General features: G+C 38.1%; 2 protein-coding genes across 4 annotated transcripts in view; both read right to left on the bottom strand.

The window, feature by feature from the left end:
- LOC127659450 (ATP-binding cassette sub-family C member 5-like) overlaps positions 1-37,395 on the bottom strand; it is a 47,407-nt gene extending 10,012 nt beyond the window's left edge. Inside the window, exons 1-21 of the mRNA XM_052149279.1 lie at positions 37,128-37,395; positions 34,251-34,428; positions 33,245-33,400; positions 24,982-25,129; positions 21,913-22,146; positions 20,305-20,478; positions 17,577-17,724; positions 15,563-15,711; positions 15,362-15,469; positions 14,203-14,550; positions 13,817-13,888; positions 12,436-12,560; positions 12,260-12,332; positions 11,878-12,081; positions 11,096-11,221; positions 10,695-10,806; positions 8,514-8,698; positions 8,077-8,223; positions 5,306-5,435; positions 5,033-5,186; positions 2,871-2,999 (exon numbers count right to left, since the gene is read on the bottom strand). Of these exons, the coding sequence (XP_052005239.1) occupies positions 2,871-2,999; positions 5,033-5,186; positions 5,306-5,435; positions 8,077-8,223; positions 8,514-8,698; positions 10,695-10,806; positions 11,096-11,221; positions 11,878-12,081; positions 12,260-12,332; positions 12,436-12,560; positions 13,817-13,888; positions 14,203-14,550; positions 15,362-15,469; positions 15,563-15,711; positions 17,577-17,724; positions 20,305-20,478; positions 21,913-22,146; positions 24,982-25,129; positions 33,245-33,400; positions 34,251-34,420 (3,092 nt within the window). The 5' untranslated portion in view covers positions 34,421-34,428; positions 37,128-37,395. The remainder of the gene's footprint in view (positions 1-2,870; positions 3,000-5,032; positions 5,187-5,305; positions 5,436-8,076; positions 8,224-8,513; positions 8,699-10,694; positions 10,807-11,095; positions 11,222-11,877; positions 12,082-12,259; positions 12,333-12,435; positions 12,561-13,816; positions 13,889-14,202; positions 14,551-15,361; positions 15,470-15,562; positions 15,712-17,576; positions 17,725-20,304; positions 20,479-21,912; positions 22,147-24,981; positions 25,130-33,244; positions 33,401-34,250; positions 34,429-37,127) is intronic.
- Positions 37,396-48,106: 10,711 nt separating this feature from the next.
- LOC127659451 (ecto-NOX disulfide-thiol exchanger 2-like) lies at positions 48,107-240,169 on the bottom strand. Of its 3 annotated transcripts, XM_052149281.1 has the most exons (16): positions 240,053-240,148; positions 233,261-233,491; positions 189,191-189,334; positions 125,606-125,737; positions 110,498-110,653; positions 99,079-99,285; positions 95,444-95,677; positions 90,305-90,517; positions 81,526-81,632; positions 73,810-73,924; positions 70,184-70,374; positions 65,246-65,386; positions 62,621-62,677; positions 59,380-59,485; positions 50,627-50,712; positions 48,107-48,764 (listed from the first exon to the last, which is right to left on the bottom strand). In XM_052149281.1, exons 4-16 carry the CDS (start codon positions 125,715-125,717, stop codon positions 48,633-48,635), a joined length of 1,857 nt encoding a protein of 618 aa, XP_052005241.1. In that variant the 5' UTR covers positions 125,718-125,737; positions 189,191-189,334; positions 233,261-233,491; positions 240,053-240,148; the 3' UTR covers positions 48,107-48,632. The 3 variants fall into 3 exon arrangements, with proteins under 3 accessions (XP_052005241.1, XP_052005240.1, XP_052005242.1); XM_052149280.1 differs by lacking the exon at positions 233,261-233,491 and having other exon boundaries at positions 240,053-240,169; XM_052149282.1 differs by lacking the exons at positions 99,079-99,285; positions 233,261-233,491 and having other exon boundaries at positions 240,053-240,169.
- Between the last annotated feature and the right edge of the window lie 48,189 nt (positions 240,170-288,358).

Here is a 288,358-nt window from a genome sequence, read left to right as displayed (position 1 = left end):
AACTGTATCTGAGAAAAATTTGTATTGATATGACAAAGCAATCAAAAGTTATAGCATTTCAAAAATATTTATCATAGTGTCCAAAAGCCTCTCTAAACAAATAAAACGTAATAATTATACATAAGATCTAATTATATATGCAAACACAAGAAATGACTAAAGGTATGCATAGCATGCAGACAAGATTTTAAAGGAGATTTCATAGATTGAGTGCCTTTTGACTCAAGGAGTCTACATCACAGAGTCGGTGCAATTTACATGGCGCCATCTCCTGGTGGCCATATGTAACATTGTGCTTTGTGTGAATTATCTAATGATCTTTGCATCTCGTTTGAAAGATAATCACCTCCTCTTAGTAATGATATGTGATATTTTAGGTTCTATTAATGTTTGTCAAGAAGATATAAGCAAAAACACTGCTGTCAAAGACATACTTAACTATTACTCACTGTATTTTTTTCTGTGTGTAAGACACATAGGCTGGTTGTATTCTAATTTTGAGAGCTTTCCAACAATATATGACACATGGATATTTTATTAATTTTATGTTTTTACTGATTGAAATAATATGTAAAGTGCAATTTTTTTATTTTTTATAATTATCAAAATGGAACACTTCTGATTTGTCTGTAAATTTCAAAGCACTTGTTCAATATTGTCATAATTCCTGCATGCATTGGAAAGTAGAGCTACAAAGCCTTCAAATGATACCTATTTAGTGTTGGTCAAGACTGTACAGCTGTGGCCAAATGTATTGGCAGTGACATCAATTTTGTGTTTTGTAAATTTGTCTGCTTCAGTTGTTGTGGTGTTGATTCACATTGTTTCTAGATTATTATGCAGAGTGATCAGATGCATTATAAAAAAATTTGCTTAATAAAATGGCACAAAATGTCCAGCTAACATCATTTCACTTAATCATATAAGCAGCACCTGTGAAAGTGTGAATGAGTATTAGTCAGGTGAAATCACTATCATCCTGATTGGATTATAAGAGCAAATGATTGCTATAAAAGGAGGGAAGAAATGCTTCCATTCATTGTGTTCTTGTTAGCAATTGTTAACGCTAAAGAAAGACGTGCAGCCATCATCGCTTTGCATCAAAATGATCTCACATGCAAGGAAATTGCTGCAAAGAATATTGCACCTGAAAGAACCATTTACTGGATCATCAAGAACTTCAAGGAGAGAGGTTCAGCTGCAGTAAAGAAGGCTTCAGGACATCCCAGAGTGTCCAGCAAGCACCATGACTGTCTGTGCTGTTCGCTGATTTGTAGTTTGTGAGGTTATGGATGCCTGTCCACATACGTTGGGGGTCATTGTTCGTAAAATTGTCCTCAATCCGCAGTTTGTAGTTGTGTTTGGCTGCTTTAATTCTCCTCTTCAGATTGTCCCTGGATAAAGTGTAGGCTTCCCGGTCACCAGATCTGAAAGCAGCATCACGTGCCTTCAGCAGGAGTCGGACTTCCTTGTTCATCCAGGGTTTCTGATTGGGGTATGTTTTAATTGTTTTATGGGTGGTTACCATGTCAACACACCTGTTGATGTGTTGCGGAACAGAATTTGTGTAGCTGTTAATGTTGGTGTGGGAGTCCAAGTTGGCCTGAGAAGCAAACACATTCCAGTCTGTGTTCTGGAACTCATGCTGTAGTGAAGAGTCTGATCCTTCCAGCCACACTTTTACAGTCCTCACTGTAGGTTTCACACGTTTGATGATGGGGGTGTATTTGGGGAATAGAAACAGGGATAAGTGATCAGATTGTCCAACATGGGGGAGGGGGTTGGCTTTGTAGGCATCAGAGATGTTTGTATAAACATGATCAAGAGTGTTGTCTCCTCTTGTAGGGCAAAAAACGTTTTGATAAAATTTGGGGAGTGCTGTCCTCAAATTGGCATGATTTGGCCCAGAAGCTGATATCCAACATGCCAGAGCAAATTGAAGAAGTTATGAAGAACAAGGGCCAACACTGTAAATATTTTCTCTTTGCATAAATTTAGTGTTTTTGCAAAATAAAAGTCTTTAAAACTTATGAAACACTTGTTTTCCACTATACCATAGAAACATGTGAAAAAAGTATCTACAAATACTGAAGCAGCAAATTTAGCAAAAAAACTACATTTATGTCACTGCCAATACTTCTGGCCACAGCTGTAGTTATTAATATTATGAGGATTCTTTTTTATTGCAGGCCCATCCGAGCATAAATGGTTAAAGGAGGAAATATGACTCTTTTAATTTTTTAAAAGCACTTACATGACTTCTTCTGTTAAAACATGTGTATTATTTGATCTGTAAAGTTGTTTAAATCATTGTTTTATGGTCGTTTTAGGGTATTGGCAAGTTTTAGAGTTAATGGAGCTAAGTCGTCATGGCAACGAAGTTGTAAAATTGGCTATAACTTTTCAAATAAAAGGTTAGTAAGTGATTGAATCACACTAAAATCATGTTAAAATGCATATTGTTTATGTCTCGTGGCTATACTTTGAACAGGTGAGTATTTTAATGTTTAATGATTGGCCCCATTTACTTCAATTGTAAGCGCCTCACTGGAACCCAGAGCTTTTATGAGAGAGAGAGAGAGAGAGAGAGAGAGAGAGAGAGAGAGAGAGAGAGAGAGAGAGAGAGAGAGAGAGAGAGAGAGAGAGAGAGAGAGAGAGAGAGAGAAACAAGTTGAAATTCAATTTTGTGGTAATCAACATTATGCCACAAATTTTGTTGATCGAGTTTAATAGTCCTTTAATGCATTCATAATTCATTTTAATAAAATTTCCCTCATTCTATTCTATGCAGGCTTCAAGTGAAATGTCATCAAAATAACTTCAGTGACTGACTGAAAAAAGAGAAAGTAATAAATGACATAGGTAGAAACCTGTGTATGAAGTCTGTTCCCCTGCCGTAAGCATAGATAGTGGACAGTCCTTGCAGGCTGCTGGTGATATGAGAGGTGAAAGGGGATTGGCTGATATTTTCCAGTCGTTTCAGCTCACGAATCAGAACCCTTTGGGTAAAAAGGACAATCAGAAATGTAGATTTATACATACAGTATATATATATATTTCTCAGTCCCAGACAAAAAGTCACACAGTCATAGAATATGAGCAGTGATATATATACGGCTGAGTTTTGATCAAAGCTGCAGCTCATCTCATCTGCTTATCTGTGTGGCTCACAGAGCTGTCTATGATGTGACAGGTTAGTGGCTTATGAGATGGAGGTCCACAGGGGACAATAACACTGAGACTGAGGGGATCTTCCTGGCTGAGCTGCAGTCAATTCTGTATTCTCAACTGATTTATATGGAGCTTTATAAGGCCTGTCACACATCAGTGCTGTAGTAGGCAGGACAGTGGGGTCTGTCTGCAGTGTGCTGCAGAGGCAGGGCTTTAATGACGAAAACCTGGGCTGATTTCTGCTTTTAGGTACACATAAAAAATAGGCACTGTTTTTCAATAACGTCAGCAATGAATCATAGTTTTCTTAAATAGAGGCCAAATGGAAGAAGGCAGAGCAAACCTGTGTCTGATTTCCTTCTTTTTAAAACAGATTCTTTATAAATACATTCATGAGGGAGGTTCCATTTTAATTTTGACATGAGAGCTGCCTATATTGATGTTCCAGCATTGTATTGTTGATGTATGAAGGGGCGTTCACACTGAAACAATTTGCAGCGACAAAGAGAAAGTATGCAATTGATTTTCAATGAGAGATGGCAATTACGTTGGCAATGTAACAAAGTTAAGCTTTCTTTAGACACTTTCGCCACACTTAAAAATGTTAAATATCTTTGCATTATATAACAAAATATTAAGTGGTATTTATTTTAAAGGAAGGTAGCACAACCACACATTTTAACCAAAACATAAAAAAAATATATGTTTTTTAGGTTTAAAATTATACATATTTTCTTCAAAATAAAGACAAAAGTATACCGTTGTGGTAGGGCGGAGCCGGGTTGTGATACACACCTGGTCCCTTATCAAGCTAATTAAGCCTCCGAGAGGGATAAAGGCAGATGACAGACGGTGGTGCGACGAGAGAGATAGTATACGGACATGTCCGTCATGTGTGTGTTTGTCTTTTGGTTTAAGTTATTCATTAAAATATTATTTAAATTGCCAAGCTGGTTCTCGTCTCCTCCTTCCCATTGAACTCCTTTACAACCGTATAAACACTTTCTGGTTTTCAACCATTAGTGGGTCATTTCCATTGTAGGGATGTGCATGGATACTCTACTACACGTTGTTTTTAGAAATTCAAAAATAACACTCAATTCGATTTTTTTTGTGGGCAACAATTAAACTGCTTCCCTTACCTACCTATTGCCATTACAAGTCAATGCATTAGTTGGCACTGTGGGTGCACGTTGTTGCTGACGTTGTTAAAGGAATAGTTCACCCAAACATTTTATTTCCCTTATTATTTACAGTGATTGTATTGCTTCAAAAGACTTAGAATGTATGTTTCTATGTGTAAACCTGAGAGCAGGGTACAAAGTGTTTTGTCATTTTTTTATCAAGATGTTGTTTCTGCATAGTGCTCAATCTTTTTCATAAGAAAAATTACATTTAAAAGTTGTTGAATTGGCTATAAATAGGCTATACATTTAATGCGTCATTACCCTTTATTTACTCATCTGCACAATTACTAGAATTTCCCATTCCTAGTCCATAGTTAAACACTTGTGTGAACTTGTGGGAAACTGACTTCTAATAATCACTAACAATTATCTTGACACCAGTTGGTTAAAAGTACAGTAATTGCACAAATGTCTCAGAAAAGTGAAGTACCCATCAAGTGTTTGATATTTTGCTATCTAATGTAGTGACATTCACCCATTTTAAGTGTGGCTTGAGTGTCCCACAGTGTCCAAATACATTTTGGGTCATTGTATGTTCAATAAACTGTCTGTGGCTTCGTTTAACCTTAAAAGTTAAAAGGATATCAGGGATATTTAAGGGATTTTTTTATATAGAAATATTTCAGCCATTTGTTTGACCAGTCAAAACTCTTATTAAATCCATGAAACCAAACCTGGAGATTCGGTTGACAATGAAGAGGAACACCGCCAAAGGTATGATGGAGAACAGAAACCATGGAAACACAGCGCCCACCACACCCAGACAGAACAGCACTAATGTGATATTCTGGAGCAGCATTTCGGCTTGCATAACCAGACGCACGTCCACTATGAAAAGAAAAGAAAAAAAGAGTATGTGAGAATGGGAGACATCAAACCGCTTTGAAACGGCCCCATCAACACACAGCTAAAGGATTTATGAACTGAAAGAGAGAGAGGCTCCTCACCCTCATCCATGTCCCTGGAGAATCGGTTGAGTATGCGTCCCAGAGGTGTTGTTTCAAAAAAACTCATGGGGCTCAGAAGTAGAGTCTTAAATAGTTTATCATGCAGAACCGAGGCTGCCCGCATGGTGCACTGCAACAACAAACAAACAAACTCAAAGCTACACTTCTGAAATTATATGTAATATGGGTGAATTTCTATGTTTCCTTGTTTGTTTTATTTACATAAACAAATATACAACATATAAAAACAGCATAAAAACTGATTTTGTGTGGGCTATTCAATTTTATACATAATGTTACAACTGTGTATATATATACATACAAGATTCTTTAAAACCTTATCCGTTTAAAGCAATGTATGTCATTTTTTTTATGTTTCAATTCTTTCTTGAATCCCAGCTTAATATGCAGTCAACTATGAGCAATACATTTTATAATTTCACCAAAACCGAAAACACTGTGGCTCTGTAGTGCTATTAAAACATTCCTCTGATTGTTTGAACCGCCTGTCCAGTCCGATAGTGCAACTTTGTATCAGCCAATGGTGTGGGTTTGGGGAGGAACTATCTGTTTGTATAACCAATGGTAGATGGGGAGAGTTTTCTGAAATTGGTTTATTTTTACAATTCCGTTTGATTACACTAGTGGCAAAGAAATTACACACTTCAGCTTTATAAATGAGCTGGCTTTGACGTAAAAGGCAGAAATTATTAGAAATAAAATAAAAAATTCATAGGAATCAATTCATGATTTTTGTAAATAATTGTTTTTATTACACTCGAGTGGATAAATAAGTCAACGGAGTAGCTGTGCAGCATATCAAAACTACAAATGGGCTCCCGTCAACTGAAGGCTCCACAACCTGATGTGCCGCAGCAAGAGTTTCAAGTGTAGGCAGTTTTGTTGATTATAATGTCATGTAAGTGCATGACGTCTGTTTATGTTCACATTAGCATAATCACATGATTACATAAGTCTAAATTTTCTGAAATGTCAGTCGGGACAGTATTTAGAGTATGGCATGTTTCATCATAACAATCTTGATTTTATGTTCATGGAAGAACATATTACCATTTAGAATTGATGGTTTCTGGCACAAGAGGAAAAATGTATTCCATTACTAGAATATGTAAAGTTCCTGAATTTTCCATCTATCTCTGGGTAAAAAGAGATTAGCCATTATCAAGGAATTAGTGAACACAAGAGGCACACAATTACACAGACACATATCCTCTCTAATGTGCTGTTGGTGAGAAGGGGACACATAGTATTATATTACAATTAGTAATATAATTGATTGCAGAGCAAGGATTTTGTGTTGGAAATAAAGAAATAAGATGTTTGGAATCCTAATTAAATTAGTAAATACTGTGCAGTATAAATTGTATTCTGCCAACTACTTTTTAAACATAGTAAGTGAAACAAAAAAATTATTTAGACGTTTAGATGCATCAAGGTGCTTTTTTGATTTGACAACTACATATTCCAGCCAACTTAGCATGTTAAGTTTTGATTCTATTAACTGGTACTTGAGTTGAATTAAAAAGCATGTCATCTCAACTTGCTTAACAAAGTTGTCTGAACAAACAAAACATTTTGCTGCATGAATAAAATATAAGGTTAGTGTTGTAGGACTTTTTTGCTATTTGAGGACTTCATTTGTGGTGTTGTTGTTTTTCTTACCACTGTTAGTTAATAGTTGTGTGGTGATATTAAGATCTTATCTTTTACTTAAATGTTTGTTGAGAGTATACTGAAGTTTTGTGTGACAAGTGTTGACATCTATGTGCCTCCTAATCAAGTTATCGTGTGTAGTCCGAACCTTTAAGAAGAGACCATCCTGTAATGTAAAAAATGCAGGGCTAGCATGACATGAATGTTTGCATCATTGAATACTAACTATACAATGGCAGTCCTTAAAAGTTCCATAAACTAAATGAATTTTTCATAACTGCATCCAGCTCAAGTTCATCGAACTAAACTGGATTTTTCACAAGTAAATTCAATCAGTTTAGACTACTTTTAATTTGTGAAGTAAACTTTTCTAATGAAAATTAGAAATACAAAGATATCAAAGAGTTGAATCAATTTTTTTTTTTTTTTACAGTGTTACTCCACAATAAATATTTCAGACAGTAGTATGGTACATTGTAAAATGACATAGTTGCATATCTTATGCAACTATTTGATATCTGCATATCAAAAGTTGCATAACTTTTGGTAGTCAGAAAAAATAATAAGTCAATAAAGAGATATTTCAACCGTCTTTCACACAAGTCATTCATTACAATGTAAATGGAAGTTCAAGTCAAGTGCCTTGCATTCTTATTCAGCAAAATCTAAAGTGTACTGCTTATTTTAACAAATGTAGGCCAGGTCAGAGGTCTTTTGAACAAATCCTTATCCATAGAAATAAACTTTGTTTAAATGACAACCTTATAACAAGTGACTTGTTAAGAAGAGGTGTGCTATTACTTTATAAAATGTGCATACTGTGGACAACATACATAATATATACTGCAGCAATAGTAAAAGTAATATAATAGCATGCTATTCCGAACATAGCCTAAAACATTGGAAAGTACGTTGTTGCTATGAACATGAAGATTGCACTTGCATGGGACAGAGGGATTATTTGCAATGCCCTCTTGACAGATAAGCCTGGGACTCTCAGGTAGATTCAAGAAGTAATGAATAGTACATGAGCAAAGAGGAAATGCATCTGCCTAAGCACCAAAGTGTTTCCTTACTGACAATAAACTCTGGAATACCTTGACAAACACCAGCCCTCGTACGGTCTTCAGGAAGAGCGCCGCCCCCATAGACAGAACGTACACCCTGGAGTAGTACTGTATGTGTGGATTCAGACGCATGCTGTCGCTCTCGATGGTCTCGTTCCCCTGTAACAGCGAAGAATTCTGTGGAGACAAAGGAACATCACCTTGGAAACATGATCCTTCCCGAGAGAATCCCAACAAGCCAGCTGAACTGTGCGCACGAGTCCCAGTCTCAATTATTTTACAGAATGTGAGTTAACTGCAGCATCTGTTGCCGTGATTCTCCCTCTGAGTAAATCATGTGGAGTCTGGCACTTCTAATTAGTTTCGGGATTGATGTTCATTTCGGCTAAGCATCAAAACTCGCAAGCTGGTGGTTTGTTGTGTCAAGAAGCAAACCTTCAAAGCGGACTGCAGAGCAATTTGCTTACCCCGCTGCCCTGCCTGATCCAGTGACTGAGCCACCAATTGCTGAAAGCGATACTGCCTGTGGTGAAGAGGAAGAGGAGGATGTTTACGATGAAGGCGAGAGGCCCTCCGGCGGCTTTGATGTAAGCAGCGTACACGGCCCAGGCCACGGCACCGGTCCCCTTTTCCTCAGCCTGCATGAGCTGATCTGTGAGGTGTACAACATCAAACAGAAAGAAACAAAAAAATGACTCATGCCAATGACAGCTCAGATAAGCACAGGCCATTATTCTCAACTGGTGGTTCTCAACTGGAGGGTTGCGGCCCAAATATGGATAAATGTAGGGTCTGTAGTCTGTAAGGTCACGGAAAACAACGCTTAATGCAAAAATAAAATGCAACTAACCATAAAATCATGCATAGTTAGAATAGCAGAATAAATAGGCTTTTAACTTTTAAAAAGAAGGAGAAAACACATATAATTACATAATTAAACTATACAGGATTTTGGTATACACGTGTTGGCTAGCCTAAAAATGTAAATATGACCCGGGTCAGTTTGTGCCAAACACAATGTTTTTTGTAAGGTGAATTACTGGCTTCTAAGAGCATGAAATTATTTAAAATCAAAAGATACAGAACTCAAATTGGTACATTTTCCTATTCAACTTATGAAAACTTAACTTAGTTTACAATTTAGCATTTTGTTGGGCATATGCAGTTTATGGTATTTAGGGATGCACTGATGTATTGGCTGCAGATATTTATTGGCCAATTATTGACCAAATTAAAAACTATTGGCATATCGGCTATAAGCATGAATGCTGGCATGAAAAACTATGTAAAAACTCTGAATTCTCTGAATATGAACAATCCAGAAATTACAATAGCCACAATATGTTGAAGGGTTGGCACTCCTAAGAACATGTCATATTACATTTTTATTCCGTCTCATTCTCAAGTTAAAGAAATAGTTCACTTAAAAATAAAAATTATCTTTATTCACTTACCCTGATGCCAACCCAGATGTGTATGACTGTATTTCTTTAGCAGAACACAAATTAAGATTTTTAGAATAAAATAGAGCTCTGTCAGGTCCTTATAATGGAAGTACATGGGTGCCAGCACTTTCAGATTTAGGCAGCATAAAAGTAATCCATGCGACACCAGTCGATTAATGAATGTCTTCTGAAGTGAATCAACAGGTTGATGTAAGAAACAAGTCGATAATTAAAATGTTTTTAACATTAAATCAGCGCTTCATCCAGGGCTCTGATGCAATTTGAAATGGCCGAACTCGTGCGGGATGTTCGTTCTTATGTTGAAAATAAGTGCAGCTTCCTAATTCTCACGTGAACTTGCTGACGAGATTACATCATGCATCATGTCAGCTGGTAAGTGAATAATGAGAAAATGTAAATTTTTTGGGTGAACTATACCTTTAATGCAGAAAAATGGCATAAAGAAATGGGACAATTGTGAAAGCGCCACTTCCCTACTGGCTACATGATGAGGAATAACATACAAAATGCTTTGACACCAGCAGACTATTGGTATAATACATGATGAGGAATAACATCCAAAATGGTTTGAAACCAGCAGACTATTGGTATGATATCAATGAATGCTGCATGGTTGATGGAATTAAGATTGAAATTGAAATATGGCCTTGTGCAATTACTAAACCTTAAAAGGATGCATTTTAAACTGCAAAAACAGAAGTGCAAAAGTGTTTAAGAAGTACAAAATAAATTATTTTCATATCAATCATCATTTTATCATATTTAGTAATTTTTCTGTATCTTTTTTATCTTATTATCTTGTATGTATCTTTCACTGTGGCTCTCTTTAAAATTTTAGTCTGTCATGGTCAGCTGTTAAACAGATCCAAATTTCAATGTACATTATTTACTGTTAGAAAAGAGAAAAAGAGTTTGTACCACTTTGAACATTTTCTAAGCGTTCCTAAATAAAACAGGGCTCTGATGACAAAACAAGGTAAGTAAAATATCGGTATCTGCCAAAATATTGGTTTCGTTTAAAATATCAGCCAAACATTTTCATATCGGTGCATCCCTAATGGTAATATTAATACATTTCAATGTTTTATTTTAAGAACATTTTTGTTTTGGTAAAATCTTGGTCCTGAAGCAAAGTTGAGAAGCAAACACCAGTTGAGAACCACACGATTAAACAACTCACACCTTGTTTCTTGCTCTCAACATGAGGCCTAACTGTGATGCTAACTTGAAGAGACCGCGGGCTGCTCTCCTCCTCTGCCCTCTGCTTGTTTTTCAGGTTATTCCTTACCATGTTCTGTAAGAGGGAAGGAGAGAAAAAAATGAAAAAAACAAGACCTGGTAAAGAGCAATATGTGAATGATTATCAGCACACAGTAGCCAGAACAATGGGCATTGAGTAATAAAGAAAGAGATCAGTGACGGATCCCACACCTGTTATTCCCACAGATCAATGCACTTAGAAATGACAAAAGCACAGCGTGACATATCATTTGAAACCCTGCGGCTCATGATTTTTGCAGTGGGTGATGTTCTGAGAGTGTTTGCCCCCAAAGGGTAAAGCTGCTGTGGGCAGCATTTCGAACCTCTTGCTGCACGCTGTTGAAAAGGGCGGTGTAATCTCGCTCTTTCTCCATCAGCTGGGTGTGAGTGCCATGTTCTGCTATCTGGCCGTCCTTCATCAACACCACATCATCACACTCTGGCAAGTACTGTAGGACAAACACACACAGGGTAGGTGTTACATTATTGTGTTACTCCTGATGACTGGGGTATTTTCGGATGGTTTCTAGGGTGTTCTGCATTGTTGCTAGGTCGATGCATTCTGGCCTAAGTCAAAATGACCCACCCAAGTCTCTCTAAATATGATTTTCTGGTCTCTACTAAATATGGCTCGAGTTTCTCCTTCAGTGCAAATCTTTGGTATTTTTTTTAAACCATTTTTAGCATCAACAAGGTGAAAAATCGGATCACTTAGAAAAGTAACAGCACACAATTTTTCAGTGTGATCATTACAACAGCAATACAATACTTACAATACAAACCACATGATTCAAGGTCTATAGCACAGACAATCCAGGATGAGTTGCTTAAGTAACACAGATATTATGGTGTAACTGCTAACACATTACCATCCCTAAAACGGTTCATAAATCCTTTCTCATTATCATTTGACGCTGTGATTTCACAATCGAACCTCTTGTTTTGTTTACATTTTAGAGTATGTACCATGTTTTATTCATATTCACAAACTCATATATTCTTCATGTAACTTGGAGAACATGTACAACATCATCTGCCCCAGTGTGTGATCTGTGTTTGTGTTTTCTCCCATGCGGCACATCTCATGCATTCACAAGAATCTTGCCTGCAGTTGGTGCGTAACAAAGATGACAGTTCTGCCCCTGGCAGCAGTGCGGATGGCGCTGTGGAATAGGTGGGAGCCTACGCATGTGTCTACGGCGCTGAGCGGGTCATCCAGCAGAAGGACGGGTCTCTCGCTGTAAAGTGCCCGTGCCAGACTCACTCGCTGCCTCTGGCCACCGCTGAGGTTAGCTCCCCTCTCCCCTATCTGCAGAAGATAATTCAGTTCCAGCCTATTCTAATAAATCTATTTTTCAAGGCTATTTACAATGGAAAAAGTAATACAGAGATATCACACAAGAGAGATTTTTTTGACCTTGTTTTTTATTGACTTTGTGTTTGTTGAGGTCAAACATTATATTACGAGCATTATAATGTGTAAATACCTCAGTCATGTCGCCATATGGTAGCTCAGTAATATCAGGAACTAAACAGCATGCTTTCAAAACAGCATTGTACCTGGTGAGAAAACAAAACTAATTTCATTTCAAAGCAAAAAGGCCAAATTCATTTAATTGAATTTCATGCTGAACTTATATTATCCTTGAATACAGCTCCATACTTTTCCTCAATGTATTCTTTTCCAAACAGGATGTTTTCTCGCAAGGAATCGTTGAGGATCCAGGCTTGTTGAGCAACATATGCAAAGCCTCCATTTACCGCCACGGAGCCACCAAGGAGGGTCATCTAGACAGAGGGCAGAGAATTGAACCTGAACATCTGGTGAATCAAACCTGAATTACCCTGGTGAAAAGACCATCTGGTTTATGCTAATTAAAGGAATAGTGAAAATTCTGTCATTATCCATTCCTTCATGTTGTTCCAAATCTGTATGCTGCTATTTTTTCAATTGTTTTGTTTCCTTGCATATGCATGTAAGGGAATACTATGGTCCCAATAAAGGGCCAGACATGTTCTTCAGCTGATATAGCCCATCCGCATCAAGGTTCAATGTGTTGTGCATTCTGAGTTAAAGTAGTCTTTCTGTCAGCTCGGACCAGTCTGGCCATTCTCTGTTGACCTCTTTCATCAACAAGGCGCTTTCGTCCGCATAACTGCCGCTTTTTGTTTTTGGCACCATTCTGTGTAAACTCGAGACTTTTGTGCGGGAAAATCCCTGGAGATCAGCAGCTACAGAAATACCCATCTGGCACCAACAATCATGCAACGGTCGAAATCAGTGAGATCACATTTTTCCCCATTCTGATGGTTGATGTGAACATTAACTGAAACTCCTGACCCATATCAACATGATCTTATGCATTGCACTGCTGCCACACGATTGGCTGATTAGATAACCACATGAATAAGCAGGTGTACAGGTGTTCCTAATAAAGTTTTCAGAGTGTATGTATGCATGCATGGAAAAGAGAAGCGTGTACATCATCTAAAATGTTTTTTTTTAGCATTTTTCTAAATACAGTTTTTTTTTCATTACAAATTCTATTAACTATAATCACCATAACTGAAATGGAAGACAGATCCTAATCTGTCTTATTTTATGTAATTTCTTATTAAATTTAATTAGAACATATTCAAATTCCTGAAACACTGTTTAGTTCTAGGTGTAATTTTAGTTTTGAATCAGATAAATAAAATACACTCTTCACTCTCGCTGTTGCTCACATGCCAGTGATTACCGCTCTCGCCCTGATGTATATGCTTCTCTTTTCCATACAGTGAGAGATCACAGTGACCATGGTGGTCAAGTTCCAAAAAGTACCATAAAAAGTTTGAATTTGCAAATGAGATAAGAGGTACAGTGGACAGGAAGATTATCAGTGAATAATAACATAAATTTCAGTCTGTTTCTCATGTAAAGCTATTGTATGGCGTCAAAAGGTTTGTAATATGGCTCACAAGACATACAGACTACTTGATCTTAATGATTTTTATGTTGTTGGTGTATAAAATAGATTTTTAACATGTGCATATTTCCTCACCTGTCCCAGCAGAGCAGAAAGTAGTGAACTTTTTCCACTGCCAACTCCACCACAAACGCCAACCAGTGAGCCCTGGGTGCACACAGCAGAAAACAGGCAATTAAATTATGTCATAGTGCGATTTAATGGAAGTAGAATGAGTCTAATCCATGTTATGAAAAGCTTGGTAAATAAGAGCTCTATTCAAAATGTGTTTTCCTGCAGGCAACACTTAATGCTGCCCACGGAAACAGCCTTTTTGTCTGAATAAAATGAGGTATTATTGACAGCTCAGTCTCGGAAAAACTTTGAGCCACCTAACCTTACACATGTGACTGTACTGTATGGAAAATAGCACGTGGAATGGTAAACATTTTCTGATGATTTCACAGTAAAGGGTGGAGTACCTTCCGTACGCACAGGTCAATGCGGTGCAGAGTTTTGTGGAGGGGAGGTCGAATACTCTGGGTGGAGGAGATGGTGCTCTGAGGGCTCTCCTGCTCCATGTGCGTCAGGAGATGTTCTGCATTGGGTTCCTCACTCTTCACTTTGCTCTCCTCAGTGATGTACAAGCTCAGTTTCTCCCTCCTAAAAACTCTCTTCATACCACCTCTTTTCTGCTGGGGTCGGCTCTTCTTCCCCTGTGAACTGCAGGTCTTCTCCCAGGCCAGTGTGGCATCTCTGAACTCAATCACGTTATCAGGATATTCAGTTTTGATGGAGATAAGCTCTCTGTCCTCCATCATGAAGAGCTTCTGTGGGTGAAAGTGAAAGCATTGACCATGGGAATATTGGGTTTATTTGGCAAACAGCACTTTAAAGGGATAGTACACCTAAAAATGAAAATTCTGTCATCATTTAGTCACCCTCATGTTATTCCACACCCGTATGAAACACAAAATAAGATATTTTGAAGAATGTCCAGCGTGAACTTTTCCATTCAATGAAAATAAATGATGAAAAAAGCATCATAAAAGTAACCATATGACTCATGCGATGTGTACAATGTCATCTGAAGCCAGATGAAAGCTTTAAGTGAGGAAAAGACCAGAATTTTGTCCTTGTTCACCTAAAAACTTCTTCTCCACTGTAGCTCTCAAATCTCATTCATTTTAAATATGGTACGTCAAAATGCATTGAGACGCCAGGTTTGATGTCAATGGCCCATTTAAGATCATGATGCCAAACAAGGTGTGACACGTATTAATGCAGCATTTGAACTGAACACAAGCACAAATTAAATTTGATAACTAAAGTAGAGGGCATGATTGTCAGAGAATAACAACTCCAAAAATTTGTATGACTTCAGGAGACTTGGAATATAGTGCAAAAATATTTTTGTACCAATTTTAATGATACTTTTGTGGTACTTTTTTATTTTTGGAGATTGACAGCTAGACCTGGATATTCTGCAATATATCTTCCAGTGTGTTCCATGGACTAAAGTAAGTTACCAGGGTGTAAAACAACATGAGGGTGAGTAAATTATGACAATTACATTTTTGGATGAATTACTCCTGAAAAATAATTTGCTGTGGATGCAAATGAGAAATGTTTGATTTTGACCTGGAATCTTTTGACGGCAACGACACCTTCTGATAAAGCACGCACCGCAAGGGGCGTGACCTTTAGGGAAAAGGTCATGGAGTTAAAAACAGCAACAACCGTGAAGGCCTGCGAGTTGCGACAGAAAGGAAATGGGTATTAGAGAGATCACATTGTTTACGAGCCTCAGGCAGTGTATGAAGAGTGAACATATAGCTTTACCTGTGCTGCAGTGAAATCATAACCCAAAGCCATGTGGAGAGTAAACGTGCACACACTAGCAATCACCACAACGACTGGAGCCACACCCACTGTTAGGCTCTGAACACAGCCAGCCCACTCCAGTATCCTCCTCTCTTCAGATCGAACATCTGGAGACACAAACGGAGAATAGGTGACAGAGAGTATAGAGAACATTTAGTCGATTTTTTAATGGCTATGTTCAAACAGTCAGTGTTTGGGATTGATAAACATATTTACTAACAGTTGTGACTATCAGAATGTTTTGTACTGTACATACAAGAGCAGACAGGAGAGGATCAGATGGACAGGTCATCAAAGTCAAACCACCCTCTCTAACTTGCAAAAACCAAAATGACAGATGACAGACTTTGTGTTGCATTTTTAAGGATATTAAGCTTATATGTGCACTTTAGCACTCCAAACAGGACTGACCTCCTTAATCTGCTGCTGTGTGAATGCAGCAATACTGTGTTTATGTCCTACAGTATGGTTCCTTATTTACAGGGGCCAAACTGTGATCAATCCAGCAACAAAACTAAGAACTATAACTGATACAGAAGTCAGATCATAAACATAAATGGGATGTTGTGGTAGATTGGACTGGTGAGGTATTGGCTGTCCAGTGTCCCATTTTGCCCTCCACCTTCACACTAATATTTGTGTCCTGACTGCCCGCAAGCTGGCAAATTCATTCACTGTTGCTCTATGGCTCATGGCCAAGGTGTTTTGCTACTGGTCCAAACAAACAGAATCACTAGACATTATTGAATCTCCAGTTATTCAGATATAAAGCATGTTAGTCTTTGCAAATGGTGATATTTTATTCATAAGTGCATGCAAAAAAGGTGTAAATAGAAGACAGAAGGCCATGCAACCATGCAAAATGGTCCAAACCTGTGACTTTCTTCTGTGGAACACAAAATTAGATGTTAGGTACAATTTTAGTCTCAGTCACCATTTACTTTCATTGAATCTTTTTCCCATACAATGTAAGTGAAGGGTGACTGAGACTAACATTCTGCCTAACTTCCAAGACTGAAAGAAAGTCATACAGGTTTAGAACAACATGATGGTGAGTAAATGATGGCAAGTAAATGATGTCAGAAAGTTAATTTTTGGGTGAACTATCCCTTTAAACACCCAATGAAATCACAATTGGAGTTTTGGGGAGTTTTTCCATTTCCATTAGTGCCATGTCGCATATTAAATTGACAGTTTTTTCTCTATTCCGGGAAAACAGACCAAAAATAATATATGACAGCAAAAGCCTATTGACTATTTTAGAAAAAGGTAAAAACATTTTGTTTTAATAACACAATACATAAAAACTGTGCTTGTCAAGTGATTTCATGAGGTTGATAATGGATAGGCCAGTGGTGGCTCAGCGGTTAAGGCTCTGGGTTACTGACCAGAAGGTCAGGGGTTCAAGACACCCCTGTTGGGCCCTTGAGCAAGGCCCTTGAACCTATCTGCTCCGGGGCGCCGTATCATGGCTGACCCTGCACTCTGACCCCAGCTTAGCTGGGATATGTGAAAAATAAATAATTTCACCATGTATATGCAGAAATGTATGTATAATGTGTGACAATTGATCAATTTATTTATTTTTATTACTGAACGGTAAATTAGGTGCATCTCAATTTAAAGAGTTACTGTAAATTATCCTTTTCTCCCATATAAATTCGCCCACCCAAATTAGTTTTATCTAATTCCCAACAAAGTCTCTCCAAAGGTAATATGGATCAGAGAGAATTAAATACTTCGTAAATTAATCTTTAACCTCAGGGACTCTCAGGACATTCAGATGATGGAGGACCAAGGAGGGAGTGAGGCAAAGCCAGTGAGCTTATGAAGCTGGAGGGCCACAGAGTTGATCTCTTGATTTCCAGGGAGACTGAGAGATCTAAGCTCAGGCAAACAGGAAGTGACCGTTTAATGACGGTGGCTGACTCAGTGCTACTGTTTGTGTGGGCGTAGTCGAGTGGCAACTCACTTTGGATGTTGTTGGCAAACGGCGTCTCCCAGCAATACATCTTAATGAACTTAATACAGCCCAGGATCTCGTTCATCAGCCGGACGCGCCGGTCCGTAACCACCACACACTTCTTACGGAAATATGCTGTTAAGCGGGAGGCCAGCATCTGCGGGAAATAATTAAAATGTGAAGAACGACCTGTACAACCTGAGATGAGTTTGTGCAGACTAAAAAGGGAATTCCTCTGAGCTAAAACATTAGTGTATGGTACATAAATGACTGAATGTACTCAATGAATTTACAAAAATGTGTATATGTCAGTTTGGCAACATTAACATCGCAAGGTGCCCAATTCTGATTTTCTGCTCAAATCCGAAGTGTGTTTGAGGTTGTTCACATAATATTTAAAATGTGACCCATAAACAAATTGTAAAAAAATATATTTTAGCACCATTTGGTTTAATTATCTTAATGTATTATTATTATTATTATTGATATCATAAGGTAGTTATATTTTCTTTTGATATGAAATTAGAAGAACTTTAGATCCCCAATCTTAAATAAATATTCTGGGTTTAATACAAGTTAAGCTCAATTGACAGCATTTGTGGTATTATGTTGATTACCACAAAAAAGTATTTCAATAAAATAAATAAATAAATAAATACAAAATCAATGTTGCCGTGAGGTACTTACAATGGAAGTGAATGGGGTGGATTTTTGGAGGGTTTAAAGGCAGACACGTGAAGCTTCTCATTTTATAAAAATACTTAATTTTTCTGTTAAAACTTGTGTCATAAAAAGTAGCTTAAGGATTTTAGGATTTACAGCATTATGACAGCATGGCAAAAAAGTTGTAAAACTGGATATACCTTTACACAGAAATGTTTAGTAAGTGATTTTATCACACTAAAATTACATTATCACACATACTGTTTACATATTTTGGCAATACTTCTGAAATATTGAGAATTTAAATGTTTACTGATTGGCCCATTAATTTGCCCAAAAAAGTAAGTGCCTCACATTTGTTTTTCGTTATGAAAAGGAAGGACAAGTTGAAAATGGTTGCTAATCAACATTATGCTGCAAATGCTGTCATTTGAGCTTAACTGGTATTGAACGTAGAACATTCCTTTAAATCTATGCATTAGCATTAACATTTCAACTTCTGTTGTTACTGTTTAAAGCAAATGTCACAACATTTAAGACCATTTTACATTAATACATATTTTTATGTTTTCTTAGTAATAGCATATGGTGAAATTCATAATTTTTGAGTAACACAATAATTCAGTTTACAATAAGGTCCCATTTGTTAACAACTTCAGTTAACATGAAGTGAACAATACTTTTACATCATTTACAGTTTACATACATGTCAGCCAAATACATTTAAACTCAGTTTTTCAAAATTCCTGGCATTTAATTGTAGAAAACATTCCCTGACTTTATTTTAAGAATGTGAAAGTCAGAATAATAGTAGAGAAGATTATTTATTTCAGCTTTTATTCCTTACATCCCAGTGGGTCAGAAGTTTACATACACTTTGTTAGTTTTTGTTAGTATTGCCTTAAATTGTTTAACTTAGTTCAAATATTTTGGTTAGCCTTCCACAAGCTTCTCACAATAAGCTGCTGGAATTTTGGCCCATTCCTCCAGACAGAACTGGTGTAACTGAATCAGGTTTGTAGGCCTCCTTGCCCGCACACGCTTTTTCAGTTCTGCCCATAAACTTTATATCCGATTGAGGTCAGGGCTTTTGATGGACACGCCAAAACCTTGACTTTGTTCTTCTTAAGCCATTTCTCCACAACTTTGGAGGTTTGCTTGGGGTCATTGTCCATTTGGAAGACCCATTTGCGACCAAGCTTTAACTTCATGGCTGATATCTTGAGATGTTGCTTCAATATATCCACATAATTTTCCTTTCTCAAGATGCCATTTATTTTTTTAAATGCACCAGTCCCTCCTGCAGCAATGCACCCCAACAACATGATGCTGCCACCCCCATACTTCACAGTTTGGATGGTGTTCTTCAGCTTGCAAACCTCATCCTTTTCCTCCAAACATAACGATGGTCATTATGGCCAAAAAGTTACATTTTTGTTTCATCAGACCAGAGAAAATTTCTCCAGAAAGTAAGATCTATGTCCCCATGTGCATTTGCAAACTGTAATCTGGCTTTTATTTTTTGGAGTATTTAGTTTTGGAGCATTGGCTTCTTCCTGGCTGAGCAGCCTTTCAGGTTATGCCAATACAGGACTTATTTTACTGTGGATATAGATACTTGTCTCCCTGTTTCCTCCAGCATCTTTACAGGGTCCTTTGCTGTTGTTCTGGGATTGGTTTGGACTTCTCGCACCAAACTAAGTTAATCTCTAGGAGACAGAATGCATCTCATTTCTGAGCAGTATGATGGCTGTGTGGTCCAACGGTGTTTATTCTTGCATACTATTGTTTGTACAGATGAACATGGTACCTTCAGGCATTTGGAAATTGCTCCCAAGGATGAACCAGACTTGTGGAGGTCCACAATGTTTGGCTGATTTATTTAGATTTTCCCATGATGTCAAGCAAAGAGGCACTGAGTTTGAAGGTAGGCCTTGAAATATATATGAAATATAATTGTTCACACTATTATCCAAAAAAACAAAAACAGATCTGTGTCACATGTAAATTGGGCCACACACAATGATAGTAAACATTCAGTTCATTACGGTATAATTTGGTGTGCTTATCTTACCATAGCGGCATAGAAGATAACAAAGATGGCTGATCCCAGGAGTGCAGTTGGTCCTATGAAATATGTGGTGTATGACATGCCCAGAATTCCAACAAGCGGCCCACCAGCCAGCAGACAGCCCACAGAGACCGCCTCATACAGACGCTGTCCATCACTGGAGCAAATGTTCACCAGCTGAAAGGACAATAGAATGAGTCATCAAACTAAAGCATGACCTGGTTCATAGCTAGCATCGCAAGTAAGGCAGTGCATTAGAACTATGTTATAAAGCATTCGGACTTCGCAAACACAATCACAATTCAGTTGTCAAGGCAAAATGACGCAGGCTAAAACTATGTAAAAAAACTTCCTCAAATGTCACATTTCCTTCAAGTCAACATGAAACAACAGTCATATCATTTTACTTCCAGATTGTCAAATCAAATCACTTTATTGTCACACGACCATATACACAAGTGCAACAGTAGGTGAAAGTCTTGTGTGCAGTTCCAAGCAACATAGCAGTCATGACAGTGATGAGACATATACCAATTACAATAAACAACATATTTACAAAACACAATTTACATATCAAATGTACACATACTTACACAACACAATAATAATATACAATGTACAGTAAACAATACACACAATATTGAACACACATACAATAAAAATAAAAAAAAAGTATATAAAAAATATATTGAGTAGTTGTATTATGGAGTATATAATTATGACTCCTTGGTCTTACTGATGTTGAGGGAGAGATTATGCTACTGACACCAACTTGTCAGAGTGTGCACCTCCTCTCTGTAGGCTGTTTCATCATTGTCAGTGATCAGACCTACCACCGTCGTATCATCAGCAAACTTAATGATGGTATTGGAGCTATGTGTTGCCACTCAGTCATGTGTGTACAGGGAATACAGGAGCGGGCTGAGAACGCAGCCCTGCGGGGCTGTGACATATTTTCAAGTGAAAAGAGATATTCAAAAAGAAAATAATTTAGTGCAGAACTTGATTTTTAGTTGATGGGATAATGAAAACTGGGTGTTCCACACAAGAATGAAGCCAGGCCTGAACGCAAGTTTGTAGTTGACTGTGGAGGACTACTTTCCTTATGAAACACCACTTTTGAGTTTCTCTTCAATAGCATCTCGACATATCCAAATGGTAAGGCTTCTTTTTCAAAATCTATTTTTATATTCATTATTATTTTTGTTGTAACCTTTTTTACATTAACCTGAAATAAATTACTGCATTAACAATTGGCATAATTTTAGAATGGCAGCATTGCACTAGGCGACAACAGCCTAAATAGATATCTGGCTATTGGTTAACATAACAACAAGAAAAAGCCAAGGTTATGTCAGCCAAAAAGGAATGTCAAGGTGGAAGAAGTCTGAAATTTTTTTTATAAATAAATGTTTAGAATACCACCCACTGATGAATCATATACATTAAGACCAGAAACATATACGTATTATGAAAGGAAAAAAGGCATTAGTATGAAAGCATGACCAGAAGGGCTGTCTCATTATTTAAATTATAAGTGGAGAATCTTTTTCAAACTTAAAATATAGTGTTAGTAGTAAATAGTTTATAAAAATATTCAAAACAATTCACCTCTCCTGTGCTGATGTCTCTAGTACTGCGGAGTCGCAGGATTTTCCGGAAGGCAACTGTGAGTGCGGCTCCCCTGAGGCGTGCAGCAGTGCGATAGCTGACAGCCCACATAAAAGCCAGAGACCATGAGCGCGTGAGCTCCATGAGGAAGATCCCCCCGACCAGAGCCAAGCCGTACAGCAGCTTTACCTCTGAGCACATAGAATACTCCAGCAGTGCTCGGATCAGCAGAGCCTGAGAACAACATGCCACAAACAAGGAGGGTTTTCTCAGGGAAGAGAGTGGTGTACCACATATTTTTTTAATGATTTAGTTATTTTATTTGAACTGAATCAGAATTACATGAGGAGGGAGAATGTCTGGTATCAGAACATCCACTGTTTCTGGGGTCAGGGGATCAACTTCAGCTCAAAGGAAAACACAAGAAAATCTCTACTCCTATATATCTAACTATGAACTCTTTTTACATGTCTGGGAAAAATCCATGATTACCCATCACAGCTTTCCAAAAGAAGAAAAAAACAGTAAGCGCTGGATTACAGCAGTTAGAAGAGGCCTAATTTTCAGTCACTTTCTCAGCAGCTGTATTAGAAATCTCATTGCAGCTGTGGTAACTCATTTTTTAAAGCTAATTCCAGTATAATATACTACAAAGTATAATGTTATTATTTACATAATATAATTAAACTATTGCAAATACAAAACTGTTTGCTTGATTTACGCTGCTAAATAAGGAGGAAAGCGTCATCACAGTCTGTGAAAAGGGTCCATAGTCATCAACTCATTCTGACTCAATATTAAAGGGATAGTTTACCCCCAAATAAACATTCTCTCATTTACTCACTTGAATCGTGTGCTATATTCATTAGACTTCTGAAGTCATAGGACAATTTAGAAATTGTCCTGGTGAGAAAGTTTATGTTGTTAAGGCTTCAGAATGCAGACAATATAGCGAACAAGCCAAATGGACCATGTTTATGATACTTTTATGGTGCCTTTTCACCCATTTTAAAGCTCCAGTCCTCATTTAGTGTAATAAATGCATGGAAAAATGCATTTTGTGTCCATGAAAGTTATGAAGTCATAGGGGTTTAGAACTACATGAGTGCAAGTAAACAAATACAAGGCAGAAACTATTATAATTAGTTGTTTCTCCCACTTTTTTCTCAGTCTGGGTGAGAAATAGATACAAATTTAAGTATTTGTTACATATAAATTCTCCCTGCAAGGTGGCGGAAAAATGCACGTAGAATGTGAATCGGCAAAAACAAAAGATTTAAATTAGAAAAGGATTTAAATATCTATCTGTTTCTCACCCACACTTATCATATTGTTTCTGAATATATAGATTTGACCACTGGAGTCAAATGGATTACTTTTATGCTGCCTTTATGTACTTTTCAGAGCTTCAAAGTTCTGCTCACCATTCACTGCATTGTATGGACCTACTTGTTTGTGTTCAGCAGAAGAAAGAAAGTCATACACTAATGGGAAGGAATGAGGTTGAATAAATGATGAGAGAATTTTCATTTTTGGGTGAGCTACCCCTTTAAGACATTTCTGCACTTGCCTTCACAGTGTTTGTGAGATAAAAATTACTTTCAAAGACCCATGCCCACTTTTCAACTCATTCATATGCCTTTGGTCAAATATGTGTGCCAGCTATAACATGAGCATTGCCTTAAACAAAGCCTAAGGCATGCGTGGTAAGAAAATGATATGTTTAATTTATAGCAATCCCTGATACACCTTTAATCTAAATACTTGAAGTTTTAATGACACCTGTATTCAAATAATCTTTTTAAATCCCAGTTTAATCACACCAAATTGTTAAATACCAAATGAAAGAAGACTAACAATATAAGCCACTAACAAACTTTCTAACCTCTTGTAATACATGAGTGGGTCATTTAAAAATAACTTTTACATTTAAAATTTGTGTATAAAACATCCAAGGACATGTTTTTGTCCTTCGTGGAAAACTAGGTATTACAGCTCATTTTTGAGGGATAGTTTACACAAAAACAAAAAATCCTAATTTTCTCACCTTCATGTTATTCCAAACCCATGTGTCTTTTTTTCTATTTTCATTGTGGAACACAAAAGGAGATGTTAGGCACAATGTCTCAGTCATCTCCTTTTGGGTTACACATAAGAAATAAAGTCATATGTGTTTGGAACAACATTGAGTGAGTAATGATGACAAAATTTTCATATCTGGGTGAACTATCCCTTTAAGCATGAGTGCCGAGGAAATAATATGCTTAATTTGTAACATTTTTGCAAGTAAATGTGCCTGCTGCAGTGACAATGACTGACCCAAGCGACACAAAACAAATCAATGGGGGGAAATAAGTGTGCTATTTTGTAACATGTAATCCCTGATAATGCTATTAAGTGAGTGCTGACTGGGGCATGTGCGGCCTTGTGTGGGCAAATAAAATGAACAGCCACTCTTCCCAACAGCGACTCCCAGATACACCAAAATAAATCCTTTCATAGTGAAACTAATAAGAAAGATATTTTAAACCTCACTACAAATCACTTTTTATTGAATACAGATCTAAGCTCATTTGGCAACAGAAACGAAGCAGCAGTAATAATTTGAAGAACATGCCCCTTGGGCCATAGAGAATCCAGGCACACTTCATAATCCAGTGGATTAACACCAGCAGTAGGTAAGGAAATGGATGAAAAACCTTTGGTTTCCATTACAAATTCAGCATGAGCTCCAAATACTATATAATTTCTGTATTGATCTCTTAGATATATAACTGTTCATAAATAGTAAGCAGATTTAACACAGCTCAGCATGATCATACTGTAATTGTGACAGAAGACACAAGTTGTGCTTTCACACTGACAGCATATCTGCTATGTAGCAGAGCTGTCGCTCCATAAACATTATATGACTTCTGGTATTGATAATGCCTATAAATTATACACATTTATGACTAGAAGTTAGGGTTTGGACAAGGAAAGCAGTTCAAAAGTCAGCATCAAAGGTCAACTCCATCCCAAGTTAGTTATTTGACAATGAAAATGAAACCAACTTAGAAACCAACTCACAGGTCCAACAAATCCTGCCACCATGGTGATGAGCAGAGAGAAGATTGCCACCAGCATTCGGGTCTGACAGAACCTCCAAAACACCCGAGATAAAGACGCACCGTCCTTCCCCCGTCTCTTCAGCTCCTCGTGCCACAACCACTCCAGTCTGAATAGGGGACATTGTGTATAAAACAACATGGAATATATATATATATATATATATATATATATATATATATATATATATATATATATATAAACAATATCACATGAGCAAAAGTGCGATATGGCTCTACATCAGCACTGCTGTGATTAGTGCCATAGGTAATAACTGCAGTACTGATTTTGGGCCATATAGCACAATTGCAAGTGTGATATTGCTTATATACAACAGTTCAATTAACAAGTCAATTTTACGGTCATAAAACACATTTTTGCATGGAACTACTATCTTACGTGACGGATCAGAATCTGCCTTTGCTGGTTCAAACCAAATGATGCGTCCAAGCCTTTGTTAGTAATTCAAAAATGTCACTTCAGAAATAGTATCACGGCTTGTGCTGTTTCAAACAAGATATTGGATAAACAAGGATGGATGTGTGTGTGTGTGTGTGTGTGTGTGTGAGAGAGAGAGAGAGAGAGAGAGAGAGAGAGAGAGAGAGAGAGAGAGAGAGAGAGAGAGAGAGAGAAGGCTGGAGCATATGCGATCACCTGTTGCAACACCCAAGCAGAGATGCTGTCAGCTTTATGAAGATCAGCTTTCTCAGTGGAAAAATAGCGTCCAACAGGGGGTATTTCTCCCTATTTCGCAGTAGACGGTGCACAAGAGTCGATCAGTATAAAAACCGCAATGTCCTCCATTTTAAACAGCACCCATTGTGTACTTAATCAGTCTGTTGTGTCTCTCAGCTGTGATGAGCATTAATGCTGAAGTTGTTTGTTTAAAGCCATTTAAAGCTATTTTCTAGCTGTAGTTGTGTAGAGTAGTAAGTGTAGTAAGCGATCATGAAGAGCTGTTGTATGTAAACGGCTGATGTGGATTCATTTCATGTCACCTAACTGGCTCATATTACACACAAAAATTATCTTTTGCCACCACCTGCTGGCTAACATATATAAGGTAAAAAAAAAAGACAATCCATAGCTCTTAACAATCTGCACTGCTCTTACACTTTAGTTTAGAACAGCACAAACACAAGCGGTGTGATGTACACACAGTGAAGCATCGGAGTGCTGATGGTGTCAGACCATCAGTGCTCATGGAACGTCTCTCGTCCAATCAGATTCGAGGACCAGAACTAACTGTCCTATATATATATATATATATATATATATATATATATATATATATATATATATAGTAATCACGGCCGGGACCCTTACATGCATTAAGGGAAGGGGGTCTTACCCAGTTTCCTATTCTTTCAGGGGGAGAAGACCCTGCAGAGACCACACCTACCCTGCAGGGGATGTAAAGGTGGCGAATACATCACATGGCCGCTTAGGTCCTATGTGGGAAAGATGACGCGGTGGTAGATCCAGCCTCAGAGAGGGGGGAGACACGGGAGTCCACTCGTAAGGGGACAGTACCGTGGAAATTACACACAGGCGTAAGGAGGCCTTGACCTGTGGAGCACCTATTCCAGTGACCGCTCGAATCGCTGCCTGTCTGGCAGACATCTCAGCCTGGATGAAGGAACACCACCTGCAACTCAACCCAGCCAAGACCGAACTCCTAGTCTTTCCAGCCAACCCTGCTGTTGAACACATCACTGTGCAGCTGGGTCCAACTACAGTTTAGCCTTCCAAAACGGTCAGAAATCTAGGGGTAACCATTGATGATGAGCTAAATTTCACAGACCACATCTCAAAGACTGAAAGATCATGTAGATTTACACTCTACAATATCAGGAAGATAAGACCTTTCCTCTCTGTACATGCCACACAACTGCTCGTTCAGTCACTTGTCATAACTAGACTGGACTACTGTAACGCTCTCATTGCAGGCCTCCTGCATGTGCTATTAGTCCTCTCCAAATGATCCAGAATGCAGCAGCACGTCTGGTCTGTAATGAAACTAAGTGAGCACATGTTACACCACACAAAACAGTCACTAGGTCTGCCCCAGCATACCTAAAAATATTTATGCAGAGCTACGTTCCCACCAGAAGCCTGCGGTTGGCTAAGGAACGTCGCCTTGTCGTACCAAAACAAAGAGGCACCAAAACACTTTCCAGGACTTTCAGCTTCATCATACCATGTTGGTGGAATGACCTTCCCAACTCCATCCGTGAAGCTGACTCACTCTCTAGCTTCAAAAAACAGCTAAAAACACATCTTTTCCAAAAGCACTTAACCAGTCACTAAAAAAATAAAAAATAAAAATAAATTATTTACAATTCTTGTTGCACTTAAATCTGTTTTGTATACTATTCTGATGATAGTGAAACTTTGTAGTATGGCACTTTTCATACCACTGTCTCCTTAAGATGATTCGCTTATGTTTTCCTCTTTTGTAAGTCGTTTTGGATAAAAGCGTCTGCCAAATGAATAAATGTTCCAGGGCATTGCTACAGTATGCTACGGAAACTCAAAGAGGCCATGCGTTATTATTATTTTTCTGTCTCGTTTTCTCGTGATTGTCGAACCTCGGATTGAAGAGGAACAATGCGGTTTTCGTCCTGGCCGTGGAACGACGGACCAGATCTTTACTCTCGCAAGGATCCTGGAGGGGGCCTGGGAGTATGCCCATCCGGTCTACATGTGTTTTCTGGATCTGGAGAAGGCGTATGACCGTGTTCCCCGGGAGATACTGTGGGAGGTGCTGCGGGAGTACGGGGTGGGGGGATCCCTTCTTAGGGCGATCCAATCCCTGTACGTCCAAAGCGAGAGCTGTGTCCGGGTCCTCGGCACGAAGTCGAGTTCATTCCATGTGGGGGTTGGTCTCCGCCAAGGCTGCACTTTGTCACCAATCCTGTTTGTGATATTCATGGACAGGATATCGAGGCGTAGTCGGGGTGGGGAAGGTGTGCGGTTCGGTGGGCTGGGGATCTCATCGCTGCTTTTTGCAGATGATGTTGTCTTCATGTCATCATCGGTCCGTGACCTTCAGCTCTCACTGGATCGCTTGGCAGTCGAGAGTGAAGCAGCTGGGATGAGGATTAGCACCTCTAAATCTGAGGCCATGGTTCTCAGCAGGAAACCGATGGAGTGCGTACTCCAGGTAGGGAATGAGGTTTAGTCCCAAGTGAAGGAGTTCAAGTACCTCGGGGTCTTGTTCACGAGTGAGGGGACAATGGAGCGGGAGGTTGGCTGGAGAATCGGGGCAGCGGGGGCGGTATTGCACGCGCTCTATTGCACCGTTGTCACGAAAAGAGAGCTGAGCCGAAAGGCAAAGCTCTCGATCTACCGGTCAATTTTTGTTCCTACCCTCACCTATGGTCATGAAGGTTGGGTCATGACCCGAAAGAATTAGGTCGCGAGTACAAGCGGCCGAAATGGGCTTCCTCAGAAGGGTGGCGGGCTTCTCCCTTAGAGATAGGGTGAGGAGCTCAGTCATCCGTGAGGAGCTCGGAGTAGAGCCGCTGCTCCTTTGCGTTGAAAGGAGTCAGTTGAGGTGGTTTGGGCATCTGGTAAGGATGCCCCCTGGCCGCCTCCCTAGGGAGGTCTTTCAGGCATGTCCAGCTGGGAGGAGGCCTCGGGGAAGACCCAGGACTAGGTGGAGAGATTACATCTCCACACTGGCCTGGGAACGCCTCGGGGTCCCGCAGTCAGAGTTGGTTAATGTGGCTCGGGATAGGGAAGTTTGGGGCCCCCTGCTGGAGCAGCTGCCCCCGCGACCCGACTTCAGATAAGTGGTTGAAGATGGATGGATGGATGGATGGTTTTCTCGTGATCTCGACATAACTAAGGTTGTTATCTCGTGATCATGACTTAATTTTCTCGTGATCTCGGTATAACAAAAAGTTGTTTTCTCGTGATCTCGACATAACAAAAAGTTGTTTTCTCGTGATTATGACTTAATTTTCGAGATCTCGACGTCTCTCTGTCATTGAGAACTTCCAGATTAGTGTCAGACACTTTAGAAGAAGACTATCACGTCTACAACTTTTTCGTAGACAATACAGTGAACGTTTGGAACGTTTGGTCAATTTCATTGCCAGCCAACTTGAGGGACCGGGCGTCTGCATGACTGCGGTCAAGCCAGCCGCGATTTAGATCCGAGTCGCGGCGATATTACAGTATTAACGGTACTTTGCGGAAAGCACATAACGTGCTTCTTGACTCCTGTTGAGTGCAGAAGAAGCGAGTCTTTCCATATTGATGAAAAGCGTTTATTAAGTGTTTGTGACGTGCTGCCTGGTGTTTATTAATATGTTTGATTTAGCCTATGTGAAAGGTGACTGGTTAGAATACTCTTGGATAGGGCAGGTGAATATTTTATAACCAAAGTGTAATGAATTAACATAACTTTACATTTACATATAATAAATTGTACTTTTCTGCCAAAGATCTCTCATTGTCCTTCATACCTTGTAATAAACTTTTAATTGTAAATCCTGTAGCTCAATTAAAAACTGTACAGAAAATTAAAGGCAAAAACAACTTTTTGTTATGTCAAGATCACGAGAAAACAACCGTAGTTATGTCGAGATCACGAGAAAACGAAACAGAAAAATAATAATAACGCATGGCCTCTTTGAGCTTCCGTAGTACGCAGCTACTAAGGTGTTTCAAATGTTGTTTTAGGCAAGTCAACACAGCGTCCTTACTGGTGCAACTCAAAAGATTCTATCTCTAAGTCTCAATTATCTTCAGGTCCCTAATTCAATATAAGCCTATAGGAGTTTTTGCCCACTTTATGGTCTGCCAGGCGTAAATCTGATCTCTTTGAAAATAAATAGCACACCTCTCCTGAACAAGTAGTACTATTTAAGGTATTATTCAGTTTTTCCATTGCAGAAACTGTGCGGAATGAGTTTAACCACTAACCACAAAAACTGGTACAGTATAAAAACATCAGTCTTGTAAAACAACTACTGTAAATTATTCACCTTCAGAAAGAATCAAGGCTTTGGGGTGTGTGCATGGGCGATGACACAAAAACCACACAAAAAACGAGAACTTTGAAGATTGATCTTTTATTTCCTTGGTTCTGTAGTAACATGCTGTTCAATTTCACTGGTATTGGTATCGACTAATGAAATTTAAGTATTGTGGGGAACACTGCTTATAATGTAAGCCTATTTAATTGTGCATGATAGATCTTACTATAATAACATGATGAAAAGTAGATCTCATTCCATAAATGTGTGAGCACCCCTGCTCGATATGAAAACTATGAATAAGTTTTGTTGCATGAATAATATGTAAATACATTAATTCTGCACACCTAGCCTATAGTAAATTACAAACAAATATTGATGTAAGGTCTAATTAACCTATGTCATTCCCCCACAGAACAGAGAGAGAAAAACACAGTGTAGAATGTCAAAACCCTGGTAACAACTCTGTGTGGCCTGACTTCAGAGACATTTCTGTTAAATGCCCACACCAAAGCCTACAGCTGCCTTTCAAGGACTGGTATGAAAATCCCACTCACACAGTTTTTTTTTTCCTATACAGTATCTCACAAAGTACAAAACATTTGGGAATTTGATCTTATTTTTTTGCCTTCTAAAGGTCCAACCCCCTCTGTTATGAAGAGGCATTATGCAACTGTTCCAGACCCCAGAAAAATATCCACTCCACCTTTGCACAAGCATGTACACATGACTTAAACATGTCCATCACTTATCTATGGCAAGAATCCAGTAACCCGAGACAAAGACCCTGAGGCAAAACACTGAAAACTGACACTCTACTGAGGCATAACTGTCAAGCTATTTGGGTGGCAAATACAGAGCCTGTTTTTAACATAGGATCACCAACAACAACAACATACCCACGTGAGTGCAAATCAATTGAAAGGTAAAGCTATATGCGAACAAATTCAGAACACTCATGTACACTGAAAATAGATAACAACAACAAAGAAAAAACATAAACTTGATTTGTAAATTTGATACTAGCCACCAGTTATAACTACACTGAAGATGGAGCGGTAATCCACACATAAATGCAGAACTGATTGCAGTAGTGCAGTAAAGTTTAGTTTAGTTTTTGCAAATTGCTGTTGTTCTCATACATGCACATAAATGTACTCTTATGTTGATTCACAAATATAACTGATTTGACCACATATTGAAAGTGTTTGTAATGTCAAATATTCCACAGTAAGAACATTTTAAGTGCCTTTTATGTCATTCAAATAGTGAGGATTAATATAGAGGAAAACACACAAAACAAAAATCATATAAATGATCATATTTTGATCCATTATGCTTTTTTACTTTACATTTAAGCAACATTATGTCAAAATGATACAAGCTTATTCTACTCAAATGCATGTGATATAAAATAAACAAGAATTAGGTAAGTAATCCAAAGTAATCCGAAAGCAATCGGATTAGATTACTTTAAAATTAGGGCTGTCAATCAATTAAAATATTTGATCGAATAACATGGTATGCTGATGAATTAATCTAAATAATCACAATTATATATAAATATGTGCGGAGAAAGCCCCTGAAATAACAACAATTAAATATATAATGATTAAATAATAATAAAGAGTTATATTTAAATAATTATAAATCAAATATATATATTATAAATATAATAATTCAGATAATTAAAATGTTACATTATTGTAGCAGATGAGTAAATCTGGCATGAAATGGCATGAAATCCTAGATAGATTTATTATAAGGGCTTTTGTCAATGTAAACCTGTATCAGACTAATGCTTTTGGAGTGTCTCACTTTGGTTCCGTCAAGTTATAAGTATACCATTTTTAGGTCGCTGTGTCAAGTTAAAGTAGTTTAAAACTTAGAAAAACACGTCTTAAGATCCCTGCATTTGGATTTGTGCACCAATAAGCAGTGTTTGAATTCAGGGGCTCTAAAATATGGTTTAAATACAAGAACACATTTTATCTTGTGATTTCTTCTGTCCTTAAGTGTGGTTTGTTCTCTATATAAGCTGTGCGTTGCCTATACAGCTGGAATTGATTTTGTATATAATTCATTGCACTGAATTAGCACGTTAAATCGACAGTCCTACATAAAATTTTATCCAAGAGATTATGTTACTGACTGCAATTTAAGTCATGTAATGTAATCAGCACCATATTACAATTCAGAATTAATCTACCAGTACTGTTGCTAGATGGTTATTTACTGGCCCAATTTAAAAGAGCACATCTCCAATTTTGGTTCCTAAATATGGCTAGGGATCAAGCTATTTGGACGACAAACACAGAGCCTGTCCACCCATTTACTCACACTTATGCCGGTCCAAACCTGCTTGACTTTATTTATTTTGTGGAAAACAAAAGGAGACTTTAGGCAGTATGTTAGTCTCAGTCACCACTGACTTTCTTTGCATCTTTTTTCCATACTATGAAAGTGAACGGAGGCTAACAACCTGCCTAACATCTCTTTTTGTGTTCCACTGAAGAAAGTACGTCATGGAACAATACGAGGGTAAGTAAATTATTACAGAATTTTCATTTTTTGGTGCACCATGCCTTTAGCATATGATCACTGATCACAACAACATTCCCATGTGAGTGCCAATACACAGTCTCCTAATGTCTTATCCAGAAAATTCATGTAATGTGGGTTAACCTCAGATCTGCAAAGGCTGGTACAGTGAAAGGGCAATTACAGATTATAGGTGCTTTTTCATGTTACTAATGTCCCCAAGAAACCCTTTGAGCTCGCTTTGACTCTAGCCAGTGAGCCAGCTTATTGGTAAGGGACACGGAGTGCTGATCTAACGTGTTAATGACATAACTGTCCTGTAGGAAAGGTGCAGCCTAACTCTCTCCTTCTGATGTCTAATCCCTGCTATTAATAACACCCACCTGCCATAACACTCGAGTCAGTGTGAGAGTGGGAGTTAAACATCCATCATTTCCCACCGTGACTCAAGGGATTCCCACATCAACAACACACTCCCACCTCTTGTTATCAACTAGTCAACTGTGCCAGACCTTGGCCCAGGTAATGGTTTCTAATGGCTCTATTTGTTAAAGTTTCAGAATTGGCAAACATGTCAAGACTCCTGACTTGTGCCTGGCTCCAGAGTACTTCTGTTCAAACAAACGTGCAAATGAACTCTGCTGCATCATACAAAACGGATAAGCAGGTTTCCGACAAGGCTGACTGTTGCTCACCTTTGGCAATTATTTTCCGATGCCTCGTGGCAGGACAGACCCCATACGTCTTCCATTCTGAGACAAGATGCTTTGTAGGCCCTCCATGCCAATGGAGAGAGCCATTGTAGAGTCATAAAGGAAAAAAATCCAGCATTGTCCACAGGGTGTTGATGTCTGGGGAAAAAAGGAACAGTTTGGCTCATATTAGTCATCTAGGTGCTATGTCTGAGAACAGTGCGACTTTGAACGCAAGAGGAGGACTGAGAACCTTTTTACTCGCTGGTGCCGAATGGAAGATGAATCATACATTTGTGTTTGAACAACAGTTTGCACGTCTCTCTCAGAACTCTTAAGGGGCAGTAAAAAGGTCAGTGGCCTTCTATCAGCCAGCATGTTAAAACCTGCACTGTCTGTGAGAAAATAATAAGAGCATCCTTTTCAGGTCCTTCTTCACCGTTGTTTGGATCAGAAAGCCAACATAGCAAACATATTCTAACACATACTGTACAGCGAGACACCTGAAACGCGTGGAAATCTGGGATTCAAAAATGTAAACCTAAATAGAATTTTTGGGGATTTAGAACATTTGAAAAGTCACTGCATCTTGAAATATTCAAGATTCAGCAATATTTCTAATCAAAAGCATCCACATTTGTGAAACTAACCATGCTAACTCATTTGTGCAAAGGGTCAGATTTCCTTGTTTCCATTAAAGCACACAAGATGCTCTTTATAACACTTTAAAATCATGCTGGGGCAATATGGATCACAGATTTTGAAAAAACTTGAGTCCATTCCAGCTCAAAAGGTGGACAAACCAAATGCTACAAAATTCATGGTAATTTTTCAATAAATGTTTTCACTCAATGTGTCAGACCGAATACTCTATATAATTTCCAGTTAAAATTGATTAGAAATTAGCAAATTAGTCATTAGAAAAATGAAAGCATTTTCACTAGTGGTCTCAGACTTATAGACCCCACAGCACATAGCCATTTTGACAACCATAACTAAGAGAACTTACTTGTGTGTGATCCTGAAAGGCTTCAATATCTGTAAGCTATGCCGATATCGGCCTCTTCGTTTTGTTTCATGGGCCAGTTCTGCTTCATCATCTGGGTCTGGTAAAGTCTGGGGAGGGGACAGGGTCAAACCCTCTACCCGTCCTACAGCCTCCAAGGCATCTGGGAACATAACTACCTCTAGCAAACACAAACAAAAAAGCACTCAACAAACCTCTGAAAGCAAAATACTACAAATGGGGGAATGACTGAATGTGCTGACTTAAGAGTGTGTCTAACTTGGTTAATAGCAGTTTCCTCTAACGCTATGTCCCTGGGTACAAATATAAAGTTCTTATCTATTAAAAGATGGCTGCTGGAGGCCTCAAGGGCTTGTGGATACTGAGAAGGAGGATATTTGAGCTGGCTCTGTGTGTGTTGACCCTGTCACTGATCCATCTGTGGCGTAAGCCACGATAAGGTAAATCCAGCAATACTGTGACTCTGTATCTGTTCGCTGTATGTCAGCAATGGCTGCCAGATAATGAACGATAAGAAGCTACAAGAGTTTAAGAGTTTCATTATTTACACTTCATACATGCAGGAATTTGTAGTTAAATATCAGTAATGAAATAATATATGCTTATGCATTTTTTAAAATGCCCTTTTGACCCCTTCTGACACTTTCTCTGGGAAAATATCACAGAAAATAAAAACAGCTAGCTCGAAGTAGGACATCAACATACACTCACTGAGCACTTAATTGGGAATACTATGGTCCTAATAAAGTACCTAACATGGTCTTCTGCCGAACACCTCAAGGTTCAAAGTTTTTGCATTCTGAAATGCTATTCTGCTCACTACAATTGTACAGAATGTTTATCTGACTTACCGTAGACTTTCTGTCAGCTCGAACCAGTCTGACTATTCTCCATTGACCTCTCTCATCAAAAAGGCATTTCCATCCGCAGAACTGTCGATCACTGCATGTTTTTTGTTTTTGGCACCATTGAATTCTATGAGACTGTTGTGTGTGAAAATCCCAGGAGATCAGCAGTTACAGAAATACTCAAACCAGCCCATCTGGCACCAACAATCATGCCACGGTCAAAATCACTGAGATTAAAAATTTTCCCCATTCCGATGGTTGATGTGAACATTAACTGAAGCTCCTGACCCGTATCTGCATGATTTTATGCACTGCACTGTTGTCACATCATTGGCTGATTAGATAATCACATGAATAAGTAGGTGTACAGGTGTTCCTAATATAGTGCTCAGTAAGTGTATATATATCAATGCTCTTGGAAAAATAAAATGTAAAGAACTTTGGGGTCTATATAAGGTACATTTGTTATGTTTGTCAGCCCTTATCTTCAGTTCCAAATGCACATTATCAATACATAGGTAGTTGATGCATAACATGTCCTTGAGCTTTAATTGTCAACATCGGGATATTAGTAGCTTCTTATTTGTGTTAATGAATAATGAAACATTTATATATTTAGGTGTTATTACTGGTCATTGCTTCATGCAGTTTTCCCACCATTTCAATTTAAATGTTCCTGTGTTGTAAACAATAATGTAACGTACTCTCTAAATTAATGAGGTCATAAAAACGGCATGCATAATAATTATTAGTAATAGTTGAAAATAGTTTTAGATGGATTTTAGATTGTGTAATACACATGTTGTACACAATTTGATCCCAAAATATCTGGAACCTAGACACCAATTTAAAATTTGAAGGTGATCCACAAACTATCACTATTGTGCCCTTGAGCTAGAACCCTAAATGTGGTAATTTACCTTCTGGTTTGCCCCAGGGGTACTGAACTAGTGGTAGACCGATACATCAGTTTTACCAATTAAACAGTGCTGATAGTTGCTTTTTTGGAACCATCCGTTATCTGCAAAAATCTATGCCAATAGTTGCCAATAGTTTTTTAATCCTCTGTGTTCCTCTGAAAATTACATTTTGTTAAAAATTGAAATGTGACTGTAGACACATCACTCATCAGCACATACATTGTGTCTCCAACTTCAAATTGTGAATAATATTAATATATAGGTGATAAAAAGCTTAATTAGGTAAATATTAAATATAGAGCGTTGTAACGGAGCCAATTCTATGTCATTCTTTTAAAAATAAAAGTCCAGGTGTGTTTCAGGCTTGTTAAAAGTCCCATGTTATGCACCCAATTTTCTTTTTTTTCTGATTAGTATTGGGATTTTGGTTAAAAAATAAACTAAATCTGGGATTTAGATCTATGTCTGTGCCGACTAAGAAAATGTCGTAACATTCTATTAATCGATTTGAAAAACTATCGACCGATTAATCGTTATCTGCCTTTTCCACCACCAGTTATCGGTATCAGCAAAATCCACAATCAGTCGACGTCTAGACTGAAACTGTACTAAATGTAAATAAGTAACTTTTGATAAAAGCATTTGCAAAATGGCTTTTAGTCAATAGAAATAAAGTTGATGATGATATCCAATTGTTGCTCTGTGGTGTAGCACTCTTTAGACATGTATGACATTTAATACATAATGCTTATGCATTATACCTGGTAATGATGAACAAGAAAGTACAGTAACTTTCCTACTGATAATCCATCTTTATTATCTCTATATCTGTATTGGTTCCCTGTCTGGGCAGCAAGAACGTTTTGTTCTCACTGCCATATCTGGACATGTACCCCACCAGGACACTCGTAAAGACACAAGATGGGTCATTAAAACTACTTTAACTCTAACTAACATTACAGTTCATGACATAATACATAAAGACATTTACATTGTGGTAGTTCAAAAGTAGGAGTGTAAAATCAGTAACAAAACTATGGCTCTGAAAATTTATAAAACAAGTTAGTGAGTGAGTGAAGAAGGTCACTTACATATGAACAGACAAATAACGTCGGGATTTTCAACTTCAAAAGCACAGGGATAGTCCCACTAGATCGATATGATTTATTTATAAAGCCGATGTTTGTCGGGTCCCTTGCTGCATGTGACACATCTTCTTCTTGGAAAATAACTTTTAGACAACATGTACACTGTTCCAGTGCAAAAGTTCCACAGTGTTAAAAAAGGTAAAAAAAAAAAGTGAAGTGGAAAGTTTTCACACTCTTCTCTACACTAAACTTCAGCACCGCTCAACGCGGAGCGACGTTTTGAAACGTGCCACTGCACAGCTGACGGAATTCCCTAAATGCATCCTACGTCACGTCTGACCAGCCAATCACGGATTTGCTTTGATGGTATCCATGGTATCTGGGCACGAGGGGAAGCACGTGGTGATCTTAACAGCAGCGCGCAGACAGATTAACAGACTATTTTGGGCCGACTCGTGGCGGGACATCTGAAGAGCGTTGCTAGATATGGAGGTAGAAGAGTAGTCTAAAAAGATACGCGTTTCTTACTCGAAATTTTGTAATAGCTGTTCAAGAACACATTTAATTTTTTTTTTTTTTAATTAACTGGAGTCCGCAGTCTAATAAAATGCTCCTTTGTGTGCCTGAATTTATTACGTAATGATAAGACTGAAGACTTTGCACCGGCTTTCGCTCGACACTGAAAACAAACAATGAATCACGGCCAATATTGCGTTAACTCAATTATATTGAGTTATTTTATACCTTATTGGGTTTGACAAAGAAACGTTTAGTTACATATGAGTAGAACATGTCAGAAGAATGTATGCTTTCATTCATGAAGACGTCACGACCTTAGGCAGTGTTGACGTGGAAGAAAATGTCAATTGGCAGCATGTCAGCTTGATTTTTATAAGAATACACATTTAAATGGGTAAACACAAATCACAAATATGTTCACTGACATCAATGGAGTATAGTTGACATGAAATGTCAAGCAGAGAAACCAGTTACCTGCAGTACTTTATCTAAAACGGATTAAAACAATATGTATTTTGTTTTTGTGTGTCTCTAATTGTTGTATAATTATCCAACATGCAATTTTAATGATCTCTAGCTTTTTTTATTTGAACTGCAACAAAACTAAAATTCAAATAAACATTAAATTTAAACATCATCTTTATGTTGAAAAAGTTGATGCCCATGTTATTTGTTACTTATCCATAGCCAAAAATTCCCTTAATTACAGAACTTTTGAAACGTCATGAAATCACTTCATGCAACAACTAAAGTAAGACATGCATTAATGTTCAGTCAAATACATAAGTTTTATACTGTACAACTACCCACTATGTGATTAAAAACAAATGCTACTCTAAGACTAAATACTACAGTGTCAACAGGTGGCATAAACTTACATGATGAATGTTTTTGTGTTCCAGAACTGTGCTGTAGTGACCTCTGTTGACCAGTGTCCAAGGTCTGTCTCACTCACACTTATCATATTGCTTCTGAAGATATGGATTAAATCATTGGAGTCTTATAGATTATTTTATGATGCTTTTATGTCATATTGGAGCTTCAAAATTTTAGTAGCATTCACTTGCATTGAAACAGACCTACTGAACTGAAATATTGTATAAAAATATTGTCTAAAAATTAAGTCATACACATATGGAATAGCATGAGGGTGAGTGAATGAGAGAATTTTCATTTTTTAGTGAACTATTCCTTTAAATGACACAATTGCAACTCTGCGCCATTTTTATACCATTTATTTTTAAACACCCCAGAATGTTAATTTGTTATACTGCTTTTAACTTATGGTGATTTGAATGACACAAATAAATGTTTCTGGAGGGTATGATTCTCATTACTGTATAACAGTAATAATATGATTAGATAATGAGAATAATGAGAATCATCATTGATAATAGTGAGAATTATGAATGTATATTATAAAAATATTGCGAAACATCCAGATGCAGCATTACAATAATACAAATGTGCTTAGTTGTCATGAAAATAATATCACAATGCACAAAATCTTAATGGTGCAACTGTTCTTATTTGTTTGACTTTGGGGTGAAAAATGACCCCAAACTGTCTTCATAATTTCCCCCCTTTAAACATTTTGAGGTCTTATTTATTTATCAGAAGCATTGATTACATTGAGCTAAAACACAGCTGCATGTAGAACTCTTGTTTTTTTTTTACCATTACGAGAGTCATGTATTTCCGACCACTCACTCACCTTAATGTTGTTATGTGAGCTTATCCACTGCTGTCTGTTAGCCTGCTGAGTGTCATACATTAACTGTCCAGAAATCACTTAGATGGTTTCATTTCACTAGGAAATCTGCTGAACACAGGCAATCAATGAAGTGGATCCAAATCTCTCTATTAATTTCCATGCAGCTTTATGATATATGCTGGCCGGCCGTCAGGATCTGAGCATCAATACCATTCATTTTGCATATCAGAATCAGAATGAGCTTTAGTGCCAAGTGTTCTCACATAGACAAGGAATGTTTTTTGGTGATATAAGAAGCAAGAGCACAAAGAACATTACAGACACAGAATATAATACAAGGTAAGAGTATAAATAGACATACAAATAATAGGATATATATCAGAATGGCGTATGTACGTGCAGGTGGTAATGTATGTGCGAGGTAGGGGTATGTACAGTTATTAAATATGTGAATTTACATATGTACATGAGATGTGTATTTACATTATTGCACTATGGGTAAGTCCTGAGGCAGTTTAATTGTTCATGTGGTAAATGGCCTGAGGGTAAAAACTGTTCTTGTGCCTGGATGTCCTGGTGCTGAGTGCTCTGTAGTGTTGGCCAGAGGGCAACAGTTCAAAGAGGGATTAGGCAGGGTGTGTGGGGTCCAGAGTGATTTTACCTGTACGTTTCTGGAGACATACAGGTCTTGGAGGGTGGGCAGGGGGGCACCAATGGATGGATGCATATAAGAACCCTGAGTAGATGTTAGTAGCGCATCAGACAAAAAAGTACACACAAAAAAATCGCTATGTATACATAATGAAAGAGAAAACAGAGCAAAATGGCATGACATCAGAGTGCACAATGTACTGGTAATGCTGTCGTTGCCCTGAATATGAGAGACTGTCCTTGTAGAATGTCAATGATCTTCAGTGGGGCAACAGAAACAATGTATTGTCTGATGGTAGCAGACAGGAGGATCTTCAGTAGAGCTTCTTAGAGCAGTTGTTTTTAACTGGTTTTGCTTAAGGGAACAGATTTTACATTGGATACAGAGTACCAAATTTATTTATCATACAATTGAATTAAAAAAAAAAAAAAAAATGTCCTTAAAATCAAATATTAAGATGTATTTTTACAGTTTTCTTCAATTGCTTAGACACTATTATTAATTCCATGAGCCAAATACACTTAACCCATAACATCATTTTCCAAAAGAAAGATTAATTTCTCGAAACTATTACCGTTATTCCTGTGTTTCACACATGTTGCAATTCTGTTAAATTGTTTGTTTAATTCTTAACACAAATTCAGCATTTTACACCTTGTATGTAGAAAGCAATAGCATTCAAAGTCCCTCACAATGCCCTCTCAACCGGAACTCAATTATCACTCCGTTCTCACTATGCGAACACTATTAAGGAAAATTGCTCACACACAAATCAGTATGTTGTCCCAGCCAGGATGTATAAAAAGGGCTACAGGTGAGTATTCTGGCTTTGGAAAAAATAGAATCCAACAATTCAGAGGAAGGTCAAGTTAGAGGAAGATGGAGAGGGAATAGGAGAGGTGGAGTTCGAGGAAGAACAAGAACATCTGTGTTTGAAAATATTTTCTACTACCATATTCCCCATTCCTCAACCCCATAGAGTAGTTATTTTCAGCATGGAGGTGAAAAGTATATGATAGAAATCCTTAACAGCGAGAAAACTTTCCAGCAATGGAGCAGGCTTGTGATGACATTGCGTTCGACTATTTGCAGGGGTGGATATGGCATACCAGGGGTATGAGTGAATGAATGAGTGAATGACTTGCATGCGACAATGAACATGGAGGAAGTATAAGGGACAAGTTTTAGAAAGTAACTTAAAAGTTAAGTAATCAACAATTACTTTTAGTACATGTAATTTGTAATCTAATTAGTAATTTGTAGTGGATTACTTTCTTTGAGTAACTTACAAACCATGTTGATCCTCATTGCAGGTGAACCCGTACTTTTGGGTTGTATATTATTTTACCTAGTAGTAAAAAGTTGATAAGCCTATTTATTTTGTGATATGATTATATGGTAAGTTGCATTTTTAGTTTCATTAAGCATAGTTATTTCTATAGTATTAACAATAACAGTATTTAAGTACAAGCAACTCAGCATAATTACACAGTGACAGCACAGCAAGTCCATTTAGTTGATTAATATTAATCAGTAATGAAACATATCATTACACAGTTACATGGACATGGTAAAATAAAGTGTGACCACATAGTTTTTCCCTTGGTGTCTGTGAGATACTCAAGATTAAGTGTGTGCTTGTTCTTAGTGGACAATTGTGTAACCATCCTCTTTTCTCTCGGTTCCTCCGTTGAGAGACAAATGTAAAGAGCAGTGGACAGACCTACCGTACTGATGGAAGTGTCACTGTTCATTCACAATTTAATGCAAAAGCATAACTATCCTTCTATCTGACCTATGGTCCAGCCCATCGCCCCAGCAGCATGAGGTCACCGTGAATAGAGGTCCAGTGCAATCCCACACTCCAGAAGGTAGACTAAACTCTTTATCTGTCTATATCTGTCTATTCCCAGCACAGGGTGCCTGAACAACAGCCGCTATCAGCGAGGAGCCTGAAATATGCCTCACAGAGACAAAATGCAGTCTCAGCTCTGCCTGAAAATAGATTTCTATTTCTTGTCTTTCACCCCTTGTTGTACACAGTTCAGAAAAGATTGCCTGAAAAAATATAGAGAGGAAGCCACAACAAATCGACACAAGGGCTAGACAGATTCAACGGCACACTCAGGCTTGACCATTCAGCAAAGATCATGCTTCATATTTTTCTTTTGAAAGTATTTTCTGTATGAAAGCCATTGATGGAATGTTCTGGACTCAATATCAGCATCTGTGGCATGCTGTAAAATACCTCCAAAACTGTAGACTCCACCCGTAATATGTGAAAATAAGCAAAAATTCTATAAACAGTAATGCATTTACAATGGAAGTCAATGGGGCAAGCAATTGCACCCCGATGAACGTGAAATAACTTTTTGAATATGTTTTGAACATAAAGCCACAAGACAAAAATAGTATTTATTAAAGGAATGTTCTGTGTTCAATATAAGTTTAGCTTAACTGACAGTATTTGTGGCATAATGTTAATTACCAAAAAAGAAATATATAAATATATTATTTTGACTTGTCCCTCATTTTCTTTAAATCTGGAGGCACTTACAATGGAAGTGAATGAGGCCAATCTGTAACAATTCTGTAACTGTTTCAAAATGTTGCAACTTAATTTTGCCTAAAACCCTAAAAAGACCATAAACGACAACTTTTAAGCTCAAATAATACACAAGTTTCAACAGAAAAATGAATGTAAGTGCTTTTATATAATGATAAGCTTCATATTTCTGCTTTAATACCCTTTGGAATGCCCTGTCCCATACAGTAGATTTACATTAAAACACAAATGTGTTTGTTTTTACAAACTGTGGGACGAGTGAGTCAATTTACTTTATGTGGTAATCGCCAGTACATTCATTTAAAGATTAACACATTATGCATTTAAAAGACATGTAACATCTTCATACATGTTGGTTATCATCTGCATACTGTTTGGAGAAGAACTGATTGACTAGAGGTAAACTGTGGATATTAGACAAGTAACCAGCCCTTCAATCAGCTCTAATGGCTGGTCACTCAAGCAGAAAGTAGCCTCTCTTGAGCCGTCACAGACAATTTCATCTTTGCGTATCCTTAAGATCTTTATTTGGCAGTGGAGTCACAAATCATAACCCATTAAGAGTCTTTGCTAATTTAGATTTAATAAATGTGACACTTTCAGGATGTGTTAAACAAAGCCAACATGATTTACCCTTTTTCAGCAGAGGCGACAACATACACATTTTTTTTTGTAGTATAGCAGTAGTATTACGTCTTAACAGAAAGCAACAACTGAGTGCTTTTTTAAATAAATAATGAGGCAAAAACATGAGTGAAATTTTGATGTTCACTAATTAATTTACTGTTGCTTCTTGAATAATATATTGAAGGTTTTAAAAGTATGTAGTGCTCAATGTTTTCCCATTTGCTTTTAGAGTGAGAAAAGGCGGAGCTAGGGGGTGGGTGTGGCCACCACAGACTGAAGCCTTGCACCCCACTGGCCACCCCACTGCAATTGCTATTTTAGTCATTTTTTTGGTAACTTTTTGGCACAATTTATTTCTTTAGAGGTGAAATGATCTCTGTACAAATGCCCCTGCCTGGCCACCCTTTTGAAAAACTCTGGGCTCCACCCCTGAGAGTGAGATGGCAGACATTTAGCAAAACACTGGCAGATTGCAGAAAACAAGCCCACTTTAGTATATTATTTTGGGGATTGCATTTGAAGTTGTTTTTTTACCAAAGAGTTTATGAAAAAGACGATGACAAATAAGATCCTTTAACAGGCACACAGCTTCCTTTTCCCAGTAAACAAGGAAAATCAATCTTTTGAACACAACATTTAGACAAAGCTTGTGTTACATCTGAGAAGAGAAAAAAAAAAGTCACTTTGGGGACATATTCAGATTGAATAAGAAAAAGTGGCACAGGTCCTTTTGAGCACTAAGAGATTGTCATGAATAAAGTGAGTTCTCAACAAATCACAATCTTTTGCACAGAGGCACTCTATTTCTCAATCATTTTCTGAAAGGTCAGAGGTGTAATGAAGATAAATGTAACAGTAGTTCATTAGCCATTCAGTGTGTCGTCTCAAAGGTATCAGGACCATTGGCATTTCAAATCAAACACACCAGGGCAACACATCAGGAACTTAGATTAAATAATGAAAGAGGGAAAAGGAAATAACATCATTGCAAGCAAATGATTTTTAACTCTTACACAAAAACAATAAATTGAATGTATATTATTACACTGTAAAATTGAAAATGTGCTGGTAGAACCTTAACCCTCTGGAGTATGATGTTCATTACAGATCTTTAAAAAAAAACATTATTAACAATTCAGCATACAATGTTATATCCAAACCACAACAGCTGTTTATCTTTGACCCCATTTCATAATTCTATGACTGTCCTCTTTATACATCATTGTGACAGCATAAATTCAACATGGATGCACCAAGTACCTCTGTAATATTTACCATTATTGTCTCTTGCAATGGATGGATTTGTAGCTCTCTAAAAATATATATATTAAAAAACAAAACACACACACACACACACAGTTAAAACCACCTGCCTAATATTGTGTAGGTCCCCCTCGTGACGCCAGCACAGCCAACTCACATCTCATTATAGCATTCTGAGATTATTTTCTTCTCCCCAAAATTGTACAGAGCGGTTGTCTTAGTTACCGTAGACTTTGTCAGTTCTAACCAGTCTGGCCATTCTCTGTTGACATCTCTTATCAACAAGGGGTTTCCATCCGCAGAACTGATGCTCACTGGATGTTTTTTGTTTTTGAGAGTAAAACCTAGAGACTGTTGTGTGTGAAAATCCCAGTTACAGAAATACTCAAACCAGCCCATCTGGCAACCAACAATCATCCATGCGATTATCTAATCAGCCAATGGTGTGGCAGCAGTGCAGTGCATAAAACCATGTAGATACAGGTCAGGAGCTTCAGTTAATGTTCACATCAACCATCAGTATGGGCAAAAAATATGATCTCAGTGATTTCAACCGTGGCATGATTGTTTGTGCCCGATGGGCTGGTTTGAGTATTTCTGTAACTGCTGATGGTGGTTTTAATGTTATGGCTGATCGGTGTCTCTCTCTCTCTCTCTCTCTCTCACACCACCATCCGCAATTGGCCTTCATCCCTCTCGGAGGCTTAATTAGCCTGATAAGGGACCGGGTGTTCAGCATCACGACCCGGCCCCGCCCTCCGCCCTGTCACATACTTAAATATACGATATATATATATATAAAATAAACACAATTATTTAAGCCTATTTTTAAGATTTACACATTTCAATGTCATAACAAATTCCCATCAAATAACAAACCATAAAACATCAAAAGTTTTTTTAAATGTAATTTTCTTAAAGATTACTTCGATGTAAATTAAAAATAAAATGCGTAAATCTTAAAAATATGTTTTTGAGTGTATAACAAAATCAACCACATGAAGCAAGTTTTTACAATGATATCAAGAGATTATCAATGGAACATTATTTTACTCTGCATGAACATTGTGTCTGTCCACAGTAAACTACATTTGAAATAACTACTGCATTTTATTTAGTAAGGGTTGCACATAGTTCAAATGAATTTGCTAAACAGTGGTCCTTAATTGAAAGGATAATTGTGTTTGTGCTGGTAAATCTGAGCTGCCTTCCTGTCTAGTCACTCAGATGCCAGACGTCTGGTTGAACTGATGCTCTAAATACCTTTGCCATATTACTAGACAAATCACCAAAATCTGCTCTCCCAAGGAATTATTTCACAAACACCTCTCTCTCCCTCCATAAGGGGGAGCTCACGAACCACCATATTTAATGTATTGGTTCTGATTTATCATTCATGAGCCATTATTATGGAAGTGGTGACCCTCTGTAACCTCCACGGGTTACTCCTTAAACAGATGGACGGTTTCAGTCAAAGGCTATGACTACTCTGGAGTAATGAGGATCTTTCATATGTGAGGGACGACGGGAACATTCACCCTCCTTACGAGCCAATCAGCTCTCTCCCATCTGATTGCTCAAGGGAGCTGCTCTTTGTAATTGCCTGGATTCACTTTGACTGGAGGAAGTCAGGTATAGAGTGAACTAATTAGCTAAAGAATCGAGATACTGACCCCCCCCAAAAAAATGGGGATCCACAGAAGTTTGCTATCACTCTATATCCAATTACTTCCAAGGATGTGAGGAGCATGGCATTCAGGGGATTAGAGGTTATGAGCGAGGCTCTTAGGTGTTTGCGGTTTGACACTGCTTCCCTTTTGGATTTATCTCTGCTCTGCTCTTTAGGAGAACTCAGGAAAAACTAGGCCAGGTGTTGAAGGACACTCAAGCACATCTCCTGGAGTTTAGTGCTTCCATAGGAAGAATATAATGAAGACTTCTGCAAGCAACATGGATCATCCGCACCCTTACGGATTCTGACACAATCCATGCTAAATTGAATTCATGAGAGACTCTTGGTGGGGCTGAATAGAGGAGACAACAGAATTGAAAAATACATCTCCAGGGGACCACAGAGAGATCTAATTAGTCTGTTTAGGTCTTTGTTTGATGTTTCAGTATTTTCCAGGATAGCTGAAAAATGGAGGCTTCCTGTGGGAGTAAATAAATTCTACTGGGGAACAAAAGTACATAAAAACAAGAAAACAACAAAAAATTATGATATTCTGGAGAATATTTGGGCTTCTCCATGTGAAAACCACCATCATTTGTCAAATGTAAGGTGGCTGACAGAGATGGAGTCCTTTCTGTTGCTGCCGAGAGCCCAGTGAATTGATCCACACAAATGGGCCATGCACAGCTCTTCGGCTAAGTACTGATGGAGCAGTTTGAGTTGCCCAAAAATAGAGGAACGGGGGAAGGAAATCAGGACACGTACACTCGTCTCTCAACCTTTTGATGGCCCCTGCATCTGTTTGCATGTTGTTTGTATCATCCAAGTTTAAAATGCTCCGCATTAAACCAGTAAAAGCCAGAAGAGAGTGACCAACTTAAGACATCAAGTATTGATTTTAATGGAGCCAATGTAAGCTTTTAGAAAAAAGCATGTTAGGACACTCAATCAGAGAATAATAGTGTAAACTATGATTCCAAACAAGATGTTGAAATATGCATGTTTGAGTGACAGAAGCTGCTTTGTAAAAATGCTTTACATGTTCATGCTTAGTTCACTTAGAATTCTCCCCCTCTGGAGTTTCTATATAAAAAATGCATGGCGAAAAGAAATAATAATGTATTAAGGGTTGTTTGGCGACAGGGGGGAAACAATCGTTACACATTAATTTATTCTTGAGAGGCCAAACGTCTGACAAGCATTTGAAGCTAATTTTTCATATGTATGGCCTGAGAAAATAGAAAAAGGGCAGTGGAAACCAATCATGTGTATTAAAGCTTTAGTTTCTCTCAGCAATAAGGAAAAAAATAACCTTACAAATTGCAAACAGAAGCACATTAAGGACGCTCGACTGTGCTGCCGGAAGACTGTTCTCTCTCCTCTTCAGTCGTGGCGAACAAGCTTCAAATCACACCATTTACTGCTGACAAATTACACCCCCACATAAAATATACACACGCAACACACACTTAACCAAAAGTGCTCCAATTGTTAATTAGACTTCACAGGCTTTGTGCAAAAACAGCAGCACTGCTCAACACATTCACAGTTGCTCCGTCAGGTTACCGGTCGACGGCAATTTCTGGGTCTACAAGTGATTAAAAAACACAACTTGCATAATAAAAGCATCATATCAAAGGAGAGCAAACCATTAAAGTTTGGGAAAAGTTTAGGTTCGGCACAGTTGTCCCCGCAGAGCAGCTCAGATCGCTCGGGGAGACGGAAGAGCTTATGACAACTCTGTTTTTGTGGTCACCGGCTTATGCGTGAAAAGCCAGAGGGTTTGTGCGGACGTGTGTGGCATAAATGTAGCAGAAGCGAGAGGAAATGTCTTCCAAATGTGTAAATCTATCCCACGACTTTTTTTTAATAAGCAGAGGTGGTCAAACTTAATCTTTTTAAGATTTTGGGAGCAGTGACCTAGATTGTTAAACCAAAAATTTGTCCTGCAGCATTGTAAGGTTTTGTTTTCCATTTTTTTTATTTAAAAATAGCAAGTTATTCAAACATTTACAGTGTATATGAACAAAAGATTCTATGCAACTGTTTGCAGCCTATACAGAAGAAAAAAGAAGAAATATGTTCATGATATTTATAACTTTTTCTTTTGACAGTTCAGTCCTCGGTCAAGCAGAACCTGATTTTTTACCCGATGAGTATTTCATTGCTGCAACAGGTCAGAGTCTTGTTGTGTGGTTGAAATCCATTTAGTCCATTCACATTGTACTAATGCACACACACACGCACACACGCATGCGCACACACACACTCCATGTGCTTGTGTGTAGACATCCTTAAACATACTACACACCAAAGTCTTGAGGATCACAAGACTAGAATGTTTTCTCCAGGGCTGGAGCGCCTTCTGAGATTCCCACATTAGAATCTCATGTGGCTGGGCTGATGGATACAGAGAGCTGGCAGGTGATTGGTTAATGTCTCTTGTCCCTTGGCCATATACTTTGAGTCTGTGCGGGTCCCCCCAACCTGTGTCTCTATGCTGTCTTAATGCCATCAAAACCACAGAACTTCCAGCGTTTTTCCAGACTTGCCCCGACACCTGTCAGTTCCTGCTTGAATGTACAAGGCAACCGACCCAGTAGCGTCTCCACTTCTGTGGTACTGATCTAAAACAAACATGAAAGTACATCAAGGACTCATTCAAACCTCAAGAAAGCATGTTTCCACCTTTTTCCTGAATGCAGAAATGTTCCACAATTCATAACGGAAGCCAGTTTTCATTTTCCAGTCTCCAGTGTTTTCCTTTGCATCAGCGTATGTTTTTAATTGACATTGAGATCAATTTGTAAAAATTTACAAATACAAAAACACGTGGCTTGATAGCGGCGATACTTTACAAATCTTGATGACAGTCTTTTGACAGAGCCTCACCCGAGTGGGTCACAGACATGAATCGATGGCCAGAGCTTAGTTAGTTTGATATCATTAAAGGGATAGTAAACTAAAATTCCCTCAACTTTTACTCACTCTCATGACATGCCAGATGTGTAGGTCTTTTTTTTTTTTTTTTTACTATAAATTCTCTTCCTTGCTCCTTAGGTGATCTATGTAGGAAGAATGCGAATCACCAAAAACAAAAAGAATAATGTAAAAGTAGAGATTGGTAGTAAATGAGGACTTAAATATTGATCTGTCTCTCACCTAAACCTATCATATCTCTTCAGAAGACATTGATTTAACCAGTGGAGTTGTTTGGATTACTTTTGTGCTGGCTTCATGTTCTTTTGGTACTCTAAAAATCTTTGTGTTCAGCAGAAGAAAGTCATACACATCTGGGATGGCATGATCATTTTCATTATTGCGTGAGCTATCCTTTTAATTACTTCAAGTTGTTTGACTGCCAACAACTGCACAAGTTGAGACTGAACTAAATTGCTTTTTATGGAGACCGGAACCAGAAAACAGTCTAGCGACAATCAGAATCATCATGGGGCCAACTAGTGGTTGGTCAGGAAAACTAATATGTAGATGTAGAAAATGAGGTCCAAAGGTTTGAGACCACCAGTGAAAAGGCTTCTAATTTGCATCATTTGAATTTTTATTACATTTAGTTTATTGCAAATTATAATATCAGCATAATAATTGTATTGTAAACATGAATTTCTGAATTTCTTAGTATTTGTGATGTCAACCTTTTGCTTCAATGACAGCATGCAATCAAGCTAGCTTGGACTCCAGAAGTTTCAAACATTTCTTTGTTTTAAATTGTTCAAAAACCTAAAACTAAAGGTTTTGAATGGAATTTTCGATCTCAGATTGTCTATGTGGATCCCAATGATACCGCATGTGACATGTGAATTGTGTTCATAGGGTCATGAAACCCAGCACATGAAGTGCCATGCAGCGAGACGTGAATGTTGATTTATCAATTAAAATCCTCTAAAGTGCTTCCCACTGGAGATCATTGTTTTTAGTGAAAGCAAGCGGGAGTGTTGATGAAGATATGAGGGCATGCGTGCACTGTGAAGAGGTAGAGCGTGGGCATGAACACAGCCAGAGGGCTTCAACACAAAGCTGAAAGGATATAGAGCCTCATTTTCACCCTCCATCTGTAAGTGTAAATTAGTCACTGTGTGACAGCTAAAGGAGAGTGAAAGAGCAAGAGATGAAGGAATATAAAGAATAATCAACAGTGTGTTATAGGAAGATGAGGGGTTTATTTTGGCATAAAACATTTTGGCAGGCAAACCTTCAGGACTGTATTTGAATATGGAAAGATGAAAACACGCACAGGAAATATCTAACTGTATAGGTGTGTGTGTGGTCTTGCTGTGAGTGTGAGAGCTTTGCTTACACCGTGAGCTCGCTCTATCTGCTGAAGGGCTGTTTACACAGCAGAACATTAAAATGGCAAGCAGACAAGCATCGAAGCTTTCAGTGTATGTGTGTGTGTGTGTGTGTGTGTGTGTGTGTCCAGGTGCTATAAACTGGAGTACATAGATTCAACCTGAGTGTGTGTGTTGCATACCTTAGTGTCCAGCCGCTGTAAATAGGAGCAAATATATTCAATACTGGCTCCAAAAGGATGAACGTGAAGAAAAGTTGAGATGATTCCTGTGGAAGCAAAGCAAAAGATGATTCATATGAACAGTTTGTCTGCATAGTATGAATTTAAGCTCCATTCCAAAACCTTTTAAGGGGCCAATCAGACCAAGTCTTAACGATCATCAAAACACAGAACACGTTTTTGCCTTCAAGCGCTTTTCATAAGAAGTTCACCCTAACGTGAATCATGAATGCGGCTTCACGATTGCTGTAACAAAGCAGATAGCCACAGTCTACCGGCTGATTAACATTGTGGAGGATGAGAATTTTAGACATTTAATTCCCATTGCAATAAATATGCCAACTATGGGGAGACTAGTTCTTTCATTTAGTCAAAATCTCAATTAGACTTTGGGAAATGTTTAATGTTACTTGAACTGGTGCTATTTTAGTGCAATTCTAGTGCATTTCGAAGACTTTGTTTTGAAAATGTTAATAAAGGCTATGGAATGATTTTCCGGACATTATTCAAAAGGAATTGCAAATTGTATTTGCAATTGCGGTTTCAATTTGTGGACGCATAAAATGTGACATAATCCAAACACAATTGCAAATCGCGCATTACCGTTTGCATTTTCGTTTAAGCGAACGCACAGTGACTGCCAGATTTCAAATGGAAAAGCAAAGTCCGTTTGCAACTGTGTTTCCCATATCTTACGAGTTTTGGCCCTGTCATATTTAAATAGCAATTTCAATTACCATGTCTGCTTTTTCACTTTCTCAGCGTCGCGTATGTAGCCAGCCAAAACTCAAATGGAATACTAATTCCCTTAGTATTTCCATTGACGCCTTACACATTACTGTCTATGACATTTGTAATAGTGTCATGGCTGATACACGCTTTGATCTTCCAAAGGACACTAATCAAGCAATAGACTTGTACTTGCATTTAACACGAGAACTACCGGAATTCTGTAACTACTAGAATGGCCATTGCGGTCATTCTGACCGTTCATACTAGACTGTACCAAATGTCATGTCATATTTACATTTGAAACTTCTATTGTGGTTTTAGAATGAAGCTTCTAATGTCTGTCGTCATATTTTATATCGTCATCACCCCAAAAATGTATTGAATAAAATAGAATAATGTGGATCAAATGGAGCGCCAAGCGAATGCAGATAGTCCTACATAATACGATCTTTTTTTGTAATATATAATAGTGCTAGACTATATAAATACATAGGCCTATATATATTATATATTAGCTGCTAGACTGCCCCGGAAGGTGCGTGCCTCGCTTTGTTTACAGCAAGTTTTTTCCACCACAGTGAAAATGTTTTCGAAAGTCTAAACGCCAACAAACATGGATTGAGGCAGAATATTTCGTTAGATAAAAACATGTTGTGAATTTTGGAAATTATTACATCTATCCTTTTTCAAAACATGTTGACTTTTGGACTTTACAACGCTCTGGAGTTATTGGAAATTGGAAACAATCCTATGCCGCCACCACTGGAATCAAAATCCATGAATGAATCTTATATTAATAAAATGAATGTGAAAATGTATTAGTTCATCGACAACCACAGAACTTGCTATTGTAGCTAATTACAGATACAAATTTGATTATTTATATTAAATTATTCTCCTAAAAGGGGGCCCCCTTTTAGGAGAATTCGTTCATAATGATTTTACAGCATAATATTTTCATTATAGTTTTACAGCATGATATTTTTGCTCACAGTAAAACAAATATTGCTTTCTAAATCAGTTCGTTTTCCCACAGTTTAGCAAATGTTCATATTCTTTATTAACCGCTTTGGCCATTTTGGGTTAGGCCTATATGTGTTTCATACATGTCTAAGGTTTTTACTATGCATTGAAATACACTTTGGTGATGTTTTTATAAGCTATTGTATTGATTTGTTTTTATTTTACAAAGAGAATAATTTAATATAAATAACCAAATTTGTATCTGTAATTAGCTACAATAGCAAGTTCTGTGGTTGTCGATGAACTTTCATTTTATTAATATAAGATTCATTCATGGATTTTGATTCCAGTGGTGGCGGCATAGGATTGTTTCCAATTTCCAATAACTCCAGAGCGTTGTAAAGTCCAAAAGTCAACATGTTTTGAAAAAGGATAGATGTAATAATTTCCAAAATTCACAACATGTTTTTATCTAACTAAATATTCTGCCTCAATCCATGTTTGTTGGCGCTTAGACTTTCGAAAACATTTTCACTGTGGTGGAAAAAACTTGCTGTAAACAAAGCGAGGCACGCACCTTCCGGGGCAGTCTAGCAGCTAATATATAATATATATAGGCCTATGTATTTATATAGTCTAGCACTATTATATATTACAAAAAAAGATCGAATTATGTAGGACTATCTGCGTTCGCTTGGCGCTCCATTTGATCCATAATATTCTATTTTATTCAATACATTTTTGGGGTGATGACGATATAAAATATGACGACAGACATTAGAAGCTTCATTCTAAAACCTCAATAGAAGTTTCAAATGTAAATATGACATGACATTTTGGTACAGTCTAGTATGAACGGTCAGAATGAGCGCTATGGCCATTCTAGTAGTTACAGAATTCCGGTAGTTCTCGTGTTAAATGCAAGTACAAGTCTATTGCTTGATTAGTGTCCTTTGGAAGATCACAGCGTGTATCAGCCATGACAGTATTACAAATGTCATAGACAGTAATGTCTTTGTATTGAAGGCCAAGTTTAAAATATATCTCTATAAATTGTCTCAGACCCAAAGTAAAATAAAACCGGATTAAACTTGAAAGGCGGGACATGTTTACTTCCATGCAATCCAGCTAAAATAGAGCTCCTGGCAGGATTTTGAGGGATCTCAATATTTTTTTTAATGAAAAATTATCTCGTAATTCTGAGATAATTAAGTTGTTAATTCAGAAAAACAGAGCAAAAACTTTTTTCCATGAAAAATTATCTCGTAATTCTGAGATAATTAAGTCGTTAATTCAGAAAAACAGAGTAGATTTTTTTTTCTCAAGTGAATGCAATACGCTTCCGTAGGACATAACACAATGCATACAAACATAATGTTGCATATGTGAGCACGCACAGACATATGCACCCTTTTGTGTTCTTGTATTGTTAAATGTGTCTAGACTTTGATTTATAGTGACTTCCACATCTACTTAAGCCCATATCTTATTTCATATATGGGATGTATTTGTTGTATGTATTTTATTAATTATAAGTCTTAAACTCAATACTCTGTAATTTTTGTTTTAAATTTATAAGCCTAACCAGGGACAGGGGTTGCAAATTAGTCATGGCTAGAAACATGTATGAGTGGCATCTACTTTGTAGGCCTATTCTTTATAAAGCAATGTTCTATGCATTTGTCCCTGTCAAATAAACATTAAAATAAATACAAAATAAATAAAGAGGTGATGCCCTGAACAGACGCCGGTTTATTTGATCTTGACCGTCGACTGTGAGTGACGTCTCTTCCCAAGACAAACACGCCCCATAGCATAATCCCACCCTTGACCCTGATTGACAGGTTTCCGTGTAAGGCGTCAATGGAAATACTAAGGGAATTAGTATTCCATTTGAGTTTTGGCTGGCTACATACGCGACGCTGAGAAAGTGAAAAAGCAGATGTGGTAATTGAAATTGCTATTTAAATATGACAGGGCCAAAACTCGTAAGATATGGGAAACACAGTTGCAAACGGACTTTGCTTTTCCATTTGAAATCTGGCAGTCACTGTGCGTTCGCTTAAACGAAAATGCAAACGGTAAAAATGTTAAGTGACTGACAGCACTACTTTTAAGCCTATATTTTTTTATAGGAAAATTAAGGCAGGAATGTCTGTAATATCTTAAATGTCTTAATAGTCCTCATTGAGCAGTTTCAGTGAAAAACATAAATGAAAATCATGCACATACAGGTTTTTTTTTCAAGTTGACAATCTTTTTAACCTGACCGTGTAAAAACAAAAAAGAAAAAAACCAGCAAGACGTAGAACAATGGTCAAAGAATTCCGATTAGAATGTTTACACAGAGAACCAATAGAAAAACAGTGCAGATGAACGCAAATACCTGTTCGGTGTGAATCAGGTTCAGGTTACTTTATTTATACCCGTACGTAGATTTGGTTTGCAGTGGATGAGTTCATAAGTTTGACCAACAAAGACAACCCAAATGGAGGCAACATCCTGACTGAAATTGAACCTCATAAGTGACTGATATGAAACACAACTCCGCTTGACACACAAATATCTCTCCTCATGTAAATAAAAATAGTCTCAACTTACAATTGGTTTAGAGTTTCATGTTAGCATGTTGCTAAGCTAACAAATCAACACTAATAAACAAATATACAAAAATTGTGTGAACACCTCTATATTAATCATGTTTAAATCGATTTTCTCTCAATACATCTCGTTATTTAAATATATTTATAACAGACATTTCTTTTGACTTGTCCACCATCTTCATTTATTCTATTTACAATGCATTCTCTGCATAGGAAATGTGTGATGCTGCCTTAGATCTTGACCAAAATTAGATGAGGGGAGCTTAAAATGTTGCTCCCTACCATATGGAACAGCTTATGAGTCAGGAGTGCACCTAGGATGCTTGAAGATGCCAAGTACACAGCTTACTAGGTTTAAGAACACAGTTCTAGTGCATCAGCATCCAAAATTTCCTTAAGTATTTCCAGGAGCTGATTTGCAAATGATATCGAGTACTTGAGGTATCTTGCCTGAAGTGCATGTCCTCATCGACTAACTCTGCCTCTTGAACTTTCTAAATGAATATGAGTGTTTAATTGCAGCTTTGATGCTGTTCGCCATAATCAAGGCGGTTCATCGTGCTTCATTCATCACACTCGAACATATGGAATAACAATAATGATAGCTATTAGCACTTCTGGTGCAGATTTGATTGGAGCGCTGATAACTCAATTATTCTGAATGCATTATGGTGTGATCAGAAAAGCAAAGCAAGCTCTCCAGGGCAAAGCGCACAGGTGCCGTGTAGTCAATATTCCATTAGTCATAATGGACTGTAGATATAATTTGTATATATTATACATGGTCTCAATGCAATGTGTTTGGATTATCATGCCTTTCCATTTACACACATTGATCCAAACACAGTTAAATGCTGAAAGATAATAGAAAGAAAAAATTAATTCAATACTTTTCATAATTTAATGTACTGTTTCACTAATTAATGTATGACTGTCAGATCTAATGCTGTATGTTCTTAAACGAAAGCCTGTACTGGCAGCTTTAAAAGGTTTTACAATGTAAATTGTCTGTCTGTCTGTTTCTATTGTATGGCCCCTGAAGACTTGGGATATAGCACATGAGTCATATTAACTACTTTGTGATGCTTTTATGGTGCTTTTGTGTCCTTTATGGAACCTGACAGCCCGCAATCACTGTTTGCTTACATCAAATTAAAAATCTCCTTTGCGTTTTCTGAAAGATAATATATGCGTTTGGAAAGGACATGATAATGAGTAAATGAACTATTCCTTTAAGCAAACAGCCTGTGCTGGGAGCTGTAACTCTGAAGAACAGTCACTTTATGAATAGGTCAGATGTGTTCATCTGCTGTGCTATGGGTTCTCAAGCATTCAAGAACCATATTTATTTGATTTGATCAAAGAAAACTCCACCGCTGAGAGAGCCGTGACTGCACATCCTCCCATTTGGAAGCAGGAAGTTGTATCTGGGTGCAAAAACAGTCTCCTCTTCCTTAGTGCTGACAGGAGCTCCTCCTCAACCAGAACATGAGCTAAAGCGAATCCGACAGAAAGAAAGAGGCTGACGGAGTCCTCATGGAAAGAGGAGCATAGCTAACAAGCAGAATCTTATCCAGAGGTTCCTTAACCAGCTCTCTTCACCAAAGAGCAATGTGCTGGGCAACAGCAAGGTCAATGCTCTTTACAGACACTGGACTGGTGAATAAACCAAAATAAAACACAAATAACAAACCTTGACAATTGCGCCAAACATGCTGTCAAGGCAATTACACAGAGAATGTTGGGAGAGTTTTTGCACACACATATGGATTCTCTCTCTTATGGTATTCGTCTTTGGTGATCCAATCACAAGTGGACAGCGGTAAATACATGTGTAAACAAAGTCCAAAACATTTTGCGATTCGATCACTCAAACCACATTCAGAGGTTGTCAGAAACTAATGCAACCACATCTCATTTGTGTAAAAGCTAATACGCCCTGATGCATCCCAGACAATAGAGAATGGCCACCTACTCACCTGACTATTGCAATAAAACGTTTACATTTTGCAGCTTAGGTATGGCTTTAAAAGAAAACAATTTGATCAAAGGCTTTTAAAAAGCCCATACGTAGACAGATATACTGTATATGCATAAGACTTCATGGAACATCTTGGATGTGCCTGTTATCAACATGCAGAGACAGATCATTTTCTTTGGAGTTAAAAGGGGGCTAAATAAATAAATCATGCATTTTTATTAAGCACATTTCAGATATGCATGCTATACATAATGTATAGCATGCATATCTGAAGTTCGCTTAATAAAAATGCTTGACTAATGCCACGTCCACACTAATCCATTTAACCTTGTACGACCCCACGTCCATATGCACGTCCACAATTTATAATGTATAATTTTAGGGCTGTCAATCGCTAATTTATTTTTTTATCAAATTAATTACACGATGTCCAGATTAATCGCATTTAATCGCATATGCAAATATTTGCTGAGAAAGCCCCACATATAACAATAATTCGATATATAATGATGAAATAATTATACATAGTTATCTTTAAATATTAAAAAATTATATATATATATATATATATATATATATATATATATATATTCAGATAATTAAAATGCTTTACATTCTTGTGTCTGAAGAGTTAATCATTGATAAGAAGATACAAAAAGCGGCTTTAGAATACAATTTATTGTTTACTACCATATTATTGATCATAAGCCAATCACTGGGATACAGTTCACAGCAATCCATTTCACAAGTGAATTTGTCAGTCAGTCTGAGAATTATTACGAGAGCTTGTTTAAGGACCCGTCAATTTCAACAAGCATCAGATATGAACACAAAAACGTAACGCATGTCTGTTTTGTCCTGGATGGTTGTTTTCTTCACTGTATAAACTGTGCGTCGCCACACAGCTGAAATTTTAATTACTGCCCTCTGGAGTAAACAGGTACTACAAGCTTGCATTTCTCAGGAATCTTCCTTATTACAATAAGGGGGCATTGCGAATAATTGCATTAATTTTTTGAACGTGTTATTTTTAATAACATTAATCGCACCGAATTAACGTGTTAAATCAACAGCCCTAATCATTTTATTTTAACATGGTTGGCAGTGATTGGATGATGCTGGCCATTACTTTGAATCTGAATTAATTATGCTAATTTCTGATGTCATGTTTGTAACTTCTCAAAAACATGAATAACCAACACTTCCAGAAACAAACAATTTGATAGAAAAAGACTTTCTATAGCTTGGAATTATTTAAAAATTCACAACTTAGTCCTGCTGTCCACATATGTGGACATACAATTTTAGTGTTTTATTTTGCTTGCTTATTATGTGCTACTAGTTAATAATCAAAAAGGGAAATGGAAAATGCACAAAGTAGTCATGCACAGGTCTCAAGAGGTTAAAACCTTTGTTTTGAGGTTCCTAAAATCACGTTTTCTAAACTATGAGGTTATGGAGAATGTTTTCAAAGGTCTTTTCGGTGAGGAAAACGCTATTCTAATGTGGATGCGAGGGATACATTTTGCAAAATGTATGTATTTTCAATTGAAAACATTAGTTTGGACGTGGCTTACTATAATAATCATTCTGCTTGAAAACGGTTTTGGTGAGATTGCCCTACACTTGTTGAAATCTTATCATAAATGGACGCAAATAAAACCTATGTCTATATGGTGATCTGTATCTGCTGACCACTTGTGATTATTATTATTATTCTGTGCCTTCGTAGACATAATTTTTGACCATCATAGACTTTTTCCACAGCCACTGTAGCGCACATTTAGGGTGCATCAAAAAACAATTCTCAAACAATTCTGGATTGTCTCGATAAATGTGTAATTAATTTAACTGAAAAAGCACATGCAGGGCAAAAGACTACATTTATAGATAAGTGCCATGCAGTCTGCACCACAAAAATCTGTGCTTACACTGTGCAAACAAACATAGAATTCACCATCGGCCAATCAACTTTCAGCAGCTATTAGACAAAGTTAACAAAGGCAGATGGGAATGAAACATAGTGGGCCTATTTGACTGTTGTCCCAAGAGGTCTGTGCAAACTTTTTTTAAATTGGCCACCGGGAGGTGCTATAGCGTTTCACATGAGAATCATTTTGGAATCTGATCATGACTCCCTGAATCTGAATTGAATCATATCGGGAGGTGCCTCAAGATTCCTACCCCTAAGCGCGCACACACCTTACTCTTCTGGCTCTGATGTAGATGCCATGTCAAAGTTCCTCATTAAAAAGCATCCGAGGTAACTCATTTGAGGCTCATTTGGCCAGGCAATTAACACCGGCACCCTTGCTCACATAGCTGTGGATGATGGAAATAATGAGAAGAGTGTTTGTTTTTGACAATCTTGCGTCTGATTAGCGTGAAGAAAAAAAAAAGCTCCAGCACCCTCTGTGTAGCTCAGTGACACTTACCCACGAGCAGGGCTTCTCTTTCTGACTTCACAGGGCTGGGAGGACCCTTCTCCGGCAGGTTCTCTTTCTCCTGGCTGCAGGACACCACCGCCGATGCTGCCGCCTCCTATGGCAGGAAATAATAGCAGAAAACAATGTTTTTTCATCCCAGCAGCCCTCTGCCCCTCCCCTCATTACCCCGACACACTGACAGGGCTGCAATGTCCTCGCCCGGTTGTGTCAGAGTGATTTATCCCACGACAAATAAAGTTCTCCAGCGCTCGATTGGCCTGTAATGATCTGTCATGTTCTGCGAGAGGACAGAGTAGGGGAAATGGGACAACAGAGTTTAAGGTGGTACAGAGACGGGAAGATGGAGCGATAATGTGGAAGGAACAGTGTTTCCTTCACCACTGCTGAATCTACAGAATAACAGCAAAAGGAATTGTTTTTTACTGAGTTTGCAGTCTGAATAGAATGTGATTAGATAAAATGACTGGGTGGAAAATTAAAGACAGACTACACGTCTCTGTTGTGTTGTCTTGGCTGGTTGCATGCATAAAAACAAATATACAGCAGGACCAATGTAGTCAATGAACAAATGACTCTTGTGAGATGGTTCTTTTAATGAATCGTCATTCTTCATTAAAAGTCTTCATTAAAACTGGATATAAGTGTACACAAAAAAGTTTAGAGAGCGATTTTATCACACTAAAATCACGTTAATACACATATTGTTTATGTCTTGTGGCTATACTTTTGAAACAGTGAGTATTTTAACAGTTACAGATTGGCCCGATTCACTTCCATTGTAAGTGCCTCACTGTAACCCAGATTTTAGCTTTTTAAAGTCAAAAATATATTTTTTTGTAGTAATCAATAGGGATGTCATAAAATATCAATATATCTATTATTGATTGGCACATAATTTTATCGATATATTTTTGAGGCATCGATTAGAAGCCCAATTTGCATGCTTTCCAATTCACTCAACTGGAATCTGCTTATCAGTTTGGCGTAATAGCAATAGGAGACCATAAGAGGGTGATATAAATTGTATTCCCCCCCTCCACACACAAGATGAGCTGAAGCGGGGCAGGAGATGGCAGTCCAGAGTTATGAAGGTTTTGGTGCTTCTTCAAGAATTAACAAAATTATGTTGATTTTGCAGGTTAGTGAGTGAAACATCAAACTGAACGATTAGAAATGGTCGTTATTATGCTATTTTTCTGTATGTAGCCTTGAATAGGTCATTCATTCAAGCTGTTAAACCACAAAAAGACATACTTGTAATTGAAAATACATTGTGTAGGCTATATGAAAGATACATGCTCACAAAAGACCCTCCAGTGATGACTTGAGTAAATAATCTTTGTCCTTTAATGAGGATTTGAGTCTATTTTAATGTGTGTATATATATATATATATATATATATATATACACTCACCTAAAGGATTATTAGGAACACCATACTAATACTGTGTTTGACCCCCTTTCGCCTTCAGAACTGCCTTAATTCTACGTGGCACTGATTCAACAAGGTGCTGAAAGCATTCTTTAGAAATGTTGGCCCATATTGATAGGATAGCATCTTGCAGTTGATGGAGATTTGTGGGATGCACATCCAGGGCATGACGCTCTCGTTCCACCACATCCCAAAGATGCTCTATTGGGTTGAGATCTGGTGACTGTGGGGGCCATTTTAGTACAGTGAACTCATTGTCATGTTCAAGAAACCAATTTGAAATGAATCGAGCTTTGTGACATGGTGCATTATCCTGCTGGAAGTAGCCATCAGAGGATGGGTACATGGTGGCCATAAAGGGATGGACATGGTCAGAAACAATGCTCAGGTAGGCCGTGGCATTTAAACGATGCCCAATTGGCACTAAGGGGCCTAAAGTGTGCCAAGAAAACATCCCCCACACCATTACACCACCACCACCAGCCTGCACAGTGGTAACAAGGCATGATGGATCCATGTTCTCATTCTGTTTACGCCAAATTCTGACTCTACCATCTGAATGTCTCAACAGAAATCGAGACTCATCAGACCAGGCAACATTTTTCCAGTCTTCAACTGTCCAATTTTGGTGAGCTCTTGCAAATTGTAGCCTCTTTTTCCTATTTGTAGTGGAGATGAGTGGTACCCGGTGGGGTCTTCTGCTGTTGTAGCCCATCCGCCTCAAGGTTGTGCGTGTTGTGGCTTCACAAATGCTTTGCTGCATACCTCGGTTGTAACGAGTGGTTATTTCAGGCAAAGTTGCTCTTCTATCAGCTTGAATCAGTCGGCCCATTCTCCTCTGACCTCTAGCATCAACAAGGCATTTTCACCCACAGGACTGCTGCATACTGGATGTTTTTCCCTTTTCACACCATTCTTTGTAAACCCTAGAAATGGTTGTGCGTGAAAATTCCAGTAACTGAGCAGATTGTGAAATACTCAAATACACATGTCACGCTCAAAATTGCTTAAATCACCTTTCTTTGCCATTATGACATTCAGTTTGGAGTTCAGGAGATTGTCTTGACCAGGACCACACCCCTAAATGCATTGAAGAAACTGCCATGTGATTGGTTGATTAGATAATTGCATTAATGAGAAATTGAACAGGTGTTCCTAATAATCCTTTAGGTGAGTGTATATTGATAATCATCGTGAAAATCACCCAATTATCAATGCGTGGAAAAGGCATAGATCCAAATCCTAGTAATCAACATTACACAAATGCTGCCTATTGAGTTTAACTTGTATTGAACCTGGAATATTCCTTTAAGCTTTGTGAGACTTAAAGTGTAATTACTGATTGCTTCATGACAACATGTAGTAAAAGATGGCATTTTAAATATGGTGTTTTTTGTTTAGCATATAGTTAAAGGAATAGTTCAACCTTTTATTTATCCATGGAACACAAAAGATGTTAGCCTCACTCACCATTCACAAAAAGATCCAATGAAAGTCAATGGTGATTGAGGCTTAACATTCTGCTTAACATTTCCTTTTGTGTTTCACGAAAGTAATATGGGTTTGGAACAACATGAGGGTGAGTAAATTACTGATTTTTGAGTGAACTATTCCTTTAAAACAAACAAATTTTGAGAAAACAGAAAAAAAAAAAAAATTAGCAAAATCAGAATTCTGCAGCAAACAGTGGGAAGGAACAATAAGGTGGAGAGGTAGATATGAGCAGAATAATAGGAGGAATGCGAAGCGGTGGTGTGGACAAGAGACAGAGATGGAAAGAAGTGTCTGCCACTTACGCTAGCGTGATTTGCACTTTCGTCGCTTCCTCTGTCCTCTTGCTCAGCCGTCTCCCGCTTCGGTCAATTAAAAAAATGAGAGAGCAGTCAGTGAGTTATATGTCACAGGCTCACACTCACACATGCTGTTCACACAGGGAAAGTAAAGGACACAGGACAGACCCCAGGGCAGAAAACAGAATCACAGGCCTGACACCTAGAGTTGAAGGTCAGGCTTGCAAATGAATTCCTTTAAATGCCCAATAAGCAGTAAATCTCCAAAGCATTTGTCCTGCTCAATGAAACTAATGAAGCGAGGGTTAATCTCAGATTGAAGGCAGCCGATTTCATGTCTCTCTGCTGAGATTAGTAACGCAACCAGCTGCCGATGGACTATTTAATGGTTCTAGCTAAGACAAGCATCTCTATTGTTATGGCTCATACTATTGCTATGTATTTGTGCTAAGGACATGAATGATACCTCAAATCATGTAGCTTGTTGAAATGAAGTGTGCTATTACTTTTCTAAGTAGTTGGCCTTGAGATTTTCACCTTATGAACAATAGAACTGGGTGAAAAGAAAATCCCATACAAAGAAGATGGGAGCCTAATCTAGAGGCCAGAATATCATAGAGATCTGGATATGGGCTTTTTTAGTTGTGGCAGTGTATAGAAGACCCTGGGTAAGCCAGCCATGTCTAGGACTCGGAATATCGTTACAAATATCAAGGAAATATTGTCTGCTATCTCCAACCATGTGGCTGTGAGTTTAGCTTGGACAAGCACAACTGTTATTTACATTAGAAAGTGTAAGGATGTAGTTTATAGTATAAAATTGATTGATCGAGCTCTTAAATCTTATTGGATGTGCGACATTCACAGCAGTTTTGAAAATATATATAGCTGATACTGTATATGCACACATGTGAGCGCACATCAATTTAATTATATTTCAATACGGTAAGTTCTGAAGCTGCTTGGCATCCTTTAAGAGCCTACAGTTAGGCCCATATGTTTTTGGTGGAACAATACCTTACACAAATTATACCACTGTTAGGGGGAGTTATTAAGCAGGACTCGTGTGGCTCACTGCTTAAGTAACCAACAACTGACTTTTGCATTTGGCTAATTTACAATAGAGTACAAAATTCCATGAAAAGACGCTAAATATGAATAATTAAGTTAATCACGTCAAGAGATGAAACACCAAACAGAGACACACAGAAAACAATAAACTGTCCTCATACCGATGGGCACAGATCTATAGGAGGACAGGCAACGTTAAAACTGATTTTCATTTCTTTCATTAATGAGTCTGTCTCAGGTAATCCATCAATTTGCATGCTGATGCCTTGAACCCTTTTCCAGCATGGATCAGTGGTGCCAAAATAGATTCCGCTGCTGAATGCCAATCAAACCAGAGTCATCCACATCCAGACATTCCTCCTCCTTTTCCTGCTTTGAATTACGTGTAGTTGACCGACCATTTTAAAAAGAATTAGTCTTGGAGGGTGATAAAACTCAAACTTAACGTGAAATGATCCGCTCCACTGTACAAGATAAGGAAGACCAATCTGTCTGTGCTAGATAACAGGCTACCAAACTTTATGCATGCATAATTTAGCCCTCTCAAATTGGATTTACCTTTTGGTAGTTAAATATGAAACTGATTTATATGTCACTTAACCTGCGTTTAAGTTATGAATGAACAACTTTTCCCTCGTTCACTGGGAATGGCCCCCTAAGCAACACAGTCATCAGGTTTTCCTGACTAAAAGCTCTGTTGAAGACAGTGCTGGTGACACACAGTTAATTGAAAGCGGCTTGTTGTAGCCGCTGGTGTGGCATGTGGGCTGGCTGCTGCAGAGGTGCCATTAGTTTTCATTAGCGTCTCCAGCAGCTGTAGGGAATGTAAGCGCTGATCCGTCCCGCAGATCTGTAGTGTTCATAGCTCATCAGCATGCGTCCACATGAGTCCTTCATCTAAAATGCATTACCTGTATTTTCTAAACATCACTAAACTGCATAATTTCCATTTTTATCTCTGAGAGAATGACTGTTATGTTAGTACAGTGGTGCCCAAAATCTCTGAGACGAGAAAAAAAAAAGGTCAGATTTCCTTGATTTCTCTTTGGAACATTTGGAAAATTCAAAAATTATGCTGGAATAACATTGTAAGATGGGTTTTATTACAGTGGTTCAAATGTAGGAATGCCAGAATGACCGAAGAAATTTTATAAAAATTTGTATATGAAACTCAGACTTTAAAACTAAAAATGGTCTCAGACATTTGGACTCCACATAACATTATTCAAGATATTCAAAAGACAGTTTACTTGTAAACAACAGAGTCTAATGCAAAAATTTCAAAGAGATTTTTTTTTGTCCCAAATCCTCATCCTGAGCTAATGTTATTTTAATTAGAGCTGGGGGAATCAGATATTTCTTTTCTGATCTCAGTCCCTGGAGAGCTTTCAGTAGAACAGCCTCATTAATATGCACTGTCCTCAAACTGACAGCCCCCCCCATCCCCCATCCTCTTCCTCAGAAACAACACACCAAACCCAGACAGAGTTAAAAGAACCAAGACACAACACAACACAACCATAAACCCAAGCCTGAGACAAGGAGATGTCTGTTACTCACAGGCAGAGTGTGTGATGTGGGAAAGGCTTGGATCCGCTCCTTAAGACTCTGGATCTGGCTTTCGAGTTGTTGTTTTTCTTCTGAGCTGTTCTCCAGTTCCGTCTCTCTCTGTTTCAGATCCTCACGGAGCTTCAGCAGTTGCTACAGAAACCACAGAAGAAAATCGAAGGCGTTAAAATCAAAAAGAGAGATCAGCTTTATACAAAACTCCAAAAGCTTGACATTCCACGTAGATGGGATTATCAGTATTTAAAGTGAACACACACTGTGCACTAAAAGTTTGATGGCAATATGCACTGATTCATTAAAATGAATGTTAAGATCTGTGAATATTTATGGCTGTCTCAAAATGTATCGAGCTGCCTACCTAAAGTAGATAGCTTTTTTTTTTTTAGCATCGTAATACATGTTTGAATGCTGGATTTGAAAGTTGCATTTGTTTACCATAGCAGGGTGAGAAACCAAGGCTTGTGGCAGAATTTATGATATTTCATGATATTCTATTTTAGGCCAATCTACTGTAGTTATAGGTTTAGTGTCTATGCAGACATCATAGTGACACGTAGCTGTCAGATACCTGTATCTCAGAGGCACGTGCTGAATGTGGTGCTAACATGAATTGGTTTTTGTTGAAAAAAACAAAATTGTCTGAATGTGAAGAAAACACAAGAACTCCAAAACTTGAAATATCAAAATCTACAGTGACAGCAGACCATAAAGAGTTTTGTAACCAATTACTTAAAATGTATTCTACAGGTAGCACAGTGTTAATTTTGTTATGATATCTTATAGGGATGCACGATATATCAGCGGCCATATTGTTATCAGTGGATACATGTGAATTTTAAAGTTATTGGTCCGATTGATTTATATCCAGATTTAGATTTATTGGCAAATAAATCTGCTATCAGCCTCCAAATACTATATAATGAATTATTGGTATCAGCCAAAATTTCCATATTGGTGCATCCCTATCTTGTGGTTTATTACCAGCTATTTTTGTATTTGATGTTGATTTCTTCTTCAAGGTAACAGGCATTATTACTCAGATTGAGAATTCTTTTTAATGTAATGATTCATTTGATGTATTCGACATAAATATACTGTGAATATATTGTTAAAAACAAATGCCATGATCAAAGTAACAAATGCCAATAAAAATCTATTCCAGAGTGCAAATATCCCCCTTATTAAAAAAAAACTTTCATCTCTAACACTGGTAGCAGCTCACTAGATTTTGCTATCTTGGTTTCAAATAATTATACCTCAGATGCTATGATTATCTGTAATATGTGCTTATTTGATTGCGTTTGGCTCATAAAGACATTTCAACAACATGCAGCTGATATAACAGCTGTTCCCTGACCTCCAGAGGTGCCATGCCACTGACATTCATAAACGAGAGGAAAATATTTGGCCAGTGTGCATTTCAGTCAGAGACCAGTAAATATATTTTATACCTTTAGGATGTTTATATCTCTGTAGTGGCTCAGGTGAGGGACTAATTAAATCTAAAGCTGGATACACACAGAGGCTCTGTGCTGCCAGGGGCCAGTCTCACAGGAGATGTGTGTGTTTGTCTGTTTGAATGTGGGCTGACTACATCTGTGTAAATTAAAATGCTTGTCTCTGTCGGCATAAGAATGTTTTAAATGTCTGAAGTTTATATATATACAACTTTTTATTTCTAGGCAGTGTTGGGGAATGATACTTCTAATCAAAAATAACTTTATTTACATTACATTATGGTTACTCCTAAAAAGTAATGTGCTAAAGCAGACCTATTATGCCTCTTTTTACAAGATGTAATATAAGTCTCAGGTGTCCCCAAAATGTGTCTGAGAGCTTATATTACCATGGATCATTTATTATACCATGTTGTAAATGCCTCTTTTTGGGTGGAATCAAAAACACGCTTGTTTTCGTGTGTGTCTCTTTAAATGCAAATGAGCTGCTACTCCCCACCCCTAACATAGCTCTGGTCTCCATGAATACAATCAGAGACAATGGTAACTTTAGCTGAATTAGCCATGGAATCAGCTAATAAGCACATTTTGAAAGGCGATTTGCAAACATTCACAAAATATAAAGTGTGATACTTACATCTTCAGGATATAAAGCTGGAACATGAGCAGATGGTATGATCCATGCTTGAGAATCACATTTTTTTGACAATCCTGCTTTATATTTACACTCATTCACAAAGCAGCCTGGTGTAAACTGATTTGCACAAACATACACAAATTTTGTATGTTTTGGGGCACATTTCCTTCAAAATCAAAACTGGTCCACTGCATCTTTAGTGGCTCTGATGCCGGAAGTACATGAAGACTCTTATGTTTACTTTTACAGCCAACAACAGAACCCTTATGACACTTACGAAGCTTAGACATGATTCTTCTCACTTTATCTGCTCCAGCGCTGAAAGAAAATGGCAAACTGTGTGTAGATCACTCAGGGGAGGATCTATGATAATAGGGTGGAGTCCATCACTAGTCATGGGTGAGGCCTGCTGTAACGTGATGTCACTTTAGAGCAGAAATGAAAACCATTCAAAGAAATATAAGAAAGAGGAGTGAGTGGACTTTTAACATTGTAGGGTGGTTGTATACACACTGCTGACTCACATTTAGGTAAAAACACCATGTGAAAGTGAATTTGGCATAAAAGGTCCCCTTTAAGTTTGTTTTTGTTACTTTTCCTCATATCAGCTGGCTGAGGCTACCTCAGGTTTTTAAATTTTATTTGTCACTAACAAATTAAATATATAGAAAACATACAGTATTATTTGAAAAAGTAACTTCTTTGTAACTTATTTGAAGAGAGTAAACTTGTTACTTCCAAAAATAATCTGATGTACCGCGTGATATTTCTAACACATTATCCAAACAGACCATTTCCAAGGAATAAAGGAATTATTATTAAACCTGCTAGGTGCTCTGAATATGGTTAAATAAGCAGATTATTCATTACTGATACTGTTAAACATTGAGAAGCCAAGAGCTATCTGAGCTACATAAACTGTGGTGATGTAACCTTTTTGTTTGTCTTCGTGCACTGCTCCTCATGAATAAAATAGTCCAAGGGTGAGTTTTACACACTCTGAGCACAGAAGCGAGAGCGTCTTTGCAGCCCTGCATGCCATTTGATCATGATTCAGCTTTGAGAAACAATCTGTGCTGTACACTCTGTGTGTCAGAAAAAGTGACTTTCAACCAGGCTCATTGGTGATCAGTGAGTGTTTGTTTCTCAAACTTAAACTGATAACTTTCATACATCTCAGATGTGACCTATACGGGCAGCCATGCAGGATGAACCAAATCCATCTCACAGCAAAGCAATGTTAAGTATGTACAATCTCTTTAGGCCTCATTAGCTGTAAGTGCACACATTCAAAGAGACAAACGTCCCTCTCTGATATGGTCTCCTTCACACGCTAATAACAATTTGAAGGTCATGGGATTGTGTGGAGATAGCATTTACTTATGGGGTGCTTCCAGAATGAGAATACTTTGAATGCTGTCTGAGTTTGTGACTAGGATTCCTATTTATTATTTTAGTGTTGGACATTTGCAACTTTATTAGCTCTATAGGAAATACAACATGAGAAAGGAAATGGAATCGGGCCACATTAAAAACTGCATCAACTAATTGACTGCCATTGAAAAGTAGCCATATATCATTCATATAATATTTCATTAAATTATAGTCAAAGTTTTACCAGTGCTCTTAATAAACTATTACTTGCAAAGCTTCATGTTGCCATTGCCATTTTAAACAGCAGTGTTTAAACAGCAGGTTAGCAAGGTTATGTGGGTTTTTAAATGTTTTTTTTACAAGGAACCCTATTGTTTGAATGCACAGTGGGTTTAAAAATATCTGAAAAACTTTTTTCTCTCTGAAATCCAACCTCAGATCTCTGGGTCAGTCAGAGCGCTCGACAGAAAATGAGGAACAGAGGCTGGTAACAGTGGGTTGTTCTAAAAATAGTTAATCCTCAAGAGAAGATAACAACTCTTGATAGCAGAAATGAAAGAGCCTGATGTGGGTGGGGACGGACGTCAAGGCCGACAAAATTTTCACTTCACATGACACGTTTTACATCTTATGTGTTTACTATTTTGTGAGTGATTGATGACCTGGATGATCCACAGAATACAGAACAACACTGTATTCATTGAGTGAGGAAAGAGTAGATGTGTGAGAAAGCAAGAATGTTAACATGAACCAGATGAGTTCACAGATCACCCCATGCTGGTTTCAAACCAACAACCTTTTGGATACCAGGCCAGATCTTTAACCACTATGACACACCACCCACCAATTGACCACCCATGTCTTTAAAACCTCAAGCAGTCTGAGTATGCAGATCAAGGAGATCTATAATTATTGGAGAGAGTAATCTGTTTGCATCTCTATCAATCATCAATACTTGGCTGATGCATACCCACTCAGAAGTACGCAACCTGCAAGCAGTGAGCTTTGCTCACAGGCTCTCAGTTCCAGGGAAAAGCCAAAGGATGCAAGTAATCACAGCAAAAGGAAAATGACACCCTGATATCAGATTGGCTGATTGCACCACAAGAACAGGCACAGTCCAAAGCTCGTCACTAACGCCTATCGTGACCTGTGATATCAAAATACCAAACAGGGGACAATACAAGCCCATTACACACTTTTAAGAGCCCTCCAAAAAAAAATTCAAAATCAATCAATGCCTAACATCTGCTATATATTTGTTGCATGAATTTCATTATTTTTTTTGAATGGCTATTGCCTTGCCTTGCCTTGAATGGCTATCAATGGAGAAAGATGCTTTTTGCCCCCAAAATGTTGTAGTTCCAGCATCTGGTAGCAGGGTATAATTGCATATGCTGACCAACCAAACCTTGACCCCTTGATGCTTCCACCTCAATCATTGTCTGAATGTGTGTGTACCTTCTGCATGCCCTGCAGTGCCTGCTGCAGGAAGCTGAGTTGCTGCTGGCGGGTGGTGTCCTCCTCGCTGCGCTGGGGCTGAGCTTTACCCTGCTCCTGTTTCAACAGCTCCACCTCATTTCTGTAGGCGTCCAGCTGACACCGCAGACTGTCGTTCTCCTCTTTCAGAGCTTCCACCTGCGCCAGCGGCCCTGGGAGGGGGAGAAGAGCGAGTTTGAGAGATATGAAAAATGACAATCACATTGGCAACAGGAAAGGGAAATAAGCAGACAAAGACACATGAGTGAAGAAGGCAGAGGTGAAAAATAATAACAGAAAGAAAGGGAAGAGGGTTACCAAAGAAGGACATTCAGGGGAGGAAAATGAGAGAGAAAGAGAGGCACATAATAACAGCAGTGTGCAGAGTAATAAGTCACATTGGTGGTGGTAGTGAGTCCTGTAAAGGGTGAAAGGATTGAAAGTGGATGTATTTGGAGATGGAGAAAGCAGAACAGAAGAGCATTGCTCAAAGGCTAATTATAGAAAGCCATTGATGGACTGAGATGAAAAGACCCTCAGTGCCGCTGACACGTTCACTTTGCTTTCAGAGGCTAATTAGAGAGGATTAAATGGAGGGAAAATGTATTACTTAATGCTTGACTTAATGTACCAAGGGCATTGTTATCAAATGGCTGTAATTAAAACGGACGCAAAAGGGTTCTTCACACCAACACATTCCGTTATTCAGCTGTCTCTTAACAACCAGATGATCAGAGATCCCACCTTTGCTCCACATCTAGCGGGAGAAGATAACGGGATTATGTGACGAACCGTGTCCGTCTCCAATTTGGCAGTTAGAGAGAGAGATTGGGCATCCAATGAATTTGGTAGTGCTGGAGGAGGATAGGCATCTGAAAGATGTGGGCAGAAGATAAGCAAAGCCAGGTTGAACTAATACAGCATTAGAGGCTGTTGGGAAACACATAATTGCAGTGGCGGTATATTGCTACTGTTCCAAAATTTTGTAAACTGACTACCTAGACATTAAGCACCACAGGTGCATTCGCAATGCAAAGGATGTTTCCAATGTTATGCTGCCTATCTAAAGCCGCTTTTCCACCATCGGGCCGAATGGTTCTCGTTGCAAAAGTGTCGTTCCGGGCCAGTTAGCAAGGTTAACGTTTCTTAATCCACTGTTGTGCTTGAATGTAAATAACAAATACAGCAGTTGACGACAGCAAGAGAGGTAAACATTGGAGCGATATGGAGGATAGTTCCAGTTTAAGGAGTGCTTTCCCCCCTGGTTTTACTCTGCTAAAGCACAGAAAAGACATGTCCAATGTTGCAAAAGAGGAACGCAAAGAGAAAAAGGCGAGAGGTCATCAAAAAAATACACCAAACATACACTTTTATATTCTTTATTTTATTAACTTCAGCATAGCGAACTCTGCCAGCTACAGTACTTAGAAACAAATGAGTAACCTTGGTGTTGGTAAATGGACAATTGTGGATCGCAGTGTCCTAAAGTCATTCCAACAGCACAGTTGAGCACGGTTTGCTAACCATGCAGAGAAATCCGGGCAGAGAACAGTTTGTAATCATGCTATGCTGAACCGTGTTTAAGTGAAAATACTACTTGAACCGTTCCTAACCGTGCTAATAATCGTTTGGCCCAATGTTGGAAAAGCAGCTTACTATACCTTATTTTGGCAGAACTTTTAAGGCTAGGGTATGCTTTGTTTTTTTTATGTGAAATTTTGACACGTGAACTCACTGTCAAAGTAAACTCTTTTAACCGTGACCCTATACTGGCGTGTTCAACACATATGCACTGCAACTGCTTTGTGATAATCTTGCACCTACAATGCAGAAGTGTAAACTGTCCACATGTCATGTAGAAAAACTAGGCTGCGTGTGTACTGTGCTTACAATTACATTTTGATCTATATCATGGTTTGCACTCTCAAAGCATATCAGTGAGCTCAGTGTAAAAAAAAAATCATCCAAGATGGAGGTTGAGACTTATTAATATATGATTGTAAATTGGAGTCAACAATTTTTATTGATACTTTTCAGTATTGAATACATTTTTGATTAAATACTGAAAAGTATCAATAAAAATTGCTGACTCCAATTAAAACCTTACCATTTCATCCAATAAACGTGTGATGTATGTTCATGCTTATTAGAGTATCGCTTAGCAATGTGCTAACTTAAAACTGTTGAAATCAATTGTGTGTTGAGTCTCCTGTGCACTTCGCATGAAGTGTTGCTAGCTATGTGGAGCCCTCAAAATCGGTCACTTATGGGATTCCATGACATTTGGGTTTCTGCCTTATAAGGTGGCTGCCTATTTTACAGTTTTTAGAGAATGTGAAATAGAGGGAGGGAGAGAGAGAGCGAGCAGCAGCAGTTTTTATTGATTGGCTCATCTCATCAAGTTGCTGCCCTGAGAAACAGTTCGGTTCACCTTCCACAACATGGCAGGCAGCTATATCGACCTGTGCTGCCCAGGGGTGCTGACAGTAAAGAAAGCAGCACCCATTCACACACTGAACTGTATCTATTGTCAGAGGACACTTGCCCGTTATCATTGATTTACTCTGGGGGGGGAAAAAAACAAACAAACAGTAAGGGCTGCAGAGAGGATGGAGGCGTTCTTACACATGTTCAGGTACATGGGTGGCTTCAGCTATGAGAGGAGTAAATACGACAACAATTCGACAGGGAGAGGTTAGTACAAGTAACTCATCTCACCGGCAGGTATGAAATATTTATTTTCATTAATGAGAAGGGTGTTAAATTACCTCCTTCATTAACCGAGTGGATCTCCTGCCCAGTCCTATCTGATAATATCCTCTCAAATATCTGAAAACTCACTGACAGTGATCGTTATCATTGTTTTTTAATAACTAAGGTTGCACATGAGAAGACGTGCAAATCAAACCTGGTAAATGGATGATTACATTTGCATAAATTTGCATGCTAGTGAGCGCCCTTGCCACATCTGAGAATCTCAGACACAGAGCGTTGAGAACCATGAATGGTGGGCAAACAGGGACCTTGCTTTAAATTTATGGCAAAGAGGGCAGGTATGTGCGTGAGTATGTGTGTGTTTAACAGCCAAGAGTTCTCATGACAGCAAAACAGACACTGATAAACCACAGTGATCATTTTACACTATCCCATGATTCTCTCTCCTGAGCAGCCACAGTCCTGTCTCTCTAACAGCACTTTTGTGACAAGCAGAACCTGAAATAATCTGGAAGAACAGCTGGCAGACTCACATTTGGCTCTGTACCAGCACAATCAGGAAGTCAATTGGGGTTATAGGAATAGTAATAAAAAAATGACACTGTTTCACCATGACGAAATTGGCTGCTGACACACTGAGTTGATTTCATTGCTCCCTCATGTGCTCCGCTGCTATTGTTCCCATATTGAAACTCAACTTTTGACTTGACTTGTCCCCATAAATATTTTTCATAGCTTGTCAAATTTAAGAAGTTTACATGCTTCTGCAACATTTTCTTAGTCTGCTTGATCAGCCTTTTATGTGTTTTATGCCACCCTAAGAGAATGTGGATGCACTTCTTGTGCTTGTACTTCTGTGTGAACACTGACTGGCAATCTGGAATGATGTATACCTGAGTCATCAGAGTCCTTGCTCTCCGGAGCATCTTCCATGTCATCATCCGACATCTCCATTTCCTCCTCTCTTCGAATTCCCATCAGCTCTTCATTGTGGATGTTTCTGATCTCCTGCGAATGACAGAAACAGAGCATTTAATCAGAACTACTAATTGATGAACTCTCTCACAGTGATTAAAACCAGAAATATGTGGGAAGAAAATAAGCCTTGAAATCCAGTCGGACAGATTGTAAAATATTAGAATTGTCCTCAAGACCCATTAGAGCACGAGCCTAGCTCCAGCGGTATCCACACACAGAGACAACTGATGTTGGCTGACCTTGTCAAAGCACATATTCAGTGGACAAACATTGCACAGGGACTTCTTAATGTGTTATAATGGCTGCCAGCAGAGCTTGAATGTTGCAGGATGTGATTGCACAGCCACCACAGATCTGAAGGGCTGAGCAGGGGCAAATGAAGCAGATGTCTGGGCATGGGTGCTACCCTGTTGCCGTTCCTGATGGGGGAGCTCTCCAGTTAATGAGGCATGCACACAGAAGAGGGATGCGGCTGTGCAAAGGCACAACATGACCACCACAGGGAGAGAAACTCGCTCCCTGACAACAAACAAAAGGCCCAGCATAATCATAGCCATCTGTCTAGCACAACACCACATGATCTCACTGTGAATTACAGAGGTCGAGCAGGTAGTGCAAAAGCAAACAGGCCCATCTGCCCAATAATGGAAGTGAGATGATTTGGGCAACTGCAGAAAGGCAACTAGCTCTGTTTGAAGTTGCCTCTGGAACAACCCAAGTTTATACTTTTCTACAAACTTTAACACAGGAAGCCTTGCTACCCACAGTAAAAAAAGGACTGTATTTGAATTCAGGTCGTCTAGGCAACTGCAAATAGCTAACTGGTGTATCGTTTGAAATAACAATCAGCCTATAGTCCCAAACCGAGCACAACTTGATATATTGATTGGATGAAACATTGCTCTATCAAAACCAACACTTACCAAAGCTTTGTTTACTCAAGAAATGTCCAGGGTAAACTTGTAGGAGAGTCCAAGGAAATGAGAAAGAAAATCCCCTAAATTCCACCAAGCCTGAGCATAGCTTTGGGTCAACAAATCAAGCAAAACCAGCATTTTACTGTCAAATTTATGAGAGAAGCACACAGATGGTCCAAACAGCTCCAAGGGTGAGTGAGGCAGAGTAAAAAGAGATTTTAAACAGTGTGTTACCCATAGGCGGGTGTGTTACCCACGGGTGATTTTTACTTTTAAATGTCCTCCAACATGATTCAAATGGTATGTTCTTTATTAGAATGAAAGGCAAACTGTTTAGAGAAATCAAGTTATTTTTCATTATAGGAAACAAAGGCATGCAAGAAAAATTTATAAATGCACCACAGGGAGAAGTTGTCAGTGTAAATGTAAAATGTATTAAAATCTGATAAACCCAGATGTTCAGAAATAACATAATAAGAAAACTGAAAAAGAATTCTTAGCCAGCGTAAATATTAATTTTATCTAAACCAAGTCTATCTAGAAATCAATATCTATAAATTATCAAGTTTATCTAGAATGTACTCATTGTATATCAAACAATGTGTCTGTATATTCATAAACCTCTGCAGATAGAGATGTGGCCTCTATCAGATATGTGCTGTAGTAAAGACACTTCCAATCGATCTCTCGATATAAAAAAACAATCAGAAAAAACACCCAGCCATAGTGCATTGAGCCAAGAGGATATTAAATGGATTATTTGAACTTACAAAACATTTGTACCTTTAATAATTAAATTGAATGATTATTGAATGTAAAAAAGAATGACTGTGGCAGTATTCTTTATTCACATGTCTAAATTTTGTCAATCCAATTAAATCATGTTTTGCTATAGGTGGTGTCCCATGGCTGCTTCGGATCATGCTCAGGGGAAAGGTCGAGCACCCAAGGGAAAGTGCAATTGTAAGCTCATTAATATAATCAACTTATGTGCAGTTTATGCGGAACAGTCAATTGGTTATTTTCATAGTGTAATACAGAAAATATATGTTTTTGTTTGATCAGTCGCTGTTCATTTCCTTTGGTGCTGAAAAGTGTTTGACAGGTTGTGCGACCTCTTTACACTCTTTTCATCAAGTTTAAAGAAAGTAGTGGCTTATTATCTTATTGTCTCAGTAGTTTCAGTTTGAAGCTGGTTTTACATGGTTCCTCGGTAGCCACGGGTTCTGTATTAATTTTCAGTGGGTGAAAGGCAGCAGGCGGCTGAAAGGATCAAGGCGGCAGCACTTGTCAAGCTCATTTATGAGACATCAGCCGCTTTGCCTTGCACAACTGCTTACGGCAAAATATTTTATATTTTTGCAGCTGTTGCGTGTCATTGACAACACAGATATGACTTTAATCAGCCAGCGTTTAGCTTTTATTTAGTAACCTTCTTTAAGAACAGTCTGACCGATCGCTCCCTATTACCTATATAGGGCATTGTGTGGCAATAATATACGGAACAGTGAACGAGTAAGCGATTTCATGACAACTTTCGGAACGAATTAGAATGTTAATGTGGGTATGACACATTGATAGGATATTGATCTTGGCAGACTATATCTGCTACTCTGCTGCAGAGCAAGTATGGAGACCTGCTACTGCTAGAACAAAAACAAACATATTGAGTTAAAGGTGCTGTAAGCAATTTTAGCATTATGAAGCTTATACTTGACTGAGCCGTTGAATTAGCCATGCCCCCTCATTCCAAAACGCCGCCCTCCAAAGATAATTTTGAGACCAAAACCAAGCAAAAGAGCAGCATTGTTTGTTCCTGTGGCTGTCAAATTCAACAGTGGCACAATAGTGCCCTCAACTGACAAACATTATGAATCATAGCCTCAATGATTCACTTAAAATAAAGCACTATGTGAAGGAGCAGAATAATTGATAGGTGAAAATCATCAATGTTCACGGTACACGGACACATTTTTGTTTGCTGTTTACAAAGTCTACAGCTGTCAGCTATCTCAGGACACTTATTTCATTAATATCTTTAAGGGAGTAGGACATTTTTTTGCATTCTTTTCCATGAATAAAATAGCTCACAGCACTTTTAAACAAATTGACATGCTGCTGCTGCACAATTACAAAAACACAAGACATGCTGCATCAAACATGTATGACATGCTGCTGCAAAATTAGACATAAATACAGTCCCCCAGCAAAGCAGGAAAGCTGCACAAACACCAAACACAACCCCCCCAAACAAGCAGATCTACCACCAAGACTTGTGTACTGCTGCTGCTCTGAAAAGCCATGTGCTCCAAGTGTTTGCTAGCTAGGTGTGCCTTAGGCTGCTTGGCCGAAAGGCACAAAGCTTATGAACTTTATCTCTATTTGTGCCTGGTCCTGTTTGGCCAAGTGACCTGACTCATAATGTATACCTGGACCAGGAAAGCCCAGAGCTCATTTAACTTGTGACTTAGCCTAGCTAACTGTGGATTTAGTTAAATGAATGACCTAAGATACGAATGTGTGCCACGCCAGATTTGGCGAAGGTTTACCTTGTTAAAGATGAGCTTCTATGTGTCGTGGCCAAAAGCAGAAGAAACAGCCTCAGCAACCACCTGAGCAAATAGCATTTTCAGAGGAATCTCTCGCAGTGTGCTGCAGTGAAACCGGCATACTTGCAAACTGAGAAAATGTAAATGTTAGGCAAAGAGAGAGTATGCAAGTTGATTGGCTTGTTGATATGGGTTGATCAGCTTATGCCATGTGATCTGATTGGATTGGTGCATCACACTTAAGAAAGCTGATAGGCTAAGCTTGCACCATTCAGAGTTTTATGCCTGAACTGTATTTCCATTTCTTCAATTTTATAGAGAAATAACACAGTCATGGAAAACTCATACGACTACAATATTAACAGCAATCTGTTCATTCAGAGATAAGATACACGTATTTACTTTCTATTGAGCTTGGAGCATTGAGGGGCTGCGTTGACTGAACCTGGCGCTTCCTCAAAAACAAATAGGTGTATAATGCCCATGGTGCTACTGTACCTATTAACCATCACATGCTCCAAATCGAACACCCTTAAACAAACCACATTCTGGTTTGACGCAAGCTCCACCTACAGCACTAAATGTTAAAATGTCACTAATGGGCTCCTTAAAACACAAACTTTTAAAATCTAAGGTTGAAAGGCTTATTTGAAAGTGTGGTATATCCCTGAAGCTCTGCATTGCCATACTAGAAGGATTCAGACAGTTTTGAGTTTGATTCTTCTCAATACATAATGTAAAAGTTTAGAGAGGCCTGCTAACTCACTCTTTTTTTTTTCAAATGAAGCTTCAGGCCTCCGCGACAGCATTGAGACTGCTCCCCGTCTCAGCCACAGTGAAGCTACATGCACAATGCCACCCCGGGTGCAAGAAGAGTCCCATACTTGAGACTAAATATATTCAACTTAAGTCAAACGGTCAGAACAAAAAACTAGAAAGGAGACTAGGGGCAAAACACAGGACACGTGTGTACATCAGCTTACAAAACCGAGCTAGGCTTATTGGGTTTTTGTACATTCATTCTTGCTGTCTGACGGGAGAAATGAAAACAGAGAAACACAAAAGATAGAACTCAAAGGCATTAATTATGGCACAATTAATAAGCCCCTTTCAAAGCTGAGGTACAGGGTAGGTGCTGAAGAAACTATGTAACTGATTCATTTGGAGACTCCAAATATAATAAAATGACTTTTCAAATTTCAAATAGGGCAGCCAATCAAGATTTTCTTGGAACGATTAAGTATTCATTAGTTAACTAATTTAAAGCCCAGATGGGCAGTGATAACAAATAGTCTAAATGTGCTTCACAATGGCTTGTAAATGGAAGGACGTGACCACTACTTCTTATGTAAAAAAAATCTCTGCATGGCTGATGACTGAATTTCTGCTTGTCTGGCCAGTTTGGGCTGTCCATTAGAAATAAATGAAATCAAATGGATTATTACTGAGATATTTAATGAATATTACAATTTTAGCATTTTAATTTGGGAGATGAAGCAAATCAAGTTTTAAACACCTACCTTAAAATGTGAGGAGTCACTTTCGGCTCAGCATTTACCTGCATCTTATTGCTGTTCAAATATATTAAAGCCAACATGAAACAGCATTAACAACTCATTTCACTTCATTAATGTGACATTTCTTTAGTCACATTGTGTTAACTATTGGGAAATTGAAAAAGGCTACATTACTTGCAACAGTAAAGGCTAAAAGAATGACTAAATAGCTATTTGGCTATCAGCTAACAATATTTTTTCCCACACACATGGCTTAGATGATGTCAGCCGAAAAGAACAGTCATTTCAGAGAGAGAGAGAGAGCAAGTAAATTTTGCTAAATGATTACAAGGACAATTTTTGTGTGTTTTTTTGGAACAATGTCCACTGATGTATCATTAGTAAATGTTGCAATATATTATGAAATAGCGTCAATTTTTATTTCATGTTGACTTTAAAGTAATGGGAATTGCTACAACCTGAACTCCAGTCTTCACCTGATTCCATAATCATTTGCTGAGCAGGAGTTCTAAGATTAGAATCAGCTTTATTAGATGTAAACCATATCAACCCTCTGATCCATGTAAAATGTTTTAAGGCTGCCTGCAATGAAAATTAAGGTGCTAGTTTTCTGGGTTTTGTGAAGGGAAGAGACGAGAAAACTTTAATTTTAAACAAAAGGGGATACAACGAAGGAGGAGGAGATGATGATGATGATGATGATGATGGAGGAGGAGGAGGAAGAGGAAGAAGAAGAAGAAGAAGAAGAAGAAGAAGAAGAAGAGGAGGAGGAGGTGGTAACAAAATTCCACAGCAGTATGCTTGCAACTAACACACTACATCCAAACAAGAACCGACCAGGAACAAAGAACAAGAGGGTATATGTACACATGGGCTAACAAGAAGACAAGTAACACCTGGGACACAATTAGGGCAATGGACAAGAAGACAGACATAACAGAGGAAGATACAGAACTTCATAATAAGAGTCCTTGGGTAAAACATAAGAACGATGTGACGTGACTAATTAAATACCAAATTGGGTCTATGTGCACTAAAAATCAAAGAGATATCTCAAATAACCATAGAAACAAAGAAAGGGGGAAAAAAATCACTTCGACACAAACTTGTACAGTTTCACTAATGAATTACAGTTTCAGCTTCAAGCCTCTATTTTCCATAAGTATTTTTCTCTTGTATTGAGCTTTGGTATACAATATACATTTATTTATTTGGAAGACACTTTTATCTAAAACACATTTATACTCCAGAGACCCCCGCGTGCCTGCTGAATGCATTTTCCGTTTCCCTTTTTGATTTGTAACTAGTAGCACCTGATAAACAAGCCAAATAATAATAATAATGAAAATAAATAAAAAATGCAAATTGAGCTAATAGTTTTCCCAAAACTACATTTCCACATATGTGGACAGCGAGACGAAGTTTTAAATAGCAAGCTATAGAAAGTCAGATGTTTTCAATCAAATTGTTTATGTTTCCAGGAGTGTTGGTGATTCGTGTATTTGAGACATAACAGAAATTACAGCTGATTTTCTGTAAAGTTGAATAAATAATTATAATTGTATAAGCATCAGCCAACCATGTTAAAATATAATGTAGCATTATACAATTCTGAATCTATGTACAAATTACCATTGTCCCATGTCTGCCAGAAATGTTGAGTGGTCCAAACATCATCGTCAGCTTGAAACTGAATGTTTGGTTGGATTTCAGGATTGAATACTGCATAGGAAAGCTATAGGATGCTCCTTTGCTCCTTATTTGTGATTGACTTAACCTCCAGTGTGCAGTCTGTCTTCGCTGGTCTCAGAACTGTTTGAAATGCACCTTATTTTCATCTTAACTCCATCTAAAGCCTCTGAAAGCAAAAATGTTCAGCTTTGGGATGAACCCATTTATTTTCAATGTGAAAATGCAGAGTAAATAATGTATATAGTAATTAATTAACTAATGTTAATTAATAGAATCGTATTGCTCAGTGATAACAAAATGAATCATAACAAAATGTATATATATATATATAAATAAAAAAATCAAGCTAAATGACCCACAGATGTGTTTAAAGTAACAACAATTTTTTTTCTACTTTTGAGGAAATGCAGTGCCAGTTTCCACATTTGTGGACATCATGTTTAACCCTTTAAAAGACAGTCTATTATCTTGTGAACAGTATTTGCCCAGTTTGTATTCATTTACATTATGCGTTGTGTATAGCAAAGCAAAATACAACGTCAACGCATGTGGACGCGGGGTCGCACAAAGTTACGGAATACATTTTTCAGTATGTATGTTCCCTGGAAATCTAACCCACAACCTTGTGTTTTTGTGCTCTGCCAGTTGGGCTACAGGAATTAAAGGGCATAACTGTAATCTATATTTTCTGTTAAGAATCACTCAATGTTACCTGCCAGATGGCTGTCAGCTGCTGAGAAATCTTACGACCAGAAAAATCTGAATGTTTTCATTATCATACTTCCCTGGCTACAACGAACATCCACATCAAAGAAAATAAATTGACTTCTGTTAAGGGATAAATTGGGTGCTTGCAGGGAAGGGAAAATGGACAGAGGAAAGCATAACAACTGCATAATTATTTTTTGTAGATGTGAAGCATGAACATATTTACATAGAGAAATTAAAACACCAACCTCTGCTTGCTTTCGCCACATGTCCAGGTTCTTGCGTTGAGCTTTGGAGAAATGGTCCCATGCCTTTTGTTTGGAAGCAGCGTGGAATACAGACACAATCTGCTCAACTGTGGCAGGGGATGCAGGGGCCAGTTTGGGGCGTCCAAAGAAAGAAAGAGAGAGAGGGGCGATTGGGAAGGTGCAGAGGAGTGAAAAAACTTGTGTCAGGTTGGAAGTGATGTTTTTTCCCCTTCCCCCCTCTATACAGTACACGGGGGATTCTTACAAAACCTGACAAGAAAATGTCCAGATCATATTTAACCCTAATATAAAATAAATTCAAAATTGCATTTTGCAGAAAGAAAATGAAGCCTACAGTATATTTAGGCCCATTAAGATATTTTGCATTGTGACAATATTTTCAGGACACTTAAGCACATTTTAGCTCCCAGATTCTCATTACCGTAACTAATTTTGATGTTTTACTTTTGTTATTCAACAGTATAATATAAAATTACTCGTTTTATTACTTGTAGTTCTACTAACATTGTTTACCCTTTGACTTGTCTGTGTGACTTGCAGTACATTGGTAAATCCAATAGATGACTCCGCACCTGCAATAACTAACATCGTAATTCCATCTACAGAGGTGACCCAAAATCTCCGGTTGCCAGACGTTTTAAGGAAGACAATCACCCTGTCCACACTCTCTCTTTTAGTGGTACTGATAGAGTTAACTTGTCCCGCAGGTACTTTAATCTGGAACAAAGATTACTGCAGTGTGAAAGTCGATGGATTTTTTTTGTTAAAACGGAACAACCTCTTGGCCTTAATGAGACCTTAAATCTTTCCTGTTTTCTGTAGGTGTCATTCCATCCACCTGTTGTTGTTGCTGTTGTGTATACAATGGATTACTTTTGTTACTATACATGGTTAATCTTCAGTAAAAACAAAATTTGTTTAGTTTTTTTACAACTTTTATGGCCTGGTGTGCGGAACCCGTTTTGCCTTCTTTGATTTACTTTTATTATAACCATTGTTTTCTATAATGATTCTCATTACCATAATTACAATAAAAAGTATGTTGAACATTGATTTTTTAAAATTGAAATCACCAAAAATAAAAGGCAGTACCAAAGGAGTTCTACTATGATGTATAAATACTTTAAAATGTAAATAATATTTCAAAATGAGAACATCATAACAACCCTTTGTTCCTCGCATTGCAGTAAAGTGTGTAAATATCGTGAAAAAAACTATTCACAATGCAAAAAAAAAAAACCTCAATGACCCTAAAATAGGCTTTATTGTCTATATACAAAATTGAATTTATTTTGGTTTGTTTCTTTTGGTTTTGGAGTAAAATAGGACCAGCACATTTGACAGTTTTCGGGAGAATCCCCTACAAACACTGGTCTGGGGTGACTTGGCTACAGGGATAAGATCTGAATGAGATCTTGAGTGTGACAAATCATGATCACCCTGTCCAGCACTATCCATATGCATGTTGTTTCGACTCTCTTGGGAAAGTTAATCAGTAGCAAAGTGAATTTTCTAGCTTTACCTGAGAACAACTTTTCAATTCAATGTTTCTTCCTATGTCAATTACCACAACACCTCTCTCCTTTATTGACTGGATAGTCAAAGGACCCATGCATTTTGTACATTGGGTGAAAGCCTAATGAGATGAATGTTTAATCTATGACAGGCTGAGCTCATTACTTCACTGTGTATAGATAAGAGAGGATGTCTAACTTAAGTAAACGTATTAGAGCAAACCTGTTTTGAATTAAGAGACAAGGTAGTCCATCAACTATTTTTGAGGGCTTGAGTGCTTTGGATGTTTCGAGGTACATGCCATTAATTTCCTGTTAGAATTAAAGACAGGAGGAAGACTGAGGTCTAAAAAAGAACAGCTGTTGAGAATCACAGCTGCTGATGAAATATGGTGCTCTGACACCTTTGACTCCATAAAAACCTTCAATTATTCTAAACCAATCTTTGTTTCCTGTACTTTTTAGAGAAATCTGGGAACTGACATCAAAACATCCATCAGTCTAAGTGATGTAATAGCACTGTGATACAGAAACTTATGGTGTCAACATCTTGATGGATGCAAGACATCCTTACTGATGGTGCAATGTATGACCAATGCAGATACAATTAAAGATATCCTTCTCTCTTCTCCTTCCTCTTCCTCCCTAAGAGGGAGTTAATAACCCTGGGGAGTCAGTAAGCCTGCCAAACCTATGCAGCAAAGACATGCTCCAGAGAGAGATCAATTACCAGATCAATTGTGACTTCAGCATCCTTTAATTTTAATGAAAGAGATTGATGGCAAACGTCTAAAGCCTGTGCCTTAGTGTATGCATGTGCATCTAAAAGCATGCAGGTGGATGTACATGTGTGCAGGTGTTTAAAAGTGCAGTGAGTGATTTGTCTGATGTGCGGCAACATTGTCATAGTGCTGAATTACACAACAGTCAACACAACAGTGTCAGTAGTGGAAATAAGTTTTGCCTGTTCACCACTGACATAAACACACTAAATCACCAATTATGTATAGTAATTGTGTAGTAATAGTATAACTTGCATCTAAGGCCTGAAACATAAGCTGCTTTTCCACCATCCGGCTAAATGGTTCTCGTTGCAGAACTATGCTGTTCTGTACCGATCCTTACATGTTGGCAAGGTTTTATTTCCTTATCCGCTGTGGTGCTGCAAAATCAGGATTATAAATGAGTTGCCACGTACCAAAGCGTGCCACCACCAGCAAAGTTGTGCAAGGTTCGCTAGCCATATTCAAGAGGAAATGCTACTGGAACCGTTACTGTGCTCAGAACCATTTGCCACGACAGTGGATACTTTACACAAGTAAACAAATCAAGCTCGATTTCATCCATTGTAGAATTTTGAAATGCATTAGAATGCAATTCTTAACACACTACAGCCGTTACATTCTCAGCACTGACACAATGGCCGTTATAGCCAGCATTTGCATTAAATCTCCACTTCTACGGTCATTTTTCTTTTTCAGTTTGACAACTATCAAGGCAGAGATATAGCTTGAAGAGAATCTTGTCAAGCAAGTTAGTTCAAGTTAGAACACTCGACATGTTAAAACTAGCCAAAAAGCTATCTGAATAATTACATAATCTGTTACAGACATTTGAAAGTATTTGTATCGCCCTCTTGAGTAATGGGGTGTTACCACTACAACAATGCCAAGCATTCATGGCAGCATTTGTGTACATGTTTTTGTCCTTTCTCTATATTTACACTCACTGAGAACTTTATTAGAAACACTATGGTCCTAATAAATTGCCTGACGTGGTCTTATGCTGTTGTAGCCCATCCACCTCATGGTTCGACGTGTTGCTATTCTGCTCACTACAATTGTACAGAGTGGTTATCCGAGTTACCGTAGCCTTCTGTCAGCTCGAATCAGTCTGGTCATTCTCTGATGACCTCTCATCAGCAAGGCATTTCTGTCCATAGAAATGTTTTTGGAACCATTCTGAGAATGTGTGTGAAAATCCCAGGAGATCAGCAGTTACAGAAATACTCAAACCAGCCCGTCTGGCACCAACAATCATGCCACGGACGAAATAACTGAGAACACATTTTTCCCCATTCTGATGGTTGAGGTGAACATTAACTGAGGCTCCTGACCCGTATCTGCATTATCTCATGCATTGCACTACTGCCACACAATTGGCTGATTAGATAATCGCATGAATAAGTGGGTGTACAGGTGTTCCTAATAAAGTGCTCAGTGAGTTTATATCTCTCCAATTTTCTAACAAATACTGTAGCAAGAAGAAAACACATTCCTTACCTTTCCAATTTTAAGCATGTCTTTTACTGTATGACTCTAATTTTTGCATATTAATAAACTAAAACATGCAAATGGCAGGTTATTGGTGAGAGGTTTACAGATACATGTTTTCACCTTTCCTACAAACCATCCATTAGCTGGGGAAAATATAGATTTAGTTTATCTTATGACAGCCCCTGTTCTGTAGCCTCAATATCAGGATCCACCATCTTTACCAGCTGAAATAGTCTTATACCCAAAATTCCCACATCACCATCTGTCACTGTGAAGACCTGCTGCTCTATCATCCTGTAGGGCTGCAACCTCAGTAAGCTTTTAGCTGTATATTGTATTTCATTATTTATTTTGCTGTGTGTTCTGTGTATGTTCAGATAAGACAGATGCTGTGCTGTCACGATGCTTTCTCTCCTCTTTGTGAGGGACTGTTCCGCTACACATGTTTGCCATCATGACAAATCTGACATTACAGTTGTGCCAGATATCTACAGTTTTTTTGACAGTATTGTATCAAAGGACTACTGTCTGCTGCTTGTAGATAAACAGGCGGACAGTGCTAAATACCTGGAGAAGCCACTAGAAGGTAATTTTTATGCGAAATGACCTTTCAGATGAAACATCTGTAAAACAAATAGCTACTTTTCCTGATGGAAGATACATTTGATAGATACCCCAAACAGGCTTGGTAACAAATCGGTATTGTTATGTATTGCCACAAGCAGGTTACAATAACCTGACAGGTTTCAGATGGTAAGATCTATAAGGAAAAAATGTAAACCAAATAGAAAAGGCATATATTGGCAGAGGAAGCCTGTATCTCATGGAAGGTGATGTTTTGTCTCTTGTGAAATCCACAACCATGGATTTCAACTTGCCACTAGAGAAGAGGTGTATTTATAAATACATATGTGTCTGTTGTTGGCTGCTGCTGCCTGTAAATCTGCCCTGAGGGTTCTCAATCTCTTTCCGACAACAGGATGGGTGCTACTAAATGGCGCAACATGATGACAGATAAAATTCAGTGTCTCTTCATTCTTCACAGAGTGAGAGGATACCCAAGAATATCCTAAGAGAGTTGGACAGAGAAACTTGCCATACATTTGAATCTTTCCATTGAATTTGGAATTTATTACACCACAGAGAAGTTTTGATAAAAAAAAAAACGGCTAAAATAAGCAAAATTCCTGCATGAGATGTCTCCACAATATTCAATGATATCTGTGACGAGGCAGGCGAGGAATGAGGATCTAAATTCAGCTTTTAATGAAGCAAAAGATAAACAAATAACTCAGAATATATTAAAACAAAACACAGGGAACCACGCACAGAACATGACAAAACATGTGAAGACTGACAAAGAAACAAGGGGAAACAAGGGCTTAAATACACATGGGAAAACAAGGGAATGAGGAACACCTGTGGAAACAATCAGGGGAAAACACATTTACATTTACATTTATGCATTTGGCATAAATGTAAATGTAATTTGGCATAAATGTAAGTGCACTGTAAGTCGCTTTATCCAAAGCGACTTACAGTGCACTTATTACAGGGACAATCCCCCCGGAGCAACCTGGAGTTAAGTGCCTTGCTCAAGGGCCCAACAGTGGCATCTTGGTGGTGCTGGGGCTTGAACCCCCGACCTTCTGGTCAGTAACCCTGAGCCTCAACCACTGAGCCACCACTGCCCCCAAAACACATCATTAAACACATCACATCATTAAAAGAAACTACAAAGGTCTACAAAACTAACAGGAAACAGGAACGGGGAACTACAAAATATTTAAAAATAAAAGCCAAAGAACAGAAACAGGGAACACGTGACAGAGCCCCCCTTTAAGGAGCGGACTCCAGATGCTCCATAATGATAATGGGATGTGAGGGGAAGGGGTTGCACAGGCAGTTCAGGGGCACAAAGGGCAAGGGGAGCAGAGTAACAAGGCAAATTCAGGGAGGCTTGAGACTAATGCAGAGCCGGAGGGCTCAGAGGACCAAGCTGCAGCCAGAGGTTCAGAGGGCTGAGGTTCAGCTGGAGACCAAACAGGCCAGAACAGATCAGGCGGATGGCCAGAAGACCAGAGCAGATCAGGCGGATGGCCAGAAGACCAGAGCAGATCAGGCAGATGACTAGGAGACCAAGAAGACCAGAGCAGATTAGGCGGACGGCCAGGAGACTAAGGAGACCACCTCAGGGTAGAGACTGGGTCAGGAGTCCTGGGAGGTGGCCAAAGGGCAGGGACTGGGCCAGGAGGCCTGGGAGGCACTGGAGGTGGGGTGGGCAAAACCGCTGTAAGAGGAGTCTCTGGAAAGTTTGATGGAACCGCTGAAGGGAGCAGGCAGAGACACTTGAGGAGGAGTCTCTGGAGGAGCTGGTGGTGCCGTTGGAGGAAGAGTCTCTGGAGGAGCGTGCGGAGCCACTGGAGGAGGAGACTCTAGGGGAGCGGGCAGAGCCATGGAAGACTCTGTGGGTGGAGCCGGGAGAGGCTAAAAGGGCGGAGCCATGGAAGGCAGAGCCGTGGGAGGCTCAAGGGGCAAAGCAATGGAAGTTGGAGCAGTGTAAGGCTCAAGGGACGAAGCCATGGAAGGCGGAGCCGTGGGAGGCTCAAGGGATGAAGCCATGGAAGGCGGATCCGTGGGAAGCTTGAGGAGCGAAGCCATGGAAGGAGGAGTCATGGGAGGCTCGAGGGGCGAACACTGGCAGAGAATCGGTAACGACCTCAGTGGTCGTAAGCATGAGTAGAGACTTGGGAACGACCTCTGTGGTTGTGAACACACGGGGGGGACAGAAGATGCATGTTTTGGCCTGGGGTTCCCATGATAATCCCATAATAAAGGATCCGCAATGTTCCAGAGCCTTCTTCACATATTCGCAGAGCATCCAGTGAGGATCAGTTGGAGGCATCAGTTCCTTCAGTGCACTATTTAGATCGGCCCGGAAGAAAACCAGCAGAGAGCGGTCTGGATAGTGCACTAAATTTGCTAGCACTAAAAACTCATGGATGTGATCCTCAACTGGACAGTCCCCTTGCTTCAGAAATAAAATTACCATCTAGATCCATATTTGGTCAGTCTTTCTGTGATGAGGCAGGCGAGGAATAAGGATCTCAATGCACAAAGACTACAAAACCAACAAGAATGGGGAACTAAAAAGGATTTCAAAATAAAAGTCAAAAGCACAGAAACAGGGAAACGTGACTATATCAATGAACAAAAATAATGAGCAGCCAAGTCTTTATAGGAAGCGTAACACTTTCTTTAAAGACTGTATACATACTGCCTTAATATGTCCTGGTGTACATAAATTAACCTTATAATCAGTTGTTTTTACTTGTAAATAATGTTAAAATACATTATAATACTTACCCATCTATATTTTTACCTTTAAAGAGTATAAAGTATTTGCATATAATTTTCTTTGAGTTATTTGTTTATTTTTTGCTTAATTAAAAGCAGCATTTAGATCCTCATTCCTCGCCTGCCTCGTCACAAATATGATTGAATATTGGAGGAATATTGCTTATTTTACCCATTATAAAACAAATATATAAAACATGATCAGCACCACATTTCAAGAGTTATATCATGTGCTATCATGTGTTGTTATAATAATGCATTTACTAATACTCTTTAAATGTGTAACTATGAAAAGGCAAGCACTATAATGTATAATAATGTAACTGTGGTTTCAATAATTATAAAAATATATAATTGATAACAATGTGTATTATAAGGCATTATGAATACCTTTATAATGCATCATAGAGTATTATACTGACATCATGGACAGTGTTACAGAGGAATTAAAGTATAATGCCTGTATGTGTGTGTAAAATATGTATGAAGGTTGCTGATTTCTTTAATCGCTTGGAAGTTGCATGTAATTAGAGGGTTTTGATTCTCTTAAAGCTGAAATAAATGTTATTATAGCAACCAGTCAACCAATTAAACTTGGAAATCTAGTTACCATTTGAGGTTACTTACTGTTAACCAGAGACTAAGTAGTTTAACAAATTCCCAGAATCAAGGTCTTGATGGCGTATCTTCTACAATATATGTAAAAAATGTCATGGCCTGTTGTTGTGCACTAATGCTGTTTATATACTCTACCTGCTTCAGCATTCAGCTCAAAAGAGGGAGAGACCTGCAGGACTTACCTTCAGTCCACAATGATCTCAGATCAAAGCATGTATCACCATAAAACCACATAATGGAAGAGCTAAAGTAAAAAAGTAATAGATTTCAAAGGGTATATAGGGAAATGTGTTTGAGCTGCTATTGAGGTCACAAGTTGGGGAGATTTTCTTTTCATCACTAAAACACCCTTTGCCATGAAATTCACAAGTTTAGCTTTCTAAATTATTATTTCTGAACACTTCCATCTGTTTTTCAACTTTTTTCAGCCAAATAATCTTTTTTTTTTCCAAGATTACATTTTTTTAACCTAAGATTTCCTATGCTGTTACCTTTCTATAAAATCCCCAGATACTTGAATCAAATGAGCACTGAACATAGTGCCTACTCATGCATAGAGAAACTATGTGTGTGTGTGTGTGTGTGTGTGTGTGTGTGTGTGTGTAAGAGTGGTAGTTCAGTTACATTTCTCTGAGCATTGGATCAATCAAGTACAAAGCACTGCTGCATTGGGTGCACTATCAAGATAGCAGGATGTAAAATGCAATCATGCGGTCGCTGACAGCACCCACTTGCTGAATGCTTCCATTGTGTCTGATACTATAAGGACTTATAGTGCTCATGTATATGACGGGAAAACAGCTCTACGTATCTCAAAGAGCTGCACATCTAGACAGCAGTTTTGGGCACAATAAGTGCATTTGGAATGTTCAGTTGACTGTAAATACGTAATTATGGTGTGAATGATCAATTATCCAATGATCCAAACAAGTGTGATGCCCAGAAAATGCTGTTTAAGTAGGTAATTTAATAGGTTGTGAAACAGACACTTACATTGCACTAAAATCCCAGAAAGGGCATTCTTGAACTTCTCCTTGGCTTCCTCCATCTCCTTTTCATGGGCAGCTTTCTCGTTCATCAGCCTACGAATGTGGCTATTGGAGGACTGGACCATGGAATAGAAGTTGTTGGCGTTCCGGCGGTTTACCTCCCCTCGTTCCACCCAGGTCAGCAGGACACGCACAGCCTCGGGAAATTTGCCATCGTCTGAGTGGAGAGAGGATAATCGGTGGGGGAGAAACAGATGGTGGGAAGGGAGCACAATGTTGGAGAGGAACACTTCTCATCTGGGACTTTCAAGTGTCAAAACTTAATAGCAGAACATATTTATTGAGCCAAAAGAGACTTAAGGACGTTTAGGAGAGGACAACAAAACAGGAAAGGACATATATGGCATGCAACAGGCAATAAACCTTGTCAAACGTAATGCATGGATCTAATTGTGTGAATTTAGCAAATGTGATAATATGGCTTAAAAATCATTTAAGAGGGGGGTGAAGTCTTATACACAGGTAATATACACAGGTGTGTGTGCTGGCAGGAGGGAAAACCAACCACCAAGCTGATTGCAACAAACTACAAAGCTTTGGCTTGCAGCTTTCAACTGGGAAAGAGATGAGAAATGGAGAAAACTGAAAATGATCATAATGAATACCACAGGGATCTCTTGTCCAGCCATCTATAATTTTTTATGGCCGTTGTGTTTAAAATTAGTAAATTGAAAAGGACGAGTAAATAAGCAAAAACAGTCCCTCTTTTAGCACAAGTTTCAGTTCTATTAAGCTGTTTGACACAGTCTTTGGCTTTAACTGTGCAACAGATAAAGAAATGTAGCGGACCACAAAGATATTGCTGTTTGTACAAAAAAATTTAAATACTGCTGTTGTGAAAGACAAATTATTATTTTGTTCTTGTTGTTCTAATCCTGCATACAAACACAGACACACACACACACACACACACAGACACAGACACACACACACACACACACACACACACACACACACACACACACACACACACACACACACACACACACACACACACACACACACACACACACAGATGTTGTGTTTCCATGTTTTATGGGGACTTTCCATAGACATAATGGTTTTTATACTGTACAAACTTTATATTCTATCCCCTAAACCTAACCCTACCCCTAAACCTAACCCTCACAGAAAACTTTCTGCATTTTTACATTTTCAAAAAACATAATTTAGTATGATTTATAAGCTGTTTTCCTCATGGGGACCGACAAAATGTCCCCACAAGGTCAAAAATTTCGGGTTTTACTATCCTTATGGGGACATTTGGTCCCCACAAAGTGATAAATACACGCTCACACACACACACACACACACACACACACACACACACACACACACACACACACACACACACGGCTATCCTTATGAGGACTCTCCACAGACATAATGATTTTTATACTGTATGAACTATAGAGCACAGAAACCTTTCTGCATTTTCACATTTTCAAAAAACATTGTTTAGTATGTTTTTTTGTTGTTGTTGATTTTCTACCCTTTTCTCCCCAATTTGGAATGACCAATTCCCAGTGTGCTCCAAGTCCTCGTGGTGGCGTAGTGACTCTGACCTCTCAGACGTGAAGGCAACTGAGATTCGATCCACACATCTTATTACGCGGCTTGTTGAGCATGTTACTGCGGAGACGTAGCACGTGTGGAGGCTTCGCTATTCTCCACGGCATCAACGCACAACTCACCATGCACCCCACTGAGACTGAGAACTACATTATAGCGACCACGAGGTGGTTACCCATGTGACTACCCTCCCTAGCAACCAGGCCAATTTGGTTGCTTAGGAGACCTGGCTGGATTCACTCAGCACACCCTGGATTTGAACTCGCGACTCCAAGGGTGGTAGTCAGCGTCAATATTCGCAGAGCTACTCAGGCCCCCATTTAGTATGTATTTTAAGCGATTTGAATTATGGGAACACTAGAAATGTCCTCATAAATCACATTTATAGCATAATAACCTTGTAATTACCAGTTTGTAACTTACAAAATTGTCCTCGTAAATCACAAACACACACACACACACACACACACACACACACACACACACACACACACACACACACACACACACACACACACACACACACACACACCTACTGATGTCAGGTTGAGAATGCACTCTTAGGGTCTTTAATTTATTTATGGAAGTCCATAAAAAAATGCAGTCAAATTATTTATATAAATAACCCATGAACACTTTCTAGAGTGAATGTTATCATGAATTTGAAATCCCTCACCATTAATAAACTGATTTTATTTTCAAGCCTGAATAACTGTCTTTTTGCACAAAAGCATGTAACATCTAGATATGAATTAAAATCAGTTAAAGATGCTGTAAGCAATTTTAGCCATTCTGGAACATCCACAAGACTGAGCCGTTGAATTAGACAAGCCCCCTCTTTCCAAAACATCGCCCTCCAAAAATGGAGTTGAGACTGTAACCTTCTGACAGTTGTCAAACACCACAGTAGCAAAATAGCACACTCAGCTGACAACTGATATGAGTCTGAAAATGGCATTAAACCTGATTGTTCCTCTTCAACTGCTACTCTATGAGAATGTGCAAAATGATTGACAGGCAGAAAGCACATCAAGGTCTTCTGATTAGCTGATCAAATAATGTGTCAAGACACTTATTTCAGTGATATCTTTCAGGGCGAAAACATTCCATAAAAAAGATAGCTTACAGCACCTTTAAATACTGTCTCTATACCGCTAACTTGTTAATATAAAACTAGCAAATAAACACCAAAAGTGCAAACTTAACCTTGACTGTAAATCAACATATTGAAACATCCTCACACATATCTCTGTTAAGATGCATTAATTTGCCTCAAGGCATAACCTTAGTTTTAAGAGACTATACACTACACATCTAGACTTTTATAGCATTTTATTTTTTTAATTTCCCTTAAAGGTTTCTTGGAACAAAAATGGTCATAATTTGGACCCACTGTTTTTGTTACTGTAACTTTAAGACTACAGTGGCAAGAAAAAGAATGTGAACCCTTTGTAATTTGTTGGTTTTAGGCATTAATTGGTCATAAAATGTGATTTAGTCTTCATCGAAGTCACAATTATAGAAAAAAAAAACAATGTGCGTAAGCTAACAACACACAAACTATATACAAATATAATGTTTCATGTCTTCATTGAATTTTATTCATGTCTCATTAAACATTCACAGTTCTGTGGAAAAAGAAAGTGAACCCTTGGATTTAATAAATGGTTGATCCTCCTTTGGCACCAGTAACCTCAACCAAGCCTTTCCGCTAGCTGTGGATTAGACTTGCACAAAGTTCAGAAACAATTTTAGGCCATTCTTCCTTACAAATCTGCTTCAGCTCAGACATATTCTTAGGATGTCTGGCGTGAACTGCATTCTTGAGGTCATTCCACAGCACCTCTATTGGGTTAAGGTCTGGGTTCTGACAGAGCCACTCCAAAAGTTGGATTTTGGTCCACAAAACATTTTCCTAGTAGCATTGAGAAGTGTCAAGGTGGTCTTTGGCAAATTTCAGGCACACAGCAATGTTTTTGTTGGAAAGCAGTGGCTTTTTCCATGGTGTCCTGCCATGGACAGCATGCCTGTTGAATGTTTTCCATATAGTATATTCATGAACAGAGACACTAACCAGTTTCAATGATTTCTTCGTCTTTAGCTGTCACTCTAGGGTTCTTTTTATCTTATTGAGCATTCTACTGTGTACCCTTTGAGTCATCTTGGCTGCAAGGCCACTTCTAGAGAGAGTAGCCACAGCACTAAATTGTCTCCATTTATAGACAATTTGTCTAAATTTGGACAGATGCATATCTAACTTTCTAACCCTTTACAGTATTATACAAAGCAACAATTCTTGATTGTAGGTCTTCTGAGATCTCATTTTTGTGAGGCATGGTCCACGTCAACAGATGCTTTTTGTGAATAGCAAACTCAAAACGTTTGAGGGCTTTTTATAAGTCAAAGTAGCTCTAACCCACACCTCCAATCTCGTTTCATTAAGTGAATGCCAGGTGTGCAAACTCCTGACTCTAATTAGCTTTTTGTTGACGTCATTAGGCTAGGGGTTCACAAAACAACCTACACTGTGAAAGTTTAAATGATAAAATGACAATATGTACAAGAACAATAAAATAATATGTATGTGTTAATAGTAAAAACAGATTGTGTTTGTTCATTACTGTAACTTAGATGAAGATCAAACTAGATTTTAAGACAAATTTATACATAAATGCAGGTAATTCTACATGGTTCACATTCTTGGCACTGTATGTAAATGACCTCAGTTATCATTGATCAACCTTTTTGCATGTGAAATTAGTAACAACACCGCCAAGTTGACTACTTGATAAAAGGTGGTTTGTTGATTTGGGCAGTCTTATGTTAATGTGGTAATTGTTGTGATGTCATTACCATCATGAAATGGGCTAAGTTAGAGTATGTTTAGATTATATATATATATATATATATATATATATATATATATAAAAAAAAAATTTCAGTAAGGAAAATCCTGTTTTCAAATTAAATGACCCTTTATATGATCCCTTAAACGACCTTAATAGAAAGGGCTAAACTAGCTAAAAAAAATCCCAATATGAAGGACATTTCAGATATGAAGGTTGAGATTTACTGCAATTCTCTACAGCAAATAGCACAAAATGTTCCCAATATACTTGTGAAATATCTTCCTTTTTTCTTGTTCATAAGAAGCAATTGATCTGTAACCACTGCAGAGTGAGCTGAACTAAAAACACACTGCCTATAAACTGTTACATATGGAAAAGGAAACATGGCTAATTTCAACCGATTTAATCTAAAACAAACTTCTCACTATTGCACTCTCTCTCCCCAGACAGAGGATAAAGATGCAATCGCTAAACAGATGGTTTCCATTAAACAGCATGGAACATCAAATTCAAATCAAAGAGACAAATAGCATTTAGACACAGCCAGCAAATAGACACACTGACTGTACCAGCCTCTTCAAATGCATCGGGAATAATTTTTGCTAAAGGAAAAACAACAAAAAGACAGCTAAAACCGAAGAATAACGTGGCATGTGTCCCACCTTTGAGCTTATCTCCTAGCTGGCTGCATTCATGCTCAGAGTAATGGACGATGAGGGGTGGTGAGGGGGGTCGTAGGCGGTCTTCCTCTACCCTCCGGCGGTGCCTCTCTTCCCGGGCTAGCATGCGCTGTCTGCACTCCCACTCGTACAGGTCATCTCTAGCCTGAGCAAAATCTACATGCAGCCGGCCTGTGTCCTTCTTATCTGTACTTGATCCCAGCCTGATTCTATAACCTAGAGAAGAGAAGAGGAAAGGGAATTGAAAAGGGAAAATGAAATTAAAAGGAAAAGGTGAGGACAGTTAGGAAAAGGGAAAGAGATACGGAAAAGGTAAGGGGAAAGGACAAAGAAAAGGAAGGAAATGGAAATGAAAGTAAAAGAAAGGGAAAGGACAGGACAGGAAAGGAGAATGAAAAGACAGGAAAAGACAGCATAGGACAGGAAAGGAATGAAAAGACCAGAAAAACAGAACGTTAAACATTCACTAGACCATGAGAATCTTATGAGAAACCCCCCGCATACCCACAATACTGATACATAAATTGACACACACACAAACTCTGACAAACTCACTCTGAAATGTTTTGTGGCCAAGCAGTACCTGTAAGAGGTGAATGATGAACTGTATGATGAGTACATAAGAGTGAGCTCTGAAAAGTGTTTTTAAGCACAATGTATATCCCCAGATAGCCGTGTCAACAGAAATGAGGGAGACAGAGCATCACGGTTTACTTCTGCCATCTCTGCTTTATGGCCCCCAGACACTTTTAAATATTTTACACAATGTGTTCACGTTAGTAATAAGCACGATTATTTATGGAAAGGCCTGCTCAGCTCCTTCACAAGGCCACATAATATATGGAACTCTGTTCCAATCTTGCCCCCCTTCCACTGAGAAAGCAACACCCATTGAAGTATAAATAATGGAAAGGATATTATTGGAGCGGCCAGCACTTATAAATTTGCTTTCTGTGGCTGCAATGTAAGTCCCTGTATTTGCATAAAAAGACTGATTTAAGATGTGACTGGTGTCTTGACACTGGGAAGCCGAGATAAGACAAGCAGACCACTGGTGTGAGACTGCGGTCGAGATGGTTTCCTGGCCTGCCCGTGATTGATATTCAGTGCTCAAAGGCATACATTTATTACTAGGCGTCAGCACTTGTCTTCTCATTGACCTCTTTTGTCACGGGCTCTCGATGGCCAGTGACAGTTGTTAGCACTTCCCTGAGTGATGTGTGGAAGCCCCGCCCCTCTAGTTAATTTTGCATCAATCATTCAAGTCAAGAGAGAACATGTGGACACATGACCCTCATTTCCATGAGATAAAAGGTTAAGTGAAATTATTCTAAATCACATGGAGAGAGACTGGAGCACAAGGCATTATTTACTGTTTTTTCTTCTCTTGTTTATGACGATGTTAAAGGTTAGGTGTGTAATATTTAATGTGTGTTCATGTATTTCATGTCTTTTATTTTGAAAAGTTTGGTTCCTGTTCATGTCATGTGTTCCCTAGTCACGCGATTCCGGTTTCCCTCCATGTTCATGTGTCTTGTGTTCATTGGTTTATTGTTTAATTATCTTGTTATCATTTCTGTCTTTTCATTGGATAACTTTTTTGACTTGTTCTGCCATGTCTTGTATTTAAGCCTCATAGTTGCCATTGTCTATTGTCAAGTGTTGATGTGAGTTTGTGTAGTGTATTTCAAGTTCATGTCAAGTCAAGTTTAAGCCTAGCCTAGCCAAGTTTATGTTTGAAGTTTATAGTACATTTTATTCATGTTTATAGTTAGGGTTTTTGGTTTTCACATTTATTAATAAATTGCACTTGGGTTCTTCATTTCATCTTCATCGTCTTCAAATTGCCATATCCAGCTACAACGTTACAGAACACTTGACCATGGACAACGGCAAACATGAGGCTTCAATACAAGACATGGGAGAACAAGTTATCCAATGAAAAGACAGAACTGATAACAAGATAATTAAACCATAAACCAATGAACACAATATATAACAGGGCTCAAAAATAAGGGTGACCCAAAGGCTCGGAATTGTCACTTGACAAATTTGTCCAGTGTTGTCACTACAGTACATCTAATGCTCGTTTATCATATAAATGTGTCATTATGCTTTTAAAACTTATATATTTGGCTTTCTGTGATGCATTGAACAATACTGTTCAGCAGAAATCTGTCAATTTAACTGTCCTATACAGTTCGGTCCGTTTTGACCGAAATAATTGTTTTCCGATGTAATAAAAATGGCTTTCTTTATCTGAGTGGTACAATACTCGGTGACTTTTCCTCCACTTGCCATCAAAAATGTTACTTGATTCCAAAAGGCTAAGTGGACGTAAAAAAAAAAGCTACAACTTTACTGTCCACAATCAAAAATTCACCGACCGTGGCAAATTAGCATTTTTTTTGGTCAAATACAATCTATAAACCAGCCAAAATACAGAACAAACAAACACACACAGAAATTAAGGGGTGAAACTATACAACATGCTGAGTGCAAAACATGCACACACGCACACACAAACACTGATGACACTAAAACTCAAAGCATTTATTTTTTATTTTGTCAAATAAAATCTATACAAATCAGCCACAATGCAGAATACACACACACACAAATGAGGGGGTCGAGACTATGACACACCCACATTGCAGCGCACATACACTCACACACACTCACACAAACACACACGCACATGCAAACATGCACGGTAATAATGCCTAAATATATATCCAAATGCATAACTTGTGATAAAATTGAAAATGACTAAACAGACGGTGGCTGAATAGAACACTGCAGGCATCTACTGGCTATTATTGTTATAACATGATTTTCAAGTCATCTTATTTTTATTTTTTTCACCAGATGACAGCAATCTGCCCCAATACATGAGAAATTCTCATATTTTCTTTGTTTCAATTAGGTTTCCACTGTAAAGAAGTTAATGCATTTGATAATAAATGTGCTTATTTGCATATGCAAATGAATGGTGAAATTGAGAAATGTATATCTAAATAACATAAAATCCCAAAAGAATTGCTTAATTTTATTGTTTTTACTTCAGGGAAGAAGAAATGGTATCATTTCTAAAAAAAAAAAGTAAATATAAATATAACACCTGTGATGTTTCTGGTCAGAAATGACAGCAAACATTAAAACAGCCGTGCTTGAACAGAATAGGAGGGTTAAATATGTCAACTTTAGCTAGCTAGCTTTAAAATGGATTGAATTATAAACAAATCAGTAAAGTTTTTTACCGCATGCAATCATTTTCCAGCAAAAGTGTGTTCATGAAGTTAAATGTGGTTTAATGTCGAGCCATTATTGGAAATTCAAATATTTTAATATTACATCTAATATAATTTAAAATTCTCTAAAATACTGTATCTTTTTTGTAAAAAAAAAAAAAAAAAAAACTTCTTGTGTGTGTGTGTGTGTGTGTGCGTGTTTATTTGGACCAGAAAACATTTTTGCAGGGCAAATAAAATCAGAAAAATCTTTATTGTTTAGTCCTGAAAACATTACAAATAGTAACACAAACAAATATGATAAACAAACAAAAGGAGCTGCCACAGTAAAATAACTGTTTGTGTTGCTGTAAATACTGTATGTACCTGACAGAAAGAGGGCCTTATCCACTGTGTGCTCCTCAGCGAATCGGATGTGACAAAAGTTTTTCTTGCTCTTGCGAATGGCGATGATGCTTCCACACTGTTCAAACACCTCCACAATGAGCTGCTCTGTGGCGTTTTCTGGCAAACCGCCCACAAACACAGTCTTACAGCCAGGGGGTCTCTCTCTGGTGGCAGGGGGAGGCAGGTCTTTGAAGAAAGAGGCACACGAAAAGATCAAACTACCACCGTTTCATTGATAATTTTCTTTCTCACTGCCTTCAACCACATTAAGTCTATAGCCCATTGTCGACTTTGAATGCCACGTATGAAAAAGATGAAACATACTGAATCAATTACTGATTTTCTCATGACCTTGGCATTAAATTGATTCATTACTCAATTCCATTCTAAAACACTGGGGTTTAACTTCTATGGATTCCACAGCTGCACCAAAACACTCACCATCCATCATCACCCACATTACACTAACTCCTGATTATTGTAGGGGCTCATGATGAGCATTATGTTTATGTCAGTTCCTGTCAGGGGAAAATAATATAATAAGCCATAGTTTGTCATTGTCTGTCATGACGTTAGAGGATATATTCATGTTTAGCTTTAATGCAACACTGTAGGCAAAGCATCTGACCATCTGGACCAAGGAAAATCAGATGTCAGTCAAGGGCTTTGAATAACAAGGTGTGAGACATCTTTTTTTGTACTGTCTATGCAAATGTTAATCAAGCATAAAAATAACTTGTCTGTCTTATCATTACCCAACTACTGTAACTCACAAAGTCCACATAAACACTCAAAGGGGAATTAATTAATAATGTATTGTGCCCACTGATCGTGTAATTTATTTGCATGCATTGTCTGAGTTGTTTTAGCACCACATTCATTAAAGGAAATTAGGAAATTAGAAAATGCCACCAAAATATGCAATGATCGCTATTTGCACAGGGCTTAAAAGCTGTGGTCACAAAGAACTCCTGTTGAATGGTAGACAACAGTTCAATCATTCTTCCAAATATTTCTCCATTTGTGTTGCTCAGAAAATATAACAGCATATGAGTGAGTATTTATTAATTTTTCAATGAACTATTCTTTTAACAGGTAGAAATACTTGCACTAATGCAAACAAAATGTATCCAATATATCAAGAATCCCAATAATGTGTTAAACACTACTCTGAACGCCAGATACAGACCCCAACAAAGCGGTTGTTTTTCCCATTAAGGGTATGGAATGGGAGCAGGCATCAGGAGTTGACACTGAGGCTTCTAGTTAACCACAATCATTGAGGTTCTTTCTGGGACAAGTAGTTTTGTCTTTACTTTCCATCACTTTCTACAAAGAGCTGTAACAAAAATACTGGTTTCTGGCCCATGTGAGCACATGTTTACCTTGTCAAATGCAAATGAAACATTTTGGTTTGACATTAGTAGTCTCTTGAACGTTTCTTCTGTGAGCCAGTAATAAAAAGAGTTGATTCATTCTTTAGAAGCTGCACAAGAAAGACCTTGATACCACTGAACGTTTATAAATAAAATACTCCCACTTTTTGTTTTCAGGTTCACCGTTTGGGGAGGAAGTCAGACAAAGTATATCATTTCAGGAGTTTCACGACAAAGCCGGTGGCTGATTTGTTTCTATTGTCACTCCAATATGACAATGTGAAACTGCTCATAACACTGTCTCAGATCTCTGAAATTGTTTAAGACAAGTTTAGAGAGTTTAACCAGAAACTAAATAGTCTCAAATTGGAAACTGAACAGCGTTGAAATCAAGGCCTATTATTTCACAAACCAATGATCATCGCATGGCTCTGTGGCTGAATATTCTGTACCGTCTAAGCAGTTTCTTTGAAGAGTGAGTTAAGATGACACTGGAGGGTCTGGGACATAAATGCAGGGGGGCACTGCATACCTCCAGCGCTGTGAGCACTCAACTGGGAGACAGTCGTCAACAAGCTTAACGCTAATCAGCTAAAATGAAGACAGCCACTGGTGTATCTCTCGCTCTTCCTCTATAAGTACACATACACGGTGTAGAGAACAACCGTACCATGAAAAGAAGTTGATAGGAACGTGGGTGTGGAAAACTTCCGTGATGTAGAAGATCTGAGAAAAACCCCCAGCGCTATCTTCCTGTTACTGAAGACAGACATGTGCATAATGTAGATCATCAAAAACAACCTTCATCAGTCCCACTGAGACTTGAGTAGCCAGATACAGTAAAAGAAGTGCAAACCGGTAATCCTAACAAGCATGTTGCTATGTGCAAGTCTGACATATTTCCTTCATAGACTTCCACAAGTCTCAACAGCTCACAAGAAGATTGGCTGTGATCAGTGTGTGTGTGTATGTGTGCTGGTACAAGAAAGAGTCATGTGCCTTTTGTTTGCTCAAGTGGGCTGTCAGGAGTTAGACCTCAGATAGGATGAACTGTCTTCTCAAAAGCCAGTCTTCACTCCGCTTGAAGCCGTCTACCTGCTGTGTATTGTCCCCCTTGAAAGAGGAAAGAAGAACAGTGTCCCTGTGGGAAACCTGCAGGTTTTTCCCTCTACAGAGACCACTATAAGATCAGTATCTTTTTTCTCCTTTTTTATTTAAAGGTACACTAAGTACATTTTTCCTAATTTAAAACGTTCACCTCCTTAAGATATGAATAGTACTTTTGAAATATATGTAGGAAATCACATTAAAATGAAGACTCCAGTCATATCAGTAACCTTATAAAAGCTGCTTTATTCTATGTTAAATTGACATGACCAGCCACATACTACTCGCTTAATCTCAGTAACCATCCTGTTATTTGACACTTTCATTCATTCCTTGATTAAAGTTATCATGGCTGACTGTTAACTGGGAATTTTTTACATTGGCATCTAAATGTATTGTATCAAAACTACTGTGTTTGAATGATGCTGCATCCAGGCCACTAGCTGTCAGTGTATGTCTAAGATGATATGAACAAGAATTTACTTAGTGCACCTTTAATATAGGTCAATAATTATAAAGCTTTGCAACTAAAAACCTTATTGATGGTAATGTAGTATTCTTGACCATGTCTACATGGCTGTGCCTCAAAACCTTTAAAAACTGCCTACCACATTTAAACATTTGAGTGTTTTTGGGCATCATATTGTAGGGTATATTAAAACATGTGATTTTGATGTTTGGCATCATAGATAGCTTCAAGAATTTATACTCACTGCACTATGGTCATAATAAAGTGCCTGACGTGGTCTTCAGCTGTTGTAGCTTATCCGCCTCAAGGTTCGACGTGTTACACATTCTGAGATGCTATTCTGCTCTCTACAATTGTACAGAGTGGTTATCTGAGTTACAGTAGCGTTTTTGTCAGCTCAAACCATTCTGGCCATTCTCTGTTGATCTCTCTCATCAACAAGGCATTTCTGTCTGCAGAACTGTCACTCACTGGATGATTTTTGTTTTTGGCACCATTCTGAGTAAACTCTAGAGACTGTTGTGCATGAAAATACCAGGAGATCAGCAGTTACAGAAATACTCAAACAAGCCCATCTGGGACCAACAATCATGCCATGGTCGAAATCACTACCACACGAATGGCTGATTAGATAATCACATGAATATGTAGGTGTAAACGTGTTCCTAATAAAGGTGCTCAGTGAGTGAATGTTTAACCATTTAAACCAAAAAATACTGTCCAGGCTCAATTCCAATATTGAAACACACAATGTCCCAACAAATGATGCCTAGGTGAGATTTGAAAGTGACTATGATGTACAAAAATTTTGTATAGTTTTGATGGGAGCATTCAAACATGCCTATAATGATCAAAAATGCTGTCTAGGTTCAATTTGAATGATTGAAAGTGCATACAATGCTCAAAGATGACGACTAGGTTTGATTCAAACACTCAAACATGCCTATAATGTCCACAAATGATTTTAAGATTTAAACATGTCAGTGATGTCCAACAATTCTGTCTAGGTTCAAAATAAAAATGTGAACATGTCATGATACCCAAAAATGATTTTAATTATCCAAATTGCCTTTGATGCCCAAAAATGCAGACTAGGTAGTGTTTTGAGACATAGCCAATATGTCTTTTAAGTAGCAGTGAGTATCACTGAGGTTAAAGACCTCAGCTGGCACAGACAGGTATGGCATAGAGAGGTGTGTGTGATATGTGGATTGTGGTGATGAAACAGGCCAGAATGGCAGAGCTCTGGGCAAACTATGGCTTCCAGGTGTAAAGCTCCCTCAATTCTTGGGAGAAGAGAGCTTTGCCGGATATAAAGGTCAGTCACATGCACACAGTCACAGGCTGTAGGTTTAGAAGCCAGTGAAAGGCATCATATGCAGCCTGGCCTGATAGTGGCAGGTATATCTGTAAAATGGGCACAGAATCACTGCTATCCTTTCATGCAATCGGTGGCTTTCCAGGCTCTTGAAAGAAAATAGATTATATTAGCTATGCTTGGTTTCTCTCTCTCTCTCTCTCTCTCTCTCTCTCTCTCTCTCTCTCTCTCTCTCTCATCCTCTTCTGAGAACTTCTATTCTGTCTTTCAGAAAGCCAGGCTTTTCAAATGGCAAGGAGTAAAAGTCAGTCGATGGCCATTTATTAACCTCAGCAGACTGGAATATGGCACCAGTGTTGATGCAGAGATGGAGTCAAGTAAAGCTGAGGCTGTGTAGAGCTGCAGAATAAGACTGATGGTTTGGGAAGGTGTGAAGCAGGGCTGAAGTTGCTGGTAAAGTAGCTCCGCAGCAGGACAGAGATCCTGGGCAGGATAGGTTCAGTCCCGCTGCTGTGAGTGCCTTTTCTGGGATGAGTTACATTGTGGAGCAGATCCTGCAGCCTTTCACACACTATTACAAGCTACCATTAATAAGAAAATGCTCCAGTTTTTTTTAAGCTGCCCAAATAACTATTATGTTACAATGGAGCTTTTGGTTTAAAATAATTAGAAATAGTATATGGCGATTTTAAGATTGGCATTGTATGATAACCGTGCTCGCTTGGTCAATAAAAGTGTTTACTCCTCCTTCAGAGGAAGTCTTGCCAACAAAGTAATAATTAATTACTGTCATTTAATTATTTTTGTACAAAAAGTAGTGTGTGTGCACATTACATTTCAAATTCTTTTAATCAGATTACAGTTACTGACTTCCAATTAAGTTCATTACTATTAATTACTTGGATTACACATATTTCTAAAATAACATTTTATATGTATAACTTTAAAACATAAATTATCAAGAATTTTGGTTGAAGGTTCAAAGTTTTAGTTGTGATGTTTTGGGCATTCAAATTTCATTTTGCCCCAGAAGTATTTTAGGAGATGGGGCGGTCAATAATATAGGAGATAAACATGTGGTTCTAACCAGTGTCATGATTGGCAGACAAATTGCTTTAAGGAAGTCGGCTGGAGTGCCCACATTTCAAGAATGGTGCACGGAGATGGGGAGGGTGGCGGCTTTCAAGGAAGCATCATGTAGAAGGCTGGGGAGTTTTATTTCCCATTTTATGGGAAATGGGGCAGCTATTTTGTGTTTTTGGAGGGCTCTTGTGGAGGGGCAGTGGAGAGAGAAGTTTAGATTTAAATCTGTGTGATTATATTTGATATATTTAAATTATTATTTATCTAATTTATACTATTTATGTTTATATATATATATATATATATATATATATATATATATATATATATATATATATATATAAAACATAAATGATGTTAATATCTACACCTTGGTATGCCCCCTAACGAGTCAATAAATGAGGAAATATAGATATCACTGTATTTTTAATTAATTTAGCAAAAATAAAAAAGCTTTTAAGTAATTAGTAATGTCATTACTTTTCCAATTTTGTAATCAGTTATATCAGTAATTTAATTACACTATTAGAATAGTAATTAGTCATTTTTAATGAATTACTTCAACAGATAGCATTTTCCCCAAATATTTATGCATGGATTTTGAGTGCTTGGTCTCTTGTGTAAACCAATTTAATCTCAGCATTTTTTTGTATATCTGTTTTTCTAAAATTACAGTAAATCACACAAATTAAATCATCAGCAGTAGGCACTAAAAGACCCTTATCAGTCAACAACAAAAAATGACAGTACCAATTGTTACTTGACTTCATACAGTACATCTGCTAATAATCACATTGGAATCCTTTGTTTGTAGAAGATGGTTTGATGATTTGTTATCTAATGCAAGGACATTCAGACAAGTGTTGCTTAAGTTGCCGAATACTTTTTGGGTCCATTCATCCTATAAGTAACATGACCAGTGAGGGTGACACAATACAAAACTTAAACATTTGCATAATTGCAGGAGAGACTGTCTGTTAACTATATCCTTATTAGAGTGTCTGGCAAATAAATATTTAAGTTTGAGGCAGAGGTTCTATGAGTAGAATTAAACAAGGATGTTTCAAATATCCCCATCTGTGAAATCTAATTAAATAAAAATAAATGATGAGGATGACAGCAATAAGCCCATTAGTTTTACAGCACCAATCAAAGCAGACAGAGCTGCCATTTAATATGCACCGATAAATGACATATGGTTTAAATGCTGATATCTGCATTCATATTTTACTTTGAAGGGCATGAGAAAAGACAGAGAGAAAAGGGTGGACGACTTTGGCAAAGAGGGTAAAGGAAGTGCATACAGGAAATGAAAACAGGTTAGGATTAAAGACAACACAGAAGAGACATTTAAGGACAAAAATGGAAGGATTACAGCAAATAAGTGAGCAGGTGGTGATGCAGAGAGGCTTTAGTTTGTAAAATTTTATGTTAAATAGCATTAGCCACAGCAGCCACTTGGGAAAAGGACTTTCATAATTTTTTTCTGGCAACTGAGGTGAGAGTAACCATAAATGATTGCCGTAGTCAGGAGAGCACAGCTGTCACCAGCTATTAAATCCACTTCTGCACGGACTGGTGCGGAGAAAAGAAACTCGCTACAGTGCGCGATATGTGCATGATAGCCTGTTCTATCCAGGTGAGATGAGAAGAGACTGTCATGTTTATGGATATGTCCAAATCTCATCAGACAGCATTCACTGCATCCAACTCTGCACTGCCATGCAATCTGATGCCCCAATCTTCCCCCATTAAGACCTAGAAACAAGTAGGCCTTTGTTCTACATCCCTCTTCCTCTCTTTCTCCTCTAGAAGCTTGGCACAATCATCCTTCACGGTCTTGAACTCAGAAAATATGTCAAGAATGACCAGGTTTTACTGTGACATCTCGTGCTTATGGACTGTCCTTTTCATGTAGTTAAGCTGGGGTTTTAGGATCAATATACAGTAAGTTGCCTCTGTTATCAGTTATATAGTTCAGTGAATAATGACAAGGTTACATTCCTAAAGGAAATCCCATTCTTTTACAATTGAATATTCTCACAAAACATTTTTTTTTCCAAGCAAGAGAGAAATCTTTGTGAGGCCGGAAATTAAACTGGCCTTCAAAGACAACAAAATAGCATGCACAAAATAATTCTCTAGGAAAATATCTACATAGCTTTACAATTTTTTATTAGTTTTTATAACAAAGACAACACTCAAGCTTCTGGCAAACTCACAATACGACAAACTACAGACTGATGAAATCGGAAACAGTAGGCTGACTTTTATTTAGCTAAAATCGATCTGTGCTTACCGAAATGTGAAACACTGCCCCCAGTGGCCAAAGCGGTAAGTGTTGCATGTGGGCACATGTGAGCTCCATTTTCCATGTGTAATGTCCATGGATGGGCACCAAAAATGAGTTGTGAAGAGTTATTTTCAAATCTACAGAATGTAATAAAGTGAAGAGGAATGCATATTTATAAACTGTACCCCCAACCTAAACCCCAAACCTTTACCATTAGTGGTCAAATATATCCCAGAATTAAAATCGTAATTACTGTCAATAAACAATAAATTGACTAGACAAGACTAGAGTGAAACTGGCGAACTGTAAACTCTCACTCCAACATGATGTTCCACTTCCGTTTCAGACACGTGAATCTGCGGTAACATCTAGTGTACTGATTGGTCAGAATTTTCCCTCACATCCGAGAATATCTGGGTCTTTTTACAGTGTATAAAAATGTGATGTTAAAGTGAAAAATGCAACCTCCGAATTGTTCTTATCACCGATTCTGTGAACGTGATTACATGTCTCAACGCGGGATGCGAACACGGGTGTCCCAAGCTGCTAGTGCAACACGCTTTCTTTTGCACAGCGAGGAAGGTAAACATGCTGTAGATGGTGCTTGTCGGTGAGTCGGCATAATGTGGCCGATAATAATTATATAATAATTATATTTTTTACTAGTAGTTGTTAGTTTCATGACAGTTTTCATTTACAATAATAGCCTCAACTTGATGCTAGCTGAGCGTCATGGTTACCATGTCATGTTTTGAATGCTTCTCTCGTACTTCCTGCTCTGGTATCAATCCACGTCTAACATAATTTTTTAAGCACTGTCCAGAGAAGGTGTGTCAGTCTGTCACTCTCATGTAGGCAGGTGGGTTAGAACACCTAAGATGAACGTACCATTACGAGAGGAGATAGCCTATGATTACAGATGTGCACGTGGTGCGTGATAAGCCGGCAGGAAGCTCAGCTGTTTGAAGGACACTAACTCTCTCAGGTAATCATTGTCTTCTATGACCCTCCTCTTGCAGTGTGGCATATTTTACATGCCAGAATACCTCAGCCTCCTTATAGGTCAACTGTTCAATTACAGACAGAGTTTCACCTCATTCCCCTCCAGTTTCATTCTTCTGCCTGACCTCTCTCACTATAACAGGATCTGAATTCAGATGAGCTCATTCAGATGATAGAATGAGAGGGATATAAGGGTAAACATGAAAGAATGAATGACAGCTCCTATCTCAAATAAAAACACAGCACCTCTGTCAGTTTGAAGCTTTGAGTGGCAGCTGGCTTTTAAAATGATAACCCCATCTTATCAAGGTGACATGCCCTGCTACACCATGGAGCTCATAATCTTTTTAGAATTTTAATAGTCAGTCTCTAGAACTCAGTGCGGGTAGAGGCAATTTTTTTATATTTAATTTGATGCTAATGAAAATGAAGCTGTGAGGGATGGATGTCTATTAAATATGATGAAACAGTTGAATAATCCAGTGGACAAAAAAGCCTCTGAATAACATGGGTTTTGAAAATTAGACTTTTGACCTTACACAACATCACTGGACCCATCATTCAGGCATATGGTTTCTCATACCACTGCCACGCCGATGACACACAACTCTACTTGTCTTTCCAGCCCAACGACACCACCGTGACTGCTCGAATGCCTGGCAGACATCTTGGCCTGGATGAAGGAACACCAGTTGCAACTCAATCCAGCCAAAACCGAACTCCTGGTCTTTCCAGCCAACCCTGCAGTTGAACACAACATCACCGTGCAGCTGGGTCCAACTACAGTAACGCCTTGAAAAACGATCAGAAATCTAGAAATCTAATATACCATAGATAACAAACTAAATTTCATGGACCACATCTCAAAGACCGCAAGATCATGTAGATTTACACTCTACAACATCAGGAAGATAAGACCCTTCTTATCTGAACATGCCACACAACTGCTCGTTCAGTCACTTGTCATAACTAGACTGGACTACTGTAACACTCTCATTGCAGGCCTCCCTGCATGTGCAATTAGACCTCTGCAAATGATCCAGAATGCAGCAGCATGTCTGGTCTTTAATGAACCAAAGAGAGCACATGTTACACCACTCCTTGTCTCTCTCCACTGGCTACCGGTTGATGCATGTATCAAATTCAAGGCTATGATGCTGGCATACAGAACAGTCACTGGATCTGCTCCAACATACCTAAAATAATTTCTGCAGAGCTACACACCCACTAGAAGCCTACGTTCGGCTAAGGAATGGCGCCTTGTTGTGCCAACACAAAGAGGCACCAAAACACTTTCTCGGACTTTCAGCTTCATCATACCACGTTGGTGGAATGACCTTCCCAACTCCATCCGTGAAGCAGACTCACTCTCTGTCTTCAAAAAACTACTCCAAATGCATCTTTTCCAATAGCACTTAACTAGTCAATAAAAAAAATAAAATTGCACTTGTATATGTTTTGAATACTATTCTGATGCTAGTGAAACTTTGTAATATGGCACTTTTGTACCACTGTCTCCTTAAGATGATTCGCTTATGTTTTCCTCTTTTGTAAGTCGCTTTGGATAAAAGTGTCTGCCAAATGAATACATTTAAATGTAAATGTGTAATCTTTTTGTTAAAATACTTTGTCTAATCCTTAATAAGTAAACCATTTGGAGGTGGATTTACCTAAAAACTATCAAAACATCACTGTTTGTTTGAGCATCCTTACCAGCCCAACATAGCAACAATGTCTTAACCAATGACATCATTTTGGGGCAGGATGGTCTGTGTGTTGACCAATTGCAGCTGTGGAAGTGCATGGTAAACCTGTTTGAAAACAGAAATTACACATTCTACACCTTAAATGGGCCATTCACACGAATGCATTTTTGAGTCTGTATGCGCTTTTATTAATTGTTGTTCTGTCTAAACATGATTTTTTTATTATTATTGATGAGCAGCATCTCGCTGACAGCATTATTTCCACATGCATCAACTATGTCATATTTATATGCATAAATATGACATCTACCCTGATTCCACAGGAGTGCATATACAGGCTGTACAGTTTCTATTGGCTGTTTCATCTCAGCTATGTCAGTCTTTTCACCTGGTCAGCATTTCGGATCAGATTGCTGAAGTCAATAATATTATTTAAAATGCATGAGGGATAAAAATAATGCTTATCATTGCATACAAAGTAAATGGAGTAGATATAATGTATTCACAAACAAGACTGGGGAAAATATAGAGGAGACAGCAAGTGAGTGTGTTTGTGTGTGTGTTTATGAGAGAGAGAGACAGATCAGATATGACCTCCTTCACTGTGAGAAATGTACAGAGGTATATACTTTAACAAACACTCAAACCTCATGCCACACTTTTCCAGTTCAGCAGAAACAGATAAAATGCAGGTGTTACTGTGAGAGGACATTCATGCATCAGTTGCAGCAAAATTAATTTTAGAGCTGCACACTCTCAGAAACCAATCACTGCCTTAATTTACTTCGGTCACAGTATTTTTTGTTCATAATATCTTTTTAAATGCTTATTTTATATTGTATAGTGTATATTGCTGTTATAGTTTTTATTTTATTTTATCAATTAACTGGTACCTTATTTTATTCTTATTTGTTACTGTTTTATTCTTATTTTTGTCTTGTCATTATCTGTTTTGTGTATTAATGCTTTGGAAATATTATACGTAAGCACAATCATGCCAATAAAGTACTTGAAAAGTGAAAATTGAGAGAGAGAGAGACTCACTGGGGTTGGGTGGAAAGAGCGTGCAGCTCTTGCAGTGGATGATTTCCTTCACGATGGGCATGTCTTGTGAAACTGGCGGGGGCACAATCCCAAGGCCGGGCATTATGGGGTTCATTGGAGCAATGCCAGCCATCATGCCAAGGCTGGGGTCAAAATCTGAAGGAAAAGAGCAGAGGGTATCACAAATGACTGAGCAAACAAAAACCCCTCTGGTCTGTATGGTGGTACTATTCTGTTGCAGCACAGATGAATTCTAGAGAGCTAAATGTTCTCTCCCTCAATAATAAACAAACAAATAAGACAAATACCTGTACATATTTAAAAGGCTTTCTGAATGACTAGGTTTTTACTGACTCATTCCACCAGCTGTTTGCCTTATTATTATGCATATCCTGTCCGTCTGTGGGCAAAAAAGTGAACACTGGCTTTCATTTACAGGTATTGGTTTAGACTACATCTGCATGACAGCGTGGTTGCTCTTTGAAATGGAAATGACAAAGCCTCGCTCTCTGCAGTCTCTGCTGCTCCTGTGAAGAGAGGCTGGGTTTATAAGTCGGTCTAAACTTACTGAGAGCACTCTACTCAAATACTTCAAATACATTTCCTGTATTTGCAAGCACACAAGATAAACAAGCTCTTCCTCTGGCATAGGATAACAATTGCTAAAAAAGTTCTGGAAGGAAAGACCTGTAACATCTAAATTGCACTGTAAATACGTGAATAAATAAATAATGAAATTATGCACTACATCAAGTTTTCTCAACCTCTGGGTCATGACCCAAAAGTGGGTCATGGATCATTTGTCTGTTGGGTCGCAAGATCTTTTCTGTCATGAGTACAAATGACCAATTAGAAGGATAGAACTGTATATTTGCAATGTTTGGGGCAACAAGGACCACTATTGTTGAATCGTTTTAATATATCTAGGTTAGTGTAAATGACCTTAAGTCAGAGGCTGCATTTCTCTGATGTTAATAATTAGCTTTCCACATCACAATAATCCATAATTGCAACAAATCGTTCTTTTCGGACAAGGTCTCTTTATGTAGCTTGCATGTGCTAGCAGTGCTACTCAACGATGCAGCATGCGACCCTCGAGCCATCTTTTGCATCCTGCGTTATAATTTCATCATAAAAATATATTTTTCAATAGCTTATCAAATGTGCATGAAATCAATTGAGGTGTTCCTTTATGAGAGGGTTATGCCTCATAGAATGAGGCATAAAGTAATTGATAACACATTTTAATGTCATATTAGTAAAGGTTTTACTGAGCGTCCTCATATTTAAATGTACTTCTAAACACCTCCCACAGCAGTGTGGCGGGTGTCTGAATGTTCGGGAAAAGTGTACCGTTGCTCAGCTCTTTAGAACTTCTTTTTACTCCTGAACGAAGAAAAAAGAACAACTTCTCTGCAAATATATCGGGGCCTTTAGCAGTCGACAAATAGAAACACACACACCCTTTCCACCGTTCCCAACTGATTTGAGAACCGAACGATGACATCATTAATCCATAAATACACACATAACATTGAGGCATTTGCTTACAACGAGGTTAAATCCCAGTGCAGATGAATGAGAAACAAGCGAGTAAAAGATCAGAATATTTCAACATTTTGAATCCAATACACTAAATATAAATAATCTCAAAACACATCCGACTCATGTTGTATTCAATAGTGATCACCTCTGAAAGCATTTAGATGTGAAATGTCTCGAAACACAAACGCAAATTCACAGTCATTCCTCCTCCTTCGAAATATAAATTCAAGCAAGCAATAACCAAGGTCGTTTGGGGTAGGGAACAGGATTTTGAAAGGGGAACAGTCGAAAACACACCTCTTCAACTCTGCATTAGCTGCTTGAAGCCAGGTTTGTGTCCATGACTTTTGAAGGGACGGGGTTAAAACTGACTAAAACCTTGGCTTAACTGCTGCGGTCTTGCATAAGTCTGCAGAGTAGTGTCAGTCATATCGCTGGAAGAGAAATTATGATATTTTGATTAAAGATGCATCAAATGGTCAATGAACAGTCTATGGGCTGAGACTAATAAGTTACAACTCACAACAATATTGACAAGCCACTGCCTTAATTCAAAGGCTTATGCAATTAAAAACAACACTTCACAGTATCAAAAATAAAGAGAATTGTGATTCCATTCACCTATATTCAACTCATCTCATCCATAAAATACTGAATGATTGAGCACTTCCTGAATGCCGCCCAGGAGGGCAACTGTATTTTATAACACAGCTTAATCCATTGCCCAGAAGCTCAAAAAAACTCTAACTGCATGATATTATAGCACAACGGCTTTCACGATGGTCTGTGTCTCAAAGGGAGGGTCAGGATGGAGGATAAGGATAAAATCAGAGCTTAGAGCTGTGAGATTTGAACTGGCAGGTCCGTTTAAGAGGTGAAAGCTCTTCAGCAGGCAACAGGTTCGGTACACGACCTTCTCTAGCAGAACCATTAACAGAGGTTGGACAGAAGGTGCAGCAAGAACAGACAAAGGAGTATCAGGATCTGGCCATCACATCGGCTGCCTTAATGATTTTGTTAGTACTGATATATCTGTCTCATAGACACTAATGGAGCCAGAAGATAAGATGCACCCTAGACACTTGAGAGGTGACTCACAGCTTAATGGATGCCTCATTTCCTGATGCATGACAACGCCCAGCCAGGTCTGTTTGTCTTCAGCTATGTTTTCTAGAACTGGAGGAAGTAAAAAATAAGGATGTTTTCAAAGGATAGGATTTATAATACAAATATTAATTGCAGCCACAGGAATACAGCAGACTATGAAAAACCTATCCTTTCGATCCCAATTAACAACCAGAGGCAAATCCTTGTGAAGTTCCAGTTCCTGTGTGACTGAGCGATGAAGATAAAATGAGAGATGCAGAAAAGGTACTTCACAAGTGACTGAATGCAGTGCTGAGAAAGAGTTGCATAATGTTTAGCCTATGATTCCTTTATTTCTATTGGGTAGAAGACCATGCTAATCCAAGGATTAGTCAGACCAGTTGTTCAGATTTTTACTGCCAATATTTTCGCTTCGTTCACTTAGAGAAATAATGTTACAAATATTTTTTGAAAGCAAAAACCAAAGTGTAATAAAATGTATGATTAAATATTGAAGGAATATTTTGGTGTGGTGATGCCCGGCCACTCCCTCGTCTTCGTCGCATTCGGGATCAATACAAGTTATACTCAATTACATGAATTTATGTTTTCTGAGCACTCCTGCCATTTGAACAGGAAATGTCTTGCAGCATAGAGTTCAGCAGATCAGATGATGGGTTTTCAGCCATCCATTTAGGCAGCATTTACATTCATGCATTTGGTAGATGCTTTTATTTAAAGTGACTTACAAAGCAATTAATGCAGATATTTTATCAGTCCATGCCTTTCCTGGAAATCAAACATCGACTTTTGTTATGATCTCGTGTTAATTTATGGTTTCTGAGAAAATGACTTTTTTGCATGGACTGGAAAATATTACTATTATGTTTTCAGCCTGTCAATTCATTCAAACAGATCCTTCCAATTACTTATTAGGTATTTCTTAAACAATATTATGTTTTCAGAATAATAAAATATCTGAAAACAGAACTAGCCCTGAGTGGTGTCAAACAGTACTCATACTCCTTGAAAGGGTTAAACAAAATGAAATTGGATTATCACTTTAACAATAGTAATATAAAGTGATGGTTTCATGCTGTACAAATAACATTGCTCCTTTGTACTTGAATCAGGAAAAATATGTCAACGTGTGGAAAAATGACACCTCTGCATTTGTCAGTGCATCATTTGTCTATATTTAGATTCAGGCGCACCAAACCAGATTAGGGCACTATTAGAGAGCAACTTGAGTTGTGTGGCTACATCATGTAAAGATCAAAGAGCTCTTCAAAGCCCTCTGACAAATCATTATCGATGCCCACATGTCCAGGTAGGGTTTAAAAGCCATTTCAAAGCTATTTGTAGTCAATCACATTGTCTGTAAGACCATCTACAAATAGAGAACATTTTGAACCGCTGACAATCTATCTAGGGCCGGACGTCCTCTTATAAGTCTTCTAAGACTTGCCTCAGTCAGTGTCAAAGTACAAAAGTCCATCATCAAAAAGTGACTGCAAAACTTTGCCCTACATGCAAAGTCACAAAGGAATAAAAAATAAAAGAAGAAAAAAAAAAGAATATAGATCCATGACTGAGGTTTACTAGGCAAGGGGAGGTTTAGGATCGTTGGAACAATGTGTGCTCTATGGAACAGAAAAAGACAAGGTTGCTCGGCCACAATGCAAAAACCATAAACTGCCTTTGGCCAAATTAATCTCCTAAAAGCTGCATAGTGTGGTGGAGGAAGGCATAGTTTGGGACTGGATTTCTGAAACAGGGCATAGCCAATTTATCATTATACAGTGAACTATAAATTCATTGTCCCAGGGAACTCATGGATAACATCAGAGAGTATTTGAGGACAATGTGAAGCCATTTTTAAAAAAGCTGAATTGTAACCTCATAGAAATGGGGGCAAAGAATATATTTTTTCACTTAAGTCATTGTTATCCAATAAATTAATTACCAAAATGAAGATTAACTGAATATTTGTTGAAAACATGCACTTTTTTCATAGCACTACATATCTTTTGTTTAATTCACTTAAGGGGTGTTCACATAGCCAGTAATTGAAAGAAAAAAGAAACCAGAAGTAATACATTTTCAATGAGAGATGGTGATTTGGTGTGACATGAGCAATAGATAACACTGGCTAAGAAACAAAACAAAATTGAGCAGAGTTCATCTTTACTACTTGATACTTTAGTCAAGTACTGTAGGAACGCCTACTAGGAATTGACTTGGTGAGCTTGAGCGGTTTAATCGCTGTCGGTGTAAATTAATTTCTTAAAATAGACATTTCTAAATCATCCCAATGCAGTAAATTTTACATTAAAGCAGGTTATGAAATTCCATGCTTCCTTCAATTTCAGAGGTTTCCTAGTACCCGAATAGAATCCGTTGAGATTTTCGCTATACACAATGGTAAGCCTTGAGTCTGGGAAACATAAAACAGGCTGCTTGCTCATTCTTTGATGCACAATTTAAGAGTAATTTCTGACAGTTCTGTGTTAGGTGGGATGGACATGGCCCTCTGCAAAGGTCTTTAATGTACCTCACCGTGGCAGGTGCAGACCTGCTTGTGTTCTATCGTTAAGGTAATAGGCACTGGACTGATGAATAATGGAGCCTGCTCCTGGCTAGCACACAGCACATTAAGCAGGCTGAAAAATTACAGGCCTGTTCTCCAGGAAAAGTAGACTGTTAAAAATTGAAAGAATTTACGACACCTTTAAGGCAGATGATTCTCACCAAAATCATCTGGATAAATAAAAAGATACATTTGTTTAGAAGCTGACCTCGTTTTATCAAAGGTAGATTGATCCAATGTACATATGTTTCCTACAGCTAAAAATAAAAAAAAAATAAATAAAAAAAAATTAAATATCACATTGACATAAGTATTCAGACCCTTTACTATGATCCTGGAAATTTAGCTCAGATCCATTCCATTTATATGGACTATCTTTGAGATGTTTCTACACTTTTATTGGAGTCCGCCTGTGGCAAATTCAATTGATTGGACATGATATGGAAAGGCACCCACCTGTCTATATAAGGTCTCACAGCTGAAAATGCATATCAGAGCAAACAACCCATGAGGTCAAAGGAACTATCTGCAGAGCTCAGAGACAGGATTGTGTTGTAGCACAGATCTAGGGAAGGCTTCAAAAATGTTTTGGCTTCATTGAAATTTCCCAAGAACACAGTGGCCTCCATTTTTCTTAAATGGAAGAAGTTTAGAACAACAAGGCCTCTTCCTAGAGCTGGCCAACTGGCCAAACTGAGCAATTGGGGGAGAAGGGCCTTGGTATCCGAAGGTCAATCTGGTTGAGCTCCAGAGATCATGTGTGGAGATGGGAGAATCTTGCGGATGGACAACCATCACTGCAACAATCCACCAATCTGGGCTATATGGCAGTGTGTCCAGACGGAAGCCTCTCCTATGTGCAAGACACATGAAAGCCTGCCTTGAAGGACTCTCAGACTGTGAGAAACAAGATTCTCTGGTCTGATGAAACAAAGAACTGTTTAGCTCAATTCCATGTGACATATCTGGAGGAAACCAGAAGCCACTCATCACCTGCGCTCTACCATCCCAACGGTGAAGCATGGTGGTGGTAGCATCATACATTGGGGGTATTTTTCAGCAGCAGGGACTGGGGGACTAGTCAGGGTTGAAGGAAACCTGAACACAGCAAAATACAGAGATATCCTTAATGAAAACCTGGTCCAGAGCACTCAGAACCTCAGACTGGGCCAACAGGACAATGACCCTAGCACACAGCCAAGACAACACAAGTGTGACTTAGGGAAAACTGTGTGAATGTCCTTGAGTGGCCCAGCCAGCGCCCGGACTTGAACTCAATAGAATATCTCTGGGGAAACCTGAAAATGGCTGTCCACCGATGGTCCTCATCCAACCTGACAGAGCTTGAAGGATCTGCAGAGAAGAATGGCAGAAATTCCCCAAATCCAGGTGTACAAAGCTTGTCGCATCATACACAAAAAGACTTGAGGTCTGCAACCAGACCATTAATTCAAATGTCCCTCCACTCTTCCTTAAAGGTGTGCACCCCTATTTTCACCGAGCTGGTAAAAAACTGCGTTTACAACCCTCAGCTGGCTGGACAGGTGCCATAATAACCGTCACATTTCTAATACAGTGTGTCTAGATGAAAACAAACAAATAATTTAAATAATGTGCATAAAACACTTTAAAAGTGGTGAGAGGTGCACACATAGGTTTTGAAGACCCTGTGTTCTATTCCATACAGTTACGCTGGTCCAGCTGTTTGAAAGGAAGAACTCATCGGGTGTGTGCATACCTTCTCAAAATATTGAGTGCTGTCTCTGCTCTGTCTCTGAACAGAAAGTAATGGTGCACTTTATTGAAGCTAATTCATGAGATGATTCAGACCACAAGCTACTGCCGAAAATCACAGTATAATCAATCACAAAATTTTAAATAAGGCTCCTTTTACCATGTTTATGTATATTAGTTACTGAATTTAAAATATAGTGAAACGCCACATCGTGCTTGATTATTACTGATCATTGGTTTTTCTGTGTGCTCTAAGACTAATGATCCATTTCTATTCAGTAACTTAGCAGGGGGCGTTGTTAAACATTTCACATGCGAAGCTGTTAGCCAATCACTACAGACGTCTGTGACATATAGTCTTGACCAGAAACATACTCTACAGAAGTCTGTAGATCTCACTGCAAGTGTGTGTTTCCATTGTACATACTTAATATGCGTCATTGTGTTACTGAAGTGGTAACAAATCTCAATGGGGTGAAAGAGTTTAATAACTGCATCTGAAAGAAAACACTGCCGAAGAAGACTACACTATGTTATTGTTTAGTAGATGTTAACAATAATTCCTGCTTATAACGCCCCTTGTGGCAACACAGAGAATGCAACATGTACCCGCATTGTGTTGCGAATTATGTACGTTCGGACATTATTCACAATGATTGTGAAATTCTGCTTGCATAGCTAGAGGTGTTTTATGTACTTATGTAGAATCAATTTTGGGCCTCAAAGTTACAATAGCAAAACCAACCTTTATATTTAAAGGCCTGAGACAGGCCTGAGAAAGGTTAAAACATTGTTACGTAAAACTAAAATATGACTATTTTTGGTGCAACCTTAACAAATATTTTAAGTAGATCTCAGGGAAAAAATGCTACAAATAAAAGTATAGAATTTGCCCACTTTTAAACTTGAGCCTATACTGTTTTGCACTATAGATTTGTGAAATTCTGCTGAATATACAACATTGACCATCTTCACAAATTATATAATAGAAATGCAAAAAACAACCAAACAGCAATAATGGCAAAAGATATGTGCAGCTTTTAAATTATTAACAGCTTGACTGCTTGGCACATTTTAAATATTGATGCTTCATTGGTATGCATGTTGGATTTTTCACTACTACGCAATACGTCTAAACCATAGCTTTGCTTTGGGCAGCTGCAATAAAAGGCAACCATCAATCAAACGAGATAAGGGAGTCAGAAAAATCAGTCTGGCATTTAACAGCAGAGAGCTCCTGGCAACCTGGCTAGTGGAGGGGAGGGTCCTCCGCGCTCTCTGCCTTCCTCCGCAAACGTCCCCCTCAGCGGCAAATACTGAAGAATTACACAGTTAGACCCCATGAGGCATGTTAGGTATTCTCAAATGAGGCATGCAAGCCATCCCCCAGTGGAATAAGTCAAAATGCCTTTGTGGGAAATCTGCAACCAAAGATCTGCTGTTTCACTGACTCTGAATTCTGGGGGCAGGAATTTATTTTACACTGCTAAACCGTTTGCAGTGAAAAGATCTGCGATAACAGAAGGGATTTTGGCCTAACAGCTATAATTTCCCTCATTTCTCTGACATCGGGTAGGGACTCTAACAACCACACAGCTGTCTGAAAACAACCCCAGATGGGAGTATTGCAGTTCCACACATACACACTCAATGCATTAATTACTGTGTGTTTGGACCACAATTTTCCTAGTATAATGGTGAGACTTAAATATAAACCCAAACGAGGCCTAGTTTCAAGGACTGTATAAAACTAAAGGCCAACATACTGTATATGCTACATTTCAACTCTGAAAAAAGACATCAATATAAAAAGTCCTTGGCAAGCAGAAATGTGCATGAGCCACAAGCTAAATATCGATCAAGATAAAGCAGTATTGACCATAAAGAGTACCTTTATAACTTCCGTACATCCTACCTTAGAGTTATCTGCTAAAGTTCAACACCATATACAGAAGATATCTGGACTGATTTGGTATCAGGCACAGAAAAACAGCTCCCTCATATCATCACCAAAGGACATTGAACCCCCTATGCAGGATGGTGGTTATTGGCTGATAAAACTGCAGCAGGAGCAGAGCCGTGCATATCAAATAGATTGATATGTCAACTGAAATTATTATACTTTTGGTAATAATATTGACTAAAAAAGAGGAATACACTGTGAAAGACCATTCCGTTGTGATCAAAGAAATGGTATTTATCTAATGACAGCACATAATTAGTGACTGTCCCTTTTAAAGTTGATACTGTTCCACTTTAAAATGGAAACAAAGGAACCTTTTTATCATCCTTAAAAGCTTGAACATGAGTCATATCACAGAGATTTGAATACACTGTAAGGAAACTCTAAAACTCCTGATTAAAAAACATGAAAACTAGAACTGATTGTAAACTGTCTATTTTAAATATTGCTTTAGACATCATTTACACTCACTGAGCACTTTACTAGAAACACTATGGTCCTAATAAAGTTCCCAATGTGGTCTTCTGCTGTTGTAGCCCATCCGCCTCGAGATTCCACAGCATTCTGAGATACTATTCTGCTCACTACAATTATACAAAGTGATTATCTGAGTTACCATATCCTTTCTGTCAGCTCAAACCAGTCTGACCATTCACTGTTGACCTCTCTCATCAACCAGGCAACCAGGCAAAATCCCAGGAGATCAGCAGTTAGAGAAATACTCAAACCAGCCCATCTGGCACCAACATTCATTGAGAGACATTTTTTCCCCCTTCTGATGGTTGATGTGAATATTAATTGAAGCTCCTGACCTGTATCTGAATGATTTTATTCATTGCACTGCCACAACACGATTGGCTGATTAGAAAATCACATAAATAAGTAGGTGTACAGGAGTTCCAAATAAAGTGCTTAGTGAGTGTATGTGTATACAAAAAATAGTTTGTCCTTTGACAGACAGACAGACAGATAGATAGATACATTTTATTAATGAGATCCCACATTTATCAGTTTAAATAATTGAGTTTTTCAAAATAAATGTGGCTGTGTGGGGAAAAATGTCAATTTGGTTTTAAATCAAGGCTATAAAAGAGTTAGTGCTCAGCTGGAGACTTCCAAATAGCTGTCTTTCCTGATGATATTGATCATAATACCAGCCCCCATGAAACCTTTGGAGTAGTACAAGTATAATCTATCAAAGAGCAGACCCACACCTAAGAAGAGTGGAAATACAGAAAGGCATAAAAATGCACTGTGGTCAAGTTTGGCCTGTAGACTCCTACTAAGGGCAATAACATATTTCTTTGAAGAAGGCCTTATTTATTCAGTTGAATGACGAGTCAAGAGCTGATCCACTTTACTCAGGCCAGAAGGCCACATAGGAAAAGATCAACTCAACAGCTAAATCTAAGAAACTTCTGAGCTTTGAGGGCAGAGAGAGGAAAATGTCTGAAACAATAATAGACTCTTAGAATACAAGTAGATGTGAAGGAAGCTGTTTACTTAGGCAAAGATGTTATCTTATGTTTTAATAGCCTCTCTGATTTAAACTTTAGTAGCAAAAATTGGTAGGTTAAAATTATTTTCATGAACCTGCTCAAATTGTTCTTTTCAATAAATCAATTCGAAACTTCGATTCAGTGTTTTCTAAAAAATGTTAACAGAAGTCTGTGACATTATTCACATACAGTATTATTATGAATTGCTATTGTATACTGGTGCATAAAAATGTAATTCTAAACTTAGTTAATTCAGTGAAAAACTGTTGATATTGAACTGAACCTTTATTATTTTAGTAAATGTTTTTCTTAACATTTTTTAATAAATTGGCTATAATGGCTGTTCTGTAAAATGACGGCTCCTTTAAAATGAAACACCCTTTTAAACAATTTCAGAAGAGATATACACTCACTGAGAACGTTATAAGGAACACAAGTACACCTACTTTTTCATGCAATTATCTAATCAGCCAGTCGTGTGGCAGCAGTGCAGTGCATAAAATCATACAGATACAGGTCAGGAGCAGGGCTGGACTGGTAATCTGGCATACCGGGCATTTTTCAGGTGGGCCGACGCACTTTGGGGCCGTTCAGGGGTGGACTAGCTATCGGGAGAACCGAGCAGGCTGGTGGGTCGGCTGCGAAATGGGCCGAATGGGCCGCGATAAGCTAAAATGTCCCGCCGTGTTGTGCAGAACGGACCACAAAATGGTGCCACGATATGCAGAAAAGGACAGCAAACAACCCCCCACCCCCCAACAACTTTTGGCTCAACCCCACACCCCCCCTCCTGCTCAACAAATTTTGGGGCAATTGCTATGTAAAATCCCAGGCCGATTTCTCTTCCCAGTCCAGCCCTGGTCAGGAGTTTTATTTAAAGTTCACATCAACTACCAAAATGGGAAAAATTTGGTGCCAGATGGGCTAGTTTGAGAATTTCTGTAACTGCTGATGTCATGTTGATGAAAGAGGTCAATGGAGAATGGCCACACTGGTTAGAGCAGACAGAAATGCTACAATAACCAAGATAACCAGTCAGTACAATTGTGAGCAGAACAGCATCCCAGAATGAACAACATGTCAAACATTAAGGCGAATGGGCTACTACAGCAGAAGGCTATGTCGGTCACTTTATTAGCACCATAGTGTTCATAATAATAACCTGCTAAGTGAGTGTACATGAAATATCATCAGAATGCTGAAATATTCTGAGATATAGGCTAAATTTCCAGCAACATCATCGAACCCTAGTACCAACCCTATTGCATGTTTCACACCAAATTATGAGGGAGAGTTTGTTGAAATATCAAAAGGTTGTGAAGGATGCAAGAGCAAATAATTTTTCTAATATTGTTTCTTTACACTCTAACTCTCCCAGAGTGTTGTTCAACACCATTAATAGATTACTGAACCCTGAGAGAGTTGATTTAAACCCCTCTGTGGATATTTGTGAAATGTTTGAATTTTTATGTTGAAATTAGGCGTTTTCCTCCTCCATTTCAACCATGACTTTTAGTGATGAGATTTTTGATCAGTTTCACCTTGTGTCTCTCTCCAAAGTAAAAGTATTTAGAAGAGGTTAAAGGATGGCTGGGCCAAAATCTTCTGTAGGAAAATTAGAAGAAAACGGAGATTGTTAACTTTGGATCTAATGTAAGTGGTGTAGATATTACCAATGGCTCAGGGCCATGGGCTACTAATCTGCAAAGTCAAACAGATTAAGGCTGTTGTGAAAAGTTGCCTTTATTAACTAAGAGTCATTACCAAAATGAACTCGATTTTATCATTCAGTGTGATCTGGATAAAGTTGTACATGATTTTATCTCTTTCCGCCTCGACTACTGCAGTACCCTTTACTTAGGGACTAGTCAGTCATCTATGTCACAGTTGCAGCTAGTCCAAAATGTGGCTGCTAGGCTACTCACAAATACTAAGAGGAGGGACCACATTTCACTGGGACTGGCTTCACTACATTGGTTACCGATACAGCATAAAATTCAATAGAACGTCCTGTTATTTGTTTTTGCACTATTCATGTAGACCATTAAGATTGGCCAATCAATTACTACTGACTGTTCCCAGATCGTGCATAAAGATCAATGGGGATCAGGCTTTTTCAGTTGCTGGTCCGAGGATGTGGAATGATCTACCTCTTAAGAATAGATCCTATATTTCTATTTCTATATCACGTTTAAAAACTTTTTTGTTTTCACTGGCTTTTAATACTTGATTGACTCTGGGTTTTGTACTTTTTATGCTTGTTTTCATTTCCTACAATTTTGGTTATTGTGTGATGTGTTTATAGTTGTTTTTATATTTTATTTTCAATGTAGATCTATGGTGCTACAGTGTAGTTTGAAAGTGCTTTATAAATAAATAAGACTTGAAACTTATATGAACTCAATAAATGTCTTCTCTCTGGATTTTAAAACACACATCACAATGTAATAAAAACACATGGTGGGGATTGATTAGGTGGTTGGTTGAATGGACTACTCAGTGTCAATTCCACAAGTGTATGTCTCTACATAACTTGCTGATGCAGCAAAGTCCAGGAGTGAAGTTTGTGGACAGTTTTTCTTTTGGAGACATAAGTATGTTGGAGGCAACAGCTGCTCCCTCTTTGTGATTAATGAGGTAGAACTTGAGGCAGAAATCTTGCCTCTTCCCTCTAACTCCAATCAAAATTCAGCCTGAGCCAATTGCTACAGAAGAGAGCAGGTCGTGCAAGTAGCTTCGGACCCAACTTTCTGCACAACACCAGGCTGAACAAAAAAACATGCATCTTCAAAACCTTGATGAGGGACGTTCACCACGGCACAGTGGAAAGGATGGGTCAACCTGCATAACTGCAGATCATGGTACATACCATTTATTATTTCCACTAAGTAGCCTAAGGAATTGATGACATTCAAAAGGAGAAAACAGAATGTGAGAACTCAGGAAATATTTATATGCATTCTAATATTTTCATGCAGCTAAGTGACCAGGTGGGATGCCCTGAGTCGGGCCTTTCATCTGTATTCTCAGAGCAGCTGCGAAACAGGAAGCAAGAGGAGGAAAAAGACTCCCATAATTCCCTGCGGTGGGACTGATTAGAATAATAGACACGGAGTACTGACAGGAATGAGCTTCTGGGAGCCAGGACACATTAACAGCACTAAGAGCCATTTTATTTGAGCTCATTGCATGGCTCACAGATCAAGGCTCCATAGTATTTCTGACAAAAAACAGCCATCAGCATTTCTCTCCTCAGAATGGCAGTCTATAACCTGCTTGGCAAAATCCATAATTTGCTTTTGGGTAGTGATCTCGCAAATAGGAGTCTGAGACGTATCCGTGGCAGCAACGTAAACAGTGCAAATGAAATTTGCTAAGAAAATTGCATAGGTAGCTAGAGCATCCCCACGCCCCACTTCAGTTGAAACATGCACCTATAGTGGCAAACAGCAACACATATACTGTATATCAGTGACTGAACTGCCTAAATGTGACTTTAAACAAGATGAAGGATGTGACTTATAAAACTCCACAGAGAATCTATTCTAAAAACATGGAGAAAAAAAAGACAAATACCCGTTTAAACTGTGACCGGCATGTTCACTGATAAACACAGACCATAATTGGAATCTTATTGAAAAAATAACAAAAATGTGTTATTTGCTGCCTGTCGGATGACCCTAAATTTTTTTAATTTCTTCTTTCTCCATCGTTTCAGCACCATAATGAAAATCCATCCGTATTGCAGCTGCATTTCTTTATAATCTTCCTGGAGTTAAATAGATGGCTCAGTGGCATATTTGGACTACTCACCTTATGCATTCCAAATAATAAATGATGCAGTGCAACAGAGGAATTAATTCTAGCAATGAGCTTTATGGATGTGTAGGTATAAGTGACTCATGTGCACCAGTCTGAGATGTTCTGCATCTCCCTCCATTTGGCATAACACAGCCTCTGCTCTGAGCATCACATACAGAGCTGTTCCTTCACAATGTGCCACCGACAAACCAATGAGATGAAAAAGCCCTAAAACTAATTGGCCACTCTGATGGCACTGTGGGAATGTGTTTGAAGTTTTCACACTGATACTTTCACACTCTTGCTGACGCAGTTAAACCAGTCTGATTCTGAACAGGGAAAAGTGGCCTGCAGGATACATCGAGCTAAGTCTCTGGTTAATACCGCAGCAAAGTGAGGTAAGCTAGCAAACCTACAACATGTTTATCCAGCAGTTCAGGTGTCAAATTAGACCAAAATGTGTGTTTAACTATGGTCTTGCAGAGTCAGACTTTAGGATAACTCTGGTCCACATTGTTCTGGCCAAGATCTGTCCTCTTAGACAGAAAGGAGCTGTGTGACTGACATGTAAATCAACCAGACATCATTTTTGTTGACATGACAATTATGGGTTGGGTAAATCTGAAATCCATGACACCAAAATTATAGGCTAGAGAGGAACAAATACTGGCAAAGCAGTCTCAACAAAAGGTTGTACTGAAAATTACTCTGTGGTCAGATTTTTAGTAATAAGTTCACATTATTTAACACATATCTATGAAAACAAAGTGTAAGTCAGTTTTGAAATATAGATATATGTTTGGGTAGCTGCAAGCCAATTAGGTTTTTGGTGCAATATGTAAGACTTTTATTAATTGGCAAATATTTGTGATAGAAAATTCATAGCATACCAGGCAATATAGGTTGGCCATTCATGCCCATGGGGGCCATTCCAAGGTTGTTCATGGCAGTTGCCCAGGCATTAGGGTCCGACATGGGCATCGGCAAAGAGTTGGAGTCCATGGCAATATTTCGTAGACCCTCTAAGAGATAGAGAGAAAAAAACATAAATGTGGGTTTATATTAGGAATCACTTGCGCAATGTCTCTTCCAAAAGACTCAAAGGACAGATATTAAAAAATGTTGAAGCAGAACAAGTTGAAATAATTTGTTTAGCAAGTCCCATGGAAGCTCAACTATCTCTAGAACCTGAAGGTAATTAACATTCCTGTCGAGTAAGTTTGACCTGAGTGCTCATTGAAGAGGCTGTTACTCAATTAACCTACCAGTATCTTTGAAATATATAATATTATTAAAATATTAAAAGTCTGAGACAAGGATAGAAACTCAATGAAAAGTTTGAGTTAGCAGTGCAAAATGTGAAGATTCCTTTGGCTTAAAAAATCATACGATAAATTAAGCACAGACCATATTCCAAAAACTAATTTATGTACTCTTCAGACAGCAAAGGTGCCAACGTGCTTTAGCAAAGCTTCGGAAATACCATTTAAATTGCATTTCTCTGAGAAAAAAAAAACATAAAATACCATTGTTATAAGACACAAATGCTGTCAGAGGTCTAATAAACTTCACTAATGCCCACCAAAAAGGAATGAGCTCTATAAACAAGAGAAACAGAGTTCAGAAAGTTCCCCTATCTGTGGTGTGCCTATAGGGCTTATAGCATGTTTGAGAGAGAACATATGGTTCCAGCGAGATGTAGGAGGCAGTCACGTGGAGGAGGTCATTTCTACAAACTATTGAGAAAATGTTATTGTGGTTGGTAATATTATTATGTGTAGCTCTGTTAGTTCATGAAAAACAGCAATGATAATTCGATTTAAGGATTTCCAGAGGAATATCGAAGGGGGTGTCTGTCAGAACATAACAATCAAAACAGACACCCCCTGTCAATCTGGACCTTTCTGACATGTATTACTTTAACGTGAAAGCCCCCTGAGCTTAACGCCTCTCAAGATAATTGCATCCGCTAATTTTTAAATAATGCTACATTAACGTCATGTTAGCGTAATTACGAGACAACAACTTGGTGATTCTGCTCCGAACCATTCACATCCTCAAAGATTATTAGTTTCTATAGCAACGCTCATAATGCTAAAATGAATCCATGTGCTGCTTTGTTGTTGATGTTCACAACATTAATTCACATCTAAGGCCTATATGCTTTTGCAAAACACTAAAGAACATTGGCTAAAATAATCAGCTAAAACTGACATGTCAAAAAGAAATATGTAGAAGTAGATCCATATATTAAACTGTTAAACCACTGCCATTGTGGTTATTTTTCATTTATGTCACAATAATGGGAGAAATAGGAGCTTTCATAAAATTCATAAAAAGAGTTTTAAACTTGTAAATATGAAAGTATGCTCTAATGCTCAAGGTTATTCTGTTCTTCACACTGGACAAATGAGCAACACACCTTGGGAGTAGGGGTGGACTGGGACTTTCTGGCCCAGAGTGGCCCACCAAACCTGGCCCGCAACACACCACACCATAACACACCGCCTCATTGATTATATTTTCTGGATCAATTAAAAATGTTTGTGTTAAAAAAGAAAGAAAAATCATGTCATAGTCATGACAATGGGCCCCACAGTGGAAAATTGTCATAACTTTAAAACATATAAAACCAATGTAAATGTGATGAGTGGATTTATTTTATAGAGAAATAACTAAATCTTTATAGCTCAGACAAATAACATGCCCTTTATCTCCTTTATTTTTTTTTTTAGAAGTGCAAATAATCTATTGTCTTAGTTAATATGAGGTTGTGGAAACATCAAGTATAATAAAAATAATACATTATATGCAATATGTATATATAGCTATACAAGATCATAAAATATTGTTTACAATAGTTAGATGAAGAAAGTGTCACAAAACAGGACACACACACACACACACACACACACACACACACACACACACACAAAACCTTGTTACTCCAAAAATGATGCTCTTAAATGTGCATTTGCTATACAAGACAGGAATATTGCATTTTATTTTAGTAAAGAAGCTTTATTCAAATTTTTTTATTAATTTATGAAACCAGTGTTGTCAGATTATACTGACTTTAAATGTTTTATTTGATTGTAATCTTCTAAAGTTCTAAAGGGACACTTTCGCAATGAAGGCTTGAGCTTTATCAAAGCAAGATGCTGAATCCATGGCATAAGAAAGCAGTTCTAAGAGTGTTTTATGAAATCCTGAAAGTATCTTGCCTAAAAACCTAAAAAATGTCATGAGGTGTGGTAACTGTGGTATAAGCGGAATAATTAAACCATTCAATTATTTCAAATAATGCACACCCAAGGTATAGCATTACCACCTTGGGGTGCAAATTATTTTTCAACTGTGTGTGTGAGAGAGAGAAATGAAAGACAAGAGATAGAGCAATTTAAAGCAGATACTATTTAGTAGACGGGAAACTTCTATCAAAATTAATGGGAGAAATTGGAATGGCCAACGGATTTAGAAAAGGAAGTCATGCATACATGTAAAAGAGCAAATCACCTTTTAGATACAGACATTGCCTGTCAATCAACTCGAGAACGCATCTTGAATGCCACTTGTTTACATAGAAAAATAGCTGCCCAAGAGCATTCCAAACAAGTAGCTCTAAAAGACTGGTTCCAAAATGGCCTCCGAATGGACTGACTTGCTAGAAAGCCCAGAGACTATTTAGCAGAGACGGGCCACTTCTATTAAAATTAATGGGAGAAATCGGAACGCCCAATGGCAGCCAACGGATGTAGAAAGGACGTCCCACCTAAAAGAGCCAATCACTTTCAATAAAGACATCGCCTGTCCATCAACTTGAAAACGTGCATGTGCCAGTGTTGTCTGATTTGAAATATGTTATTTGATCGCAATCTTTACCAACCCGTTTTGTAGATTTCCCCATTTAAGTAGATAGGAGCGTCACTCTCTTATAAATAGTCTCCCGAGAGTTCCAAACCTGGCCGACAGTGGACTGACTTGCTAGAAAGTCTTTGGGTGCGTCTCAATCAGTTCCCTAGTTCAGTAGCCACACCACTGATCAGTGAGTCACATTTGCAAAATTGTTCCAGTGCACTGAAACATTTGCTCCCTAAACAAACCCACAATGCACCGTAAAAACCAGGGAGCATCGTTGCTCACTATGTTCCGGAAACATCATCATGTATGAATAAATGTAAAATGGTTTGATGGGCTTTGAAGTTACTTTCTAAAGCCAATAAAACTTGCAAAAAATACAAATGTGACACTAATAGCTCTTTTATTACTTTATTATTGACTGAAAACAATAACAAAATTACAGCACTATGACAAAGACAGCAACTTGGCTAAAGAGATCCGATGCATTTCAAAAATATGTAACTTTCTTATCTCAAATATGCTGTAGTAATATCTTCAGGTGTGTGTGTGTGTGTGTCCACTATCTACAACCTCTTAGCTGTGTGGCATGTATGTGTACAGTAAGCATGTTTACATGTGTTTGTGTTGGTGTGAAAGACAGAAAAATAATACTAATGAACTGAAATCATTTCTGAAAACACATTTGCAAACAGCTTGGATAATAAGTCCATTGTGTATTTGAATGCTTTTCAGTGTGAATATACAGGTTTGCTTGTGTGTTGCATCATGCATGTGTATGTGTGCCTGTACAGTATGTCTGTTTGTGTGTGTACATGTGCTGCATGTGTGTGTTTACAGAACTTTACAGAAAGTAGATAATTTCTACCTCCCTGCTTGTGCTTTTCCATATACACCCAAAGCCAATCCCCTCTCCTACCGCGGCAGCTGCAAAGGTACACGCGAGGGAGACATGCAAGAATGGGGAAGAGCACGGAGATTTGAGGAAGATTTGTTGTCCTCCAGCCAGGACTGGGAGCACGCAGACACAGAGCTCGCAGAGACTGATTGTGAGCGCATTCAATCTTAAAACACTTTTAATGTGAATAAACAACTACACTACGCTGTGTCCATAGTAACACACCTCACTCATCTGCCATCGCCTCTATATGTTTCCTCAATGCCATGGTGATTTGTTAGAGCACATGCTCATTAGCTGACACAGCAACACACATAAAAGTACTAACATAGGAATGTGATTTTAAAATGCATTCTACTTAGTGTTGTCAAAAATATCGATATTTCGATAAATATCGATACTGAAATATCTGAACGGTACCAATACTAATTTCCCTAAGTATCGATACTAGCCGAGCTGTCACTTTCACTTCTCTCCAAAGGCGCGTTGACAAACACCACACACACTCGCACTCCTCTCATTCGCTCTGGTTAAATAGCAAAAGTGAAGTGAATGTAAAGATGGCGAGTGCATCGCGGCACTCACGACCAGTTTTGTTTGATAAAGAACACAGCAGGAGTGCTATCTGGAAATATTTTTGATATGAAGCCAGACATCCCAAGTCTCCCGGAAGTTCCGGAGTCTCCCGCATATTGATAGCTTCTCCCTGATGCCCGCAATTTAGTTCAAATCTCCGGAATCTATAAGCACATCGCGAGACAGAACATACTGCACGCATAACATAGATAGCACGCACACAACATACATAAGCGTGCACGGCAGAGAGGGAGAGAGCGAGAGACCTTATGAAAGCTAGTCAACCCCCTTGACGTTTAAGTATCTTTTGTTCACATTGAGATTGGATTTGATTTGACTTGGAAATACAAAAGATTGCACTTTTTATTTACTTGCACTTTATTGGTTTTTGAATGTATGGCAATCTGAGAGGCTTTTGAACAAGTGCAATACCTCAGGACATTTTGTTCATGTAAAATATACCTCATTGTCATGTTCTAGACAGTTCTACCCTCTTAATATTGTGGCAGTTTTTTTCTCTGTGGTATCGAAAATGGTATCGAATATCGATATTTTTCAAGGTATCGTATCGAAGTTAGAAATTCTAGTATCGTGACAACACTACTACTTAATATTATTGTCTTAGCAATAAATGTGTACTCCAAGTAATGTGGTTTTATTCATGTCTGTAACTGTAATCAGATTACTTAGTTTTACAAGTAACACATTACATTACTGTGTTACCACAAAATGTCATTAAATTACAGTAATGTGTTACTTAATGTGTAATGCGTTAAACCCAACACTGGTTATATTAACACTGTAAGCATGAATATCTTCAAGGAAAATGAAAGCGATAACAGCTGTGCTTCAATGTGTGAGCTTGTTAACGTGTTGCAGGTGATTGAGTCATAGAAAAGACTTTCTAGCAAGTCGGTCCACTTTCGCCCATCTTTGGAATGCTCTCGGGAGGCTATTTCCATTCATGCCAGTGCAGCTCCAATCTACTTGAATGGAGACATACCGAAATCTCAAAAATGGTTGGTCACGATTACGATGAAAGACCATATTTAAAAATCAGCAATAAAATCTGACAATACTGGTATAATAAATTCTGATTCTTCACCTCATATTACGTAAAAAACGTAAATGCTTTTATTACTAATGTGCATGCGCGTTCTAGAGTTGATAGACGATAGGCATTATCTGTATCTAAAAGGTGATTGGCTCATTTAACTGTAAGGCGTGGCTTCCTTTCTATATATGTTGACCGTTAGGGTTAGGGTTAGGGGTAGGGTTAGGGTTAGGGTTAAGGTTAGTTGAGCATTCCAATTTCTCCCATTCATTTTTATAGAACTGGCCCATCTCTGCTAAATATTCTCTGGTCAAAAGTGTCCCAATGTTCAGTGGATCAGTACCATTACCAGTGCCTGAATTAGTGTTCACAGAATACTGATCTACGACATAAGAGAGCTAGGGAGCTGATTGAGATATGGGGCTTGTTTAAAACAGATTAAAAGCCTTGTGAAAATTTGTTTACGTTTGATTTTTTGACAGTTGGGAGTTTGAATTATCAAGCATGCTTTTGGCTCATTTGAACTTTCCGTCAATGTAAATCTATTGGATTTTTCCAATTTTTGATGGTCCGCTGTGTGAAAACAGTTAGTCCGATCACTTAAAAAAAGACATATCATACAATTCCAGAACAGTCTGAAGGTCTCTACCAAGTTTGGTGGATGGCCCTTACGAAAATCGAGAGTTCGTGTCAAATTTGCCGTAAACTCACGACTGAAAATGTTAACATCCTAATGAGCTTTGCGGCACACTTGCAGCAAATTGTTGCACCACTACTGCTGAAGAGCTGCAAATTTTGGGCAAATATTTGTGGCCAATCAAATGCTCATTTGTATGTGAAAATAACAACTAGTCTAGTTTAGTTTTTTTTGTAAAGTAGTTTGAAAGCTCTAGGAGTTAGTGTTAAAAAAATGTGGTTTTGGTTTAGAGATTTTTATCCACCTTATTCTGCTCTAAACAATGCGCGCTGCCATGACGGCGACACCGGTTGTCAACTTCCGGTTCGTAGCGATCGACCAGTAAGTTACTAGCAGCGAGAGAATGAGTTCAGGTTCCACATGTGCTGTTGTTGGTTGTTTTAACAATTCAAAAACTTTTTAGAAACTGAGTGCTTCGATCATATGATTAGAAGGAGAGTAGATGTTTAGGGTGGTTAGCTGCGCTAAAACTGAAACATCCACCGAAAAAGGTGTATGTCTGCTCGCTCCATATTGTTGACAAACGCCCCACGGATGACCATCCCAACCCGGAATTATACCTTGGATATGACAGACCAGTGGTGAAGAAGAGACGTGCAATTGTTCGTGTCGAAGCGACAGGTAAACCACTTTTAATGTTGAATTCTGTAGCTGGTTAGCGATAGCACCACTTCACAGCTAACCTAGTTAACGTTAGCTACCTCCGGTTGTTTACATTTTACGAGCTCCACCGGCCTGAAATATTCGTGTTATCTGTGGGCAGTCTAACTTACAGTTTTTTTTAGACAATATGCCATTTATGAGTAAATATGTTAAAAACATGGCCATTAATGGTTTATGCCTTTGTCCACTAAATGTTACTGTAGATTTAATGCTATGAGTGCTATCGTAATGTGGGCCAGGTAGTTGTTAGCCTGAGCGAGGAAGAGCTTTCATCACCATTTATCATAAGCTTTTACTGTAATGTTGTCAGTGTGAGAAACATGGACAGAGGTTTAACATGTAGCCTATGTACTCTTTTTTTTTTTTTTTTTTACAGCAACTGCAGAAGTGACAGACCAGGAGGATGAGGGCATACCTGAGGTGCCACAACCATCATACAGCACTATTTCCACCCAGTGGGAAGATCCATCCCTTTGGGACCACAGCTATGATGAACAGCAGGGTGTTGACAAGACAGCCAAAGATGCCACAACACAAACTGAAGATTTCAGCTACTCCATGCTTCAGAGTGATGCCAATTCGTTCGTGAAGGTTTCGTCTCACTGGAAACCTTCAACTCTCTTGTTTATTTTTGGGCCTGAAATCGCTGATACAACCTTTAATTAAAAAAAATCTTGTATATGACTTGTTTTTTTTTTGTTTTTTATGATATTTGTATTTTTGTAATTGATTTTTTTCATGAAAATAGCTTTGAATGCTGATATGGCATTAAATAAAAAAATCTGAATCTGTATGAAATTTGTTGTTCTTATTTGAGTTTGTGTACAATAGATTTTATTAGATTTGCATACAATTTTACATGAACAACAATTTATAAATATTCACTTATATACAACAATACTCATGCTCAGCATTTTTAAATGTACAAAATTGTTTGGGTAAAAAAATGAGGTTTCATGAACATCCGACAGTCTCTATCACCCCCGACTGCTGCAGCATAACCCAAGCAATAAGCTTAGGCTGGTTAGCACTTTGACTCCTGTCTACCTCTGCTTTCAAAAATGCATAGTCTCCGTGCTTCAGCAAAGAAATGCGCCCGACTTTGATGCGCCCGAAATGCGCACAGCAGATACAGTTATCAAAGTACTGCTTCTGTAACAAATTCACCCTACATCAGGGCTGCACTTAGCATCTACATATCACTGAGAAATGTGTCTGATCGTGACTGGATAAAATGTTCCTACACCAGCTTAATTAAAAAGGGCATCCATATAACATAATAGTTGTTCAGACAACCCACTAGTTGATTAGTTAATTTTGAAAATATCACATTTTGCAATGTGCAAAATGGTGTTGAGATTGTGCTTTTCCAAAGGGGTATGTCACATAAAATGGCTATAGCTTAGAGTATCACAGTGGAACCATCTCATCACATTCCCAGGTTGTGCCCCTCAACAACAGTTCCTTCTTGACCTAATAAAAACAAAGTGAATTCTGAGGGGACAGTTTTTTTTCTTTTAAGGTTCTCAGTCACCTTTCTGATGATCAACAAAACTTGCCTTAGTGTCCCCCTTCTGAGAGAGAATTTAACCCTCATGTTTTGTTGAGGTAATTTTGGACCCATTTCAATTTAGTTTCTTTATAAAAATGGTATGCTTTATCTGAGTGGTACAAAACTTGGTGACCTTTCCTCCACTTGCTATCTGAACAAATACACACAACCCCCCAAAAAAAAAACCTGGACTTGATTAGAAAAGTGGTCGTAAAAAAAAGCAACACTTGTATTTTTTGGGTCAAAATGTACCTGCCATAGGAAATGAATGGGAGACTACAATACAGATGCAATGCAGTACACAATAACACATAAATTAATTGGACAGACTATAAAACACACACAGGTTTGTTTGACTATATTAGTGAGGACATCTCATATACTTACACTGATTTTATATCAGCCTAATGACATTGTCTCATGACTTTCCCATGTCTACCCCCTAAACCTGTCTAACCAGCACACAAACATGTGCATATCACTAGTTCATAAAGATCAACATCATCAGACCCATTTCAGAGCCTTTTTTTTTTTTTTAAACTAATGAGGACATTTAAACATCACAATTGCAGACAACCCTGTCCACACATACCATGCTCAGGTTTGACAGCATATTGGAACATCATTGCAAAATCTGGCACCTCAACACAAGTGGTTTTAAAAAAAAAAACTATGATGTCTAAATAAATATCCAATGAATAACTTGTGATAATATCTAAAAATTAAGTTAGTTAGAACATTGGTTTATAGAGATCAGCCAATGCATGCACGACTGAAGCCATCTACTTACTGGCCATAGTTGTAATTTTATGTAATTGTTATTTTTATTACAGCAGATGTCACTGTGACGAGGAGGAGGGTGTGGCCGGGCTGTTCAGATGCATCAGCTGATCAGAAGGAGAGTGAGATAAAGGGTAGCTGGAAGCACCTTAGAGAGAGAGAGACGCACGTGGCCGTGTTGCATGTGTGTCTGTGTTCGATTACGTTTGGTTTAAATTAAGTTTGACATTAAAACTATATGTTTACAGTTCAGCTGGTTCCAGCCGCCTCCTTTAACTGTTACAGTCACCAAAGGAATGAATCACATATTTTGGTGTTTGATGTTATTATTTTGAATTTTTTTCCTTCACACACACACACACACACACACACACACACACACACACACACACACAGTTTGGTTTCCATGTTTTATGGGGACTTTCCATAGACATAATGGTTTTTATACTGTACAAACTTTATATTCTATCCCCTTAACCTAACCCTACCCCTAAACCTAACCCTCACAGAAAACTTTCTGCATTTTTACATTTTCAAAAACATAATTTAGTATGATTTATAAGCTGTTTTCCTCATGGGGACCGACAAAATGTCCCCACAAGGTCAAAAATTTCGGGTTTTACTATCCTTATGGGGACATTTGGTCCCCATAAAGTGATAAATACACGCTCACACACACACACACACACACACACACACACACACACACACACACACACACACACACACACACACACACACACACACACACACACACACGTTTGGTTTCCATGTTTTATGGGGACTTTCCATAGACATAATGGTTTTTATACTGTACAAACTTTATATTCTATCCCCTAAACCTAACCCTACCCCTAAACCTAACCCTCACAGAAAACGTTTTGCATTTTTACATTTTCAAAAAACATAATTTAGTATGATTTATAAGCTGTTTTCCTCATGGGGACTGACAAAATGTACACACACACACTTCTGAATAAAGCTGTCCATGGCTGACTTCCCAAAGCTCCCTCAGAAGGCCAAGGAAAACTCAGGGAAATTTATTTTTTACAATCTACAAGGTCTTAAGAGTTAAGAGACAATTACAGGCTCTTACACCAGTGGGACAAATCTAACAGGACACTGACGGCCATGAATAGATACAAGGAAGATGTATTTACATTAACATACATTCAGATAATCATATCTAATATTCAACCAACAACGTGTGTCTGAACTGCACTGGATATTCTTTTTTTTTATACCTTCACACAGAGTCCTAACCAGTCGTGACAAACAATTAGTCTGTCCACACTGAAGAAGGCAATGCTGTGTGATGCAACTAAATCACATATTTGATGTTTAATATACAGTTATGTGGAGCAGGATTTTCATCCTGTTGTCTTGTTTCTTGATGCTGGTTGCAGTTGGTTAAGAAAAAAAGAGATTACATGAGCACTATATAGATCATTTCACATTAATAAGGTTCAGAAAAGAACAGAACATTTTTTTTTTTAAATACGTTTAAAATGATGTACACTCACATTGCCATCTCTTGGATAGGAAGCAAGCGAAGATGTCAGTGTGTACAAACACAAGCCAACTTATACACAATATTGGCTGTAACAATGCTGTCTGTCATTTTAGTGATCGTTATTGTAACTTTTATGTTTTAGATGCACTTCTTGAAAACATATTTTGGAGACAGTTTATTTAATCAACGCCAACATTATGCAGATATCGTGTTTGTTAATGAACACCAACAAGTCTGTTTAACTTTGAAATGGTCACATCACTTCTGCAGTTATATACTGAATCTTGACATTCAAAATAATCTAGGGCATTTTAAATAGAGGGCTTATTAGATTGACTATGTGAATGTTCACACATCAATATAAAACTGCATAGCTGTGTATATTCAGTCCTCATACATGCAACAACGTGTAAAACATATTTAGTGTCACAATATCTGGTATTGTGAAATAACAGGCCGTCACATACTATCACAAGACAAGAATTGTATAAACATCTCTTAATTTCACAGGAGATTTTAATTTGATTAACACCACATAATTTAGCACAAAGGCAACGTGCTAAATTTCTAAGCATTGTTTATCAAACACAATGGAATTAATATATTTAAGAATATTCATAGAGGTCTATGCATCTTTCTCATTCAAAAGCCTGATTTAGATAACTTTTTAACTTCATAAGCAAGACTCAATCCCCTCTTGGATTCGGAGCAGGCAAGCATTAGAATGAGGCTTCTGGGGACACGGCACAATTGCAAGCCTCATTATGCCAAACCATCACGAATTCAATCAGCCTTTTGGGTAACCTTGAGAAGATAAGTTAAGCCAGCTAACAACAAATAATTGTTGTTGCTTTAATTTAATTTTTTATATGACTGACGTATCATGTGCCAAGCAAGAAACACCTCTGTTTGATCCCACAGATTACTAACACAGTTTTCAGACTATATAGGAGTTCTCTTTTAAACACTGACAGCAGTTATCTGAGTGACAACCATAGACATAGCAGGTGCTCCCGCAAAGAACTTCAAACATGTTGAGAGGACTTCTGCTCCAAAGATATGATGGGTATCCAGCGGTATGTGTTATTTCTTATGGTCAAGTCAAGTCATTTTTTATTTGTATAGTGCTTTTCACATAATTTTGTTGGCAATTAATTGATAGTCTATGTATTCCATTTCAAGAGTGTAGTCCATCAATAAACAAAGGTGATGCAGGCAGAGATTAATGAGGTGCATTGCAGTTCCACCGGCAGGTCATTTTGGTGAGGTTCGGTGGGGTCCATCTTAAGTCCAAGGTTCAGGCAGTGGCATATGAAGTATCTGATGTCTTACAGTTGAAACTCTGAAGGCCATCGTTAAGGACTGAAGTGATGTCTGGCTAGCACCGGCTGTAGTTTGTCGTCATCACTCAGTGACACATAGCAGTGGAGTCCGAAACCAAGCAGGAATGGATATGAATCCCAAGGTTGAGGCAGGGAAACAAATAGAATAATATCACCGTAGATGCCATTCAAATTATTGAGTTATTGAGTTCCGGCAGACCTAACTAAACAAGCCTAACTGTGAGTTGATGGATAAATTAGGTGTTTGCCTGGCTAAATAAATAAGTCTTTAGTCTAGATTTTAAATTGAGTATGTCTGTGTCCCGAACAGTGTTAGGGAGACTATTCCATAGATTTGGAGCCAAATAGGTAAAGGATCTTCCTCCTTCTGTAGATTTTGATATTCTAGGAACTATATTTGAAATATATCATATATAGCAATATATGGAATATAGCATGGTAGAAGGTCACTTAAGTACTGTGGAGCTAGACCATTCAAGGCTTTGTATGTAGTTAACAGAATTTTTTAATTAATATGAAATTTAACAGGTAACCAATGTAACGACGATAAAATTGGGCTAATATGATCATATTTATTGGTTGTAATCAGCACCCTGGCAGCTACATTTTAAACCAATTTAAGTTTATTCATTGAACTTGCAGTAGTTGTTTCCAGGACTCCAGGGTTGATGCCACAGCTTTTCAGGGTCTCCTTGAGGTGATCCTTGTAGCGACGCTTCTGACCCCCAGGTCTCCGGTTGGCTGCGTATATCTGCCCATAGAGGACTTGCCGGGGTAGGCGGTGGGAGGGCATGCGGATAACATGTCCAACCCATCGCAGTTGCCGCCTAGCAAGGATTGCCTCCATGTTGCTGGAGTTGGTGCGCTGTAAGATGTCCGTGTGGGGGATTTTGTCTTTCCATGTGACTCCTAGTATGCGCTGGAGGCATCTGATGTGAAAACCCTCAAGACACCGAACATGCCTGCGATAGGGAGTCCATGCTTCTGCACCAAACAGCAGGGTGGAGACGCAGACTGCCTGATAGACGGCCGCTTTAGTGAAAGTACGGAGATCCTTATTAGCAAAGACTCGAGATCGAAGTCTGCCAAAGGCAGAGGAGGCGAGATTTATGCGTGTCTGGATCTCGTTGTCTATGAGGCAGGTGAGTGTTAGAATGCTTCCAAGGTAGCAGAAGTGCTGAACAACCTTTACTGGTGTGCCATGAATGTAGAATACAGGGGGTGTGGGGGTTGGGACCATGGTCTGTGCAATGATCTCTGTCTTTTGGATGTTGACTTGTAGGCCACAAGCTTGATACACTGTGCATACAACATCCAACGTGTGCTGCATTGCGGTAGGGCTGTGGGCTAGGAGGGCACAGTCATCGGCATATTGCAGTTCATGAATTGTGAGGGCGGTGCACTTGGTGATGGCTTGCAGGCGGCGAAGGTTAAAAAGGTTCCTGTCCAGACGAAACTGTAGGCAAACACCCTCGTCGGGGCTGAGGGAGTTGCGGGAGAGGAGGGTAACTGCTGCCAGGAAGAGGTTGAAGATCACTGGAGCCAGTACACACCCCTGTTTGACTCCTACCTGCACAGGAAAGGAGGGGGATTGAGATGTACCCACAATCACACGAGCCTGCATGCCAATGTGAAACTGTTGTAGGATGGACAGAAATCTTAGAGGCACCCCAAACTTCTCCAGAATGACCCAGAGGACTTGACGGTCAATGGTGTCAAAAGCCTTTGCCAGGTCGATGAAGGCAATGAACAGGTCTTTGTTCTGTTCTCTGGCCTTCTCCTGCAATTGGCGCAGGACAAAGATCATGTCGGAGGTGGACCGATCCTTCCTGAAGCGACACTGTGACTTAGGAAGTATCCTTTCTGTGATGCTCTTGGTAAGACGGGACAGCATGACCCTTGTTAATACTTTCCCTGCCACAGAGAGCAGGGATATGCCACGACTGTTTCCACAGATGGACTTGTCACCCTTTTTCTTATGGATTGTAACAATGTGTGAGTCTTTCCAGCCTTGTGGAACAGTTTTTTGTGCCCATATTAACTGGATGAGTTGGTGGAGGGTTTTGGTGAGCAAGTACCCGCCATTCTTTAGAGCTTCTGCAGGGATTCCATCAGGACCAGCAGACTTATTGTCCTTAAGGCTTCGTACTGCTGTGAGGACTTCTGAGAACCTGGGTGAGTCATCAAGCTCATGTACAGGTGGAAGCACTGGGAGGCGCTGCAGGACACTGGGGTCAGTCGGATTATTTTGATTGAGGAGGGTGTTAAAATGTTCAGCCCAATGCTCAAGAATGACTTGTTTGTCCTTATGCAGTATTGTGCCATCTGCAGATCTGATAGGGGTGATTCTGCGTTTTTGGGGTCCATATAGTGATTTTATTGCATCGTAGAAAGCTTGAGAGTTGTTGGTGTCCGCATAGCCTTGGATTTCATATGCTTTCCTAAGCCACCAGTCATTCTCCATTATGCGAAGCCGGCGTTGCACCTCAGCATGGATATTGATCCAGTGTGAGCGCAGAGAGGGAGATTGTGGATTGGAAAGGTGAGCAGTGAAGGCTTTATGCTTCTCCTCCAGAAGGTTCATTATTTCGGGGCAGCTGTTGTCAAACCAATCCTGGTGACGTTTGGAAGTGAAACCAATTGTGTCAGTAGCGGCTTGTTGTATAGCTGAGCTAAGGTTAGCCCATACGCTTTCCACTGTATTGTGTAGGGGATGAATGAGAGTGGAGGAAAGGTTATTAGCCAAGCAGCGACGGTACAATGCAGTGATGTCAGGGGATTTTAGGGCTCGGGAGTTGAGCCGTCTTGAGGGTTGGTGCCTAGTGTGTTGAGGTCGGACCTTTAGGTGTATCTTGGATCTGATCAGCCGATGATCTGTCCAGCACTCCGCACCACGCATTGCTCGGGTGATGGAGATTTCATGTAAATCTTGTTGCCGGGTTATAATGTAGTCGAGTAGGTGCCAATGTTTGGATCTGGGGTGCATCCATGATGCTTTGTATTTGCTTTTCATTTGAAAAGTTGTGTTGGTTATGACCAGTTTGTGCTCAGAGCAGAGGGAAAGGAGTCGCAGGCCATTCCTGTTTATGTTGCCTAATCCATGTTTCCCAATTACCCCAGACCAGAGCATGTTGTTGGTGCCTACTCTGGCATTGAAGTCTCCCAAAAGCACAAGATTATCATTGTGAGGAACTTTGAGAGCTGTGTCAAGAGACTCGTAAAAAGCGTCTTTGATGCTTTCTTCAGCATCCAGAGTTGGTGCATAAGCACTTAGCAAGGTTGCATAGCGACCCTTCGCAAGAGGAATGTGCCAAGTCATCAGCCGCTCACTGATTCCCACAGGAGATTCTGGAATGTTCTGGAGCAGTCTGCTTTTGATAGCAAAACCTACTCCATGTAGACGGCGGGAATCTTCTGGAAGACCCTTCCAGAAGAAGGTGTATCCTTGCCCGACTTCTATTAGCGAGTCCTCTCCTGCGAGCCGGGTCTCACTCAAAGCTGCAATGTTAATGTTGTATTTGTTAAGCTCGCTCGCAACCAGGGCAGTGCGTCTGCGGGGTCTGTCAGTTCCATTCTGCACATCAAGAAGTGTGCGTACGTTCCATGTAGCCAAGATTAATAGTTTAGATTTATATTTATATTTTCGACCACGTAATGGGATACCTTGGCGACAGCGGTGGGCTGCCCAGGAGTGTAGGGAACAGGCAGTGTTTGGGTCACCTTTTCTAGACTCTCCCCCCGGCAGGGGGTGAATAGTGCAAACCCTGAAAAGGGCTGCTCAGTCACACAAGAAGCTGCCGAAGGTGGACGCTGTTCCAGCCCGTCCACACAACGACCATCACGCTTGTGCCGACTCCGCGCAGGGCTCAGGCTAGAGGCTGCCAGTCTGATCCAAGACCTGCCTCCGTCACATTTACCCTGTCGCCGAAGGACTTGTACGGTGAAATGACAGCATACGCAAAGAGTGGATTTAATGTGAAGAGAGGGGTGCGCAGACCCTGTCTCCACATCTTCACTCCAGAATCCAGTTTCCAGTGGCAGGAGATGAACTCTAGACAACCGGATGGACGGTGGAATTGCAGGGGGCTGCCAGGTCTCTATCTGTTGAGCCTGCCTCTCGCGGGTCCCCAACGTGGCCTTGTCTTGAGGAGACCAAATGCTCACGGAAGACGACCCACAGAGCAGTGGAGGCAGCAGTCTTAGTTGATGGCGGACCGCACTCACCATGTCAAGGAGTATCATTGGCATAAATGGAGTTTTTGCAGCGGATCTAGTGATGCCACTCATCTAGTCCCTCCATACCTGATAGACCTCCGTTGTTGGTCCACGGCTACTTATTCGACTGGGGACCACCGCACAGAGCCCCCAGCTTATTTCGTAGCTTACCTTCATATCTGAAGGATTGTCCATTATCCGCCACCTATGGACGTGGTTGGTAGCAGTCAGCTCTGCCCCAACAGAAATGAACATAGTTGGGAGGACACTACCTTTTCTACTATTTTTGACATAAATGGGAAATTTTAAATTGGTCTATAATTAGCCAATTCGCCAGGATCAAGCTGTAGCTTCTTAATAAGCGATTTGATAACTGCTATTTTAAAGTTTCTTGGGATATGTCCTAAGGATAGCAAGGAGTTAATAATATTAATAAGTTCTGAGATTACAGGGATTACCTCTTTTAAGAGCTTAGTTGGTACTCTACTATCACTCTACTATTATTCTGACATCTCACATGCTTAATATAAAGTAAAATTAAACGTCAGGAATTGTGAAAAATTTCATTTAAATGTTTTTTGCTAAGGTGTATGTAAACATCTGACTTCAACTGTATATTCTAAACAAGGCCAAAAGATGACAGAGATTTTTAATTTATATCTGATGGTGTCACATTAAGCATTGTTAGTTCAAAAGACTTAAACTTATATCCTGTCCTCTGAGTAACACCGAAAACTTCAATGTAAATTGTAGCAACACCTCCTCCTTGACCCTTCAGATGAGGCTCATGTTTATAACAATAACCTGAGGGAGAAGATTCATTTAAACTAATATATTCATCTGGTAAGCCAGGTTTCAGTCAAACAGCTCACATCCAATCTATGATCTGTAATAATTTCATTTACAATTAGTGCTTTGGTAGGGATCTAATGTGTAGTAGTCCTACCTTTATATGATGTTTATCTTAATTTCTTTAGTTTTTTCCAAGTTTGACCTTAATCATTTTTCTAACTGTTTTAGTGAGTGGTTTGTGTTTGGAAATTAGGGGAACAGACACAGTCTCTATATGATATCTAGGTGATACAGTCTCTATGTGTTGTAGTTTATGTGACCTGTGTGACATCTCAAGGCAGCTAGCAGATGTTCAGATTAACTAGTTTGTTTGCTTCCTGACCTGGGATCCAGTTAGTCAAATACTATCACTATTAAGACTATGAGCCAAATTACCAGAGAGGAGATCAGCACTTTCCCTGGAAGGATGGAGTCCATCTCTCTTTAGCAGGTCAGGTCAACCCCAAAAACTCTTCTAATTGTCTATAAATCCTCTGCTATTCTCCAGATACCACTCATACATCCAGCCATTCAGTGACAATAATCTACTATAAACCTCAACACCACGATGAGCAGGGAGGGGGCCAGACGATATTACAGTGTCTGCCATCGTTCACACACCTCTTTAACATTATCTTTAGTGATCTCCGACCGGCGAAGCCGGGCATAGTTAGTGCCAACATGAATAACAATTTTAGAAAATCTACCTTTAGCATTAGCCAGCACTTGTAAATGTGATCTGATGTCAGACGCCAGAGCCCCTGAAATGCATTTAACTATAGTGGCTGGAGTCTCCATTTCCATGTTCCTTACAATAGAATCACCAATTATTAGGACTCTTTCAACATGATTCTCAGTGGGTACATCACTGTGTGGGGAGAATTGATTGCAGACCTAACAGGAACGGCAGAGTGGTGTCACTTTGCTGAGCAAGTATGCCACCAAGACGTCACCTAAAGATCAATATTTAAGTATGTTTTTACCATAAATTCTCCTCAATGAACAGTAGGTGGTGATATGCACAAATAATGCAATCACCAAAAACAGAAGAAGAAGAATATTAAAGTGGAGCGTGATCCTAAAAAAGGACTTAAATATTTATTTATTTATTTAAATTTTATTTGACAGGGACAATGCAAACAAACATAGTGTCAAAACCAAGCATGTCACTAATGTGTTGCACATAAAGTTTATAGCTATAGCTAATTTTCAACTCCTGTCCCTGGAAGGGCTTTTATACACAATAAAATGTACATGATTAACTACTTAAATAAAAAAAAAAAAAAAAAAAAAAAAATAATAATAATAAAAAAATAAATAATAATAATATAAACATACATACATATCATGTACAGCTTTTATAATAATTAAAAATGAGTACACTTTTGGTTTATTTTTAACCAGTTTTTAAGCCTGGAAGTGAACATCTTAAAGTCAGGCACAGTCTTGATTTCAAAAGGTAATGAGTTCCAGAGTTTAGAACTATTCACAGAGAAGGTCGTCTGTCCAAAGCTGGTCCTGCAGTATGCTATTTTACAGTCATGATTTGTGGAGCTCCTAGTGACTCGGATGTTGTCCTGCCTCTCAATAAATGTACTTAGTGGCTCAGGTGCTAAATGATTAATGCACTTATAAATTAGTTTAAGAAAGGAAAAATTGCTAAAGCTATCAAAATTCATTAAATTATATTTCTTAAAGATACTGCAATGATGATATCGTAATGGTTTTTTATCCAAAAGTTTTATTGCTCGATTATATAAAGAACCTATGCGTTTTATTGCAGTGGGAGCTGCTTGTGCCCATGTTGTCATGCAATATGATATATGAGAAAATATCATAGCATGCATGTACAGCAGGGCTGCCTGACTTGGTATGTAGCTTCTAATTAGTTTAAAACAATTGAGATTACTTTGTAATGTTTTTAAGATTTTCTTTATATGTTTTTCAAATTTAAGTTGAGGATCTAAAACTAAACCTAAATATTTAAATTCTGCAACTGGATGAATTTCTTTATTTTGTAATTTAATATTAAATCTTCCTTTTATATCTATTTTTTTAATGGAAAAACACATGGAAACTGTTTTTGAGAAATTTAAAACTAACTGATTTTGAATGAGCCACTGTTGAATGTCAGACATACTAGTAGACATTACGGCTGCAGCCTGCTCAGGTGACTTGGCGGGTACATAAAGAACTGCATCATCCGCATAGAGCTGACATCTGGCACCTGAGCAGTGCAGAGGTAAGTCATTTATAAAGAGACTAAACAGCAAAGGGCCAAGTATAGAGCCCTGTGGAATGCCCATTTTTATGTTTGAAAGTGCAGATACCTTTTGATCAACTTTAACACACTGCACTCTAGAGTGGAGATAAGATGTAAACCACAACACTGCCTCATTTGAAAAATTAAAATGTAACATTTTGGATAAAAGCAAACTATGATTGACCGTATCGAATGCTTTTGTAAGGTCGATAAATACGGCTCCTACCACATTACCTTTGTCTAGGGACTTTTTTACATTTTCAATTAAACAGCAGTTTGCTACTTCTGTCGAGTAACGACAGAGTTGATTTGTTAGTCAAATTGTTTAAATGCTTCCATAGTGAGTTATTTATGCCTTTGGAACTATCAATTAAATTAGTGTAATATGTTACTTTTGCTTTCCGCAACTCAAATACAACTTTATTCCTTAAACCTTTATAAATCAAGAAATCTGTATTGAGTTTAGATCTTAAAGATGTTTTCAAGGCTAAATCTCGCTTCTTCATGAGAATCCATAATTCATTATTTATCCAAGGCACCGTATAATCCTTTTTTTTCAATTTGATTTGCTTTGTAAATTTTTCCATCAGACATGTAATAGCTGTAGTCAAGGAATTACAACATTCCTCTACATCATCTAGTGTCAAAATTTGTCCCCAGTTTATATTTTTAAGTTCTCTTTCAAATTGTGCAGTTTTACATTTAGGAAGAATGAAATGTGTTTTTTTATGATCTGATTTACCAAAGTACTGTAGGCGCTTCTTCGTCAGTTTCATAACAGTCAAAGTCATGTTATGGAAGGAAAGTCCGGTAATCAAATTATAAGTCCTTGTGATTCGTTCAGGTCTATTAGTAAATGCCAAATCAATGAGGGTCTTAGTCTGTCTTGTTATTCGTGTAGGTCCTTCAATCATTTGTCTATAGTTACATTTTGTCATAAGTGCTTTGAGTTTATATTTACATTTTTTATCAGACCAACAAATATTGTAGTCTCCATACCATATTGTCTCTCTATAAAAGTCCAGTTGTTTAACTACAACATTTAGGTCATCATAAAACTTGACCTTATAAGAAGGGGGATTATAGAGGACAGCAATATTAAAATTCATAGTAGGTGATAGAATTACATTTAATGCTAGACATTCCAGGGGGGGTGTTCAATTCAATTAAGTGACATTTTAATTTGTCTTTAATGTATATTAATACTCCTCCTCCCTTACCTGTAATTCTATCCTTTCTAAAACACTGATACCCAGCAATGTCAATCATATTCGTTGGAATGTTTCTATGAAGCCATGATTCCGTTAAACAGAGATAATCCAAGTTAGAGTCCAGGAGAAGTGCAGCGACCTGATCACGTTTAGGGATAAGGCTGCGTATGTTTAACTGTCCACCTAATATTCCCTTTGGTTTGCACTTTACATCCCAAAGCACACGGGCGTGATTAACAGATTGAACTTGTAGATAATACCTTTGTTTCTGTGCAGCGCGACTATCCGAGCGTGTATGTAGCGTGTTGACTGTTACCCCAGACTCAGAGAGGTTAGCATGCTCCGCCATAGCTAACGCCGCTGCATAATCATCCGACCGAGAGCAGAAGCCCTCGGCGCCTCCTACAGTCGCAGTAGCTCCCGGTCCAGACCTTAGCTGGTGATCAATCAAGCGGGATAACTCACCGGAGAGGTCACAATCCGATGTCCTCACACGGGGCTCTGATGTGCTCCGCATCCCAGCATAACGCTGCTCCGGCAGCTCCTGGCACTGGGCCAACATTTCCTTCAACTCCACTGCGTGAGTCGCCGGTGTAATCAGGTGCGGTATCTCCTGCAGGGTTACACCTATGTCAGGCATTACCTCCTCTTGGCTCGCCTGGTGTTCAAGCGTGGGGCCTGGGTTCAGATGTATGTCTCCAGCCAAAAGTATTAGCACCATTATTACTTTAGATACCTCTCTCTTGACGTGGTGTTGACCTATTAGCGCTGTTTCTATCATGCTTACATAGACTTTTAGATGCCCAGGTAGTGTGGAGAATAGCGTGTCCATGTCCAAAAAAATAAAGTTTAGTGTATTCATTCTCATTCAGACCAACCAGGTTGTCCTTATTATGCAGAAAAACGTTGTAAGTCCAAGCACTCAATAACATTAAAAAACATTGTAAAATACAGAGGGCATGAATGGAGCCCAACGAACCACTCCTGCCCTCAGCAGCCATCTTTACATCACCCAACCCAAACTTATTGATAAGTTTCTTATCCACACCTATCATTTTGCTTCTGAAGATACAGATTTAACCACTTTTGGGATTATGATTACTTTTATGCTGCCTTTATGACCTTTTGGAGCTTCAGAATTTTGGCACCCATTCACATGTATTGCATGGACATACAGAGCTGAAATATTATTTTTAAAATCTTTGGTTTGTGTTTAGCAGAAGAAAGTAAGTCATACACATCTGGGATGGCATACGAGTGAGTAAATGATTTCAGCCAGACACTCACAAACATTACAGCAACAAGGTCTTTCTAACAATGTGACCAGTGCTGCGATCAAATGTCTGTGTTTTTACACAAATTATTTTCACTTCTTTCTCTTCTAGCCGGATTACGGCAATAATTATTTTTGGGTTCCAGCTCAGTAGCAGTGTGGCACATTTCCTTTGCTGTCCAACATTCTTCAACAAATGCACAATTTAGGCTGTGAGCATCAGGGCTTTGAGTTCTGGAAGGTTTCATTAGAGCTGTTTCAAAGGGAGACAGCAGGAGAAACAGGGTCTGACAGCACTGCTGGAACAGCACCTTCTCAGCTCCATAGCCTTATGAGTTTAATAGAAAGCAGTCGTCAATAAAGACATGTCATTTCCAAACATTTCCACCCCACTCAACCAAGACGCACTCAGGCATAAACACCCTTCCATGTTACAATATCTATAGTCTCAAGAACAAATGACTGCAAAATGAATAAGAAATATATTATTCAGACCAGGAAAAGTAGGCCATAACAGTCAAAATATGAAACAATGTGTAATTCATGCAGTAGAACAAAATGTCAACGTATTGTCAATAATGTTTACCACAGACCTAATTTACACATAAGTTCAAAAACCCCATTATAAAAACCCATAGGATAATCCAAAGGGAACCTTTGGCGAATCAGACTTCAAGGTTCACCTACAAATTAACATCATGGCTGAACAGGTCTTTTAAGTTAACATCTATAACATATAGCTGTCAACCCCAGGGATACTGAAGGGAAGACTAAAATGTGATTGAGAAACACTAAGCAGCAGCAGTCTGACACTGAGAAAAGGATATGAAAAAAGCAGCACTTCAGATAATGCTTACACACGGGGGTCAACCATCACTATGAGCTGCTTTGAATTTCAGATCAGTAGCTCAAAAACAGGCTTATCGTTATCTGGGACTTGCTTTGGAAGTCAGGTCTTGTCACTGATTCCTATTGTGCATCTTGTTGACTGGTAAGAAACCAGCCTAACAGTAAATGTGTTTTAAATTATTTAACTTTAGAATTCTAATTCAGAAATACATACATTTTCACTGCATTAATGAGCTATTCAGGGCATATAAATGGGTTAGAAGTGGGGTCTGGCTCTGCATAGCTGAAGTGCTGCTGAGACCTTGATTATTTCTGGAAGATTATTGAAGCCACTAGGTGCTCAACATTGCTGGAGGGTAGCATTATTACTTGATGACTTATAATGTCTGGACTCATACTTGAACATTAAAGTTTTATGTCATTACACAGGTACAGTAGAGCTCATCCCCATCTTTGAAGCAATAGTCCAATATTGGCCTGAGAGATAGAACCTAATTTTACTGAATTAACGGCATGCAATTTAATTTAACTGGCCACCGCTTGATCTAGAATTCTTGTTATGATTAGCTTTGAAACAACCTTTCTACTTTTTACTTGCTTCAAAAAGAGACAAGTTGTTTCAACTCTATCAGGGTTCTACAACTCAAACTAATTAAATAGTCTTCAATCAGTCTTCAATTGTCTTCAAGTCTTCAATTGTTTAAAAGAAAAAAGTCACAAAGTTAAATGTGCTGCATGGAAAGACGACTTGAGACATGACATGTAAAAGCTGTAAAAGTTTTACATTTTTTAACATTAAAATACTTTCTCCAATCCCAGCTTAATATGCAGCGATATCTAAAAGTAAGCTATTTGTAGGCTGAATGTACATACTGTGGTTCTGTTTGTTTGAGCATCCCAACCAGCCCGACAAAGCAACACTAGCTGTTTGTTTGACCAATGGAAGATGGGGGAGCGTTAGGGAAACACGTTTGAAAACAATCATCATATTTGCAATTCCGTTTGTTGAAATTATGGTGCTTTAAGTTACATATTCAGACTGAAATAGAATGGCTAACTATATTCAGTGAAAATACTAGTGTCAAGTCGTAATCCCAGTGTCTCTTTTAAGGCTTTGAGTTCAGTCAGCCAGGGCACACAGATCTGAAACCTGTCCTCCTACCACAGCTCAGATTTCCAGTTTGAACCTATTCTGCGTCTCTCTCAGGTCTGTCTGGGCTTTTTGAATGCTTGAGCATTGCTTTCAGGCTTCCCTCTGAGTTAAATCAGGGTTGAGGTGGGGGGTTGTGTTAGAGCAGTGTTTCCCAATCTTTTTTCTGCCACTGCACACTTTTTACGACTAAAAAATTGTACGGCACACCACTATCCTACAGAGGCTAACCAACGTCAATATTGTACATTTCAATTACTTGTCCATGTTTTCTGTCCGTCATAGTAGCGTGTTTACTGGTAATGTATAAAATTCAGCTATGCAAACATTTCTCAAAAATTAGATGCTGAGGCAATTGTCATTAGATTTTGTGTCCTTGCCTCAGACTGACGACTTCTCGTGGCAGTTATAATTTGGTTCTGGAGGCTGAACCCAGCATGACAAGAGTTGCAGAAAGCGTCACAGAGGGGCGATTTTACAAGTTTGCCACGTAAAAAGCGGGAGGTGTGCACAATAAACATTGCAAACATGTATTTGGAAAAGAGAAAAAGCTTGCAGTTGCTTTGATAGCAGAAAGTAATAAAATGACTCGTTTATGTTTAGGTCTAAGAGTGTTTTCGTGGTGAATTTAAATTAGTTCAATAACTGGGTTCTCTGATATTCGTAAAGGATAAGGTAATATTTAATTAAAACTATTTTCCATGGCACACATGACAACCTTTCATGGCACAGTGGTTGGGAAACACTGTGTTAGAGGTACTTGGGTCTACCGGTTTTTCCTTCTAGCTTGCTAAGGGGATGTGCCTTTGTTCCAGCAAAGAAATGTGTAATCCGACATATGCTCATGGAGAAGGGCCACTGCCCCGATATGTAATACCATCATATCAATGAGACAGAGAAAAAGCCTTAAAGGAATAGTTCACACAAAAATGATAGTTCATAGGTCATCATTTATTCACCATCCTGTCATTCCATACCTATATTACTTTCTTTCTTCCACGGAACACAAAATAATACATTTTAATATAATAAAATTCAGCTATAGAATAGAATATTTTCCAAAATTCAAGGACAATTCAAGGTTCAATAGAAGTTAGCCTCAATAAACCGCATTTGTGGCATAATATTGATTAGCACAAAAATGGTTTAACTTGCCCCTCCATTGGTTTAAAAAAGCAAATATCTGGGTTGCACGAGGCAGTAATAATGGAAGTGAATGGGGCAATCCATAAACATTAAAATACTGTTTCAAAAGTATAGCCACAAGATGTAAACAATATGCGTGTTAACATGATTTTAGTGCAATACAATCGCTTACTAACCTTTTGTGTGTAAAGTAATAGGCAATTTTACAACTTAATTTCAATGATGATGTAATGTCAACAAACTAAAATTACTGTAAAAATTATGATTTAAACAACTTTACAGATCAAATAATATACAAGTTTTAACAGAAGAATTAATGTATGTGCCCTTTATATAAATATAAGCTTCACATTCTCCATTTTAACCAACCAAAAATTGGCCCCATACACTTCCATTGGAAGTCTCCATGGGGTCATGCACAACGAGCCACATAATTATATGCGTGGATTGATGGTCTCAGAAGTGGAGGCAACTGAGACTTGTCCTCCACCACCTGGATTGATGTGAGTAACCGCACCACCACCTACTAAGTAGTGGGAATTGCGCATTCCAAATTGGAAGAAAAGAGGATAACAAATAAAAAAAAGAATGGGGCTGTCCAAAAAAAATAAAAAATAAAAAACAGCCAAAAAGTACAATAAAAGTACTCCTTATAACTACATTCCAAGTTTTCAGAAGCCATTCAACATCTTTGCGCGCGTAACAGACTGCAAATGAAGTCGATATTCACTAAAGATTTACTTTCCTCACTTTGCAGCTGCTTTAAAATCGTATTTATATTTCCGCGTATTGAAACTTGAGGCATCACCTTTGGTTTTTAATCATGCAAATGAGGAACAATAAAGACCCTGAATAAGACTACCAGCTTTATAAAATCCTTTAACCACAGAAAATTTACAAAAGTACTGTGCAAATGTTTTAGGCACTTGTGGAAAAAAAACTAAATCAATATTTGGTGTGGCCACATTTGCCTTCAAAACAGCACCAATTCTCTATGGTACACATGGACACAAGTTTTTTTGGTTGTTGGCAAATAGGATGTTCCAAGTTTGTTGGAGAATTTGCCACAGTTCTTATATCTATTTAGGCTCTCTCAATTGCTTCTTTCTCTTCATGCAATCCTAGACTGTCTTGATGTTCAGTTGGGGCTCTGTGGGGGCCATGACATCTGTTGCAGGGCTCCCTGTTCTTCTATTCTATTCTATTTGCAGAAGGAATGTTTGGGAGTCTAAAATGTATATTTCCTATTGACAAACTAAAGCTGAAGATATAAATAACCATCTTAAGGCAAATGCTTTTATGAAGACATTTGCACAGTACTCTATATACTTAACATGTGTTTTTGTTCAAAACTGACACCATGTCATGAACATATGTATTTGCAGGCCTAATGGATTAAAAAAAGAGAATCTTCATTTATTTTAGCCATTAATGATTATTCCTTTTACCATGTTGAATTGGCATTGGCAGATGACGATGTTAACAGATCGTTAACGAACAAATGAGAGGGGCGTGTAATGAGTTAACGGTTTACTGATAGATTGTCATGCTGTTTGCTCACCCACCAGAGGTGCTCATCTCTCTGCAGTCTTTCCCCTATTAACTTTAATTAATCACAAAAACTTAATTAACAGAGCTTAATTATTACTGAGGAATAGGCTGAGCTGTTTGAAATTGACTGCCTCTATGGAGAAACCTGAATTCTCAAAAGTAATGCTTGCAATTTGAAAATGCACACAGCACTGTTAAACATCAGCATGATGATGATGATGATGATGATGATGACGGTGATGATGATAACCATTATATTTGTCCTTTTTGTTAGGATTCTATGTTGCTTAGAGGCAGTTAAAATAAGATAAACTACTGCAATATGTGTAGTGCAGACACTTTTTGTTATATATTTTTCCTTCTCTTAATTGGATAACTCACATCTATACCAATAAATGCTAATGTATTTCCAAAAAAATAACTGTCAATAATTCCTACGTTAAAGACTCAGGAAAAGCTAGACTGTCAACAGGATTCAATAAACCCCTCTAAACAATAAAACAAACCCATAGAAAATATAGAATTAATAATGTGTTTGATCCTGAAAGCATCTCAAATTGTTTAGCCCTAGAGGGTCTAGACTGCTTCCATGTCAGCCAAGTGGGTTTAATTTCTTTGTTCTCTGCATGAAGGATTACCACAGCAATTTGAGGCAGAAATAAATGCATTGATGCGTGCTTGAAAAGCAAGTCCCATTCAAAGATTGCCATGATCTTGCATATTTTAGTTATATTATTTGCATTAAATATTTCACAGTTTACACACATTTTCTTGAATGTTTGACTAGAGTTTAGAGTTGTTAAGAAAACTTCTTAACAGGTATTACACTCATTAGAATATCTGAAAGAACAGATGTGTAATCTCTAAAATGGTATTTACCTAGAATGTTTGCACACCTTTAAGTGCTTTTGCTCTGTACACAGAAATATTGTTTCAAATGAAGCCTCAATTTAGTCTAAATGTTGAATGTCTGTGCAGTGCAAAAGCTATAATAGGCATCATCGTAAAACCAAATCCCATACTGTATTTATAAGAATCTCAGAGCAGAAAGAACTAAATATCTTCACATTACCTGTCAAAGGCCTACGATTCTAAAGGAAATGTCTAGGCAAAGGGCCATGAAATAAAGAAGATATTGAAAGAAAGAATGGATGAGAGATATAATAGAATGCAGCAGCTGCAATATATGCCTTAATATAAACCATATGAAGGAGCTTAAACAAGGAAATCCCACTTCTACTGGTCTGGTATTACTCTGAGTGAGAATTCAGTTTTCTTTCAGACCTGCTTCACACTTGAGAACGTCTGAGATCTTTAATGGCATTAGACCAATATAAAAAAAAAAAACATACAAGTGCAGGACATTTTTCTGCTGATCCGATCTAGTTAATTGGTAGAGTTTGGTGCTAACAATGCCAAGGTGATAGGTATGATTCCCAGAGAACAAACACAGTGATGTTAGTCATCTGCCAATGGCATGAATGCAAAAAGATTTAAATTACTGAGCATCAAAGTCCCCAATAAAAGAAAGAAAGAAAAAAACAAACATACAAGATGAATCTATGTGAAACAGTACTGTAAAACAAGCACAAATCAGCATATTCAACACAACGTTTAATGGTTTGCAAAACAGGGACCTACAAAAAAAAAACACGTTGTATCTATGATTGTTTTTTGGCAGTAAGTTTGCATGTTCCTAGGAGAAAAGGCTACTGCCTCAATTAGTTATACTCTTTTTTAAGTTGCACCTGTTAGAATCCACTACAGGATGCTCCCACAGACTTTGTACTTGTGTAACAAATGTCAACGAGTATCTGAAGAGTCTTATTAGAAGAAATCTGGTGTCAAGACAGAAGAAGGAACTCTATTCACTTTACAATGCATATATTACGTATTCAATGACAGTAGTTTAATAAAACAAACCTCCTTGAGCCGAGAGCCATATTGTCCTGGAGGCACTAATATATGCCAGCATTTAAAGTGTACAGTTTATCTGAGTTATCGAAGACTTTCTGTCAGCTCAAACCAGTCTGGCCATTCTCCATTGACCTCTCTCATCAACAAGGCATGTATGTCCACAGAAATGCCACTCAGTGGATGTTTTTAGTTTTGGCACCATTCTGAGTAAACTTTAGAGATTGTTGTGCGTGAAAATCCCAGGAGATCAGCAGTTACAGAAATACTCAAACCAGCCTGTCAGGCACCAACAATCATGCCACAGTCAAAATCACTGAGATAAAACTTTTCCCCATTCTGATGGTTAATGTAAACATTAACTGAAGCTTCTGACCCATATCTGCTTGATTTTATGCATTGCACTGCTGCAACATCATTGGCTGATTAGATCATCGCATGAATAAATAGGTGTACAGGTGTTCCTATTAAAGTGCTAGGTGAGTGGACACAGAAAATTGTCATGTAAGCTACTTTGACTTATTTGAGAAGGAAAATTAAATATGGGTCCAAACACTTCCATGCTACTACAGCCACACATTAAATAGCTGCAGACCAAATATAAATTAAGACGAATCACTATATGACCCTACAGCTCACTGGGGAAAGAAGGTCAATAGACTTCCTGCGCCAGTGTACCTGTCCTGTGCACATCTCCAGACCTCCACAGCAGAGCAGCTCAATCCAGACACTTCCCAAGCTGTTCATCTTTCTGTTCACACTCTTTATGTCATCACTCTCACATGGGGAGCCTCCAAACTTTCCGGCAAAATCCAGGGTAGTAATCGGAACAGGCAGAAGTGTAGGAAAAGAGACAAGAGAGCTTGAAGGATCACTTGGTGGAGAACGCATGTGGTATTGCTGCAGCTGCAAGTTCATGCCATGTTAAAGATTCAGTGACTCTCCCAGGCAGGGATTAGAGTGAATGGTTATGGTTTATTAGTTTTTATTCGCAGAGTGAATCCTGCATGCTGAAAACACTCTTGATGAAAGACCAGATCCATTAAGCTGGATTCCATTTCCATGGTGCACAGGGTTTTGATGGAAGCACATTGTCTCGGAGCAAATGAGTGTCCCCTGCACCATTAGACTATAGAAAATGTTTGCTACAGACAAATGTACACGTTATGTACAATGGCACACAAATACATTTAATAGAATTTATGTACTGCAAGATTTTCCACAATGAATTGGTAAGAAAATAGGCAAGCATAAATCTATTTAAAAAATAAAACAAATCTATGGAACATCTGTAGTTAATGAAAGAGAAAAGCCACAGACAATGAAATTGGATGAAAAAAATATCTCTTAACTGAGTGTGTATGCTGAAAATCATCAGAGAGAGAGAGAGAGAGAGAGAGAGAGAGAGAGAGAGAGAGAGAGAGAGAGAGAGAGAGAGAGAGAACACAAAAATAAACACTATTACTGAGAAGGATGGACAGGCTTGATTTGAAAAGAAGACAAAATAGGAAAATATTGTAGCTACTGAAGAGCTACAGAACAAGATCTATTATATCACATTTTTAACAATGTTTTGAGTGGCTGCTTAATGGCCCAAACATAAGAGCTCATAATATTCTGGTTCCTGGATATGCTTTGGGTTCCTTCAATGCAAATCAATAAATATATTTCACCTGTTTTATTGCCTGCCAGGTGCAAATTTTAAGTCCAATTACTTAGAAAAGATATAGTACAACTCTCCTCAACAAGCCGCATGACTGGAGTTATGATTCATGTCAGTGGCAAAAATGATGCGGGACAAACCCCCAACCCGAAGTATGTGCAATAGTAATGATGCTTTCCTTAACAAACACCACTAAAATGCACTTTCCCTAAAGTAAATGGGGGTGGGTAGAAATAATAGCAGTTTTCCATACTAAACTGAATGTACTGTAGCATTGAGTTGCCCTTCAAGACAGAAAATCTATGCTGATATTTGAATAGTTTTAGCCTTTAGCCAAGCACAAGCTTTCTTCTAGTTATCAAGTTATCATGCAGCTCTAAAGGTTACCCCTTATGTTGGCCAAAATATCAGTTTGACAATCTTACACTATATTATGAATACTGAGTATGTGGGTGTTTGAGAAGCCCTGGTGATGATGCAGCTGTGTGCATGATGATCACGATAAATTGGAATGTGTCTACATCCAGATACCAGCTGCTTGTTCTATCGACTGATGTTGTCAAGCTGCCGGGTTACTGCTGCCACCACCAGGATCTTATCAAGGGCAGCCAATTATAAAGGAAGAGATGTGGCCTGCATTAAAGAAATGTCAGCATCTCTGTAACCTCCAGTTCCACTTTTCCTTTCCCAGGGTCACGGGTGTCCTCTATCTCAGTCACCACACAGACCGAACCCACTTTGTCAAACAGAGGTACACTACAAATCCCCTTTAAAACCCAAATTCAAAGACGAATTGGTACAATTAGTTTACAAAACCCCTGTGCGAGACTAATTAATTTATTAAACCATAAAAAGGCTGTTTAATAAATTATAAAATTGTGCCTCGGGCTGCAGTTTAGCCCAGAAAGGTATAATGTGTAAATGAAAAATGCAATTAATGCTTAAGATACAGATAGTTTGGATGAAAGTAGAGAAGATGATCACTTAAGTCTTCTAAGACCCCATCAAGGAGATCAGATGAGGGATGGCTCAGCATGTTATCGGTCCATCAGCGATGGAAGTCAATGATCCAATTCTTCACGATGGACAGAGAGCAGTTCCGGACGCCAGAGGATGCAGTGACAAAAACTAATTAGCGTGCGCTAATGGTCTTCCCAGCTGAGTTAGAGGATATCTGCACATGGGAACATCAGGAATGCAGAGATCCAGATAGGAAAGGCTGCACATGTGAATGACAAGCCGCTCTCATGAGAGCTATCAAGTATGAGCCTTTGTAATAATGGGGTGTTTGATGCAGCGATTGGTCAAGTGGCTGTCAGAGATGATGGGCTCAGACATAGTTCTGCCACATCACTTAACATTAAGCGTGAATGAGACACGACATAACCCCAAATGACATTCAACACTCTCTAGCCACTCAACGGGCTCGCAAAGATAAATACATGTAGCATTTTAACCCAGAGATGAACGAAAGAGCAGAGCTGATTTGAGGCATAGAGCCAAGCGCGGCTCACATCTGAGCCACGTGATAAGTGTGTGCCACTGATTGGAAGACAGCATGAGAGAGACACTGATGCTCAACTGAGAAAAGAAGATAGATGGCGAGATGACTGACATGAGATCCCCCATCTTGTCTGAGCATGACAGGTTTTCAGGTCCAGCTCTGTGACTTACTGCGAGACTGATGTCTAATGGGAAGCTCACATCTCAGAAGAATGCCAATGAAGACAGAAGTAAATTTAGAAGCTCATGGGTAATTCTTTCTTTAGAGTAGATATAACTCTCCATGTCACACAGATATTTACATCTGTGTTAAACACACAAATTATCAGTGATAGACTTGAATGGCACATTTAATGGAAAAGGTCATTCCACCTAGTGTCAGTTCCAAAATCTAAATGTTTTGTCAAACGATAATGCAAAGAGAATTAAGTGAATTAAAATTAAGCAATTTTGTGTAAATATTTCTTGCTATAATTAAATGTAATATTTATATAATCATTATATACGGCAATTTGGCTACCCTGCATCTTAAAGTGCTATATGTAATATTTTTACAGTACTAAATCATAAAATGACCATAATATGTTATTAGAGAATTTTTAAACATGCTAAGTTGAAATACTGGCTTCTCCAATAACAATGCTACAGCCAGTATATTCCACTTTAAAGTTTCCATTTCTGGCTGGAATTTCTGTTTGATTTGGCCTGTGTGATCCCACTCACTGCCCACTCACCAATATTATTTAGACACTGCCGGGTTGCCAGATTTGAACAAGTTTGCAAACAAACACAGCATGCTGCAGCCATGGAAGCCAGCAAACGAAATGGATCAGAGATCCTGAACAAAAAAGCCTTGCCATTCGTCTAAAAATCACCGTGACCAGAGGAGTAGTAAAACAAGGCTAAATATTGGAGATGCCTTTGGAAGATGGAGACAGCTTAAAGCCCAGAATCCTTTAAAACGTATGCTGTGTTGGCTAATTTGCATGTCAACAGTCTGACAACCCGCATGAGTTGAGTCTGTGGCGGGGCAGACAACATTCCAACATTTTGAATTTGGACTGCAGTACCTTATATATAGCACCTTTAAGTTTATTTAGGCTTGGGTCATTGAAAAACTATTTAATTTGACCACAAGTGATAACCCATTTCCTTCAGCCTTGTTTGCAGAGTAGACAACTTATGATTTTAGTAAAGATTGTAATTAGAAATTTATGAATAGCCATAATACTTTTACAGTAGAAAACTTTATATTCAATTAGTGACATATTACATGTTTGTGATTTTTCCCTTGAGAAATGTAGAGAAACACCCGTTTTAAGTAGCACTTGACCACCATGTTTACATGTCTTTTCAGAAGGACTCAGGTCCCATTTGTGCCACACACATCCCTCTTGGGACACATTTAAAGGTTGAATAACAGACCTTTGAAAGGCAAGAAAGAAAATAAAATTGTAATACTTGAATGCCAGAGGGACTCAAGCACAAAGGTTTTAGATACACTGTTCCTTTTCTTTGATCTTGTCAATGCAATGTGCATTCATGGCTTTACTGGGAATAAAAATGAGCCAGTGAACCATGGCATATCACTTGTTTTATGATGACTCACTTCATGGCATCATTCAGGATTTGTATTGATATACCAAAAAGAAACCAACAGAATTCTAAAACATGAAAAGGCTTTACCTCAGCCCTCACTTCCACACACAAGGACTGATAAATATAGACTGAAACAGTGTGCAACACAAGAGACAAAAAGCAACATCAATCACTGTCCAAATACTTCTGTATGAGCAAAGGTCTGTCAATCATCTATCTGTCCGTCCATCCATCCATTATATGAGTGTTAATTAAACTAGATGATCTACAAATAGAGACATTAGAATAAAGCTGCCTTCCAATTATTTCAATGACAATTCACACAATTATTTGTTGTTGATTTCACTGTAGTATTACAACTACTCAAACCCATTGAAGATAAACCTAGCCCAAATAACAGTGACATTTTATGTGTGAGCCACTACATTGTATTAATGTTTCAGAGAGTAGCGAATATTTGCATTGTTTATCATACTTTCAGGACCCACGGTTCTTCTCCAAAACACAATACAGAGCATAATCACAACATGGCTTCCATAATACCCTTTTTGCTTGTGTTCCTATATTTTGCTGTGGAAGAATTTAGAGAGCAGAATTCAGAGAGACAGAGAGAGTGCAAGGGATATGGGGTGGTGAGAGCAGATGTGAGAGAAGGGGAGGTGTAGCCTTGGAGGAAGGTCCCAGCCAAATTTAAAGAGGACGAAACATCTCATCCGATAGATAGATAGAAGGCTGGAGGAGAGAAACACAACTGAGAAAATATGGGTAGACATCCTTTCTGGGCACAAACATCATCTCTAGTGACATGAATCATTAAAGGGAAGTCTGGAAATAGCAGCCGAAGTTGGGGAGGTCAGACAGGGTGTCTGCCTTACTACATACACAAACAGCTCTCTACCGGTGGGGTCTGCCGCCCATCAGAGAGATTGTGTACAATCATTGACAACAATCATTGGTGAACTATGGTTCAATTCAGACTAATGAGAGCTGGTGTGTGAAACATTTGTCTTAGATACACTACCAGGCAACAAAAAAGAAAGAAAGTTGCCTTTTGGATTTAAGGCAGCGTTATGATCTGGGGAGGCTTCAATTGGTCAGGTCTAGGCTCAGTAACATTATGCGGCAATACAATGAAGTCAACTGATTACCTGCATGTACTGAATGACCAGATTATCCCATCGATGGATTTTTCCTTTCCTGACAGCACAGGCATAAGCCAGGACGACAATGGCAAGATTCATCGGGCTCAAATTGTGAGAGTGGTTTAGGGAGCATGAGGAATCATTTTCACACATGAATTAGCCACCGCAGAGTCCTGACCTTAACCCCACTGAAAGGTTTTGGTATGTGCTGAAGAAGACTTTACAGAGTGGTTCAACCATCCCGTCGTCAATAAAATTTCTCTGCCATTGTATGCAACTCCGGATGGAAATAAATGCTGTGACTTTGCATAATGATGTTGAAACATTTCCAAGATGAATGTGCACTGTTATCAAAGCTAAAGGTGGTCCAATGAAATATTAAACTAAGCAACTTTTCTTTTTTTGACCAGACAGTGTATAATGGTCTCATCATGGCTATTCTTCAGTATACAGACAAGGCCACGCAAAGCCTAATTTAAATCCTGCTTCCCTGCTTATCCCACACTACACTAACTGATCCCAGCCGAAAACATCACAATCTGGCGTGATCCTCAGATTTGATCTTGGACGGTCTCAGAGGCCTTTTTCTCTCCTTCCATGATCTAGAATAAAACTGGAAACATGTTTTGTGATAATACTGCAATGTTCTGCCTCAGTGTCCTTTCCATGGTGGATCAATAAGCATTTTAACAGACCCTAATTAAATGCTAAATAAAAGACTCAAAATTTGCATGCACCAATCTAATTGGATGGCTTCACACAATTTACAAGGGTGCACAGGTTGCTATCAGTCTACTAGAAGTTCTTGAGCACTTTCTTGAAAGACCTAGTCAATAGATTTTCAAAGTTTGCAAGGTTGATGACATAACATATATGAAAAATATAAATATTAATTTGAGCTGTCAATTGATTACCATTTTTAATTGAATTTATTACATGGTGTGTTGATTAATTAATCAAATTATCGCAATTAATCGATTAATAAATATATGCAGAGAAATCCCCACAAATAACAATAATTCAATATATAATGATGAAATAATTATAAATAGTTATATTCAAATAGTTATATTCAAATAATATATATATATATATATATATATATATATATATATATATATATATATATATATATATATATATATATATATATTATGGCTGTCGATTTAACGTGTTAATTCAGTGCGATTCATTTTATGAAAAATAACGCGTTAAAATAATTAACACAATTAATCGTAATGCCACCTGACCGTGAAAAGGAAGATTCCTGAGAAATGCAAGCTTGTAGTACCACCTGTTTACTCCAGAGGGCAGTAATTAAAATTTCAGCTGTATGGGCAACGCACAGTTTATACAGTGTAGAAAACAACCATCCAGGAGACAGAACACCACAAACATGTGTTACGTTCTTGCGTTCAAAACACTTGATGGAGCGCAAATTTGAACTTTAAGGAATCTCAAGATGTGTTCTAAGTATTAAACTATATTTAGCTTGACACAGTGACCTAAAATGTTTATGTTTATGACGCAACACTACACAAGCATGTCTGACGCAGGTGTAAATTGACGTGTCCTTACACAAGCCCTCATAATAAATCTCCAGACTGATTTGACAAATTCACTTGTGAAATGGATTGCTGTGAATTGTATGCCAGTGATTGACTTATGATCAATAATATGGTAGTAAACAATACATTGTATTCTAAAGCCGCTTTTTGTATCTTCTTATCAATGATTAACTCTTCTGCCACAAGAAAGTAATGCATTTTAATTTTCTAAATATCTTTTATTTTATATATATTCATTTTTAAATATTTAAAGATAACTATGTATAATTTCATCATTATATATTGAATTATTGTTATATGAGGGGCTTTCTCAGCAAATATTAGTATATGCGATTAATCACGATTAATTAATCGGGACACCATGTAATTAATTTGATAAAAAAATGTAATCGATCGACAGCTCTAATATATATTACATTAAATTTGGACTTGTGACTCGGACTCGAGTCTGAACTCGAGTACCCCAACTCTAGTAGGAATATTTCTTATTACGCTCCGGGTACATGAGACCTTATTTTTTTTACGTGTTCATTTTAATATAATTCATTGTACTGAATTCATGAATTAAATTGACAGCCCTAATATTCCTTACTTGTCATTTCAGTTAGGACAACTCTCAGAGATAGATAAAGATTTTTAATTATTACAACGATAGTGAAGTAAGCTTAGTCTTGGCAGGCATGAGTCAATATGCTGCTGCTATTGGCACAAAAACATGATGCTGCTGAGACAGAAGAGACATGCTGCTGGTGCTACTGTACCAACATCTAGATAAGCTCCCTGTAAATCAGATCTAGGTGGAGAGATTTTGAGACAAGGGAAAAGCTTCTGATTGGGTGCGTAGGACGAGGTGCACCTGTTCGACCTATCATCCACAACATGTATGGTGTTCTAGCTGAAATATATACTGCATATATATATATATATATATATATATATATATATATATATATATATATATGTATAAATATATATTATATATGTATAGCTGCAAAGTAGGCCAGACTTTATGCCAATAGTCAAAGCAAATGGGAGATGTTTTTGGTATGGCATCAAAGAGGGGAATACAACCACAAAAAAAGGGTCTGAATATACGTAAGAATTCCATACAGTGCTAAAGCGAGTATAAAGAGCTGAATGCAATGGCAGGGAGGGATGTGGTGGGGGGCACAGGCTGGTATAAAGCACTGAGACAAGTTGGGTGGAGATGTAGGCAGTGTAGGAAGCAGGAAGACATGCATTAATGAGTGTGAGCACTGAGGACCTGGCAGCAAGAGGAGATCTGCTGTTTCCGTCTCGATGTGCCTGTGTGGGAAACCAATGATTCCTCACAGGTGAGAGCCTAGTAGCTTGCCAACCATGACAGCCTCTACACTGTATCTGCTCTGTGTGGGTCAGCGGTGGTGCTTAGAAAAGCTCTGAGAGAGAGAGAGGAGGCAATCCCAGCCTGCAATTCACCTGTCCAAAGCAGGGGTCACGAGTGACAGCAGCTATTGGGAAAGTGACCGAAAAGTTCAACCCCTGCATTCAGGCCTATCAGTCTAAGACTGCTAAGACTCAATCCAGAGAAATGTTCCTTGAAGGAGGGCATCTGGAAAATAGGTTAATGGGTGTGCTTTGTTCCAGGACACCTAGCAAAAAGCAGCCAGCAGAAACCTGCTTCTTCACACCAGCAAGCAAATATGGAGGCAAACGTGCAAAAAAAGCTGCTTGTGTACATCTCACGCTAATGAAAATTGCGCTCGAATGTATGCAGAGATTCTGCCAGACACACAGTGATAAAAAGGACGTTAAACGGTACATGTTAGCACAACTGATCTAATTCCTAACCGGTGGTAATCACAGCTCCAGATGAGAGTCTGTTCGGCAGCTGTAAAGAATGAATCTTTAATATGTATGTGGAGGCCTCAAGCTGGGTGCTGATGAGACGATGACGACTTGCGTCTGGATGTGCAATGATGACTGATGCAAATGGAATAATCTCTCAGTAGGCAAGAGAGGAGGCACAAATATTAAGATGAGCATGACATTTACCATGTACTAAGCTGTAGAATACACTTTAACAGATCAATGCATCTATTAAAGTGAGGAAGGAGAAAGTGTGAGAAACATTAGCATCATCTCCTATTTCACATGAGTGGAGAGCGATGTGTTATTGGGTTTTTGCAAACGCTCTTATTTATAGAGAACATAAAATGTAGTTTTTACTATGCAAGATGGTTTAAATCCACCTTACATCCCTGCATTGCATCCCAACACTGTTCACTTCATTATTTACCTCTCCAATTTTATTGTTAATAGAATGTCAAATCCTCAAAAAAGGACTGATTTTCACACATTCCTGAATGAGAATTAAATGCAGATTTTTTTTGTGTAATTGACAGCAGTGTCACTGTACATTCACATCAACAGTTCTGGCTTTGACCCTCTTAACTCACACTGTTTGCATACAAACATAGGCTAGACCAATACTAAACCCAGCATGCTTGTTAATTTGGCAGAGTTTAATCCAACCTGATGTCTGCTCGACTGACACACTGATTGAAAAGAGAAGGGTTTTACACCCTTTGAGACTCACTACAGAGGAGAAACCTGCTCAGAATGTTGTCAATAAAACTAACATTTTTAAATGCTACATGCAATTAAACTTTACTGAAGACATGGTGATGGGGCTGGTGTTGAGAAAACTGGCAGGTCTGAAACAAAAGCAGCAAGTGGTTATTCTTGCTTCTGGAAACCAAATGGAATGCAATTGACATAGAAAGTCCTCACTGTACATTAAATAAAGTCATTATAACATTTCAGCCTATAAGAGAGATGTATAATAATAGACCTCTGATACCATCACAGAGCAGTGGAAGAACATCCGCCATCCATGAACGCTTAATGAATAGCATTAGGATAAAACTGCAGCTTAACTTCAATAGGAAACAGCCAGTCAAATCTGATTGCTTCAGTTTCAATCTATAAATTAGCTACAATAACCAAGGGATAGTTGTCATGGTCTAGCAGCTCAGATATTTTCCTCCAGCCCATGCCAAAAATTATCTTTTCAAAAAGTTTTATAGCTCTGTCTAAAGAGTATAGCAGCATTTATAGGGGGAAAAAAACTTGTTTTGTTTTTTTGTTGTTTTTTTTTTTTCTCAGAAAATGTGAGCGGTGCTTGCTGTGCAAATCTTGCAACCAGTATGCTAGGGTGTTGTGGTTGGTTGCAAGAGCATTGCCATATTCTGGTTGCTTACTGGCCAATTAATTAAGTCAAAAGAGCCCATCCCCAAGTGATATTCTGGTCCCTATACATGGCCTTCAATGCAAGTGTATGGGATTTCTTTACCTATTTTATCATCTGCCAGGTGAAGCCAGATCACTTAGGAAAGTAATATCACTTTAGTTTTCAAGAAGCCACATGATTTGTGGTGCGAGGTTCCATTTAATACCAAGAGTTAGGGAATTGTTTAAAATCCCTAACCCTAAGTATAAATGATTATGCTTGCCTTAAAGCAAAATGTTCCTATTTAAATGGATGAAGGACTTTAAGGACAACTTTGATGGGTATTGTGGATAACAGGAATGTTATATGGCTGTGTAAGCTATGAGTGTTCTTAAGTGGGTGTTTGCAAACCATGCGACAATATCGCTAGAAGCACCAAAGGCATTTTTGTTCATTCTCAACATAGAACAAACCAAAAATCTGGTTCTCACTAGAGTAAACCACTGAAAAAACCATTGGGAATTCTCATTAAACCAAGACTTTGCAGTTTTCATATTTCAAATGGTCCAAAACCAAATTAAAAGGTAAAGGAAAATGGTGCAAAAGGAAAATGGGGCCTTTTTGTAGGTCAACAGCCTCAGCCCCAGTCCACAATTGTTTTACATTAACACCTCTCATCCATTCTCGCATACTTTGGAAAATGAAGACATTCAAATGAAATTAAAATGGATTAGTGTGGATATGACCTCTGTCCCCATTTAATTTAATTGTATGGAAAATAGCCTCTTGAACATTAGCAAAAGCATATATTTCTGAGATCCACGGATGAAAGAAAATGTTTAGAATGGCATAGGGGTGCGTGTATGATGGCGCTTTGGGATAACTATTGTTCATTTTTTTTTCTGGCTTAGAGCTGCTCATCTGTAGAGCTCCTTGGGACTGACTCTACAGGCAGATGGATGAAAGGAAGAGAGAAAGAGAGAGAAAAAATAGAGAAAGAGAGCAGGGAACCTTTAGTGGTTTGTTGCCTTAACATGGTGTGGACAGCCAAATGCTGCAGTCTCACCCTAGAGAGGGAGGGCAAGGTGGCCACCAGACAGTGAAAAACATTTAGTGAATTCAGCCATAACTTGTTATGCTACATCAGATCACAAATCCACACATTCAGGAATATCTAGATGTGTGATCTTACTAGAAGCGAAGCCTAAGATAGGATAAAAAATAAAAAAAAAAAGATTCAAAGTGAGAAAGAGTTGGCTTGAGAGAAAGTGATAGAAAGAGACTCATTAAAGCAACATTGATGAAAGTGTCTGAAATGCAAGTAGAACACAGCAAAAGGACATGGATAAAAGGAAGTCCCATATGACCTAGACATCAGCTAGAAATTCTGGAAGACAGTTGGTACTGATAAGGTTTATTCGAATTGTTGTCTGATATCTCGTCATACTGTACAGCACAGTCGGGTTAACTGAGTACAGGAAAACACCAGACATTACATATTTTCATGAAACATTGGTGTTAGACAAAAATTATAATGACATCTAATGAAATCTAAAAGTGAAGCAGCTTTGCAATTATCATCACAGTGCCAGAAGTACCTCAGATGGAATAGTTACAGAACGGGGTAGCGTGGCATGCTATCAATCCACAACACCTACGCAAAGTATTTCCATAATGCTGGGGTGATTTCACACTTCTGCAGGGCTGCATGTACTAATTGACTCCCAGGCTTGGAAAACAATTACACTCACACGCATGCAGATTTATCAACATGAAATAGCATTCATATCACATTTTACTTCATTAATGTGATGTATTTCTTAGTGAAAACAGATATTCAACAAATTCTCACTTGAATGTGACATGTCATAGTAATGAATGCCCAACTCGGAGGTATGATCTTCCCATATCCACTTCAAGGCAGTATTACTGAGGCTGTTTTGAAGACTCTGCTTCAAGTCCTAAAAATGCTCCTCAGTTGTGACCAGTGTTGAGTGTATCTGATTACAAAGTAATTACATATTTTGAGTAATTTACAAAAGGCTGGTTGTGACTATATTCACAATATAACATAGCCTCTTGCATCCTATTAGCCCTCATTAAAATTGTTGCTAAAAGTTTGAAGAAAGGTTCCAAATAAATTGTGCACAATAAGACAAGGAACATGTATTAAGAATATAAATGGTGTCCAATTTGATTTCCTGTCAACGCTTAAGTTAATGTAATGAATCAGACTTATTCGCAAGAACATATACATCCACACTAGGCTTGGGACCGCTGACTTTTTCATGCATTGAAAATCTGAAGATTTTCCCCATGATGATCGATATACTGTATATCGGGATTTCTTTCAGATATAAATAGGGCTGCTCGTTGCACAATAGTCTTTGTCTCTTCAGACATATTTCTCAAAACAACTTTCGTATACTGTTAGGGTCAGGGTTAATTAAAAGGGGTCGCACACCAGACTCGGCTTCAGTAAATGGTGTATTGCCCTCTAGTGAATTGGAAAGCATGCCAGTTGGGCTTCTAATTCCAATGTCATCTAATTTAAATATATCGATGCCTCAAAAATAGATTGATAAAATAAAGTGCAGATCAATAATCGATATATCGATATTTTTTGACATCCCTAATCCACACATAAAATGAGATAGAAAAAGACAAGTGTTGATTGATGTCCCGGACCCACTGAGTTATACAGACAGAAAACTTTTCACAGCTTGTTATTTAGATTCAATCATTCACTTCTTTCATGTCGCAAGCTGAACAGGGACAGCTGACAGCCGAGTCCCCATCACCACAGGGTGGGATTCCTTCAAACAGACAGCCTTTCATCACGTCCCAATCACACACCGCTAATAAACAAGCTAAGCACACACACACATACGCAGTAAAGAAAACACAGAAGCGTTTGAGATCAATACAGGCAATCCCTACTGGGAGAACAGTTTGAGAGGGAGGGTGTGAGCTGAAGGAATGGGACTGATTGATTGAACACAGCCGTCAGCGCGCTGTACAGCGCAAGTGTGTTAACGTTTAGCTCGTACATCAGCAACGGCCTGTGCCAAGTCTCAACTAAACTGTCATAAGGTCTTAACGGCATCAGTGACACAATGCCAAAGGTTCTCTCAGCTGCCAAGGTATGCAATTATGACCTCGTATTGAGCTCGGTCAAAATACCACAATCAACAGACTGGATATACTCTAGTCCTATACAGTATCTAGATTCTACAAATCTAGATGAACTTTAATCATGTTGCTCCATTACTTTAAACTCTGATTAAAATCTCAGTAAGGGATTCACTTTAAACTTGCAGATGAGATGATAAAAAACTGACCTATAATTAAACATGAATGACTGTGTAGGCAAATGTGGATGTGCCTAACACTCTGAGAGACGTCTATCTTTTTATTTATGCTCAATATGGTCCAAAATCTTGGACTGTCGGACACAAGTTTGCTTTCAAATCCGGATGAGAGTATGATGGCTAATCACGGTGGCAGTGTGATTACCCGCTTCCCCATCCTGTACATGTGGAGAAAAGGGACTGAAATGGGTCTCTCAAATTAATGCTCTGAAGAGAGAATTAATTTGGCATTTAACGAGAGCGGTGACAAGCAACTGGTGATCGTTATTGCTCCCCTATTCTCTCATGCTCCCTTTAGTCGACAGCCTTGGCTAAAGGATGTGTTTTAAAACCTATGGAGCTCCCCACTTTGGCAGCATTTTTGTGAATCACAGGCATGTTCAAAGTTCAATGCAAAAATTTGAATGGCACAATCCGGTTGGTGATCTTTGAGAAAGCCTAATAGTTCGAACACTTGATTATTTGGACTGTACTGATTCAATCAGTCCCCTTCTGGTTTAATTCAATTTAAGCTCAAGAGATAGCATAATGTTGATTACCACACACACACACACACACACACACACACACACACACACAAAATGCAGTTATGGTTAGGCTCTTACATTGGAAGTGAATGGAGCAAGTTCATTAACCTTAAAAATACATTCTGTTTCAAAACTATAGCCACAAGAGGTTTTAACATAATGTTCATAAAGAGAGGGGGAGCGGGAGCGCAAGGCTGTTTTTTTCACAGATGTTTCAGGTAATATATAAACTGTTGTAGTGATGAAGTGTATCTTTCTCTGATGCAGCTCAAGCCTTCATTGCTAGTTCGAAAACGTCACTTTAAATCAAGTCGGGGGGTTCGGCTCTATTTGTTGGTCTCGACACAAGTCTCAATGTGTGTGTGTGTGTGTGTGTGTGTGTGTGTGCGCATGTGTATATGTGTTAGAGTGTGTAAGTGTGGGGGACACGAGGGAGCTTTTCAAACATTTAAATAAATGTAGGGTATAGGAGTCATTGGGTGACGTTCTTAACCAATTTACTTTAACCAATGGCTTTATTTATTGGTTATTTTGTTGTGGTAGCATGTGTGTGTGGGTGGGTGACATCAGAGCGAAAGAGAGAGAGAGAGAGAGAGAGAGAGAGAGAGAGAGAGAGAGAGAGAGAGACTCTATACAATTGAAACTGAAATAAATGTATGATATTATAGGCATTGTTTGTCATTCTTATCTGATGTACTTAACCAATGCCTTCGTTCTAATTGGTTATTTTGTTGTGGTAGCCTGTAGGGCTCTTAGAAATAGCTGAAATATTTTGGCGAAGAGATATGGATCCGTTATGCAGTCAAGACCTGGAACAACTTCATAGCCATGTGTTTAATTGAAAAATAACTGCACACCTTAGAATGTCTGTCAACAAATCAGAATCAAGCATTCAACAGATCCGTGGGATAACTAATGCTAATGAATAGCACTGTATTGTACAGTGATCACAAAATAAAATATTTTATATTTTAAAGAATTTATATATTTTATAAAGCATTTATATTAAAATGAAGCAAAATGACCCATAGATGTACTAATGTTGAAAGTTACTATAAAAATAACTACTTTTTATTTCAAGTTTATAGCGAATAGCGAAGCCAAAGTACAACGTCCATGCATGTGGATGACGGTTGAACAAGGTTATGCCCCAGATGTCGTCGATTTTGACATTTTGCAAGTTGAAACTTGTATTAGACCCGGAACATTCCTTTAAGCTCACAAGTTTAAACATATGAATTGAACCTATGATGCCGAAAAGCTCACTTGGTGAACTGATTGGATCGAGAAAAGTAGTATCTATATGACAGGTTGTTAGTGGGGAAGGGTTGAAAAATAAGAGAGCCGAAAAGGACATTTTCAGAGGGGGTGGTAGTTATTACATTTTGAATTTGGAGACAAACTTTATTTTTGGAATAACATGGACTGATTATTCCATCACAATAAGACCAGGAACATATATTAAGAAAGTAAATAGGGCCAAACTCATTTAATTTAAGGATTAGGGTTAAGAGAGAGGCCACAGAGCATCTGTGCTTAAACAGAGCAAGTATAGCATATCTGCGGTGCATAAAATCTTTATTCTCCTTTGCTTTCCTCTATTCTCTCTTAAATCCACTACACAAGAAAACACACAAATGCCCGTTCTTACTCTCAATCTCCCCCTCACAAGCATTTAGGCAGCCCAGTATCTTCATACAAACTCAGTTATCAGTAAAACAGTAGACAGAATTATATATCCTCATCCGGTTGTATGTGTGTGTGTGTGTGTGTGTGAGTGAGTGTGTGTGTGTGTGTTTGCGCGCACGCGGGTGTGTGTGTGTGTGTGTGTGGTGCAGTTAATACCACAAAGAAATGCACAAACATGCACACAATTTTTTTGCGTGAAGCCAGACAGGGCTGGCAACCTTTGCAGAACAATACTCCCACACACAGAGCTTGTTGTAGTCATGCTTTTCTTGTCTTTTGTCTCAATCGTGTTAGGGTGAGTTGCAGCGGCCTCATCTGCACCGCCCATCCTCATCACCAATCAATACTGTTTCTCGGTTCACTTCTCAAGCACCACTTACAGAGGCTAATAGTGCCGAAGGGTTATAGCAAAGCAGCATGACTCACTGCACACATCATGGCACCTGCAACGTCCTTAAGCATAAAAATTAGGGCTGTCAATCGATAAAATTTTTTTATCTAATTAATTACATGGTGTCCCGATTAATTAATCTCAAATAATCGCATTTAATCGCATATACAAATATTTGCTCATATAACAATAATTCAATATATCATGAGGAAATAATTATACATAGTTATCTTTAAAAAAAAAAAAATATATATATATATATATATATATATATATATATATATATATATATATATATATATATATATATATATATATATATATATATAAAAATAAAAGATATTTAGATAATTAAAATGCATTACATTCTTGTGGCAGAAGAGTTAATCATTGATAAGAAGATACAAAAAGCAGCTTTAGAATACAATGTATTGTTTACTACCATATTATTGAATATAAGTCAATCACTGGCATACAATTCACAGCAATCCATTTCACAAGTGAATTTGTCAGTCAGTTGGAGATTTATTATGAGGGCTTGTTGAAGGACCCGTCAATTTCAACAAGCGTCAGACATGCTTGTGTAGCGTCTCGGGTGCTTTGCGTCATAAACATAAAATGTTTAGGTCACTGTGTCAAGTTAAATATAGTTGAATACTCAATCTTTAAACACATCTTGTGATCTCTTAGTTCGGATTTGCGCCCCTTCAAGTGTTTTAAACGCAAGAAATTAACGCATGTTTGTGTTGTGCTGCTGGATGTTTGTTTTCTGCACTGTATAAACTGTGTGTTCTCATACAGCTGAAATTTCACTTACTGCCCTCTGGTGTAAACAGGTGGTACTACAAGCTTGCATTTCTCAGGAATCTTCCATATTACGGTCTGGGGGGGCATGCGATTAATTGCGTACATTTTTTTAACGTGTTATTTTTTGCAAAATTAATCGCACTGAATTAACGCGTTAAATCGACAGCCCTAATAACAATTCAAATATTTGTTGCCATTTATGACCACTGATTTATTTCTTAAGAGCATTTGGCTAACAGGAATGACTTTGCAGTGCAAAACAGAATTCAGAGCTATGGCTTAGTGGAACATTATCCAGTGCACTGAGCTGTGGTGTTCATGCAGGCAGTGCAGTATCAAATCCAGTGTGTGGTCTGGTTTTTATTTGCTACTGAGAATTGGGGGATGGGATTTAAATGTGCTTAAATGACCACGTTTACATGCACTTAAAAAGATGGTTTATTCCAGGGTTATTGCATTTTTTGTAGTTATTCCAAAATAACAAAATAACTATTCCATGTTCCAAAATGTCATGTAAATAAGAATATTGATTTCCTTATGCCACTTAAGGGATTAAGAGAAAGCGGTTTAACGCAACCAGGTTAATGTGGCCATGCAAACACAAAAGCAGCATTTTGATGGGTGGAAGTGTGTGCATGTGAAGACCGGATAACAAATGTCATAGGATGGAGCCCAACAACAAGTTAACACAGCAGAAAGACTTCAACATATCTGGGAGTACAATAGGAAAAAGCACATACACTATACCTATTTATACTCAAATATGTACAATATCGAAGGACTCTTATGTTTATGTATATTCACTCCAACTCCTTTAAAATTATAACTTTTTAATTACTTTTGCAACCCTACAACGTTCATTTTAAAGGACCGTTTCTGAACATAACTAGAGCTCAAGTCAAAGAACGTGGGATGTGCACCGTGCTCTCAGATGTTCTAGTGCAGGTGCTAGGCTTATTTTTTGTGTTAGATCTGGTTTGCGTCCTTGTTAATATGAGTTATTTGTTACGATTTATGTTGTATATTACATTTTTTTTATATTTTTAACTTTTGGTTAATCTCTACTCAATTTTAAAACACTCAAACACTTTCCCTACTGTTTGGAGCTCTAGAATTGTATAGTTTTATTTATTTGGGAAATGTCAGTTGAGACAAGCCTTATGTTTACATCTTGGAATGTACGGGGGCTCTGTAATATTACTAAACTGAAACAAGTGATGAATTGAGCTAGGTACCTCCATTCTAAAATCTTATTCTTGCAAAAAATGCATTTAATCAATGAGGAAGTTATTCAACTGCATAGAAGATGGCCTGGACAGGTTACAGCATCTTCATATAACTCACATTATACGGTATATTTGGGATTGTAAGTGGCAAGATGCTCAACGAATATTGTAATCTGGTTAGTGTATATGGGCCCAATACAGACAAGCCAATTTTTTTTCAGAACCTATTCCTGACTTTAGCCTATATTCAGGGCACCTTAATAATCGGTGGTAATTTCAACTGTACACTGGACACTAATTTGGATCGATCCATAGGTGTTGACATTTCTCATACCCAAAGCAGGAGCATAATTAATCAATATATCAGGGATCTATTTTTAAGTGATGTCTGGAGGTTTCAAAACCAAACAAGAAGGGAATTTTCCAGTTACTCATCTTTGTACACCTACTCCAGAATAGATTATTTTCTTATTTCAAAAAGCTTGGTTGATTTTATGTCCACTTGGGTATATATTAGTATTGTCTTGTCAGATCACGCATCATTATCTCCAGGGGTGTAAAGTAACGAATTACAGTAATTACTGTAATGAACTACTTTTTCCAAAGAATTTGACTTTTTTAAGTAGTTTAAAAATGTTGTAATTTTACTTGAGTATTTTTTTTAACTTTTAATTACTTTAACTTTTAAGAGAGATGTCCACAATATTGATGTTAAACTTTTGAGTAATTTTTTTTTATATTTAGCCTATGATCTACATCTAGAACACGGGTGTCCATTACAATGATCGCGATAACAAGACAAACACTGCTTGATTGACGTAGATAAAATATAAAAAAATGACTTTTTATTTCCTGATGTCCGTCGCTTTGTGGTGTTTGATTGACAGGCGGCTAATGTTTGAGCACTAACGTGGTTCAAATACACTTTATAATGCCGCCAATGCCCATCTTGATGAAGCATTAATGTAAACGCATCGGTTTGGTCGTATGTTGTTGGCTATGTCATCTAAAGGCTAATAATCAAACAACAGTAACAAGGAAATGAGAAATCCATTCTCTGCTTTTGGCTGAATAACTTGAGCAGCTTTAAAAGTATTCATGTAATAGAATACATTTTTAATAATATTGATAGTTTTTGTTTTATAATACCGATCCCTGATGTAGAGATTGTGTTAATTTGTATAATAAATTACCAGGAAAGTAAAGATGATACAATTATTTATAATTATGCTTAGCCTTTATTTATTTTTTATGCCTGATAGAAAAGTATCAACATTTGCAGAGCAATACTTCAGCAGAACATTCCACCAGTCACAAACTTCAGAAAATTGTGCATCATGCATTAGAATGAGAACACAACTATTTCTGGGCTTAAAATATAAAAGAACTAAATCAATTTTGAACATTGTATCTCAAAAGGAGGACATTGTGGCCCCTCATGTGGTACTTAAAGAAATAGTTCACTAAAAAATGAAAATTCTCTTATAATTTACTCACCCTAATACCATCCCAGATGTGTATGACTTTCTTTCTTCAGAACACAAATTATGATTTTCAGAAGAATATTTCAGCTCTGTAGGTCCATACAATACAAGTGAATGAATGCCAAAATTGTGATGCTCCAAAAAGCACATAAAGGCACCATTAAATTAGCCTAATCCATGTGACTCCAGTGGTTTAATCTATTACTTCAGAATTGATATGATAGGTGTGGGTGAGAAAAAGATCAATATTTAAGTCCAAAAGAGCTGAAATATTTTTCTAAAAATCTTAATTTGTGTTCTGCTGATGAAAGAAAGTCATACACATCCGGGATGGCATATAGGTGACTAAATAATGAGAATTAAAATGTTTGTGTGAACTATCCCTTTAAACCCTGATGTGGCCCCTGTACCAAACAACTACTCTACCGCCTCTATTGTGCCAAGTGACCCTGCTTTTTTAGTGTTTTTTATGTTTTGAACATTTTATGTGCAACAATAACTCTCTCAGTCGGCATTAAGAGAAATTTAGACCCTGCACGTAAACTGATTTTAATGTAATTGTTTTATACATTATGATATTGAAAATATATTTTTTATCTTTTCATTTCTGTAATCATGTCACCCTTTTGTTTATGTTTTTAAATCAGATTAATGTAGTGTTTACACCATCATAGATAAGTGATGTATTTTAAAAGTTGTCAGTCACAAATACCTATTAAATACCTATATTTTGTATTCTTTCAAGCAAACAGCCATGAAAGGGAATGTAAATTACGGTATGTAATTTACAAAGCGACCAACTCCCTTCACATGAAAATCATTCTACAGGCTTTAACAGGCAACCTAGGAAGTCCGGGAAGGCCAAAACCTTTAGGTTGCATTACAAGCTGTTCACACATTGGCAAAAATCAGCAAATATTACATGAAAATTGTTACATATTGCACCTTTAAGAACCATAATTAAAAGTCCACCTAGATGGCACATAAATGTCAAATTGTTACATAACTCTGAGTTCCTTATTATTCTTGGCAATCAAAGTGACATTTTCTTTGAGCTGAATACAAATCAGACATCTGCCTCAATAAGATTGTAGACATTCAAGGCCTACATTAGGGGGCAAATTGTAAGTTATACAAGTTCTAAGAAAAATTGTTCTGCCCAAACAATTATAGAACTTGAGCAAGAAATTAAGTACATAGAAGAACAACTTTTGAAACAAGCTATTCCCAAATTGCAACAGAAAGCTTTACTACTTAAAGCAGAATTCAATGATATCTCCACAAATAATGCTGTGGCGAATATAACTAGACTTAAACAAGCATATTATTGTTGGCATGGCGAATTAAGGCACATCAAAGTTAAAGAGTAATTAAAAAAACAAAACTATGCAGAGCTTTATAAAATCAACACCTTTGGTTAACCCCTTTACTCATAATATATTAATGGATGAGATCAAGCTACAACAACTAAGTGAAGAAGACTCCAAAACACTGGATCAACAGATTGAAGAGCCAAAAATATGTGCAGCTATTAATAATATGAGCAGTGAAAAATTGTCTCGTACTTATGGTCTTCCCAAAGATATCCATAATTGTTTTTTTGTTTGTTACAAAAAATGTAATACATCAGTGATTGAAATGATGAAAGAATAATTTGAAGATTAAATGTTTCCACCCTCCCTGTGCTCAACTCTTATAACTCTAATCCCAAAACCAGAGAAAGTACCCACAAAGTGTGGCTCTTATAGACCAATTCGTCTTCTAAACTCAGATACCAAGATTATAGCTGAAGTCCTGGCCACTTCACTGATTGATGCTGACCAAAACAGATTTTTTAAAGGTAGGCAAGCTTTTCATTATAGACATTGGGTGTTAAATGTCTTATATTATATAAAAAAAGAGACTTTTTTTTATACTTATATAAAAAAAATTACTCGCTTTAATTTCCCTAGACACGGAGAAAGCTTTTGATTGGGTTAAGTGTGAATATCTTTTTGATGTGCTTTCCCGATTCGGTATTGGTTATTGGTTATTTTAGAAAATGGGGTTACAATCTTGTATTCAAAACATACGGCAGAGATATTGACTAATAATATCATATCAAATCTATTTCAGCTCTCTCAGGAAACATTTAATGGCTGTCCTCTCTTGCCCCTCCTTTTCACATTGGCTATTGTCACATTGGCTATCTGACGGTGACGATATGAAGTCATAAGGAGATAGCAAAGATAACAATTGGCGATCTTGAAAACAAACTGACTTTATATGCTGATGACATGTATTATTTTTATCCAACTTGAAGACTTCAATAACCTCTCTATTGAATATACTTAATTAATTTGGTAGTTTTTCAGGCTATAAAGTGAATGAAGACAAATCTATGATCCTTTTTCTTAAAGAATAAGAACGACATTCTCCCCCTGTTCAGACCCAATTTAAAATTGCTCATCAAGTTTTTAAATTCCTTGGTATTAATATCACTCCAGATCTGAATATCTTTGTCTCTAGCAACTACAATCATATTATGAAATCATTCACCGACTCAATTAATAAATGGTCATCGCTAACAATTTCCCCAATTAATATAATAAATAATATTTTAAAGATGAACGTTCTTCCTAAGTTTCTATAAATATTTCAATCAATCCCACTTTCTCCTCCTCACAATTATATTTCGGCACATAAACATCCTAGACTGAGGCTTACCTTCTTGTATTTACCATATAAAAGAGGAGGGTTACAATAGCCAAATCTTAAATGGTATTACTGAGCATCTCATCTGAGAGCAGCAATGTTCTGGTTTGCAGATGAGAACACAACCCCTTGGCTACGGATGGAGGCCAGTTCAACTGGACAACTGCCTTTAAATTTGTATTCGTTTTCAGCTCCACTGCACAAATTGAAAAGAAACACTCCCAATCCCTTCGTTACAAATACCATTATGGTTTGGTATGAGGTTTTAAAACATCTTGGAATGTATCCACACTTTTCACAGTTCTCACCCTATTTGGGGAAACACAAACTTCACACCAGGGAAAAATAATCAAGGTATAAAAATATGGGCATCAAAAGGATTAAGTAAAATAGCAGATTTACAGTACTGTGCAAACGTTTTAGTGCAAAACTGTGCAAAAAAAATTATGACATAAATAGTTTTCATTTATCAATTAACATCATACAAAGTCCAGTAAACATAAAAGAGCTAAATAAATATTTGGTGTGGCCACCTTTGCATTTAAAACAGCCTCAATTCTACTAGGTACACCTGGACCAAGCTTCTTGGATAATTCACCACAGTTCTTCTATCTATTTAGGCTGTTTCAATTGCTTCTGTCTCTTCATGTAATCCCAGACTGACACAATGTTCAGTGGGGGGGCTTTGTGGGGGACATGCCATCTCTTGCAGAGTGCCCTGTTCTTCTATTCTAATATTTACTATTTGCAAAAGTAATGTTTTGGAGTCTAAAATTTATTTTTCCTATTGATTAAAGCTGAAGATATAAATAACCATCTTAAGACAAATGTTTTTTGAAACATCTTAAGTGCCTAAAACCTTTGAACATTAATGTATATAATAATGAAATATTGCTCAGTTTTCAGGAATTAAGGGAAATTTTTATTTACCTAAGACCCATTTTTTTTTTAATTATCTACAAATCAGAAATTGTATTAACACGACACAATGTCGTTCTCTCTGTTTTCCAGATATATCTCCTATAGAAAAAATTATAATACATAGCTTTAATGGTAGTGGGCAAATTTCCATGTTTTACATATTGATTACTACAACCAGTAAGGAAACAAGTGAAAATAAGCGTATGGCATGGTTTCGAGATTTAAAAGGAAGAAATAACAGAAGCTGAATGGCAAAGCACCTGTTTATATAACCAAACCCAGACCATTGTTACAAGGTTTAAGCTACTGCAATATAAATGGATTATGGGAGTATATATAACTCCAGATATTTTACATAAATTGAACCCAAACATTCTGATTAATGAATAAAATGCAATACCAAAAAAGTAACGTTGTTTCACGGCTTATGGGAATGTCCCCAAATTCAATGACAAACAAAATTTTACATTGTTTGTCATTGATGTTGAAACAAACTGTTCCCAAATGTCCTAAACTTGGTATACTCAACATTTTCCCTGCAAATTGTACTTCTACCAACTCTGAAAAGAAAATGCAGATCTTGTGTCTATTACAAGCAAAGCTTGCAATTGCTTGTCACTGGAAGAACGCAGACAGCCTTGGTAATAAACACTGGATTCAGGAATTGTCTTATTGTTTGGCTTTAGAAATACTTGTATACACTGTTAAGGGTCAGCCTGGAAAATGTAATGGATTATGGAGCTCCTTTATGGAATTCCTAAAAAGATCCCATCCAAATAGCTCATTTGCACATTTGACTTAATATCACAAATTGGATCAAGATAGAGTGGCACTGCTGTAGAGATGCATGATTATATGTAAATTTGTGTGCCAATAATGTTGTAAATCTTGTTTGTGAGTACGTATGTGTGCGTGTATGTATATGTATGTGTGCTCGTATATACATATATGTGCATGTGTGGTGTTTTTATTTATTTTCAAATTTTTGTATGTTTAAGTCATTTTATGTATATGTTTCTTTTATATTATTCTTTGTTTTTGTTGTTCAGAAAACAAAAATAATTATTCTGTAAAAGAAAAGGAATCAAAAGTGTCTCCGCCAGGTAAACACACCTTACCCTCTGCAGCTGACAGCAATTCAAGGCTTTACATCAGCAGCTGTGGTGATTTGACACTGAATTCAGTGTTTGTAATCTCACTTAGTCAATGCAAACATGTGCAACATGTACCAAATATTTTACATTGCACAAATGTTCACCAAAATATAAAGGCTAGTGCCTTCCCATGATTCATTAAGCCAAAAAAACATTGTGGCATTTCATTAGCAAGGTTGAAAGGAGAATCAATTGCTACACAGTGCTGACTTATTACTATATAGTGCTAATTAGGTAAAGTAGTTATAGTTGAAGTCAGAAGTTTACATACACCTCAGCCAAATACATTTAAACTTTTAAAACATTTTTCACAACCGCTGACATTAAATCGTAGAAAACATTCCCTGTCTTAGATCAGTTAGGATCACTACTTTATTTTAAGAATGTGAAATGTCAGAATAATAGTAAAGACAATTATTTATTTCAGCTTTTAATTATTTCATCACATTCCCAGTGGGTCTAGATACACTGTTTTGGGTAGCCTTCCACAAGCTTCTCACAATAAGTTGCTGGAATTTTGTCCCATTCCTCCATATAGAACTGGTGTAACACTTTTTCAGTTCTGCCGGACTGAGGTCAGGGCTTTTGTGACTTTGTTGTCCTTAAGCCATTTTGCGGTGGGAGGTATGCTTGTGGTCATAGTCCATTTGGAAGACCCATTTGTAACTGAGCATTAACTTCCTGGCTGATGTCTTGTGATGTTGCTTCAATATATCCACATAATTTTCCTTCCTCATGATACCATCTATTTTGTGAAGTGCACCAGTCCCTCCTGCAGCAAAGCACCCCCACTACATGATGCTGCCACCCCCATTCTTCACGGTTGGGATGGTGTTCTTCAGCTTGCAAGCCTCATTCTTTTGCCTCAAAAGACAACATAACGATGGTCATTATGGCCAAACAGTTTGATTTTTGTTTCATCAGACCAGAGTATATTTATACAAAAAGTAAGATCTTTGCCCATATGTGCACTTGCAAACTTTAGCCTGGCTTTTTTTTATGGCAGTTTTGGAACACTGGTTTCTTCCTTGCTGAGCAGCCTTTCAGGTCATGTCAATATTGGACTCGTTAACTGTGGATATAGATACTTGTCCACCTCCAGCATCTTCACAAGGTCCTTTGCTGTTGTTCTGGGATTGATTTGCACTTTTCTCACCAAACTACGTTCCTCTCTAGGAGACAGAATACATCTCCTTCCTGAGTGGTATGATGGTTGAGTGGTCCCATGGTGTTTATACTTGCATACAATTTTTTTTTACAGATGAACTTGGTATCTTCATGCATTTTGAAATTGCTCCCAAAGATTAACCAGACTTGTGGAAGTCCACACATTTTATTTCTGAAATCTTGGCTGATTTCTTTTGATTTTCCAATAATGTCAAGCAAAGAGGCACTGAGTTTGAAGGTACGCCTTAAAATATATCCACAGGTACACCTCCAATTCAGTACACCTCCTATCATATACTAATTGGCTAATTGTCTAAAGGCTTGACATAATTTTCCAAGATGCTTAAAGGCACAGTTACCTTAGTGTATGTAAACTTCTGACCCACTGGAATTGTGATATAGTTCATTAAAAGTGAAACAATCTATCAGTAAACAATTGTTGTAAAAATTACTTGTGTAATGCACAAAGTAGATGTCGTAAAGGATTTTCCAAAACTATAGTTTGCTAATATTAAATCTGTGGAGTGGTTAAAAAATGTGTTTAATGTAGTATGTAAACTTCTGACTTCAACTGTATATCATAGTAAAGGAGTAGCATTAGGTTATTCGTTAGAGTCTACGCAACACCTAACCCTAACAGTAGCACCACTTTAGCAAGCTATATTTCAGCACAAAAACTTGTATCTTTTTGACTAATTAGCCACAGACCAAATTGACCAGGTGCAACATTCTTAGTTTTAATGCAGCACCAGGTTCTACCAACTTTCTATGCAAAAAGAGGCTTATTATAAAATGCAACAGGCAAATATCCAGATGTGCAGTGTTCTGTAGATGTGTGCACTTTCCACCTGGATCACAGTGGTAAAGTGATTTTACAGTCCCAGTAAAGTATATCAGATCTTGGTAGTCTCCTGCATCCTCCCCAACCTAGCACTAAAACAATACTGTAAGATGTGTTGTTAAATGATTTGCATAATTCCTCAGGTGAATTGGGTGCTAAACCAATAAAGTCAGTGAGTACAAATAAACAATAAGCAGGTGCAATTAATTCATAGTGGATTCACCCTATTGTTTAGTGATTTAAGAGGCAAACTTAAGAAGTACAAAAACAACATTGTTAATAAATGTAAATCAAAAAGCTTTAAATATTAAACAAAGAGGGTTAAAAAAGCTGGAAGTGTTTTCTAATGAAGAAATAGTTTTGAAATATTCTGAGCCCTCATTTAAGCAAGCGGTTGTGTGATACTGAATTCACGCTGCGTTTTGTTCTTTAATTCTTTTAAAATGGGTCACTAAACAGTGGCATTGCATGGTGCAATCTTACAAACTGTTGAGTGTGCTGTGTTGATTTCGAGCAGCGAAAAAGGTAGCGTATTAAGTGTCAAAACAACTAACTATTTCGTTGATTAAACATTTGAACTAGCTACACAGCACCAAATGGACAGCAATTACGGGTCTAAAAGTGCAGAGCAGTTGCCGGTACGGGGAGTTCAGAACTCACTGTAAACAACCTGCCAACTGCCCTGTATGCACATAGAGATCCACGCTCACTCGCTCTCTCCAGTGCATCCTTTATCCAGCAACATCAACATCAGAGGGGTCGATGGAGGGGGGTTGGGGGTGGATTTGGGCATCTAATGGAGTGCCAGTGTTAATGAGATGAATCTATCCATTTTAATGCTTTAATGAGAGTAAATCTGCATGGTTGATAATTAGTCAATGCCCCTGCATTAGCTCTACTCCTTGGAGGAGCGACTCTGTCTAGTGTTACCAGAGGACATCAGAACGGCTGAATGCATTATGCTCCAGATGCTGCAAATTTTCATCATTTAGATGTGTTTCCATCAGGGAGCAGATTGATAAGGCATGGTTACGGTGGATAAGAGCATGGCATGATGACAAGCTGGGAAAAATTGCTGCCTTTGTACAAAAAGTAACCCCATTAAATAGCTCCCAGTTGCTAAGCAGACATATACGCAGCAACTATTTAGAGTGGCTGTAAAGTGATAGAGGAACAGAGGCATTGTAAGATTCACAAGAACACACTTGTAACTCAGCGAGTATAATCAAGGGCTTAACAGTTCAGACCGATGCTAATTGCACTGAGCAACCAAGATACAAACTTTACACTTTCTAAAGAGTTTGCAGCCAAAGATTATTAATGATAAGTATTAAAACTTGCATCGGCCAAATAAGAACAACAGCTCAATATGTTTGAGCATGTGTACCAGTGTCAGAAATGAACAATGTTTTTATTGCGGAGCTGGGAAATAGATTTTCAGGGACATTCTTACCTTTTTGATGGATTTTTGTAATACAGATACAGTGCATCCGGAAAGTATTCACAGCACTTAACTTTTTCCACAATTTGTTATGTTACAGCCTTATTCCAAAATTGATTAAATTCATTATTTTCCTCAAAATTCTACAAACAATACCCCATAATGACAACGTGAAAGAAGTTTGTTTGAAATCTTTGCAAATTTATTAAAAATAAAAAACAAAAATCACATGTACATAAGTATTCACAGCCTTTGCTCAATACTTTGTTGAAGCACCTTCGGCACCAATTACAGCCTCAATACTTTTTGAGTATGATGCTACAAGCTTGGCACACATATTTTTGGGCAGTTTCTCCCATTCTTCTTTGCAGGACCTCTCAAGCTCCATCAGGTTGGATGGGGAGCGTCGGTGCACAGCCATTTTCAGATCTCTCCAGAGAAGTTCAATCGGGTTCAAGTCTGGGCTCTGGCTGGGCCACTGAAGGACATTCACAGAGTTGTCCCTTAGCCACTCCTTTGTTATCTTGGCTGTGTGCTTGGGGTCGTTGTCCTGTTGGAAGATGAACCTTTTCCCCAGTCTGAGGTCCAGAGTGCTCTGGAGCAGGTTTTCATCAAGGATGTCTTCTGTACATTGCTGCATTCATCTTTCCCTCGATCCTGACTAGTCTCCCAGTTCCTGCCGCTGAAAAACATCCCCACAGCATGATGCTGCCACCACCATGCTTCACTGTAGGGATGGTATTGGCCAGGTGATGAGTGGTGCCTGGTTTCGTCCAGACATGACGCTTGCCATTCAGGCCAAAGAGTTCAATCTGTGTTTCATCAGACCAGAGAATTTTGTTTCTCATGGTCCGAGAGTCCTTCAGGTGCCTTTTGGCAAACTCCAGGTGGGCTGTCATGTGCCTTTTACTGAGGAGTGGCTTCCGTCTGGCCACTCTACCATACAGGCCTGATTGGTGGGGTGCTGCAGAGATGTTTGTTCTTCTGGAAGGTTCTCCTCTCTACACAGAGAAATGCTGGAGCTCTGTCAAGAGTGACCAGCGGTTTCTTGGTCACCTCCCTGACTAAGGCCCTTCTCCCCCAATCACTCAGTTTGGCCAGGCAGCCAGGTCTAGTCCTGGTGGTTCCAAACTTCTTCCATTTACGGATGATGGAGGCCTCATTGGGACCTTCAATGCAGCAGAAATGTTTCTGTACCCTTCTCCAGATCTGTACCTCCTTGGATTCCTTGGACTTCATGGCTTGGTTTGTGCTCTGACATGCACTGTTAACTGTGGGACCTTATATAGACAGGTGTGTGCCTTTCCAAATCATGTCCAATCAACTAAATTTACCACAGGTGGACTCCAATCAAGATGTAGAAACACCTCAAGGATGATCAGTGGAAACAGGATGCACCTGAGCTCAATTTTGAGTGTCATGGCAAAGGCTGTGAATACTTGTGTACGTATGATATTTTTATTTTTTATTTTTAATACATTTGAAAAGATTTCAAACAAACTTCTTTCACGTTGTCATTATGGGGTATTTTTTTTTAGAATTTTGAGGAAAATAATGAATTTAATCAATTTTGGAATAAGGCTGTAACATGACAAAATGTGGAAAAAGTGAAGCGCTGTGAATACTTTCCGGATGCACTGTATCTCAAGCTTCAGGTCACTACAGTGTCTACAGAGATACTAAATCCACAATCTGACATTACAAATAATTGTCGACCAATTTAAATGGATGAAAAAGGGCAAACCCGATATTTAAAGTGGAGGATAGAACTTGTTAACATTCCATTTACATTATTTATTTTGGAACTGACACATGAGGAAACTAAAGTAGACTAGATAGTGCCAATAAAAATGCTCAAAAATGGCAATATATTGCCCAGATAATTGGCTCGGCTGATACATATCAATCTTTAACTAATTATGAAATTCACTCTCTGAGCACTTTATTAGGAACTCTATGGTCCTAATAAAGTGCCCAATGTGGCCTCAAGGTTTGACATGTTGTGCATTCTGAGTTGTTATAATGCTCAATATAATTGTACAGAAATGTTATTTGAGTTATTGTAGCCTTTCTGTCAACTTGAACCTGTCTGGCCGCAGAACTGCTGCTCATAGGATGTTTTTTGTTTTTGGCACCATTCTGAGTAAACTCTACAGAATATTGTGTCTGAAAATACCAGGAGATCATTATCATTAAATGAATCTCCTGACCCGTATCTGCATGATTTTATGCACTGAACTCCTGTCACATGATATGCTGATTAGATAATCGCATGATTAAGTAGGAGTACAGGTGTTCCTAATAAAGTGCTCAGTGAGTGCAAAACAAATGTTACTAACAGATTAAGAAAAACATTTTCAATGAATTTCTGACCCTGGTGTGCGCTAACTGCAAGGCCAAGGCTCTGAGATACTACAATGTCTTAAAAAGCCCTTCCCCAACCTCTAAAGAACAATTAAACACTTTTTCTAAAATCCACTAGGGTACTGATTTTCATTTGAGCAGCGGGCCTCTCAAATGCCTAAATATTTGGTGTATGGTGAATACAGCTTATCTGAGCCTTTCTCAAATGACAAACTTCAATAAGGAAAAAAGTGTTCTGAAATGGGTAGATTAGATTAATGCTAGGAAGCTTTGATCTAAAGCTCGCTATCTAGCTTGGATCTGCACAAGCAGCTCTTCACCATGACCAGAACACAATATGGGCCCATTTCACATCTGTATCAACTCTATGGACACATACAACGATGAGAAGCTTTGCTCAGAATCACTTGCTGCCATTTACCCTAATCAGAATCTCAGTGTAAATCAGTGTTTCGGAGGGAAGAATGACCATCAAGGGCCTAGAGCTCTCAGCAGCTGACTTCAAATGGAGTTGACATTTACATGGAACAGCATGTTTAGAAAGACATGATGGCTGATTCTTAAAATTATGAAGTCTTTTTTATATCATAGACAATATCAGGAATAGTTTACAGAAAAATAAAAATTCTGTCATTATGTACTCCCCCTTCTTGTTTTTCCAAACCTGTATGACTTCCTTTCTTCTGTAACACACAAAATTAGAAATTTGGCTGAATGTAAAGGAGTGACAGCCTAAAAAAGAACATTCACTCACTTTCAATGCATCTTTATTTTCATGCAATGAAAGTGAATGGTGACTGAGGCAGTAGTCATTCTACCAAACATCTCATATTGTGTTGAACAAAAGAAAGATATTCATATGGGTTTGAAACATGAAAGTGAGTTAATGATGACAGAATTATAATGTTTTGGGTGAACAATCTTTAAAGGCTCAGGGTTGTTAATCGTTAGGGTGTTGGTTCAATGCCGAAGCAAGTCATCAAAATTGTGACCTTAAGTAAAGAATTTGACTGCAGGATGTGCCTGTAGATTGCCCTAGTAATACGTTGGTGGTATTGGAAGCATTCTATGGTGACATTGTGTGGGAGTCTAAAACAAATTCTACCAGGCCTGGTCATAGGTTTGAGTCTATTCTTAATGCAAAGAAGGAAAAAGATGACCTTATTAACATCAACATTGAATCTGGTCCAATGAAGTCTCCTTGACAACCTAAAACATAAGATAGCACCTCTGTATCCTAAGATTCCATTACTTTGAGTTAATCATATTTTAATTAATTAGTAATCCACTAACATTAGCATGAATATGAATAGGTCTGTTCTTTGGCTGAGACAACCTGTGTCAGAAAGGCTTATAAACTTCCCTGAGCATTACTTATCTAGTCTCAGTTTGAAGGTCATCAGCACGCCATAAAGGTGTGTCTCAGGATTGGCATATAACCAGCAACTCTCACTTTCACATCTTGAATATCCACACTTTAAGGCCATGCTACTCAACAGGAGACCCTTGGGATGAATCCAGCCCATGAACGATCTTTTTTGTGGCCCACGTGATAAAGTTATAAAGTAAAATAACTAAATGTGTATGAATTTTGAGGTATCAATTTTCTAAAGCATTTACGGTAATTCTCAGTATCTTCCACACCCATCCGCACTGCCACAGCGAGTCTAAACTAGTGTCGTTCAACCTAACTCATTTGAAGAGCTCAACAGATATATACAGTATGCTCATTATGAACAGTCATAAAAGAAAAGAAAAAAAAAGGTTTATCCAGTAATAACAGAGTTAAGACATCTTCTCCCAAAGGCTTCATTATTAGTGATTTGCATTACTAACCTAAAAAATACTCTAAAAATTAGGTAATCATAAATGGTAATGATTTTTCATTGAAGCACTTTTGGAGCTAGTATTGGATATATCTGTCTTGCATTTAGGGTATTGTATCTCTGGTGTGTGTACGTGTGTGTGTTAAATAGGGTTACGTTCACACAGTCAATGTTTGGGATTAACAACCGCATTTACTTACTACTGAGAGTCTTGAAATATCCCGTTCATACAACAGTTTACAGTAGCGGCTTGAATACGTCTGTATGAACGAACAACCAAAGTCAAGTCCATATTGAAAGAGCTGTAACCAAAGGGAGAGTGACTAAAGTAAATATCAAATATGCCGAAATCCATAATACGGGCAGGTCTTAACACAACTGACACCAGGTTATTAAATTAAAGAATCAAAACGAGGCACAAATTCATCCATCAGATCATAATTAAGCACAGTATTTGTCTCACACAGCTCTGGTGGAAGAAAGACAGTGGCTGGATCTTCAGATGGGACAGCTCATATCTCCATCTTCATGAGTTAATGAAACTCCACAAGAAACACACACGTACAGTGCACTGTGGCTTTCACATTATATGACTTGACAGACAACTAGTTGTCCAGTACGGTTCCATTCAAACAAAACAGGTTTGGTGAATGCGATTGTGAGTGCCGAACATTTGTTGGTGTTAGTTCCGTTATAGAATGCAGTTGTCACTCACTTAAATAACCAAACTGTGTATGAAAGTAATTAAGCCCTCAAATATAGGACAGTCAACCTTATTTTGCTGCTGTGTGAATGTTTGCATAGGAAGCAACTGTGTCATGACAATCAGTGAATACAGAACAGATCATATATTCTTTCAACAATAAATGTTGACATTTCACATTTCAATTGTACATTGTAATTTTTTAGAATGGTAGATTTTGCTGTAGTTTATGTGATCTATATATGATCCTTATAATAATGTATATCGCAGTTTTTATTTTTCAAAGAACCACACTTTTATAAGAATTAAGCTATACTGTAAAATTACATATATAATGTTTTATTTTATTCTTGTTAATTACATGTCAATGATGTTTGAATAAAATGTTTAGCCTCATTAATATTACATTTATTTGCCTCATTAATATTAAAAAAGGAATTGAAATGTTTAAATAAATAAAGATTCTGCATTAAGGCCCTCTGGCTTTCCAAAGTTAAGTACCCCTGCTCTAAGGTGATAGCCATATCCGTTAAACGAAATGAAGCAATGTATTGCTGTTTTGAATGTTGTGACTGTTTACATTGACACCATAATACAACTTATTGCAAGAAAGTGCTTTATTGTGAGAAAGCAGTGTTCTGGTTTACATGCACTCTATAACCAGTGTACTCTTTACTCCCATATCCATGCAGCTCGGTTAGTAAGCAACTTTCTACACAGCAACGAAATTTCCCCAGTACACTTGTGAAAATAACAAACATGGTATCCGAGGAAGACTTCACTAATTTATTCCTAGTTGCTTTGATTTATTTCCAGATATTTCAGAGTTGTTTTGTTTGTTTCCATACCTTTCTATATCGACCTGCAGTGGAATTGCACTGCAATAGTGGGGTTTCCCTCTTATGTAAATCTCCAGGAATCCACCAATGTAAGAGTGCATATATGGGTATAGTTTATTATTGTGTTTATTGTGTATGTGCTTTTCCCACTAAACTCCCAGAAATTCTTTTTGACTTGCTATTGGGCTCCATCCTATGCCGTTTGTTATTCGGTCTGTTCTCCATGCACTTGCACACTCATCAAGAACCTGTTAGAACGCTGCTTGTGTGTTTACGTGGCCACATTAAGCCACGTTCTCTGGGAGAAACCTGGGTGTGTTAAACCACTTTCTCTTAATCCCTTTAACAGGAATTGGCATGCTTGTATACATGACGTTTCAGAATGCCGCTTTCTGCAAAAAACCCTTGAATAAACCATTTTTAAACCATAAGTGCATGTTAACTTGGTCAGTGTCAGGTTCTGGTTTAACTTTGCTTTCATTCATGCATTACATCCCAAAACAGCTCAAAAACATATTTTTATTTAATCTGATCAATTGAATTAAAAAGTGACAGCACACCACTCCCATACAACCTGCACTATTTGATACATCATCCATGTCCATAGCACAAATATGTAAAGATTAGGAGTTTGTTCAAATCTCTACACTATACGAGCAAAAGTAATATTGACTGCTTGATTTATTTGGTAATTTGTCTTGCTTTCTGCTTAATTCAACCTATATTATATTAGTTTGCTTCATTTTCACATTCAGCTTTCAACTAAAAACAGAAAATTCCTGTAGTTTTTGTGCTCTCTTGTTAATAAAGCCAATAAATTAAAATGAATTTCAGAATATCTCAGACCACCCCCCCCACCCCCAAGCTTTCACATACCACATTAGAAGGTCAAGGAAAATTAAATGGCAAAATTTATTCTGAATTTTAAAATATTTGAAATTACTGTAGAGTTTAGTTAGTGGGTGTGAGTGGGCCAAGACCATTTGAGAGAAATGTATTGAGTTTACCTGGAGGTAGGTTGGGTCTCTTCCTCTTCTTGCTGTTTTCTGTTCCGTTCTCAAGAGGACATTCAGAAACCAGGGGCCCATTGGAGCTGCTGAATTGCAGGGGTTCGTTGTTTGTGGCAGGGTCAAAGGGTAGCGGATTCAGTCCTGTGTAGAGAAAGAACAAATAAACTTGGTAAGACCACATGTTCCTTATTGGCTATGCTCACATAGTCAGTGTTTGGGACTGTCAATCATATTTACTAACAGTTGTTACTCTCGAATTGTCCTGTTTATACAATATATTACAGTAGCAGATTGAATACTGTCTGTACAAATAACCCAAGTCAAGCATTTTTTAAGCACACTCTAGCCATTTAAGTATGTATGCAATATGCATCAGAAGTGAGTTTAAGGTTCATTGGCATGCCATCTGAAACTAAACTAACCAAGAGTGAGGTAAAACTCTGATTAAAAGTTTTATTAATTCCAGCTTCTGTCTTGGCTGAAATTAGAGAATGATTCATCGAGTGAGGACAGAAAATGGCCCTTTAAGACTAATTTAATGGTGCAGCTTCATTTCAATGACAGCACATTTCTAGTCTCAAAGCCACAAAGACAGGATTATCCACACACACACACACACACACACACACACACACACACACACACACACACACACACACACACACACACACACACACACACACACACACACTCATTATTAACCCCACTGTGAATTCCATTACAGAAATTGACTGCAGGTTCTTATGCTAAATTAGGAAAAGGTTTTGAGACCGCAATCAATACCCAAGAACTCTCTGTATTTCCATTCCAGAGAGTAACATCCACAAGGAGACGAGGAGGATTATAAAAAAGATAAAACCATTTCATGAATGATGTATTCAATAATAAAAACCAAAATACAGACCACACATCCAGGATTCAAATGATAATTTCAGTGAATGTTAACCCAAGTACATCAGTTCTGCCCTATACACAGAGTATGTTACGTGAGGTTTAGAATACAGAATAATGTCTGAGATATGCATGCCGGTCTGTTTTCATGAAATATTCATCTCATATCTTGGTTTATATTGTTTTGATTGGTATTATTTGCCTGAAGGATAAGGCAGTGTGGGTCTGGGGGCATGTTACCCCATATCCCAGTGGCCACACATCATGATAAGAGAGATAAAGAGAGAGATTGACACAGAGTTCAAAGGGCCAAGCTCAAAAATCTGCCGCATCTGCCCTCTGCAGTGCGCTATGACAGCAGCACACAATGCTTTCAGACTCACCAACATCACACTGTGAGAACGAGAGCGCAAGATTGTTGAAAAAAGGCAGAATCTGATGGGAGATAGATGCAACTGAATGTGAAATAGCAGATAAATAAAGAGGGATATGACATTTTTTACCAAAGAGGAACAAAGCAGAAAGACAGCACAAGAAATTACAGAAAAATAGGAGGACTGAAGACTAATGTAAACAGTGCTGAATAACGCTTTCTCTCTTTCTGGTGAGAAGTCCTTGGCATGTAAGGGGGTGTTAATGAGATGATGTAATGATTCATTGAGCGAGAGTCCAGGTCAAGGCTGTTAATTACAACAGCCGCCAAGACTGTGTAATATTGAATATTTAGAATATATTCATAATGATGTTGACAATCAAAAACCAGGCAATCTTCAGACATTTTTTGGCTAGTTATGAATTTAAGCTCTGAAGATGTTTTTAAAGATTTCCTGTTTCAGTGGCATACCCAAAATGAAAAGGCTTATAAAACAAATAAAAAAGAAAAAGAAAAAAGGAGGGCCTAGAGTTTGTTTTCATTGTAAAGAATGAAAACTGTATTTTTAACCATATAGAATATGATACATTCCGAGACTCTCAGCCTAAAACAACTTTTTTTCTTTCAGCAGTTTCTCTTATTTTTCTTATTTGACATTATATATCTCTGGGTGTAAACAAGGTAGATCTGAAAAACTGCTTTTGTTTTGTTCCCTATCATGTCACCTGTAGCAATCAAAAGTTATAGCATTACAAAAACAATTAATCATAGTGTTGAAAAGCCTCTCCAAACAAATAAAAACAAAAATTGTATAAATAATAACTAATTACACATGCAAACACAACAATGACTTAAAGTATGCATAGCATGGACACATGATTTTAGTAATGAGATTTCACAGAATGAGTGCCTCTTGACTCAATACATTGACTATCAATTAATTGCCAACAAAACCCTTCATAGCCAACTAACAAAGGACAATTGCATCTATGTGAATGAACTCATGCAGTTAATCCAGGATGGACTTCAAAAGACATTAGTCATTAACCTTAAAGTTCATAAAAAATCTTTGTTTTAAACACTGACCCTTAACACTTAATTAGTTTAACAGTTTTAAACCATGACTTGCACTATACATAAGTAATATTGGCATTATATTCATGATGTTAGTCAGAGGGGAATTGGCCCCCACAGTGAGCCTGGTTTCTCCCAAGGTTATTTTTCTCCATTAATCAACATCTTATGGAGTTTTGTTCCTTGCCACAGTCGCCTTCAGCTTGCTCACAGGGATTCTAAATACAATTATTATTTAATTAATTATTTTTAAACACAACTTGCAATCATATTTTTATCAAATTACACAATGATGACTCTAAGACATTATAGATATTACAGTTTAATTTTCTGTTAATGCCTGATCTTCTGTAAAGCTTCTTTGAAACAATGTGTGTTGTGAAAGGCGCTATATAGTATAAATAAAAATGACTTGACTTAAAGAGTATGAATCGAGATTGTGTCATTTACATTGCACCATCTCCTGGTGGCCATAAGTAATATTGTGCTTCGTGGCGATGATCTAAAGATTTATGCATCCGATTACCTTTTGTGTGGATGCATTTGAAAGGTAATCACCTCCTCCAAGTAATGGTATGTGATAGTTTATGTTACGTTTATTTTTCATGAAATTATAAGCGAAAAAGCAGCATAAAAGCAACACCAACATACTTAGCTATTACTCACTATATTTATGTTTGTGAGTAAAACAAATATGCTGGTTGTATTCTAATCTTTGAGAGCTTTTAAACAACATAAGACAAATGGCTATTTGATTAATTTGATGTTTTTATTGATTGCAGTAATATGTATAGTGCAATTTATTTTCTACATCTTTAAAATGGAACACTTCTGATTTGTCTACAAATTTCAAAGCACTTGTTCAGTTTTGGTCATAATTCCTGCATGCATTGAAAAGTAGAGTTTCAAATGATACCTATTTTGTGTTGGTCAAGACCAGGTGTGGGCAACTATTTTGGTAAAGGGGACACATCAGGCTTTAAGTAGTGCATAGGGGGGGGCTACATGCATTCTAAATTGACTTCTAAATTGCACAAATAAAAAATACATATTCGTCTCTCGCTTGCTTTTGCTCATGTGTCAATGATTACCCCTCTGCGTGTCAATGATGTTGAGATCTACTTTTATATTTAATTTCATCACTGAATCGGTTTATCTGCAAACTTAGTAGCACCAAACAGCACAAGCAGCCTCAAGAATGGACACAGAGTGGACGTATGGCACTTTTCCTTGAGCAGAATATTGCACTAGAGATTGCCAAGTTAGTTCAAAGGGGAAAGCGAGAGCTAGAAAGAGCACACTCGTGTGCATGGTTGCGAAACTGCACAAAATAAGTATAACATTAGGTGGAATATTTCCAATTTGTGCAAGTATAAATCTAAAACTGGGAGTGTTGCGTCTCTTATCTAGCAACCCAGAGCATGTCAAGCATTCGTGGAGGCACATTAGGTCTCACGGCAAGTTAACTGAAATACACAAAAATAAACAGAGTCTATATGGACCAAGACTTTATTTGATATCAACTGGTTATCGCACACATTATCGATATTGTTTAAAATAGTTTATTTGGACGCACTGCATTACACCCGCCCTACACCAGACGCAATGTCTTGAGGCTGTCTACACTGGAAGCATCGAAGTGAGCATTCTAAATGATGTGCACAGACCAATCAGATGTGAGGTCGAGTAGACTTCAGAAATGGTTAAATGGGTGAATAATCTTTATCCTACCTTATTTTCAATGAAAATTCACTGGTAAAACATTCACTCTGTATAATTATTATTGTAATGTTATTTTTGATAAAACTGGTTAAAAACAAAATATTAATTAAATTAGCAGAAGAGAGACCAGGAACATCAAGAGGATGCTTTAATGCGACAGTCAAAAGTTATTTAAATATGTAACATAGAAAATGAATGGAAAATATATTCACACATATTACACTTAGTGAGTAAAATCACTTCATTTTAGATGTTTCCAGTGAAGACAACATTATTGCTAATAACAGGAAAGATTTGCTTTTCATGGTTAGAACAGACCAGTGACCAATTTTTGGGTTGTAACCCACCAGTTGAGAACCACTGTTAAATGGTTTCTCTGATTGAAACAAAAATCACCCTTATATACTCTTTCAAAGCAAATATGTAATACATATTAAAAATTGTCAAAAGGCTGAAAATATCAATGTGTAATTGTTTTTAGCTGCATAGCCCAGCCTTAGCATCTGCTGGTCATTATGTTTCTCTCTCTGTCACAAACACAGACAAACAAAGCTGTCACTCTAAGTGAAACTGTCAATCCCCTTATATACAGGTATATTACGAGCTGAGCTTTGAGTCTGCAGGCAGACAATGGGCGGAAGACGAACAGGCGAGAACAGCATAGGGGTCCGTGGCCCTTGTGTGACCCCTAACAGCTCTCCAGATGTTGTGTGTTTATAGTTCTTTGATATCACTCTGATAGATGTTTCCCCTGCACATGATAGACAAATTGTGCCTGTGCACACCAAGAGGAACCCTCCATCTATAACAAAAAACAGGGTGGGGGGGGGGGGGGGCATAAAGTCGATACATTAATGCACAACCTGTTATGCTGAGTAAGAGCAAAATATAACCAAGACTGAAACCCAAAATCTGATCACAAGCAGCAACCCAAAAAATAACTAAATAAAAAATAGGAGTCAGACAAAAAAGGAATTAGGTTGCTTTCTGTCTGTAACACTCTTGCTGCAGATGGAGATGCTTCAAAAGTGATGCTGATGAGATTTAAATGAGTATTACTGTTCCTGTTGGCCACAGAGGAGAAATAAGATGCATATCACATACTCAGTGTAGCAGCAGGAGAACTTGCATAACACATTCTTATCTTGGAAAGAGAGAGATGGAATGGAAGCGATAGATGTGTGTGTGTGTGTGTGTGTGTGTGTGTGGGGGGGTTAAGCAGAATCTCAAGCGATTCTAAATAGGAGACTCGCAAGCAGCTGGTGGCCTCTAACACCAAATGAGACTCATGCATTTATAGATGTGTTGAGGCAACGGTTCTGATTAACGTAATGTGTTTACAGGGGAATTTTAATGTCTCACAGCATCCTAAACCAGAATCATGATTTTCTATCAGGTGTGGCTTGATGAAATTGCTCATTCAGACCTTACACTTTTTCTTTGGTTCTCAACTTCGATCAAGCACATTTTCATCTCAAAATTCCACTGTGCTTTAGAAGAACAACGCGTTGCCACCTCGCCATCTGGCATCTTGGGCTTGATCTGGGAGAAGACCATTGTGTGCTCATAAACAAGACAAGATAAACTGTCTGAGGGAGAAACACAATACCTTCTCTACTCCTCAACCCCCAATCCAACTGGAATTGTCTCTCTTAGAAGAGGGGAAAATGTACTTCTTTATTCTGTTTCCTCTCTCTCCCTCTCTCTCTGTTTATTCATGCAGAGTCTAAGATCATTGCTGGGGCCAAACCCCCTGTCATTCGTACATGATACCCCTGACATTGGATATGCTAGATAATGCAATAATTAGTTTTCCCTCAAGAGGGTGTTGCATATGTTATCATGAAACAACTTTGTCTGAACAGTGTCTGGTCTAAACACTACATGGTATACAGTATGAGAATTCCCCAACTCTTTATCCTTTCATGCACTTCTATATCAGGCCCTGTCCCAAAAGCTGCCCTTTAGATCTTGCGGTTCTCATCAGAGTTCACACTTTGGTGATGTAGTGCTAATGTTGGGTAGCAGCAGTCTGCTGTTGATGTGAAGATTGCACTAGAGCTGCATTTGCACATAGCTGTAGCAAAGAGTAAAAATGACAAATAGGACTCCATTCGATATTGTGGACTTAATGGACACATGCAAGCAAAGTCCACATGTGTCTGTCTGTCTGTTTCTCTCCCAATATTGTGCCCTGCCCAGCAGCCTCCATTTTGAAGATCAGGCAAGTTTTTCTCTGTAAAACCTCCTCTCAGGTATGACAAATTTTGCATTTATTCTTGTAAATATGGCAGCTGCCCTCATTGTAAAAGTGTCTCATTTATGCCAGCCTGTTTAATTAGGCTGGCATTGGAGATCAATTCCCTCTTAGGGTCTCTAGGGACAGAGCAAGACATTGAGAAGATAGAGACACACTGAGTAGATGTATTAACTGAAGAGGCAGATACAGTGAATTTCCGTTTTTAGGCAATACATCACACAGCAGTCCTTCAGGACTCCACTCCATTCGCGAATGGGTCCTCCATTCGCAAGTAGATGGATGAATTGCTAAAGCAGTGTTTAACGTCTGGTCCGAAACCCACTTCTCTTCTTATGAGAAAAAGATAAAAGGAAAATATCACTCCCATGGCAGCCAGTGTAAAACAAATAACAGCAGGCTGGTGGCAGAAGGGGATTTGGAGGTTGAATGCAAAAAGATGCGCAGGAGTCTGCTATGAATGACTGCGAGATCTGCCGGCAGAAATCAGACACTGATGCAAAGAAATCTGTTTGTTACAGGAAATTAGACAAAATCATGAGAAAATTTGTCAAGAGCTCACAAGATGACAAACAGAGAGCCAAACCGCCAAACACAAGATGAAAGACTAAACATCCTCGAAAAGAATGAAAATATATGTAAACTATAATTTGTACACATGAAAGAAAGTCCTGACCGGGCAGTTGGGAATGATTAATTGCAAAAACAAATAAAACCACATTGCTAATCTTAAGTCTCTCGTGCTAACCCGTCTTACAGCCTTTGTCTAAGTGGTTCATTGATACCATCCATGCTGAGCTGTGGGTGACAGTCAGCATAACAGCTGTGAACTAGTCATTTAACACCAGCCAACAGGATGGCTGACTGAGGGCTCATGCCTCCTAAAGACTATATAAGTAAAGAACACATCTTGCCTACACAGTTAAGGGCTTTACAAAGGAACCAAAGCCAGAACTTCAGTTACATTACATGAATATGCACAAAACACACTGATTTAGCCCCTCCTGGTGTGGTAACATTTTTTGTTTTGAGCTAAACACATGCCTAACACACTGCCAAATTAGTTGGATCAATGTAAAGAGTAACTTAGATAATAACATTTCTGGTGATCAGAGATCAAACTAAGTCTACAGCTCAGTGGTTGGAGAGAAGTTGAGGTTTCTCAGAATCACTGTATCAAAGGCTCTCTGTTTGGATGCTGCCTGAGGGACATCTACAGGGACTGGACCCAATAGAGACACGATCATAAAACAGGATCCTTACTATGGACTCATGCCATTTAGAGCAAGACTAGTGCTTAAAGTGGTAAGGTGGTAAGCCAAGAGCTCAAGATGAGAGTGTATTTAGAAATCTCAGGGTTATAAAGAAGAAAGTATGTGAGTGAGGTGAAAACTAGTCCCAGTATGCCTCAGATGGCATGCAAAGACTACCCAGAAATCTTTCACTGACTGTCTGATTTGATGCATATTGTATATTTATTATTTTGAATGGAAAGAAATTCTGATTACAAAGTCTAGACACATTTCCCGTAATTATTTGCTGTGTTTGGCAAGTAGAAAACCAACCCCACTTTTTAATTATTTTTAAGAATTATCTTAATTTGAGATTTCTCCATGCTATTATCCTGATCTTAATTTCGAATCCTAAGATCTATTACTTTAAAGTTTACTTCCAATGGAGAATGGCCAGACTGGTTCGAGCTGACAGAAAGGCTACAGTAACTCAGATAACCACTCTGTACAATTGTAGTGAGCAGAATAACATTTGAGAATGCACATGTCGAACCTTGAGGCGGATGGGCTACAACAGCAGCAAAACACATCTGGCAATTTATTAAGAACATAGTGGTTCTAATAAAGTGCTCAGTGATAATTATATGTTTATTGTTTACATGAATAATTTGTACTATTTGCAAGTATTTACAATGATACATAGAAGAAGTGATAAAATGGACTAGGGCTGCAACGACTAATCGATAAAATCGATTATTATCGATAATGGAAATCATCGATAACGAATTTCATTGTCGATTAGTTGGATGTCTGCAGCGATCACGGAAAAGCTCTGTCAGTGACGCCACTTTACAGCCAGACAATGGAGACAAACTGAAGCTGGAAAAACACGACCCAATAGGCAAACAGTTTAAGTGGTGTGGTTGCTGCTTCAGGTGTGTTGAAAGAGTGATTGTGCCATTTGATGCGCTTTAGAGCTGTTTCTCTCCAGCACATTATTTTCTTTATCAGCATGTTATTTTCTGTTTTATAATGTATACATGTTATGAATTCAAAACCAGGCGCATATTTCGCAAAACTGTTAGTCTTCACTAAATGCAAGTCTCTTCACTGAGCAAGCGAGCGCGCGCATCGCGTCAATCAAACCAATCGCAATGGAGAAAAGGAGCGCAATAACTTTGATTAAACTCTTGCAACATCATACCTCGCTTTCAGCTTCAATGTAATCAATTGGGCAGTGTTCACTGATGTCACGCTGATGTCTCAGATGTCAAAGTGTGCAGTTTAAAGCGTTTTAGATTGTTTCTCAGCATGTGAGCACAAGAGTGAATCTGCACTGTGTTTACAGATGATTGTACTATATTAAACTGTGTATAATACTGAATATAATGTATAATAACTGATATTTTATCATCCTGATAATGGCAAATGAAATGTCTGATTCCACCAGTAAATTTATTCCATGGCAAACATTATTTTACTGGATAAGCATACACAATTTTTTTGAAAAGAATATTTCAGAAAAATATAATCAGTGACAATACTATTTTAAATCCTAAAATATTAATTTAAAATACTTCAAATGTATGTAACCAGTGACAGTGTGCAAACATATGTGTCTAACATAATTATGAATTTTTCAGCTGGGCAGAATTATTCATATTTCTATTCTCATGTCACTATTGTCCTCTGCTGGACTGATATTTTGTCCCACTCCATCCCCGATGGAACATTTTACTCTTTATTGAATGGTACTTTTTGTTCAACAAAGTTTTACAAGCAATGAAAGGAACTGTTCTTCATATGTACTGAAAGTAATAACAATAAATGAAAACTGAACTTTTCATGATTCAGGCTTTGTTAAAAAGTTTGTGAGAGTATAGAATCATGAATTCAGTAATGTAAATGGAACCAAAATCCGTACGCCCTATATCATTTCTGTTTTAAAAAAAAAAAATCATATTTTAATCAAATACAGGAAATAAAAGGTATTTTATCATATTAATCACAGAAATAATCAAAGATGAATCGATTATCAAAATAATTCTTGGCTGGAATAAGCTGCAAAGTGGACCACACCTTATACCTGTGTTAGGTGTTCTCCAAGCCGTTTTATACAAAAGCAACAAACAAGTATTTTTAGTATGTACTTGTTCTTCATGAACTGTCTCATTAAGCTGAATAAAGAGTGGGAAGTTCCCTCAGCCACTCACATAGCGAACATCCCAAAACCTGCTGGTAATTTATTAAATTCAGTTGAACAACTGCCTACTCCTACGCTGCACCTCCTGTGTGAAAAGAATAATCCCTGCTTTTGGTTTACATTTAAGGAGAAATTAAATTCTGAGAAAGGAGTCTAGCACTACAAACACCAGGAGCTATTCAGGACTCACCTAAAGACCTCACTACTCCACAGCCAAGTGCTACAGCATGGAAAACAAACACATTTAGCACCTTACTTGGGCTGCTAAAGATCTTGAAAATTTCCTTCATGTACTGAGTATCGGTTTTACTCAGCAGCACAAGCAGCTGTGTTCCTTCACAGCCATCTTCCTCTTTACAGTACAGATGTTATTAATACCAGCTGCGGCAATGTCCCATAAATTATTTATTCAAGAGTGACAGGGCTTCTTTCAAATCCATTAATAGAGTAGAGGGCAGGGAATGGAAGAGCCTCTTCATGCTGGTCTGGAGGGCACAGTGTGAACCATTCATCTTCTGAGAATTTATAAAAACAACTTAACTGAGAGATTATGTTGTCTATCGGTCTGAGACAAGGAGAGGGGAAAATGTATGTCACAGAGCAGTACCATCACTGACCTGATGAATTCATGCAGGCTCTTTCTTGCAGTTCTTTCTCTTCAAGATTGGAAAACTTCCCCATTCAAAGAAAAAAGGTCATAAAGCATTTTGTGAAATGCATGCTATGCTTTGCAATTAGATTTTCATATCCTAACATATATTTTATTTTGAGAATAAAAGCCTTGAAAAATTTGTAGTCTCTCCAACAATTAATCTGAGCCCTGGGAGTACTTGAAAAGCTGCCCTGGGGAAAGAGGGTACTTGGTTGCACACAGTCAATACAGAGGTCACATTGTGCAGCTTAGCCAACAATGCATTAAATTAATTGTACAAGTTTTAAATTTTTGAGGCACTGGAGTAGTCAGATCCACACTGGGCAGCATCGTGCTATCCAACAGATGTTGTGAAATAAATAATGGTGGGTGGGGAGGACTGCAATTTCTCAAGGTCGAATGACAGTCTGTCCTTGCCTCTCTATTGGTACATTGACTCTCAGAGAATGAGATCCAAAATTAGCTAAAAGCAAGCACTATTCTACTTATGCCCATGAGGGTGGTGATAACTCATCACAAGGTCTACAAGCAACACTCAGGAAGGTGTAGTGTCAGAATCTAGATCAAGGATGGACTAAAAATTGAGCTGCTTGGCTATTCTTAGCCAAACCTCTAACATATTAGAGTATAAACACATTGACATGAGATGACTACAATCCTGGCCAGATGAATAAACAAGGTGCCTAACTGATCTAGATAATAGAAATTATGTTAATTGTCTGAAGAATTCACCTGTATTAAGTTCATTTTAACTTCAAAGGAAACTTATACAGCAAGAAAATCTGACAAACAGTAAGTGAAACTCAAAAATAGACCACACATTCAAGGAACAGTTCAATAATTACTTATCCAAAAGGATATATACACACACACACACACACACACACACACACACACACACACACACACACACACACACACACACACACAGTATATATAAATATATATATATATTTTTTTTAAATGATACGATCACTGAATGTTTTTAATTAGCATTTGTTAGGTACTATCGAAGAACCACGATTCCAAAAAAATTTAAACGGTATATCATCTTGTTGCTAATTTCCATACCATATTACAGTATGCTGTCATTAGCTAAATGCTATGAAATGTGACAATTTTGAGATGAAATCAATGACAATTTGAAAATAACATAAAAAAACCTACTGGATATGGCTAAGTGTGATCTTTAAACAGCAGAAGTGTGTAATTTAATTAAATAATATACAGTAGCATGTGCAGCATGTTACAGAATGTACAAGAGGTGATGCTCTGCTCTGTCATATTATTCCCACACACATGTGCGCGCGCGCACACACACACACACGTTGGTGCGGCTGTCCTTATGAGGACTCAACATAAACATACAGATTCTATCCCCTAGGCCTAATCCTACCCCAAAACCTAACCCTCACAGAAAACTTTCGGCATTTATTACATTTTCAAAAAAACATTGTTTAGTATGTTTTTTAAGTGATTTGAATGCTATCACATTCCCAAGCAGCCTTGGATGTTTTTTGTTTTTGGCACCATTCGGAGTAAATTCTAGAGACTGTTGAGTGTGAACACAAGGAGATCAACAGTTACAGAAATACTCAAACCAGCCTATCTGGCACCAAAGACCAAAAACATCAAGTGAGCAGCAGTTCTGCAGATGGAAACACCTTGTTGATGAAAGAGGTCAACAGAGAATGGCCAGACAGCTTCGATCTGACAAAGTCTACGGTAACTCAAAGCGCTGCACTGTACAATTGTGGTTAGAAGAAAATAACCACCAGAATATTATTCTGAGATGTGGATTGACGCTGTTTTGGCGGCACTACACAATATTAGGCGGGTGGTTTTAATGCTGTGGCTGATCTGTGTATGTACTACTTTTACGACACTTTTGGGTGAAAATTTTAAGCTTTAAAGTCACTATCAGCTGCTAATGAATGGAAATCAACCATCGCAGAATTAGTTAAAATATGTCCTTCTGTGTTCCGCAAAAGAAAGTAAGTCAAATGGGTATGAAACAACATGATTTTGAGTAAATAATAAAAGCATTTTCATTTCTGGGTGGACTATTAATTTAAAATCAATGTTGGGGTTTTAACTTTCGTAGATTTGAAGTATATGCATTTCTCTCCTTGCCACTGAAGTTGCAAAGTATTCCCCCTTTTAGAAGTGTGAATCGCACTTGACTTGAAGATGTGAATTAATCCATTAATGGTTGTGGAGGCAGTCGACGTGTAAACATTGATGTAAACGTGCTTTTAACAGAAGGTGTCCAGCACAGCAGTCCCTTTATTGGGTGTTTGGTCAACGGCAAATCTAAAAGTCAGCTCTCATCAATGGCATACAGTGTGTCTTTCCTGCACCTGCCCCTGGTGCACACATGAAAGAAGGCTCCAGGGGGTGGAGCGAGAACTTTAAAAACTTGCATGCATACACAAATAAACACAAACATGGGCTTGTAACACAAAGAGATCTCTATGTTCAGATTCACAGAGAAGCCCGCAGAAGTTGGAAATATTGACGTACGACTGATCATTTGCCTGAGTAATTACATTTTCAAAAGTTCCTCTGCTTATTAGAGGTCAAGTGTAATTTCTCTCTCTATCGAGGACAGACGAATGCACTGTGGCTTTTTGTTGGCATGGCATATGTGTAAAACAGTTCAGACATTAGACCCCAACTGGTGAATGACCATCTATGCTCTGCTGATGTGGAGTCAAACATCTAAACACCAGGAGATGAATAAAAACTGAAAACCATTCCTTTCCATGTTACATCTTTTCCTAAACAAGGAGTGACATTAAAAGTTTCCACAGTTAAGAAATGTTTCTGACCTCACCGAGAGTAAAATGTTCCACGAATTAACAAAATTCCATGCCAGTCAGAGTTAATATTTAATATACACTCACTAAGCACTTTATTAGGAACACTATCCTAATACTGGGTAGGGCCTCCCTTTGTTCTCAAAACAGCCTGAATTCTTCATGGCATGGATTCCACAAGATGTTAGCAACATTGCTTTGAGATTCTGGTCCATGTTGACATGATTGCAGCATACATTTATGCTGAAAATTTCCCATTCTACCTTATCCCAAAGATGTAATAGTGGATTCAGATCCAGTCACTGGGAAGGCCAATGAAGAACAGTGAACTCATTGTAATGCTCATTAAACCAGTTTGAGATGACTTTTGCTTTGTGACGTGCATTATCATGCTGGAAGTATCAATTAGAAGATGGGTAAATTGTGGCCTTGAAGGTATGCACATGGTCAGCAACAATACTCAAATAAGCTATGGTATTCAAGCGATGACTGATTGGTTTTAGCGGGCCCAAAGTGTGCCAAGAAAGCATTCCCCCAACCATTACACCACCGCCACCAGCCTGGACTGCTGACACAAGGCAGGTTGAGTCCATGGATTCATGCTGCTGGTGCCAAAATCTGACCCTATTGTCTGTGTACCTCAGTCTCAAATCTACATTTGGCACATTTTTCCAGTCTTCAACTGTACAGATTTGGTGAGCCTGTACCCACTGCAGCCTTAGCATTGTGTTCATGGCTGACAGAAGTGGAATCCAATGTGGTATTCTACTGCTGTAGCCCATTTACCTCAAGGATTGACATATTATGCTTTCTGAGATGCTATTCTGCTCACTATAATTGTACAGAGTGGTTATCTGAGTTACCGTACCCTTTCTGTCAGCTCGTACCAGTCTGGTCATTCTCCGTTGACCTCTTTCATCAACAAGGCGTTTTAGTCTGCAGAACTGCATCTTACTGGATGTATTTTGTAATTTTTTTGTCACCAATCTGAGTAAACTCTAGTGACTGTTGTGCATGAAAATCCAAGGAGATCAGCAGTTACAGAAATACTCAAACCAGCCTGTGATGCCGACAGGAAGTAGAGGGCTGCTGTATCACCCTGAAAGGGTTTATTTTGTGATAATGACAAACTGACTGTATGTTAATCACACTTATTACACAGCTATTTAGTATTTACCAAATAAACTAAAAAAATCACATGAAAAGTTAATTATGTGATAAGAAAGAAACAGCAGAGTGATATGAGTCAAGTCAAGTCAATATGAGACATGAAACTAGCATAGCTATGCTGGAAATCGTTTGCTTGGGTCAATGGTCAATTCTACAATTTAGCAGTCATTATACAAAACATTTTTAAAGCAAAATTATGCAATTGACCAACCCGAATCAATTATTTCAAAGAGCCATGTAAAAACATCCTTAAAATAAAGCTATGTGAAGCAAGATTTTTGACAAATGAGATTTCACTGTAAACGGAGATACCTACTTCGACAAAAGGAAAACATAAACCAAGCGACTGACAAAAATCTTGTCATGCATTTCTGGATGACTTGTCATCTCTGGATATCAAACCCCAGCAGGAGTCTGTGGGGAGCCCAGAGCGAAGTCATCCACCATCAGACTCAAAGCACATAGACTGGACCATAGTATAGAAGCAATTTACTCTCCCTAACATCATGCAAGCATACACTCAAACATCACACACATGCTCATACAAGAAAACAGGTCACCTACAAGGGGAAAGAGTAGCATACAGCAAAATAGAAAGAGAGAGAGAGAGAGAGAGAGAGAGAGAGAGAGAGAGAGAGAGAGAGAGAGAGAGAATACATTAAAGGAATGTTCAAAAGCAACTATGATCCTCAAGAATGCTTACTAGGTTTTGAGACACAGTCAACATGGTGTCTGTGCTGAGTGTGGATGGTGGATTGGTTGTATCTCAGTGGCAGTGTGTGGATGTAGAAAGATATAAACCACTCAACTTGCCCCTGAGGCTGTACCCAGAGCTTACAACTACCTGACAACAGCACCTGCCTCTACAGACTGAGCCCGAGGCTTAGAGCATGACCATAAAACAATTCCTGCAGAAACACAATTCAATTAAGCATCTATATTTAAAACTTTAGACAACCCACTTTCCTAAATAAGCCCCTAATGAAGGTCAATGTTATGCAGATCTTGCAATAGACAACTGCTCCAAAGACGTCCAGTAAAAGTTAATGTATTCCCACCAGAAAATGTGACATTTCCGTACTAAAATTGTGTTTGACCAGCTCCCTCTGGCCCTTTTCAGCTGGTTAATACACACACACACACTGCTCTGTCGGTGCTAATCTTCAGGCTATGCCAGAGCAGTTGCTGTGCTAACAGCAACCTGGATGGAGTGACGTAAGCAGTCTTTAGACTGTGGCACTGAGATCACATCTGAAGTGGCATATACCACAAAAAGCTGCATTAACACCTGACTGTATAGTGTGGCACAAGAGCGTCACCTCTTGTACATTCTGTAGCATGCTGTACATGCGACTGTATATTATTTAATTAAATTACACCCGTCTGCTGGGTTAGTTCAAGAATGAACATTCTCTCGTCATTTTCTCACCCTCATGCCATCCCAGATGTGTATGAATTTCTTTCTTCTGATGAACACAAATGAAGATTTTTAGAAGAATATCTCAGATCTGTAGGTCTATAAAATGCAAGTGAATGGTGGCCAGAACAACCTTCAACGTTTTTTATTATAAATTCTCCTGCCTGCCCAGTATGTGGTGATATGCGCAAGGAATGTGAATCGCCAAAAATAAAAGAAGACGAAAGTGAAATTGGATATACGAAAGAAAAAAAGATATAAATATTTATCTGTTTCTCACCCACACCTATCATATTGCTTCTAAAGGTATGGATTTAACCACTGGAGTCATATGGATTACTTTTATGAGGCCTTTTTGCGCTTATTGGATCTTCAAAGTTCTGGCCACCATTCACTTGCATTGTAAGGACCGTAAAGGACCATTGTAAGGACCCTATATTTATTCTAAAAACTTTTGTTTGTGTTCAGCAGAAGAAAGAAAGTCATACACATCTGGGATGGCATGAGGGTGAGTAAATGTTGAGAGAATATACATTTTTGGTTGAACTATACTGTGGTGAGCAGCGAGGAGCCAAGCAGCATCTGGGCAGAGCGATACCGGCAGTTAAGTGGCGAATGACTTCCACCTGCACGCCACACTGGCCTCACGTTCTAGCGAGGGGAGGTGGGAGTATTTAAGGAGAAGAGACAGTGGCAGATGGGAGAGAGATGTATGAAGCTTGTCTGCATGTTTGAGTATTTTTATGATTTGATGCAGCTGGCTGAAAAGCAGTACAGGTTTTTGTTTCTTTGTACGCTGAAAAGTGTTTGTCAAGCCGGTCCCAGCTTCCTCCTTACCTTCTTAAATGTTAAGAAGGTATACCTTTAACTATGGGCATTAGTTCTCAAGTACTAGGTAGTTACAGCAATGATCAATTCTGAAAAAATTATTGTGTGACTTTTTTCCAATTTTAAAACATTTTATTTTTTGATTCATCACAGTGGTATTTTGGGTTGTTACTTCGGGTGGTGAGACGGACAGCAACTGTACAGTACACACAGACCCTGTGAGTACATGGTGACTTTCCGTCCAGGCAGCAACAGTTCTCAACACTTTGTTTACAGAGGATTAGGGGACAATCATGCAGCACACATTCTTATGTTCATAAAAGCTAGATGGAGAGCAACTGATAGATTAAAACAGAGTGCAAGGGTCTTAAAACATTTTTTTTCAAGTTAGTTGCACTATTTTTATCTCTCACTGTATTAAATACACAATTCTTAGAGTGCAAACGCAATACAAGAGCCAAAGACATCAATCTTGTGCATTTACATCACACATGTGAAGACAGAAAACATCCTTTCCTACGATATATACCTTTTGTGGTCTTAATAGCTTTGTTTTCATTTTTTTTATACAAAAAAATATTTTTATACATATTATTCGCACTGGAAATAAATTAAGGCATGATTTCTGTAAAACTGCTTTGAACGTATGTGAATTATAATAAGTGATATAGAAATAAATGATAATTGACTTGAAACAAACACTTAAAATTATGAATGACTAAACAGGTATGTTTCCGAAAGACTTCCAAAAGTTTTTCTTCAAAATAAATGGATTATGAATCAAAAACTGATGCTGCCTTATCTCCACAGAAACAAAACCACATCTGAGCCTCTGATCCTAAATGGTGAGGACGGTCAGAGGTGGCATATATACCAGTACAGCTTTTTAGTCAGATTTTCATACAGAATTTAGAAGTTTCAACGCCTTGACTCCAGTGTAATGCTGCCTATAAATGTCCTTAGGAAGGTAAGAAGTCTGTGAGAGAAGAGTCGGCTATGAAACGATATCGGAGTCCTTTTTATGTCCTCTCTACCTGGAGCCCCTGATGTCTGGTGATGAACGGGGAGTTAAGGTGAGCTGAACACAGTGTGTTGAAAGGCCAGTGAGTGCTACGATTAAGGCAGTGTGGGTTGAAGGGCGAGATGAGAAATAAAGACTGCAAGACTCCCTGAACAGATAGACATGGATCTGCACAGGTCCAGATAATGTGGAAAATCCTTACCATGCCATTCCCTCCCTGTTAACCCAACCACTTTTTACTGTACTGAAGAGGATACAGAGAGCCAATGCTTATACCTCACCTGACACGCATATTGATGCATGATGATCCAGAGAATAGTAGAGCAAAATAATCATGCATGAAAAGTAAAAATCTCTTTGCTATTTGATTCTAGGAGTTAAAAGGAGACAGTTAACCCAATAATTCACAATGCTCTTTGCATTTTATGAAAACTTAATTTGTACAACTCACGCTGTGCATTCAGCTGTTTTTTTTTTTGGTTCAGGGTAAAACAACAACATACACCATGCAACAATAATGCAGTCAAGTTATTATATCAGTGACGAAGGAAAAAAATCATGCATTCTGCCACCGGCGAAGCAGTGAAGGTTAATTTATTCACAAATCCCCACTACTCGTTTCTATTTCATTAAATATAACTAATGAATCTTTGGTTTGCACCTAATCAGCTTTACACTGTCACAACTCCACAGATCTTTCCAGGAACACTAACAGACACAGCTGAGTGGTGCTAGGGAACTGGCTATGATCACTTCCAACAGCTACAATACAAAAGGAGAGAAAAGAGATAATGAGCTGAAGGGAAATGGAAAACCAACTGGAAATAAAATGATCCAAAATACAAACAGGCATTAAAAACAATGAAGACTGAAAGATTACACTCCTGACGGAGAGATTTTCTACAAATCCTAAGACTTAAATTATATCAATTATAAGGAAACTGGAGTGGTGGTGTAGTGGGCTAAAGCATATAACTGTTAATCAGAAGGTTGCTGGTTTGATCCCCAGAGCCACCACCATTGTGTCCTTGAGCAAGGCACTTAACTCCAGGTTGCTCCGGAGGATTGTCCCTGTAATAAGTGCACTGTAAGTCGCTTTGGATAAAAGCGTCTGCCAAATGCATAAATGTAAATGTAAACTAACAAAATATTGCATAAACCAAATTAGCAAATCCTGAAGGAAATACCAGTACTTGCAAGGCAGCAAAAGAATAGTATTTAAGGTTTATACTTGCAGTGATGTTTGAATAGATGTTAGAAAGAAAAGACCTATACCAATTTAGTACGCAAATATTAAATCATCACAGTTGGTTAGATTTGCAATGGCTAAATTTAATTGCAATAGCGCAACATCATAAATCAATGGGCGCTTTTCAAATTGTTATGTTACCTTTCTTAAAATGTATTATTTAAAAAAACTAAAGTAGACAGCACACCTCTATCAGGCAGAAACTGCCTACAAATTAACTGTACGTAATTGCAGAAAACTGTAGTGAAAAAAAAAAGGACGAAAATGAAGAAAATAATCCAGTACAATAGATTATTTAAATATATTACAGAAAATGCTTCATTTATAGAGAGTAATACAAACAGTAGTAGATAAAAAACAATTCTTCATTGTGCATGTACAATGTGGTCCCAAAGGCACTGTATGGCTGTCACACAACCTGTTCAACTACAATGTAATCTGTGTTTCATACAAAATGTATTCCTAGTGCAGCAGTCTGTTTGGTATGATTTGTTATTACAAGCTATTTTCTGTTTATCAAGCAGATTTGAGGTCCAATCAAGATTCAAGCAGAACTATTGTACAACCCAAATTCTCTCTGCTGCAGCTGAATACTGTGGTGAAATGTTTATCACTAATTCTAAATGGTGGCCATATCCAGAGAGAGAGAGAGATATCTGCAGCGCAGGCGAGGCACTGTGCCACAAATCCCGAACCTTGGCTCCATAAATATGAATAATTATAATCTGTGGAGTTAGCACTGGGGTTTATCTCTCCATGTGCTGGTGCGAGTTACGAGATTGTCTGTTGGTTGATTAAAATCCACCATAGCAAAAGGTAATTACACCTTGATAAACTGATATGACAGACATGAAGGTGTAATTTATTCAACAATGATACAGTTGATAAGAAACAGACTGGAAATAGTACAAGTAGTCCCCACGCAAAGTAGTTCTCATTGTGATAAAGGTAGTAGTAGATGGTCAAAGAGGTACATGTACCCTACAGAGTAAATAATGAAAGAATATCATGATTGCAGACAAGCAAAAAAAAAAATATATATATATATATTTTTCCATTTCAATTTTATGAGGGGTTTTTGTAAACTTATTCTGTGTCCAAGAAAAAAGTAAAACGGTTCTTTCAGTTGGATGTTGTCCATATTGGCAATTGAAGCAAGGACTGACATTAGACAAATACTGCACTTCTGTGTGATAATAAAGTGGTGTTCACACTGACAGTGATTAAATCGCTGGAGGATGCAAGTTGCTATACTGCTGATTGCTAACAGGCATTCCTACTTGACTAATATTTCTAACTGTAACAGGAAGCAGATTACGCTCTCACTGGTTGCACATTCTACATTAGAGTTTCAAGAAGTTGAACTCTGGTCAGATTTGTCACATTGCCAACAGGCTCAGCCTATTTTACTCTGAACTCAAAAGAAACAAATTAGAAATGTTACTTTACATCTAGAAAACAAAGCTAATTTGTATGGCCATAAAGGCCCCATTTACACCTGGAATTAAGATGCGTCTTAGGTGATTCGATTACATGTGGTTATTTTTGTTCTGTGTGTGCTGTGTTCGGATTTCGAGGGGAGAGTCTCTGATATCATAATAACATACATCAATCACTATGTCATTGTGTTGCTTCATGGTAATAAACTGTGAAAATGTCAGGCGCGAACAAAACCGTAATGCCGTTTCTCCCAGATGCGGTTGAAATTTAATCTTAAGCAAAAATGCAGCATTTATAACTAAATAAATGTTGTTATACATTGTTTTAGTGGAGTACCTCTGTTAGATCAGCTTCCAATGTGTGTTGTTTTCATCTGTGTCCCTGCATTTTGATATCAGACAAACTGAAGAAGTCCTGAAGCTTGTGTACTGTATGTATCCGCCTTTTCAAATTTTCAGATTGGACGGATATTTCTTCATATAGCAGCATGTAAGCAAATTTTAAACTCTTGTTTTAGTGCAGCGGTTGATTGACAGATAAGGGGTGACACTGCTGTCCGGAACGTTTTCAAAACGGATTACTGTTTACACCTCAAATGCAATGTGGTAACATGCCATTTTGACTACCTCCATATGTGGTTTTTGTGATCCGATAACAAAATATTTTAGACCACGTTTAGACCTGTATTTAGAACTGACCACTTGTGATCGGATTACCCGAAAACTAATCTTAATACCAGGTGTAAATGGGGTCAATGATTCTTGACATTGTGACATTAGATTCATGACCGTTACTTTACCCACAATTCTCACTACCCAGAGAAAAAAAAGATGGTCATTTTGATATTCTTATTACCGCAACATGAAAAAATTATATATGATTTAAATTTTAAAGCTTTTATATACTGTAATACAGTAAATACGTATACAATATTTTAAAAAATCCTCATTGAAAAAAATAGCAATAGTAAAATTAAAATATCTGAACACATTCCTGTTAAGAGAATTGGGTGGTAAAATGTGCTTGAGTGTGCTGAAAATTGTGTCACAATGCAAAAAATCTTAATGGTCCTAAACGTAGGCTTCATTTTCTTCACATAGTTGCTGTTTTTTTGTTGTTGTTGGTGTTGGTTTTTTGTATTGATTTGGAGTTGACTATAACCAGGACATTTTCCAGGTTTCTTGAGAATCACCCTCTCCGTCTTCTAATAGAAATACATCTGACACATATGGCTTTGTAGTGAAGTAGCCTGATAGGGGCGCTGTTCTGATTGGTGCCCATCCTCTTCTTCCATTCCTACTCCTGCAGAGGCATGTCTTACCCCTTTAAGAAGATCAGCAACAGTGTGTTAATGAATTTTATTGTTTTTCACTGAAAAACAGAAGTGGAAACACAAGCGGTCTGTAGCCAAATGGAGCAGGATGCCTGAAGGTGGTGTTCCAGTTAAGAGGAGGATGGGAAAACTCAAAGGAAGAAGTGATTCCCATGCGAAGCTCGTGCTCTGATATTCAGGAAATAAATAAAGTAGTAGGACATAAAACCTCAAGACCACATCTCTACCAGGACCAGACTGCAAGATGAAGGGATAGCGAGGTCAGACGAGGCAGAGCCCAGACTTCAAAGAGCCCCATATGCAGGGTGTGGCTACACCACAGCAACTTGTTTATATAATCGCAACTTTAAATCATGCTTTTCTGAATCATACTCATACTGTTAACCCATTATCTCTGTGGAGACATTACCGAATAAAAATACCTCACACAGTCATTCAGCCAATAAGGCATTGTAAATTAGCAAGCAGTGTTTACTGGCATTTTAACTATGCCAGCTCTGAAAGACTTGACTAAGACATTTATTTACAAATGTTGTAAGTTGTTTAAGAAAGATGCAAAGAAAAAGATGTCTAAGAATTTCAGGTTTGATGCAATACATTCCACCATGCTCCACAAAAGGGACACAGTGATAAATCTCTCAGAGAAGAACCAAAACAAAGAACCATTTTCAGCTCTTTCCATCTGAGTGGTTGAGCTCCAGAAGCCTGCTCAGTAATTGGAGGGTCACTTTTTCTTGGAAAGCACACTTTATTCCCTCTGCCTTTCTAAGACACTTAAAAAGAAATGCAGCACTAATGAAGAGTGACAGTAACATTGGGCCATATGATTACCGTAAGACCATATTCTGATGTCAATTTCCAGTAGTTTACTGCTTTTTGCTTCATAAATAAACTTAAGTGGAGTTAAAGTAAATGTATTAGTGAGAGAACATGTACCACTTGTAATCTCTACCCAGCGGTCTCAGCAGACTTGCCTTTCAGACAGAGAAAACATTAAGGTCACACAGGCTATTAAGACTATAAAGGATGGGGGCAATTAATCTAGCTATGGATTAAAATTTAGCAGTTCTCTGAAAAGAATCTAAGCCAACAGTCCATAACGCCATGATAATAACATGTACTGGCAGACTAAGCCCCCGCAGACAGCACATTTACATTATTGAGTAACAAACACAGTTAAAATATCAGCGTACTTACAACATGATGAAACTGAATATGTTTTCCAAGTGTTCAACTTTTACATCCTCATTTGAACAATGAACAACAAAGTTATTATGCTTACAATTATTTAAAACGATCTTGTAACTCACACCTTAATCCTAATTTCATTCGTCATTATTCTTGAGGTTCAGACTTAAATGATTTTATTTGGATAAACATGTGCAGATGGTTTTCTCTTTCTTTATAAAACAGGACGTTAAAATCATTGTACTGCGTGAAACTAAAACAGTAAAAATTTGAGGTAGTTAAAGAATGAGCCAAAAGACATGCTAATAAGACGCTTCACAGAACACAAACTTTGCCTTTGACAAATACAGAAAAATAACCAGAGTCATTTCAATTGGAATTAATTAATCTTAGTAAAACCTAAAGGGATAGTTCACCCAAAAATTAAAATTATCTCATAATTTACTCACCCTTATGCCATTCCAGATCTGTATGATTTTCTTTCATCAGCAGAACACAAACAAATATCTTTAGAAGAACATCTCATCTGTGTAGGTCCAATACAAGTGGATGGTGATCAGCACTTTAAAGCTCCAAAAAGCACAGACAATTGTAGTTAAAGTAATCCATACAACTTCAGTGGTTAAATCAATGTTTTCTAAAGCAAAATGACTGCTTTGGTCTTTTCACTATAACTGTTAACTTCCGGTCGCTCTTCGATGTGCGCCCACGACGGGACTCAATTTGCGCTGCCTCTTGCATTACATAAGTATTGGCATGTTCATTCAAGAACTGACACGATGCATCTGGAAGTGCAGTTTGATTTGTTTACAAGAGAATATTGTAAAAAAGCTTCATTGCTTTCATTTTATTGTCTGTGCTTTTTGGAGCTTTAAAGTGCTGATCACCATCCACTTGCATTGTATAGACCTACAAGAGTCTAAAAACCTTCATTTGTGTTCTAGTGAAGAAAGAAAGTCATACACAACTGGGATAGCATAAGGGTGAGTAAATGATGAGATCATTTTTATTTTTGGGTGAACTATACCTTAAAGAAAATTAATTACACTTACGTTGGCAAGGTCAAAAGGTCTTACATATGTAATCATTCTTAAATTCTATAAGGGCGAGAACTTCAACACATTTCTTTAAATCCTCTTATTTTGGTGTCTTGAACAGCTGGGCTGAGGTCTGCAGATTTTGCTTCTAGGCGATGGAAAAAAAGTTAATCCTAGTTAAATTACAACAAATCCACCCACACAGTTGATGCTTCCACCAGAACTGACTGAAGAACACAATCACAGATTCCATCACTCTAGAGTCAACACATTTATATTCAAACAACATGGTCTGTCACAGTTTCAATCAGATGTACTTGTATTATTGAATGTTTTATTACATTTTCCATAATCACTCTATATCAGACACAAATATTAGCTTTTCAGATCAACTTCAGGGGAAATTAATCAGAAAGAAGAGGCAGTCAACCTACACTTCACGCTCCAATCACTCCCATTCAAACAAAAGCTCATGCAAAGAAATGTTGTACAATGCTTCAGAGTTTGGTGAACTCTAAAATGATGAAAAGTTGTGTAACCAATAGTAGATCGAAATGTGAAACTGTTTCATTGACACACTTGTGGCTCAATTTATATGATGCATTTTATTTTATTGTTGTTGAGCAGATTGAGTATTCTAGCATTTTTAATATAATATTTTCTGTTATTTTAAATGTGTCATTTATTAAAACCAGAAGCCCTCGTGCATGACTATTGCGATGTCCAAAATAATTTTGCATACTCAAAGTCTAGTGTGACTGGGGCACGAGGCTATAAAACTGATTGCAAATAGTAGTGTTGTAGTACTCGAGTCCAACTCAATTCAAGATATTGATGACTTGTGACTCGTCTCGGACTTGAACACTAATGACTCAGACTTGGACTCGAACATTGGGTGAATTCTGACTTGGAGGAGAGGACTCGTAACTTTTGCGTTCTGCCCTTTTATGTCTTGAGATCACATGCATTTCATGCCATGATTCGCACTCGCACATGGATTTCCTTTGCATTCACTCACTCAACTGGACGCACACTCACAAATCTCCCTTCCCTCGTTCAGAGAGTGCGTGTACCACTGAAAACATGTCATGTGTACTCGCAAATATACAGTGGATCCGGAAAGTATTCACAGCGGTTCCCTTTTTATTTTCCTAAAAATTCTACAAACAATACCCCATAATAACAACGTGAAAGTAGTTTGTTAGAAATCTTTGCAAATTTATTAAAAATAAAAAAACGAAAAAAGATTTTTCTTAAATCCCATGTACATAAGTATTCACAGCCTTTGCTCAATACTTTGTTGAAGCATGTTGAAGCATCTTTGGCACCAATTACAGCCTCAATACCTTTTGAGTATGATGCTACAAGCTTTGCACACCTATTTTTGGGCAGTTTCTCCCATTCTTCTTTGCAGGACCTCTCAAGCTCCATCAGGTTGGATGGAGAGTGTCGGTGCAAAGCCATTTTCAGATCACTCCAGAGATGTTCAATTGGGTTCAAGTCTGGGCTCTGGCTGGGCCACTCAAGAACATTCACAGAGTTGTCCCTTAGCCACTCCTTTGTTATCTTGGCTGTGTGCTTAGGGTCGTTGTCCTGTTGGAAGCTCAGCATTCAACAACATAGTGCCCTCCAAGCTTGATGTGATACTCGGGCTCTGGGCTTAAACAGCTCGCAGCTGGATCCTGGACTTCCTGTCAGGCAGCCGTCAGGTGGTACGAATGGGCAGCAACATCTCCTCATCACTGACCCTCAACACTGGAGCCCCGCAGGGCTGTGTTCTCAGCCCACTCCTGTATTCCCTATACACACATGACTGTGTGGCAACACATAGCTCCAATGCCATCAAGTTTGCTGATGATACAACGGTGGTAGGTCTGATCACTGACAATGATGAAACAGCCTACAGAGAGGAGGTGCACACTCTGACATGCTGGTGTTAGTAGCATAATCTCTCCCTCAACATCAGTAAGACCAAGGAGCTTGTAGTGGACTTCAGGAGGAAAGACAGTGAACACAGCCCCATCACCATTAATGGAGCACCGGTGGAAAGAGTCAGCAGCTTCAAGTTCCTTGGTGTCCACATCACTGAGGAACTCACATGGTCCATCCACACTGAGGCCATTGTGAAGAAGGCTCACCAGCGCCTCTTCTTCCTGAGACGGCTGAGGAAGTTTGGAATGAACCACCACATCCTCATACGGTTCTACACCAGCACTGTAGAGAGCATCCTGACTGGCTGCATCACCACCTGATGATTTTATTTGTATTTTTTTTTTATGTATGTGCATTCTATATTTTGTGTATTGTTTACTGTACATTGTATATTATTGTGTTGTGTAATTATGTGTACATTTGATATGTAAATTGTGTTGTTTTTTGTAAATTGGTATTTGTCTCGTCAGTGTCATGACTGCTATGTTGCTCGAAACTGCACACAAGGCTTTCACCTACTGTTGCACTTGTGTATATGGTCGTGTGACAATAAAGTGATTTGATTTGATCAACCATACAGGCCTGATTGGTGAAATGCTGCAGAGATGGTTGTTCTTCTGGAAGGTTCTCCTCTCTCCACAGAGAAATGCTGGAGCTCTGTCAGAGTGACCATCAGGTATTTGTTTACCTTCCTGTCGAAGGCCCTTCTCCCCCAATCGCTCAGTTTGGCCGGGCGGCCAGCTCTAGGAAGAGTCCTGGTGGTTCCAAACTGCTTCCATTTACAGATGATGGAGGCCACTGTGCTCATTGGGACCTGCAATAATTTTTCTGTACCCTTCCCCAGATCTGTGCCTCGATACAATCCTATCTCGGAGGTCTACAGAACTTGACTTCATGGCTTGGTTTGTGCTCTGACATGCACTGTTATCTGTGAGACAGGTGTGTGTCTTTCCAAATCATGTACAATCAACTGAATTTACCACAGGTGGACTCCAATCAAGTTGTAGAAACATCTTAAGGATGATCAGTGGAAACAGCTCAACATAGAGTGTCATGGCAAAGGGTGTGAATACTTATGTACATGTGATCCCCCCCCCCCATTTTTTCTTTGTAATAAATTTGCAAAGATTTCAAACAAAATTCTTTCATGTTGTAATTAAGAATGATATTCTGATGCTCAGTGACAATGTAAGAGACATGAGCAAATCAAATGACAGAAACTGTTAACAATGAACACGTTGTGACTCAAGTCCTCTCAAAACGTTCACCTCAAACTTACTTGAACAAGTTTGTCTAGAACACATAAAGGATTTTTCAGACTCTATGAGGCAGCACATACGTACAAACTCGTAAATATGTCATTATTATGAGTTATAATTATAACAGGAACATAAGATCATGTTTACGTGTGTTCATGCGTTTATGACAAGTGCAGTTTTACATAGTGACGAAGACTGGCTCGTGTGATGTGACAAATGTAGGCTAAAACAGTAAAGTTATCCCATTGTCCTGCTGGATATTTTCGTCATTACAGCAGAAACAACTTAAAATACGCCGTCATTTTTTGGGTATACAGATAAGTGTAAGACATCATTAGAGACAATAAAGGGTCTACTTTTATATGTGTACACTCACAATAACAACAAAATCTTGTGATTTGTAAAATATAGAAAATAAAAAGGGTGAGCTTTCAGCAGTCTCTGTGTTCACGAGCATATTTCAGAAACACGTCAAAAAAATTAACTGAAATTCCACGAATACTTATCACACAAACATGAAACATATGACTAAAGAAAGCTTAAGATTTCTACTTTTAAATAAAACAATTCAAATTTAAAACAAATATTCTCCTGCAATGCAATCTGTTTGAAACAAAGCGATGTACAGTTTTTACTTGGATATCTAATTAACTGTAATGTGATCTCACCCACCAGCAGAGCGCATCATTCATACGGAGTGGTGGTGGTGTAGTGGTCTAATCACATAACTTGTAATCTGATAATCAGAAGGACACTGGTTCAAGCCCCACAGCCACCACCATTGTGTCCTTGAGCAAGGCACTTAACTCCAGGTTGCTCCAGGGGGATTGTCCCTGTAATAAGTGCACTGTAAGTCGCTTTGGATAAAAGCGTCTGCCAAATGCATAAATGTAAATGTAAATACGCTAATGTGCTGAGATGGTCAACGCAAATTGTACACGCCCCCAACTGTGAGGTTGTAAAACACATTTCATTCATTTTTCTGCTCATTTGAAAGCTCCAGGATAGTATGGAAGAGTTAACATTTTCCTCAGAAGAAGAGAGGTACTCCTATGAACAAAAGAATGTATTTAAATTGTATGCTGTATAATATAAATATGATATGTAATCCATCCATCTTCAACCGCTTATCCGAAGTCGGGTCGCGGGGGCAGCTGCTCCAGCAGGGGGCCCCAAACTTCCCTATCCCGAGCCACATTAACCAACTCTGACTGGGGGACCCCGAGGCGTTCCCAGGCCAGAGTGGAGATGTAATCTCTCCACCTAGTCCTGGGTCTTCCCCGAGGCCTCCTCCCAGCTGGACGTGCCTGAAACACCTCCCTAGGGAGGCGGCCAGGGGGCATCCTTACCAGATGCCCAAACCACCTCAACTGACTCCTTTCAACATAAAGGAGCAGCGGCTCTACTCCGAGCTCCTCACGGATGACTGAGCTCCTCACCCAATCTCTAAGGGAGAAGCCCGCCACCCTTCTGAGGAAGCCCATTTCGGCCGCTTGTACTCGCGACCTAGTTCTTTCGGTCATGACCCAACCTTCATGACCATAGGTGAGGGTAGGAACAAAAATTGACCATTTTTCAGGTAGGGAATTCTCATTCCCTACCTGGAGTACGCACTCCATCGGTTGTGTAATATGATATGTAATATGATATAAAATGATATATGATATAAAAATAATATGAATGTTTAGATTATATTTTATCTAGTGTTTATAATGCCTCATTATCATCAACAAAGCTTGTGCTTGCAAATATGTGTTAGGGTTAAATTAGTAAAATGCACTTTAAATATGCCCATATTAGAATATCAGCATAATGATTTCTGAAAGATCATGTGACACTGAAGACTGCAGTAATGATGCTGAAAATTCAGCTTTGATCACAAATGGCATTTTACAATATATTTAAATAGAAAACTGTTCTTTTAAATTGTAAAATGAGTTCAGAATATCAATGTTGTTTCTGTATTTAGGATCAAATAGATGCAGTCTTGGTGAGCAGAAGAGACTTCTTTTAACGGTAGTGTAGGTCTAAAATTAAGTAAAGTCTTTATGTAAACCAACAGATTACTTCTTTTAACTTAAAACGTGATTTGGATCATTAAGTCTCCTCACATTCATTCTCTATTCCTCATTGATAGGCCCAGGGAAGGGGTCTTTGTCTCTCATGTGTGAATTACAATGAATATTCATGATCATTCACGGCTCCTCGCATATTAAATTTCAACACTAAAACTGTCTTACAAAAGTTAAATTACTATATCGTTTTGTATGAATGAGTGATCAGGATGGGTTTCACATCATTTTGTAGCAAAAACTCTAAGCTACAAGATCCAGTTCAAAAGTCTTGTGGACAAATGTTTAGTATGTGTTATATGACGTTATTTCAGTTACTTAAAATTTTAGTTTTTTCAAAAACCATGCATAAACGTTATTTTCTCAAAAATACAAACCTGTACATACATGTTGCTCACATATTATTGTAGCCCAGTTTGTGCTGAATACAGTGTTATCAGACTTTAGTCATTAATATGTTTTTAAGCAACTGAAAAAAGGACAAATGTCAAGGCATGTCAAAACTTCTCCAGGGCCCAAAATACCCTCAGACCCCAGAGGGTTAAAAGGACCAACATCTATAATTCAATGAAAAATCATGTGAATTGCTCCAGTGCCTGAATTATAATTCATTTAGATAATATAACACTAGAGGACAATACCTGAGAAATAAATAAATAAATAAACTTCAAATAAATGGCAAGAAGGCACTGTTGTTTACAGTCGAAAGTAATTTTTCTGACATCAAATGTTTTTATTTCCTTGATTATTGTATAGGCCTATATACAACACTGAGATAGATAGATAGATAGATAGATAGATAGATAGATAGATAGATAGATAGATAGATAGATAGATAGATAGATAGATAGATAGATAGATAGATAGATAGATAGATAGCATAAAACAGCATAATGCAGAGGTCGACAGACATTCTATGGGCGTTATTGTCATAACATGCTAGTTGACTGTTACACTCTCTCCTATTATAGAGCTGAGGAGGTTGTTATTTCAGTAAATAAAAGAACCTCTGACAGCACTTCCACGTCAGTGATAAAAAGATGGAGAAAGAAGCTCTTAGCGCTATTTGATGTGCAAAAAAGCACATCAGTTGATAGAAATCAACTATATTTAAGCCTTTGTAAGGTGCATTTTAATTACCACAGAAGCACACAAATCTTAACTATCACAAAAACACAGAATGATACCTGTGTGTTTGCCTGCACTTTTCATTGCGAGTTCAAAGCGGTGCTAGATGCTGGCATTGACACTCTGACGTGATTCATAAATGCAGCTTCACGATTGCAGTAACAAAGCAGAAAGCCACAGTCTACTAGCAGATTGATATTGTGTAGGATGAGAGTTTTTGAGATTTAATGCCTAATGCAATGAATATACCACCTATGTGGGGACTAGATCTTTCAATTAGTCAAACTCCCACTTAATGTTACTTGAATTTGTGCAATTTTATTGTATCTATCTTTATATTGTGAAAGGCTTTGTTTGGAAAACAATTAAAAGCATTATATTGCTACATATGTTTTTGTTTTCTTTTATAAGATGGAAATCAACTAATTTTGACAAGAAAAGAAGTGTTAGATTTCAGCACTTTTAAAATATGTGATTAATCGCGATTACAACATATTATGCTACTTATCGTGATTCAAATGTTTTATTGTCTGTCAGCACTACTTTAAACACATAATTTGATTATTGGTATCGAAACACAAGACACCCATACACCTTAGTAATAGATGCCCTACAAGGAAATAACTATCAAATTAAGATTTACTGCACAAGGGCCAACCTAACTTCTTTTTAATTGATTTCCCCAGCTGTGGTTCTGGGTCCCCAGGAACATGTCCACAGGCACGCAATGTACCAGAGACACAAACAAATCAGCTTTCTATTTAGGGAACTGTGTGATAAGTTTATCCTCACCCCATGTCATGGAATAATATTTAACTCCCACTATAAACCCTATCTATTTCTGTACTCTACCATTACACTTAATTACAAAACCAGAAATCAAGACCACTGCCAAACAGACCAGGTAAAGCCTTGAATCAGGCCTGCTACATATCTTTTAAATGCTGATGCACCAATGGCATGGCGTAAATGACGTTCTGAAAATAAATCAAATGAACACTTGCTAGTATGAATCAAAAGGTGAAGACCTCAGGTTATAATGTGCATTATCACTGAAGGTGGTAACAACATCAAAAATAGTTAGTGAAATAAACAGTACTTTGTGAATTGTTGAAGAACAACAACCACATTTTGTGGCACAAGCCTTTAAAGTCATGCAGGACGTTCTGCTACATTTCACATTATTTTCAGCTAGGCCCAATTAAAGTAATGTTCTCTTTTAGTTTAAGAGCCAAAAGTGCAATGACCTGATTCAGATGAGATTACTCAATTTGAAGGTAAAGCCAATGGACTAAAGTCTGCCCTAGGCCCTGCAGCCTGTGGCAGACTTTAGGAAGAAACCGCAGCAGTTGGCATTAAGTCTTCTTTTTCTGTTCATCAGCAGCGACAATGAGGCATGAGTAAGGATAATTACAAGTGACAAAAACTTGTATAATTAAAAGATGGCATGGAATTCTGTCAGGTTAATATGAACTTAGTTTAATTAAATATTGTCTAGCCCTTCCCCTCCAGTGCTGCACTTGCATCATGATAGTGTTTGGGGCGTTAAGCCATTATGTTTCATGACACATGTTTTGTGAATTCTTAAGGCCAAAGTATACTTCGGGTTTCCGCAGTATGTGTGGCACATATTGCGTCCTAGATTTTCTTGACCCTATTTTCTTCCTGCTATTAACTGTACTAAAAGAGTATCACAAAGAAGTTGTAGTGGGTATATGTCAACAAAGTATAAATTAAGTATATACCTGGGCATCTAATCTCTAAGAGAGGATTTATAGCAAAAAACACTCACTTAGCATTTTATTAGGAACACTTGAACACCTACTTATTTATGAAATTATCTAATCAGCCAATTGTGTGGCAGCAGTGTAATGCTTAAAATCATTCAAATATGGGTCAGGACCTTCAGTTAATGTTTACATCAACCAACAGAATGGGGAACATTTTTTGATTTCGACCGTGGAATGACTGTTGGTGCCAGACGGGCTGGTTTGACTATTTCTGTTTGAGTTAATTCTGCTGATCTCCTGGTATTTTAACACACATCAGTCTCTTAAGTTTATTCAGAAGTGTGCCAAAAACAAAAAACATCCAGTGAATGCCAGTTCTAAGGATGGAAATGCCTTGTATGAGCTGACCAAAAGGCTATAGTAACTCAGATAACCACTTTTAACACAGTACCACTGTACAATTGTAGTGAGTAGAATAGCATCTCTGAATGCAAAACACATTGAACGTTGAGGAGGATGGGCTACAACAGAAGAAGACCAAGTTGGGCACATAATTAGGACCATGGTGTTCCTAATAAAGTGCTCAGTGAGTATACAAGGCAATGTTGCAACAACAACATTTAGAGAATAGAAGTTTGATAAAGATAGTAAGCAACAGCCAACAACTTTGACAGTGGTGCAAAGATTCATCAGCCACATTTCCTGATGTGCCAGGTGAAAATGTTCTTTCTTTTTTTCACAATTATCTTCTTGAAGCACCTATGCACTAAAGTTAGCATGAGGCTAAAGATGTTGAAAAATGCCCAGCGAGTTTGTCATCTAAATGAAAGTATATACAGGTGTGCAAAATGCTAAACCAACACTAATGCACTTCGCTATGTTCTCTCAGCTAAACAGAACTCATTTACTTTCTTCTTTAACATCCAGAAGACTAAGCATAAAGAACAGTGAGCCTAAATCCCCCTTTTCTCAATCTGGCTGCACTGCTGCGAGCTAATGAGGGTCTGGCTTTTTGCCTAAGATGACATGTTGTAAAAGACCTTTGTAAGTCTGCCCGAGGGGCTTTTTAAGCATTATACAAGACTCTGACCACTAACTGCACAGTACATCCCTTAAATCTCACAGCACGTCTTTTACCTTCAGGAAAAATGTCAACCTTTGCAAATGAATGGTGGACCTGGACCTGTCTGTTGCCAAAAACTAGATTAATGTAAAAATCATGCATTATGTCTCTATTCTTGGCAAACAGAATACACATTTATGACAACCAATATGCAAACCAATGCTCATTTTTATAACTAAAGCTCGTAACAAATCTCAAGCTAATTTGATGGACAACTGGCTATGATATAAAAAACAAAATATTTTAGTTTACTTCAAATGCAATGCAAACAAAAACAATTTTGGCCAAAACAAACTCAGGAAAACTGGGTCACGGCACCAGCACTACAGTACTTGCAGTTGGATATGCGGTTCTAGGATAAAAGACAAATAAAAAATGATTTGATTATTTATTTTCTTCTAGACTCTCTTTTAATTTCTAAACCGATCCACAACATTTTCAAATGGAAAACTTTTTTTTCTGTAATTTCTAGTTTCGGTATGGATGTGTGGCATAAATGTGGTAAAATAAATGCGCTTACAAATGAAAATATATAAGTGCAGAGGTGGCTCGAGTTATCAGTCAGTGGACTAGAAGTTGTAAATCTTATTGTGACAAAATCTAGTATGTGTGAATCAGAAAGAAGCAGCTTAAACAAGCTGAATCCAATCTATTAACCACAGGTTCCCCTATTGACCCGCCATTAATTATCTGGCCTTACAAGAAGATTAGGACATGGGGAAAAAATAGAGGGGAAAACAACTCTGCAAGACTCGGCCAAACCTTGCCTGTATAATTACCCGTCCAAAGTAAACAGAGTGGGAAGACTAATGCATGTGGCATGGGTCAGCGTCACATCAGTACTGCCATAGTTTGCTTGTTTCCTCCCTCATTCTTCTCTCTCTTCAGCGAGAGGCATGGGCAGCTGTGCCTGAGGTGGGGGGAGGGACGTCCAGCCAAGAAAACACACCCCGATCTGCTGCTGTCTGTTTATAGGGACCCTCCCACAGTTTCCAGGCTGATGAGACGAAGGCAAAATCTTCAGGGGCTTCAGTGCTTACCACTATTAAAATGTAATCCTTCAAAGTGGGCTAAAGCAAACATTTGACTGGAGGCAGAGAGAATGATGTGGAGCTGTCATTGCTTCTGCAGTTTACATTCACAAACAGTCTGCAAACGCTTGAAATCACCCACACGAATGCATACAGAAATGCCTGAAGGTCATCTGTATGCCTCTAAGACGCAAACCGCAAGATCAGTGGTTTAGAGGTTATTTTTTGCATTCTTTAAATTTCACGAGAGCAAGGACATATTACTTTTGCAATTCAAGAATTTCAATGGTTATATTCACATTGTAATACATGAATGGTCCTATTTGTTGCATGTATATGCTAAATAGACCACCAAATACATTGGATTGTATTTACTAACCCAAGCATATTTATGAGCAAAACTTGTATGCAAATGTTTCACGCATAAATCATGATTAATCAACAACTTACTTTTTTCCCTTTCAAATATTTAAGGACAATGTATAAAATGATAAACCAACTCAAACCACATGTACATAAAAACAACAGACTCCTAGTGGCTGTGTCGGCGAGATTGTGTGGAAAGCTTAAATGGAGATGAAGAATAATCTAAATGTATCAACATTAAAACAATGAAAAAAAAAAAAAACATTTGTGTGTATGCATCTGTTGTGAACCTGGGAAAAGTTTTGTGTGAAAACCTTATATAAGAAAGCACACTTGTATTCCATTATTAGTGAATGACACGCATTGTGAGAAAAGCCTAAAAACTAGCTTACATACAATAGTAAGGAAAAAAAAGCCTAAGCACTTTCAACTAAAAAGTAAAAAGTACATTTTAGAAACCATTTAGAAAATGTTAGGCCATGACAATACTGAGCAAAACAAAACAACAGTTATTATGATTCTTATTTATTTCAGGTGTGGATTACAGCAGAAGGAAGCTCACAGGCATCTGGTGAGCAACAATTCCCGATCTAGACAAAGAACTGAATTGATTGAGCCAGTCGAAACCGCAGGCATTTTGCTCAGCATCCACTAGGCATTCCAATCTACACAGCAGGCAAAAAGAAAAATGAATGTGTCAATGATGCAGCTAATGACACCCTAGAGATACTGTATGAGCAATGTCAGTCCCACAGGAGCATGAAAAAATACTATTTACCCTTACTTTCACATCCAAGTCTTGCCATTTCAAACTAGCTCGATTAAAATGTTTTCATAACATAAAAAACATAGCTTATTTATGCTAATGTCACACTCACTTAACACATAATTACGGTGTCCATTACTGACCCACTGTTACCCAATCATGATGGAGAACGGTGAGGTGTTTTAATAACCTCAAGGGTGCAAATGATCCACGTAGCTAAGAACTTATCAGAGACAAGTGTGGAAAGTATTATTTAATACACTCTTTGATTCACTTTACCTTAAATAAAGGAAAATATCCTATTCCATTACCATTGAAATTTTGCCTCTGCACTGCAGGATCACTCCCTTAATATAGTATCTGTTGCGACTGGCTAGGCAATATCAGAATGATCACTCAGAGATATTCTTTTGAATGACTGCATTTGATATGGTACATCACAATGTACTTTGACACAAAACACAGTGACTTATAAGTGATTATGTACTGTCGCATGTGCTTGATGTCTGTTTTGCTCATCACATATACATAATTCTGCTCAGCGATAATGTGAGAAAAACAAATAAGTCTTAACTAAGATTGTCCTGGATTGAGGTTTTGCTTAAACTAGGGTTTATCATTAAGTTTAACTTCACTCTTGGGCAAGAACTTTTCCCTATGTTATGTTTTCATCAGCCCTGTCACACCTCCAATTTGACAGACCCACCCGCCTCTAGATTGACATCAGCCCCATTCCACCACTTGATTTCATGTCTGTATTGTCAATGCCTGAGCATTGGGGGTCCAGACGTCTGAGACCACATTACAAATTTTATTTATAACCAGAGATAAACAATGTTTTAAAGAATGTAAAAAAAAGATAAACGTTATGATGTAAAATGAAAATCAAAAAGTCAAGATGCTTATGCACTATTTGGAGTTTACTAATCAAATACAGTAAGCCATTGACCATTTCATCTACTAGGGCTGGGTATCGCCTGGCACCTCACGATGGTGGATGACTTCACTGCCAACATCTCATTAAACCCACATTCTTGCAGGTTCGTGATTTACAACATCAAGAAAATCAGATCTTTCCTTTCTGAATATGCTACACATCTCCTATTCCAAGCTCTGGTCATTTCAAGACTGGACTACTGTAATGCCCTATTGGACAGCCTCCCAGCTAGCATGACTCAGCCACTGCAGATAGTCCAGAATGCTGCAGTGCATCTGGTCTTCAATCTACCAAAGAGGGCTTAAGTCACCCCACTCTTGAATACACTCCACATCAAATTCAAGGCTTTGACTCTGGCCTTCAGGGCAGTTAATGGAACTGCACTCTCTTCAAATCAATCCTCCAGGTCTATGTCCCATCTCGCTCTCTACGGTCAATGAACAAGTTAATTCTCTGTTCCTCTGTGGTGGAATAACCTTCCAACTTTCAGATGATCTGCTGATACCATTTCAACATTCAAGAACCAGCTGAAAACACATCTGTTTCACAAGCATATAACCAATCCACAATAAATGCACTTACAATAAAAAAGAAAGAATACAATTTCCTAATCTGTCTCTTTCTTCTGTGCTATAATCTTTACTACTCCAGTCTCTTTGAAAACTTGGAAGTGCGATACTGCAGATATTGTTGACTTTTGTATGACAAATTGCTTATGTTGTTCATTTGTAAGTCGCTTTGAATAATTTGAAACGTCTGCTAAATGACAATATAAATGTGTCATGATTCAATATTTTGCATTACATCATGATATTATAATTTGATTTAATTATGAATCAATTCCGATTTCAATTCACTTGGGTATATTTCAATTATATAATGATGCCTGATGATAAGCATGTAGCTTGAAAACGTTTGGAACGTTTCCAAATTATGCTGGGATAACATGGATCACCAGGTTTTGCACAAACTTGTGGAACCCATGCCAGCTTGAGTGCATGCTGTCATTAAATCAAAAGACTTAAATTAATAGAAATTCAGATTTGTTTATTTTTCAATTAACATTTTTACTGAAAATGTTATGATGATAATATAAATTTGTAATTCAAATATCATTAATAAATTAGAAAAAGTAAAAAGTAACCAAAGCCAAGCATTTATGGAACTTTTAAAAATGGTCTTGGGATTCACTCTATTTCTCTGACTTTTCAGAAAAAGACCCTTAAGCCAAGGGCACAAAACGTCATGCAGGAGAAGGTATTTTAGACAAGGGCCCACATACAAGATGAATGTGTTGTGGATGCTGAAGAACAGCCGGTGGTACTGTGGTGCTCCTGGAGCCTGGCCCAGGCCTGTCTTATTACAGTGACGCTTCACTGAACACGCTAACACTCGTGGAGAAGAGAAACAGATTTTGTACATGGGACTTCGCCAGGATTCAAATAAGCAGACCATTGGAGGGGCTTCGCTTACCTGTAGAAAACAATTCATCTAGCTTTTCTTACTGACAATAGTTTCTGCTTCTCAGTCACATCAGTTTACTCCTCAGTGACCTTCCCCTGACCCTTTCTAATTTCTCACACTTGCGTACTGAAGTAACTGAATGTGCAGCTATAAACACAAACAAATAACAGCAAAAATATTGAAGAACAGCAAAAGAGAGGAAAAAGTATATCCAGGAAATGTCAGATCTCAGCATACACAACCTCACTAACTTTCCCACAACTTAAAAATAAATACAGTACTGTGCAGAAGTCTAAGGCACATAAGATGCTTCACAAAACATTTGTCTTAAGATGGTTATTTATATTTTCAGCTTTAGTGTGTCAATAGGAAATATACATTTTAGACTCCCAAACATTTCTTTTGCAAATAGAATACAATGGAAGCACAGGGAGCCCTGCAACAGATGGCATGGTCATCCCACAGAGCACCTCACTGAATATAGAGTCAGTCTAGGATTACAAGAAGAGACGGAAGCTATTGAGACAGCAAAAATAGATAGAAAAACTGTGTAAAATCTCCAAGAAGCTTGGAACCTCCTATCTGCCAACAACCAAGAAAAACTGTATCCAAGTGTACCTAGGAGAATTGGTGCTGTTTTGAAGCTAAAGGTGGTCACACCAAATATTGATTAAGCTTTTTTTTATGTTTAATGGACTTTGTTTGACGTTAATTGATAAATGAAAACTATTTATGGCATTATTTTTGAAGACATCCTCACTATACAACATTTTTCCCAAGTGCCTAAAGCTATTGCACAGTACTGTATATAACCTTGACACTTCTGGCAAATCATGAAAATGCTGAAAATTCACTAACACAGAGCACTTTAAGATGTTGGAGGATACTGTTGCCAGCCTGGTCTAACGATGCGTTCACATCAAGATTCTGACTTCTAAAAACCATTCATGTCTTTCCAGACCATTTTTCCTTTTCCAGCCTCAAGAGTTAAATTGTTAAAAATATTTATGCTTTATATGACATTTTATTATAGCCAGTTTACCTGGAGAACTTTCTTTATTCTTAAACATTTTGCAAGAATATGCACAGATCAGCCACAACATTAAAATCACCTGCCTAAAATTGTGTAGGTCCCCCTTGTACCACCAAAACAGCGGCAACCCGCATCTCAGAATAGCATTCTGAGATGCTATTCCTCTCACCACAATTGTACAGATTGATTATCTGAGTTACCGTAGACTTTGTCAGTTCGAATCAGTCTGGCCATTCTCTGTTGTTCTCTCTAATCAAACAGGCATTTTCAACTGCAGAACTGCTGCTCAGTGGATGTTTTTGGTTTCCCCTTGTATTTACAACAATCATCCATGCTATTATCTAATCAGCCAATCATGTGGCAGCAATGCAGTGCATAATATAATGCAGAAACTTGTCAGGAGCTTCAGTTAATGTTCACATTAACCATCAAAGAATGAGCAAAAAATGTGATCTCAGTGATTTGGACCATGGCATAATTGTTGGTGCCAGATGGGCTGGTTTGAGTATTTCTGGAACTGCTGATCTGCTGGAATTTTCATGCACAACAGTCTCTAGAATTTACTCCAAATAGTGCCAAAACCAAAAAACATCCAGTGAGCAGCAGTTCTGTGGATGGAAATGACTTGTTGATAAAAGAGATCAACAGAGAATGGCAAGACTGGCTCGAACTGACAAAGTCTATGGTAACTCCGATAACCGCTCTGACAATTGTGGTGAGAAGAATAGCATCTCAGAGGGGGACCTATCCAATATTAGGCAGGTGGTTTTAAAATTGTGGCTGATCAGGGTATACAGGTTAATTAATTTAGTGATTTAAATATTTTCCTGTCACCAACAACAAAGCAAAAGCCAAATAATCTGTTTTGGTGTTATGAGCATTGCCAGAGAAACAAATAATTAAACAGCTCAGAAAAAGAATCTCTGAATTGTCATTGCATAATTACAAAAATTCTGATAGGGTGTGAATGCCACAGAATTCTGATTGAACTTTGTAAGATTGACGATGCTAAAATACTTTCTCCTATTTAAGCTTAATATGCAGAGACAACTATAAGTAAGCCATTTGCAGGTTGATTTCCCCCAAAATGTTTTTTGATGCTATTAGACACTTCTCAGTTTGTTAAAGCATTCTGACCAGCCATAAACACCAACATTGGCCCAAACAATGGCATGAGTTTGTAAGGAGACTATCTGTTTGTGGGGTGGGATTATTCGGGAAAGTTGTTTGAAAACAATCATTATTCTTTCATTCTGATGGATGATGCTAGTGGCACAGCATCATCCATCAGAATGACATTCACAATGACATTCACAGGTGACATTCACCTTTAATAAGAAAGAGATTATGTGTCGAACAGATGGTTTAAAATCAGAACAGATTGGCAAAATTTTGCAAGGCATTCCATTTACGTTAAGTATGGTGAATCTTCATCTTCTCACCAACAAGTCCCTTGACTGATAAGAGGCATGAGCATGCTGCCCATTGTCAGAAACAACCCACAATGTCAAAACAGTCCTGACATCATCTTTCCAAGCCCTGAATTATAAGGTCATAAAGATGTGTGCCACCATAAACCTGTACCCATCTGCTGATTTGTGGATCCAATTACTTTAATCTGTAATGGCTATGTTCAGTGCCATGATGTTCAGTCAATTGTTGGCAGCTTCACTCTTAAGGTGCACACAGTTTCCTATGTGTCTCTAACATCAACGGTCACCAATTCGGACTGTGCCCCCAAAAGAGTACTCATCGAGTGCCTTCAACTCCCATATGACCACAGCCACAGGAAATAGAAGAGGTCCGCCATTTTGTCGTTAGCTTAAAAATGCCATTGACATTCCACATTTATCAAAGAGTGGGTTATTACACCTGCAGTGGTTTTGGTTGAGTGGCCCTCAGTAAAGTAACCCGAATGCATGCTGAATCCCTCTGTCAACACGGCCATGTGGGTGTAAGGGCACAAGGGAACCAGCTGACAGGTGCTGACAGATGGATTATCTTCAATGCCAGCGGTGGCCATGGCTTCTTTTAGAACCGAACTGGCAGGACAGAATAAACCAATCACAGCCACTGTGCATCCAAACACAAGGTGTGTCCCTTCCAAAACCCTGGCTCTGGCACCTTGTTCCTGCTGCTGTGAAGCTACTGACTGTGATTAGCCACATCCATTTGAGACAACACAGTTCAATGCAATTCCATGAATATGTGAGCATGCTGGCTGTTTTATGCCTCAGCGAGACATTTTAGCACTGCAAGGTGAAAGTCCAAATCCCTAGGAGCTGAAGCATGTCACGGCTGAAAAGACAATTCAATTAATTATACTTTATGAATGGTAGATGTTCACAGCAAGCATTGCACTTATGAATGATATTTGTCTTAATCTAAAGGTAAAGGTCCTCAACCTCGGGGAGAGATGTGCCTAGTTACCCTGTAGAAAGGTTTGTTGCTATCAATAGAACTTCATATATGGAATGAGGCCACGATACACAACCACTTTGCTAGAAGTGTTTTGTAAATCAAAATTAATCTAGTGTAAATCTTTCAAGTGTCACAGAAGCTTGATAAGGCTGGAATAAGGCTGAACAATGCAGTAGACTTTTTGTCAAATTAATTAGGTAGCGTGTTATATGAGCAAGAGACAGACATAGAGAGGTGTTTAATTTAAATAATAATAACAAAAAGGGTGGAATAAATTGTTCAAAGAGGGAAATAGTCCAAAATAAAGAGGATTCTTTTCAGTGCGATTGGGCTATACAAAGGTTGGGGAGTGACAAGAGGGCTCATTCCAGGTTAAAGGGGTGGGGTCAGTCAGACAAATGCACTTCCCTCCACAAGGCACAAGGACCAGCGGCTTCCTTGGCAGCACAGCTTACCTAGGCCTACGGCGTGTGAGGAGAATGGAAGCCCAGCATTCTGGTCCGCTGGCCGTGACCAGTGCTCCAGTTCTCAACAACACATATAACTCGGACCGAGGATTTCCAGGGAGCGGGTCCGGAAACACATGAACGTACCCTACACGCTCTATTCCTGAACCTGTGTATTTTAAGGCAGTGGTGATGAAGTTTATGAACTTCAAGTGCACCTCATGATGCCCTTCCAAATGGGAATAATTTCTACCACCCACTCCCGTCGGGAGCCTAGGAAGGGTGGCTGATCCAAGGTGCTTGGGCATCGATGATGTCAGCAGAAGAGGTCGTCACATCACAGTAGCTACTGGAACTTTGGGGAACCACTTACAATACAATGGGCTATCCCATGTTCACTTCCAAAAGACTTCACAGACATTACAGATAAAATACACACAGAAGCACAAAACGTTCAGCATCAAATTAAAATCGTTTAATTCCATAAAATTTCCCCTGTACCTGTGGATAAACTAAAGAGCTCAACTTGCTAAATAAATAGAATTTGAAGGTTTCGGAAGTTTACAGATTTGTAGCACTATGGAATCTCAAGGTTGACCAGAGGTCAAAACACAAAGAAAAAGTAATGAGAGATCTCAAGCTGTAAACCAGTGGTGACCTCCCTTACGAATTTCAGAGAGATTTACTGGGTCATCTCCACAGCATGTATTCCTACAATAAAAATAGAGATGGCAATAAAGTTAGTGACAAAACCAGAGGTAAATCACCTGCCGATTTGCCATCGTTTAATGTGCATTGTTTGGGAAATGGTTTAAACACTAAAAATAATCATTATTTTAACTATTTAAAATAAATGAAATGCCATTTTTTAATAGCCTCAAAAAAGGATTAAATATCTTGTTTTAACTGTTTGGAGACTGGTTAATGGCAACATCTGACAAATACAAGGCAGTACATAACAGAAACAGCCTTTCCGTCTGACCTCAAATCATACACTATGCAGTTCATTCTGCTTACAGATTGAGGGTTGAACTTGAGCATTTTTTAAAGTGTTTTAAAATCCTAATGAAAGGAGGTGGTCTTGTGGGTATGTTTGTGTTTATGCAAAACAAGCAGAAATAGATGCTGACGAGCTGCACCCCATAACCTTGAAGGTGGAAAATCACTGAGCAAAATTTAGACTAAACTAGACACGCTGTTCCACACTCAAAACAGGAAAAACAAACATGAAAAAAGTGTGTGTGTGACACACTCTGAAGCACTGTGTGTGTGTGTGTATATATATATATATATATATATATATATATATATATATATATATATATATATATATATATACACAGTGCTTCAGAGTTCAAAGAAACAAGGGTACAAGGTTAAAAAAAAAGGTTCTAGCAGGAGCAAAGTAGTGACTGAGTTATTTACTCCAGGCTGTGCACAACCCTTAATGAGTTACTTAATGAGTCAGGCTTAAACGAAAAAAGCAATTTCACCACAGATTGATTGCATTAGATCAGTGTTTCCCAAACTGGTGTACGCGTACTCCTGGAGGTACGTGAGGTGACAATGGGGGTATGATTTACCATTCTTTTAATTTCATCATAGTCTAAAATAACATTCAAACCCAGTTCATGTATTTCTCACAGGGAAAAATAATTTTGTGTGCCCTCTAGTGTAGAAACACCCAAATGGTTGTGTCATAAAGGTCAGATAAATATACAATGAAATAACCCTATCTTTTGCAATAAAAAAAATGCATCTACTCATGCGTTGTGCATCTCAAAAGGATCTTTTATCGCGAGCCCAGCACACTGCTAGGTGAAGTAGCTTAGTGATAGCAAATAAAATTGATACTTCACTGTTTTACCAGACTCAAACATGTCAGTTGTCCACAGTTTTATATTATTTATATTTAAGTTTAGATGCATAGGGAGTTTTGGTTCTGATGGCGTAAGTTCATAAGCTTTGATGACAGGTGTCAGACATCCGGTGTGGCCAAATAATTTTCCACATTCACACACAGCAATTTTCACTCACGTTTGCTTGCACGCTAGAGACCTGTTTTTACATCGTTGCATTATGTTTTTTCAGCAGATGAGTTCAACCTTGCAAACAGTGTCAAATGTGACATAACAAAACACCTTGAGCTGACTGTGCAATTGCAGATACTTACCCGCAATGCTCGAAGTCGGCCGGCAATGCCGTACCTGCAATGATGTGCAATTCCAGGCACAGAATCGAATGCTAATATTGCGTACTGCTAAGCAATGAGGGGGAGTTTTCAAGTTATGCAGTTATATCATATCTAGCATACCCGTCTCAATCGGTAAACCATTTATTCAACATGTATTTGATTCATATAACGTACAAAACATTTACAAATATAACATGTTTAATAGCAGGGAGTTGTTTTACAAAGTGAATTGTGTTAAATATACATATTTTCAAAATACCTTGTGTTATCTATGCTTTAGAGAGGGGGTACGCAAAAGAAAATGCTTGGGAACCACTGTATTAGATTATTAGATTCAATTATCTACAGTGAGCTAGTGGTTGCATCTCTGCACGTTCTCAGGGGCCCTGGCAAACACTGGTGCACTTGAGAGATGTAGTATCCTCATCTTGTGGATGATCCATCATGCTATATGCTGTGCTGCTTCCAATTGTTTTTTTTTCTGGCAGAACTAGGAAGGAAGAGGGAAAAAAATATCATAGTAACAACAAAAACTCTGTTTCGCTTTATATCTCAAACAGGTTGTGTGCCGCAGCAGTGATATACAATATTACTGCCCCATCAGAAGGAGAGCTCGCGCTTTTTGCGTACCGGCAGAGCCCAAAAAGCAGTGCATAGCAGGCCTTAAGCCATGAATTTGCTCCATCAGAAAATTTAATGAGGACTGAGGCTTAGGGGTTCCCCGGTGGATTCGTTTGACCCTTGATGAGCCAACGCGCTCTGCTGCTGGAGCTCAGTGAAGTTATCATCAAGGGGTTAATTTAGATGGCAAAAGGGAACCATGATGCTCCTGTTTGTGGACAAGCAAAGCTTTATAGTAAGGTGAAACTTTGGTGACACTGCCTGTGTTCCAAAATATGGACGTCAATTATAAGAGAACTTTTTCTTTTGTCGTCTAATTTTTTTCAGTGTTTTAGCTGCTCTGAACACCAGCTCTAGGGTCCTTATTGTCCCGAATGCAATACCATAATTTATCACAGTCAGAGAGGCAGCTTCCTCTTGGCCATTACTCTTGCTTCCTTAAACTTGATGTGATAAGGCCTTGTTAGCTCATGGGGGGTTGAGCTGAATCCAAGGCCTATCTCACTTCCACTTCAGGAGGTCTTTAAGAGTCAAAGGGGCTTCTGTCATGGACACTTGAACCTGAACCTCCTTTCTTGCCTTGAGAGCACAACAGGCTGTTTGAGCTTTTTTATTTTGAAAGAACGTTTGAATGCTCAGAGGACTCTTTCACAAATTCACACTTCAAATTTAACCTATGCAAATATTGGGACCTCTTCAGCCATAGTCACTAGCTTCCAACTGAACACTGATATTAAGGAAGAAACAGATTAAGCAAGATTTAATGTTTTGAAAATCTAAATGTGCTGGGACAGAATGTTTAGCATTAGCAGATGGAGAGAGACTGAACCACACTGTCATGCTCTGGCATGTCTGAGAGGAGAGAACCAAACAAATACACAATGGGCCTCATGTAAAACAATAAGGATGAAAATAATCTTGCATTCATTTCTCATAAGGATTTAAGATTGCTTGAGTGCTTTTTATGGATTTCTCTAAAACAGACAGGTGTGATTTGAAACAAAGTATTCTCAGTGCAGTCAAAGAGAAACCATCAGGCTAAATTCAGTTTTGCTCATTGTTAATTGGCCCATTCAACATTTATAACGCAACAAATATAAACTCCACATTCTGACTAAATACATCTTCAGACTCTGTGCCATAGGCAACTCTTGCTTCATTGCAATTCACTTTTATATTTACATTCACTGTTTTCTTTTTGGAGCCGCAACCGTCAAATGGAGTAAATATTTATAACTAGCCTCTCATTATGCACTTAAAATGGTCTCTTGTAAAGGAGGGAAAACACAGAATAAAAAAAAGTGCTGATAACGCTTAGCCAGCAGGACTCTTCATTATCCAACACAGAGCAGCATTTGTTGCAGTGTCAATTATCAGGTACACCATTCATTAGCACTGGATACCATGGCTTTTAATGAGCAAACCACAGGAAGACACAGATACGTGCAAACTGCTAGAGCAAATGCCATGTGGAACTGTGCGAGTACAACAAACTCAATTATGGCAAAAATACTACACATGCATTGAAATGAGGTTTGGAGCACACACAGAAATCCTAACAAGCCCAAATAACACTGTGAGCAGAGGACACAGTCTATATGTAGATGTCACAATTATATGAAATCCATGATGTGAGATATCCAGACCAGAAGGAAAAGAATATAAAAGTTACTAGAAAGCACTACTTATAAATCACATTATGAAAAGCCAGCATTTTATGCCAATTAGCCTTTTTCCACCGACATGGTTTGGGTGCGGGTTCCTGGGCCAGTGTGAATTCTCAAACTGTTCCAAGAATTTCCATAGCAGAAAAGGCCGTTCCGGGGCCGAAAACCTGGTTCCGTACCAGCCCCAAAAGCTTGCTGGTCTCTATGCAGGAACCGATTACGTCAGGGGACAGAGGGCGGGAAAATGTCTCGTCACCATGGTAAAGTTTTCCCAAACAACAACAGTAGCTACCATCTGCAGCAGTACTTCTTCGCACTATAACAACAATAAAAAAACACAAAATTATCAGACATCAAAAACTTTCAGGTAGCACAACGATATGAGTGCTCTACTTGCGATATAGTATTTTCGAAGATCCGAGATAAACTACAGCAGTAGTTACCAACCCTCTTCCTGGTGCCCCCCAACACTACACATTTTGGATATCGTCCTAATTAAATACACCTGATTCAACTCATCAGCTCAGGGCCTCGAGGAACAGGATTGGGAACCACTGAACAAGAGACATCGTAAAGGACAAAAATTCTCTATGAGAATCAAGATACAGTATGAAATGATGCCTGCCGCCTTCAATCAGACAAATTACCAAATCATAAACAAATTGAAAAACACTTAAGGGAATGCAGCGACCATATGAAGGACATAAGCAAAAACAACTGTGGACGGAGCAACGATGTTTTGGACACCGACCAGCCTGCTCTGAATTCAGCCAGTAATGCTTGTGATAAACAGTGTATCACCAGATCCCTCTGCAACTGATCTCAGTAAGTTGTTATATTTGCCAACTTAATCAGCTTTTCTTACACTGTTGTAATTTACATTTTGTGCATTGTTTTGTTCTGTAAGGGGATTTTTGACCAGCTACTCAATAAGTTTGAAAGATTGCGGCTGTCTGTCAAGTGAAATGGAGGGATTCTCAATCAATAAAATTATATGCTATGGCAAAAATCAAAATCCAAACATCTGCTACACCAATGTTAATAATGATTCCTCTTTAACAGTTTACAGAACTTAGCAAGTTAAGCCATAGTTCATACAATATAATGTAATTATATTACCTGTGATCTTTAGCATAGATGTAGTCTCTGACAATCTTTTTGAGCAATGTAATAATTATGGATTGCATAAATTCATATGTTTAAATATGTCCTCAAAATCAAGAGTGAAAGCTGTATACAAACACACTGTGACGCGCCATGCTTGTTTTTGTTTGAGGTAGTCATGTGAAATTACCATGTAGACAGTAACACATTTTGTCACCGTTCGGCTCTCAAATCAGTGGAAAACTGCGGCCGCTTTATGATATGAATGTACCAGATTGCCCCGGCCGTAAACCAGAGGATCAAAGGCTGTGCATGAGAACATTGCAATTTCGGTGGAAAAGGGATAATTCTGGATGTCTCTTAGCTAAACTTGATGCATCTTACATAAACTTTCAAAAACCAAAATGAAAATACCCTAAACTTGATTTTGCAACTCTAATGCAAAGAATTATCATATTTTCCTTCAAGAACAAGAAGAGATCTGCATTTAAAATAGAGCATGGTCAAAAAGACTCATGGTTAAAAAGATTTCAAAAAATACTACCAATCAGCCTCAAGGAACATTAACAATGGCTCTGATAAACATATATTTCGAACACACACAAAAAGAGATCTCCAAATGAAAATCCTCTAAAGATGCACAAGGACAAACCAAGGTGCTTCTCACAAAGTATTATGACAAACAATTCAGAGTGGAGAGCACCAAGAGATATAGTAACCTCCAACTGAAATTACACAGCATGTCAGTTTGACATACAGTACATAGCAACATGATTGTATGGATTTTGTATTCATGCACTTAAGACATTTTAAAGGAATATTCTGGGTTCAACAGAAGATAGGCTCAATCAAAAGCATTGTAGCATAATGTTAATTTCCACAAAAGTAAATTTTGACTTGTCCCTTCTTTTCTTTTAAAAAATAAATTAAAAAAGTAAAAATAAAGTGAGGCACTTATAATGGAAGTGAATGGGGCTAATTTTTGGAGGATTTAAAGACAGAAATGTGAAGCTTTTCTGTCTTTAGATTTTATAAAAGCACTTACATGAATTATTCTGTTAAAGCTTGTGTATTATTAAAAGGATTTCACCCAAAAATGAAAATTCTTTCATCATTTACTCACCCTCTTGCCATTTAAGATGTGTATGACTTTCTTTCTTCTGCTAAACACAAACAAATATTTTTAGAAGAATATCTCTGCTCTGTAGGTCCATACAATGCAAGTAAATGGTGATCAGGCCTTTGAAGCTCCAAAAAGGAGATAAAGTCAGCATAAAAGTAATCCGTAGGATTCCGGATCAATGTCTTCTGAAACAATCCAGTTGGTTTTGGGTGAGAACAGTCCAAAATATAACTCCTTCTTCACTGTAAATTTTGCCATTGCCGTCTCTAGGTACGATCATGATTTCAAGCTCTATTACACTTCCTAGTGCTTGATGTATGTGCAGAGTGCTAAAAGGAACTATAGGAAGTGTAATTGATAGCAACCTTTCAACTACCATTCATCATGCATCAATCCTTCAGTAGAAAACCTTGTCATATGTATTTGTTAATTTGAGGAAATATCACTGGTAAATATAACACAAAAATTGTACTTAACTTCAAAGCTGGTGTTCCCAGCATGCACTGAGCTTGACTAATTAATGAGATTGCATTGTTTCACTGTCTGCAAGTTATTTACACTGTTTTAATGTTAATTTTGTTAATACGTTTGTTAACTATTCATGATCAATAAATGATATGTTGATTGTCACCATTGTTGTGTTTTGAGCACCAAGTGTTGAGGTATGCGTGCACAGCTCTAAATCTTGTTTCTACCACCAGTAATGCAAGATGATGTCTAAAAGACAAGGAAAGTTTTGTAAGAAAAGTTCAAAATGTGACACGTTCTAATAACATGTTCATTTAAATAAAAATGAAAAAAGTACCATATTTATCATATTTGTAAGTAAACATTAATTTATTGACTAACATGTTTAAGTTACATTTACTTACTCATTTTAATCAATATTATGTCATGAAGTTAAATATATTTTACTTAATATTATACATCAAGATTTACTTAGAAAAACTGTGCACAAATTTCTTAAGTAAATCTTACTAGTCATTATTTTCAGCGTACTCCCTCATTTCCAAGCAAATATATTGGGATAAGTCTGTATCCTTCTCTTTGTTAAATCTTCTTGGTATGTTAGTAATGGACAGCCATTGAATCATCAAACCACTGACATCTGCCAACCGCACACTCTATTTCTCTCATTCCACTGTTTTATAGGAATCAATTTCTTGCTTCATTTTACCTAAAAAACCTGTCACAAATGCATTTCACACTTGTTCAGAGCTACCCTCCCCATTTTAATTTTAGTTATTTTGCTCGAAAACCCAGAGACTAGCGATTATGTGCAACTTAAATGGCCACTCCCTACCCACCAAAAAGAGCAAGAAAGTTCATGGCTGTCACAGAGCAAGAAGAGCTGTTTTTTCTGCTCATAGTGGTTGAGTTTAGGGTGAGACATTTTACTCAGACAAATGCTTGTAGCATTTCATAGTAAAGAAAAGAGTGGAGGGAAATGTATATTAGTATCTTATTAAAATAAAAATATCTATACACAACAGGTATCCTTCATTACAAGCTTTTTTTTTTTTTTTTCAAATGTAACAGCAAGGCTTTCCTCTACAGCTGAGTAAAAGGTTCAGATGACAATAGTTTCCTTCTCATATAAAGGTTGAATACAGAATGCCTCATTCTCAGTATACACTGAGAATGCATTCTGTATTCAACATTTATTCATAAAAGGACACCTGCCAAGGAAACAAGCTGCATAATAAAAGGCATGCTATAATTACTGTATGTTTAATCTACTTTACTCAGATATTTTCAAGTTGCACAGCTGTATGGCCGATTTAAACAGTTTAGGATTATTAAAAATTGGATAATTTTGTCTCTCAATATATATCAAAAGTAAATTGTTTTTTTTTTTTATCAGCCTTAACTATCATTGATCTTGGCAGCATCTTTCCAGCTACTCATTTTTGAGTCACGTTTTATTTTCTTGAAACTGACAACATGCTTTACAGTCTGTATTTTGCTCTCTAACGTGAAGTAAGTCCTTCCAAATCAGGTATTTAATGGCACTGGTCAGTAAAAAAAGCGTAAAAGAAAAGTATTTTAAAAATGCAATTCACCATGGTGGATATGTGGATTGGGTTTCCACCGCTCGACTTAATGGCTTGTTGAATTAAACGTACTCGAGAGGTTGCTGGAACAGAATGCACACAGGCACAGACGACCAAACTTAGTTCATTACAATGCGATAATAACGTCATTACAACGGGTTAATAACAGTAATTGCTTCAATCACCAGAGCTGTCAACGCCTGCGTTCTAATGACTGTCGCTACTGCTACTATCCAAAGATGGTTTGGCTCAAAACCTAGGGAACTGCCTACATAAACAGCTTTGTGGGGAATTCCGAGTGAGCTCGCGCCAATGATTCTCGACAGAGCCGAAACATCGGAGTTTTCATTCATGTTTTCTGTCCGTTCCGGGCGGCTCCCTATTCCATAGTAGCCTGTATATCACAAACACGGTACTGACAAAATCTTATGTATCTAATCTAGTTTCGTCTATAAAATAAAGTTAAACTAAAAACAGCGTACCTGTATACTGCACAAGGAACATTGTCCAGGGTATTCGGTTAAAAAAGACGCCTGATAAAGTCCCGTAGGGCTCTGGCAGTGGACGGTATTCCGGTCTCAGAGCTGTGCAGCTTTTGTCTATGGCTCTGCTGCGTTTATAACTGCTTTCAAGTGTGTGTGAGAGAGAGAGAGAGAGAGGAGGAGCATCCACAGACACGCTCACGACACAATGCGATCAGAACGCTGTCATTATAATCACCACGGTAAGCGTGCGATGTCTCTCACGCGCTTGGTTGACGGTTATTGACGGTTGATTTTCGAACTACGTTTGAAAGCAGCCAGCCTCCACTCTAACGGTTCCAACAACTCACTCATTCATAAAATGCGCAGATTTGTCGTTGCAAGTGATACTGCGGGTGTGAAGATTAAGGTGATCTGTGTTTATTAAGGTTAACATAAATTCAAAATAACTCACTTGAGCATTTAATTAGTTTCCCTCACAAAATGTATCATGATAAGGATTATATCAAATTACATTAGTTGCTACAAGACATACAACTGTTGTTATTAATGTAGCTACTACTGTACAATAATTGCTGTTAGTATGGTATTTGTGGGTAAAATTTGGTTAATATGGTTATTTCCTGACTAATGTAGCCTATGCACAGATAAATAGAAGATTTTTCTGAGTGCAATAAATAAGGAATCCTCACATGCGTTTCCTTATCAATGTGGTGAGAATTTTTTGAGAATTGAAATGACAATTCCGGGTTTAATTTAAGTTAAGGTCAATAGACAGCATTTGTGGCATAATGTTGATTACCACAAAAATTAATTTCAACTCGTCCCTCTTTTTCTTTAAAAAAAAGTACAGATCTGGGTTGCAGTGAGGCACTTACAACGCAAGTGAATGGGGACAATTTTGGAGGGTTTAAAAGGCAGAAAAATCTGAAGCTCATAGTTTTATAAAATCACATTACATTCTTCTGTTAAAACTTGTGTATAATTTGAGCAGTTAAATCAGGGGCCTGGGTAGCTCAATGAGTAAAGACACTGACTACAACCCCTAGAGTTCGCAAGTTAGAATCCAGGGCATGCTGAGTGACTCCAGCCAGGTCTCCTAAGCAACCAAATTGGACCATTTGCTAGGGAGGGTAGAGTCGCATGGAGTAACCTCCTCATCGTCGTTATAATGTGGTTCGCTATTAGTGGGGTGCGTGGTGAGTTGTGCTTGTATACCGCGGTGGATGGGGTGAAGCTTCCACATGCACTATGTCTCCGCGTTAATGCGCTCAACAAGCCACGTGATAAGATGGCCTCAGAAGCGGAGGCAACTGAGATTCGTCCTCCGCCACCCGGATTGAGGCAAGTCACAACGCCCCCACGAGGACTTAGAGCATATTGGGAATTGGGCATTCCATATTGGGAAGAAAATGAGGAGAAAAGAAAATTTGTTTAGACTGCGGTTTACTGGGATTACAGGGTTTTACATCATGTCGTCATGGAAACAAAGTTAAAAATATTGGATATAACTTTAAGATGTGTTTCGAATGATCTGATCACAAGTGGTCAGCACTAAATACAGGTCTAAATGGGTTTTAAAAAGTTTAGTGATCGGATCACAAAAACCAGGTTGTCAGAAACGTATGTGACCACATCACATTTGTGGTGTCTACAGTAATCTGTCCTGAATGCCGCACCTGTCAGTCAATCTTGTTTTCAACTGCGCTAAAACAAGAGTTTAAACTCTGCCAGTTACGTGATGCTTTAAAAGGAAATAACCGTCCGATCGGAAAATTTGAAAAGGCGGATGCATACACATGCACAAAACATCACAGATCTTCAGTGTGTCTGATATCAACATGCAGGGACACAGAATAAAGGAACACACATCAGAAGCTCAGTTAACAAAAGGTACTCAACAAAACAAAGGATAATTTTGAGAAAGAGCACAGCAGTTTTGTTTGTGGATTCATTGTCTTTTCTGGCACTTTCCCTGTTTATCCTCGTGCAGTAACACAATGGTTTAGTGACCAAAGTATGTGAGTGGAGCGGAGTGGTAGCAGAGCGTGGAGTGATAGCCGAGCGAGGAGTGAAGCGGGATGATTTTGCCAGGAGCGAGGAGTGGGATTTTTAAAAAATCAGAGCGTCATTGTTTTCTCTTGCTCCAAGAGCTCTTCACTATTGCTTTCATGGGCAAAATACCTGATAATGGACCTTAATGCAATAATTCACCACGTGTTAAGCAGTGTTAAACACTATTGGCATGAAGAAAAGATGGATTTTCTGATATAACCATAAAGAATGTGATAAAAAAAAAAATACTAATTTAAAATCTAGCAGCACTTGATAATGTTCGACCTCCAGCGTGAAGGTTGCTTTCGCTTTCCGTTTTCACATGCCCTATTATTGAGTTAAACTTGCGGTAAAGCTTGACTTAACTACATGCTTGTGTCTCGTCTCTTTATTCTTATGTCAACTGGCATATAGGGAAAATTAATGAAGGGATGGTTTTATGATAGTGTAGGATGCAGGAGAAGGCAGACGGGAGGTTTGGATCTAAGCGCGGCACTTTATTAACAAGCAAAGTAAACAAAACACAGGAATAAAGGAAAAGTCCACGATGGGAAAAAACTAAACTCAACCACAAAATGACACACAGAAGAACACAGGTTGGTTACACATCCACGAAGGGCAAGATTACCTCGAATTAAATATTAAATATTTTGAATAATCATATCAACATTCTAATCTAATGCATCTCAATCTTAACTGTAGGCTATTATTATGTCCTTTTCATTCACAGAATTATAGGGCAAGGTTAATGAAAAGAAGTGCAATAATATAAAATAATAAGCAATAATTTGGCAATAATACATTAGCCTAATAAAGTTTTTTTTTTTTTTTGGTAATTTATTAATTTGATTTAATTTAATGATTTGTTTTTGTTCTAGTAATGTATTTAATTGATCAAACCCAGAGTTTACACTATACGATTTTAAGCCCGATTTTTGCTCGTTTTGTGGAGATCGCCGACAAAAGCCTGAAAATGTAGGCAAATCGGAGCTCGCTACCACGAGCGATGAATGTAAATGTATGAATTATCAAAGACGCTATCTGAGAGAAGCGCTGATGTGTCGCTGATATCAGCGAGATATCTAGCATGTTAAATATCTGGACCTGTCTGCGATTCCAAATCGTGCAATGTGAAATATGTTTTCACTTAATTCAACTGCAATGTTGACCTACAGCCAATGAGAGAGCATGAAACGGGGCACGGGAAGTTTCAGTGGGAAGAGTCCTGATGTACCTGAAACAGAACATAGAACTAGCATGGCTGCAGTATCAAGAAAGTCTCATTGGACTGAAGAAATTGTGGAAAAATTAGTGGAACATTGGCAGGAGCACCAGTGCCTATTTGATGTTTCCTCTGAACTGTACCGCAACTGGGTGAAGAAAGAGAAGAGTTGGAAAGAAATTGCCAATTCTCTTGGACAGTCAGGTAAACAAATAGGTAGATTTTTCAGTAGAAGGTACTTTTTCATATTCTAACCAAATAAAATATATGATGCCTTGAGGCTTTTAAAAACATACACATCATATTCTGATCATGCATTTGTTTTCGTAACTCATATTACTACTCACATGTACTCTGTTGTGAAACGTAATTTGGAGTCCAGGCAGAGTCATTGGGGATTCATCAATAGTGAAATATTTTGTAATGTGTTCACACCCATCACTGATTCGCTGTGTAATTTGTAAAGTGCTACAACTTCCACGACAAGACAGACAGTTGTGTAATATGAACGGTACCACGATCCAACTTCTTTGAAATTTGTGTAGTGTGTAGGAGGCATTAGCTGCATTAGCCGTGGAATCAGCTAACAAGCACATCCGTAAAGGCGATTTGCAAACATTCACAAAATATAAAGTCTTGAGGATATAAAGCTGGAACATGAACAGATGGTATGATCCATGCTTGAGAATTTTTTAAAATCCTGCTTTATATTTACACTCATTCACAAAGCAGTCCGGTGTAAAATTATTTGCACAAACACACACACAAATTGTTGTATGCTTTGGGGCAAATTTCCTTCAAAAACAAAACTTGTCCACTGCATCTTAAGTGGTTCTGATGCCGGAACTACATGAAAACTCTTATGTTCACTTTTACAGCCAACAACAGAAAGCTTATGATGCTTACAAAGCTGAGACATGATTCTTCTCACTTTATCTGCTCCAGTGCGGGGAAAAAAAATGGGGACTATGTGTAGATCACACAGGGGAGGATATACGATAATAGGGTGGAGTCTGTCACCAGTTGTGGGCGAGGCATGCTCTAATGTGACGTCATGTTAGAGCAGAAATGAAAACCATTCATTTTTACATAGTTTTTGATTAATAGAAATATAAGAAAGAGGAGTGGGTGGACTTTTAACATTGTAGGGTGGTTGTATACACACTGCCAACTCACATTTATGTACAAACACCATGTGAAAGTGAATTTGGCATAATAGGTCCCCATTAATACACCTGCATGGAAGGTTGTGATATTAAAAAGCATACTGAAATAACTTTACAGTGGAGAGGTAGTTAGGTGCTAATTTTGCCATGGAGCGAACACTAGGTGGGGTTTCTCTATCCCAGAAGCACGGAGTGAGCGAGGAGCGGTAAATTAACAACCTGTACTGGAGCTGGAACGGAGTGATTAAAGAATGCTTTGAGCGTCGAGGGGAATTTGTTGCTGCTCCACTCCACACACACACACAATCTAGTAGTGACTGATGTATGTCATCATGAAATCAGAGACCCTCCCCTCGAAATCCGAACACAAGTGGTCACAGGAACATCACTGTGTCTCGTCTGACCACACGTTATCAGATCACCTGAGACACATCTTAATTCCAGGTATAAATGGGGCCAAGTAGTTAGTAAGAAATTTTACCACACTAAAATCATGTTAACAAGCAAATTGTTTACATCTTGTAAATGGACTGTCTATACATTTGAAACATTTTGAAAGTGCCATCCTATTTTTTTTTTTTAAGAAAATTAGGAACAAGTCGAAATTTGTTTATGTTGTAATCAACATTATGCCACAAATGCTGTCGATTGAGCTTAACTTGTATTGAAACCAGAGTATTCCTTTAAGGCTGACAAAGTGACATCAAATAGTGACTACGTTTATATGGACACAAGAAAACAGCTTTTTGCAAGAAAACACTCTTCACTCCTGTTTACGTGCGGCTCATTCAATAATCAGGCTCATTTGTAATTTCCACGCGACGCTTATGTAAATAACAAGCATGGCATACGAGGAAGACTTAACTATTTTAATCTCTGTTTATTCTCCCTCTTATGTAAAACTTGGGATTCCCCCAATATACTAGCAAGCGCATATACGGGCAGTCGATAAAGGGGCAGTCGATATTTGACTTTGACGATAATAAATGGGTATAGTCTGTAGTGTGTGCTTTTCCCACTGTGCTCTGAGAGATGATGAATTCTTTCCACTGTGCTGACTTGTTGTTGTGCTCCATCATTATCCGTTATTCGGTATGTTAACCCAGAATGCCACCCACGTGTTTACATGACCACATAAGCCGCATTCTCACGTAGAAACTGAGGTGTGTAAAACCTCTTTCTCTTATTCCTTTAAGCAGCATTAGGAAATTGGCATTCTCATTTACATGATGTTGCAGAACACCGCTTTATGCAAAAACCCTGGAATAAACAGTTTTCTTAAATGCATGTTAACAGAGTCGGTATGGAAGGTTTCTTCCAAAGAGAACAATTTAAAATGTATATTCCTCTTCCTTTCTTTGCGTGAATCATTTTTGTACTGAAACTGTTGCTGAAACTTGCATGGTGTTCAAACAAGCTTACATAATGCGCTTCAAGTATGTTCAAATTTGAAACGGAAAGATCTAAATGTTAATGTTGTATACATTACACAATGGAGTGACAGAGACAGAAAAAAACACATTCCAACATGATCATACAAGCATAATTTCAAATTGGCAATGTTAATAAAAGAAGTTGACTTCATAATACACAAAAAAACGCCAAAACGTCACTGATTATTCAACCCAGAGAACTCCACACCAATTCTTCTTAACCAGCACATAATATCTGAATAACACCTGAGCCCGTTCTTTTGTAATATATTCAATTTAAGTGCAGCAAGATGCAAGTAGTAAATATGACAGTATGCAGTATTCTAGGAGTCCAGGGGAGGTTAAATAAACATTTAGCTTGCTGAAATTCTAGATAAACTTTAACACTTCCATGTTTGCAGCTCAGTATCTCAAGCCTGAGCTGTGTGGAATAGCCAGGGTTACTTTCATAGCTAAGAGAATCAGAAACATTTAACAGATGTCTTAACACACTCTGGAGGAATTTACAGTTCTGCTGTGCATGACTGTTAAGGAAAGAAGTGGAGACTGGTGCTGTGAGTGCACTATTTGACATTACAATGGTCTTATTAAAGGGTGATAAGAGTGTGGGTGCAATTTGTGGCCTGCTACAGCTGCTGTGTTTATCACAAACCTGATAAATGCTCTGCAGCCCCGCACCCATGAGGAAAAGAATGAATCAAGTCTTTATATCATTTATATCATTATAATATCTTTATATCATAAAGCTAAGGTAATTCAAGTGAATTGCGTAGGAGTATATTTATATATTTTAATTTGCTTATGTTGGCACACCACCCAAACCATACATTGACTTGTCTTATTGCCATTGGTTTGGCATTTTTTGACATAAGTCTTCACATAATTCAGTGGCTCTTTTCCTCTGGGAATTTTTGATGTGCATGAATGCAAACATTTACATTTTTACTATGAACCATTTATCTTGACATCCTTAAAATTGGCCACTCATAATATTCAGAGCCCAAAAGGACATAAAAATAGCCATCAAGCTGATTTTTCAGAGGAAACAATTAAAAATGTACATTTTCAGCACTCATTTTTAAACAGTTTTCATGCAATTAGGGAAATAAAAGTGGCATGGTGCTGCAATGTTCCTTTTTAATACAAAAGGCTTTCCCTGAGTCATGTCTGCTGCAAAGCAATTACATATCACAGCATCAAAGTGACACATTAAAAGCACCGAAAATGTGGACTTTGATATGTTACTCTAATATGCTATTAAGCTTAAGTGAAAAACAATAGTTCTTAAAGAGAATGTTTAACATAAATGCTTTCTTGTATGTCACAGCTCTTATCTTATCTGCATTAAGGGAAATCAAAGACTGTCTGAGCAGTGCAATTTCCTTTGATTTACTCTAATCGAACAGACGTTTCCCCATCCAAATTTCAAAACACACCACATCATATATTAAACTCCTACCTACAGGTACAATTACCACTAATGTTTTGATAGTATTTGGCCTTTATTTTATCATAGTCTATGATTCTATCATAGTTTAGTAAAAGAAAAGAGGCTCACACTCTGTTTCCCCAGCTGCCAGCTATCCTTTATTTGTTGGTAAATGAAGCTGTAGGTGTTTGACAGATGATGCACGTTTAACAAAGGTGAGCAAGTTCTCCCCTCTCATGGATGTCAGCCATGGCCCTGGATGGAGTGGTTTGCCCTTGGCTAAAAAACAGCAAATGTATGAACATGCATTTTTATCATGCATCTAATTTTTCTTAATTATTTTCATTGTCACTTGTGTACATTTAGAGTAGACATGGGCAAAATACGGCCCCAGGGCTGTCCAGTGCAACCCTGCTCTCAAACAAATGTTCACTACATCCACACTGGACAACTTCTATGGCTCGCTGAAGGAAACACAGCAGGGTGCCAAACAAGCTAGAACCGCTACTGTCTTCAGGGGTCTCGTTTTACAATCCTTAAAATTAATTATGAAGATAAATGTATTATGTCTCAGGGGGAAATTAATTGCACTCATGCTAGAAGCAGGTGAGAAGAGGGGGGGCAAAATCTTTGAAAGTAGTAGGTGGTTGGGTAGAGGTGTGCAAGATGACCGAATGCCAATTTTCTAACAACAGCATTACATCTAACTGACAAATAAATCTAGATGCAATAGGATAGCTGAAAACAGTGTGAATTTTCACTTTATCACTCAAGGACTTCAGCACACTGTGTTCCAATTCACAATGTGGTTATCCAAGCGTCTGGCTTCACAGAAGCTGTAGAGGTTTTATGGTAATAGCAAGTTTGAAGCTTTTTAACAGAGCTTTAGAGTATTGGCAAGCAGGACCACAATTCTGTGCCATTTGGTGTTTTGGCCACTTTAAAACCAGGCAAATAAAACGCAGACTCAGATGTTGTTTTTGTGATTTTTCAACATTATCTCATGAAGTCAATGAACTGAGACTTTAATGTAAAAGCATAAAGACCTAAATTAATTGTATGTCTTCAATCATGCAAAAGAAAACAGAAAATGGCCACTTTGCAGTCCTCATGCATCTGTTATTTTATACAAATATTTCAACAAGACCAATTAGGGTTACTTTTTTAATAACTACATTCCGACAGCAGTCAAAACAGCTCAGCAACACTCACCCCAAGGGGAACAAGAGTCCTTCAACTTCTGATGCAAAACTAATTAACAAGGTGTTAAGCTGAACTCTCTAGCCTCCAGCATTTCCATAAGTTTAAGGAAACAGCAAAAAGGCCATTTAGTATGAAGGGCAACAGAGTCAACTGAGAGAGAGGCTAGCCATCCAATGTGCTTTCGATTCATAGTCAATGTTGTCAACTGAATTTGTAATATATTTGTGTGATAAATGTAAAGTTCTTCATAAGTTGCCGGGGCTCCTCGTGATGGCAACTAGGTGGAACTCTGCAAATTGCTTTAACAAGGATCCAATTTCAATTGCTTGAATTTCCCTGAAAATAATTTAATGTGCTGTTGTGTCCTATCTTACTTGATAGGACACAACAGCTAGTCAGTCCTATCTTACTTAAGATTAATGCAGTCAAATGCGGTCCAACCAGACATAGCTATTTGAATGCTGTCAGTCTGAAATTTTTAACTAAATCAATCTGCATGTTCCTTTTTTTCCTCTAAAAATGTATAATTAGTTGCAGAGAACAGAGAAAAAAAAACAAGATTAAGAAATGTCACAAGCCGTATTCAAACTTGAATCACCTACATGAGTGGCTGACCTCAATGTACAAGGCTCTGTACACTTTCTGAAGAAGAAATATCACATAATAGGGTGTCACAAGATCCGGGACTTTGGTACCAAGTTGATATTCCAATAAAACAGTAACAAGTATTGTTCTACAGTATCTGTTGCACAAACTCAATTCTGTACCTGTACACTAATCTGAATGACATGCAGCTGCCTTTGAACGCTCATATGTGTATGTGTGTGTGCTATGTGAAATGTGGTAGTGCCACATGGCAGTGTGACTGAACGCCTGAGTGCATACACTGCACTTCAAATACCTCATTCAAAATGCTCATCTTGATGAGGTATTAATGTAGACACAATCAGTTATGTGTTAACTGAATAACAACAGACAGGACAAAAAAATATGAAATCTGTCCATTAGGACTTAACAGTGTAATTGCAGTCTAATAGATCTGCCACTGTCTATTATTCAACGACATAAAAAGACAAGAAAAAATAAGAAATATACACTGCTCTTACTAATAATTTATCTGTATGTTCTTTATCATAGATTGATTATTTGAATAATTACTTGGAAAAATCTGAATCATTGAGCACATTTACTTGTATACCAATATGCTGATTACTCCCAAAAATCTACTTATTAAAAAATCTGACAAAGCAAGAAAATCGTGTTTACATGAGATTTAAAATACTCATGTTATTCTCTGCCTTTTCTCTTGACATCAAACCGTGAAGAGACATGCACCCAACACATGCACACATTGGATAAGCTGGTGAGAACACAGGTAAAGGTGTTTACATGCCATGAGAAATCGTTATTATTTTACACTATTTGCACTAAAATATCCAGTGAGTGGCAGATCTGCGGACAGAAATGCCTTGTTGATTAGAGAGGTCAATGGAGAATGGCTAGTCTGGTTCAAGCTGACAGAAAGGCTACAGTAACTCAGATACAATGTAAGTGATTTGAATAGCATCTCAGAATGCATAACATATCAAACCTTGAGGCGAATGGGCTTCAAAAGCAGAAGACCACATCTGGCACTTTATTAAGTCCATAGTGTTCCTAATAAAGTGCTCAGTGAGTATGTATAGGCTGTTTCCATTTCTAGAAGTTAATTAGTGACAGATATTGGACTGGTCGAATAATCAGTGTTCCCCCTTGTGTCAGTTCCAAAATCTACTAACAGTCTTGTAAATTGTAATTTGTTTTGTAAATTTTGAGTAAACTTTATTCTGTATTTTATTTGCCATTATTAAACTGTATTACATATACCAGCATTATACCATACATACTGCTATATAGATAACTGCATCCACCACTGAAAATCCTTTGTCAGTCAAGCACTAAAGTTAATATACATCAGTTCTTATAGTTCTTAGCATGTTGTGTAGTTGGCATCACCTTGAGAAAGTACTGAAAAAACATTCCTGGATCAGTTCGGCTGTCCTTGATTATGGGAAATAAGGACGTCACCAGTCAGTTCTGCTGCTGTGCGCTGGGCTTGATAAGGGGATCATGGAAGAAAAGCCTCTGAGAAAATGAGGCAATCTGCCCCCATACAGCTGCAGCAGGACAGTGCGGTGTAGACTGGCCACCTGTAGGGAGGGCAGAGCGTTGTGACAGCCCAGACACCTGCCTCTAAATTCAACATGAGCCAGCCAACCTGCACAGCCCACACAGAGTTTAATAAGATAGGGCACACTCATCTTCCACCCGCTCCTCATTCAAGAAACTAAAGACTTTGTTTTTCTCACAGTTGCCCAGCTCAATTCTCCCAAGTGAAAACTCTGCCGACTGAAGACCTGTCCATCAAGTTGAATGTCATATGTCAAAATTGAGTTAAGATGTATTTGAATTTGAATAAAATAACACAGATAGTAAATAAATAATTGTGCACTTGCTCATAACTTGTGTTTTTAACATAAAACTGATTAAAAAGAAGAATTAAAAGCTTTTATCTCACAAAGACACATAAAAAAAAGTTTAAGAGTTTAAACAAGGTTTACTCAAGAGATTGAACAGTGTTTCCATCTGGCCACCTGGCATTTCCTACAAAAGCCCTGCTTTTGTTTTTGCAATTTATCCTGTAAAATGGACTAGTCCTCAGTTCACTGGCATAAACATTTGGGTAAATTATACTCTCTAATAACAGACTAAACCCTGTATTTTTCTCTTGGCTAACACAAACACCATCTGAAGCAGTATTAGCCTCACCTTTCAGCTTAATATCCCAGAACTTGATAAAAGGTGCTGGTGAGCTCTGAATTTAAAAACTCCTGTCATTTAGAAAATGCAAACAACACCTGAAAAAGTGGCGTTCAAGAATATGTTTCCACTTGTTCGTGACAGAGTAAATGCCAAAGAACTCGAGAAGAAACACAGCAAACCTTTTAATATTGAGAAGCTGCCTCTAACGGGGACACTGACGGCCTTATCTGGTGTGCGGAGGAGATCTTGCCAACAAATCCTTTTTCTGCTGTGAGACCTATAGTCTGCCTGTGAATGAGAAGCTTAAAGGGTCTCTCTGATGGTAAATCAACCCAAAACAGAACTTCCACCAGTACAATACATCTCAACTTACCTACAGCTTGGCCAAATCTGTAGTCCTTGAACATCATGTCTTAACAAGACATTGGATCTGGACACTCAATCTCTCAGCGACACGGCCCTGCTAAGAAAACAATACATGTTTAGCACCTTTTTACACATTAAGGGACACTGAGACATCTCAATTAGGAATGTCAAAAATGACACATTTTCATAATTGATTAGTCGCTCGGTTGTTTGAACAACTAGTCGGTGATAAAGACAAAAATTATAGGCTCCGTTATGGTCACGTGACCCCGATTAGACACATTTAAGAGGGATTTATGGATGCTATGTGCAGCACTTTAATCTTTACACAGCAAATACAGGAACATTCCTCAAGCAGTGGATTTAACGTCAGATAGCGATCGTCTTGAAATGTAGCCTATTGTTGATGCAGTGCTTTGATGGCTGTTAAAGCAGCGGTGCATAAATGGACTAAACTTTAAGCATTAAAGAGAGCTATAATCATGTAAAATTGCCCTCCAAGAAGTTGCGTCTCTCAACTAATTTGAGAAATGTGTCTCCCACCACCACTAAAAATATTAATGTTTGTAGTCAGTCCCACTAATCGACTAGTCAGTTGTTGGATGACTAATTGATTAGTCAACCACTCTAGCACATTCCTAATCTCAATGTGAGTCAAACTTTTTATAAAAAAATAAAATAAAAAAAAAAGTAAGAAATGGTATATTTCAATGGCAAAAAAGGCACAAAGGTCCAGTTAACTGCAACAATTTCCACCAGCATAGTGAAGTTTTTGGAGAAAGAAATCTAAACTTGTCAATACATTTAATTGAATTAATAAATTTAAATAAAACTTTAAATCTGGCACAGCGCATCTTGATCATCATATGTATGCGAACCGAGTCAGAGACTATTTAGCACGAGTCAGACCACTTGTATTAAAATGAATGGGAGAAATTGACAACACCCAATGCCATATAGAAATGGAAATCCCGCCTTACAGATAAAAGAGCCAATCTCCTTTTAAATAGACATGACCTGTCAATCAACTTGAGAACATGCATGCACATAAGACCAGCCTGAAAAACAATGTTTTTATCATGATCTGAGGTAAAGCACAATGTATGATACCATTGTTGTCAGATTTGACCTAATTATTTGAAATAAGTTCTTTAAGATTTCAGTCTTTCCTCATTCAAGTAGATAGAAGCTCTACTTTCATGCCATTTGTATACATAGAAAATAGCTGCCCTGGAACATTCCAAAGATGGACTCCAAGTGGACTGACTGGCTTTAAATGAGATGAGAAGCACAGTGGAATGAAACATTTTCAGCAATTAACGACTTGTGTTGTTTAGACTACTTGTATTTTGGGTGTTTTTTGAATAAAATTTGGAGCTCAACAGATCTTGTTGCTATTCACTTTCACTGAATGGAAATCTGCAAAATGTATTTTGTGTTCCACTATTAAGGAAATAAAATGTTTCCAATCCTTTAAGATTTTAAATTTGAATCTGAAAGCCACTTGTACCATTATGGGTGATTAAATGACTTTATTTTTTCAATTTAATAGTGAAAGCCAAAGAATCATGTGACAAGAATCTATTTTTCAGGCCTATCAGTACAGTTATATGGTGACAACCTGTATAGAAGTCAAATATCAATTAATCACAGCATCCAGTACATCTTTAATATCTTTTTTTTTCTTTAAAGAATTGCAATCACACATCCAGGTTTCACTTATCAATAACTGACATGACTCAAATCATGAGTGCACTCTTTCATCACTTTAGCTCAAGAATGCTTTGATTCACAAATGAATAGTGAGAGAATTTTTCTGGAAACATGTTAATTAAATTATGATATCAAGACTCCTGTCTTTAACAATAAAAATCTACCATGTCTATACAGGATTGAGCAATAACTGCTTCCTTGTAATATGGTCAGTTGATAAATCATCTATTTCCTGAGAGGGCATGTGGACATATTTCCTCAAATAGCCATATGTCCCAGAGTCACCTGCCAATTCCTCTATGACCCCTTTGTCCACAAGGTAGTAATGAACTCTAACCTCTTGGAATTTGTCACAGTCACAGTTGCCCCAAAGTCTCAGGCTGGCCAAACATAAATGACCCCTTTTTGCAGATATTTTCTTATTTTAACTCACATACTCTCATGCAAGTTAACGTTCTGCATGTAATGTGTTTGGTTTTTCTGACATCGGTTTGGCTGACATGTCTTAACTGGCTTCTACATGACTCATCACATTTACGGAATATATTGAAGTCTATGGAGCAGAGTTTCCACCAAGAAAGTTTTGGGCATTTTACTGGACAAATTGGAAAAAATCTGGTTATCTCATTTCAGTATTTACTTTGTGCTGTAACATGGACCATGCATAATATGCAATATAATAATGACACAAACATGTCAAATGAACAATGAAGACTTTTCTATTTAAAAAAGGCAGGCATGGAATTAGCGTCTAATTAAAAAAACATTCAAAACAAAAACAGAGGGCAGTGAAAAAATATATTTTCATTTAGAGAGACATATTAAAATAATAGTCATATAATTTCACACTGTGGCTAAAAATTTCTTTATTTTATTCTTATAACTATTTTCCTCATGCACAGAAGTGTTTTTCTGCTGATGTGAAGTCAAATGTGTTCAGCGTTTTTACAGTTTGAGATGCACATCAGCCTGTTGTCCTCCTCCAGAAGACGGCAACACAAGGCTGTTTAAATGTGATTCTGAAGAGTGAAGCTTCTCACAGCGGGCAAGCGAAACTTTAAGCGAGGAATTATACATGCTGCTTTTACCAGTGTGAGGGATACAACCCACTGTAGCCACGGATTAGGACATCGCAAACTGTCGGGAACGATTTAAATCTCCATGGCAGTGAAGCACTTTTAGAATCACATCATTGGAATGTCATCACACTAAACATATTTTTATTTATTTATTATTAAACAAAAATATTGTACATCTATTTCGTCTGGCATCAACTAAAGGGGTTGCTAACACTTAGTGTTAATATTTTTGTTAATATTAGTGTTAATATTGTGGCCGACAATTTTTTAATATGTCTGACACCGAGAACAGAAAATGGAAACCCTGCTGTGGAGTGATGTGTTGGTGTCAGCATTGTTCCTTAAAGCAATGTAACCTGGTCCTCAAAGTTCAAAAAATTTTAACTTTGACCCCATTTCCTGACTGACACTTTCGAAGTGTCAGCGCATGATTACTGGCCAATTTGCATATACTTAAAATCTGTCTTAGCAATGACAGGTCAAACTAAACACCGTACTGGCTTTCAAAAATGTTTTACCTCACTAATGATGTCTTTTAGAGCACAAAGCAACAAGTATTTTAAAACTGTCAAATTCTATGAAGAGATTTGGAATGTTTCATAATTTATTTTTAATGATAAATATTTACCTTATTGTTTCCGAGCATCCAGTGACTTTTTAAAACAACTTAAAATTTACCAAGAACAACCTTAATGTAAACAAGTCTTGTTACTTCGATGAATGTATTAAAGCAATTACCAGGACTCTCCTCTCTAAATATCATGTTTTCAATGTTTACGGCGCACACTTGATGCATTCTCGCCCCTCCTTTGCACTTTCTGCAATGCTTGTAATGTGGAGGGCAAAGCGGTGCTTGACAATGACATTTAACGGAGCATTGACGCCCCAATGTGAGTCATGTGGAAGCCAATATAGGAGAGTAGGGCTTTGGAGAGAGGGCATGTGGTTGAAAAGATGGGGCAGTCTAATTAAATACCTAATTTGGTTGGTAATCAAAATCTAGTTCTTATTCAGTACAGATGCAGACAGAACACGCACACACGCATACACGCACACACACACACACACACACACTCACACACACAAAAATGCAATAAGCATATCAAAACCCCCTAAACTTTTCCATTGTCATGACAATCAGCTAAACTTGGCATTAAATTAATCAAATGCATTCTTATTTTCGACAATCTTATTTCCTGTCTAATGTGCATGAAATCAACAATCAACTGTGCAAAAACATCTTTACACTTTGGGACATGGGGCACATGACATGCATCGCAAAGTAATTAATTACAAGCTATAGGTTTAGGAGAGAAAACAAAGACAGCTATTTTTACAATTTATGCAACAAAATGTGAACGGGTAATACAATTTATTCCTGATTAGTCTTTAATGTTCTGTTGAAATCTGACATGATCTCATCACAACTGATTGCTGAAGATAGTGAATGAAATTAGAAAATAAGTTTTCAAGTCATTGTTCAATCTTTCTTGCTTAAAATTACAAGAAGAAACATTAATGTTATCATTAAGGAATCAAATCGTTAAGTCGTTAACCAAAATGGTTAAATTCCTTACGTTTCCCATTCCTAATGGATGCAATGCTAAGCCTAGTGTTGGTTAGAATCATTAAGTGAATGTAAACAGACTGGACAAAAAAAATGGGATTTGTGTAAAAATATCAGATCTGTGCATTAGACTCTGCATTAAGTGTAGCCTAGACTCCTAAACCACTGGATACGGTTCAGTCTTACTCTGAGATTGAGCCTTGAAGGAAAGGAACGTGATTGGTTGAAGCCGTCAGGACTGACACAAAAGCATTAGCAGAAAATCCCTCCTCATGATGAACACCAATGGAAAGTCTAGTTCTCAAGTATGCCTATAGCTTGCAGGGCTGTTAGCAAAGTGTTTGAAGTTATGAGGCATAAAAGACTGCATTTGGGCAAAATGGACATTAAAAATGCATTTGAATTCATCTGAGGTGAGATTACATCAGTTAGAGATGTAATCTCTCCACCTAGTTCTGAGTCTTCCCCAAGGCCTCCTCCCAGCTGGACGTGCCTGAAACACCTCCCTAGGGAGGTGCCCAGGGGTTCAGTAATAGCACTGGCCAGAACGAAGCAGCCATCATCTTCCTAGCTACCAAACGAAGGATACATTCCGTTTGAGGGTATATTTAATCAACACGATTGGAATTGAACAAGAAATGAGGCGAGTTTAACTTGTGTATTATTTTTACATATACATGTCTCTTGTCTCATCTCCAGAGAATAAAGCATACACCATATCAACCCAACAAAAATAGAAACCAAATGTCCAAAATTGCTTTGACCCTTGCTTGACCCTATAGACATAATGTGTGGTTAGGACAGTATTATATTCTCTTACAAAGATTTTTGCAATACAGCACACTGCAGGGCATTTACATGTATCTGTAATGTTTTGGCCGACATAAGCCATAATTATGAATAATTAATTTAAAATTATAATAATGATTTGAGGATTAATCAAATGTACAGAAATCACAATGCATCTGTGAATCATATTTTCTTCCCAGCCATAACACGCACTGCTATAAAGAGACAAAATGCAGAGAAGTTTGTTAAATGTTCTTTCTCACTTTGCTGTACAAATCCTCAGGCAATCACATTACACTTCAAGCTCCATTCACTCAAACTCATCCAGACATGGGAGACTGGAAGCATTTATATTTTTACATTTACATTTATGCATTTGGCAGATGTTTTTAACCAAAGTGATTTATGTGTATGCATTTTATCAGATTGTTTGTTCCATGGGAATCGAACTCTTGATTTTGGCATTGCTAGTACCATGCTCTACTAGTTGAGCTACAGGAACCCTAACTTGAAACGCAAACTTATGCAAAGAAATTTCGTACTCTGCTGCGTACAAGAGTTCAAGATTGGTGAACTCTGACCTGCGAATCTGTATGATGAGGACACGTGACCAATAAAAGATCGAAAACTCACATGCTGACCTCTTGGCTCAGTACAAACAATACATATTTCAAAGCTGTGTATTGTTGCAGGGAAGTTATTAGAGAATATATTTTAACATTTTATATATAATAGTATTTGCTATTTTTTATGTATTATCTTCTTACACCAGAAGCCTTTCCCCATGACATCATATCCTAGTCTGTTGCGTTGTCCTAACAAAGATTTGAGTGCTCAAAGCCTAGTGTGGCAGGCCCTTTAGGCAATGAAAAAAATCTCCTCTGCTCCACCGAGAGAGGCAAATTATCATACTAGACATTCATGGTCTCAGTAGATACCTTAAATATGGGTCAGACATACCAACAACCTCAAACTTTGCAGAACAGGCCAAACCTCAAATGTTGGCTTGGTCTTCAGAAGAGCAAGAGAGCAAGAAAAGAGTTCACAAGATTTTATGTTTTTAATGTAATACTGTAAGCATATTCATAGTATTTTCTGTTGAACTGTGTAGAAAGGAAAGCTTTTAGCCTTTCTCAATCATTGTTGCTGATCGTAATGTCTGCTAAGTGGTGCTTGCATCTGTGTTTCATGACAGAGGCTAACAATGGTATGGGAACGTATTAAGTGGCTTTAAATTGCAGGCATCTAAAAGGATTGGAAAGGACTTATGTCTAAAATGAGTGAAAAAGAGCTATGTTTAATGTGGAACTTTGGGTTTTTTAAAGTTCACCCAAAAATGAAAATCCTGTCATATTTATTGTGCAAACCCCATAGAATTTTCTCTCTTCTGTTGTGCACACAGCTGCTGTTTTTTCATGCAACAAAATAAAACATGAATTATACAGCTCATCTGCTATATTCCAATTCTTCTGAAGTCAGATGCTAGCTTTTGTGATAAACTGATCAAAATGTAAGCCACTCTTGACTTAATGTAGTATGGACTCATTATCTGATAGTTCTATGACACTTTTATGGCACCTTTTTGCAGCTTGATAGACTATGTTCTTTCTACGCTTTCCTTATGTTTAAAACAGCGTTCAGTTCAATGGAAGAAAGAAAGACATACAAGTTTGAAAATTTAGTGAGTAAATAAGTAACTGAATTTTTATTGTTGTGTGAACTACACGTTTAAGGAAACTTTTGGGCTCAGATACAGTAATACAGGCCAATCATATTTCAATATATAGATAGTACGTTAAGGGCTGCATGGACTAGTTGACTATAAATAATGTAGTCGACACTGTCAGCCTGAAGCTGACTAGTCGCTTTCCATATGATTTTCAAAGCACATCCGTAGGAAATACAGTGGGTGGCGGATTTCAAAAACATATGATGACAAGGGAAGACCCATTCACATTAATAAGGAAAGCTTTACCTGATCTCTTAGGGTTAAGTTTAGAGGTTTGGTTTTAGTTTCTCTGACCAATTAGGTAGAGCTTTACTGATGAACAGTACTGAATTGTCCAATCATTGTCTCAACACTGTAAAAGCGAAATGGCACAAATGTACATTCATAAAGATGACACAAAGATGAATATATGCAAAGTGGACTTCAAAACAGAAAGACTACTAGCGCTGATTAGTGATTTTCAACATGATCAGTACAACTTTGTGTGTTTGGACATCTGGCCTGGTTGCATTTCGTCCCTTGAAGAACGTGATTCGGCGACAATTAGAAAAGTGCTTCAAGTTTAAGTGTATGATGACATGATGGAATCATCCCATCCTGCATGCTAGATCAAGTGTCTGCCCATAATCATATGTACAAGGTGTAAACACATATGTACAGGTTGCAAGTGGTTATATTTTTATTTTATTGACCAATTTTGTTCTTCTGATTTTAAAACAAAAGTTGAAGCAAAGTCAAATAAATAAGTTATGATTGGTAGGACAGTAAAGATGTACAGTACGTCAGTAGATTCTGAACATTTCTCTACAATATTCCTGGGAAAGTACACTTCCATCCAATCACAGTGCTACCTCATGCATGAGCTCACATTCAGTTTAGAACTCACTGATGTAACAGCTGTTCCGGGCAGGTGTGAGATTTCAACAGTACTCGAGGAACAGACAATCAGAGTAGACATATACACTAAACATTGTGATGAGATTCAATTCAATCAATTATCAGAATGGAATTGACAAATCAACTATTAAAAATCAGTAGACTTGCAACCCCTATGGAATGACTCCCATAGGAGTAAATCACTCGGATATGAGATCTAATTTGATTAGCCATTGGCTGGTAAATGTTCAGATTTCCTTCACCAGTAATTGAGAAGCATATTTGCTATGAAGTTCAGCATCCTTTCACTGCGTTTTGAGGGTAAAAGTTTGATTTGACTCATTCTGTATGTAAAGTGTGTCCAAAGATGAGATCCATGCAATCCATTTGTCATTGAATAATGTCTCTTTTAATATCCTTTCTGTTCTTTACAGTCAATTGTTGATAAAAAATAACAAGGCATAAACATTCAATTCTAATCACTGGGGCAGAACGACCCACCCGTCCCTCTCGTCATCATCACCCTGTCTCTGATGGTCGTCCTTCAGGCTATTAAAGAGAGTGAGCAGAAGAAAGAGAAGATGTGCAACTTAATGGGCCTTCTTTGGGCAGCGGATAATGAGACACACCTGATGTGAGTGGAGCCTTATCACTGCTGCAATTAAAACGCAAAGCTCCTCGTGAAGCCGGCTTCTATCTCGTGTGCACACACTGGCATCCTTGCAGGTCGAGGAACTTAGCGAGAAGGGTCTGAAGTAAGTTAGATGCAACACTGGGGATTGGAGCAAGCATTGCTGCAAACGTGCCAGGAAGCCCTGCCATTCTTCTCATATGCCACTGCCCCGGGCAAGCCGAACCGTTTCAGGGAAGAATGCACGTTAAGCATGTTCAACCGGACCGCACTTTGGCAATGCAGTGGCCAAGCACTCGCATCTGCATTCATGTGCTTGCATAGAGTATGTTTTGACCTTTACTCTCCCCATACAACATGAAGGCACAATATCCTCCATTATTTTGGACACTTCCCCCATGGATACCATTTTCCCCATTTTTTGACATTTTATGTTTCTTATTATTTCAAACAAATGCCTCTCTGAGGCCTGACACCACACCCACTGGGACCCACTATTGCTCACCCAGCCACATGGAAGGTGAAGAAGCCTCTCTTCTTTATATTTGCTCATTTGCAGATGAGTACCAGTTTTACAAATGAAAATTAACACTTAAATTAATGTATAATTATAAATTATGCATTAAACAATAAAAAAATTTAACAAATGTATGCACATATACAATATAATCCATCCATCCATCTTCAACCGCTTATCCGAAGTCATGTCGCGGGGTCAGCAGCTCCAGCAAGGGGCTCCAAACTTCCATATCCCGAGCCCCATTAACCAGCTCTGACTGGGGGACCCCGAGGCGTTCCCAGGCCAGTGTGGAGATGTAATCTCTCCACCTAGTTCTGAGTCTTCCCCAAGGCCTCCTCCCAGCTGGACGTGCCTGAAACACCTCCCTAGGGAGGTGCCCAGGGGGCATCCTTACCAGACGCCCAAACCACCTCAACTGACTCCTTTCGATGCAAAGGAGCAGCGGCTCAACTCTGAGCTCCTCACGGATGACTGAGCTCCTCACCCTATCTCTAAGGGAGAAGCCCGCCACACTTCTGAGGAAGCCCATTTCGGCTGCTTGTACTCGCGACCTAGTTCTTTCGGTCATGACCCAGCCTTCATGACCATAGGTGAGGATAGGAAAAAAAATTGACCGGTAGATCGAGAGCTTTGCCTTCCGGCTCAGCTCTCTTTTAGTGACAACGGTGCGATAGAGCGAGTGCAATACTGCCCCCGCTGCCCCGATTCTCCGGCCAACCTCCCACTCCATTGTCCCCTCACTTGTGAACAAGACCCCGAGGTACTTGAACTCCTTCACTTGGGGCAATACCTCCTTCCCTACCCGGAGTACGCACTCCATCGGTTTCCTGCATTATGCAATATAATATCATATTTATTGATTGAATAAACAGATTTGTACATTTTATTTTATTTTAAGATGTTACTATATAGTAAAATATTATTTTTAAAATTTACATTTTCTTGATGTACCTATAGTTTAAAGATCCCCTGTATAATTAGCTGGGAGAGAACTGCTTTCATATGCAAGCAAAATGGAAATTGTAACTGAAACATACCCAGATGTGTTGATATTGAATCAAATTAAAATCATTTTTGAATCAAATCAAGAGCTTGTGAATCAGAATTGAATCGGGAAATCTGTATCAATGCCCAACCTAATAGATAAATAGATCAAAAGATTTTTTCATCTAAAAAAATAAATTACAAATTAAACGACTTGAATGTTTAGCACAATTCTTCCAGCCAAGTGAAGCATTAAGGTGCAGGACCACTGTGCCACAGATGACAGAGATCAGTGGGCCTCTGATGAACAGGGCCTTATCAGACAGAGTCAGCGGCAGGAGATCAGGAGATGAGGAGATTACAAATCAGCCCATCTAACACCATTCATTTTCACCACGACACACTGTACAGCTCAAAAACAGCCACAAAACTCACAGCTAAAACCAGTGCCCATGATAGTTATTAAATTAACAAATAAGCAGTTGAAATAAGCTAAAGCACACCGTTTATAATAAGTATAGTAGTTAAGTATACAAGATGCAATTCTTTAAATTACATAAAAGACACACACACCCACACACACACACACATCATAAATGTATGTATTATTTTAACAGACTGGGTGCTTATTTCTCTACAGCATTTGTTACCATAGGAATCAACCCAGCAGCCGGGCCTCTGATGAGGAATTGCCTCCTAAATGGACTTTTTATCTGTGGTTATTATCCTCATGTGTCACTGTCATAGAAACAACACACTGCAGTAACAAAAAGGACACACAGCGTATCAGAAAATTGTTTAGAACAGGGATTATCATCACCTGCGATGTGCTTTCCAATTGCGTGAAAGAGATGACATCTCTGGAGACTACCCTGATCTCACAACACTGTACAGCTGAGCAGCACACTTAGAAAATTCAGATAAAATAATCTTGCTTTCAAGGGTGATATTTGGGTCAATGATTGCCATATCTTATTCCAAGAAGTTTGCATCAAGCCACAGAAATCACTTACAAATTGCATCACTGTATAAAATCCATAACAAATAACGTATGTTGGATACTGAAGACATTATACAAGCAAAGAATCATTGTGCAAACACAAGCAAACTGTAACACTATGGAACTTTACAAAAGAATGATGAAAAACACAGAAACAGAGATTGCGTATAGTTATGCACTAAACTGACAAAAGTTTTACCACTAAAGGTACCTTACACATCCATGCTAACAGTTTTTATTAAATAAATTTTATTATTAAATACAATCAGGTTCGTACAATTACAGCTTAAGCACATTCAACAGTTGCTCATTTATTAAAAAAAATAAGGTTTCTGTAAAGCATATATACAATGGAAGCGAATGGGACCAGTCCATATGTAAAGGTAGCCATATGTGATGGTAGGTAGTTGTGCAGTGTGTAAACCTCACTCCCTTACCCATAGTTCATCATTTGGGACATGGCTACTGTTTAAAAAGTATAGCAACATGAAAAAATATACATGTTAACATGATATTAGTGTGTATTACATAATGTTTATGGCCTGGCCCAATTCACTTCCATTGTAAGTACATTACTGTAACCACGTTCTTTTTATTATTATTATTATTTATAATTTTGTATATATTTGTATTATTATTTTTTGCCTTTTTAAAATAAATGAGCATTTTTTTTTTTTTTTTGCAATTAACAATATTTATTGATTCAAATGACAAATCCAATAAACATAACAGGAAACACGGAATCACATTACATAAACCTAAACCCTTCCCACACAACATTCCCACCCAACAAACACACACACACACACACACACACACACACACACACACACCCCAGTGGATTGACATCAAACTAATAATGACACACAAAATAAACAATAAATCAACAGACAAGAAATAAGAATAATTAAAAACAATAAGAATGCACAAACATATTCAATATTACCTATCTCCCTCCACTGTCTCCCCAGAGAGCCCTCTACAAAATCCAAATACATACCCCATTTTTTATTAAATAATCCTGTGTTGCCAAGCCTTCTACAGACCATCCCCTTAAAAGCCGCCACTCTGCCCAACTCCATACACCACTCTTCATGAACCCATCTCTTACATCAATGACCGTCCCATTGCAAAGACCACATAGCCTGGGGCAAAATGAAACCTGAGCAGCCAACACCTCACAAATATAATTCTGAACACTCAACCAAAAATCCTAAATCTTTACACACCACCAAAAAACTTGGGTTATGTCCCCCATCTTTTGATTGGCATCGCCAGCAGGTGGGTGTGTCTTTGAAACCAAGTCTATGCAATCTAGAGGGGGGCCAATAGAATCAATGTAAAATCTTATATTGCATCAGATGCACCCTAGCATCTCTAGATACAGACTTGATGTGATTTTTTAGAAACCTAGCCCACACTCCCTCCTCTAATACCAAATTTAAATCTTTCTCCCATACTCCCTTAAGAGAAGTTGAATCACCTTCACCCGGAATTAACAGGGAATAATACACTGATGCCTCATGACCTTTTCCAAAGGCAGTAATCACCACTTCCAGAGTATATGTCGCTTTAGGGGGTTGTGTGCTACTCCCAAAAACAGTGCAGAGCAGGTGGTACAGCTGTAAATACCTATAGAATTGAGATCTGGGAATCCCAAAATGTTAATACAATTTTCAAAAGATCTCAATACTCCACTCTCATACAGGTCACTGAGTGTATTAACCCCCTCATAATCTAGTCTGTCCAGCATAAAGGGGACTTAGTAAGACTTAAAGGGCTTTTCCACAGCACGGTAGAGCTCAACTAGACTTGACTCTGCTTGCTTTTTGGGGGTTTTCCACTGTGGATAGTACCTGATAGCTGGTACTTTTTTAGTACCACCTCAGTCAAGTTTCCAAGCGAGCCGAGCAGATACTAAATGTGACGTCAAAACCCTGCAGATAACTGATTGGTCAGAGAGAATCATCCCTACCAGCGTCACTGGATTTGCGACACAAGACATCAACCCGCTAGTTTTAAAGTTAGCAATAGTGATAGCAGTATAATTTGTTCATGCGACTTTTGAATAATAAAAAAAGAAATGGCTGTGCGCAAAACCATGCCGTGGTCAATAAACAAGGTGCAGACGTTCCTCTCATTAGCGATGAACAAAATGACGCAAAACGAAAAAGTCTTTCAGGAAGTGTCTCAGCTGTTGGCCGCACAAAGCTACCACAGGACCTAACAACAGTATAGGGAAATGTTAAAAAAACTTAAGTGAACTACAAAACCATCAAGGACCACAACAGCCGGAGTGGTTCAAACAGAAAAAAGTGGAAGTAGTTCGACCAAATGGACGCTATCTATGGCTTTAGACTAGCGAGCAATGGGAGGGAGAGTGCCCAGGCTCGGCCACGGCGTTATTGGAGTCCACGATGGAGGATGGTACATTTTGTTACGTTAACTCTATATTCTGCTTGAAAGCTTCACTTTATTTATTTGACCAGCTACTAGAAAGCTTGCTTCTAAAACAACCAGGACAATTTAAATGTTACACTCCACAGGATGAAGCCAAGCTTACACATGAGCTAGTAGCTAACAGCTAGCAGTCATGTTATTGTTTATGGTCAGTAATGTTTGTGTCGCATTTAAGATGATGTCACTGCAGAGGTGCAACAATGATCATCATTTTATAATCCCACCCACGTTGACGTGACACTAAACTGCAGTTGAAAAGCAAGCTTTGAAAAGTAAAGCGAGCAGAGTCTAGTCAAACCGTAATGTGCAGTGGAAAAGGAGTGGTGGTGGCGTAGTGGACTAAAGCACATAACTGGTAATCAGAAGGTCGCTGGTCGCTGGTTTCCACAGCCACCACCATTGTGTCCTTGAGCAAGACACTTGATCCAGGTTGCTCTGCGCCACCACCACTATGGAGTGGTGGTGGCGTATGGAGTAGTGGTGACGTAGTGGACTAAAGCACATCACTGGTAATCAGAAGGTTGCTGGTTCGATCCCCACAGCCACCACCATTGTGTCCTTGAGCAAGACACTTAATCCAAGTTGCTCCGGGGGAATTGTCCCTGTAATAAGTGCACTGTAAGTCGCTTTGGATAAAAGCGTCTGCCAAATGCATAAATGTAAATATAAATGTAAATGAAAAGTGTCAATAGTTTAGTGTTCAGCCATAAACTCGAGGCAAAATTTAAATACATTTCCGAATTAAACACTCTGGACACTTTTGTCTATACAGAGTGCAAATGCGAAATAACGGGGTGTAATTTAACTTCTCTGGTTAGACTTGATAGATAGGCTTTGTAATGGCAAAATAGGGGCAAGAACTTCCGGTTCAATAGAAAACCAGGGAGGGGCTCTTTCAGGTGGAAGAGCCAAATGTCTGAGACTGAACGTATTTCAATAATAAAACAAAATCTTGGGCAGGCCTAGCCCACCTTTGTCAATCGGCCTATGTAATTTGTTGAATTTAGTCTGGAATGTTTACCATTCCAAATGATGGAATTCACTATGCTATCAAATTGCTTGATATAAGAGAGGGGGACATCTATAGGAAGCGACTGTAGCAGGTAGTTGAATTTTGGAATACAATTAATTTAAATAACATTAACCTTCCAAATCATCGATAAATGTAATGAAGCCCACCTGTCCACATGGCTCGAGAATCTTTTTAAAGTGTCAACATGAACTAACTAAATTAGACAAATTTGCTGAGAATTAAATACCCAAATACTTAATGCCCTGTTTGGGCCACTGGAAGGCACCCAACTGGAACGCTGCTACTGGACAGTACGCTGTCAGAGCCAAAGCTTCGGATTTAACCCAATTGACTTTGTATCCTGAGAACTTGGAAAAGGATTTAATAATTCTGTGGAGGCAAGGCATAGATCTAGATAAAGCTTATGCGCCACACCTCACGCCATCACCCCTGGAAAATCAGCCTCCTTTCATACTGTGGCTGCTTATGGTTCCAGGGCAAGACAGAACAATAATGGGGAAAGAGGGCAACCCCGCCTAGTGCCGTTATTCAGAGTAAATTATCTGAAATTAGTCAGTTTGTTTGTACTGCTGCTACAGGGTGTCTTTAAAGTAACTTAATCCAACCAATAAATGTACTCCTGAACCCATACATTTCCAAAATCTTAAAAAGATAATCCCATTCTACCATATCAAATGCCTTTTCGGCATCAAGTGAGATGACAGTGACCGGAGACCGATCATTCGCTACTGACTACATGATATTGATGAAACGTCTAATGTTATCAGAAGAGCTACGTCCTCGAATAAACCCCACCAGATCTAAATGTAGGATTATCCATGAACGAAGCCATCAAATGAACAAACACTGCATTCCTCAACGTCAGAAAACGAATGCATGTGGCCTGAATCGCTGAAGGAGTTCTCTCTCCCTGGCCTGCTTCGTATCAAACTGAGGGCCTCTGTGCAGAGAAGTTCTAAGTGCAAAGGTTACGGGTCATAAAAGACAGAGGACACACAAACCTGGAATTCCCAAGAAAGACTCAGAACACACTGTTTTTTCATCCGATATAAACCAAATTGCTACACTTAGACTCCTCAGATAACGAGAAATCATTATTTCACACAAAGTCACAGTACTTTGCTGAGTTAACCCTATTAAATATATAAAATGCATTTAAACCATCAATTTACACCATACCTAGACTTGACAGATATTTCTGAAAATTGCTTTGAACTGTGGTATCTTTTATAACTGAAAGATTAATGAGTATAGCCTGATGTATCTTTTTTAAATATGTGTAATGGTGTGTAATCACTCCAAACTAACAAATCGATGATTATAATTTTTAATCTTGTATGTAACTTCAAGGTTCAACTGGATATTATACCCCGACAATCAGGTTTCTCATAACATGTAATGTATTGTCCACGTTGTAAAACTAATGATTTAACCAATGACAATTGTAACTAGGCATTTTCATGTTTTGTTACCTACATGTATAAAATTAATGAAAGAATGTCATATTTAGTATGCAAACGCTTGCTGGGTTAAGTAGAGAATGTTGGTGACAATGAATATCATGTCTCTTGTACTGTTGTCAAGATATAAAAGTTCATGATTAAACATGCTCTATTTTTGTGTGGGAAGTCCCAAGAATCACCCGAACAAAGGGTTGTAAATCAATTCTGAAAAGGGACAGAGCAGTCGACCATGTGACTCTGTAAAGTCACTTCTGATTGGCACAGGACAACAAACTCTCTCTCTCTTCTGGGCTACTCTCTTCTCGGATCTCTTCTCTGGGTCCTCTACTCTTAACTCTTCTGCTGAAGCATTGCTTGCTTCTTCCAGATCCTCCGTGCCATGTAGAAAATGAAAACTTGGAATACACAAAGTCCAGAGAAAGCCTCTCACTCTCTGTTCTATGGTTCACACACCCAATGGGAGTCACGAGTCCTCCTTGCAGAAGGCCTTGCTTCATCCATTCAATAACTTTTTGCAATCATCAGAGTCCAAAACATCGATGGAATGAACTTTCTTCAAATGCCAAAGAACGCAACGCAAGTACACACAAGTACATCTCCCGACTTTTGCTCAAAGTGCTGGTGTATTAGTTAAATACTTTGGGTAATCCGATTACAAATTGATTTAGACACAAAGAAGGATAAACGGGTTTTAAGGCATTGTCAACAGACTCTATAAAGTTCATTTTCCCTGTATTGGTAATTTCCTACACATTCTGTCAAAACTCACCAACCTGTTTTACGTTGTATGTATTAGATTAGTTTTATGTTAAGAAAAGAAATAAAGTTTGTCTGTATTCAAAGATAATTTGACTGTGGTATATTTTGATAAATAATCTTATCCCTGTTTTTAAAATATTTCGCTTCAAAGCTGTATCTAATGTGTAACATTATTTTCAATAAGCCATGAGAATAAGATTACTCCAATAAGTGAATTAATCATAATTCTCTTATTAAAGCCAATTCATTACAGTAGAAATTGTGAGTGGATCCAATGAGACTTTGTATTACAATTTTAATGGTAGAGAATTTTATTCAGACAAATAATCTAGTTATTTGTAATGTATCTAATTTATAATGGTTGTCGAACGCAACTAATTCCATAATACATTTCCTTACATAATAATGTAGAATATGAAACAGTTTAATTCTTAGCTCACACATACTGTTTCTTTACATATATTGGTGTGAGAATGTGGGCACTTTAACTGATCCAGTCTACCCTTATACTTATAAAAATCCTACATATATGTATAAGAGATGTCATAACTTTATTTATTGGGTTAGCCAAAATTTTTGACAACATTTTTACATCTAGCTGGATCAGGGAAATTGGATGGAACTTTTACACTCTCTTGGATCTTTGTCCTTTTAAAGAATCAGATTGATCTGGGCTTGTGTCATGGTTGGGGGGAGCTTTCCATCCTGTAATGCTTCTGTATAAATTTCTAACAAAATTGGAGCCAATTCTGTAGCATAAGATCTAAAAAATTCAGCAGCAAAACCATCTGGCCCCGGAGCCTTACCTGTAGGCAAGGCCTTAATTACCTCGCCAAGCTCCTCGAAAGTTATCTCTGAATCAATATAAATTCTTTACTCAGTTGTCAGTTTAGCTATTATTCCACAAATGTTCTAATATCATCATCAGTAGACGAAGACGTGGAACTATAAAGATCAAGATAGAACTCTTTAAAAGCATTATTAATATCAATGGCCAAGGTAAAAATTTCAACACCAGCAGATTTCACCGAGGGAATGGTAGAAAAAGACACTCTCTGCTTTATATATCTAGCCAGAAGATTCACCTGCTTCGTCCCCTGACTCAAAGTATGACTGTCTTGACATGAATAACCAAAACTCCAAATTCCGCAACAAAATAGTATTCAATCGGGTCAATTCCCTGAGGCCATCAGACGACATTCGGCCTCTGCACTTTTAATATTCCCTTCCAACTCCACAAGTTCTTGTGCTTTGGATTTTTTGATGAATGAGGCATACTGGATGATCCGACCCCTAAAAACCACCTTAAGAGCCTCCAAAGCCACACCCACAGAGGATACTGAGGACCAGTTGGTCTCCATATAAACATTGATTGGAAGTCAGGATTTTGCAAAAGGGATACATTAAAATGCCAACTATATGATTTATTTTTCTTTGTATGTGGCAACATCTCTAAACTCACCAGGGCCTGATCTGAGACTGAGATGTTTCCAATTGAGCAATCCACAATAGATGAAATGATGGACTTGGATATAAAAAATGTAATCTATTCAAGAATAAATATTATGGACTGATGAAAAAATGTATAGTCCCTGCCAGATGGGTTTAAAAGTCCCCAAATATCTGCAAGACCAAGATTTTTACACATCCTGTGAAGTTGTCAGAGTTGCTCTAGGGGGCTTACACACTTTAGGACAGAGTCCATCAAAAGATTAAAGTCTTCTCACAAAATTATATCATGAGGGTTACCAGTGGCTTGCAACTTCCCTTCAAGATCTATAAAAAAAAAAAAGCCCTGATCATCAGCGTTAGGTGCATATATATTAGCCAAAATCAACCTTTGCCCCTCAATGTCTGCTAAAACAATAATGACTCTTCCTAATTTATCTTTAATCTGTTTGAGACATTTGAATTGTAGATGTTCATTTATCAATATAATGACTTCCCTGTTCTTACTTGAGCCAGTACTAAAGAAAACATGTCCACCCCATATCTTCCAAACTTTTTCAGCTTCCTGCGAGGAAAGATGTGTTTCTTGAAAAAACACTATATCACATTTATTACGCTTAAAAAATAAATAACCTTCCTTCTTTTTATGGGGTGCCCCAACCCATTCACATTGTGGAAAAAGATAACCCACTCATATTAACATTTGACATTTTGATATAATAAAAAAAATAAATTGTGTGTCAAAAACAAGATTATACAGACCATATTCCCCATTAGTGCACAGATGAAACCCCAAGAAAAAAGAAAAAAAGAAAAACGTGTGCATTAACCTTGTGCATGACAGCCTGTGTCAATCCCTCTAAACTCAAAAGGTCCATGTACGCCTACGAGAGCCCTGCAACAGCTTTGCCATCAGATTGGTCAAGTCAGGTGCTTCTGCACAAATTTTGTGAGGCAAAATTACATAACAGAATACACTTATGTAAAACAGACTCCACCCAATACGCAGAATAAACAGACAGAATATGTAGATTAATTCACAGAACTGTCTTGAAGGTGCGTTCCTCCACAAAACAAATTCCAGCCGATATAAAACCAGTCAGTTTCCTCAGACAGACAAACAAGTGTTCAGTGAGCCGGCTATTTATGAGTGTAGCAGATAACATAATCATTCCAATGTCCCACAAAAATACTCCACAAAAACAAACTCCAGCTAGATTCAGATTCATCCACAACAGTCCCAAATGAGTGTTATTCCACAAAACAAACTCCAGCTGCTAGGTGGAACCAGCACAAAAAGAAACAAAACAGGTGTCCCAGTTCCTCGGATGGCCAAGAGTCAAATTCACTCGGAGGCCACGTAAAAAAAATACACCATGACTTAGCTACTCAGACCGTCGAATTTATAAAAGACATCTTTTGTGTGGGCATGAAGATATTTTGCATTCATCTATAATGTCCATTCTCAATCTGGCCAGGAACTTCAGCGTAAAAACGATCTTACGTCAATGCAAAAGTCTCCTGAAGGAGTGTCACTCCAAAAAACAAACTCCAGCCACAAGGCGGGGCCAACGCAAAAAGAAACAAAAATGGCACCTAGCTACCTCAGACAGTCGAGACAATGTACATCGAGTCAGTCCACTCACATGAGAAACGCCCAATGGTTTACTCACCCATTGTTTCTATGAAGGGCAGTGCTTGCTTAGGGCATAAAAATACTTTGCGTTCGTCCTTGGTGTCTATTCTCAGTTTGGCAGGAAAATCACTGCAAAAGCGATCGTCTGTTGATGTAAGAGTTTCTTACATTCCTTGAACCGATCGCATTTCTCTAGTCGAATTCGCAAAGTCCATGAACAAGAAGTTATTGTGATTCTTCCAAGAATGCTTTCGTTAGCTCCTCGCCTGGCACAACACAAGATCTTTATTTTTATTCAGAATTTATCAGGCCTGTCTCCCTCAGCAGATCTGTGAGCCGGGACTCTGTGAGCTTGTTTGATTTCCAGCTTATGGCTGGAAATCCAGTTTATCCCAAAATGCTTTCCTGGTCTATTTTGGTTGCGAGCGGATGATCAATCCGTTTCTCAACATCTGCCACTCTTCTAACCAACTCAGATAATTTTGTTTGCATCATCATAATTGATTGAAGTATTACAGCGAGATTGTCCAAGTCAGCAACAACCTTCATAAGCGTCACAAACATGTTGGACAGTTGACGCTGACTTCAAATTGAGTCCCCGGTCTGCAGGCCCGTCAGAGGTTTCAGCTTGAGCATGTAAATGTCTTTTAATGTCTCCAGAGCCCGAGCTTTTTGATTTGCCATGTTTACCTCAAAGAACAAATATGTAATTGGGTGTATCAAATCTCAATGGATTATAACATGAAAATAATTTTCTCCCCAATTTGGAATGCAAAATTCCCACTACTTCGTAGGTCCTTGTGGTGGCACGGTTACTCATCTCAATCCAGGTGGTGGAGGACAAGTCTCAGTTGCCTCCACTTCTGAGAAAGTCAATCCAAGCATCTTATCATGTGGCATGTTGTGCATGACACTATGGAGACGCCCAGCATGTGGAGGCCCATGCTACTCTCAGTGATCCACGCACAACTTTCCACGTGCCCTATTGACAGCAAGAACCCCTAATCATGACCACAAGGAGGTTACCCCATCTGACTCTACCCTCCCTAGCAACCAGGCCAATTCGGTTGCTTAAGAGACCTGGCTGGAGTCACTCAGCATGCCCTAGATTTGAACTCATGACTCCAGGGGTGGTAGTTAGCATCAATACTCACTGAGCTACCCAGGCACCCAATGAGCCATTATTTTTGAGATAATCAACATTATGCCACAAATGAAATCGGTTCAGTTTAAATTGTAGCCTATTAAACCTAGAAAATGTTTTTAAGAAGATGGATAAGAGCCAGCAAAACAAAAAATTCCTTATATCACTCTTAAGATGATATAAAGTGGCACTGAGTAAGAATTCAAGATTGGCAACGATGATAGTCAGCAAAATTTCTGCTGTTTAATGTGTTTTGTGGTGCAATTAAAAGGACAAATATTAGCAAATTAATGAGACTATAATATAGTACTAAAGAGCCATATGAAAATAAAGCTTATGGTAAATTGGGGGATATTTTGCCTGCAGTAAAGTTGACACCTGAGACTACACCTCTCATAAAAGTTAATACTATAAATGTAATGGCAGTGCAAACTAAATAAAAATAATTAGAACATAAATGGTGGACAATAGGGATTTCTGTCCTCTGTAACTTTTTTGTGCAGTAGTTTTGTGGAAGACAATCTGGAATTAAATATGTGCATCATTTAGAGGGAACAACTGCACACAAGATGCAACATGGGTGGAAAGTCATGAAAATTATGGGCCTAAGTTTTGCAGTTGTGTCAGTGCAATGGATATAGTGGTTACACTCCAAATACGTTGAACCTTGATACTCATGAAAGTGATGCAGGCTCCAGCCAGGCTTATGACTGTCCCAATCTTACTCCCCTGAAATATTTTTTTTTAGCAGTTTTGACAGATTTTAAGCTTTATACAAAGCAATACTATAAATCTGATTCAAGCTGCAAACTAAAGGCATTGGTCAAATCACAAGTACTGTCAATTCGGACAGTAAATGTCCACTGCATCAGCTTCAATCTTCTTTTAAGTTGAGGTCAATTGACTCTACATCAACACATCTACAGCCTTTTGGGACTCTAGATGTGTTGATATTTGATTTCTTGTGGCCCACGATAGTGTTAGTGCTTTTGCCATGACATGCCTCCTCTTAAGGCCCCCCAGACCAGCCACTGCTCTATAAAAGCTGTTTTAAGAAACACTACCAATTGATGCACTATTGTCTCAGTGGGATCCTAGATAATCAATTAGCCTAGACAACAATATCTGCCAAGATACTTATACGGTCTTCATAAGACTAGACAGCATTGAAAAGACAAAACTTAACTTAACACTGTCAAGCTTTAGGAGAGACCCTACGTTCTACATTTTGGGAGTTGCCTCTATAAATGTTCAGTTTCATCTGGATGTCAGGTTGTTATGAATAACCAGGTGTAAGGTCAAAGGTGCTTTATTGAACTGCCATGTCCATGTGTTAGACAGAAAAATGTGCCAATCTGGAGAAATCATTCACAGCTGTCTTTCATGATCCATCCACAGATTTTGGCAGGCTAAGACGCTAGCAACAATTTGATGCTTGCAATCACAATAAAATAAAATAAACTCAATTAATCTCAAGTCAAGCTGGAAAAGAAAATAACCTGTAAGAACCAAATCAAATCAATCAAATCAAAAGCATCACCAGTCCTAAGTAGAAACCTGTAGAAAAATTACAAATAAAGCCTAAAAACTAAGTGCTTAGTGGAAGTAAAATTACTGTCTGTTAAAAGTTCCTACCCCTGACCAATTTCATGGCACCTTTATATTCTGTTCTCTCTCTTACCATTTAACTCGTAGTCATCCTTTCTATGTCTTCAGAGAGTAGGGTGTTTGCTTGAATCCCAGCATTAATAATTCATTGTTTTCAGTGGACACAGTGAATACCAATTCCTTCATATTGCAAAGTACCATCATCAAGGCTGATTGCGGCACCTAAGGTCATTAACTTCATCCTGGGTGACGTGCCTAAGAATGTAAATGACCGGCAAAGATTACTGATACCAAGGTTACGCTTCAACCTGTTAGCTGGTCAATCTAAACCTCTGCCAGCCAGATGAGGGGCAGAGGGAAATTAGATTGCGCAGTTATTCCGTTTATTCGCTTTGCTCTTTTGCTCTCTGAAAAACATGAATTATTGCTTTTGCCCTGCAAAAAAAAAAAAAAAACTTGCATTTACGATGGCCCCATTCCCCAGAAGGTGCCATGGCAACGGTGAATGTTGAAATCATAACCTGAAATATGTGCAATATAAATTATATCAAATATTCCCCTGTGGCTTGTATGTCTAGATTGTTCCCAAATGTAAGTTTTCTGAAACCTAAAGCTTTTTGCAGGTTAAATAAAGCTTAAACAATACCCTCTTTAACAAGTTATATCCCTCCAGTTGTGCAAACATCCTCTGGGGAATTCAAAGCCAGACAGTAGGTGCTAAGCCTAACTTTAGGAAGGTCACAGAAACAGCTTGGGTATGGTTTTGAAAATATGTTCATCCTGTCCATTAGTACATTTCATTTATTTACTTTTTCTTTAAAAAATAATAGATGATGCTCTCTGTGTTTAGGCTAATTGATGGGCAAATCCATTCTCTGGGCCATGTTAGATTAAATTCTTGTACAAGATGGGACGGTGCAAGGCCTCTGCAAAAGGCAATGATGAGCCCTTAATTTAGCTGAGGAGACCCCTAACACATTGGTCATGGCACAGAGCACACCACTGATGTCTGTCTGGTCCAACTGACTGCTGGGTTTCAACCCTCTGCATCACAGTGAGCCATTAAGTGTTCTGCCAAAGAAAAATGACTTTGCTGGTCCCAGGGTGCTGCAATTGGATCAGCAATTTCTGCCCACTATATTGTCCCATAACACTGTTACTAAGTTAATTTCCTGGGGGGGGCTAACGAAAATAAAAACGAAAATAAAAGCAGCCCCACTAGATGCACGAGCCTGCAAAGTTAGCATGTAAGGAAATTAGAGTTCGACCAATATTGTTTTTTTCAGGCCGATGCCAATGCCGATCTTTTGAAATCCGGGTCGGCCGATAGCCGATTAATGCTGCCGATTTATTTTGGCCGATATTTGGCCGATATATGCTTGTTTTTAACCTCTTATTTGAACCTTTTATTTGAAAGATAAAATGTAACACAAATAATTACTTAAGATAGACAAAATTTCTCAACAAATATATTTATTGAACACTTGACCAATCTGCACTTGTACACTTAAATTAAAAATGTATAATGTAAAAACATATTGTATAAATAATGTATAACAAATATATTAAATAAACAAAGCAGGTGTTACGAACTGCTCCGAGACACGAAGGTTGAGATCCAAATGCAGCTTTAATTAAGGGGCAATCCAGACACGTAATCCAATATTCAGAGCATCCAAGAGAAGCACAGGCATAACTAGGGATGGGTATCGTTAAGGTTTTAATGGTATTACTATCTTACCAGTTGTTCACTGTAACCTAGTGTTCATTTTTTTTTAAATATATATTTTAGTTATTTAATTTATTTTATCTTTTGAAGAAAATATTATTCAATATTATGTCATGTGATATTCATTAACTTTAGTCAGTTTTACTCTGACTAAAATGGCATATAATTTTAACCAACGAAAATAATATATTTTATAGTTGATGATAATGTGCAAAATTACAAAATGTGTCGAACTGTAACAGACCAAACTTTTATCAAATATTCAAACATTTAGAATAAAACGTAGAAACGTTTTCTTAATTTAAACATCTATTAAACATATTGAGCTCCTGAAATAATTGCAAATAAAGAATATACTGAAGTATAAGCTACTCTTTAGAAGTAAGCCTGATGTTTTCTGAATTATTAATTCTTTAACGTTATTTATTTTACACGTTTAGCCAGTTAGGATAATGCATAGCACGTATTTTATGGACACAGCTTATTTGCAATGCAAGTTACGCTTTTAATGATTAGAGCATAACTTAGTTCAAGTAAACCTGTTCACTCGCTTCATTGTCTGTGCAGATGTAAGAGGTAATATTACATGCATGTCGTGGATAAAGGAATTAATTGCATTTATAAATAAGATAAGTTCACACAAAAATTTAAATTCTCTCATCATTTACTCAAATTCATGCTAAGATGTACAGTACTGAGCAAAAGTTTTAGGCAAAAAATGTTGCACAGTGAGGATTTAAAAAAAAATTACATAAAGTTTAATTTATCATTTAATGTCATACAAAGTCCAGTAAACATAAAAAAGCTAAATCAATATCCGGTGTGACCACCTTTGCCTTTAAAACAGCACCAATTCTCCTAGGTACACCTGCAGTTTTTCTTGGTTGTTGGCAGATAGAATGTTCCAAGCTTCTTGGAGAATCCACCACAGTTCTTTTATCTATTTAGGCTGTCTCAATTGCTTCTGCCGCTATATGTAATCTCAGACTGTCTCAATGTTCAGTGGGGGGCTCTGTGGGGACCATGACATCTGTTGCAGGGCTTTCATTTATATCTTCTATTGACACACTAAAGCTGGAGTTATAAATAACCATCTTAAGACAAATGCTTTTGTGAAACATCTTATGTGCCCAAGACATTTGCACAGTACTGTATATGACATTCTTTCTTCTACTAAGCACGTATGAATATTTTTAGAAGAATATCTCAGCTCTGTAGGTCCATACAATGCAAGTGAATAGTGATCAGGCCTTTGAAGTAACAAAAAGAGATAGAGTCACCACAAACATAATCCATCAGACTCCGGTGGTTTAATCAATGTCTTCTGAAGTGATCCACTAGGTTTTGGGAGAGAACAGATCCAAATATAACATATTTTTTATAACTGTACATCTTGTCATTGCAGTCTCTAGGCACGATCATGATTTCAAGCTGGATTAATCGAGCATAATCGAGCATGAAATCATGATCACCAAGCAGACTGCTGTCAAGATTTATAGTGAAAGAGTTATATTTTGGTCTGATCTCACCTAAAACCAACTGGATCGCTTCAGAATACATTGATTAAACACCTGGAGTTGTACGGATTACGTTTATGCTGACTTCATCATAACTTTTTGGAGCTTTAAAGGCCTGATCACTATTCAGTTGCATTTTATGGAACTACAGAGCTGAAATATTCTTCTAAAAATCTTTGTTTGTGTTCAGCAGAACAAAGAAAGTCATACACATCTGGGATGGCATGAGGGTGAGTAAATGATGAGAGAATTTTCATTTTTGCGTGAACTATATAACTAGTGAGGTAATTAACCTGTTTTAAAAAGTGGTTTATTTAGCCGGTGTTCAGCACCGTTGCGCAGCTCAAGCGGGGAAATCCCTAACATTCTGAATTATTAGATTAGAAGAAAATATCTAATGTCATTTTCTATAAACAGATGTTTCTTCTTGTTTATAACTAACACTGTTAATCTCAGCATTATTTTTCTCTCGTCATATTTTCGTCAACAGTATACTTTAATAAAATAGTTTAATTATGGTCATAATGAAACTTTTTCATCACATATTCGTCATTTTTTGAACATTTTCATCTGTGTGTGATGGTCCTGGTCTTGGTAATGTGTGACGTCAGATGCATCATCTCAAGCAACACAATATGAGGATCTTCTGATGCTTAAATCCAAGGCAGCCATTCAACAGACGATTGACAGAAAAAAAGATGCTAATCTGCCTGCTTTGGAAAACCCTTAAGCAAGGAATCATCTCCTGAATAATTGCTTAAGAAAAAAAACTCTGAATTCCCGGCAGACCAAAATAGGAGATTGATAATAACGAGACTTGAAACAGAGAGCGGAAAATGATCTGAACCTCACGAAATCCCCTGTCTTTTCAAGGATCTGCACATTATTCGTGCTCACACCTCAGTATAATAAAATAATACCTCTCTTTTTATTCATGAGGACAGTCTGGCTGACCCAGATTTTTCCGGATGTCTGTGCCTTAAGGGGACTGTCATGGTTGGGCTACCACAGAGCCAAATCCCTGTCCATGATGCAAAAGAAACAACCGTTCCAAATAATTGCTGTCAAAAACACATCAAACCACAATAAAATGTAGCGAGGCTGTACCCACTGAGACTGAATCAAATTTTCTTCAGGGCACTAAATTAAAGGAACATATCACAGTATCAGCATAGCATTTAATAATGACCAATCATTCACCAGATGTGGTCCATGTGAAAACATTAGTAAAACTAGGTGGAAAAATGCCACTAAAGCAAAAGACTAAACACCTTGGCTTCCTGTAGTGAAAAACACAAGAGGTCCAGTTTCCTGTTTGTGGTGTCTCTTAGCTGTAGGTTGTCAGGGCTGAGAGTGTCTGGGCACCTTATCTTGCTGAGGAATGTGCTTGACTTCACTGTCTTTATTGGCAGGATGATGGAGCGAGGGCCTGCTTCCCAAGAAAAACAACTCCTCTGTAGTCTGTGATGCTCTCCTGGCACATCAGTTTGCTTCTAGCATCATAGAGATGGTTTCCACAGTGATTAGCAGCCAGTGCACTGCTGGGAAGGGCTGGCCACCCTCATATAGAAACACTGACATATTAAGTGGGTGGGGACTCGGGCACATATGAAGATGCTTTTTTAAGACTTTTTCAGAATCTTCTAGCTACTTAGGATTAGTGTTTATTTTAAACTTGTGCGACCCCGTGGCCTCATGCAAGGACTCACTACTTTGGATTTGCTTTATGCAACGCATCATTTAAATTCATTTAAACCTATTGCAAACTGTTTAGGACACACTAAGGAGTCATTTAAGGGTTAAACTTCTGACACACACACAGTCACGTGACCGAACACCGTGGCGTTGATTTCCGTGAACGCTTCTATGGGCGCAATGCCAACAAAAGTGCCTCTGGTAAGAAACCTCTTACATTTTTTTCACTGAAACCTATTTGTTTGTAAAGAGCAGCGTCTCTAGATTTGTTTGATAATGCGCTTTAATGATTTCATACATTTTTCCCGCTTTGGCACACTGATAAACATGTAATAGGATGAGTGCTGTGGAGCAGTTTTCTGACAGACGTTCAAAAAACATGTTCGTTATTTGTAATAACTTTTCATGGTAACATATCTGTGGGTCATTTCTTAATTTTAATTTGAAAAAAAATTAAAATTGTGTTGTTAACACTGTAGAATAATGTGCATTAACATTAGTAAATGAATTCCTATACATTTACTCTGCATTTTCACATTAAGAATATATGTATTCATCCAAAAGTTGAAAAATATTGCTTTCAGAGGCTTTATATGGGGTTAGGACAGGGGTGGGCAACTATTTGGGTAAAGGGGCCACATCGGGCTTTAAGTAGTGCATAGGGGGCCACATTGTATTCATTTTGAGATACAATGTTCTGCATTGATTTGGTTTTTGTGTCTTTTAAGCCCACAAATAGTTGCCAAAATCTACTTTTATTTCTAATTTAATCACTGTGAAGGTTTACCAGCAAAGTAGCACCAAACATCACATTTTCCTTGAGCAGAATATTCAGCTACAGATTTGTTCAAAGGGGAAAGCAAGAGATAGAAAAAGCGCACTCGCGTGCATGGTTGCCAGATTGCACAAAATAAGTATTACATTAGGCAGAATATTTCCAATTTGCGCAAGTATAAATCTCAAACTGGGGTTGTTGCGTCTCTTATCTGGCAACCCTGAGCATGTCAAACGCTTGTGGAGACGCGTTAGGTCCCAATACAAGTTAACGGAAATATGCAATGAAAAAATAAAAATGCTTTTACGCTAAATGAGCAGCAGGCCACATTAAACCATGTGGAGGGCCTGATCCGGCCCGCGGGCCATATGTTGCCCATGTCTGAGTTAGGATGAAAATAAGGTGCATTTCAAACTGTTCAAAGACCAGTGCAGACAGACAGCACACTGGAGGTTAAATCATTCACTAAATAATCCGACCAAAAGCTGCAGATGATGTTTGGACCACTCAACATGTTTGGCAGACATGGGACAATGATACACAGATTCACAGATGTACATAGATTCAGAATTTTATCATTCAAAAAACATTTTTAACATGATTGGCAGTGATTGGATGATGCTGGTCATTACTTTTAATCAGAATTATGTATTCACATTCTAGAAAGTCATCTGTAATGTCTGTAACGACTGAAAAACATGAATAACCAACACTCATGGACACATAATAAACTATTTGATGAAAAAAAGACTTTCTATAGCTTGGTATTTCTTAACATTTCACAACTTAGTCTCGCTGTCCACATAAAAGGATATAAAATTTTTTAGGAAAACTATATGCTCTAGAATTATTCTTTTCTTGCTTGTTAATTAGGTGCTACTAGTTACAAATCAAAAAATTAAATGTAAAATATTTTGTCATGTCATATTAATTCATGTGCAAAATTACAAAAACGTGCGTCATACTGTAACAGAATGCTTTATTAAACTTTAATTAAAATGTATTAACATTTACTAATTAAAACATGTATCTGAGATAAAAAATACATACTGTCCTTGCTGTGAAAACCTTAACTCCTGAAATAATAGCGTAATTAATATAATGAAGTATTAGCTACTTTTTTCTTTAGAAGTATTCTAAATTCTTCATGCTTTAGAGACTGTTATTACTTTTTGGTGTTTTAGCCAGTTTAGGATATTGCATTGGGTTTCACGGAAACAGCATATTCACAGCACAAGTTATGCATTCTGACTAGCACGTAACTTAAAGTTAAAGTTTATCTGTTAATTCGCCTTATTGTTTGTGCATATGCCATTTGTAATATTACTGGTCATGTATGTTGTGGATATGGTGATTAATCTAATGTATAAATAGGATCCATTTCAGTGCAGTAATTAATAGGGATACATCAATCCGATACCTGGATTGGTATCGACTCCGATACTGACGTTTTTAAACAGATCGGGTATCTGTCCGACGAGCCCGAACCAAATCCGATACTGTGTGTTAGTCATGTTCAATACGGTCAAGCTCAAAATATGACATAAAGAACCATTAAAACACAATTAAAGTAGTTCATATGAGTCATGCGTTTAATTCAAAGCCACGTGTGATAGCTCTGTGAATCAGTCTGCGTTTAATAAGTAAATATATAAAATGCACATGCAGCTCAAGCGCGCAATTGAATGGCGCTGCTCTGTTTACACACACGTGTGCCTATTTTTAGCCTTCAAGCAGTGTGCAATATTTGAGCGCATCTCAGATGTACACTCACCTAAAGGATTATTAGGAACACCTGTTCAATTTCTCATTAATGCAATTATCTAATCAACCAATCACATGGCATTTACTTCAATGCATTTAGGGGTGTGGTCCTGGTCAAGACAATCTCCTGAACTCCAAACTGAATGTCAGAATGGGAAAGAAAGGTGATTTAAGCAATTTTGAGCGTGGCATGGTTGTTGGTGCCAGACGGGCCAGTCTGAGTATTTCACAATCTGCTCAGTTACTGGGATTTTCACGCACAATCATTTCTAGGGTTTACAAAGAATGGTGTGAAAAGGAAAAACATCCAGTATGCGGCAGTCCTGTGGGCTGAAAATGCCTTGTTGATGCTAGAGGTCAGAGGAGAATGGGCCGACTGATTCAAGCTGATAGAAGAGCAACTTTGCCTGAAATAACCACTCGTTACAACCGAGGTATGCAGCAAAGCATTTGTGAAGCCACAACACGCACAACCTTGAGGCGGATGGGCTACAACAGCAGAAGACCCCATCGGGTACCACTCATCTCCACTACAAATAGGAAAAAGAGGCTACAATTTGCAAGAGCTCACCAAAATTGGACCGTTGAAGACTGGAAAAATTTTGCCTGGTCTGATGAGTCTCGATTTCTGTTGAGACATTCAGATGGTAGAGTCAGAATTTGGCATAAACAGAATGAGAACATGGATCCATCATGCCTTGTTACCACTGTGCAGGCTGGTGGTGGTGGTGTAATGGTGTGGGGGATGTTTTCTTGGCACACTTTAGGCCCCTTAGTGCCAATTGGGCATTGTTTAAATGCCATGGCCTACCTGAGCATTGTTTCTGACCATGTCCATCCCTTTATGGCCACCATGTACCCATCCTCTGATGGCTACTTCCAGCAGGATAATGCACCATGTCACAAAGCTTGAATCATTTCAAATTGGTTTCTTGAACATGACAATGAGTTCACTGTACTAAAATGGCCCCCACAGTCACCAGATCTCAACCCAATAGAGCATCTTTGGGATGTGGTGGAACGGGAGCTTCATGCCCTGGATGTGCATCCCACAAATCTCCATCAACTGCAAGATGCTATCCTATCAATATGGGCCAACATTTCTAAAGAATGCTTTCAGCACCTTGTTGAATCAATGCCACGTAGAATTAAGGCAGTTCTGAAGACGAAAGGAGGTCAAACACAGTATTAGTATGGTGTTCCTAATAATCCTTTAGGTGAGTGTAGATCTACATCTCATATGTAGATGCTCTATAGTTTGGTTCACCTATACGTATTTAGAATGGCACCGGTGGTGCATTTTTACCAGAACTTGTATAAGAGGCGAATTAAACTACTGTGAATTTTCCTACAAACAGACACATAAAGGACTTCCTCGAGAGTTCAGAATGTCAAAATAAAAGCGTGAGGGTTTAAAAGCTAAAGGTGTCACGGAGGCAGAGATATGAACCCAGTAGCAGGGTTTATTGAACAGATGATTGAAACCATGATGTAAACATCATGTGAGTAAATCCAGTTGAGCAATGGCAAACAGAAGGTGAGTAATAACTAGACAGGGTATTGACACGATGAACAGATAAATCACAACAGCCTTATGATACTTGCAGGCAATAATGAAGACACAGGTATGTTTGACATAGTAGAAAGTTCTGGAGTCTCAGAGATACTATCGATGAGGACAACTAGTGATGGGTCGTTTGCGAACGAGTCGGCTCTAAGAGCCGGTTCTTGTAAGTGAACGTTGGGAGTCGGCTCGCATATCAGAAGAGCCGAATCTATTTATACAAATATTTGAAATCAAAAGATTAAAATTAATAGAATTAACTAATTCAAAGAACGAAAAAAGAAATAAAATAATATAGCCCTAAATGCTCAAGCGCACACACATTTGTTCTGACTGTCTGCTCAGACTAACAGCCTCACCTGTTGTTCCTGTCAATCAGACACACAGTGTCAACCAGTGGGCGGAGCCAACTTATGTTGTTCAGATTGTATTCGTTTTGAATTGTTACATTTATATGCACTTTGATTATATACATTAAAAAAGTTATACTTTAAATGCACATGTGTAATCACATCCTTTTTTTACATTTATATCAATTTGTGGGATGCTGCAATTTTGCAAATTGTTATTTATTTTTCTTTGATATGGTGCAATATTCTATTATGACTGTAATCATTTTGAATGGTTAGATTTATATGCACTTTGTTTATATACAATAAAAAGTTATTGCATTTTTAAATACATTGTGGTTATGGTAGAGTATGACTTAATTTAATAATTTAATTTGAATTGTTTTAACACCAATTATAGTCAAACTATTGCAAGCGGTTTGACTTTAAAAAATGTAAAACATATATTTTTTTTAAAGAGCTGGCTCTTTTTGGTGAGCTGAACCGAACGAGTCGCTCACTGAAAAGAGTCGGAATACCCATCACTAGAACAGCCAAAGAGTGTGTGAAAGCGGGGTATATATGCAGTCCTTGATTAGCCACTAATTATATGCAGGTGCGTGTAATCAGAACTCAGTGGAGAGTGAGCACCTTGACAGCAATGAGGAAGAAAGAGAGAGACCGGTGGATACGTGACAAAAGGTGCACTATAGAGATATATTACTATATATAACATTTTTTTTTATATATTATTATTATTATTATTATTATTATTATCATCATCATTTGTTTACAAATGATAATAATATTTAAGTTGAATGGGTTCCAAAAAATTACTGTGTGAATGTAAAGTGAGCTGATATCTCACAACTAAATTGAACAAAAAAGAGATTTGAATCCTTTAAAGTCCAGATACAAGTTGAAAAAATGTTGCAAAAAAACGTCTCCTTTTCTACTGATGACTTATCATAATACTGGAATGACTGTTCATTTTGCTGCTACATCATCCTGTATACTAGTTAACATTAAAGTGATCCTTAATAAGCTATACCTTTATATTGAAATAATGTATAGTTAGAGGTTTGTGTTTCATTACATATTAATACATATTACATATTGAGTACTCCCAATTAATTCAACACAATACAGTAAAAGATATTCTAAACCGATTATGCAAAAAAGCAACACTGGTATCGGATCGGGAGATACTGAGATTTCAAATAAAATATTTTTGCGCTTCTCAGTCTCATAATAACATAAAATTTTGTGTTATCCTCCCTCCCTCTCTCTCTCTCTCTCTCTCATCTTAACAAACATGAAATGTATCCACTGCATATATACACTACTCCACAAACAATTTATCATCATCCGTGTACAAGAGCAAACAGATAATATTATTGCAGAAGTTAGAATCATGATGATTAACGTAAATTAACATTAGCATTACTAGGTTAATTGGCATAACGTTACACTGTTTACGGCTTCACTAGCTAGCTCTCATTAGCAGTCTGAGGTAGGGCTGCACAATTAATCAAAATAAAATCGAAATTGCGATATCACCTTGTGCGATTACAAAATTGTAAAGGGCTGCGTTTTAATTAAATAAATAGTTCGCTCGCTTCAATGTTTATTTGCACTGCTCTGTCCAGTCTATATTAAGTTTGAGCATCGTTACAGTGTTTTCAGAGCTCTATCTCCTGCTTAGAGTAACAAGTGCTCAGAGTTTGGTTCAGTTTACTTACCTGCGCTAAACACTTTATTTACACTAAACTGCCATGTCCTGTGTGAAGCTTTTTTATTATTATCTGCAGTAGCAGCACCTCAGTCTCCGCAAGGCATAAGTATCATAACAATGACCAACAGGGACATTTAGTTAACAATTAAGTTGCAATATGACTTTTTGTCCAAATCGTGCAGCCCTATTCTGAGGTAACGTTAAAAGATAAAATGCTGAAACTGGCATCCCTAGTTTGTACCCTGCTTTTCAGAAAGAGCATACAAAAATATTTTGAGTGACATCAAACCCCAGATGAGATTTTAGCCAATCGCTTTTGGCGAGGCAGGCCTTGGCTCTGTTTGTGAACAGAGGTATCATTTTATTTATTTCAATTTATTTAAAATGTACCTACTGCAGCTTTAAGAGCACAAAATTGTTTACAAGAGCACAACACTAGCCTCTTAATTTTGCTCTCAACGTGCACCAGATGGAAGTATTTAACTTCAAAAAGTACAACATTTTCTTTCGGGAAGCATGCCCTCTAGAGGGTTGGAGGTCCACCCCCCATAGTCTCACAAAATCCTGTGGGTATCGGAGCATCACTAGTAATTAACCCGTTTCATTTTGTTGTTATCTCTTTCTGTTTACACAGATCTAGTGAGGAAATACACAACATGAATTATTGGATTTGGCCTATATGAATCAAATCTTTATAAATATTTATTCTTCTAAAAACAGACATTTCTTCTGTTTGTGCACTGTTAATATCTTGCAGTATTATTTCTTTATGAAAACGGTTTCATTAGCTTTGTAATGAGTCTTTATTGTCTCATATTCATTATTGCTCACAAATAAAAATAAAAACGAAAACCTTTTTCAACAAACTTTTTCATCAGTAATTGTTGACAAGATGTTTAGGATTAGTCACCAAGGTTATATCAGGTTGGCGTGGCCTTGTGGTTTAATATCTTGGCTGGACCGAAAGGTGTTTGGAAAACAAAAATAAAACAAAGAAACTGCTGTCTAATTGGCTTAATCACAGCCAGTCAATTATTCTGTCCAGTAAACCCATTCCTTCAATATAGCATCTAAATGAGGAGGGCATTTATGTTAACTGAGGAAAATATTATTTGATAAGAGAGTTTCCAGTGTGTTTCAAATAAAAAAAATTGCTAGTAGGCATTCCTACATGAACGCAGTATTCAGCTGTATCAGGAGGTTTATCATGCGAGTCTTTACTCCCAATAGTAGTTGCCATATCATAAAGCTGCTCATTTGTATGAATTTTAAGTCTTCTCAACTGTGTCGCATTGCCAGAAATGTGTTTCTGTTGCTCATTTTGGAAAATTATTGACTTCCACTTTGTCACTGTATATCCTTTTCAGTTTAAATGCCCGTTAAAGTCAAACCGGGAGGAAAAATTATTGACCATTACTTTTTTGTCTTTATAATCTTTCAATAAAATGTAATAAATTGCTCCGCCTTTGCAACAACTTTCCTTTTCTGCTGACGTCACCTTTGCCTGCACAAGCATAGAGATTGTCTGGACGGGCGTGGTAAATAATGTTAACCCGTTAACAAATTACAATTTTGCCATTTGGCTATGGCTGAAGAAAAAGCTTTACCATTGAAATACGTTGATTTTCTCTCGAGAGTAGCTTTAGAATAATTTCAGGAGGGGAGTAGTCCACAAAATGGAATGCCCATGGGTCCAATCAATCCTAATGTCCTATATTTTTCAATATTCAAGAAAAATTCACTCAGAAATAGGTCATAATAGGTGTACGAAATGGGTTGCGAATGCCATTTCACGTTGACTATATTAAGTGTATGTTGCTTTATATATTTGCTTTGATACTTTGCTACTAGTGAGGACTGGGTTCCATTTTTGTCATTCAGACACGCTATATCAATAACAGCAATTTTAAAGTGAGATTCAGGTATAACGTGGCGATAAATTCATGGGAACTACGCTGCAAATTTGCAGACAAAACTAAAACTCATCATTAGCTATTAGACTGTCATCCAATGCTGTTAAGTAATTATCACATTAGGGGTGTTGTTTTGCAGTAAAGGTCTATTAAGCAGGCTTGGAATGCAAGCACATTCTTAGACCAGTCCTGTAAGGGGACAAACTTAAACTTCATGTAACATAGCAAGACTCTAATAGCGCACTAAAACATTGTAAAAGTAGTATATCTTTCTTGTCAGTGAATAATAATGCTAATTTATTCAGTAGAGCCAGTTATGAGCCCAATCTATTTATCAGTAAACACACAACACAGCCAGTTAGAAAGAATGCCCCCCTTCCTGTGGGCTACTTTTTCCAGGCTTTCGCTGGTGTCACAGAGACTCGCGGCAAACTCTGCAACCCAGTGGGAATACTCAGCTGATTTTGCAGATCAGACCACCTGCCTCAACAATCCTGCAATACTATTTATACCCCTGACAATAAATTACTGCTGGCAAGCTAGAGACCTGGCTCTGAAAGTGGCCGCCGGTATGCATGAGCCATGAGAAAAAGGCAGACACTAATGGACGCAACAAAGTCCTTACTTTTTAATTCACTAAAATGAGGAATAGAGTTCCTTACACTGCTAACAGTATTTGTGCCAAGCCCCAAACATAATGTTGTTAGCCTACCCTTTTAGACAACACCTTAAAGGAAATCTGCTGTCAGCTGTGAACAAACAAGAAACAGATCCTGGTGGGCTGACGTCTTTTCATGTGATTTGCATTGTGCGAGCAAAGGTAATCTTTTCCTGTTTTATTCTGTTATGCTGAAACAACGAAGAGGTTGCCGAAACATGCCGCACTGACAGGCAGCACTGGAGACAAGAAATAGGTTATTAAGGTTTCCGATTGATCTCATAAGCTTGGCCCAATATGCCTTATTCAACTTTTTGCCTATAAAATGGAACAAATTAGCATTTGGACTAAGAGATAAATGTGGTCACATGAGTTTTCAACCACATTCGTGCACTTCCTAATGAAGAGAGAATTATTATTTTTGCGTTAATTAACCTATTACTTTCATTTGCATTGAACCCGGAATATGTGAAGGTACCAAGAAAAAAGATTCCCTAAATGTAAGAGTATT

Source organism: Xyrauchen texanus, chromosome 19 (genome assembly GCF_025860055.1).
Source record: "Xyrauchen texanus isolate HMW12.3.18 chromosome 19, RBS_HiC_50CHRs, whole genome shotgun sequence".
Lineage (NCBI taxonomy): Eukaryota > Metazoa > Chordata > Actinopteri > Cypriniformes > Catostomidae > Xyrauchen > Xyrauchen texanus.
The sequence above is the reverse complement of the archived record's forward strand: the minus strand, read 5'-3'. Positions and strand labels throughout refer to the sequence as shown.

Bases quoted from the DNA above. Each gene is read 5' to 3' on its own strand.
- LOC127659451 (XM_052149280.1), bottom strand. From the start codon at position 240,074: ATGTTCCTTGTGCAGTATACAG. The intron at 65,387-70,183 runs GTACACACACAT...TGGTTTCTGTAG, and splicing joins CACTGCAGGGCATGCAGAAG to CAACTGCTGAAGCTCCGTGA. The intron at 48,765-50,626 runs GTATGCAACACA...TGTTTGTTTTAG, and splicing joins TACAGCGGCTGGACACTAAG to ATCAGTACCACAGAAGTGGA.